The sequence below is a fragment of the Lacerta agilis genome, chromosome 9, assembly GCF_009819535.1.
Source record: "Lacerta agilis isolate rLacAgi1 chromosome 9, rLacAgi1.pri, whole genome shotgun sequence".
In the NCBI taxonomy this organism is placed as follows: Eukaryota; Metazoa; Chordata; class Lepidosauria; order Squamata; family Lacertidae; genus Lacerta; species Lacerta agilis.
In genome coordinates, this window is record NC_046320.1 from 65,257,157 (window position 1) to 65,545,514 (window position 288,358).

At 45.4% G+C, this 288,358-nt stretch overlaps 2 protein-coding genes across 2 annotated transcripts; one reads left to right on the forward strand and one right to left on the reverse strand.

The window, feature by feature from the left end:
- The first annotated feature begins 50,118 nt into the window (after positions 1-50,118).
- Positions 50,119-52,090, forward strand: LOC117052899 (ferritin heavy chain A-like). The gene is made up of 4 exons (XM_033160257.1): positions 50,119-50,301; positions 50,919-51,065; positions 51,197-51,322; positions 51,846-52,090. Exons 1-4 carry the CDS (start codon positions 50,200-50,202, stop codon positions 51,999-52,001), a joined length of 531 nt encoding a protein of 176 aa, XP_033016148.1. The 5' UTR covers positions 50,119-50,199; the 3' UTR covers positions 52,002-52,090.
- An 18,179-nt stretch (positions 52,091-70,269) lies between these two features.
- ADAMTS3 (ADAM metallopeptidase with thrombospondin type 1 motif 3) lies at positions 70,270-204,489 on the reverse strand. Its single transcript, XM_033159580.1, has 22 exons — positions 204,421-204,489; positions 199,658-199,685; positions 191,713-192,005; positions 158,961-159,117; positions 117,885-118,084; positions 113,274-113,357; positions 109,504-109,660; positions 107,782-107,887; positions 106,245-106,388; positions 104,676-104,808; positions 103,747-103,860; positions 102,373-102,518; positions 100,932-101,107; positions 99,759-99,892; positions 97,385-97,508; positions 95,528-95,608; positions 85,958-86,121; positions 84,787-84,952; positions 83,815-83,947; positions 82,026-82,233; positions 79,387-79,504; positions 70,270-71,053 (listed from the first exon to the last, which is right to left on the reverse strand). Exons 1-22 carry the CDS (start codon positions 204,487-204,489, stop codon positions 70,479-70,481), a joined length of 3,510 nt encoding a protein of 1,169 aa, XP_033015471.1. The 3' UTR covers positions 70,270-70,478.
- Between the last annotated feature and the right edge of the window lie 83,869 nt (positions 204,490-288,358).

The window sequence follows — 288,358 nt, forward strand, 5'->3', positions numbered from 1 at the left end:
CTCTGATTCTATAAATAAATACATAAAACCTTTTAGGTTTTTTTTTAAAGCCCACCCTCCTCTTCAGCATCCAGCAGCTTCTCAGCCAGCCTCACTTCCTGAAGTGCCGGTGGGAAGACATCGTAAAGAGCAACCTTGCAACATCGTTTTCAATGTAAGAGCAAGATAAGTAAACTCTTTCCCCTTGTGAAAAATTCCAGTGAATTCTCCCTGCCACTGTAGAACTAGGAGAAAAATAGAGACTGCATTCATGGAACTATGTAAAATGGGGGCTGGGTTGCTAATTCCAGCAGCTCATGGCTGATGCTTGGTGATCCTGGACTCTGCTGTTGTTTGCTATTGATGCTTCACTACGATTAATTCTGACTTCTTTTTTCTCGAATGACCATACTCTGCTGGAAATTATCTGCATTGGTTAATACATCATTCATTCATTCATTCATTCATTCACGTTTTGCCCTCCCTGGTTATAATGTTAGAGCTGTGAGGTACCACAGCTCTTGTTTATTCTGCAACCTTATCATCTCTTCAGAATAAAAATCTTTCCTCTGCTTCTTGTTGCAAAGGCTCTGCGAACTGGGGAACTTTCTTTTCTTTTCGTAACAGTTACTGAGGTTTACAAAAGCTATGCATACATACTGTATTATTAACTGAGCTACAGAAGGCTAATTTGTTGAAGAAGCAAAGGAAAAAAGATGCTCCAAGTGAAAATATAGGCTTTTATTGAAATGCAAATGTTCACAGCAAAATAATGTTTCACCTTCAAAATAAGGAAGAGGCTGCAAAGAACCACATCCAAAGCAATGTTTCCTAGACACTTCCAGATTACACATGGGATTTCGTTCCACCAAAGGACCACAACAATCTTAACAGTTGCAACCCAATGTCACCAATCTGAACTAGTCAAAATCATTTAGCTCTCCAGACCAGCCCCTCATCATAATATCATGTAATCTTTCTTTCTTAAGACTTTGACTAATTTTCTTATTTATCAAAGTTCTCCCGATATCCTCTTTCATCTATCTACAAAACAACTCAGGATTAATCACAATTGCCATGCCTAGCCGCTTCTCTCTTCAAGCATACAATGGCCACCTTAGATTTTAACAGTCTATTCCTTTCAGTGTTCTGGAACGAACATTTGCTATATACAGTACCTGAAAACAACTAGTTCTGTACTGTAAAAGGTAGGCACTGGCCTTTTCAGTTTAGCTGGGTGATAGACTCAAAAGAAAATGTAATCGTCAAAATGATACAGTTTTGTGAAATTATTTTCTCCATCAGATTCTTCCATGTGTTTTGATTTAAACTCCCTTGACAATTCCATTTCACTTTGGAGTGGTTTCAAATGCAATAATGAGAACTGGCTCTTTTTATGCTGTTATAAAAGGATTGGACATAAGGCTATCAATAGCTACTAGCTAGTGACAGCTATGTTCTACCTCTATGATGGGAGGCAGCAATGTTTCTGAATACCACCTGCTGGAAACCACAGGAGGGGAGAGGGCTCTTGTGCTTGCGTCCTGCTTGCTGGTTCCCCACATGCATCTGGTTGGCCACTGGTGAGAACAAGATGCCGGATTAGTTGCCTATTGGCCTGGTCCAGCAATAACCTTGTATGTTCTTATTGGATGGCTACCATAATGCCATTGCTAGCATGCCCCAGGTGCTAGCATGACCAAAGAGTTGCATTAGGGGTAACTACCTCCCAGTGATTTCTGTTCTCTGACCTTCTGCCTTTATTGCAGGCCCCATTTTTGACCCTCTGAGAACCACTTTGGAGAACTTGAAGTGCATATTAACCTATTGCAGAAGTGAGGAGCCCGTTATCCTTTAGGGGTTGTTGGGCTCCAGTTCTGAGCATTCTTGACCATTGAGTACTCTGGCTGGGGATGATGAGAGTCCAACTGCATCTGGAGGGTCTCAGGTTCCCCATCCCTGTCCTATCATGATAAAGAGGAGGTGAAATATGACAAAGAATTATGGCAGAGAAGTGTTTTGGGTGAAGGATCAGGCCTGCAGTTGGCCACTGTCCTGTCATGTTGCTACTGATGTAAGCTGCAGTACACGAAGACTCAAGTGCTTCATAAGGCAATGCAGAAACAGGACATGGTGGGACCTCTTTACAAGTCCCAGGCACTCCACCTTTACTGTCTTGATTTGGATCCGACAGACCAAGGAAATGTCTGGGCTCATAATTTCATAGTTATGAAGACCAAGGAAATGTCAGGGCTCATAATTATGCTCATAATGTCTAAGCTAGCACAATCCATGACCTTTTCACAGCATACAATTTCCCTGCTTTGTGGAGGGCGAGCCAACAAGAGTTATCTTGACTTTGATCTTAAGCTGGCAGGTTTTGATGACTGAACATCAGAAGATCCTGGTGAAACCGACCAATGCCCCATCTCATCCAGCATCCTGTTCTCCCACTGGCTACCCAGATGTCTATGGGAAAACCTCAAGCAGGACCAAAGTGGAAGAGCATTCTCCTATGGTTCCTTGAAAGTGGTATTCAGAAGCATTACTGCCTTCAACCATGGAGGCAGAGCATAGCCATCTTAACTAGTGACCCCTGATCATTAGGTGCAGTCGCAGACGACTCTGGGGTTGCGGCACTCATCTCACTTTATTGGCCAAGGGAGCCGGTGTACCACTTCCGGGTCATGTGGCCAGCATGACTAAGCCGCTTCTGGCGAACCAGAGCAGTTCATGGAAACAGCGTATACCTTCCCACCAGAGCGGTACCTATTTATCTACTTGCACTTCAACGTGCTTTTGAACTGCTAGGTTGGCAGGAGCTGGGACAGAGCAATGGGAGCTCACCCCGTCACGGGGATTCGAACCACCACCGACCTTCTGATTGGCAAGCCCTTGGCTCTGTTTAACTCACAGCGCCACCCACGTCCAGCCGTCTTAACTAGTAGCAATCAAATTTCCTTGGTTTGTGAAAAGAAAATGTATTATAATTTTAGGATCTGTTAAACATGAAATGAGTTGTTTTGCAGCTGTTAATTGTTGGATATAATTGGTAGTTATATGTACAGTTACATTCTGCACTTCCACAGTGCACTCCACCCTGCTGTGAAGGATCTGGCAGTCTGAAATGCCATTCATAGCATGAAACTGAACAAGGTTTGGTCTAGAGACCAATAATAACGTCTGTTTTCAACTGCTAACTACGTGACATCTTACTTATGAAAGGCGGGGGAATGAAAGAAAGACTTTATATTCCATTTTGTTCGGTAGGCTAGCATAGGCCAATCTGGTCCAGATCAGAAGGCAGCCCCCAAAACTAAGGAGCCAGGGGGGCCAATAATTGATGGAGGTGTGCTGACCTTAGGATCACCTCCACCCTCTCTAAATTGGTTTAAAAATCCACCCCTCACCCCTGCAATATCCACCCATTCTATCATACTGCTAATTAGAAGTCAGGAACAGTACAAATGCTAGGCATGACAAGGAACAGATACAGTAGCTCCACCATGGTTTGAGTTTATGGAGTGATCCTGAAAGAAATAAGCCCACATAAAAATAATTCTCTGTTTAAATGTGTGCAGATGAATAGATACAGCTGTCTGTGTTCTGAAAATCTTACTTCAGAGTGAGCCTGCACAGGATTGCATTATACTTTATCCCTTTACCTCTCTAATTTCTTTTCACCAGTGATCTCTCCCTGCCTGGTTTCAAAAGTCACCCCCCTTCTCTACTTCAATTGTCAGTTTGCTCCTAAAGGTAAAGGGACCCCTGTCTAGTCGTGTCCGACTCTGGGGTTGGGACGCTCATCTCGCTCTATAGGCCAAGGGAGCCGGCGTTTGTCCACAGACAGCTTCCGGGTCATGTGGCCAGCATGACTAAGCCGCTTCTGGCGAACCAGAGCAGCGCACGGAAATGTCGTTTACCTTCCCCCTTCTGATCAGCAAGCCCTAGACTCTGTGGTTTAACCCACAGCGCCACCTGGGTCCCTAAGCAGTTTGCTCCTAACCCTCCTGAAATGAGAAGGGCAGCGAGCACACTTATGTGATAAGCAGATACCGTTGACTTTAGATATATACACACACAGCACCACTTTCAGTGAAATTTGGGGTTTATAGTGACTTTTCACCAAAAACATTCCCAACTATCTAACTCTTAGACCTTGGCAAAATCTTTTTTTGAGCCCAATAACATAGTTGGGAATTTCAGAAACCCAACAGAACAAAATGAACACTCAGAGGGAAACAAAATATTTTAAAAAAAAATCCTTCCAGTAGCACCTTAGTAAGGTAAAGGGACCCCTGACCATTAGGTCCAGTTGTGTCCGACTCTGGGGTTGCGGCGCTCATCTCGCGTTACTGGCTGAGGGAGCTGGGGTCATGTGGCCAGCATGACAAAGCTGCTTCTGGAGAACCAGAGCAGCGCACGGAAATGCCGTTTACCTTCCCGCCGGTGCGGTACCTATTTATCTACTTGCACTTTGACGTGCCAACTAAGTTTGTTATTGGTATGAGCTTTCATGTGCATGCACACTTCTTCAGATACTCAGAGGGCGCCACCCCTAAGTCCCCTCCAATCAATCCAGGTTTAATTAACTCTCGGTCAACACAATTAGCATCATAGAATCATAGAACTGTAGAGTTGGCAGGGACCCAAGGGTCATCTAGTCTAACCCCCTGCAATGCAGGAATCTCAACTAAAACATCCATGACAGATGGCCATTCAACCTCTGCTTAAAACCCTCCAGTGAGGGAGAGTTCATTCCACTGTCAAACAACTCTTACCATCAGAAAGTCCCACTTCCACTCTGTCTGTAAGCTAACACAAATACCACTAGGATAATAATGCATATACCTCACCTGTCCCCAGACCATGACACACAAACACACACTCACATAAGGGTTGAGAAGCAATTCAGTTCAGTTTGTTTCTAAAGGTGAGCCTCCATAATTCACACTTTCTGAACAGAAACACAAACCATCCTTCAAAATTTGTTGTGTTGTTCTCCAGCCAAGGAATGTGTACAAAAAAATGCATCTACTAAGGTAAAGGTTACATACGAGTGCATATATCAGTGAATGCCACAAACGAAATGCATCACATCAAGGAACACTGCATGTAGAAATGTGTACATTGGGCAAAACTGCATGCAATAAATGTCTGTATTGTGAGAAATCTGCACTAAAACATTGATGGATTTTGATGAGGACCTTTCTGGCCTTTTAAAGCAAATTCAAAGGGAAATATGGAGACCACTTAGAAAACTACTGTGGAAAAACCCAATGTTAGCAATGCACATTCAAACAATTTACATTTTAAACCTTCATTAATACACAAACATTTTCATTTCAGTGTGAATTAGGCCAGTTACACTTAACAACATCTCCACCAGCATGCCAGAATCTCCATCAGAAACAACTATGACATTCAAAACAAAGGTCCAAAATTAGACATCACCAAAGTAGACTTGCTCAGCAACTGAGTGCTAAATTATTTGTAGCAATCTCTCTCTACCCCCACCCTCCTCCTCCTCCTCTCATTGTCTTCCAATCTTCATAATTGTTCAGTTGCGCTTTTGTGATATATGCGTTCAAAATTGCCAAGCTGAAAAGTTTCCCTTTTGCTGCCAACCCCCTGCTTTGTACTATACTAAATATTTCATTCTGGTCTGGTTCTGCAACTTTCCTGATATCACCATGGCTGATGGGTTTGTGCAACGATTTGCATTGCAGTTGACAAACTGGGTTTACTGCTCCGTTTAGGCAAATTGACAGAGAATGGAAAGGGAAGGGGCGGTCTCCATTGGCAATCAAGGCACAGTCAGCATTTGTGCTTTGCAGGAGCATTTTATGATAATGCCCACATTCAACACGTTGGCAATGACAACAGCAGAGATTTGATGGCTCATGTTGGGTTAGTGCTTCCTTTAGATAACTGCTGGAGAGAAGCAGTATTTTGCAATGGCAATCCCATATCCATGGGAACATGGAATCATAGACGAGGAAGTAGTCCTCAGAGAAATCTTCCAGGACTTGGTGGGTATAGCAAACACACTCCTCTGTTTCAGCAGATGTGCCTGGCTTCCCTTAAGACAAGTTCAGATATCTGCAGGCATCCAAACAGCAGAGGGGGAAAGGAAGGAAGAGAAAGAACAAAGAGGGGGCAAAAAGACAAGGAAACCCACCCCATCATTGCCGAGGGAATATGCAGGTACATCCCGACTTACAAGTGCTGGATCACTGGCTTTTCCATTGACAGATAAAGCCTGCTGTAGAATATAGTAGCCTTTGTCTAAGGCCGACATTGATGCCGAAATCCAGCACCGCCCAAGCTCTTTGAGTGCAGCTCTCTCCCGATTGAAGTGCAGAGTGTTTGAGGACCGGGGCATTCGCAGGGAAACCAAAATGCTTGCTTTGTTGTTGTTCAGTCGTTCAGCCGTGTCCAACTCTTCGTGACCCCATAGACCAGAGCACGCCAGGCACCCCTATCCTCCACTGCCTCCCGCAGTTTGGCCAAACTCATACCAGTTGCTTCGAGAACACTTTCCAACCATCTCATCCTCTGTTGTCCCCTTCTCCTTGTGCCCTCCATCTTTCCCAGCATCAGGGTCTTTTCCAGGGAGTCTTCTCTTCTTATGAGGTGGCCAAAGTACAGGAGCCTCAACTTCAGGATCTGCCCTTCCAGTGAGCACTCAGGGCTGATTTCTTTAAGGATGGATAAGTTTGATCTTTTTGCAGTCCATGGGACTCTCAAGAGTCTCCTCCAGCACCATAATTCAAAAGCATCAATTCTTTGTCTATCAGTCTTCTTTATGGTCCAGCTCTCACTTCCATACATTACTACTGGGGAAACCATAGCTTTAACTATACAGACCTTTGTTGGCAAGGTGATGTCTCTGCTTTTTAAGATGCTGTCTAGGTTGGTCATTGCTTTCCTCCCAAGAAGCAGGCATCTTTTAATTTCATGACTGCTGTCACCATCTGCAGTGATCATGGAGCCCAAGAAATTGCTTACAAAGCTATTTTATTACCAACCTTACTGTATGCTTGTGAAACATGGACCACTTATAAACGCCATCTCCAACTCCTTGAAAAATTCCATCAACGGTGTCTCCAAATAATTTTACACATGGGACTTGGGAAGACAGGTGAACTAATGCCAGTGTACTGGAAGAAGCAAAGATCACCAGTGTCGAAGCAATGATTCTACAGCATCAACTTCATTGGACCATTCATGTTGTTTGGATGCCTGATTATTGTCTTCCAAAGCAACTACTCTATTCCGAACTTTAAAATGGAAGGCGTAATGCTGGTGGTCAACAAAAGAGGTTTAAAGACTTTCTCAAGGAAAATCTAAAAAAATGTTGTATAAACACCAACATTGGGAAACACTGGTCTGTGAGTGCTCCGAATGGAGAACAGCCTTTACCAAAGGTGTCATGGGCTTTGAAGACGCTCAAACTCAGGATGAAAGGGAGAAACATGCTAAGAGGAAGGCACGCTTGACAAACTCTCACCGGGATCAACTCCTGCCCGAAAACCAATGTCCCCACTGTGGAAGGACGTGTGGATCCAGAATTGGTCTCCACAGTCACTTACAGACTCGCTGTTCAAACCGTGTTTATGGAAGACAATCTTACTCGGCTACAAGTGATCATCAAAGAAGAAGTATTAGACCCTCATTTCTAGCTCACAATCTTGATGCTTCCTCTGGTTTTGCAGAACATTTTCCACATCATTTTGGTAACTTGGAAACAAATGGCCTTTCCTTTTGCTCCACTTTGATTATGCTGCAGCATCTTGTTCCAAATGCTTGCAAAGTCATCCCAGTTGGACCTCGCTGGTGTTTCTGTTTAGCCTCCCATGGATGTGTTGTCTGGTGAGGTGGTTAACCGCCACCCTGACCAGCTATGAAAGAACACTGCTCCTTATATGTCATTCCCTCACCTTGTTTGTGTTGAATGCTGCAAAGGATGCCACTGAATGACTTTGGTACTTTATTGTTTGTAGAGTATACAGAAGGGATGCTCTAGGGTGCCCTTAAGAGATGTAGGAGCCAAGAGGATAGAGGGGGAAAGAGAGAGATGCTTCCATTATACTGTTTGCCACCATAGATGAGAAAGAAAAGTGTGGGCATGTCTCTGACCATCTGCAGAGACCACACAGACACTATCATTGAGATGACCTGAAAAATCTTTTTGGAGATGACCTGTTTTTCCTTTTTTGAGAAAATACTTGTCATTTCATGAAGACCAGGAACCAGTACAAAGACCAGGGACTTTGTGGGAGTGGTTGGAGCTTGCATCTTCTCTTACTTGTACAGGATGTGGAGAAGGAAGGAAACCTCCCACTGCTCAGAAAAGAGTCTTACCTGCTTGAAAAATGCTGTGTGTATGGGAGAGAGAGAAGAGTGAGGGAAGAAGAGAAAAAGGGGGAAGTGGTAGTAGAGAGAGAGAGAGAGGAAAGTGGGTATGAGAAAGAGAGAGAGAGAGAGAGAGAGAGAGAGAGAGAGAGAGAGGTGGGTCCACTGCTGCAAACCTATCCACTCTCTGCCCACCAATGATATGTGACCCCTAACAGATTACCACAGACAAGGGTGGGCATGTGGCCTACCTTATAGAGGACAGTCCTCTATTTATTTATTAAAATATGTTTATAGCTCACCATTCCTCCCTGAGGGTGGTGTAGATGATTCTCCCTCTTCACATTTTATCCTTGCAACAACCCTGTGAGGCAAGTCAGGCTGAGAGACAGTAACTGGCCTAAAGCCACGTCCAACATGCTTCATGGTCAAGTAGGGATGTGTTACCCCAGTCTCCCAGGTTCTAGTCCAACTCTCTAACGATGGCACCACATTTAGAGCGTTGTCCAGTCCAAGTCTGGTTTAGACATGAGAAACCACAAAAAATGGGGACTAAGAGGGAACTTGAAGTTGTGCACCAACAGTGATCAGCACCTGGTCAGTGGATTAAGCAAGCACATGGGGCACACAGGACACCTGGTGTCATCTCCACTACAGAATCATAGAGTTGGAAGGGACCCTGAGGGTCATCTAGTCGAACCCCCTGCAATGCAGGAACATGCAGCTGTCCCATGCAGGGATCGAACCTGCAACCTTGGCATTATGAGCACCAGGCTCTAATCAACTGAACTCTCTGGAATATATGGCACAGTGTATTGAATTTCTATTTAAATTACAGAATTTATTTCTAAATTTGCATCTGTAAATATAAAATACCTTATGCAGGTTTTATGCAAATTGGTTTCTTTTTTACGAACCAAAACAGGAGACCAGACAGTACTATTCCCCTTAGAGGCGGTGGGGGTATGAAAGGGCAAAGTCTCTGTTATGTCTGTTGCTCATGGAAACTGCCAAGAATTTTCCACTTAAGATCAGAACAGCTGGTCTCAAAAGATGGGCGTTGAAAAGTTTCTAGCTGAAAGCTTTCCTGAAGTGTGCAAGAACCAAATCTTCACATCTCTCTAATTAAAAAAAACAAAAACTAAATGACAACATATTCTTTCCTTCTAAACAATGCACAGCCTTTTAGGTGATGGAAATTTTCATTTTCAAGTTTCTGCTGTATCAACAATTTGCTTTACTGATTTAAATTTAAAGTGCTGAGCTTAGACTTAGCAAGTGCTGGGTATGACCCACTGATGATTATACTCTTATAGTCAAAGCTGCTGAAACATAGCAGAGAGGAATGAAAGGCATCAGCAGAAAATGGACTAGGTGTAAGTCCAGCTTCCTTGACTGCCACTTAAGCTGTATTCAGAGGGCACATCATTCCATCTTCCTTAACCCTTAATTTTCATGTCTTATCTTTCACATGGTGTATATTCCACTTCTGGAAACCTAGCACAATCTAGTGGAAGTTTAGTGCTCGTTTCCCTGTTAACCATATCCAGAAAGAACACACCTGTTTTGCTCATGTAATGAAATTTTGGAAGGTATTTTGGCATACAGAGCAGTGAATCATGGAGGGGGGGAGGAAAGAAACACACACACCCAGCAAGGGTGGGAGAGTCACAAAGTGTACAATGCCAGTTTCCATTGTGTCACACTATGCTTGCTGGTGTGATTTACATTTAGCACGACACAGTAGTATATTATTTAAAATATTGCCAGGGGCATAGCTAGCTGCTCCGGCACCCAGAGCGGGGCGATCCGTGCCCAGGGGCAGGGTGGCGATCCACCCAGGAGGGTGGCCTGGCGAGCTGCCCACGGAGTCCGCCTGGCAGACGCAAGCCCCACACTGACGTTTCGGGCAGTGCGGAACCCCGAGCCACTGTGTCACTCCCAGGAGAGACGGGTGGCTCGGGCATGCTAGCCAGGCCCCGCTGTAAGTGTCACCCCCTGCAGACTGCATCCCCTTCCTACACCCCTGCATATTGCAGCAGGTACTGCAGGGTAAAAGTACAGTCTTTGCTTGAAAGAACCAAACTTGATCATTTTCCCATCGCAGTCTAATTTACTGTCACATTATTTCAAAACGTTCTGATTTGAATCCAAAGTAACCATGGAATTTGTGCTTTGCCCAATTTATTATTCACTGTGTCCCCTGCAATCACATTAGAATCACAAAACTGACAGATTCCTTGGCACAGCATCCTTAAAGTAAAGGTAAAGGGACCCCTGACCATTAGGTCCAGTTGTGTCCAACTCTGGTGTTGTGGCACTCATCTCGCTTTACTGTCCAAGATACTGTCCGAGGGAGCCAGCATACAGCTTCCAGGTCATGTGGCCAGCATGACAAAGCCGCTTCTGGCGAACCAGAGCAGCGCACAGAAACGCCGTTTACCTTCCCTCCGGAGCGGTCCCTATTTATCTACTTGAACTTTGACGTGCTTTCGAACTGCTAGGTGGGCAGGAGCTGGGACCGAGCAATGGGAGCTCACCCTGTTGCAGGGATTCGAACCGCCGACCTTCTGATCAGCAAGCCCTAGGCTCTGTGGTTTAACCCACAGCACCACCCGCATCACCCAACAGCATCCTTATGTATTGATTATAAACAGCTGGGTGGGAAACCGGCGCATTGTTGGGATTTTTATCTATCCTCTGCTGCTTCAGCAATAGCTGGTAAGATTTGTGTGAATCACATGAGAGTCTGAGTTATAGTGTGAGAAAGGAAGTTGGTCTTATCTCTTCCATCTGAGTATGTTTATTGTGTTTTAGTTTCACTTTTGCAGTGTCACAGTTTTTGTACCGGTGTTCATAGAACACAGACATGCTTATGGAGTCTCTGCAAATAAAGTAGTTTAGGTCTACATATGAGTCTTCTTCTTGCTGAGGAATGCCAGAAAACATTGTGCTCTTTTCATGAGAGAAGAGCCGCAGGTTGCCGGCACTCTGGACTGAGGGAGGATGCCAGCCAGAGAGGGCCAGGGAGACGCTCCAGAGTTCTGGGGGTTTGCCTGATGCCAGTTGTGGCCAGGGCCAGCCCAGAGCCAATGGTGGGCAGATGGGACTCTTACCTTTGCCCTAGAGGCTGGAGCTTCAACAGGTGGATTGAAGTCTACAGAGGTGTTGCAAGTGATCTACTTCTTTCTTTATTTTGTTTACTACACTACACCACTACAGTGTGGTGTAGTGGTTAAGAGCGGTAGACTCGTTATCTGGGGAACCGGGTTCGCGTCTCCACTCCTCCACATGCAGCTGCTGGGTGACCTTGGGCTAGTCACACTTCTCTGAAGTCTCTCAGCCCCACTCACCTCACAGAGTGTTTGTTGTGGGGGAGGAAGGGGAAGGAGAATGTTAGCCGCTTTGAGACTCCTTCGGGTAGTGAAAAGCGGGATATCAAATCCAAACTCTTCTTCTTCTTCTTCTTCTTCTTCTTCTTCTTCTTCTTCTTCTTCTTCTTCTTCTTCTTCTTCTTCTTCTTATATCTTGCCCTTCCTCCCAAGGGAACCCAGGGCAGCAGCACTACACAATTAAAAATAATAATCTGTAAAGTATCCTAAGGACAATTCTAGATGCAAACTGGGAACGCTCTTGATTTAAAAGGCTTCTTGAAAAAGGATGGTCTTCAGTAGGCAACAGTAGGGAAAAGGCGGCAGAATCATCAACTGACAGTCTTATACTGTATTCAAGGGGAAGCAGTTCCAAAGGGAAAGTGCCACAGCGCTACAGGCCCCACTCCTATGGAGCTCCTGGTCAAATGTCATTTTCAGGAGGCCCTCACCTGCAGAGTCCAGTGATCGATGGGGTATATAAGGGCTGAGATCATCTTTCAGGTACCTTAGTCTCAAGCTGTATGGGGCTTAGTATACCAAAACCAGCTTCTTGAGTTTAGCCTGGCAACTAATGCAACATGACTTGAATGTAATGAATGACTCAACATGACTTGAATGTAATGAATGACTCAACATGACTTGAATGTTATGCTCCACAGTAGCCAGGAAGCGAGCCATAGCCTGCTGTGAGGGTTGATCATGCATCGTGTCACCTCCAGCACAATCTCACCCATGCTTAATGCTGGTGTCTTGATGCTTATGAAAACAGTGGCAGGAGAGAATAAGGAAATGATTTGCTCCCGGGAAACATTCCAGAGTTTGTTTTTCTTGCTGTAGCTGCCCCTCACCCAAAGGTCACAGGATGGTCTACAACAGGGGTGGCCAACTTCCAAGAGACAGCGATCTACTCACAGAGTTAAAAACTGGCAGTGATCTACCTCCTTTTGGGGGGTTCAGGTCAAAGTTGATGAGCTTTTTTTGCTTTTTTAGGAAGGAGGAAGGCCCATTTTGGGGGGGGGTTCAGGTTGAAGTTGTTGAGCATTTTTTGGAGAAAACCACGTTTTTTAGGGATCCAGGGCAAAAATGTTTAGCTATTCTGGGGGGATCCAAACTTGTTGAGCTTCTTGGGGGGGCAGTGATCTTTCAGTGATCTACCACAGACATCCGGTGATCTACCAGTAGATCACGATCTACCTGTTGGACGTGCCTGGTCTACAACATTAAAACACAACATGTAAAATAGTTTAAAGCAACTTAAAAACACCAATAATAATAATACTAATTATTATTATTATTATTATTATTATTATTATGCTTAATCTACCTTTTTGATAGCTCTTGAGGTTTAAAGCAGTTTTTATGTCTGCAAATAAATAAAAATAAATTGAACAAACATTGACTGGCAGTGGCTTTCCAGGGCTACAGGCAAGAGACATTCTGAGCCCTCCCTGGAAATACCAGGGATTGAAACGGAGTCCTTCTATATAGCCTACCACTGTGCTTTGATCCTTTCCTGAAACATTTTCAGCTCCCTGAAACCAGACATGCTCCTGCCATTCTCTGATCTAGACAAATTGAGCCCTTGTTCAGACATTTCCCCGTTGATTTGCATTTATCTCCCTGTTTGACAAAACGGGTGCTCTCTGTGTGTTTTCCTTCACAGAGAGTATATGGATTATCCTTGATGCTACGAACTCGTTCTCAAAGCAAAATGGGGTTTATCTGAAAAAGAGAAAGTTCCATGTGCAAAGACCAATTTTTCATTTGTAAAAGGCAACATCTCCAGCTGGATTTAATTTATTTTTTTTGTACCGTGGCCATTTAACACAACCCCCCCCCCCCATATCTTCCTTGAAGCTTTTAATTTTCATTCTGTTGTGTCCTTGGTTTGCTCAAGTAAGCAGAACACTAGCATGAAAGATTCTGAGCGCGTTAATGCTTGCCCTTGCGGGTCCCTGCATATATATTTTTTTTCTTGTTCCCCTGATATGACTGAAGATGTGAAGCAGCTGCTACATTGTGATAAACCTTGCAACCAGATTCAAACTGCAATCTTATAGCCACTTATCTGGGAGTGAACAGTTGGAGAACACTGGTCCGATGTCTCGTTTGGAAAGTTCATTTGGTGCTGGAGCCCTGGTAGGTGGAAAATGTGACCTTTAAAATGACAACTGAGAATTGGCAAATAAAGATGAAGGAACACCTATAGCTGAATTGATTGAGCTATCACTGTTCACAAAACAACCGCAGCCACCTAGTCAAGAAAGCAGAAGCCGTATTTTGGCGAATCGAGCCGTTAGCAGTTCAAAAGAACTAAAAGTAAGGGTGAGGGGCATTTTTTTCTGTTTGAGAATTGCATGTTGATGTTGGATGGGGTGTGTGACGGATTGGCCCTAGGGTGGAGCAGGTATGACATCCCAGCGCAGAAAGAGTTAAGCCACCTTCATTTTGACAGACAGTTCATCCTTTGGGGGCAGGCCGATCCCCGGTTTAAAAGGAGGGAGCGGCCGTTTTTGGCAGTGGAGAAGAGGGAGGGTGTGTGTGGAGACAGGGAGAAGAGGGGTGTGGGGCCAGGAGAGTGGTGGTTAGGCTAGGATAGGATGAAGATTAGTCGGTCATACTGAAAGAGTTTATATTCTAGATGTAACTAAGATGATGAACTATTGAAATATGTGAAACATGATGTTCTTAAATAAATAAAGACTTGTTTTTGTTGAGCCAAGTGGAAAGAGGCATTTATTTGGTCCAGCCATATATGGATGCTCATGAGGAGGTGGACTCAGGGAAAAGGCAAAACTGACCTGCAGGGTGATAGTTTGTGTCTTGGAGTTTCACTCAGGAGGGGCAAAGGGGCAGAAACCTCGGTAAGGCTACACAGTTACTAAAAGGGTTTAGCTAACTGACACAGTGGGGGAATCTAATGAGAGAGAGCCCCAGATCTGATAGAGCTGAGAGGTATTCTTAACCCAGGAGCCCAGAGCAATATATATATATATATATATATATATATATATATATATATATATATAAAACAGGTCACGACAGCTGGACAAGAGAACCCCGTTACTAAGTTATCCCTAGTTATAATAAAAGGGGATTATCCACTCAGACAGACCTCAAGGATCAAGGTGCGGTAGGTAGAAAAAGTGATCTGGAACACCTCAGAAATAATACACTTAGTAACAGAGGGGTAGTTGGCAGGGAGGTCCGTCGCAGGGTGTCAAAACAAAAGTGGGTGGGGCTATAGCTGAAATGCATACTTTGTACACATGCAGACTTTCACTTGTCTTCTGTCATTCCCCCCCTCCCAACGTTTGGGGCTTATTGGGGGTAAAGCATTTTGGGTTGTGTGTGCACTTAATGAAGACTGCAGCTGAGGAGGGACACTTTCTGCTCAAAGATTTCTCACCCTCCAGTGCAATAACTAGGCTGGAAAGCAGTCTTCATTTGGCACCAATATAGAAGGTTTTTTTCCCCCAAGCCTAATTTTGGGGTACAATTGGATTTTTGGCAGATGTTCCAGGGTTGAAATATTGTCCCAATAAAATAGCAGGAGAAAGAAGAAGAAGAAGAAGAAGAAGAAGAAGAAGAAGAAGAAGAAGAAGAAGAATGCAGCCCAAGGTGATTTGGGCTGATTGACTCAATTCAACTGGACATTTAAAACATAAATACAAATGCATATAAAATGAGAGGTTGGCTATGCAACACCTCCCATAGCAACCCGGAAGGTTCGCCAGTGTATATGTGTTTGTGTGTGCACATGCAAATGAGTGCTTCTAGTAGACATGCCCCAAGACCTCTCCTTCCAAACCCCCACACTGTGCATCAGCCAGAGACAGAAAGTCGATCTCGAAGCCTAGGGGTCACTACCCAGAAAGGCTGTTTCAGTGATGGCAACTGGTTCAACAGACGGCAGGATTAGCAAAAGTTACAAACAAAACACAAAACATAAAATCAAGGGAGTGTTAACTAGAGAAAGTAGAGCTCTCACACAGCATCTCCTTGTGGGATTCTGAAATAAATGTGACTATACTTGCCTAGTGTGCGTATATATTTTGCTGCCTCTGCCTAGGGGTGCTGTCACAGATATTTTCAAGAGATTGATCTGCAATTTAAGCTGGTGTGTTCAATGGACTGACTTGAAGAGGAGAGTGGGAATGTGAGAGTAAAGCACACAATCCATCACATGGTTTCTGAAGCAAGAACAATCAGAAACTCTGGTGATGCACATAATCCCTATAATGCTATAGCAAAGCTGTCTCTGAGCTGAACCACTTCAGACTGCAGGTGGGGAATCACATGAAACAATGCTACCCCAAGCCAAAAATGTAAATTTAATTTCCCCACATATAGAGGTCTAGCTTGTCAGGGACAAGGCAAGGTTGGGGAAATGTCTCCCCAAAATGCTAGTTTTCTATGTGCAACGTTGTTGTTGCTTCGTATGGAGGGACATTCAGTTATCCCAATCTGCACCCACAGAATGAAACAACGAAACAGCATGCAAAGTGTCAACTTGAGCACTGCTGGGTGGTTTAACTTAGATGAGATCCAATGGAAGAAGGGGCAAATCATGAAGGGAGAGTATGAATGAGTAGCCAACATTTAGAAGGAGGTCAGGCAGGCTAAAGATCATAACAAGTTCAGGTTTGTAAGAGGGATTAAAAAATAACAAAAATGTTGGTTGGTTGGTTGGTTGGTTGGTTGTTGTTGTTGTTGTTGTTTTTACTACGTTCAAAGCAAGAGGAAGAACAAGGAAACAGTAGTTCCTCTGTATGAAGAAGCAGGAGAAATGCTATTGGGTGACAGAGAGAAGATGGAACTGCTCACCTCCTCCTTTGCCTCTATCTCTATCCAAAAGGAAAACAGTGCCCAACCTGGTGATAATAGAATAAATGACGAAGAGAGGGAGTTGTAACCCAAGAGAGGAAAAGAGGTCAGAGGCGCTTAGCCATAGAGGCTAGTGGCGCAGGGAACCAGGCGCCAAGTTCTGGAGGGTGCCATGGAAGAGGCAGAAGCTGGATGCGGCGCCTCCCGGCATCAGCTCGCCGCCCTTGTCCACCTCCGCCATGCCACACTGCGCCTGCCAGAGGAGCCGCCCTCAAGCCCCGCCTCTGTCCCTTCAGAGGAGCCGCCCTCCAGCTGCTGCCTGCCCGGCAGGAGTCCAGGAGGCTGGGCAAGGCTTCCCACTCCGCCCCTGCAGAGGAGAGGGGCACCCCCCCCCCGGCAGAGACAGCCAGCCAGGCTCCAAGGGGAGGCTCTTCTGGCTGACCCCCCTCCGCCTGCCCCCAGGCTTCGCATAGGGGGTGGGAGGTGAGTCGCAGCTGCTAAGGGAAGGGGGTGGGGGAGCACTGAAGGCTCCCCCTCCCCGCTGAAGCTTATGGAGCTTCAGGCCAGGGTCTGCTGTTGAAAGCGGACTGCTCCTCGGTTCCTCCTTAGCGAGGCGATGGCAAGGCTTCAAGGAGCCGCCGCGCACCTCGGACCTGGAGTCTCCCCTCGGGCGGAATTCCCAAGGTGCAAAAGCGAGTGCGCCCGCCCGCCCGGAGGGAAACGTGGTGGTGGGTGCACCAGAGGGATCCTTGCACCACGGTGCCACATAAGCTTAAAATGGCCCTGAAAGAGGTGGTAGGGGAAACATCTAGTCACTTTAAATGAATTTAGATATCCAGGGCCAGATGAGGTGCACCCGAGGGGACCAAAGGAGCTTGCAGATGTAATCTCAGAACCTCTGTCTATAAGCTTTGAGAATTCTTGGAAAAGAGGTGAGGTCCCTGCAGACTGGAGGCAGGCAAATGCCCTCATCTACAAAAAGGAAGCAAGAGATTTCTTTCTAGAGCTTGAATGAAGGTATATGTAAGTTCTAAATTTGTTTTTTTGTATATATTCATTCATATATGTGATATATGTAAGAATATTTTTAAAGAGCAATAAAGTTATTTTCTATAAAAAAGGAAGCAAGAGAGGACAGATGGACATTGATTCCAGGAAAGGTCCTAGAACAGATAATTAAATAGTGAGCACTTAGAAAAGGATGCTGTGATTACTAAGAGCTGGTATGGGTTTCTCAGAAGCAGGTTATGCCAAACTAATCTTATTTCTTTCTTTCTTTCTTTCTTTCTTTCTTTCTTTCTTTCTTTCTTTCTCTCTGTCTCTCTCGCTCTCTCTCTTATCAGAATTGGTGGATCAGGGGAATGCTGTGGAAGTAGCGTATCTTAATTTCAGTAAGGTGTATGACAAAGCCCCTTGTGATATTCTTGTGAAGCTGGTAAAATGTGTGCTAAATGATTTTACTGTGATGGTTGACTGACCAAACCCGAAGAGTGTTCCCCCATGGTTCCTCATCTTCCTGGGAAAAACCTGACAAGTTGGGTGCTGCAGGATTCTGTCCTGGGTCCAGTGTTGCTCAACATCTTTATAAATGACTTGGATGACGGAATAGTGGGGATGCTCATCAAATTTGCAAATGACACCAGACTGGGAAGGGTAGCTAATAACTTAGAAGGCAGAATCTGGATGAGCATGTGATTTCTACATTGCAGGGGATTTGATTAAATGACCCTTTGGGTCCCTTCTAACTCTACAACTATGATTCTATTAATTAATGCAACACAGACATTTTGTGCTTCTCCTGAGGAAGGTGGTGGTGGGGGAGTAAACATCCTTCCCTCTCCTAACTTTCATTGTCATCATTGCTAGTGACTTGTTTGTGCAGTGAACTGCTTGCCACACTAAAGAGCTCATTAAGGTATATGCTGCCACCATGTGCATGCTTAGGCTGTGTTTGTACTTTGATGCTTGGGTTTATTCTGAATTTTGCAGAGCGCTGCCCCTCCCCCCCCCAAAAAAAAGAAAACAAGGGGAAAGAACAACTTTAGTTCACTCATTAGCAGGAGGACAATTTGATGACTCCATTGAAGACGCAGAGCAGAAAAAGCAGCAATAACAATGAACGATCCTCAATAAATGGTCTCAGGCCATTACGTCAATTAGGCCCTTATTGTTCTTAAATTATCTATCATATTAGTCTTAAGCAGGGAGACTCCAGCAGCCACTTGAGAACCTTTCAAGAGGGACAGGGAGAGCAGCTCTTCCTTGGGTTCAAAGCCAGCCAAATCATGATAATCAATGGCCTTTGAGACTGGAGAGGGCATAGCCTCTTTCCTCATTTACCTTGGCAGCCTCATAATCACAACATAAGAACGTGGAGGACACATAACAACTAAATAGACACCTGGATTATAGACTGAAGAGAGCCTCCAGTTCTTTGTACCGAAAGGCATTCAATTTAAAGATGCTTCATTGGTCTCTCATTTAGAAAGCTACGCTCTCAACGGTGACATGTTTGAGCTCTGCAAGGACAGAATAGCATATAATATTAAGATTTAGTGTCAGGAATAACGTAGTCCTGGACACAGCAGAGTGAACGCAGGTTTTCTGGAAGCTTCTGGCTTTAAAGCATTGACTGGACAGCACGACGCAGGAACTCACAACTTCACTTGGATAACTATATACAGTATTTATTGGAGCAACAAGTATCTAGAAGTTACTATGTACAGACTTAGGAAAATAAAAGAAACAAAAGCAAACCTCTCTTCACTGTCTCTCTCTCTCTCTATTGCAACCTTCATTAGCCAAACCACACTACACAATACCAAACCCCACACAGAGCTCATCTCTTTAGGAACTCCTTAACCAATCACAGGGTCGTTACTAAGGGTCTAGAGAGAGAGTAGAAATTGGCTTTCAGCCAACAGTTAATTGTCAGAGGTGGATAGCTGACTTTCTGCATGTAGGCACTGCATGTGTTCTCTTTATCTCAGGTCAGTGGCTCCCAGGCATTGCTACTGCACTTGGGTCTGAAGAAAAAGGGACGCGAGTGGCGCTGTGGGTTAAACCACAGAGCCTAGGGCTTGCTGATCAGAAGGTCGGTGGTTCGAATCCCCGCAACGGGGTGAGCTCCCATTGTTTGGTCCCAGCTCTTGCCCACCTAACAGTTCAAAAGCACATCAAAGTGCAAATAGATAAATAGGTACTTCTCCGGCGGGAAGGTAAATGGCATTTCTGTGCGCTGCTTTGGTTCGCCAGAAGCGGCTTAGTCATGCTGGCCACATGACCCGGAAGCTGTCTGCAGACAAACGCCGGCTCCCTCAGCCAATAGAGCAAGATGAGCGCTGCAACTCCATAGTCGTCCACGACTGAACCTAATGGTCAGGGGTCCCTTTACCTTTACCTTTATATCATGGCAACAAATCCAAACAAACAATGCCGCCTAAAATGCAATTTTCAGCATCCACTTTATTGTATTTTTATATTTTGCTGTAAGCTGCTCTGAGTGTCTGGGACAACCCAGTCAGATGGGAGGAATATAACTAATAAAAATCATCATCTCTGGAGTGGGGAAATCTCTAATGGATTTCTGACATCATGAAAATCAACCGGGATCGTCAGCATAGAAATGGGAATATATATATAATTTTGAAGGCCCTGTGTTGTCATTTCCTGAAAATTTTGCTTCTTTATAAAGAATCGTAGAATTGTAGAGTCGGATGGAATTATGCAGAAGTCTTTTGCCCAATGTGGGGCTGAAACCCACAACCCTGAGATTAAGAGTCTTGTGCACTACCGGAAAACGGCCTCTTCTCCTGCTAAAAAAAAATAATAATGACCCTACATTGAAGAAGATTTCCCTCCATCTATACACTGCCTGCCTACATGCCAAACATTTACAACACGCATACGCCCTCCTCAAAGAATCCAAGGAACTGCAGCTCCTTGAGGTGCTGTGATTTATAGCTACCGTATTTTTTGCTCCATAAGACGCACTTTTTTCCTCCTAAAAAGCAAGGGGAAATGTCTGTGCGTCTTATGGAGCGAATGCGTGGTCCCTGGAGCCCAGGGGGGAAAGGCAGATCCTGCTTTTTCTGTTTTAGAAAGAGCTAAAGGCTAAGGAGGGAAAGAGAGTGTTGAAAGGAACCCGCTCAACAGCTGATTGCAGGAGATCGGGGAGGGAGATAAGGGAGCTAGCTCCCTTCCTGCCCCGCCCAGGCCCCTTGCACAGCCCTTTGGGAGGGCTGAGGATCCTGGGAAATTGAGTTTTTCAGCCATTTGGGGCTTTCTGTTACTTTTCCTCTTGCTTTCTATTACTTGCTGGTGCTTACTGGTTTGCTTTCTTCTTGCTTCCTATTACCTACTGGTGCTTACTGGTTTGCTTTCCTTTTGCTTTCTATTACTTGCTGGTGCTTACTGGTCTGTACTGGTTTGTACTGGTGCTTACTGGTTTGTAAGCAATGCTTTTCCCCCTTTACAAAAGCTGCACAAATCTGAACTGATCCTCAAAAAGCAGGGCTTTTCCCTTTGCAAAAAAAAAAGCTGCAAAACTTTGAGCTGATTCTCAAAAAAACAACAACAACCATGGGTTTTAGAGGAGGAAAACCAGAAAAATATTTTTTCTGGTTTCCTCCTGTAAAAACGAGGTGCGCCCTATGGTCCAGAGCGTCCTATGGAGCGAAAAATACGGTATGTGGAGGACAGATTGCAGCTCCCTAGATTCTTTGAGAGAAGTCATGTGTTTTTAATCCACAGTGCACATGCAGCCATTGTTCACAACAACTCCTTTCAAATGAGCATGCCATGGCACAAAAGAATCCCACCAGCTGAACAAGAATCCTGCTAGGCAGGGGTGCACATTGGTACTCTTTGCTAGTGTTTAGGGAAGTTTTTAATGTTTGATTGCTTTACTATCATGGGTAGGCAAGCTAAGGCCCGGGGGCCGGATCCGGCCCAACCGCCTTCTAAGTCTGGCCAGCGGACGGTCCGGGAATCAGCATGTTTTTACATGAGTAGAATGTGTCCTTTTATTTAGAATGCATCTCTGGGTTATTTGTGGGGCCTGCCTGGTGTTTTTACATGAGTAGAATGTGTCCTTTTATTTAAAATGCATCTCTAGGTTATTTGTGGGGCATAGGAATTTGTTCTTTCCTCCCCAAAAAAAATATAGTCCACCCTGTCCCACCCTACAAGATCTGAGGGACAGTGGACTGGCCCCCTGCTGAAAAAGTTTGCTGACCCCTGCTATTATTATTATTATTATTATTATTATTATTATTATTATTATTATGATGATGTTGTGAGCCGCTCAGAATGGCTGGGGAAACCCAACCAGATGGGCGGGGTATGTAAATAAATAAATAAATAAATAAATAAATAAATAAATAAATAAAGCCTGATGAGTGCTGCTCGTATGGTACTGAATTAAACCTGAGCTACGGAGGAAGCTGCAGACATGGTTCAGTGTTCAGTAATAGCCTCCCCATTAAGCCATGTTCTGCTATGCCTTATTGTGCTGCCCATTAGGTGCCAGATTTGCTAGTGATGGTTGTTTGCTAAAAGCCCCACTAGCTATATCTCAGCTTTTCTGCTTGTTTGTTTGTTTGTTTGCTTGCTTGCTTGCTTGCTTGCTTTTGAGGTTGAGGGAGAGCAACCATGGTGCTCGTTATGAACAATTTGCTTGTAATGTGAGCACCTGCTATGGCTGTTGGATGTGCCTGCTCATCTGAGGTTCTTACAAGCTGGAGATCTTTAATGAAGGATGACAGCAAATTTGGGGGCGTGGGGACAGTTGCCAAGTGTCAGCAGCAATATGCTTCTCAATGCTAGTTGCTGGAATCATAAGCAGGGAGAGAGACCTCACATTCAGCTCCTACTTGCAGGTGTCCCACTGGGACTTCTAGTCTGCCATTGGGAAAACAAGATGCTGGACTATGTATGATGGGCCTTTGGCCTGATCCAGCTGGACTCTTATTTTTTAAGCTCCTAATATTTTAATAATAATTTTATACCCTGCCCATCTTGACTGAGTTGTTCCAGCAGCTCTGGGCAGCTTCCAACACATAAAAACACAATAAAACACCAAACATAAAAAGCTTCCTGATACAGGGCTGCCTTCAGATGTCTTCTAAAAAGTTGTGCAGTTGGTTATATCATTGACATCTAATAGGAGGGTGTTCCACAGGGTGGGTGCCACCACTGAGAAGGCCCTCTGCTTGGTTCCCTGTAACTTCACTTCTTGCAGTGATGGAACAGCCAGAAGGCCCTTGGAGGTGGATCTCAGTGTCTGGGCAGTGTCAGAAATACGGGGCTGAGGCCGTTTAACACCAACACTTTGAATTGTACTCGGAAACGTACTGGGAGCCAGTGAAGATATTTCAGTACCAGTGTTATATGGTCCCGGCGGCTCCTCCCAGTCACCAGCCTAGCTGCCGCATTCTGTATTAGTTGTTGTTTCTGTGTCACCTTCAAAGGTAGCCCCACACAGAGCGCATTGCAGTAGTTCAAGTGGGAGATAACCACAGCATGTACCACTCTTGTGAGACAGGGAGCAGGCAAGTAGGGTCTCAGCCGGTGTACCAGGTGGAGCTGGTAAACAGCTGCCCTGGACACAGAATTGACCTTGATTCTGTATAATTCCTTACATTCATTTTTTCTATTGAAATGAAAGCTGGACATACATCTTGTCCTCTCTAGGGGTTATTGACGAACGATACGAGAGCCATGCCGCCAGCCGCACAGCACCCCCAAAAAGGAACGCAATGCTAAAGGGGTGTCAGAATGCACCAAAGAGGGGTTGGAAATCAGTTCCAGTGAGTTCCAGCTGAAAAAAGCTCTGACTATCACTGCCATCCTAACCATGTCTTATTGTTGTTTAGTCATTTAGTCATGTCCGACTCTTCGTGACCCCATGGACCAGAGCACGCCAGGCACTCCTGTCTTCCACTGTCTCCTGCAGTTTGGTCAGACTCATGTTGGTAGCTTCGAGAACACTGTCCAACCATCTCGTTCTCTGTCGTCCCCTTCTCCTTGTGCCCTCCATCTTTACCAACATCAGGGTCTTCTCTTCTCATGAGGTGGCCAAAGTGCTGGAGCCTCAGCTTCAGGATCTGTCCTTCTAGTGAGCACTCAGGGCTGATTTCCTTCAGAATGGATAGATTTGATCTTCTTGCAGTCCATCCATGAGACTCTCAAGAGTCTCCTCCAGCACCATGTCTACTCAGAAGTAAATCCCCTTGCATTTAATGGTGCTTACTCCCAAGTAAGTGGGGTTAGGATTGCAGCCTAAATTCTGATTCATACAATAATTTAGATCAGTTCTTCCCGAAATGTGCAAATATCACATTCCTAAAGCATTCCTCTCAGGTGCCCTTTCATATAAGGATGGCTTTCTGTCTCAGCTTGTGAATGGAAAGTAAATAGAGAGTATGCAGCATTATTTTGCAGTGGCTCACCGCTGAGTAAGATTGGTAATAACAGGCAAGCTGTCTTTTAGGGAAACTAGTCTGCCATTACTGATCTCCATGCTGAGAAGCCCTTGCTCAGCCCCCAGGCAACCCCGGCATATTCTGGGAAAGGACATTCGGAAAACCACTGGGTGATTAATTATCACAGCTTGAAATAGTGGTGGCTATAATTATGATAACAGCAAAATACCTTCATTGCAACAGGCCAGAAAGCAGGGACTGTGTGAAGAGGGAATGGAGATGAAAGAAGGCATTTCCTCGCCCCCTTTTGCCCTGTATTCACCACATGCAACACTGTTTCTGTTCCACTGCAGTACGTCTTCTGCCAGACACTACATGACTGTTCTCACTGTCTGCTGTGGTGAAATTATGTAATTTACCAAAATAATAACCAGTTGCCTAGCATTTATGGACTGAAAGCAAGAACAACCGGATCATATTCACTGGATTGTTTGCCCTTCCCGGGATCTTCCATTCAAAGAGCAGGCTCCTTGCTTCGTAAGATCTATAGCTCAGTGGTAAAGCATCTGCAGAAGGTCTTGAGTTCAATCCTGGTTTCCCAAAGCAGGGCTGGGAGTTACCCCTGTCTGTAACCCTGGAGAGTCACTGCCAGTCTGGGTAGGCAATACTAAGCTAGACTGAGCAATGGTCTGAGTTGATATAAGGCAAATTCCTATCTTCTAAAGTTATGCCCCAATACAGTCGATGGCATGGATGGGATGAGTCACGTGGCTTTTGGGGCAGCGCTCAGCAGATAACCCCACAACCTCACTTGCCCTTTGACACCCCAAAAGGACTTGCAGTGAACTAGGGGGTGGCCGAAGAGATTGCTTAGAGTATAGATTATCCAGGTTAAGTGGGAATTGAAGGGAGCATAGAAAGACAGTTGGGCTGGTGGTGAGGATTTGGTCTAGGGCAGTGGTTCCCAGTATACCGGAAGGAGCATCTCCACCCCATCATTCAGCCCAGACACTGAGGTCCAGCTCTGAGGGCCTTCTCGTGGTTCCCTCAATGTGAGAAGTGAGGTTGCAGGGAACTGGGCAGAGGGCCTTTTCGGTAGTGGCACCTGCCCTGTGGAACACCCTCCCACCAGATGTCAAGGAAATAAATGACTATCTGACTTTTGGAAGACATCTGAAGGCAGACCTGTTTAGGGAAGTTTTTAATGTTTGACCTTTTATCATGTTTTTAATATTCTGTTGTTCTGGTTACAGGTAGGTAGCCGAAACAAAATAGAAAATTCTTTTCAGTAGCACCTTAGAGACCAACTGTGTTTGTTCTTGGTATGAGCATGCACACTTCTTCAGATACATGAAAGCTCATACCAAGAACAAACACAGTTGGTCTCTAAGGTGCTACTGAAAAGAATTTTGTATGTAGGTAGGTAGCCGTGTTGGTCTGCCGTAGTCAAAACAAAATAATAATAAAAAAATCCTTCAAGTAGCACCTTAGAGACCAACTAAGTTTGTTATTGGTATGAGCTTTTTTGTGTGCATGCACACTCCCTCAGATATATCAGAAGAAGTGTGCATGCACACAAAAGCTCATACCAATAACAAACTTAGTTGGTCTCTAAGGTGCTACTGGAAGGATTATTTTTTAATTTAATATTCTGTTGGGAACCACTCAGAGTGGCTGGAAACTCAGCCAGATGGGTGGGGTATAAATAATAAATTGTTGTTGTTGTTGTTGTTGTTAACTAAGTTCTGTGGACCCTCTATTTTTCAAAATACAAGCTATGGACCGCCTACTTTTGAAAATGCTGATATCTCTAGGGTAGTTTTCGTTATGTGAATGGAGCCTGCATACCCTCCAACATTTCCCAGAGCAAAACCGGTCTGTGCTCCCATGTGAGTCATGAGGAGGAGGAGGAGGAGATGAGTTTGGATTTCATATCCCACTTTATCACTACTTGAAGGAGTCTCAAAGCGGCTAACATTCTCCTTTCCCTTCCTCCCCCACAACAAACACTCTGTGAGGTGAGTGGGGCTGAGAGACTTCAAAGAAGTGTGACTAGCCCAAGTTCACCCAGCAGCTGCATGTGGAGGAGCGGAGACACGAACCCGGTTCACCAGACTACGAGCTCACTGCTCTTAACCACTACACCACACAGGCTCTCACACTGCATGAGAGCTCAGCTCCCAAAAATACATGTTTCGAGGCACTGCAATCTCATGTGAGATACGTGTCTGGCCATGATCTTGCATGTTTTGGGGTGCTGTGCTCTTGCATGAGTGTGTGGTCCTCCAAAATGCCGTTTCCTGGACCATTGTCAGGTATATGGCATGAGCCCCCTGGGTGGGTTAAACCAAGGATCCAGGACCACCAATTGGGAACCACTGGTCTAGAGGGACAACTTGATTCTGGAGATTACTAGTTCTGATCACATGCAACCCAGTATTCAATTTCCTGTGACTTTGCATCCATTGTTCCCCAAACAGACACTATGTCTACTGTTAGTCTTTGATAGGTAAAGGTAAAGAGGCCCCTGGCCATTTGGTTCAGTCGTGTCTGACTCTGGGGTTGCGGTGCTCATCTCGCTCTATAGGCCGAGGGAGCCGGCGTTTGTCCACAGACAGCTTCCGGGTCATGTGGCCAGCATGACAAAGCCGCTTCTGGAGAAGCAGAGCAGCGCAATGAAATGCCGTTTACCTTCCCGCCGGAGCGGTACCTATTTATCTACTTGCACTTTGATGTGCTTTTGAACTGCTAGATGGGCAGGAGCTGGGACTGAGCAATGGGAGCTCACCCTTTCGCAGGGATTCGAACCGCTGACCTTCTGATCAGCAAGCCCTAGGCTCTGTGGTTTAACGCACCTGGGACCCCTAGTCTTGGATAACTTGTCAGTTAAATCTGTGTTTAAACAGTTTGAACATTTACCCCAATATAGTCACCGACACATTGCAAGACAAGAGTTGTTCTCTTCCTCAAGCCCACAGCTCTCCCACCCCTGAATTTCTTCTATTTCTGTACAATGAGAGAGTCATGCCCTCCAGCCAGACCTTGGTTGCTGAGGAAACTTCTAGCATGTATTCACAACAGCATGAGATGATGACAGGCCCCGTTTCAAAATATTCTTAACGGGTTGCAGGGTGGCGACAACACTCCAACTTTAACCTCCTCTTTTTTCTTTCAGTTTCAGAAGAAACTAAATGCCACCTCACCTCAGGAAGTGTTGTGGGCAGGCTCGTCAGAGGTACCGAGAGGCCCTGATCACTTTCATCATTTGAGGCCCCTTGGGCAAAAGAAACTCGAGTCTCTAGCTGTTTTTGGACTACAACTCCCACCATCCCTAGCTAGCAGGACCAGTGGTCAGGCATGATGGGAATTGTAGTCCAAAACAGCTGGAGACCCAAGTTCTGGAAACCCTGGTTTATTTTATTTTTTTAAAAAAATCCTTCCAGTAGCACCTTAGAGACCAACTAAGTTTGTTCTTGGTATGAGCTTTCGTGTGCATGCACACTTCTTCAGATACACTGAAACAGAAGTCATCAGACCCTTATATATAGTGAGAGAGTGAGGAGGGGTATTACTCAGAAGGGTGGTGGGAATGGGTGATCGGCTGATGGGTGTGGAAAATCTGTTAACGACTGCAATTGGTCTTACAGGAAAAAGCAAGGGGTGAGATGGCTAAAGATAGCTTTGTCATGTATAATGAGATAAGAATTCAATGTCTTTGTTCAGACCAGGTCTCTCCATGGTTTTAAGTTTGGTAATTAGTTGCAATTCAGCAACTTCTGGTTTATTTCATTAGCCGATGTGCAAGAAACTGCTCATCACAGTCTATTATTTTGCCCCCAGAACCAATATATTTCTTATTAATATCTGTGGGCATTTGTAAGTCTTTAACATGACAAAATCTATATCCGTTCTATGACTCTTTCTGCAGCATGGTCCCAGTTTCTAGAGCTGCTCAGTCAGCATGAAAGGGGAGATTTTCAGCCACTGTGAATACATCATTTCACCCTTTGTGCTGATCCGATCTGAGTCAATCAGAGGGAAAGGAAGTGAGTCAGCCATGGAAGACTGGCTCCGAAGGTCAGAAGGCACTCAGGAAAAACACCGAAGATGTGTTGTTCTGTATGCTCCAAAGCTAAGCATTTAGGAAGAATGAAAACACAGGGTGCTTTAGTTTCAAGAGAATGATGTGCAAGTTCTGTTGCATTCAATGGAACTTCGTGAAAAAAAATCAACTTAAACCACCCCCTAAAAAAAGATAGTGGAGCACTTCAAATCATTTGCACATTTACGTGTGCAGAAAATCAAATATCCAGTCAAAAGGCAACACGTGGAGATCTGTGCTGATCATTGCAATGCATCCCTAATTGTCATTATTACGCAAATATAGGATTATTGTGTAATCTTAGAAGGGGTTTGTCTGTGACTATGATGAAAAGACCTTGCAGTTCTGAATTTGCCACTACACTATCGCAGTTAATAAAAAGATTGTGTCTTTTACCAAATCACATCTCCCGCTTGCTAAAATTTTCCACTCTAAGCTGAGAGAGGGCCTTACCTTTTGGTCTGATGCACATAAAAACAAGTTGCGAAACTAATTAAATGCCAAAACAATGAATCTGAGGTCCCAATCCTCCCCACAACCACCACCAATTGTCCCTGGTCATAGGGGAGCACAGCAGCTATGTTCCTCAGAGATTTCACCTTCTGAGTTCTGGCACAAGTCCAGGCACATTTGCGAAGTGTTTTGCAATTTAAGCAGGCTTGCTCTCCTGCTGGGAATGTATGCTGAACTAAAATGTATTTGATACTCTGAATTCTCCGGGAACAAAAGAAACACACTATGCTTGCATCCCGTAAACACATGAAAATATAGTACAGCAACGGAGAACTGTTGAGCTTTTTCAAATTCAGGAAAGTAGCAATTACTATCCAAAAGGCAATAATCAATGCCAGATAATATCCACCCCGGGTGCTCCTCCCACATACAGTAATCTCTTTGTTATGTAGCTGAGTCAGTTGCCATTTGTGATATGTCAGTTTGGAAAGTAATAATGTTAAAGTGTTTTGTCTTTTAGCTCAGATTCCTTCATTTTAAAATAATATTTTCCTCCTCATTCGGGTTATTGTCATATTTAATCTCCCCAAAGGTTTTAATGGCTGGGGCAGGTTCCACAGGGTTCCACAGGGTGGGATGCACCGGGACAACCGATCTCAGTGATCATGGGCAGGAGGAGGAGTTACGCTAAGACCAGACCATGTCATTGCCGAGGAGGCAGGTTTAGTCGTTGTCTGAGGACTATTCCTGCCTCCGGGTCTGGTCCTGACCGGACGGATACTGGATTCAGCAAGGGATACCCACATGACCTGAAGATGCTGCTGTGCAATGCCAGGTCAATGTTGAATAAAACCACTGCCATCCATGACTTGATTGTGGATGGTGGACTTGACCTGGCATGTGTAACAGAGACTTGGTTGGACGAGGCAGATGGGCCTGTCCTTGCCGCTGCTTGTCCACCAGGTTTCTCTTACGCACAGCAACCCAGGCCTTGTGGGCGGGGAGGGGGGGTTGCAGTGATTTTTAGGAAGTCATTAGTTTGCACCAGGCGTCCTATTGGGAAGACCCAGTTCTCTGAGTGCATGTTCTGGAAGTTGGGCAATAGGGGCAGTACAGGATTCCTTTTGGTGTACCGACCTCCCCACTGCACCAAGGATTCCCTGCCCGAGCTGCTTCAGGTCGTGGCGGATGTTCTCCTGGAGTCACCTAGTTTGGTTGTCCTAGGGGATTTTAACATCCATGCCGACACGACCTTACAAGGGGCCGCTCGGGACTTCGTGGAAAGCATGGCCTCCATGGGGCTGACCCTGAATAAGTCTGGTCCAACTCATAGCCGAGGACATGCCTTAGACCTGGTATTCACCTCTATGGATGTTGGTGATCTGACATTAAAAAAAAGTGAAACTAAAGAAGTGCCATGGTCAGATCACTTCCTGGTGCAACTGGACTTCTCCGCAACCCTTCCCCTCTGCAGGGAGGTGGGACCAATTCGGATGGTCCGCCCCCGCCACTTAATGGATCCAAATGGTTTCCAGAGAGTGGTAGGGGATACTTTATCCCATGTTGATGGCCTTTCAGCCGATTCCCTGGTGGCCCGCTGGAATGTGGAGCTAACCAGGGCTATTGACTGTTTGGCTCCGAAGCGCCCTCTCCGGTTGCATGGAGCCCGGACAGCCCCGTGGTTTTCCCCGGAGCTGAGGGCGATGAAACAATCGTTGAGACGGCTAGAGCGCCGGTGGCAGAAAACCCATTCTGAATCCGACCGAACACAGGTTAGAGCTCAACGTCGAGCCTACCAAGTGGCGATAGCGACGGCAAAGAAGACTTTCTTCACCGCCTCTATTGCATCTGCGGAAAATAGCAGCAGGAGACTCTTTCAGGTGGTTCGGAATCTATCGGAGCCACCTTCGTCATCGGGGCCTGGTAGGGACCCCAAGATCTCCTGCAATGCGTTTGCAAAGTTTTTCGCGGATAAAATCGCTCAGATTCGGAAAGAGATAGACTCCACCGTGGGAGCAGGGCCAGGGCGGGAGAGTGCCAGAGTCCTGTCTAGTCCAGTTGCGTGGGATCAATTTCAGTCTGTTACCTCCGAGGATGTGGACAGGCTGCTTGGACGAGTGAAACCAACCACCTGTCTCCTTGATCCTTGCCCATCCTGGCTTATAAAAGCTAGCCGGGAGGGGCTGGGCGATGGGCTGCACGGGGTGGTGAATGCTTCCCTCTGTGAGGGAGCCTTCCCAGCCCCGCTGAAAGAGGCGGTCATTAAACCGCTTCTTAAAAAAACATCTTTAGACCCGGCCAATATGGCCAACTATCGCCCAGTCTCAAATCTACCATTCTTGGGCAAGGTGATTGAGCGAGTGGTTGCTGAACAACTCCAGGCACGCCTGGAAGAAGCGGACCATTTGGATCCCTTCCAATCAGGATTCAGGCCTCACCATGGGACTGAAACCGCCTTGGTCGCGCTGGTCGATGATCTCCGGCGGGCTAGGGACAAAGGTGAGAGCTGTTTCCTAGTTCTGCTGGATCTCTCAGCGGCCTTTGACACCATTGACCATAACATCCTTCTAGACCGGCTAGAGGGGTTGGGAGCTGGAGGCACTGTTATACAGTGGTTCCGCTCCTTCCTCCTGGGCCGTGTTCAGAAAGTGGTGGTGGGGGATGAGTGTTCAGACCCCTGGGCTCTCACTTGTGGGGTGCCTCAGGGTTCTGTCCTCTCCCCCATGCTTTTTAATATCTATATGAAGCCGCTGGGAGAGATCATCAGGGGGTTTGGGCTGGGTGTTCATCAGTATGCAGATGATACCCAGCTCTACCTCTCTTTCAAATCAGAACCAGTGAAGGCCGTGAAGGTCCTGTGTGAGTGCCTGGAGGCGGTTGGAGGATGGATGGCGGCTAACAGATTGAGGTTGAATCCTGACAAGACAGAAGTACTGTTTTTGGTGGACAGGAGGAGGGCAGGTGTGGAGGATTCCCTGGTCCTGAATGGGGTAACTGTGCCCCTGAAGGACCAGGTGCGCAGCCTGGGAGTCATTTTGGACTCACAGCTGTCCATGGAAGCGCAGGTTAATTCTGTATCCAGGGCAGCTGTCTACCAGCTCCACCTGGTACGCAGGCTGAGACCCTACCTGCCCGCGGACTGTCTCACCAAGGTGGTGCTTGCTCTGGTTATCTCCCGCTTGGACTACTGCAATGCGCTCTATGTGGGGCTACCTTTGAAGGTGACCCAGAAACTGCAATTAATCCAAAATGCGGCAGCTAGACTGGTGACTGGGAGTGGCCGCCGGGACCACATAACACCGGTCCTGAGAGATCTGCATTGGCTCCCAGTACGTTTCCGAGCACAGTTCAAAGTGTTGGTGCTGACCTTTAAAGCCCTAAACGGCCTCGGTCCTGTATACCTGAAGGAGCGTCTCCACCCCCATCATTCAGCCCGGACACTGAGATCCAGCGCCGAGGGCCTTCTGTCGGTTCCCTCACTGCGAGAAGCAAAACTACAGGGAACCAGGCAGAGGGCCTTCTCGGTAGTGGTGCCCGCCCTGTGGAACGCCCTGCCATCACAGGTCAGGGAAATAAACAACTACCTGACATTCAGAAAAAACCTGAAGGCAGCCCTTTTTAGGGAAGTTTTTAATGTTTGATATTTTTGTATTTGATTTCTGTTGGAAGCCGCCCAGAGTGGCTGGGGAAATCCAGCCAGATGGGCGGGGTACAAATAATAAATATTATTATTATTATTATTATTATTATTATTATTATTATTATTATTAATTCACTGTAGTTTTGGGTGTACTAAATAGTTTTTGGTATTGTCTCTTCCACTGCTTTTTTTCTGGGCATATTCGAGAATATGCAGTAGCAGCACCTTCTCCCAACAAATGTTAAAAGTGTGGCACTTACTGTAACAACTTCATGGTGCGTATTGGCACCCTTTTCTATTAAAAAGAAAATGAAAAGAAAAAAAAAACACTGGTCCATTCTGTGCCTTGAAATTTTAAGCTTCACTTCTGCACACAGTTACTTTGGAGTAAGCTCAACTGACCACAGTGGGACTTACTTCAGAGTAAGCATGAGGATTATCAAGAAACTCCTCTACAACAACTACAAGCTGTCTTTATATGTACATACATGTACAAGTGCTTTTGTGAAAGTGCACATGTTTGTTGATTTGTACAGTTCAGGCTCTACACTCGTTGCATGTTACCTTTAAATATCTGTACGTTTGTACAGCTCAGATATTGAATTCATAGTCACAGCAACTGCCCCTTTATTCAGTGGTGTAGTGTGGGTTGCTGGTGCCCAGGGTGAGGCAAGTGTTGAACACCCCTGGCGGACTGGGCAGCTGGGGTAGGGGTGTGTGCCAGGGGGTGTGTGGAGCCCTCATGGAGGATGAACGGAGCCCCCTTCCAATAGGCTCCTCTCTCACTGCCTCAATCCACCTGCCCGCTAGACCAAGCCACCTGCCACCACAACTCAGTTGTCAGCCACTTCATGCCTGTTGTGGGGGCACCTGATTGCACCCTCTCAGAAATGTGTGCCAAGGGCCATGGCTCCCTGCCCCCCCCCATGCTATGCCTCTGTGTTTATTGAAAGCACCCTGTGAATGCTTACTAAATGTGTGCTTCTAGATGTGCCATTTGCAGCTGTAATAAAGAGAATGTAAATAGATTTCCACTCCCCACTCTACATTACTGGCATTGCAGGGTCTTTCCAGATTACTGCTATACTAGCTAGGAAGACCATCCTTTTTATTCCAAATTTTTTAAAAAAGAAATTCCTTCCAGTAACACCTTAGAGAACTTGGTAGGGTCTCTAAGGTGCTACTGGAAGGATTTTTTTTTTAAAAAAAATTATTTTGTTTTGACTATGGCAGACCAACACGGCTACCTACCTGTAACATCCTTTTTTATTATTTTAAAAAAGTGTATCTTGCTGACAATAAGATTGAGAATTCTGCCTTTTCGGAGTGAATCCAGCTGTTATTATAACTATGCCAAAATCTTAGAAAGCTAATGTTGTTGCCCCTACCCTCCAACAAAGTCTATATTAGACAGTCTAATAAGCAATGCCATTAAGGGAACGGAAAGACATATCAATCAAGTTGATTGGGGAATTAGAAAATACATTCCAGTTTCATTTATAATTCTAAATGTCAAAGTAAGAAGTAATTACTAGTTTCTGCCTAGGATGAGATCTGGCAACATCACAAGGCTGGTTGAAAACAGATCATAGTTTTGTTATTCCTGTTACACACACACACACACACCCCTCCTTCTGTTCTGCACATACCCCAAATGGCAAGTGTTTTCATTCCCCACATTTTACTATTGGCAGTTATGTGGAAGAGAGTTTGTGGCACTGCCCAAATCTACAATCAATAAACAGCTTCGTCCCCTTGGAAGCTGGTCCCTTGCCACAGCCACCCATCACCCGCCCAATCGCCGCTGCCAGTCTCCTGCTTGCTGCCGCCACTAACTGCACGTCCCCCCACTGCATTCACTATCTGTGTATAAGATGACACCCAATTTTTGCACTCCCATCTTTAGTAGAAGTATACAGTTCCCGTTGCCTTAAAAAAGTAAACAATATTTTACAGGATCCATCTCATCCTAGATATAGTCTTTTTGCACCACTGCCTTCGGGCAAGAGATATAGAACAATTAAAGCAAGAACAAATAGATTAAAAAACAGTTTCCATCCAAGAACTATAACCATCTTAAATGCTGTAACTAGATAATATGACCTTGGGGAGTTGTGATGGGTGTGTGTGTTTGTGCATGTGTGGCGGAAATTGTGTTTTTTGTTTTGGCTTTGTTTTGTTTTGTTTTGCTTTTATGGGATGGCATTCAATTTCGTTGTCCTTGTACAATGACAATAAAGAAATCTTATCTTATCTTAAAAAATAGCAAAAAGCATTGCCTTATGCACGGAAAAATGTGCTACCTAATGTGTGCAGCTGAGTGTGTGCTGCCTTGTCATAGTGATCCTATCAAACACAGATATCCTGGAAGTGTTGCAGAGTGGGACATTCCAGATGTTTTGGCCCCAAATACTTTGCCTTGATCTTGGGCCCAAACAAATGTGGAGGAATAACGGATGGATCTTTTAACTTTCTCAACAAATTTTATCACAGCTGCTGTGGGGTGGCTGCTCATTTGACTGGAGCAGATCGGCTGGGGGAAGGGGTTTAACCCTTCCCGTTACTTCTTAACAAACTCAGCCAGCAAACACATAAATCCGTCAGAAGTAATCACCGTAGATAAATTCCTTTTAAAAAATAACACTAAACACCCACTACCTTTTACAGCAGGCAATATAAAATGAAATATGGAGCATCCATCGCAGAGTTCAGGGGTCCACTGCAAAGAAAACACATCACCAGGGAGAAAATCATTAAAATGATTCATCTCAACCACATACATTTAAAAGCTTTTGGTGGGGAAGTGGCATGCTCCTGGATATTAACATCAATTGTAAAATCATACCAATTTTACAAAGTGTAAATTTGTGTGCCATTTCTTCTTAGAATGCAATACTAATGTAACAAATAATTCTCCTTTGCATACCAATCATCTATATCTGTTCCCACCTTGTCTCTCCAGAGTCTTGCAGTGGCTACTTAGTGAGTAAGTGACTGACCAGTTCCCTGCTACAGAGAACAGACTCTTTATCTGTGAAAAGGTTTAGAAGTGGTAATTGCAGGGATGGCATCACTGTGCTTTTCGAAACAGCATTTCAAAACAACTTGATACAAGGGCAACCCTCTCCAATGTATTGTTTACCTTGCTGGGCGCTGTGGTCTAAACCACTGAGCCTCTTGGGCTTGCCAATAAGAAGGTTGGCGGTTCGAATCCCCTCGACGGGGTGAGCTCCCATTGCTCGGTCCCAGGTCCTGCCAACCTAGCAGTTCGAAAGCACAAAGTGCAAGTAGACAAATAGGTACCGCTCCAGTGGGAAGGTAAACAGCATTTCCGTGCGCTGCTCTGGTTCGCCAGAAGCGGCTTAGTCATGCTGGCCACATGACCCGGCTCCCTCGGCCAATAAAGCGAGATGAACGCCGCAACCCCAGAGTCGGACACGACTGGACCTAATGGTCAGGGGTCCCTTTACCTTTACCTTTAAGGAAAAGCGGGACATTCCGGGATCAAATCAGAAAATGGGATGGCTTCTGTAAAAATAGGGGATGGTTCCCTGGAAAATAGGGGCACTTGGAACGTCTGTAGTAACAACCCCCATTTTACATTGAGTGTTTTTGGGGGGAGTGTGCCTGGCTTAAGCATCCATCTCTGAGCTGAACAAAGTGGGGTGTACTAGCTCTCAGCTCCTAGATTCCTACATAGTACTGAAATCTATAAAGGCAACTTGCCCAAGGTTGGGCAAGTGCCATCGTCTCACAATTCAGTTTTACAGTGGAGGAGTACATCAGTGTACCCAGGTGGCTGCTTGCCAGCAGAACAAAACAGTGGTATGATGAATGATGCTTGTGACACCTGAGGACTTCAAGGAGCAGCAATGTTTTAAAAATTGATGTTTAGCCACTGACAAATCCTGTAGATGACAAATTAATGCTAACAGCAATCAGAGAGGTATTACATTTAGGGCAATGTTGACTGCTCACTGACTGATTCACTTGGACCAAAATATAATGTTGTAGAGAGTATGTTTTGGGAAAGGAGAATATCTCAGGGGTTTCAGCTGCACTTATGCATTGTTGTTGTTGTTGTTGTTGTTGTTGTTGTTTTACTTTTTCTGCTAATTATTTCTCGAGAGCTATGAAAAAAAAAAACACGTCTTGGCAAGCACAGACTGAAAGAAACTCAGAAGAGAAAAGCCTTTCTCCCTCTCATAATACTAGAACTCACGGATGTCCAGGGAAAATGAATGTTTGGAGATGGAGGACAGACAAACGGAAGGAAATGTAAACAGTTATGTGACCCCTCCAAGCCAAGGAGGTATGTAACTATATAACCATAGGCATAGCCAAGGGGGTCAGGGGGGCAGCTGCCTCCCCCAAATCAAGTAAATAAATAAAAATACTTAACTGAGCAGTTGCAGATGACTCAATTCTGCCCCCCCCCACATAATGCCTGCACCCCCTAAAATAAATCCTGGCTACTCCCATGTGTACAACCTTTAGAACAGGGGTGGCCAACTCCCAAGAGACTGTGATCTACTCACAGAGTTAAAAACTGGCAGTGATCTACCCCCTTTTGGGGGGTTCAGGTCAAAATTGTTGAGCTTTTCTTAGGAAGGAGGAAATCCCTGTTTTTTTTGGGGGGGTGCAGGGCTTTTTTTAGGGGAGCCAAAGTTGTTAGCTTCTTTGGGGAGAGCCAGTGATCTACCACAGATGTCCAGTGATCTACGGGTAGATCACGATCTACCTGTTGGACGTGCCTGCTTTAGAAGACATCTGAGCACCATAAGAACAGGTTGGTGGAAAAGGTGGGGAGATGCAGCACGGTCCATATAACTCAGCCGCACTATACATTTAAAGCAGTATCGTATAACTATAAACGGCTCCCCTTAAAGAGACCTGAGAACTGTAGTCTTTTAAGGCTGCTGAAAGTTATTAGGAGACCCCCTATCCCCGTTCACAGAGCTGTTGAACCACTCTGGATATTGTATCTCTCCAAGGGGAATAAGATACTCCTGCTACTTGGACTCCCAAAACAGCAGTCAAGCTACAGACCATTTACATTGCGTGTCAAGCTCCCCAAACCACCCCTCAAATAAAACACACTTCACACCAGATATAAGTTTAAGGTTTTTGGCATTAATTTGGCCACAACTTTATTGAATACAAAATAAGTGAGTGGTTGCTTAGGCATTGGTTAAGACTATCTGTCCCTCTGGGGACAGAACTGACATCCACCCGCCTGTGGAGTCAGTATAGGGGAAAACACTTTGGGGAGAGAGTGTGCGCCCGTTCTCCCCTAATGCTCCCAGGGGTTCTTGCGTGGGCCCAGGCCCCCAACCGGGGGATACGGACAAGCATGGTAAGCCCCTGGATTCCTTTAACGGAATTCCCCTCGCAGCAGCATTGAAGGGGCAACCACAGCCAACCTGCCCCTTCGCAGCATAGGAGGGGCAGCCACAGCCAACTCTGCCCCTCCTCAACCAATTTATAACCAATGCCTAACCGCCAACCTTACAAGTTGTGACTAATTGCTACGCAGTAGGTGAAAACCAAATGGCAACAGCCAATCAGCCAAATGGAAAAATTCCTACCAGGCCCCTGCTCCAAAGCAGACCACCCCATGACAGGCATAGCAAGGTCAATGCAGAGGCCTAATAACAGGGCGGGAGGGCGGGCGATCCGATGCACAAAGCCAGGAGGGCTCCGACGCTGAGTGCAGGGTCATTTATAGGCTCTGGGCTGTCCATCAACAAGTTGCAACATATGAATCTCCCCAATGACAGCCAGAGCCCAGTCATAGTTGAGGCCATCCAGACTAACCCGCCCAGCAGCAGAGGGGTGACTTGTAAGCCCCCACTGCAACACGTGCTCTCCGTGAAGGAGAACACGCTCTAGCAGACTCTTACAATGTTGGAGGGTATCATAGGACGTCCCTATTTTCACATCAGAGAAATGGTGGAGGGTATGGAGTTGTGTGACCCCCGATCCAAGGAGATAAGTAACTATACAACCTTTAGAAGACATCTGAAGGCAGCCCTGTATAGGGAAGGTGTTTTTTTAAATAATAATAATAATAATGTTTTATTTACGTTTTTATATACTGTATGTTGGAAGTCACCCAGAGTGGCTGGGGCAAGCCAGTCAGATGGGTGGGGTATTATTATTATTATTATTATTATTAATATTAATATTGACTAGAACATCTTTATTTTCATCGGAGAAATGTTGAGGGGCATGTTACTATCCATGGGCATGGAAGAGGGTCTCAAATCATGGCTCCTTGCAGTTACACCCTGGCATCTCAGCTCCTGTGCCAGCAGCACTGTAGAAGCTTGTCAGGCTTGAGGAATCCTCTCCCTGTAGCTTTCAGAGAGGAGGAAGGCAGTCTCCGATTACAGCAGGGCTTTGAGGAAGATAACGACTCAGAGACAGATGAACAGCAGAGTTATGAGGTGTTAGGGGGAGGGGGGAGGCAGAGCAGCTAACTGACATGTGGACAGCACAACAGACCCTCCTTCTCCCAAAACACGGCGTTCATTACGTGTGCAAGAACGAAGGGCACAGAGGCAGTTGACCACGGACGGATGCCATAGAGGCAGGTGTTGTTGCTAAAAGGGAAGGTGGAGGAGCTCAGTGTGAGCAACGCCATCATTGAGGAATGACTGGATTCTTTCACTGTGTTGACTGAAATAAATCAGAAGTAAGAACTTTCTTGTTTCCTCCCTGCTTCGTGGTGCCATTGCAAGAGGGAGAGTATATCCACTCAGTTCTGTGATTCGGCTCCACACTTTTGGAACACCTGGCCCTAACATTGGGGGGGGGGGACAAAAGTCCTTGGCCTCTATGCATCTAGAAGTCAGAGGCGGAGCTAGATGCTCCAGCACCCAGAGCGACACACATGCTGTGCACCTGGGGGTGGGGCTAGCCACCCACGGCGAGCGGCCCAGGGGTGCCGCCTGCAGCAAACATCCTGGGGGGCCCCATGGCAAGAGTCCCGGGGGCACTGGTGTCACCCCCCTGAGCGATGACACCTGGGGCAAAACGCCCCCACCACACCCCCTTCCTCTGCCACTGCTAGAAGCGATAACAGTGGCATCTCAACATATAGGAAGTGTTGCTGTTCTCCCCCCACCCCTAGGGAGGAAATGGTAGGGGCTGCCCTCTGGGGTCTCCTGTCCTCTGTACCCACCTGGCACTGTTCTCCACTCCCCACCCCATGACGACCTTTGAGTACATCGCAACTTCAATTGCCAGGTGATGTTGATTTGATTTCTCCCCCAACACCACCCCATTCCTGATGTAGATCTTTCCTCACCCATTTTTTTCCTCCCCATGGGCGGGTTTAGGCATGTTGTGGTTTGCCTCAGGTGGCAAAATGTCTTGGGCTGGCCCTGCCATTAGGCTTAGTGGCTGGGGCAGGTGGGAGCTGCTCCGACAATTCATTTTGCATTCAGGAGCTTTGTAGAAACCGATTGCGTTTTGTTGAACACAAATCCCCTAAGTGATATTCTTGGGCATATGATTGCTTCATGCAACGAGAGCAAAAAAAATTTTATATAAAAAAAAATCTCTATAATTGAGGGAATTGAAAACAGATCTAGCGGTTGTCAGAAGATTATAACAGCCTCATTTTGAATCAGATCTATCATTGAAAACGACAAAACAAAAAATAAAGAAGAATGGATTATAAATTGTCTTTATTGCTTTACAGCTTAATAGGGCTGGTTTGTTCCTTGCAAAGCATTGCCACTGACATTGTAGAGCAGTCCTGATACAGCATTATATAATGCTTAGTTCATTAATCACCCAGCTTTTAAGCAATTAATTGAGGGATTAGGCAATTGTATTCAAACAATAATGAATTATGGTGCTGGAGGAGACTCTTGAGAGTCCCATGGACTGCAAAAAGATCAAACTTATCCATCCTTAAAGAAATCAGCCCTGAGTGCTCACTGGAAGGGCAGATCCTGAAGCTGAGGCTCCAGTACTTTGGCCACCTCGTGAGAAGAGAAGACTCCCTGGAAAAGACCCTGATGTTGGGAAAGATGGAGGGCACAAGGAGAAGGGGGCGACAGAGGATGGGATGGCTGGACAGTGTTCTCGAAGCGACTGGCATGAGTTTGGCCAAACTGCCGGAGGCAGTGAAAGATAGGCGTGCCTGGCGTGCTCTGGTCCATGGGGTCACAAAGAGTCGGACACGACTGAACGACTGAACAACAACAACATTCAAACAATGCACATACAACCAAAGCCTTAATATAGATGTTGAGTGTGCCCTTAAGAGATCACCTCATTCTTTAAAATTTGCACTTCCCATGTAATCAACCCAAATTTTAGATGAGGGATTGCCAAAATAGTACCCTCCAGATTTTGTTGGATTATGGTACTCATCATTCCCACCCACCCCATGCTGCTCTGGGTTAATGCATCTTAGTAATTTCCTTTCAAGAAGCTAACATCAAAGTAAAGTTTACAGCAATATATATTTTTTAAAGTCAATAAATACCGTAAATAAATTAACAGAGGGCCTTCTTGGTAGTGGCGCCCGCCCTGTGGAACGCCCTCCCATCAGATGTCAAGGAAATAAACAACTATCTGACTTTTAAACTTAGTTGGTCTCTAAGGTGCTACTGGAAGGATTTTATTATTATTATTATTATTTTGTTTCGACTACGGCAGACCAACACGGCTACCTGCCCGTATCTGACTTTTAGAAGACTAGTTCTGAAGGCAACCCTGTTTAGGGAAGTTTTTAACGTTTCATTGTGCTTTTAATATTCTGTTGAGAGCCGCCCAGAGTGGCTGGGAAAACCGAGCCAGATGGGTGGGGTATGAATGGACGAATGAATGAATGTATAAATAGTTAATAAAATAACCAGTTAATACTACTAGGGGCTGCCACCACTGCTCAACTCACATCAACTTGTGTAAAGAGGAATATTGCCTCTGACAGAGGAGGTAGAACATAGCCATTTTGGCTAGTAGTCATGGATAATCCTATCCTCCATTCATTTGTGCAATTATTTTAAAAGCCATCCAGGTTTTTTTAAATAATTAATTAATCAATTAAGGTTAATTAACAGGATCTCTACTCCCCCCCCACACACACAGTTGGGAGAATGCCTCCTTAATGACCGTTCATACAGAGACATGTGTATTTTGGTTTTCGAGCTGCCTGGCATCAAGCAGTAACAAGCAACCTGCCTCTCACTTCCAGCTGAGCCTTTGCGTATTATTAGCTATGCTCGGCATGCTCCCTCCACCCTTGGATAGGAGGCGATTAGCGCTGCAAGGATTCCCCCCCACACACACACATACACCAGCTTCTCAGTTTGTTGCAGGTGTAAATGCAAAACACTGATTGCCTCCCCCCTCCCCCACCCCCAGGGGAAAGGAGCCAAATTAAGAGGCAGGGACCAGTGCAGCCAGGGACCGGTAGGACCGGAAGAGAAGCAGGTGGAACACAGGGCATGTTAGCAATAAAAAATCAGTGGCAAAATGCCATTTTTGAATGCATGTTTCTTTTTATTTAAAGCACCACGCTGAGCTTGTGAGCTGATTGCCTTGATGCTTTTGTATCTCTTTTTCAGATGGATTCCAGGACACACGAGTGCAAATAGCAGGAAGGGCAGTCTGTAAAGGTATTGCATAATGCTAGGGTGAGAGAACTCATGCCCAGGGGCTGAATGTGGCCCTCCAGGCTTTTCTGTCTGGCCCCCAAGGCTCTCCCTGAACCCTACCCTTCACCAGACCTGCTTCACTCCCTTCCTTGTTTTTTTAAATTCTATTTTATTAAGTTTCAACATTTTTAAGACATACAGCCAAGACACAAATATTATAAAGGTAATGCTTATGCCAGGGGTCAGCAAACCTACTGTGCCTCGGGCCGGTGTCTCCAGCACCGATCGCACAGCGGGCCAGAATGTGGAGGAGTACGCACACACGCTATTTCCGGCGCACTTCTGCGTCGGAGATGCGCCGAAAATAACTTGTGTGCATGTGCACGGGCTTCCTCCGACCCGGATGTGCACCGGAAATAATGCTTGTGCATGCGCACAAGCGATTTCCGGTGCTCCTCTGACCCGGAAGTGGGTAGCCACGCAGCGCCGGTAAGAGCGGGCGATGGCAACGGGTGGCGGGGGTCGCTGCGGGCCAGATAAACAAGTCCCTTGGGCCTTATCTGGCCCGTGGGCCTTAGTTTGGGGACCCCTGGCTTATGCCTTTTCACTGTCCTCACCCCTTCCCAAAAGAACTTGCGAACAATCCCTGCTGTGGCCTAAGCAGATGCATTATAGTAGGTAAAATTCCACAGAAAAAATGTATCTATTACTATAAAAGCAGAAAAAATGAGAATTAATTTTCATGAGGACTATCCTCCTCTGGTGGTTCTCTTACTGCAAGAAGTGAGGTTACAGGGCACCAGGCAGAGGGCCTTCTCGGTAGTGGTGCCCTCCCTGTGGAACACTCTCCCATCAGATGTCAAGGACATAAAGAATCACACAACATTTAGAAGACATCTGAAGGCAGCCCTGTATGGGAAGGTTTTTTATGTTTGACATTTTACTATTTCTATAGGTGTTGTATGTTGCCCAGAGTGGCTGGAGAAACCCAGCCAGATGCGTGGGATATAAATAATAAAATTATTATTATTAAACAAAATGTTAACTGAAGTGGCAATCTGGTGAACTGAAACCAAGAGGAACTAAAATTGATGGATTTGAATATTCCTACTTGTACCTGCCTGGGAAGCAAATTGATGTGTTATTTATTCTGCCAGAACATCATGAGAACATCAATATCTAGTCTACAATCCATTTTCTACTCCCCCACTTAGCCAATCCCTTCAATTAGGGACACTGCTGGAAATTTAATTAAAATCTCTTTGAGGTGAGATGGGGTGTCTGTTTCATTTTCCTACCAAGATGCACTAATGAGAACTTCAAGATGTTGCCTCCTAGAGATTGGTTCCACAGCCCCTCTTCCTTTGCTTTACTAAGAAGGGGAAATAGATATCGATACATAAGCGTTTAGCCACAGACTGCTTAATGAGCAAAGGAGCCATCGTTAATTGTTGTGCAGATGTCTGTGGTGTGAATCCCCACAGCAATGATAGGTGGGTTGGAACGAAACGTGGGTTGGAACGAAATGCAATAGGTCTTTCTTTGAAAAAACATCAACACAAAACCCCTCATAAGGTGAAATTCAATATAACTTTTAAGTGGGGGGTGTGAGTGAGTGGAATGAGGCCTCCTTGTGCAACAGGGGTTTGCTCTTCCCCTGCATGCCACACAGTTTCCCCCTTGACAGTGGCGGAGGAAGCCTCTCCGCCACCTGGGGTGGCAGAGCAGAGGCACCCCCCTGGGGGCGGGGCATCATGACGCATGCATCGTGACATCTGACGTACGTCGGATGCACTGTGCATGCCCGGAAATTCTGGGCATGCGTAGTGCATCCAGGCCAGAGCTGCTGCTCCTGCGGCGAGCAGACGAGCGAGCGGAGGCTCATGGGGCTGCCCCGCCCATCCATAAAGAAGCACAGACGGGGTGCCGGGTGGTAGGGGAGTGGCGAGAGGGGCTGGGGAGTGTCACCCCCTCCCCTGGAACCCGGAGAGTACTGCCCCCTACGCCCCGCCCTTCCTACACCACTGCCCCTTGAACAAGAGGAGATAATTTCCCTCAGAGTTTGGCCAGAATCATAGAATGATGGGCACCAGCAGTTGTGTATTTACATCCTAGCTTGCAGGCTTCCTGGGCGTATCCCTTGGGCCATTTCGGGAGCCCTCAGGGCAGTTTTTAATGTAGCAGGGGAACGGCAACGAGCAATAAAAGTACCCTGTGAAACAGTTGGCCGAGCCAGCGAGGTGAAATACATTGACAGAGGCAAAGAGCATACTGTATTTGTCTTTGGTCGAAATGTTTCCGTTAATCCGATTAGCAATATTTCACAAGATTATCTCTCTTCTCCGCCCCACCACTTTCCCCACACATCCCCACTGTGCCCTGACCTTTACATTAAGCCAGAGCAATCTGATATCGGAGCGGCAGCGACTGGGACTGGTCGCGTGGGAGACCGACAAATAACATCTGACAATGTGATAATTCAATCTGTTGCAGGCGAAAGGAGAGCGGCGAAGGAAATAAACTTCCCTTTCCCTCTGAGGCAAAGAGCTGTAAAGCAGGGCCCCTTGGGTAAAAAGAAAGAAGAAAGGGAAGCCGTGGGTGGAATGTTATAGACAGAAATGCTTTTTTTCTGACAGAGCTAGAACTCTATGCATCACCCTTGCTGCTCCCCATACGATTATGATTTGTAGAAGTCAGTTGGCCCATAGCCTGCTAGACATGGGCCCAACATCGGTTTGTGTTGTTGTTGTTTTAATCTATCCTTTTTTGAGGTGCTCTCCAGGGAAAAGGGATGTGCTTAAAGCAGTATTCCTTCAGCCACTCTACATTTGCCTGGTCAACAGAAGGCAACACGTGCACTAATAATGTATTGGCAATTTTTATGAAACACTATCAATTGTTTCTTAATTCATAAACAACCCTACGTTCTCCTACAAATGGACCTTGGGCTTGTTTGGAGGTTCTAGCAGGGGAGCGCAGCTATCGTATACCCTTGACCGAAGAACAGTACACTCCTTCTATCTGGGATGGTCGTCCTCTTCCACCGAGTGTGCAGCTTTGGGAGGGACGCACATGGAGCGGTGAGAGAGGAAAGGAACACCAGCCTAGCCAGCCAGATCAGGTGAATCAACCCTGGTGATCAATGGGGTGACAGATGTCGCAGCCAGATCGCCCTCACATCTGTTTGTCAGATATTGATTCTGTTTGTCGGATATTGACCAAAGGGTGACTGCGGGGGTAGCTGAATTTTTGGCAGCAGTCCCCCAAGGAGTAGCTTAACAGGAAGAAATTCCAGATTCCATATAATCAGCATGTGTATTCGACTCTTGCCTTTTTATATACATTTTAAGGTTTTTGTACGTGATTCTTTTTTTCACGGTTTTACCTGTAAAAATGCCTAATAAAGGTTTGAAGAAGAAGAAGAATTCATAAACAAAAGCCATATAATACGTGCAAGAATTCACAAACTAATAGAAGTCAAATAAATATTCCATCAACAGGAATGCTTAGAATGGTGTGTAACCACAAAGAAACACTGAACCTTTTCTATATCAAAGTTTGGTTGGGAATGAACTGGAGCCGGATGGTGGTGTGAGCACAGCAGCAACAAACAGAAAACAGAACAGTTCTTCCGGGATAATGAACTGTTTCAATGGTATTTCTAATAGTCCCCAAAGGTACATAAAGTGATCATGGATCAGCTCTCACTCGAAAGTGTAGTAGGCTGACGATCAGACTTTTGTGTGCTATCGTTCGGTGGGACACCTCACAATTTTCCTGATTGGTCCAAATACTGGATGGGGAGCAATACAACGAGCCATTGCCTAGTGAGACTTCCTCCTGAGGGTCTTCCTAGCAGGTTGATGGGGTCACTCGTCTTTGCCAGACTTTGTGGAAATGGGCCTTCAAGATCATGCCATTCCAACTGGGTGCCATGGCTCCTTATGTTCCTCCTGGAAGAGAAAATGGCTGGATGGGGGGAAAGGAATGATAAGCAGAGTATGCAAAGCTTCAGCAGAGTTTTCCAGCAGAACACCAAAATCATCCTGCTTTCCGGTAGTCAGCCTTTTGCAGACTTCCCGGTTAAGGAAACTCATTTCCCACTTAAAGGTAAAGGTAAAGGGACCCCTAACCATTAGATCCAGTCGCGGATGACTCGGGTTGCGGCGCTCATCTCACTTTATTGGCTGAGGGAGCCGGCATACAGCTTCCGGGTCATGTGGCCAGCATGACTAAGCCGCTTCTGGCGAACCAGAGCAGCGCACGGAAACGCCGTTTACCTTCCCGCCAGAGCGGTACCTATTTATCTATTTGCACTTTGACGTGCTTTCGAACTGCTAGGTGGGCAGGAGCAGGGACCGAGCAATGGGAGCTCACCCTGTCGTTGGATTCAAAACGCCAGCCTTCTGATCGGCAAGCCCTAGGCTCTGTGGTTTAACCCACAGCGCCACCCGTGTCCCTTTACCACTTAGTTCAGTGTTTATTGTCTCATTAATGGAGTAGGAGAGCTGGGGGGGGGAAATCACATCTGGAAATCAATGTGCCCCTTTGGATTCAGATAGTACATGGCTAGAAGAGTCTAAAAAGCCCAGGACACAAATTTGCACAGACCTCTAGTGGTTATGGTGGCTCATTTACCAGAAGTAAAGTATTTAGTGTAAATTCTGGAAGTTTACACTCAATTCTGACCAAACTAAGCCTCCCAGATAGACCAGAATCTAGTTTGCTCAGGCAAATAATAATAATAATAATAATAATAATAATAATAATAATAATAATAATAATAATAATATTTACAACCCCGCCCATCTGGCTGAGTTTCCCCAGCCACTCTGGGAGGCTCCCAATCGAGTGTTAAAAACAATACAGCATTAATTAAGAAGAAGAAGAAGAGTTTGGATTTGATATCCCTCTTTATCACTACCCGAAGGAGTCTCAAAGCGGCTCACATTCTCCTTTCCCTTCCTCCCCCACAACAAACACTCTGTGAGGTGAGTGGGGCTGAGAGACTTCAGAGAAGTGTGAGCAGCCCAAGGTCACCCAGCATCTGAGCATAGGCAAACTATCTCCTCCTCTCCCTCCCCGCACCCACCACCTTCAAGCATTTTTAATTTATGGGTTTCCCCAACAACCAATTCCAATTTCAGTTTGAAAGGCTGCATGTAATGTAAAGATACCAAACAATATTGCTTTGGGATGGTGCAACACAATTACTCTTCCTTCCTTTTCGTTGTTATTATTCCAAGCTATTGATTTTACTTTACTTTCTTTGACTGTGTTGGTTTGTAATTATTATATTTTAAAAATTCAATAATTTAACTGCCTACCTACAACAAGGTTCTTTGACAACTTTGTTTTCTAGCTGGGCTCCTATGTCTTTAAGAAAAGAAGCTGGTGCAATTTTCCCCATCAACACACCCACATAGATGGAAATATTTCACTTGCAGAATTTCTGCTAATGCAACATCTGATGAAGTCCCAGGTGAAAATTTCTGAAAGGTGATTCTGGCCATTACAGGAGTGCCAACTTGGCCCCGTGACCGTGGGTGCCTGGGGCTGTGGGCACCATGCAGCATGCATGACCCTGGCACTGAAATTTGTGGGTACTCAGCTCCTTCATGGTCAATTTTGTTGGTGCTCGGGCACACAGGGCTCCAGGGAGTTGGCACCTATGCTGGCCAATGTGACGTTCAGTGAACATTGTGGAATTGCTAAGCCCTATTGACAATCGTATGTTCAATCTCTTTCAGTACAATCTATATCTATATATCTGCTCAGAAGTAAATTCCAGTTTTTCAATGGGTTTACTCTCAGGTATAGCAGTGCTCTGCCCCCATGTTTGGAGACGCTAATGATTTTGAATCCCAGTTGCAATTCACAGGAAGGAAGAATGATCTTGTGCTTGAATCCTGCTTGTGAGTTTCCCACAGGCATCTAGTTGGTCACTGTGAGAACAGGATGCTGGACTAGGTGGGCCACTGGCCTGATCCAGCAGGCTCTTTGCATGTTCTCATGCTCTTAAGATTTTATTAATGACACTTCTATCTCACTGTTCCTCTACAGGGGTATATATTCAGATTTCCACACTTTGGCCTCACAATAACCCTGTGAGGTAGGTCCACCTGAGACATTTTCTCCTAAATGCACCCATTGATCAGAATGGCATAGTATGGAAGGAGAAGCCAGACAGGACCAACATAGGGTGACTGGGAGTAACCCATCCCTGGCATCAGATTTTGGGTACCAATAAAGGGCAGCCGATTGCCATTATTTTTACTACACTGCAGGGCTTTCTGGAATGCAGGATGTCATAAGCTAGTGCTGTATCATAAGAACACAACAAGAGTCCTGCTGGATCAGGCCAATGGCCCATCTAGTCCAGCATCCTGTCCCCACAGTGGGCAGCCAGATGCCTGTTGGAAACACATCACAAAACTATCACCCCATCATGGTCTCAAGCAACTGAAATTCAGAAGCATTACTGCTTCCATCCATAGAGGCACAGCATAGCCATGGTGGCTAGTAGCCATTGATGGTTTTGTCCTCCATGTATTTCTTTTTCCTTTTTTAAAGCCATCCAAGTTGGTGGTCATCATTGCCTTCCATAGTTCCATAGTTTAACTTCGTTTTATCTGTCCTGGATTAATTTTCATTGGATGTTCATGAGTTCTAGAGTTGTCTCAGGTGCTTCAATGAAAGATACAGAAATCTTGCTCGTACTTTCCGAGCACCATTCAAAGTGTTGGTGTTGACCTTTAAAGCCCTAAACAGCCTCGGCCCTGTATACCTGAAGGAGTAATCTCCACCTCCACCGTCCAGCCTGGACACTGAGGTCAAGCTCCAAGAGCCACCTGGCATTTCCCTTATTGTGAGATGTGAAGCTACAGGAAACCAAGCAGAGGGCCTTCTTGGTAGTGGCACCCACCATGTGGAACGCCCTCCCGTTAGATGTGAAACAGATAAACAACTATATGACTTTTAGAAGACATCTGAAGGCAGTCCAGTTCAGGGAAATTTTTAATGGTTGATATTTTACTGTGTTTTTAATATTTTGTTGGGAGCTGCCCAGAGTGACTGGGGCAACCCACTCAGATGGGCAGCATATAAATAATAAAATTGCTTTTGTTGTTGTTGCTGCTGCTGTTGCTCTTCAAGTGCATGTTGAAACATTAAGAGGAAAACACAAGCCTGTCTATGTGTTCCTGTCTATCTGCTGACAATCCTCTCTCTCTCTCTCTCTCTCTCTCTCTCTCTCTCTCTCTCTCTCTCTCTCCGTGTGTGCGTGTGGGATAATGCAAAATCCTAAAAGGGAGCTGCACCAATCCATGCATGGTGGTGTCACTTGTAGAGAATGGAGCTTTCACGGTTCATGTTCAATGGTAATTCATATGGGTGATGAGTTGGGTTCCCCCCTATTCTGTTCCTTTATTGATCTCTGGTTTTGGCAAGGATGGGGAACCTTTGACCCTCCAGATGTTGTTGAACTCCAGCCTCCATCCGCCTAAGCTAGTGTGGCCACCAGACAGGGGAGGTGGGAGCTGTAGTCCCACAACATGAGAAGGGCAACAGATTCCTCATCCCTGAATAAGGGGAAAGGTAATAATGCATGGGTTGCATGAAGAAATTCTCATGTCCAATCCCCAGCATCTCCAGAAAGGGCTAAGAAAGGCTCCTGTGGCCCTCCAGATGTTGCTGGACTCCAGGAACATCTGGTGGGTGCCATGATAGCTACCCATGCTTTCGTCCCACTACACCACACTGGCCTCAAGACTGAGTACATTACTTTACTTTATTTACCTCTTATTGAATCTGAGGTTATGATGAATAATTGTAAAAATTGCACACACCCACAGTTTGATTTTCTATATGCTCGTCTTTCACTTGTGCAGGAGAATGAAGGTGACAGATTTGCTTTTATGCATGAATTCACTCCCAGCTCTGCACAGCTCTTCAAAGTTAATAGTGTAGTCCTATGCATGCCTACTCAGAAGCAAGTCCCATTGAATTATTCCTGTGTAGGCATGCTCTAGGATTGTGCTGTGAGTCTTTGCCCTTCCCTATACATTCGTGCTTCTTCCATAAACTCCTGCAGCTGTGATGAAAACAACCCACAAAGTAGTGAAAAAACTAATTAAGTATCCTCTCTCTCTTAAAGGGGGGGGGGCAGAAAATGGTCAAATAAGACTTGATTACTAGGTGGAGCCCAAATTGTTATCAGCTGCTAACTTTGTCCCATTCTGCTGAGTCATTCTCCCACCCACAGAGCCAACTGGTATTTCTATTGGATGATTCTACTGCTAATCACAAACAAGTTACCTGTCCCAAATGGTATAAAAACCACTAGGGCTGCATGTTTTTCTACAGCAACAGCAGCGTAGGGCTTGTAGTGTTGTTTAGTCTCAGTTTATTTTGCTAGGACGCAGAGATGTCTTCTCAGGTGTGCCAGAACTTCCATGCTGACTGTGAAGCTACCTTGAACCAGCTGGTGAACTTGGAGCTGTATGCTAGCTATGTTTATCTGTCCATGGTAAGTGACTTTTGGCTATCTAATGGGAAGAAACTAGTTGCAACTTGTTTGTGTAATTTTAGGCTTATCCCAGTCTTAGGTATGTTTGTTAAGCTTCAAGTCTCATGTAGCTTATTGGGTTGTTTCTCTAAGTAAGCGTGCAATAGCTGGGAGAATGTGCTTCTGATAAACTGAAATAGTTACAGGGTCTGGTAGACCCTTGATGCTTCGCCACGTCTTTCAGCTCCAGACCTGGTAGAACCCTTAGTGAAATAACCATGCTGAATTGTTACAATTGGCATTCTGCAATGTAGTTATTATGGTAACTAGGAAGCTTTTCCAGTACACTGGATGGGGGCTTTAGTTTCCTTTTGTCATCTCTACATGGAAGGCGTTTGTGGAGAAGCTTGGTTCTGGGGTCTGAAAGTGGTCAACCAACTCCCCATCTGTATATCCAGATTACCTGCTACAGTAGGTCATCTATTCAAGCAGTATCTTTTCAGATGTTGTGTCAATGCAAAGTGGAGTACAGTGAGTCCAAAATACATGTGCACATCTGGGGTGGGAAGGGATATGTTTGCATATTGGCTACATGTTCTCATCTGACTATGACCTTTATTTTTCCTTCCCCATTCCAGTCCTACCACTTTGACCGGGATGATGTTGCCTTGTGTCACATGGCCAAGTTTCTGAAGAAGCAGTCCGAAGAAAAGTGGGAGCATGCAGACAAGTTCCTGAAATACCAGAACAAGAGAGGGGGCCGCATCTTGCTGAAGGACCTCAAGGTAAGTGGACATGGAAGATCTTTAGCTGGGCTTCATTTGGGAGGAGTGTGTGTTGAGATTTGATGGTGCTGTTTGCATGTAGTAAGATACAGGCTGGTGTTCTGAGTCTCTGTCTCTGATTATTGGCACAGAAGCCAGAGAAGGACGAGTGGGGCAACAGCCTGGATGCCCTGCAGTCTGCCCTGCAGCTGGAGAAAAAGGTGAACCAGGCCTTGCTGGACCTGCACAAGCTGGCAACAGAGAAGGGAGACCCTCATGTAAGTTCTCAACAATGCTACATTCTCCAGGAGCATTCCTCATGCTTCATAGGATCAAGGGGGCTAGTTAGCTGACAGAGGAGCTGGCTGTAAAAATGCCCATCCCACATGCAAGGTTTCCTTCCAAAAAACCAGTACCAATGCCTAGTATATCTTTAATTTCTCCATGGCATTCCAAAACTGGAAGGGTGTAGCTTTGTTGTAGCCCTTCCATGATTTGACACAATGGGTGGCTGTTGGTTTTGGTTTAGCTTATCCAGAGAAGGTCAAAGCTACATCCTTTATTCCCCTTGTGACCCAGTTCTTAAACAAGATGTATACAAAAAGTTTTAAACCATGGGTAGGAAATCTGTGGCCCTCCAGACGTGGTTGGATTGTGGCTATCATAAACTCTAATCACTGTTCGGGCAAGCTGATATGATCTGAAATCCAACATCTGGAAGGCGGCAGATTCTCTATCTTTGTCCATAGCTTGCGGTGAATAATACGTGCAGTTGACCAGTGCTTGTCTTTCACCTTTCAGTTGTGTGACTTCCTGGAGTCTGAGTTCCTGGAGGAAGAGGTGAAGGTCATCAAGCAGCTGGGAGACCACCTTACAAACCTGAGGCGCCTGGGACTGCCCCAGAATGGCCCAGGGGAGTACCTGTTTGACAAGCTCACTTTGAAGAGCAGCAGCTGAATCCTCTCATCACTTTAGAAAAACAGTAAAATTTGTAGTCAAGTTTGTGTAGTGTAATGTTAAAGAATAAACTAAATTATTGGCATGAATCTGTGGTCATGTGTGGTGCTCTGGTTAGGGGTGAGAACTTTTGTTGGAAGCTCTTTGGCGAAATGGAGTGGGACAACCCAAATGCACTCAGGCCAGGGTGTGGTCTGAGGGGTACACAAGTCCACTACTACCTTGAAGTAAAGCAGGTCTGGGTCTGGTCTGTACTTGGATGGGCAGCAACTTCAGAACCACATATGATGCCTTGGTTTCTAGGATGGAAAAGAGGTTGGATACAAATGTGAAGAAATTACACTTACTGCCCTGTAGCCTTCTTGAAGATTTTATGGGTGGTCAAAAATGCATATGAACCATGGACATTTGGTTGGTCAGAGAACTAGGGGCTGCACTAGATGGGTATTCAGTAGGTCTCTCAAGTTCTTAAGCCACCCCAAAGATTGGAAACTTCCATAGTCAGTGGTTGCATAAGATACTGAGAAATTTCATGTCACAGCCAGCACACTTCAGTTCTTGTTTGCCTGAAGCAGTCTCCCCAGTCAATCAGTGTTGTGTTGTTTTAGAAAACTAATGAACTTTCAGCATAAACCCAGTTGGTATTTATGGAATGCTTTCTCCTCTACCCAAGAGTACTCGCTCTCCATGAGAATATTCCCTTCAAATATTTAAATACAAAAAGAAATAGCACACATTCCCCATGCAACCTTTTACTGAAAAGCTCATCCCTTCAAGTTAAAAACAATTCAGCCCCTGAGCAAAATGTTCCAGGAGCAGTTCAAAGCTCCCTTTGAAGCTTTGTTGCCAGTTGGTCACTTCTGTCCTTGCTGGGTGTCTATGAACGGTAGTTTCCATCTGACTTTGAGAGCGAGAAAACAAAAGTTGGACAGAATGATGTGTCTCCAGGTAACAATTTACCATTGCGATATGGAACAATTTATTGCTTGTGGGAAATGCTGATATGCCATCAAGTTCCACACTGCATTAGCAAGAACATCTGTAAACAGGATTTATGTGGATTGATTTCCATGCCAGCAGAGCTAATCACCTCCAAAGTGCAGTTCCTTTCTCTGGTGTGGAAGGAAACTTTATCATAGGAAGGGGCCTTACACCAAGTCAGATCATTGCTCTACCAAGATCAGTGTTGTACACACCAACCGGCAGCATCTCTCCAGGGTTTCAGGCATGAGGTGTCTCCCAGCCCTGCCTGGAGATGTTGCCAACAGTGGCAGAGGAAGCCTCTCCGCCGCCCGGGGCAGTGGAGCGGAGGCACACACCCCCCCCCCCGACGGCAGTGCATCATGGTGCGTGCGTCGCGACGTCACGGCGCACGTCGGCTCCATTACGCATGCCTGGAATTTCCAGGCCAGCATTGCTGCTTTATGGATGGGGCAGCCCCTCAACCCGCCGCGGGAGTAGCAGTTGCCGACTCAGATGCATTACGCATGCCCGGAATTGCGTAGTGCATCTGGGCCGGTGCTGTGGCTCCCACTGCGAGCCGGCGATTGAGCAGTGGCTTGTAGGGCTGCCCCGGCTGTGCTGCTTTACAGACAGCCAGGGCAGCCCCACGAGCCGCTGCTTGCTTGCCGGCTCATGGGGCTGCCCCGGCCGTCCATAAAGAAACACAGACGGGGTGGCGGGAGGGGCTGGGGAGTGTCACCCCCCTCCCCTGGAACCTGGGGCAGACCGCCCCTATGCCCCGCCCTTCCTACACCACTGTTTGCCAAGTGAACCTAGGACCTTCTGCATGCAAATCAGGAGCTCTACCACTGAGCTCGTTTCCAGTTCTTTGACCCAGTTGCTGCAGAAGGTGCTTGGGATCCATGGTAGAACATCTGCTTGGCATGGAGAAGACTCGTGGTGGTGGAGGTGGGGCAATGGAGACCGGTCCACTCGGGCAAACGGAGCACTGCTTCGTCAACCTCAGTCTGCTCACAGCCAGCTCCCACCCACCTGCCTCCGCCCTCAAGTATTCCAACAGCTTGTTTGCAGGAAACTCCCCACTTACACAGCGGTAATGTTTCAGGCACTGGACGTTCAGCATTGTGGACCTCATTCAGTGTTCCTTCCCTGTTGAAATTCAGGTGGCTGACGATGATCTTTCGATTTTGCCAGGCACTATTAGGAAGTTTTCTCTTCTGTAATGAATTTCATCCATGACATGCTTCTTTTGCCATCCTGACATACACCACGAAAAACCTGGGCGCTATGGAAAGCTGGAATAAATAATTGTTCAGCCTCTGACATGTCCACACACTCCATCATTTCTCCAATGAAAATAGGGATGTTCTATTCAGTTTAATAATAATAATAATAATAATAATAATACTAATAATAATAATAATAATAAAATTAATAATATATTTATTTATTGTTATAGTATTATATTAAATATATATTAAATATAAACTTTCCATTCTTACATGAGAATTAAAACAACCATGCTGGAGAAGAAGGATTTTTTTTTAAAGTAATATTAACTTTTTAATAGGACAACTGTTTTGAGTACAGGGAATTTCAAAAAATGATTTCAGATAAATGCAATCCAAGAGTAGGAGTGTCAAGGAATTCAGATGTAAAACAAGAGTGGCAGCAGAAGTTGCTGTCATTCACTTATAAATTATTATTATTGGAAGTTTTTAATGTTTGATGTTTTATTGTGTTTTTAATATTTTGTTGGGAGAGCTTCCCAAAGTCACTGGGGAAACCCAGCCTGAAGTGTGGTGTATAAATATGTTGTTGTTGTTGTTGTTGTTGTTGTTGTTGTTGTTGTTGTTGTTGTTGTTGTTGTTTGTTTTATTAGTCTGGACATAAATCCAGCAAATTTGATCGGTATTCGCTGTTGTTGCTTTCAGACCACAAATTATATATAATTGATTGTGGTATATGTAATTGATTATGGTTTTCTTCTTCCCCATTTGCATTGTGTTTCCTTTGCATTGACATGAATGGGGTGGAATAACAACAACGTACTTAATATGCATAATGGATTTCACAAGTTATATCATTTTACCCAGAGGGGACAGCAGGGGTTGGACTAGATGACCCTTGGGGTCCCTTCCAACTCTGTGATTCTATGAGTCTATGAATAATGTAGTTTTTTGCTAGAAGATGAAGCACAGTTGAATTAAAGCAATGCTGCATGTTACAAAAACAGGGAAGAACAGCCCTATCGCACAGTGTGTGAGCATACCAGCCAGTCAAATACCTGGCTCTGACTGTTGGGTCAGACTGGGAAATCGTATCTAATGGGGATGTCATTTTAGGGTGTGCCATTTTAAGGAGTGAAACTTAATTTTTGCAAATTTCTTCAGCGAGGGGTCTTAAATTTTTTTTTTTTTTTGAGTGTGAGGAGTTCTAATCTCCCATTATTTTTGTGATTGGATAACATTTAGCTGTGTAAGTCTGCATTTGATGAAGAAGCAAATAAACTGCTTTCAGGTAACTAAAGAATTGTGATTTTTTTTCTTCTGAAAATGTCAGATAATGCTAAACAACAACAACAACAACAACAACAACAACAACTAATGTTAAGATATAATATGACTGCAAGTACTTGGCAATCATTTTTAATGATTTATATGCAAATTTGCAGACCCTTTACTTACCAAGCAAAACCAAATTATATCCATTTAACCAAAATATATTTTGAATTCCCAAGTCATGTTGCAACTTTTTAGCACCCCTCATTTTTGGAACTGGAAAGTTGAAAACATGCCCTAATAACCACAGCACCTTGGGAAGGGCAATGCCTCAGCTGCAGAGCATTTCCTTTGGATGCAGAAGGATCCATGCCTGCCATCTCTAGGTAAGGCAAAAGCAGAAAAAATAAGCCTATGCTGCCAATACTCCTGGTAAATCAGTATACAATCAGCAGCACAGAAACGGCGCACACAAATCTACTAAACCATTGTCCTGTTGTACCAACTTGAATGAGTTTTCTGTTTGTGGCTTCTTTGTTTGACTTTTTGCATTGCTTTCCTGTTGATTGGAATACCAATATAGAATTCTATACGTGGAATGGTTTGGTAGATTTGTGTGCGCCGTTTCTGTGCTGCTGATTGTATGCCATCTCTAGGTAGCACTGAAACCGACCCCTGCCCGATACCCTGGAGAGCTATTGCCACTTGGTGTAGACCAGGGTTTCCCAAACTTGGGTCTCCAGCTGTTTTTGGACTATAGTTCCCATCATCCCTGACCACCGGTCCTGCTAGTTAGAGACGGTGGGAGTTGTAGTCTGCAGGGTCATCACACCGCTGCCTCATGCTCAGTGTGTGATCAATCACAATCCGAAGGTGGTCTGTGCGGTGCCAGGGCACAAATGTGTTCAATTTGTCTTTCTTCAGCTAAATGGTGGGTGTACAGGCCGAGAGAAAATGAAGCAATTATTTCCTTTAGAATTATTTCTGGTCCAACAACAGCAGCTATGCCTAAATAGAAATTGGCCTGTATTTCAGCGTGCAGATGAGCCCAGTTGGCTTCCATCTCCAGGTTCTTGGCTCCAAAAATTATGTTTTATTTAGATACCGGTAAGTGCTTTGTCAAATATCTCTTTTCTACCACTCCTGCCCCTTCCACAAATCATTCTCCACTGGTTAAAGGTAAAGGTAAAGGGAACCCTGACGATTAGGTCCAGTTGTGTCCGACTCTGGGGTTGCGGCACTCATCTCACTTTACTGGCCGAGGGAGCCTGCGTACAGCTTCCGGGTCATGTGGCCAGCATGACAAAGCCACTTCTGGCGAACCAGAGGAGCGCATGGAAATGCCGTTTACCTTACCGCTGGAGCGGTACCTGTTTATCTACTTGCACTTAGACGTGCTTTTGAACTGCTAGGTGGGCAGGAGCTGGGACTGAGCAATGGGAGCTCACCCCATCGCGGGGATTCGAACCGCCGACCTTCTGATCAGCAAGCCCTAGGCTCTGTGGTTTAACCCACAGCGCCACCCATGTCCCTATTCTCCACCAGTTAGTGAGAAGCAAATTTGCACCCCAAAATGGGCCAAATGGAGAGGGCAGAAATATATGAGATTCTCAAGGGCGAGAATCAACCTTCAATTTTACATTACTTTCAAGATGGCTGAGAGGTTTTAGCTAGTACCTTTTTTGTATGACCATAAAGGAGCCCGATAGATTCTAAATATTATTTTCTGTTGTGTTTGTCTTAATTTAAGATCCATTGATACCTCAGGTATCAAGGCTAAAATACTTCCCCACTGTCTGGCTAGTATAGGAGATGTGGCAAGGACAAGGCCTCTCTGAAACATGTGCTTGTACAGTGTTCTATGATTAACTAAATTCTGGGAGAAAGTGCTGGTCTGGATAACTATGACTGTGCAGAAAAAGTTAAATTTTCAGCAGAGAATATTCTTTTGAACTATATACCTATTGTATGGAAACTAACAATGGGGTGACAAAAATGGATTCTACATCCCACTGTCAAACAGCTTTTACTGTCAGAAAGTTCTTCCTGATGTCTAGTCAGAATCTCCTTTCTCGCAAGCCATTGGTTTGGGTCCTAGCTTCTGGAGCAGGAGAAGACAATCAGATCAGAGCATTCCAATAACTGTTTTAGGATTCCTGGGCAGATTAGAACCCACAATTTCCTGTATTATACCCAACTTTTTTTTTTTTTTTACCAAAATTGCCTGCAGCTGCAGGTCCTTTTATACCTCAAGCAGTACAGAACTTTGACTATAAGTTATGTGGCATTAGATACTACTGAAATATAACTTTGAAATAGTTTACTTTGAGATCTGCCTTTATTAATACCACTAAAACATTTTTTGAACAGCTAGTCCCAGTCTTCTTCTATGATTGATTTAAGTTCAAAAGGTCTCATTCCCATTTTCTCTTGAATAGGAGAGAATTGTGTGTGTGTGTGTGTGTGTGTGTGTGTGTGTGTGTGTGTTTGACTTAGTAAGATGTAGAGTTCCATGTTAAACAGCAATTGTTCAATTGAAAAAAAAAACATGAAACAATGTGCTCGATTTGTTACTTCTTTGGCACCTTCTTAGGATATATTGTGACTTTGCTCATATCATCTTCCCCAATTGAGTCCTTTCCAGATATCCTTGTTGATAGTCTGTCGTCTTTGCATTGTTATACCACCATTTATTTATTTTAAGATTTAAGCTAATGGGGATAAAGTTGAAGTTAGCTTTTGGGAACAATTACTCCAAATCTTTAGTATTTTTTTTTAAAAAAATAAACGTTATTTCACTTTAACAATTACACAATTACGCAAATATATAAAATATACAATAAGAAATAAAAAACAAACAAACTAATAATTAAATCCACTTTACAACGCAAGGCTCCAAAAATTAGACCTATAATTACATTATCCACATTGCTGATAACTAGTAAAATTTACTTGCATTATTACTATACATACATCCTATACCAAGTAAAAAGGAAAAAAGAAAAAGAAAAAAAGGAGGGAGGAATAAAAAATTAAAAAAGTGGTGACTTCCACCTATCACACAGCACTGCCTTTCAGTCTTTTACTTTTACACCGTATTTATTCATTTCCATCTTTATTTCTCCATTAAGCATAATTAGTTCAATATGAGTCCTCTTACCCTCTATAAAGTCCTCTCAAATTCACTTCAGTCTAGACTCAACCAGATGTTCAATTTTGGCCTTTGTTTTGTTTTTAAATACTCATTCAGGCATTCTCATTCTTTTTTCACCAAGGATTTGGATTTGTGTCCTATTGTGTCTTTAGCATTGATTTAGTGGAGGAAAGTAGATAATTTATGAGCTTCTTTGGTTTGACCAAAGTCAATTCCCATGATTGAGATTTGTGCAATTCTGTTTCTAATTACATAGTTTTTATTCATTTTCATCTTTGATCTGTTTAACATGGTTGCAGTGAGATAGATCTTTGTTTTTGGTTGAGTATATGACATGCAACCATTACATAAAATAAAAACATAAAAAATAAAACAACAATAAACACTCAGAAACTAACTTTTCTGAACCTATTAACAAAATTGTGTCAAATGTACAGTATATACCACAGTTATTACAGATATGAAATGATGCATATAGTCTAATGTGTATTGCTTAGATTGGTGACAATGAGCAAAAGGTATTTTGTAACAATGGCAGTTAAAATTTATAGACATTTGTAGGAAGGGGAGAGGAACAGGGTGATGGGGAAAACAATTAAAATACATTTCATGCATGCCAGTCTATGTTGTAAACTGTGGGTACTGTTCTACCATATGCCTCATTATTTGTGTAATCAATAAAGTCACACTGACTACATTAAAATTGTTGCGTTCTTTTTGGCCTCTGGCTGCTTTTAAAGACTTGTACAATCCTTTTTCTGCTGATAGCAGCTGGTTATTGTTACTTCCAAATGATTCTAATGTCGCTGCTATTTTTGAGGCTATGAAATAGTGGGTGGACATAGCAGACAACACAGTGATTCTCCAAGCAGCTCTTGTTTATTTTCAGGCTGGAACAGGACTGAACTGAAGGCCTCAGCAGCCTGCTTATATAGAACTCAGCTACAAGCAACAGTAACAACTTTCCGTAGTTACCCAATCCCTGAACATCACTTTCAATCCCTCATTTGCATGTGCGGACCTGAGTGAGAACTGCAGCAGAATGAACTATATACACACACCCCCTAGTGGCCTAGGGTGAGAACTTCAATACATAACAGAGGCCTTATAAGATCTCTTTATTTTAGGAACTCCCACTCCATAAAGTATATTTTCTGATACAGATTTTTGTTAGCTGTTCTGCTCTGACCATACATTTTTCTTCTTAACTTTGTCTATAATTGAGGCAATTTAACTGATGGAAATGTTGACATCAGGAATAATATGCTTGGGGGCCACTGTCCCCCCCCCCATCTATGATAGTGGATTTTCTCCATTTTTACAGCTCTTAATACTCATTTAAGATAGCGTTCTTTTATTGTTTGTAGGTCGGGATGCTGCCACAAGCCCAGATAGCTCACAGGTGTGCTTTTTCCATTTCATTATCATGTGTCTTAAGCATTTCTGTATCCGTTGTTTATTCTGGTTGATCATGAAACGTTTCAATTTTGCGTCCCAGGGCTGTTTGAAAACCCTTTGCCAGTGGCCCTGTGCTGTTCCTTTAGACCTTCAAAAATTCAAGGTTTAAGGAGCAGCGCCGGGCTGCTTCAAAGCACAGAGCTGGGAGGGATAAGTCGTTTTCATTGCATGGAAACAGCTTCCTCCTCCTTGAACAAAGTGTGCTCTCGCTGCACATTAGCCATGGCTCCAGGAACTGAACAACTGGGAGCCCAATTTAAGCTTACTTTTGATCCTTTGAAGCCCTATTCTTACTTGCCCCGCACCTGTGAGTGTGAATTACGGTTAGGACCCTTATTAGTGGGGCCAATGTCACGTAAACAGGAATACAAGAGCTAGTTAAGGGGTAAATGCATGGCTGACACCGTATAAGGTACAAAGAGTGCTCTGACCGTCACCTACAGTAAAAGTGGGTTGAGTAAGTTCTGTTATTATGCCCTGATGAAAATGTTCTTGCAGACTCTTTGAACTCTGCCTGGTAATACATTATTGAATGAAGTCTGAACAACTGGAAATTTGGTGTGAGCCTCTGTACTTGAGAAATTCCACCCCTTCCCCACCTGACATATATGGAGTGTGCAGCTTTCCCCAGACTGCCTTGTTGGCTGAATGGGGAGGCCTGGGGAGCCAAGTTTGGCCTGTGGGTCAGAGGTTTCTCACCCTGTCGTAGAAAAACATACCCTCCAACATTTCTGGTGGGGTATGAATAGTTTGCAGCAGTCTTACTGCTACCATTTTGTTCAGAGTATCTCTCTCTAATAATAATAATAATAATAATAATAATAATAATAATAATAATAATAATAATAATAATGTCAAAACAAAATAAAATAAAAAATTCCTTCCAGTAGCACCTTAGAGACCAACTAAGTTTGTTCTTGTGCATGCACACAGGGCTGGTGCTAGGCTTTTTTTGCGCCCTAGGCGAGATCACCTTCTGGCACCCCCCCCCCGCCCAGGGTTTAAGGGGGGGGGGAGGAATGGAAGGCAAAAGTCCCCCCCCAGCTAGCCCCCCCCCTCTCTCCCACCTGCATGTTTTATGTTTTCCGGCTGCCTGCATGTCCCTGGAATGCTTCCCTGGATGCAGCAGAAGCAGCACCGGAGTGCGGAGAGGAGGAAGAGGCAGCTGCAGGTTGCAATCAATCAAGGAGTTGGAGAGGAGTTTTAAGTGGGGAGGAAAGGAAAAACACTGAAGGGACAAGGAGCACACGTGGGGTGTGTGGAGAAGGAGGTGGCTAACGATGCAGGAGCAGGGTTTAAGGGGAGGGAGGAAAGGAAGGCAAAAGTTTTCTCTCTCCCCCCCAGCCAGCTCTCTCTCTCTCTCAGCACGGAGAGGAGGAAGAGGCAGCTGTCGGTTGCAATGAAATGTTGTTGGAGAGGAGTTTTAAGTGGGGAGGAAATGAAAAACACTGAAGGGACAAGGGGTGTGTGGAGAAGGAGGTGGATAACGATGCAGGAGCAGGGTATAAGGGGAGGGAGGAAAGGCAGGCAAAAGTTTTCTCTCTCTCCCCCCCCAAGCCAGCTCTCTCTCTCGGAGCATGGAGAGGAGGAGGAGGAGGCAGCTGTCGGTTGCTGCTGCAGCCGGCGCTGAGCAATGGAAGGGGAAAGGATCGTGTCCGCCTGCTGATTCCTTCCTAGCCGCGATCTGAGCAAACACAGCAACCGAAAACACAAGTGGGTGGGCAGTAAGACCCTGAGGCAGAGGCAGGAAAGGAATTCACTGCAGCTGTGTGCTCCCCATGCAGGCTGGCCAGCGCCCCCTCCATTTTGGCGCTCTAGGCAACTGCCTAGTTTGCCTCAATGGACGCGCCGGCCCTGCATGCACACTTCTTCATGAAAGCTCATACCAAGAACAAACTTAGTTGGTCTCTGAGGTGCTACTGGAAGGAATTTTGTTTTGACTATGGCAGACCAACACGGCTACCTACCTGTAACTGGAATAATAATAAGTGTTTATCTTTGCAGGTCCAGTATGTTTGCATCTTAGCGCTCATTTAACTCACACAATTTCAACAGGCTGGTTGAAATCCCGCAAGTTAATTGCAAACAAGGCAGAGAGCTTAAAAACCCTTTCCGCGCTGGGAAAACTCAGCACAAAAAAAGCTTTTAAGCTTTCGGCCTTGCTTGGGGCTCAAGGGCCCAGCTCTCCAAGGCTAGGCGTGTTTCCACATGCTTGGTTCCAAGGGAGCGCTTTGAGTATACATGATTTTGCATATACATCATCCCTGGAAGGTAACCCCTATGCAAGATGTGGTTGTGCTATAAAACAGGATAAACAGAATTGTCTGGAGTCATCCCCGCACCACACTCCCCGCAGAATAGTTGCAGAGGAAAACTACAGAAACGATATGTTCCATCTTCAGTTAAATGTTAAACGAATGTATCTATCCACAGTCTGCCGCAAATTGTAGGAGTTCTGAATCCATGTTCTTTCACGGCAGCATTCCAAAGAAAATCAAAGCATCTCATTTGAATGGTACCTGCCTTTGTTTTGGTTCTGTGTCCCTGCATCCTGTCAGTTCATTTGTCCATCAGCACAATGTCCCATATTTGCACCAACCACGTATCAAATTATGTCTGAACTCAGAGTCATATAATTCTTCGTCATGGTAGAATCATAGAATCATAGAGTTGGAAGAGACACAAGGGCCATCCAGTCCAACCCCCTGCCAAGCAGGAAACACCATCAAAGCATTCCTGACAGATGGCTGTCAAGCCTCCGCTTAAAGACCTCCAAAGAAGGAGACTCCACCACACTCCTTGGTAGCAAATTCCACTGCCAAACAGCTCTCACTGTCAGGAAGTTCTCCCTAATGTTTAGGTGGAATCTTCTTTCTTGTAGTTTGAATCCATTGGTAAGTAGAGATGCAGTCATTAAATGTGTTATGAGTTGTTTAGCAGGATTATCCTCAACTGGGTACTTCTTTACAGCCCATTCAATGGTACCAAGCCTTTTCGGGAGTCAGTCTGCTACTAACATGGACAATATCTGCACCTGCACCATTTTTAAATTAAGTATCTTCATCCACATTCTGCCGTATCTATCACAAGTGCCCTCTTCCTTTTGAAACGCACAATTAGAATTGGATTGGAGCAACTTGCATTTAAAGCATAGGTAGGCAAGCTAAGGCCCAGGGGCCGGATCCGGCCCAATTTCCTTCTCAATCCGGCCCACGGCTGGTCCGGGAATCAGCATGTTTCTACATGAGTAGAATGTGTCCTTTTATTTAAAATTCATCTCTGGGTTATTTGTAGGGCATAGGAATTCATTCATCCCCCACCTTGAAAATATAGTCTAGCCCCCCACAAGGTCTGAGGGACAGTTGGCCATCCCCCTGCTTAAAAAAATTGCTGACACTTGTTAAAGTATAAGGAGGAGATTTGCAGGAGAATATCAGTTCAAGGAGATTATACCAGAGATGGTCTTAGCCAAGCTTGCAGTTCAGATGCTGGACAACTGGTGTGCCAAATACTGTCCAGTCAGGGCCGGTGCATCCATTTAGATGAACTAGGCAGTTGCCTAGGGTGCCAAAATGGAGGGGGTGCTGGCCAGCCTGCCCCCCGCCCCTGCCCTGTGCCGCTCCGCCAGGGGCAGAGTGGTGGGGGAGGGGGGAGCAGCTGGAAATCGGGCTTCTCTGCCCCCTCTGCCAGCAGCAGAGTGACGGAGAGGGGGGGAGCAGCCTGATATTGGGCTTCTCCGCAGGGCCAGTGCTAGGGATTGGGGGGGGGGGGTGCCAGAAGGTGATCTCGCCTAGGGCGCAAAAAAAACCTAGCACCGGAACTGTGTCCAGTTACATTTATAACTATAGTTTCACTGCTCTCAATCAACAAGGCAAATGGCATTTGTGAGTTGTTTTCCCCCTACAGACCATGATTGCAGACCATGCAGCTATCACCACTTCAGAATAACAAGCCAAGCTGCCTGTCCTGTCATTTTTTGCAATAGCATATAATAGGACTGCCACTCAGACTCCCAGATTGATGATTTCTGCTTTTGGTCTGCTTGTTTTGGCTCGGTATGCCGTTCCATTAGACATGATTGCGGGCTCAGAGGACTCTGGGAAGAATCCAGTAGGAACATCAGAAGCTGCCTGACAGCGAGACTCAATGGTTCGCCTAGTTCCAGTATTCAAAATGACAAACTGATGCGGAAATGGAGTGGGTGGAACTGACGACTGGGAAAATGACAAAACGGAGAGAAACCGATTTGTCCATCTACCTGCACGGCAATACACCCAGGAGCAAGGAAACTTCCAGCAGTGGATTTGTGTGGGAGTGCTTCTACGCAGGTGTAGGAGGGAGGTGGTAGCATGGCTACGGAAAAGTGGATGATGATAATTAATAGGGAAGTTAACTTGAGGTTGGCTGTAGAATCACGCCAACATGAGTGTTTGGGTGGGATTTCTGTGCAAGAAGCACCTCTGCTCATGTTGATGTACGAAATGCATCATTACTTTCTTCCTCTTTGAAATTCATGTGTGTCTGGAATGCCAGTTGCACTAGACCGGCAACATTGCATAAAGATTCCTACGTTAAAATGTGGCATTTGGGAACATCCTGGTGAATAACACAGTTTTTGAGGCATCGAATCAAAAATTGTCCCGTGAGTGAAATCTACAAACATTGTAGAGGAGTTTCCACACCTTCCATGTTTAATTCATCTTTGTTCTGTGGGTTGTATCTATTGAAGCTGGTCCATTAGTGTTTCCTGACACCACAAGCAGCAACTGAGTGGAGCAGCGTGGGGGAAATTAGTCTACTGTTGTTTTGTGTTACTGGACTTTACAGTCCAGGAGGAGAGGAGGGGATATATAGTACAAGGACTTCTGCCTGATCAATGGGACTTCCAATCCCTCTCCTCTCCCTGTGTGCTCTCCATGTGACCCTAGATCTGTTCTGGGGTTCCCCCCAGCCCTCAGGAACAGATATTGTCAGGAGTAGCCCAGCTACTCACGAGGAGAGGGAGAGAGGAAACCCTGCTCAGGAGCAGGACAGGGAGAGCTGCTCTTCAAGGGAAGACAGCTCAAGAAGCTATAGGGAACCCGAGCTCCTTTTGCATATGGACTCCTCCTCCTCCTCCTCACCCAGCTTATCACAGGAATTGTCTCCAAGCGAGGGAGCGGAGCAAGGGCTCCATGACACTGCTGAAAGACCCAGCACCACCAGCCAGACAAGATCCGACAGAAGCCCACAGCTTCTGACACAGGCACAGCACAGGGGGGGGGGGGGCTAGAGGACCCAGGAGACATCGTTTCAGGGTGCTGAAAATCTGGTGTTGGGCGGGCAGCCCTAGGAATGTACTTCTGGATTCTGATAGTGATTGAATGGTCATGTTTAAACTGAAGCTATTTATTAAGCATAGTCAAAACAAAATAAAATAAAAAATTCTTTCCAGTAGCACCTTAGAGACCAACTAAGAACAAACAGATATGGTGCCCATTTTCCACGAAAACTTTCCTGTAGGGAGATGGGCAAGTTACCTACTGTGAGTCTGACAGCCCTTAATTGGTTTGAGTTGCGTGTGTGTTAACTGGCGTGGCTTTACTTCTAAATAAGTCAATGTAAAAAGTCTGTCATCCCCCCCCCGTCCCCCCCCCCTGCCACCAAGGTAAAAGGAAAGATTGCCTTTGAAAACAAAATCAGCAACCGCACTGATATAAGGCACCTGACAGCCAGGGGCGTGTGCTCTTGCATCCCTGCAGCCGATAAAATGATAAAGAACGTCTAAAATAATTCTAAAGCACCCCGAGAAAGAGGCAAACAAAAATAAATGGAAGCCTCTTTTACCGGGGAAGAAACATTTCAAGAAATTGGGAGGACATATTTCAACACAGAGCTAATAGAAATGCATTGGAAGAAACATGCTATGAACCTTCAAATAAATTCAGATATTATTATTATTTCTGAAGGCAGCCCTGTTCAGGGAAGTTTTTAATATGTGATATTTATTTTTAATCTTTGTTGGAAGCTGCCCAGAGTGGCTGGGGAAAACCAGCCAGATGGGCAGGGTACAAATAAATTATTATTATTATTATTATTATTATTATTATTGACATTTCAAAAGCAAAATGCAAAATGTTGGTGGGATGGGCCCTGTCCTTGCTCGGTAATTTAAATAGTAAAGAGCCCAGCTGACCCACGTCGACATTTTTTAAAGGCATGTCCTCTGCAGTGGAGCCCTTACATGCACATAATCATGCTTAGCCTGCAACCGCACTTTGGAGCCGTGTGTGAAATTCAATTTGAAACGCTTTACACGGTGCTGCCATCTTAAGTGTAAGTTTTCAGGACATGAAACACTGGCACAGAAAACCACCACAACCAACTTTTAATAAATAGCTTTACTTTTTCCATTCCTATATACAAGTACCTTACAGCGAAACCCTGCACACACACAAACACAAAGAGCGAGAGAGAGAGAGAGAGAGAGAAGTTGCCTGACAAGTTGGATAGTGACCTAAATGGCTGGCAATTTGTCCCAGTTGGGTGCATACGGTGTTGCAGTTGGTCAATGCACTCTCTCAGCTTGAAGTCGATGAAAAAGTTAAGTGCATTTCCAGCGTTTGCCACTCCCACACCACGTTCCTGTCCTAGTTTGGAGCATAGCTGTCAACTTTCCCCCCTTTTTAAGGGAAATTCCCTTATCCCGAATAGGATTCCTCGCAAGAAAAGGGAAAAGTTGACAGCTATGGTTTGGAGTCGCTCTTTGGCTTTGATGAACAGGCAATTTAGCAGATTTTTATTTTTATTTTTTTAAAAAATTAAATTTAAGTCACCTCCTTTTCATGGACATTACCACACTTTTACTGTACACCAGGGGAGTGCTATAAGCAAGACCTTCTCATGCACAAACCCTATTGAAATGAAAGGCAGCCAGGCATTTCTCCACTCTGGTCCTGGAGATGCCAAGAACTAAGCTTGGGGCTGGGAGCACACAGATAGTTTTTCTTACTTAGTGATTAATTTTGTATCCCTTCATTCCCCCCCCCCCTGGAATTCAAGGTAGCATACACAGGGTCCCCAGACAATTTCTTTTGGAAGGACCAACCAGACTTGGTTCTGAGGAAGGAGCACAGCTCAGCAGGAGAGCATCTGCTTCACCCGTAGAAAGCCCCAGCTTCATTTGCTGATAACAGTATCTCCAAGTTGGGTTGGGAGAGAAACCTGCCTGAAACCCAGGAGAGATCCTGCCAATATAACATTGAACTAGAAGGACTAATGGTTTGACTTGACATAAGGCAGATTCCTATGTCCCTGTGCTCAGCTTCAGGTAGGTGGCTATTATCATGTGTCTCCAGGCAGGATCCGTGTGCTCTGTCAGTGAGTCTTTCTCTCATAGCAAGTGACCCCCAAATTCTAGCGTTCAGGATGTGCCCATGATTATCTTCACCTTTTCCACCAATTTCTTCCCAGGTCCCATTAAATTTGCAGCTTCGGTGATGTCCCTGTGATGGGCCAACCCATCCTGGACCTTGCCTATCTGCACAGAGGTCAAAAATGGTGACAGAGACAAGGCAGTGCCTTTGCCACTTGTGACCAACCGCACTGTAAACCGTGGTCATTTGCAATCATCCAATGTTGTGATTGGTGTGTACAGCCCATGTGCAAGTGATGCTGCACTGGAGTACAGGCAAAAGAAGAAGGCACTGTGAGTCCAGGCCTCAGTAAACCCCCTTAAGTATAGGCTGGGGTGTTGGGTTGCATGTTTGTTTGTTTCCCACCAACCAGAGGCACGGAAAATTGCTTTCTCCTTCCTTGCCAGGACAGTTTAGCTACCCCACATACCGAAAGTGGTGTGAATGAAGCAACTTAGAACATACACTTTTTGCTGCCTTTCATCTCTCCAAGCCATGGATTGTGTGACTGAGATGATCACCCCAATGCCCTTGGAAGGAAATAAAGGTGGGAGATGATCTTTCTCTATAATCCTGCTTAAAGGTAAAGGTAAAGGGACCCCTGACCATTAGGTCCAGTCGTGTCTGACTCTGGGGTTGCGGTGCTCATCTCGCATTACTGGCCGAGGGAGCCGGCGTACAGCTTCCGGATCATGTGGCCAGCATGACCAAGCCACTTCTGGTGAACCAGAGCAGCGCACGGAAACGCCGTTTACCTTCCCGTTGGAGCGGTCCCTATTTATCTACTTGCACTTTGACGTGCTTTCGAACTGCTAGGTTGGCAGGAGCAGGGACCAAGCAACGGGAGCTCACCCTGTCGCGGGGATTTGAACCGCCAACCTTCTGATCAGCAAGCCCTAGGCTCTGTGGTTTAACCCACAGCACCACCCGCGTCCCCAGTTCAGCTACCCCACATACCTAAAGTGAATGAAGCAACTTAGAACATGCACATTTGCTGCCTTTCATCTCTCCAAGCCATGGATTGCATGACTGAGATGGTCACCCCGATGCCCTTGGGAGGATATAAAGGTGGGAGATGGTCTTTCTCTGTAATCCTGCTTGCTGGGGTCCAAAAGGCTGTGGGCAGGCCTTTCATGCCACTGCCAGCCTCTTGGCAGCTCCGCCTCCAGACCAACCTAGCTGGGAGTGTAGGTCGGCCTTTCAGGTCTTCAGACTTAACTTCCCTTCCTGGCACACTTTCCCTCGGTTGATACTGTGCCCACAAAATGCCACATCAGAATGCTGGGAGATACTCTAGAGTAAGTCCGAGGCGGCACAAGGAAATCATGCTGAGAAATGGAGATCTAGAAAGCCTTCGTGGATGTCCAAAGCCATTTGGCGGCCTGGATTGGTGTGCAGCACTGTTTGTATCCAGATCTTTGGATCCCAGCAAAAAAAAAGCTTGGTTTCGTGGCTTGTAAATAAGGCAGAACTGAACGGCAGGCACCTAAACATGATCCTGAAATGCAAAGTCCATAAACAAATGGCTGAAAAACACAAAACTCTGAAAAAAAACACTGTTTTTCCTCCCTCTCTATCCATTATATGCACTATGGCCTGGTTTGCACATTGCGCTAAAACAAAGCATAGCTTAGCATGAGCACATGAGAGCAGGCTCCAGGAGAGGAGACTGTGGCTGCTTTGATCCTTTCTGTTTGCTGTACTGTTGCTATGCGGGGCCTGAACACAGGCTTTGTAACTGAAGGGTTAATTCTGTTGCCACTGTTAAAGCCACCTAGCCTAGAGGCGGGGTAGAAGTGTTGGTTAGCAACCAGGCAGCATGACATGATGGTTCCAAAGGCAGCATGTGCCCTGATTGGCTGTGTAACTCTGAAGGAGTTTTCCCTCTGTATGTTTGGCTGAATGTCTCCTGACTATGTATAAACTTTTCTGTTTGTTCCCCCTCAAATTATACAGTGAGGTTGCTTCCAGTGCCCTCGGTAAAGTTTTCTGAGGATTCTTCCTCTCTGTGTGCTCTGCCTGCATTATTTAAGTGACTTTGCTAACAGGCTTGTGGATCTGCTCTCTCCAGGTTAACCACAAGCTAAAACCAAACTATGGCCTGCGGGGTTGTTGTTTTTATGCCTCATGATTTGTACGGGAGAGCTAAGCCATGAGCCTGGCTCCAGATGACACACTAAGCCAGGGATGGGGAACCTGTGGCCCTCCAGATGTTGTTGGACTTCAACTCCCATCATCCCCAGCCAGCATGGCCCAGAGGCAGGGATGATGGGAGTTGTAATCCAGCAACCTCTGGAGCCTCACAGGACACAGCGCTAAGCTAACTCAAGGCTAAGTAGCAGAATGACTGGGGAGGAGCAACACAAGTGAAACACCCTCTCTGGGAGGCTGCATCTTCATGTGGCCATGCTCAGCGTGATGTGCCAACCAAGCCTACGTACATGACAAAGGTGAACCATACTCTAGCATCTGCTTATAGAGATAAATTAGCAATACAATTGATATGGAGGTCAAATGTTCCACAGTAAAAAATATATGCTGTAGACGTGTAAACTTTGGTGCCTCGGCTTGGTTGCCCCCTCCCGCCCCTCAAAAGCAACATTTAATTTCTTTCCTTCATTTATTTTCAATTAATCACACTTTCCACCCTCAAAAGCAGCCGATGTGCAGCGTTAGGGGGTCTGGGTGGCAGAGAATGGCCAACCCATTCAGCTACTTGCTTCTTCTTTTTTTACATTGGTGTGATTTTGGTGCTTCCCTTCAAAGTTTTTTGGGGTGACCAGATGCTGGGAGGAGGAAGAGGAGGAAGAAGAGGAGGAACTGAGTGAAGGATGGATGTCACTGGAAAGTGAGCCAGCACTTTTCCCCCTACCTCCTTTTCTGCGGTTGACTTGTTGAACGTTCTGTGTTAGAAGGGTTTGCATGCACCACCGTACTCCAAACAAAGCAAGGAGACACATTCTCCACTTTAGGTATCTCCCACCCCCCCCTTTTTTATTTCTAAGTTTCATCTTTCCACAGTGGAAGGCCTCGGAGGTTGCCGCCTGTCCGCTTGCTTCTCATTTTTCTTGGAGGGTCTATATGGAGAAAGGACGCCAGCTGAACTGCTGTTCTGTGTCACAGCTGGACCAATATCTAACAAGGCTGAAGATGTGTGGGTCGCAAGGTGCCCACTTATGGTTGGCAGTTGTAACGGCATTGCAACCGGCCCGGAAGTCTTGTTCCTCGCTTGGCTTTGAACTCTCCGCTGAGGTGGACTGGCAACCCTGGCCCTTCCATAGGCATTGGGGATCAGGGAATGCCTGTCCTCTTCTGCCAAGGACATCCTGCCCAAAGAACCGCGCCTCTCAGAGCGAGGAGGGACTGAAGACGTCGGAGAAGCCAAGGTCTTGGGGAGGTTGCCAGGGTTGGTCATCACGCCATCTTGGGTCTCGGCAGCTTCGCTAAGGTAAGGTGGCGGGAGGGTGCTGCTACGTTTGCCGCAAGACTCACAGCAGAGCTTCTTGTAGCCCGGGATGGAGCAGTACCGGGAGAGCACTTCCATTTGGCAGAAGATAGATTTGTCGCCCAGGCACGGTTCGTCTGAAAGACAGAACCCAACAAGAGTCAAGAACATAAGGACACCAGAAGAGCCTGCTAGAGTCCATTCATTCATTCATTCATTCATTCATTCATTCATTCATTCTCTCTCTCTCTTATTGTTTTTCACAAAATGCATATTTTAATTTGGGTTTAGGTACACTTCAGCAGAAAACTGTGTTGCAAAATTCGGAGAAGTCTAAAAAACTGAAACATACCTGCATTCTGATTTATTAGCCTAGGAATTGCAAATCGGGTTCGTTTGCTTTAAAATTCAGAATCCTTGAGTACCCTTAACACCAAGCTCCTTGGAAGAATTGTGTGCATGTGTATCTAATTTCCTTATGTCAATAACAATTTCTTCAACATCCACATTTGCATATATACCATAAGCTCATCTTAGGGTTCGATTCCAAGGTTCTACGTATACACAAAAAGGTATATACCCAAACCCTTGGAACTGTCCCGGTGCAAACATCCTGGGGATTCTGTGATCTCACAGGAACACCCCACAACTGGGTTTTCCCAGCTGAAAAAGAGCTTTTAGCTTGCTCAACTCTCATCTCAGGAAGGGAGAGGAACACACTGTCAAACATACACACATATACATGCATCATTCATTCATTCATTCATTCATATTTTCTCTCTTCCTCTCTCTTGCACACAAATACCCAATTCAGATTTAATCTGAAGAAGGGAGAGCAACATCTTCTCAAACTCAATTTTTAAAAAAGGAACATGGAGCTGTGTGGCTACTTCAGCGCTTTCTATACTTCTCAGTGCACCCTGCTTCCCTCTGATATTTCTCTGCTTTCCTGCATGCAGCTTACCATGGAATCAAAGAATTGTAGAGTTGGAAGCGACCTTGAGGATATCTAGTCCAGTGTTTCCCAAACCTGGATCTCCAGCTGCTTTTGGACTACAGTTCCCATCATCCCTGACCACTGGTCTTGCTAGCTAGGGATGATGGGAGTTGTAGTCCAAAAGCAGCTGGAGACCAAAGTCTGGGAAACACCGATCTAGTCCAAACCCCTGCGATGCAGGAATATGCAGCTGTCTCATACAAGGATCAAACTTGTGACCTGGGCATCATCAGCACCATGCTTTAACCAACTGAACTATCCATCTGTTCCCTTGATGCCCCTATACTCTGTGTCTAGGCTGCTGAACCTCAGCTTTAAAACTACACCCTGCTCAAGGCTGATTCCTCCCTTTCCACTGCAGCTGACCACAGGGCAGAGGAAGAGAACATCCATAGGCACATCAACAAAGGGACTGCCAAAATGTGGGGCAATGTCAGGGATTTACTCCTTCCCTTGGATGTTGCTCATGAGTAACGACAAGCCTTTAGGTAAGCTAAAACTATTTATTGTCCATAAAGGAATTACAGAGTCTCTGCAGCCATGACTTCTCAGTCAGTTTCAGTTTCTCGGAGTGGCGCCCGCCAACACAACCAACGGCTCAGCACCCTAAAATGACGTCTGCGTCTCCTCCTACCCCCCCAGCTCATCTTCCTGTCTGTGACTGACGGTGCTGGGTCTCTGCTCTGTCATCCCCAGGCCTGGCATCTCCCTCTCTTCCGGAGACATTTCCTGACGGGGGCTGGAGGAGGAAGATGAATCTGTGGAGATTATGGGTGGCTGTTCTCTATAGCCCAGTGACCCCCCCCCCTTCCCTGGAGGAATCGCTGTCTTTCCTCCCAGCTCTAGCTTGCTCCTCTCTCTCTCCCTGCTCCTCCCGAGTAGTCCCTCTTTCCCTGACAGGCAAGAAGTGCACAAAATTGCTTGTGTTCCGTTTTGAGGGAACAGAATCCAGATGTATTAGAAAACTGGGTCTCGGCAGCAGGTGATAGATGAGAATTAAGAGAGGAGTTTCAGTGGTGCCGTCAGGGCAGGACTTTGGGACAGAAGTCCAGAGACCCATTCAGCAGAATGAGCAGGAGAACAGCTGAATGCAGCCAGATTTGGGTACCACATTTGAAGTAAGTGAAATTAAGGCTGTGCACAGTTGGGCGAGAAGACCAATAAATCTGGAGTCTAAAATTACCTAAAGGAGCTTATTCCTCTCTGGGCAGCCTGCTGGTAGCTCTTTCAGAAAGCTGATTTTACCCCTTACTTAACAACAGGCAATTTTTTTGTTTGTTTGTTTAATCAAGTGCTAAGCATCCCCAGTTCTTGAAGCATCTACAGAAGGTGAGATTAGAGGTGCTTAAAAAAAATCCCACCTGAATACACGCTTATTTGCTTGGAAAAAACATTTACAATTATGTCTGCTGCTGTTGTGCTCAGAGACCCATTTCATATTTGAGGATTATCCCTGGGCAGTCACCCGTTCTGCAGACACTTTCATGTTTACCTCAAATGCACAGGTCTATCTTGCTTCAAGAACTGTCCCCTCTCTTGCTAGAACCTTATATTCCCCAATCCGGGAGTAAATTCTACTGAACTCAGTATGGCTTATTAAGTATAAGTGATTTAATTCACACAGAAATGAAAAAAAAGTGTATTGATGAAGGTTTAAAATGGAAAATAGCTAAATTGTAGCCCGGAAATTTGGAAATTAGCAAATACCCTTAACTGTCTTTCATTTATTTCATGAGGATGTTCAAATCAGGGATGGTTGAATATGTCAATTTTTTCCCCCTTCGGTTCTCATTTTTCCACACTTAAATTAAGCTCTCCACATTTCTGCACAGGTTTGCAATTTTAAAAACGTCATTGGGGAAATCCGCCAGTATTTCAGTGCAAATGTCTTCTTTGTTTGTATGCAATTTTGCCCAATACACACATTTTTGCAAGGCAAGTTTACCTGATATAATGCATTTTCATATGCTACTTTACCAAATTTTATGTACCTGCATTTTTAGGTGCATTACTTAGCTAGATAACTGCATTGCAAAATTTGTAGAAATCTGAAGTTTGAAGGATTGTTGTGCTTTGGTTTGCATACTTTTTCAGAAAGTGTTAGGTAGGTTCACACTTAAATGAGTACAGAATAAAAATCCCCCCCCCCATCCTTAGTGTATGTAATGGGCTGGTTGGATACAGAAATGGTGAAGGGCACCAGTTGGGGAACCCCCAAGGGAAGAAGGCTCAGAGCCCAGGAATTGGTGGTGGGATGACAATGAGTGGTCATATGGAGAAGAGGGAGCAGACTGGGAAATGGAGGTGTCAGGAGCTGAAGAGGTAACAGGGTTTGTTTAGTGAGTAGGGAGAGTCTGTGGCAGAGAGCAGTTCAGAATCAGAGGCAGGAGAGGAGGGGAACCAAGAAGCAGAGATAAGTCAGGCTGCTGAAGAAGTCAGGGAGTCTCCATCTCCTGCTGCCACCAGCTGTCTTTCCCCCTGGTCTCTCAGAACCAGAAGAGGTATGAAGAGGGCACAGCAAAAACAGACAGGGTGAAGAAGTCTCAGGTTGCTGGGGAAGAGGAGGAAGGAGGAGGAGACTTAGGGAGCGGTGGGAAGGGGGGGACCTTCAGTCCTCGCAACTGCCTCATTGGGGCAAGACATACTGGGAAGAGTAGCTGTGCTCACTATGCCTGTCTGAGCTGTTTTGTTTCTTTGAATAAAGAGTTAACTTCAGTGGTGTAGCAAGGGAGGGGCAATGGGGTGGAGTGCCCCATGTTCGGGGGGGGGGGGTTGACACTCGACAGCCCCTCCTGCCACTCCCCGCCACCCGGCACCCCGCCCGTGCTGCTCCACAGATGGATGGGGCAGCCCCACGAGCCTCCGCTCGTCCGGCGGCTCCCCTGGTCACCACAGGAGCAGCAGCGCCGGGCCGGATGCACTGTGCATACCCGGAAATTCCGGGTATGCGCAGTGCATCCGAGTTGGCGCCACTGCTCCCGTGGCGACCGAACGAGCCACCGAGCGAGCAGCAGCCCATGGGGCCGCCCCGTCCATAAAGCAGCACGTACAGGGCAGCCCCACGACCCACTGCCCGTTCGGCAGGTCGCCTGCTCGCCGCGGGAGCAGCAACGCTGGGCCAGATGGACTGCACATGCGCAGCTTGTCCAACGTGTGTTGTGACGTTGTGACACACGCGTTACGATGCCCCACCCCCAGGGGGGGGCCTCCGCATGCCGCCCTGAGCGGACAAGAGGCCTCCTCCGCACCTGGTTAACTTCACTGACACCTTGAGAGTTATTCCTGACCTGCTCCCTACTCCTGCCTTGGCAGTGCATCATTTTGGCATTTTCTGGAAAGCATGTGGATGTCTTCCCATAAATATAGTCTTTAAAAACTTTGCTCCTGGGGCTTTAAAGACACGATGGGTTTGTCTTAACACTGCCATTCTTTGCTGTTTTACTCCGTTGTTTTATCACAGCTATTTGCTTTCATTGTTTTATTGATTTTACATGAAGCCTCCTTACATTGAAGGGTGGAATGTGAATATATAAAAGCAAGCCAATGGTAAATAAGGTAAGAAATGGCTGAAAATCATAACGGTTATCATAACTAATATTAACTAGCATTTATTTAATGGTTGAGTAAAGCGGGTTCTCCATATAGAGAGCACGGGTTGCGGTGGGGGCCTTGCAAACTACCCCTTTGTTCCCCCCTTGTTTGCACCCCTGGTGGGAGCCTTCCTCACCACCCCCTGGCTACGGCCCTGACGAATGGCGCATGACTGTGCATGGGCGCACAGGTGAACTTAAAGTTCCACCTGGAAGTGAACTTAAAATGTCCCTAAACGGGCAGAATGGAGGCAGGGTGGGAATAACCTCTGTGCAAAATGAAGATTGCCTGTATATTCAGTATAGACAAAAGTATCCAATAAATAAATCAGTAATTTACAGGTCTGCATACCTGGGAGCAAGCCTCATGGAACTCAGTTGGATGCACTTTTGAGTATTTGATGGCATCTGCGAGAATTGGGCCCTTTCCTAAGCCTACCTGCTTATAAGACATTGTAGTAGAACTTATGCCTGTTGTCTTTGTCCATGGAGTTTTCTTGGCAGGGATACTGGAGTGGGTTGCCAGTTCCTCCTCCAGGTGGATCACGTTTGGTCCAAACTCTCCACTATGACCTGTCCATCTTGACCTGTCCATAGCTTCCCTGAGTAATTCAAGCCCCTTCGCCACAACAAGGCAGTGATCCATGAAGGATCACTCTGGTCCGTGGGGTCACGAAGAGTCGGACACGACTGAATGACTGAACAACAACAAAGTAGAACTTACTTCCAAAATTGTGTGTGCGTCAGAGGCACTGAAACTTGAATTGCAGAACATTTGGCATACGAAAAAGCATTACAGAATTATAAACACAAAGATGTGCAAAATGGATAGGAACTGTCTTTATCTAGTTCGTAGTCTGCCTTTTCATAGGAAACAACAAATATTCGCTCTTGGTCCTGCGTTTCTATTTATACTGGAGTTTTACAGAACAGCTGTACGCACTGCAACCTTTTTCGACAAGTGGAATTTATCTTTATACTGTGATCTCAGCCGCCCACACCTGACTAACATATGGATGCAAACTCTCGCCCTTCCCAAAATGGTGCCAAGGTTGCATTTGCTAAAAAAAGTTACTGAAAAGTTTTCAATGCATAAATTAGCTTATCTTTTTTCACATGGCATGCAAGAGTTTCCAAGTGTGGACACCGGTTCTAACTGTGACTTAGACACTATGCCTAAGCAACATACCTGATGGTGTTTCATGCACGAGGCAAAACACCTGGATGGTCCCATCCTCACACTCAATTTGTCCCTGGTCAAAATCCTGGGGCAAATGAGGTTTTGGAAGGTCTGCAATATGATCTCTGCAGGGTTACAGCAAAGACTAGGGGTGTTCACCCATTAGTATTTATCTGCTTCTACAGCTTCAAGAAGTTGCCTGATCTGTTTCAGAGGCACTCTGTGTTTTTTCCAAGTTGTCTCCTTATTTGGGATGGACTTAGATCTATTAAAAACGAAGCCCGTTTTCACCTTCCCATTCAACAATATCGGAAATCTAAAAACAGATGGAACTCTTTTCCCTTTTCACAGAAGCGGATAAAACTTGCAAGCATAAGAGTCTGTCCCGAGTGGATTAATCCTGCCAAATTGTAGGCAGATTTATCCAGGGGTGTTCATGCAGAGCACCTTTACTTTTTTTCATTTTTAAAAAAAAAAATTAAAGAAGAAGACGAGTTTGGATTTGATATCCCACTTTATCACTACCCGAAGGAGTCTCAAAGCGGCTAACATTCTCCTTTCCCTTCCTCCCCTACAACAAACTCTGTGAGGTGAGTGGGGCTGAGAGACTTCAGAGAAGTGTGACTAGCCCAAGGTCACCCAGCAGCTGCATGTGGAGGAGCGGAGACATGAACCCGGTTCACCAGATTACGAGTCCACCGCTCTTAAACACTACACCATGCAGAAAAAAATTATTTTATTTTCTGATGGAATTGGATGTACTTTGTGGGAATACTCACCTCTTCCAAGGAGACCGAGCCTGCTAAATTTCAGAAGAATAGCTGCAGTGGGTTTCTCAACAGGGTAAACTTTAATCTTGGAGGGAGGGAAAATCGTAATTCTAGTAGGTGGGGTGGGAAATGGAGCATGGGACCCCAAGAAAGATGGGAGTGGTGAAAGTGTTACCATCCAGCAAGGATCATGTTTCCTAAGGGTCATTGGGAGGGGGCTTCTGCTTGTATTTTGGGGGACACAACTTCTTTCCCCTGGGAGAGATCTATCCATTAGCTTACGGTGGAGAAGGGGTGTAGGAGGAAGAAAAAGTGTGGCTCACGTGAAACCATGTGAAACCATGGAATTAACCACTCAAATCTAATGATAACAACGATTTGTGCTACACACAAGAACAGATTGCTATGCTCCACAAACACAAAACAACTAGAGGAATTTCAGCAGAAGCGCAACAAATCCGAGGCTGAAAACTTCTAAGATTATATCTAAACTACAGCAGCTACTACCACTGAAACACAAAATCTTTGCACTGGCTTTCCAATATGCGGAGGGGCGCCAGAGATGTGCTGTTCTTGTTTTGCCAAATGTCACCCTTACGTTATGGTTTCTGAACACTTTCTCACTTTGGCCTGATCTGCAACTTGCAACAGAATGAGGTGGTTGTAGAAAAATCCTAAAGCGATAGGGGAGGGAGGCTGTATCACTTCTGACTGTGAATGAGAAATGTCATTTAAAAAAAAAAAAAAAAACTGTTCCTAGGTTTAAAAAATCCTATCACCTCAGGGTTCTGCTTCTCTGCTGTATGTGTAGACTGACCAGATTTTAGTTGTCCAGTGCAGCAAATGCAGTTCTAAACTACAGTGGTACCTTGGTACACGAACAGCTTGGCTCCCAAACAAATCAGCTCCCGAACGCCGCAAAACCGGAAGTGTTCCGGTTGCGAACGTTTTTCGGAAGTCGAATGTCCAACGTGGCTTCCGTGGCTTCTGATTGAGTGCAGGAAGTTCCTACAGCCAATCAGAAGCTGTGCCTTGGTTTTCCAACGGTTTTGGGAGTCGAACGGACTCCCAGAATAGATTAAGTTCCAAAAACAAGTCTCACTGTATTCACAAAGGTCCACAAAGTCACCCCATGTTTTCACACGTTCAATAAACTATTGCATGCATTTAACGGTGGGGCTGATCGATCCAAGTATAGCAGTGCAAAGTTTTGTTTCATTTTCTAAAAAAAAAAAAGTCTACTTTTGAGCACATCAGTACCAACTCTGAGTTGCGTACTCACAGGTTCCCGGGGTTGGGGTTTTTGTGTGTGTGTTTTTTGCCTTTTAGATGGGCTACACATAATCTAGACATCCATTTCTTATTCACCAGGTTCCCATGGTAGAAAACCTTCTTCTTACATTTGGTCATGAGCCTCATTGTAGCTGAGGAAGGAAGAGGCAAGAGTGGTCTTGCAAAACTGTCCATGACACCTTGGGATGCACCTGGAAATAATCCTGGGGTGTTGTACTGCCTGCCCGTTCTTTACTCTGAGCCAAAAATGAATATGGCTCCCTTATAATATTATATTAGAAGCTCTGTTCTTTCCGACAGGGCTTGACAGATAAGGCGAAATGCCATTTTATACCAAGGAAAACCTCTAACAGATATATCTTTGTTGCCCTCTAGTGTCTCTAGTGAATACAACAGGCCTCAGACTTCGTAAACTTTTGTGTGAAAGCTGCTGTAGTTTTGTTGTTCAGTCATTTAGTTATGTCTGACTCTTCGTGACCCCATAGCATGGTACACAGAAATGGGAAGATCTGTTCTGCATCAAACTGGAGCAACTCTCAGAGCATTCCTCTTGCTTTGCACCAAATTCCAGATGTTGCCAGAATTCCAGAAACTGGAACGATCCAGTCCTGACACAGTTAGAGGACAACATTTTGCTTACCGTTGCAGGGGGCGAGCTTGCAAACCCTCATGGATTCTGGCTTCTCTCCATTGCACTGGTCGCCGGCACGGCATAAGACTTGCCTGGACTCTGTTCCTTCACCACAGGTCACAGAACACTATGGACAAAAAGCAACAAGGCACTATGGATAAGAGAAACCATGGAGACTTCTGCACACATATCCTTAACCAAATGAGGAAGGTGGCTGCATTGCTGCTGCTGGAGCTGGAAGGATAAAACTCTCTTTGAAAAGGTCAAGATCTGAACAGATTTGGGACTGTCCCCTTTCCCCCTCTCCCAATAAATGACACATTGCCAGGTTTAACAGCTACCTCCAGCTGCTCCACAGGTAAAGCCAGATTGTAGCCCTGATGCAATGCTGTCTCTTGCCACCTTGTCCTGGTTAAACCAAAACCATTTGCCAAAATATGGACATGCATGACATTGCAAGCAGACCTTTAAAGGAAGGAGAAACATGCTTCCTGTGTGCTCTGTTAAACTCAGCATTACCCACCAACCATTCATTTGCTAGCAACCTCAACCTTCCCAATTCTCCCTCTACCCTGTCGTTAGCCGGTGTTCAATTGGAAACTACCATTTCTGGCCTGTGCCATGCTGCAAAACAGCCTTGCCCGTTGATGGGCTCTATAACCACATTACCCCTGAGCCAAAATCTGTCCCTCAGTTTCTCAAAAGTTTTCTTCCTCTGCCAAAGAAGCTCCCATTTTACTGCCTCATTCTCAGGACACTTGAGATTTTGTTTAGAATTTTGGTGAGCATGGAGTTTAGAGCTTAGCTTATTGTTGCAAGGCAGCTGAGGTTTTCTTTCAAGGAAACTTTCCCCTCCTCCCCCCATATACTGCAGCCTCCCTGGCTGTCTGTGCTTCCTGATTTGAAAAAAAGCCCCATGGATGGAGGTACCTATGATGCCTCTCCCTGGGCTTTGATTGAAGGCACCTGGGAAGGCTGAGATGATTTGAAGAAAGAAAGAAAGAAAGAAAGAAAGAAAGAAAGAAAGAAAGAAAGAAAGGGAGGGAGGGAGGGAGGGAAGGAAGGAAGGAAGGAAGGAAGGAAGGAAGGAAGGAAGGAACGAAGGACAATTGTGAACATCTCTCAACCATCTTGAAAGTAAGACTAATATGACTAAAGCACCGGACTCCACTGATGAGAATGTCAGTGAATTTTCCTGCCCTTCTCTTAATTTTCAAATGCAATTTCTTTTCCCGTTGGGCAATGGTAAAAGAAACCCACACAGGATAGATGTTTAGCACAGCACTAAAATCCATAGCTGGTAAAAACAGCAGCAGTAAATACTACAGTTCTGCTTTGCTTCCATCCAGATGCAGGTATTCATTCTCACGATTATTAAAATGTGATCTAGGTAGCACTAAGGGAGCATCCTTGAAGTTTAGAGGCTTGCTTATAATTTATTTAAAATATTTTCTCCTGCCTTTCCTTGGCACACAATTTGTGTTGTACGGGGTATATTTCTCTTTCTTTTGAAAAAGAAAGAAAGAGACAAGTAATGATATATAGCCATACAAACAATACCCATCAACGAGGAAATGAAATCAAACAACAGACTTTGAAATTAGCACACATTAATTGGGTGCATGTCCAGATTTTGTCTGAGTCTGGAAATATGACAAAGTGATAGAGGATTCTAGTTTATTATATGTAATATTTTGGCAAGAGGCAGCCCTGTATCAACTGTGCCTTCGGTTGAAGCATGCTCACATTTTCAATGACAATAAGTTTCAAATTTGCTTAACCACCATTGCCCCTGGAAGTTTTAGACGTGCTTGTACAGTGGCTTTTATCCCTGACGGCTAAATGAAACTTTTCTGTTGAGAGGCATATTTTCCTTTATTTCCTTTATCTCAATTTAAAGAGGATTCTCTGCTTGTGGGCATCCCACTGTGGCATCTGGTTGATTACTGTGAGAAACAGGATGTTGGACTTAGTTGGGTCTTTGGTCTGATTCAAGAAGACTCACGAGTGAGTGAGTGAGTGAGTGAGTGAGTGAGTGAGTGATTAGACAAATATATTTCCCTCTATTTCCAGTGTTCAAGCTGTGAGTGGATGGGGTTATTGGTTTGTTTTTGTTTTTTATTAGCCATTTTGGGTTTTTTATCTTGTATTTTTACATTGTGAACCGCCTTGAGATCTATGGATGAAGGGCAGTATACAAAATTAATTAATAATAATTAATAACAATTCCTTATTTTTTGGGGGGGGGAACACCCACAACCCACACAAAAGAGTGCTGTATCACCAGGATTTTTTGGGGTGTGTGTGTGTCATGAGGCTTTAAGTTAGGAGGGGGAAATCCTTCAGCCCCAAAGAACAGCCCAGCGATGACAAAGCAAGATCAATGGACTGAATTTTATGGGAATGGAAAACTGAGGGGGAAGGAAGAAATGCAGTGCAATGCCTGGGACCTTGAACTGATGCACTCCATGCTACAACATTTTGTGGGAGGGCCTGCTTGTTAAAAACCTCTCTCCATTCTGGCAAAATGGAGGATCGGTGTCCTGGGCTTTTTAGCCCAAAGGTGGGGTTTTTTGTGTTTTTTTGTTTTTTTTTGGCTATCTGAGCCCATAATGGTTGATGAAACACAGAAGACCCGCTTTGCTTACTGGACTCCATGGCCAGGTTTTCCACTGAGCAGGGCACGGCGTCCTGTTGCATGGCCGACGGCTCTCGGGGCGATCCCCGCTACAATACTTGAAATGGACGGAGCGATTTGCACCATCGTGGAGAGGCTGGATGCAGCGCACGGTTCGGATCTGATAACCAGAGGTCCCACAGGTTTTGGTGCAGTGCTCCCATTCTTCTGATATCCAGCTGAGATGGGGGCAGAGAGAAGAGCATTAAACAGGAATACACTAACTAGTGCAAAAGACTAACTCTACCCAGAATTGATCTGCTGGCTTTTGCTGTTGTAAGGAAACTAGGAAGTCTAGCTTGCATCACCTGTAAAGATCTTCAGGCACCAACTTTAGACTTGGCTCTTTTAGAAAACCTTCTTGTGAAAATGATTGGTCATAGAATCATAGAGTTGGAAGAGACCACAAGGGCCATCCAGTCCAACCCTCTGCTTAAAGACCTCCAAAGAAGGAGACTCCACCACACTCCTTGGCAGCAAATTCCACTGCTGAACAGCTCTTACTGTCAGGAAGTTCTTCCTAATGTTTAGGTGGAATCTTCTTTCTTGTAGTTTGAATCCATTGCTCCGTGTCCGCTTCTCTGGAGCAGCAGAAAACAACCTTTCATCCTCCTCTATATGACATCCTTTTATATATTTGAACATGGCTATCATATCACCCCTTAACCTTCTCTTCTCCAGGCTAAACATACCCAGCTCCCTAAGCCGTTCCTCATAAGGCATCATTTCCAGGCCTTTGACCATTTTGGTTGCCCTCCTCTGGACACGTTCCAGCTTGTCAGTATCCTTCTTGAACTGTGGTGCCCAGAACTGGACACAGTATTCCAGGTGAGGTCTGACCAGAGCGGAATACAGTGGTACTATTACTTCCCTTGATCTAGATGCTATACTCCTATTGATGCAGCCCAGAATTGCATTGGCTTTTTTAGCTGCTGCATCACACGTCATGATTAGAACATTTTTGTCAGTTGTCCATCAATAGACTGGACCATCTCAGAAGATGGTGCACCTTCCTTCACCGTGTGTGTGTGTGTGTGTGTGTGTAAGCAGAGGTTGGTTGTCCACCTGTCAAGGATGCTATAGTTGTGATTCTTTTATTGCAGGGAGTTGGACTAGGCAACCCTTGGGTACCTTCCAACTCTACAATTCCATGACCCATATATGTATTAATGTATTCTGCTCTTTTTCAAAATTTGTTAAGTTGTTTCAGTTTTAATTGAGCTTCCAGACACCGAATGGATATGTTTTTGTATGAGTTTGCTGCATTGAAGTCAAATAATGATAGTCATAGTAATCAATGTATATATAACTGGATCCTACTCAGAGTAGACTCCTTTGAATTAATGGACATGGCTCTCTTAGGCCCAGTAATTTCAACAGGTTTACTCTGAGCAGGATTTAACAGACAGGATGACAAGTTCTTTCTGTCACATAGTTACAGGCAAGAAACTTTCAGCTTAAGTATGCAGACACTTGAGGATCTACAGGAGAGGCAGAAGGCTGCAAAGTGTAATCTCAGATTCCAAAACAAAGCCTCCAAGACAGCTGGTTTATAGCTTTGGGGTTAGCACTTGATGTATTTCCCATCGTCCGTTAATATGCTGTCTTGGTAAGTTGTGGGAAGTCAAATAGCAGGACCTATCACTGAATCTGGCTACCTGTTGTTTCACTGAGGAGAGACTCTATGCCCGCTTGGATGAAGCTTTTTTGACCCCACACTGCTGCTGCCCATGCATCACTGAAAAGGACCAGATGCTTACAATGGCTGCGTACATTCCTGAAGGTTGCACATCCTACGAATGGGCTTGGGTTTTTTGCTGGCTTCACAGAAGCTGCGGTGTACCATTTTGCTGTCACTCTTCCTGCGGCACCCATACTTGGTGTCTTGGAAACCTGGGGATGGAAACCAAACAACAATTCAGGAAAGAAAGAAAGAAAAAAACCCACACATACAATGCAAACACAATCAGCTCTCCAGTTTCATTCCAAGTGCAGCATTTGGTGCAGTTTTTAATTGATTACAGAAGATAACTGTGCTTTGGGCTTTGCAACTTAATGTCCCGTATTACAATACTTTGGACTGACTCCAACAAAATCACAAGTGGAACCATTTTCCTTCCTTCCCTCCCCCTTGTGTACCCACCAACTCTTTTTTTTTGGATGGTTGGGAGAAACTCTCAGAGTAGGTTTGGTGTGGGTGGGGGCAAACAGAGGGAGCAGAAGGAAGGGAGATTCCACTGTGCCAGTGGAAATGGTTCTGCTCACTCAGTAGTTCTGTCAAATACAACTGTTCATGTGCACAGCGGCAGAGCAAGCCAATGAGGTGCCTGGGGCAGCATGTGTGCCCTGCACCCAGGGGTGGGGCCAGCCGCCCACCAGGCAGGGCGAGCCGGGGCAGGACTCTCCATGGGACCTCTGAGGAGTCTACCTACCCTCTCCCACTCAGCCACCCTACAGCTGAGGGGGAGGCAACAGGTGGACTGTTTGGTGCAGCGTGGAGCCTGCAGGTGCTCAAGCCACCATGATACTCCCAGGAGAGACGCATGGCTCGGGTGTGCTGCAGGCTCTGTGCCGCCCGGCATTTTGTCACCCCCCTCAGTGGTGACACACAGGGCGAACCGCCCCCACCGCACCCCCTTCCTCCACCCCTGCATGTGCGGGCACTAAAAAGACACACACAGTTCTCCAATATATTATTCTACTCCCTCCCACCAGACAATATTATGACTTGCCTCCTCCACAAGGCTTGGAACACTGGGACCAACTCTTCAAAGCCCACTCAAACGTATCCAGGTCCTCTTGAAGTACATTGTTGCTGTTGACATTGGGGACCGAATCCTCATGGATTATGTATTTGTATGTCAGGCTCGACTGTGTGACGTTGTCCCGAGGAATGATCTGCAAAAAAGGTTGAGCCAATGGGACATAATGTCAGTAGTTGGAAACATGGGCACTTCCTTCCTTTAGGAATTTTCTTTTCTTTTCAGAGCCACAAGAGAGGAAGATACAGTATTTGCTGTACCTTAGCAGGTGATAAAAAAATAAACTAACTCAAAAGTTGACGGTTGCCATGCTATTGTGGCTGATAGTGTTGAGGGCAGCCTTCCCCAACCTGATGCCCTCCTGATGTTAGTGGACTATAGCCTCCATCATCCCTGGTCACGGTTGTGCTGGATGAGGCTGATGGGATATGTTTTATGAGTTTTGAGGAGATGTCTTGTTGGGGCTGGTCAGATCAGACTGAGAGGTAGGAGCAGGTTGAGAAGTCGGAGGCTGACGACTCTGGGGAGGGACCCAGTGGCCTGGAACAAGGTATGTTAGGGTCTTGTGAGATATCTGAGCTGCCTGGTGATGGTGGGGACACAGCCAATGAGCAGCATGATCTTGGAGAGGGACCTAGTGGGCTGTCACTCTTTCGTTCCATGTCAGTCCAGCCCACAACCTTGGCACCAGCACCTGAGCTGCAGAATCCTCCCCACAGCATAGCTGTCAACTTTCCCCCCTTTTTAAGGGAAATTCCCTTATTCCGAATAGGATTCCTCGCAAGGAAAGGGGAAAGCTGACATCTATGCCCCACAGGGGAGGCACCCCATGCCAAGTCTGACTCTGAGCTGGTGCTGTTTCATCACCCATCAGAAATAGACTGGAATGTATAAAGGGCACAGAGACAGATACAAGGTGCATCTTAGGTCCCATTCATGTTCACCCCAACTGTGTATGACTGATGGGTTGCCTCTAGTTTTGAAACTCACAATTTGGGCAGAACTACTCTGTCACAACCACATGGCTATGTCCTTGTTGGTTTTGTGAGTGGGTCTCACAAGTTGATACTGCCTGGCCTGGAACAGGCCCCGTTGGTCACACCAGAAAACTCTACGGAACAGAAAATAGATCATGACCTACCAACACAACAATAGCATCATACAATGGCCCATCCGTCTGAAGGGTTTCTATGTCATCTTCTATGTGGTACTCCCACTCTAAGCCAAGATCAATGAAGGAACGAGAGCCAGATCCCTCTCCTTTGCCATTCAAAATATAGTGACCCGTTGCCTGGTTCTTAACAGCTGGAAGGAATAAAAGCAGAAGTGATGTCTGATTAATCGTTGCAATTGAATTGGGTGGGTGGCCATGTCTTCCTTAAAGTCAATACAAAAGGCACTTGGACCTTCATTTTGCATTGTTTTGATGCCATAAAATTTGGGGTCTTCTTTAGCAATTCCGATGTGTTCTGTTTTACAGAATGCAATCTATTTGATGACACCCTCTGTTTAAAGGGCTGCCTATTCCCAGTCCGTTTAAATAACCTATGGAAGGGAGATCACGGACCTTGAAGATGCCAAGCCACAGTTAGCAGACTAGGGTCACCTGTCAATTCTTCCCCACTATGCATTTTTATTTCAGTTATAGTAAATATAATATATGAAAATTAGCCCATAAACAATTTGTGCAAATCTGTGTTCTCTTTACTCCTCCTCCTCTTGGTGATACAGTTCATCTTTTTATTGGCAATGAATAAGTGACCACCCAAGACCCAGAGCTTCTCAGCTCTGCCTCCCATTGTCTTGTGCTTCTTTTTAGCTTTAATTCACGCCCCCAGTATGTTTCAGGCGCAATATGAAAGTAGATGTAGCCTCTGCATAGATGGTTTCTTTAGAGCTAACTTGGAAGAACAAAGCAGATTTTTTTAAAAAAATAGCAAGGGCAGATTGGGAGAAAATGAATGAAAGCACATGCAACAAGAGGGGGGGGAGGAGGTAGGGCTGGCTTTAGAGTTATTTGACGATAATCAAGAGGTCAAAGAAAAAGTGGTGTGCACTGATCACTGATACTAATACCGCATTGGCTCGAATATAAGCCACACTCCCCCCCCCCAAATTCCAACTGTGGAAAGTTAAAGCGCAGCTTATATTTAGAACCAAGCGCCGGCACCGGATTGGGGAGCGGGGTGCCGAGTGCCGGCGGTCCCCCCCACCCCCCATTCAGGGCGGTAGTGCTGGGAGGCTGGCCGTACCCGCAAATAAGCCTTGTGTTTTATTTGCGGGTGCGGCTTATAGTCGGGCCAATACGGTATTACTATATGGCACCAATGGTGGCTAACCTTTTTAAGAGCACAAGAGAAGCCTGCTGGATCAGGCCAGCGGTCCATCTAGTCTTGCAAGTCCTGTTCTCACAGTGGCCAACCAGATACCTGCAGGAAACCTGCAAGCAAGGCCCAAGAACAAGAGCACTCTTCCCCCCCCCCAGCAGTTTTCAGTAGCCTACTGCCTTCAATCAGGCACACAGAGCACAGCCATCATGGCTAGTACCGTGTTTCTCCTAAAATAAGACACCGTCTTATATATTTTTTTGCTCAACAAAACTAAGTATGGCTTATTTTCAGGGGATGTCTTATTTTAACCATGTCGCATCGGTACGCTGCATAGCCACGCCTCTCCAGGCTGTTTTAATGGGAGGTACCACGTCACTATGGCTTATTTTCGGGGTATGGCTTATTTTTGGGGAACGGCTTATATTTCACAAATGCATAGAAATCCTGCTATGGCTTATTTTATGGCTATGTCTTATTTTAGGGTAGCTATTGACAAGCCATTTGTCTCATACTCTTTGGTAGCCATCACAACCTCTTGTGGGAGATTTCAGAGTTGCCTACGTGCAGAAATGCAGCTGTTATCTCCAAGCAATTAAGCAATTAAGCCCAGATCTGCTCTCTCTCAGACCCTTAGCAACAACCTGTGATTGGTCAATTGAGTGCCTAAAGAACTGAGCTCTGTGTGAGAGCTTTGTGGTGAGTGTGTGGAGAGAGAGAGAGACAGAGAGGAAAAGATTTTACGTTTTGTTTCTTTTGTTTTGTAAAGTCTGTAAATAGTAACTTATGGATGCTAGTTGCTTCAATCAATAAATACTGTATATAGTTATCCAGTGAGTTGCTGAGTTCCTGCGTTGAGCTGTCTAGTCAATTTCACAACAGCCAGAAGCTTCCAGAAAAGTCTGAGTCTAACTCTGTGGTGTCCAGGAATACGTTATACTCCTGACACTAAATCTTAATATTTCCATGGCTCAACATACCTTTCAGGCTGAGGGCCAAATGTCAAGGGTAAAACCAAAGTGTGCCTTACTCTTTTTCACATTTAATCATAAATGTTAGACAGACTTAATAGTTATCCCCCCCACCCTTTCTTTCGTTTACCTTATGAAAAAAAAACACGATTTCACCATTAATTTCCACCCCTTTCCTCATTAAGCCTTTTAAAACTCATTTCACTATTAATTCCTCCTTCCCCCCGTCACTCCACACTAAATTCATTTCATTATTACTCCTTATTCATTTCATCCCACTATTAATATTCACCCCATTACTCCTTAATAACTTAATTTCATTATTAATTTCCACTCCCTGCCCCATGTCTCCCAGTTAAATTTGTTTCATTATTAATTTCAAGTGCATTCCCCACCCCTTAATTCCTTTTTCATTTCACTAATTTAAACCCCATTGCCCAAGTTCCCCATTAATTTGATTAATGTTCCTTATTACATTTACAAGTTCTAATGTTTATTATGATCAACCGTTATGATCATGGATCAGCTGGCAGAGCATGAGACTCCTAATATCAGGGTTGTGGGTTAGAGCCCCACATCGGGCAAAAGATTCCTGCACTGCAAGGGGTTGGACTAGATGAACCTCGGGGTCCCTTCCAACTCTGCAATTCTATGATTCTGTGTTTTTCTAAAGAGCTATTACATTGGCTGCCCTCTTTCTGCTGCCCCTGTCAGCACTCAGATGTGAAAGAATAGCCCAACCTGGTGATAATGGCTGTTCCCCACATTAAATGGGGAGCGGCTTTTGCGTGGTCGCGCACAGTCACCTTGGATCTCAGAGCGGCTCCTGCCAGTTTGGGCTGGCGTCGCCTTCCCCAGGCTGGATACCTGTGGTCTCCGCCTACCTCAGCCAGCGCCCAATCCCACCTGGGGGAAGCATTGCCAGGGGGGTTGGCCAGGTAAGGTGAGGGACCACCCAGCCCACACAATAGAAGGCGTAGCTTATCTGGGAAATGGCAGCCGGGCTCTACAGCTTCTCCCACCCTCCACTCCCTCAATTAACTCTTAATTTTGCAGGTTAACCTCTTCTCCACAGGTACGCAGGCACTACTATGTCAAGGCCGCTGTTGAAGGGCCGGAAAGGAATTTCCCTGCATTGGCAGGTTTCGCCTTTCCCGTAGCAAAACATGACAACTTGGGCGATTTCAGGCCTTGGGCGGAATCCTTTAGTCATCTTCCTAAATGGGGGGGGGAGCGTGGGGCAGTGACTCCACGCCCCCAGTGTGGCGGCGATACCAGGGTTCCCCGTTAAAGGGGTCTAGGGGGGAGGCATTGACCATACGCCCAGAGGTTGTCATTGCCCTCCCCCTCCAGTGACGGCGAACAGGGGGGCAGGCTCTCTGCTTGAACATATGTTCTCCAGAGCCAGCCCAATCCCCACACATTCTGGATAACCCTGAAGTTTCGCAGATCCCTGGCTGGGGGCTGGGAAGGATAAACGCCCAATGCCTGAGCTAAGGTCTCCCTACATCTGAATCTTAATAAAGTTGTGGCCAATTTTAATCGCATAGCACGATTAAACAACTCCTGGGGGCACTTTCCAGCAGTTTGGGGGCACACACGGCAATATTTGCAGCAGATACAACACAACACAACACAACACAACACAACACAACACAACACAACACAACACCTTTATTGGCATAAAGCAGTTACTTTGTAGTGATGTAACTGGGGAATGTGGCCAATTGGGAAACAGGCTGATAAAAATAATAAAATCTGCTGCTGCAAACAAATAGAAATAGAAATGGAGGTGTCCTCAGGGACTACAGTAAACCTGCGAGGAGAGGCTTATTCAGACTGAGTGCATCCCAAGTGTTTAAGCGCTTCGTATGCATTATTGCAGCATTCATTGCAATGCAACAAGTTTTTGACAAGCCAGGAGGACTTCCACTCCCATATTTCAAATGTGCAGATTAAGGCTGAAATAATAGTAGCTTGGCCTGCCTACCTAGGGATTTGAACCAGAGACTTCCAGGCTCACAGCTCACCATTATACAAACCAATGCAAATTTATTCAGAAGTCCTGCTGAATTAAATGTGACTGATTTGCAAACTTGCATATGATTGCGATCTATGCCAGATCCCTAGCATGGAACACCCTATTTGCTGCTGCTCATTGGGACCAACCAGTTGATTGTCCACCTCTGCAAACTTGATCAAGTCAAGGGTAACCAAACCCGGAGAGATACATCACATCCATAAAAAGGTAAAGGTAAAGGACCCCTGACAGTTCAGTCCAGTCATGAACGACTCTGGGGTTGCGGCGCTCATCTCGCTTTACTGGCCGAGTGAGCTGACGTTTGTCCACAGACACTTTTTTGGGTCATGTGGCCAGCATGACTGAGCCGCTTCTGGTGAAACCAGAGCAGTGCATGGAAACACTGTCTACCTTCCTGCCGGAGTGGTACCTATTTATCGACTTGCACTTTTGGGTGTGCTTTCAAACTGCTAGGTTGGCAGGAGCTGAGACTGAGCAATGGGAGCTCACCCCATCGCGGGGATTCGAACCGCCGACCTTCCAATCGGCAAGCCCTAGGCACAGTGGTTTAGACCACAGCGCCACCCGCGTCCCTATCACATCCATACCAAACATTCAAATTAGGGCACATTTAAGCTATATGCCTTCACTAAAAAAATTCCTGGGTTCTATAGTTTGTGAAGGATTCTGGGAACTGTAGCTCTGTGAGGTATAAGCTACAGTTTCCAGATTTCTTTTGGGGGTGTGTGTGAATGCATGTTCTTTAAGTGAATAGTTTGCACCTCTGGGGGCTTAATGGGTTCTGGAAAGGTGCTAGCATGAAGACGTTCTACCACCCTGTCACCCCTACTTCCTGAGGGATCAGCTTTCCTGGCCCCTCAGTTTTCTTACAGCTTCATGACTTCTGCATGAAAATTGATATAGCTCCTCATTCTTCTCCAATTCTGTTGAATAATAATATTATAAAATGGCTAAGCTATTTATTTTGCACCTAAAGGCATAAATAACAGTCTTCTTTTCCAGACACGCTTTCAAGATGTGGACCACCACTTAGTTTAATCGCCTCCCATCTGTGGATCCTTTGACTGCTCTTCCTCCTAAAATATGCCATTATAGTGAATATCAGCAAATCAACAGTGGACTGGGAGAGAACATCAGCTTTAAAAGAGCTCATACAATGCCCATCTGCACCAAAGGAGCATCTTACTGATTTCTCAAAGACCAGCTATAATTTCTTTGAGGGGTTTCGATTTCAGATGGCTGGCAAATCATCTGCAATTATTGGACTTGAATAAATGAATTGATTCCTCCTGGCTGATATTTTTAAATACATGGCAATGATATGAGACACAAATGTTGGGAATGTGACTGATGTGCTTTTCTAAAGCTCAAAAGAGCCAGCTGCAATTGCGTGATATTACCGACGCCTCAGAATGTAAACTTTTGAATGGAAATGGAGGTGGGGGGGGTGACAACGGCGGCATGACTGTTGGGCATATACCACCTTAAGTGATATAATTCTGCAAAGCTAAATTGTGCCTGTATACTCAATACATCAGACAGAAATGGGTTTGAAAAAGCATAATTTAAAACAAGAACAAGAACACTCACAACAAAATCGGTAGCAAACGAAGCACCACCCCTGTAAATGCATAGCCATGTATAAAGAGAGACCAAACTACTTTGGGTAGCAGTTCCTCCAGTCTTTCACTTGCATAACCTCTGCTTAAAAACCTTCAAGGAAGAAGAGTCCACAACCTCCTGTCAAACAGCTCTTACTGTCAGAAAGCGCTTCCTGATGTTTAGTTGGAATCTCCTTTCTATCATAGTTAGTGACTTATGCGAAGCAGAAATTGACAGGGCCAGGCCAAGCTCAACTACCGTATTTTTTGCACCGGACCATAGTTCGCACCTCATTTTTAGAGGAGGAAACAAGAAAAAAAAATATTTTTCTGGTTTTCCTCCTCTAAAAGCCCTTTTTTTTAGGATCAGCTAAAAGTTTTGCAGCTTTTTTTGCAAAGGGAAAAACCCTGTTTTTTGAGGATCAGCTAAAAGTTTTGCAGTTTTTTTTGCACAGGGGGAAAAGCAAAGCTCCTTTTGCAAAGGGGGAAAAGCAAAGAGGAAAAGCTCTGTTTTTATGGGGTTCAACTCACATTTCTTCAGCTTCTAAAGGAAAGGGAGCCTTTTCTACGGTTTCCAGGCAGATAATCTAATCAGCCAGTCACATGTAGCTGGGGAAACAAACAACCTCCCTCTGCAGCACATTCAACAAAGGAGGGCGGGGCTGAAAGGGAGCCGGGATTCTTATCTTTCTCCCAATCTCTTGCTGATCAGCTGCTGAGTGGGGTCCTTTCAACACCCCCTTTTCTCTTTGTAAAATAAAAAGCATGATCCTCTTTTGGCCCCTGGGCAATTCAGCTCCAGGGACCACCATTCACTCCATAAGATGCACAGATATTTCCCCTTACTCTTTAGGAGGAAAAAAGTGTGTCTTATGGAGCGAAAAATATGGCAAATGTTTTTAAACTTCAGTTTTTGGCCAGATTCACTTGCCTGCTCAAATGAAGTGCCTTAGCAGGAAAGCTGAGTTCATGACGGAATATAAACTCAGCAGGGAGCTGCATCCATTTTCTAGTTCTCTGATTCAGGTTACTAAACATCTTTGCCTCATTCACACATTACATTTCTTTGGTCTACTATTTAAGCATCTTAGATGTACACCCAGACAGATGGGATGCAGCGACCGTGATAAAGCAAAGGAGGTCTGGGTCTGTTCAGTGCATGGATGTTGAATGATTCAGGACGGACTGGAAAGGAGTGCTTCTAAACACTTTGCATCATTGAACTATGGATGTTTGCTCCCACAAGAAGTGGCGATGACTACCAACTTGGATGGTTATAAAACAGGCCCAGACAATGGCTACCAGCCATAATAGGGTTGTTCAACATACACTGTTGGAGACAGTAGGCCTAAGAATACCAGTAGCTGGAAATCACACCCAGGTCCTCCTTTTGAGCTTCCCATGGGCATCTGGTTGGTTATTGTCCGGGATTGGTCTGAAGGCGAGGACTGGGGAAGACACTCTATGGCAGACTGGATTCTCTCTGATGGAGAGCTGAAGGGGGAAGAGTTACCCCGCCTTGTCCACAGCGCTTCAGAACAGTGCTGTCAATTATCCTGTTTCCCCCGGGATTCTCCCTTATTTCAAGCAGTTTCCCGCTGCTCTCCCTTATTTTTTATTTCCCTTAAATTTCCCGTTTTTAATGGAAGCAGCTCCTCCCCTGCTGGCCAGGGACTGGGTGGGAAGACCTCGCCTACTTGGAGAGAAAAGCCTCAGCCCTCAAAGCAAGTGGGAGCCGTTTCCTGTGCTTAAAGGGGGTTGTATTCCTCCCCCTGCATCAGCCCCTATCCGTTGCTGCCGAGCCCCTCAGCCGGCCAATAGGGTTAGCTGGTGGGCGGAGCCTGGCTGCCTTTGAGCAGCTGCTGCTTCCTGTCCTGTTTTGATAGGATCAGACAAGAAGACGATGGGGCTCCATCGCGCGGAGCACATGGCTGCCCTCCTCTTTGCTGGCTGCCCTCCTCTTTGCTCTGCTCCGAGCCCAAGCCTGCTTGGAGTTTACATTGCTGCTCCGCCCACTTTTGCTTCTGGCTCCGCCCACCACTGACATGTGACTGTCCCCGGGATAGGTGAGACTGCTGATCCCTTATTTTCAAATCCGAAACTTGACAGCTATGGTTCAGAAGGAGAGAGAGAGAGAGAGAGAGAGAGAGAGAGCGCTTAGGGAGGAGTTACCCAGTTTTGAGATAATGACAAGAGAACCAGAAAGGAGGGGGCAGCAACTTGAGACATCACTTGGGAGCATGAGGGACCCCCCCCCTCACCACAGACTCAGAGGTCCGAAGGTATCAGAGAGCAAATGAGTCAGAGGGAGGGAGGAACTTCCTGCTGGCACCCAAAATGCTGCGGAAGTTAGGAGGAGGGTTTACAATAGCCAATTGCCCTCCTTGCAGAGAGCTGTGTATTTGTGCTCGCAACATGATGCTGTAATAAAAAGGACTACAAATCTCTCAACCGCTTGTTAATTCTTATCTATGAAGTTACCGAAGGGACATGAGTACTCTCCACGCCTGACAGTTATTGTGAGAACAGGATTCTCGATCTAGCAGGTGTGATGTATGTGTCTTTTTTAGGAGTAGTTTTATGGACTGTATTGCCCTTTCCACCATTCCATTTGACTGTGGGTATCCTGGACTACTGAAGCGCTGTTCAAACCCCCAGCCTTGGGCAAATTGCTGGAACTCCTGACTTGCAAATGGCATGTTATCAGTGATAACTATCCTTGGAATACCATGCCTCGCAAACACTGCTTTCAGTCTACTAATTACTGCTCCTGCTGTTTTATCTGGGAGACCCACCAGTTCTGGGTATTTTGAGAAATAGTCTATCACCAACAGAAACGGTTGCATCCTGTACTCAAAAATATCTACTCCCAACTTTTCCCAGGGCAGCTCTGGAATTTCATGTGGTATGAGAGGTTCTTTTTGATTTTTTGGTGCACATCTCGCGCATATTGAACAATTTTCTATGAATGTTTCTATCTCCTTGCCCTGATGTGACTCATGAAGCTGCTCCAAGACTGTCCGTCTTTGAGATACGGGAATAACTACCCTTTCATCAACATATAGCACACCATCCTGACAGCGCAGCAAGTCCTTCACAGCCCAAAATGCTTTTGCTGCTGATGGTACATCTCTTAAATGCAGTGGCCATCCACGTGATATTAAAGATGCCACCTCCTGTAACTGTATGTCTTGTTTTGTTGCTTCCTGTATAGCTATTACCCCTGTAGGGTGCATTACTATTTCACCTATTTCATATATTACTTTCTCATCATTGTAGTGTCTCTCAGGGAAATCCTGGACTTCGGCAATGAGGAAAAGCAGTCTTCACTAGGCTGCAGCCATAGTTTATTAAGCAATCACACAGAGCAACGACATCGCCCCACAAGGAGGGAGTAAGGGAGTAAAAAGGATGTCTGGGAGGGGAATAGAGTACAACTTAAATACCTGTATCCCAGCTAATGGGATACAGGTGTGCACAATGAGATTCCACACTTAAAGACACATACATCACAGCAGGTCTCTTCTTATCTTTTTAACTCTTTCCCTATGCTGAATTGAGTTCCACGGGTTATAAAAGTGACAGTGAAACACAAATAAAATATCAAGTGAATTGCTCCACGACCTGAACAACAGGAGGTACCAGTCAGACTCCCCAAGTGGCCAGGGTAACGTCCGCAATGGTCCTGCTGGGCATTTTCAGGAAAGTGGTGTTAGGTCTATCATCAGAGTTGTTGGCAGCATAGTCAAACCTAAGCAGAGAAGCACTTACCAAGAATGTGAGGGGTAGCCTCGTCTTCTTGGACAGACACATGTCTAGCACCCGGAGGGATGTCAAACATCTTAAGGTAGCCTTTGGCATGTGCAGCAAGGCATTGGGAGAAGGCAGAAGAGGAAAAAAAGGAGAGAGAGAAAAAATCATTGCAAGGGTTAGTAGGTTGCAAGAAGAGGTTGGCCCCATTTGCAGAAGAGGTGCATCCATAAACCCATGAACAGTCAACTTAAGGACAAGTAGGTTTGCAATATTAGCGATTAGGCAGCCTTGTATTTCCCATATTTCCATGAAAGACGGGAGGAAAGGCAATCTCATTGCAAGCCACTTTCTTCATTTTGTTCTCTGGAGAACCATAGCAATCTGGGTAATTTAGACAAAACATTTTTGTTCCCCATGTTTTGTGGAATGAAAATAGCAGGACACAGGGTCATTTACCCCTGCTATCACCTGTCAGTTAGATCCTTTCCAGAATAATAAATACATATTGTTAAGAATTCATTTCTTCCCCAGTGGTTGAGATCAGGCCAGTGGGCCATTCTGTGGAAGCACAAAAGCTGCCATCGCAAGCCAAATTCATCACCCTAAGAATTTCAGCTTAATGTTTGACAGACCAGTGAATACAGTTCATGGTCAGAATATTGTCAGCTTTCAAGAAGCTCCCATTGGAAGCATAAAATGGTTTGCCTGTGTTCACTATTCCTGTAAGTGACTGGTCAGCAATGAGAAGTAATGCAAGAAGAAAAATGGTTCTGCGGTGGCTATGGATGCCCAAATTTCTGCAAAGAGTCAAAACTTACCCAGAATATTTTTAGATTCCCTGTTTTCAGAAACAGAAACATCACGAGCTCCTTTTGGCAAAGTGAACGCGCCTCTTGTCTTCCCTTAAACAGAATGTCTTTTGTTAGTAATTTAGGGCTTGGAAGCCTTGAGTTTTCATTGACTGAGTCTTCATATGAGCGCCTTTTTTTTTTAATCAATCAAGCATGAATCAGTTCTGTTCAAAATTCAGTTTGAAAGATTTTTGCACACACTGCAGCAGTTCTTTTTTTACTTAAAAACATCAAGTCAATGAAAATTAAGACTGTGAAAAATCAATTGGATACTTGCAGATTTCATTTTCCAGAACCTGGAGTTCATTTTGGCACCTCTTGCTTAATTGTTTCCCTGTTGGAAGAGGTTGATTAGATTTTTTTTTTCTTGCAATCCCAAACAAAATGGAATCTAATGATAAACAATTGACAAACAATTGTGAAACATGATTGTGGAATGGAAAATTAATTCTTCAAACATTGCCCCAAGGACAAAGACCACCCCCCCAACACCAGCTAACAGGTTTTTCTGCATTTGCTAGCTTTGCAAATGCTTCAACTGGTGTCCTGAACTTACCACAAAATGTCTTGGAAATCTTAAATAAATAAATAACTTAAAATGAAGTACGGCTTGCTGTTGTGATGTGGATCATTCACAAGCTCAGTTTAAAAGTCTGCAAATGAGTTTGAAATTTCCATTTCCAGTTGCTTCAAATGGATGCACGAAATGACTCCAAATAGTTGTGCAGACTGGAATCAGTTTAACAATGATGCTGGACTCCAACAGCTTCAGTCTGCATGGCCAGTAGTCAGGTATGATGGTAGCTAAGAGTCCAGCAACATCTAAAGGGTTACAGGCTGGCTGCCCTGCTGTGACCCGAATTAAACCAATTCCAGTCCACACGAATATTTGAAGTCAGTTTAGGTGAACATTTGCAATCATGGTCAAATCACTTCATGCTGAGATTTAGGCTTTCAGCACCTTTTCTCCTCTGCAGAAACTAATGGTAATATGGAAGAGTCATGGAGGTAGAGGTATCCCTACCAGGTTTCTTAGGGATTCTAGTGAAGGTCCCTTTGATCGTCCGGCAGTGAGAGTTATCTCCCCCGCATACTCCACACTTGTCTTCAGCTTTGTTGGACCCGATTTCCTTGTCACAGCCCACTTTCTGCAAAAAGAGACATTCACCGTATCATCAGAGCAGAGAATCAGAGGAAGCATTTTTTGGAAATGAACAGAATCAAATGCACAGGTCAAATTTGCAACTCCTAATATTTCCCCCCCAATGAAAGTGTAGGTGTTATGTATGCTCCAGAACAGTAGGTTTTGATACCAAGCATCCAATACAGTTTCTGGCAGATCTTTGCATTTATCACCCCAAAAGAAAAAGAAGTGGGTAAGCAAGTCTCTGGTTCAGTGGTTGAGAACCTTCAGGCATGAAGTCTAATTAGGCCCACCCTTTGGCCCATGAGGCTATTTCAGCCAAGACATGCTTTTCAGGTTTGATGGGCAAAAATGTGGCTGGGCTAAAAAGGGGTTTGCAGGCCCAAGGCACTTTGCGCTGGGTTTTCAAAGCACCAACGAATGGCTTTGCAAGCACCAGCAGATGATGTCATTGTGGTGTCAGGTGATTGAAAGGTGAGGGGCTCCACCCACCTATCAAAGCTGGCCCATGAGGGGTGGGGAGATAAGGATTCAGGCCCCCAGCTAGATTCAGTTATCAATGCCTGCTCTAGTTTATATGGCCGAGTAAACTTCAGGGACTCAAAAGCAATTTTGGCAGTTCAGGAGTTACTCCGCACAACTTACTGCGTCCATTCATGACTTGCAGAAGCCAGGCAAATTCTGGCCTTACAGAATATACTTATGCAGATTGTGGAATCCCACATTTCCTGGCAAAAAATTTTGGAATCTGTGCAGAATTTTGATGTCATTTTCTTCAATGGCATAACCACTGGAAGTTTTAAGCAGAGATGCTGGCAAAATTCTTCCAGCTTAGATCCTCAATGAGTTTCAGGTACTTGGTAATGCTTGCTTCAAAGGAGAAGTGAGCATAAGAAGCTCCCATGTTCTTCTCCAGGTCAGATCAAAATCCAAGCTAGAGAAGATTTCCTGCCTACCCCTCTTTGAAAAGCACCTCACCAAAGCTGGGTGGCGGTGGATCAAAATCTACCTGCTTCAGGGGACCACCTTATCCCAGATCAAAATTTTCTGGGGTCAGCTCTTCAAAGCACTTCCACTGCTTCTCTGCTGCTTTGCTAAGGGGCTGCTTTGCAGAGCTACCCCCAGAAAAATGAGAGGAGCTGAGCTTTAGACCCCCATCCCCAGAAATGTCAGGGGCAAATCTTCAATGCAAAGTTGTTAACAAAGAAACACACAGGGATGAAAACATTGCTGGCAACTGAACATGAGACCTTCTCTCATAAAAGAATTTTGCCCTTCACCCTCTCCAATTAAAAGTCACACCATATTTATGTGACAACAGTGTAGAGGTTTGGAGCTTTCAGGGTTAACAAGCTCACCCAGGTCGCCCCGCACATCCGGTTTTCCTATCGCTGGAAGACTCTGTGTAATGTGACACTTGTTGTTTCTGTATCTTTCCTTTCGTTTTTGGCCGGTACGAGGAGAAGGCGACAATGTCGTGCGTCTCTCCAGGTATGTAATTTATGCCTTGTAAATAAAGCTTCTAGATTAGGAAAAGAAGCTGGATTCTGTCGTCTGTAATTGCTGGCATGCACACATACCATTGCGCAAGAAGATACTCTGCGGATGGCACAGGAGAAGCAAGTGAGAACGTGCGCAGCAGAAACTTGCTGGACTCCATTTGTGTGCTAAGTTGGTTTGAAGACTTTCCAACAATCCAAAAGTCTTCAAACAGCCACATGGATGTTACTAGCCCAGAGATGGAAAGAAGAAAGAGTCCCTACCAGAGAGGAATGACAAACTAAGCTGATGGACTACACTGAAATGGCAAAGCTGACTGGAAAGCTCAGGAACCAAGAGGACAATTAAAAAAAAAAGAATGGGGAAAAATATAATTTATTTAGGAGACCACAGTAAGCAGATGAGATAATTAGCAGGATTTTAATCTCATTTGTAACGTAACAAACACTATGAATAATGTAGATGGATACAAAATATAGATTATGAAATAGTGCACAGTTGAAAATGTTGACAATAGGACCCATGGAGGGGATGGGGGGAAGTCTCGAGATTCAGAGAAATCTCTTTATATGGATATGTATTTGGTATTATTATAAACTTATATTTGTAAAATCAAATAAAAACTATTTCAAAAAAAGAAGAAGTCACGCCATGTATATTCCATGTATTTTTGGCTGAACACATTTTGCAAGGTCTTTTGTGAACAGCTCCAGCTAAAAAGAGCAACTGGGATGGTCAGGAAGACCTCACTCACCACACACTCCCCACGCACACAGATGCTGAAGGGGTCTTTGTATGAACAGCGAGTCCCATCATGGGTGAGTTGTTTCATGTAGGCAACATCTCCTGTCTCTCTGGACTGGCAGTAGAGTTGGCATCTTTTGGTAGCTACACAGTGTAGAAATGTGGACAAAATATGTGCCCAAACCCATGAACAATTGTTGGATTACACAAGCAGCACAGACCACATTCACATCAATCCTTCAAACCAATTTAAACCATCACGGTTTTCCTCAAAGAATTATGGGAGGTGCAGTTTGTCGAGGGTGTTGAGAGTTGTTAGGAGACCCTTGTTCTGCTCCCAGAGCTACAATTCCCCGGGTGGTTTAGCATCAATCCCTCTGGCCCTGATTCAGTTTGGGACCCAAAATCATGGCCAGGTCAGATCAAGGCCAAATCAGGATTACTGAAATGAGCCCTGGACCGAACCAGAAGGAACCTAACATAAATACAATTACAGTAATGCCTTGGAAGTCCAACGGAATCCGTTCCAGAAGTCTGTTCGACTTCCAAAACGTTCAAAAACCAAAGCACGGCTTCTGATTGGCTGCAGAAAGCTCCTGGAGCCAATCGGAAGCCGCAGAAGCCTGATTGGATACTTGGCTTCCAAAAGAACGTTCAAAAACTGGAACACTCAGTTCCAGGTTTTGATCATTCGGGAGCCAAAACTTTTGAGAACTAGGCTGTTTGAAAACCAAGGTAAGACTGTACTGAACAGCCCTAATATAAATACAATAAATGACTAAAGCTACCTTTCTGGCTGTCTTTCTATCATCTCCCTATTCTCAGCTTCCCGATCATGCTTAGTTGTCAGAGAAGCTATGAAGGGTCACCATGAAAGCCCATCATTAATCAAAGGAGATCAATCTGTGCTACACGAGAGGCTGTGTCGATAGAATAAAGATCTAACAAAATTTCTTCCCTAGTTATATTTAATGAGTCACTGCGTTTTGTAATAGTTCTGGTTATTAATGCTCAAGAGAATAATTTATTGTTGAGAAGTGGCTTTTTGATGGCTTCCCTACTGGAGGGCCAAGAGTTGGTGGAGGGGAATGAGCATCACCCATCTGCTATTTGTTCTTCTTTCCCCAACTCCTTTGCAGCATTCGAAACAGCTCTTTGCAGAAGAGGACCAGCCATCACTTACCATCAGGATGTTCATAAGGCAGCCAGTGGTGTTTACTGCTCTGGTACTCAAAATGTGAGTTGCGTTGTTGACACTGCTGGGCTCGGAAGTCTTCGTGATGCTTTGGACATTCCTCCATGTTGCACAGCTGGTACTCAAAGTTGACGCCGGCACAGTCCTGACCCCCGTTAAGAGGCCTTAATGGGGAGAAACGAGGCCCAATTAGAATGCTTGAAGGTACCTTTTATCATATTTGGTGGACTTGTAAGGTGATAAAGGCGGGTGGCGCTGTGGGTTAAACCACAGAGCCTAGGGCTTGCTGATCAGAAGGTTGGTGGTTTGAATCCCCACGATGGGGTGAGCTCCCGTTGCTCGGTCCCTGCTCCTGCCCACCTAGCAGTTCGAAAGCACATCAAAGTGCATGTAGATAAATAGATACCGCTCCGGCGGGAAGGTAAATGGCATTTCCATGCGCTGCTCTGGTCCGCCAGAAGTGGCTTAGTCATGCTGGCCACATGAACCGGAAGCTGTATGCCGGCTCCCTCAGCCAGTAACGTGAGATAAGCGCCGCAACCCCAGAGTCGGACACAACTGGACCTAATGGTCAGGGGTCCCTTTACCTTTACCTTTTATCATATGTGGTGGACTTGTAAGGTGATAAAAGCTTTCTGGGAGGTGATATATAATGAAATGGTGGGGATGTTTAAGATAACTTTTTTTTTTAAGAAACCAGAAGATTTCTTATTAGGAATTTCAGGTACCAACATTCCAAAGGAACAGAAAAGGTTTTTCATGTATGGAACAACAGCCGCCCGGAACTTACTAGCCCAGAGATGGAAAGAAGACAAGGTCCCTGCCAGAGAGGAATGGCAAACCAAGCTGATGGACTGTGCTGAAATGGCAAAACTGACTGGAAAACTCAGAAACCAAGAGGGCAAAAACTTTATAAAAGAATGGGAATTTTTTATAAGACCACTGTAAGCAGATGGAAACGGTGGCAGGGTTTTGAATTCACTTGTAGTGTAACAATTACCATGGATAATATGGATTGATATAAAAGTTAGAGTATGGAACAGTATGCAGTTCTAAAAGTCCAAAATGGGACCCCATGCAGGGGGTGGGGTAGGGAGTCCTGAGATTCGGAGAAATCTCTGTATGTGAATAAATATTTGGATTTTTATAACTTTGTATTTGTGAAACCAAATAACAATGATTTCAAAATAATAAAAAAGCTTGGGGCTGGGTCTAAGCTGGGTCGGATCCCAGACCGTCACTCTCTCCCCTTCCAGACCACAAACCCCATTGATCCATCTCAACACGTGTCTGGCTTTTGACCTAGGCAGTTCTGAGTTGTTTCTCTTTCGAGCCACTGGCTATTGTGTTCCTCAGAGGGCACCCTCCTTATATCCACCCCAAGATGTTGCGCCTGCAAAAGGTCGCAGGAGAAGCGCCGCCGACTTACGCAGGATTGTTGCACAGTCTCGTTCTGAAGCGAACGCCGGTTCCGCATGTCCGAGAGCAGGAGCCGAATTTCGTCCAGGCTCCCCAGCTGCCATCTTGCTTTAGCTGGTTGGTGTTTTTCCACATGCAGTGACCTTTGTAGCACCACTAAGGGTAAAATAAGAAATGAGACACAACCAAAAATTAGACCCTGTGGAGTCCCCTGATCTCTTAACCTGAACTTCTTATTTTAATTGTTAACATAAGAAGAGTATTGCTGGATCAGGCCAGTGACCTATCTAGCCCAGGATTCTGTTCTCACAGTGGCCAGCCAGATGTCCGTGAGAAACCTGCAAGCAGGATCCGAGCACAAGAGGACTTTCCCCTCCTGTGGTGTCCAGCAACTGGTATTCAGAAATGTTGCTACGTCCAACGGTAGAGTCAGAGTATAGCCATTGTGGCTTGCAAGTTATCACAAGCCCCTCTGCTTCATGATTTTGTCTAAGCCTCTACATTTTAGTGTATCAATTAAATTGCTTCACTGTGTATTTTAATTATGTGTTGTTGTTGTTTTCTGTTAGTATAATTGAGTTTGTACTTAATTAATAATTAACAGTTAATTAATTACCCCAGCCCATGCCTTCAGGGTAGGATCTCTATCGGCGGTCTCCCATGGTTCAGATGCATGGGTCTTACTCATTAGGAGCTGTGCATTCATTAGGTAAAGGTAAACCCTGACAATTAATTCCAGTCACAAACGACTCTGGGGTTGCGGCACTCATCTCGCTTTACAGGCCAAGGGAGCCGGCGTTTGTCTGCTTCCGCAGACAGTTTTTCCAGGTCATGTGGCTAAGCATGACTAAGCCGCTCTTGGCGAAACCAGAGCAGTGCACGGAAACGGCGTTTACCTTCCCGAGGGAGCGGTACCTATTTATCTACTTGCACTGTGTGCTTTCGAACTGCTAGGTGGGCAGGAGCTGGGACCGAACAAAGGGAGCTCACCCCATCACGAGGATTCAAACCGCCGGCCTTTCGATCGGCAAGCCCAAGTGGCACAGTGGTTTAACCCACAGCGCCACCCGCGTCCCTGTGCATTCATTACCGGGGGCCTAATTCTGAGGGGAAAAACCCATACATAGTTGAAATCAGACAGATCTGCTCCCATTGGTGAAGATCTTATTTATTTATTTATTTATTTATTTCAGCAAGCATTTTAAGAAAGCTTTTCTGATTTGGTGGTTCGTTGAAACAGATTTTATCCTTTGTAACCTCACCGTAAGCGACTGAAAGCTGCTGCGGTGTATAAGGAGTTGGAAATAAATAAAATCACCTCTGCATCTCTCTGCCTTGAAATGTATTGGGACCTGTAAACTTGAAGATACCGGTACATACTCACTTTACTGGGTGCACATTCTGTTCCGTCCAGTGGGGGCCCCTTCTTTGTCTTGCAGAAATAGGGGTTGTCCGGATGGCTGCACCACAACTGTTTACATGGGTCGAAAGTTCGGAACTAGAAAAACGGAGACGCCTGGGTAAGTTTTTGATCTCACAGAATTATAGTATTGTAGAGTTGGAAGGGACTCCAAGGGCCATCTTGTTCAATCCTTAAATGCAGGAACCACAACTAAAGAATCCCTGGTGAATGGACACACAACCTCTGTTTAAAAACAGAGGAGAGCCTACCATCTTGGGGGGGGGCAGTCTGTTCCACTATCAAGCAGCACTTACTGTCAGAAAGTTCTTCCTAATTTTTAGTAGGAATCTCCTTTCTTGTAATTTGAGTCAATTGGTTTTGGTGATGTCCGCTGGAGCTGCAGAAAGCAAGCTTGCTCCATCTTCGATATGACAGCCCTTCAGAAATGTAAGATGGCTGTCATATCACTTCTCAATCTTCTCTTCTTCAGGCTAAACCCACCTAACTTCCTCAACCATGCATCTTAAGATTTGGTTTCCAAACCCTGTATCATCCTGGTTGCCCTGCTCTGGGCACATTCCAGCTTATCAATGGTTTGCCCCATTCTCTCCTCTGGGAGGAAAGGTGAGATCTAGATTGAATAAATACACAAAGAATCATGACCAATTTGGGCTTACCTTTCATGATACATAATACAATGAAATATAACAACATAGAAAGCTGCCTTACACCATCCAGCTCAATATTGTCTTCACTGACTGACAGCGACACTCAAGGGTTTCAGACATGTTTCCAAATCTACCTGGAGATGCCATTGGGGATTGAACCGAGTTCTGCATGCAAAACTGGGATCTTTCAATAGTTCAGTGGTTTGGTCCGGTTTTACTTTCTAGAATTCGCTTTGGACATACCGCTGTGCACATTTTGTAGCCCACTCCAAAATCAAAACGGCACTGTTCATCCATGGAATAATTGATCCCCGGCAGGTCAGGAAGTTTGGGCCAGTCGTGTTCAAAGGGATCATCAAGGAGGCAGTCATAGGAGCTATTGCAGAAACAAAGGAGAAGAGAGTCATCTGCTGGATATGCCTAAGCCACAGCTTATAGCAGAGGGCCTTCTTGGTGGTGGTGCCCACCCTGTGGAATGCCCTCCCATCAGCTGTCAAGGAAATAAACAACTATCTGACTTTTAGAAGACATCTGAAAGCAGCCCTGTTTAGGGAAGTTTTAAATGTTTGATGTTTTATTGTGTTTTTAATGTTCTGTTGGGAGCTGCCCAGAGTGGCTGGGGTATAAATATGTTGTTGTTGTTGTTGTTGTTGTTGTTGTTGTTGTTGTTGTTGTTGTTGTTATATTTACTGCCACGGAGTTTAAGTAAGGAGGGGATTCCTTATCCACAGCCCATCTTTCAATCTGTTTACAGCATCAAGTAAGAGATAACAGAGATTCTTTCTGCCTATGAACACATGGTGACCAACACCAGAGGGCACTGCAGGGCCGATAAACTTTCGAGCAAACATTCAGTTCAAATGCACTGGGATTGCAGAACTTGAATTTATCAATGCCGGCAACAGCAGTTCTTGAATTAAAGATATTGATGGTTCTTGCCCTGCAAAGAGTAAACCTTCTCCTGTTTGCCTTATTGTGTTTGGGATCTCTCAAGCAGATTTGCAAGAGGGTTGGTAGGCCCTTCAGATTGTTTGCTCTCTCCCAATTTCCATTTCCAGTCAGCCACCCCATTCCCCAGTTCACTAAGCCCCCTAACTCTGAGACTGATTGTAACAGAAGGGCATGTCTGTGACAGCTGATGTTACTGAAGCACACATTTCTTAATGCTCATGTAAAATACAGGGGAGGAGGGAGGAGAATAAAGGTTCATTGGTGGTGGAGGTGGTGGAGAAGGGGATCAGTTCCCAAAGACAAAAGGATCCCAATTGATTGGGCTCATAATAAACCAGGGGTGGCTAATCTGTAGCCCTCCAGATGTTGCTGAACTACAACTCCCATGAGCCCCAGTCAGCATGCCTAACATCGGGGATGATGGGAGATGCAGTTCAGCAACATCTGGAAAGCTACAGTTAAGTCACCCCTGGAATATCAAACAAGGCATTTTCCACGAGGGGCTGCCCCACCACTACCCACCCCAAAAACATCAATAACAACTGTTACATCAGGTACATCAGGTGTTTTGCTCTTGGTCTGTAAAAAATGCATTAACTGCTTGTCAAAATTTGAACAATGAATCTCCATATCTGTGCACCAACGTCCTTTGCTGTCAGTCACTATGCAGGAAGAGTGAGCCAGGGTTGTTCTTCTAGGTCCTGCTGTTGACCTGCCTTCTGCAGCCCATTGTTTTTCCTGATTCAGATCTGAGACTTTGCCTGGACACTAGCCAAACTTTGGCTTTCCTCGTGTGTGCTCCCTAGTCTTGCTCCAGGTATTTAGTGCCTGTTGGTACAGCATATGCTAGTTGGTCCTTACTGTATGTATCTTTTGACTTCTTGGCCACTGCATCGGGACCAGTGGTATCGATGGAACGCCGCTTGCACCAAGGGAGCCATGACACTCCCCATCGCTGTCTCATCCCCACACCGGTTCCCTTGTCCATCATGCTCCATTCCCAACCTGAAATCAGAGACCAGCATGATGGAATTAATTGGGGCCAAGAGTGGAGGAGGATGAAACCATCTTTCACATACAAAGTGACTTAGATAAGCTTTTCTTTCACTCTGATAAAGTTTACCAGGCTGGTCTAGGTAACTCAGGGATGGAGAGCCCTGTGGCTTTCCAGATTCTACAGGACAAATATTCCCATCATCCTTAAACATTGGTCATGCTGAATGGGGCTGATGGAAGCCGGAGCTCAATAATATGTGTAGGACTACACATACAGGTGAAACTCGAAAAATTAGAATATCGTGGAAAGGTTCATTTCTTTCAGGAATTCAACTTAAAACGTGAAACTAATATATGAGATAGACTCATGACATGCAGAGCGAGATATGTCAAGCCTTTATTTGTTATAATTGTGATTATTATGGCGTACAGCTGATGAGAACCCCAAATTCGCAATTTTGACTTTGGGGTTTTCATCAGCTGGACGCCATAATCATCACAATTATAACAAATAAAGGCTTGACATATCTCGCTCTGCATGTCATGAGTCTATCTCATATATTAAACTCCAGTAGCTAATGAAAACAATTGCTTACATAAATGGACTTTTGCACGATATTCTAATTTTTTGAGTTTCATCTGTATCTCAACCTTTCCCAAGCTCCTTCAATTCCAGGTTTTCTAGAAGGGAAAGCATGAAAGCCATTGCAGTCTAAATTTCACAGAACCAGACTCGGCTCCATTACAATTGAAAACCAGGGTCTGTGTTGTACTGCTTTAGACAGAAGGCTTGTCTAGGATCCTTCCCCCTGGTGGGTGGTTCATTAGGGTGCAAGAAGCATTGTCATACCAGCCTCAGTCTGCCCCAGCTGCTAACCCTCAGCGGTGAGGGAAATTTTTGGCCTGGCAGATCATTTTTTTATTTCTTCCCCTTCCTCCCAAGAGGACTAACTTGGACAAGTGGATGGATGGATGTCATTGCGACATCAGATGACTGATAGGTGGGCATCCTGGTAGGTGGAAGAGTCTGCTTCACCATCACATTCTCTGCAATGAACATGATGGTGAAGCAGCACACAGCAGGAATATAACCCTCCCCCCGTCAGCTGATGTACAGTTGGGTGTGGTTTGAGGGAAATGGCCTTACTGGCCAACTTGGACAACCCTGGTGGGTCAAGATTGGCCAGCAGGCCAAAGATTCCCTAGCACAGGGACATAAGAAGGACCCTATTGGATCTCATCTAGTCCTGAATCCTGTTCTCATAGTGGCCAACCAGATTTCCATGGGAAGCCCACAACGAGGACCCAAACACTCCTTGCACTTGTGATTCCCAACAACTGGAATTCAGAGGCATCCTGCCTCCAACTTACGGGCATTCGGAGGCATACTACTGAGACTTACACGTGGCCAGTTTCATGGGCGACCACAAAAGCTGAAGAAAATCCATCTTCATGGTTAAGAGTGCAGCTTCTGACAGGATGGCACATGCCTGTTACTGGAGCATAGCCTGTTGAAAATGTGAAAGACTTGGATTTTAAAAACAAAGCAAGACACTGTTTGTTAGCCCTCCATGGCTACAGCTATATCGTGAAGCCTTAACCTACTGACAGAACAAAATTGTCAACACTCAATGGGTGCAGAAGGAGACATTTCTTTACAGTTCTGTGCAAGAAAAAAGAGAGAGATTTCCAGTTGCGTCATATGAAATAGCTAGCTGCCTTACACTGTGTGTATGTAGCTTAGAATTGTGGCAGTGACTCTCCAGGGTTTCCAGCAGGGGTCGTGCCCAGCCCTTAATTTTTTTTTAAAGCTTTATTTAATTTCAGACTTCTAAAATACAGCCACATCAAATCAACCAATAGAAACAAACAAACAACCCCCCCCAAAAAAGCATATAATCTAGACATAATAATCCACGAAAAATAATATTTGAAAAAACAAAACACACAGGAAAAGCAAATAATTATAAATAACAATTAAAATTTGACTTCCAATTGTCTGTATATCGCTTCCCTTAATAATGAAACAAAACTTGCTATACCTTATACAATGATTGAAAAATATATAACTAAATAAATAGCTTACATTTTAATATAAATCTCCCCACATATATCTCAATCTAAGCAAATCACCAAATCCGTTCTTATATCTTCTTTTTTCAGATAGTCTTCCATATATTTCCACTCAGCCTTAGATCTTTGTTTGGATATATTTCGAATTGCTGCCGTCATCTTAGCCAAATTCATGAATTCCACTAATTTAATCAACCATTCTTGAATTGTCGGAATTTTCTCCCCTTTCCAATTTTGGGCTATGAGTAACCTGGCTGCTGCGCACACATACAAAAGAATATTTTTCCTATCCTCCAGAATATTTTCAGGAGTTATACTTAGTAAGAAGACCTCTGGTTTTTCCCCAAACGTACACTTAAGCATCTTCTTTAATCTTCCATATATTTCACTCCAAAAACCAAAAATCTTTGAACATTCCCACCAGCAGTGAAAATAACTGCCTATTTTTTCATGGCACTTCCAACAATCCATCGATTGCGTCTTAGAAACTTTTGCTATTTTCTCTGGGGTTAAGTGGGTCGTGCCCAGTCCTACGCAGAGATTGAACCTGGGACCTGCAGCATGCAAAGCAGATGCACTGAGCTACGACCTTCCCCAAGCCCTTTCTTTATCTGTCTACTGCACACTTTCTTCCCTTACTCCATCTCCTTCTGAGTAGGAAGGAACCGTAAAGAAAAATGGCTACTAGAAACCAGGGTGTGTGATAGCCATCACCATCAGAATAACATGAAGCTGGGAGAGATTCAGGAAACCTTTACAACCCATTCCTAGCTTCTAAATACGTTCTTTTAATGACTATTAGGAGTTCTCTAGTTTTATTTCATAAACCTAGTGGAGTAATAATATTAATAATTAGGAGAGAAATTGCTGAACACATTCCCCAGCAGGGAGAGATTGAGTTACTAAACTTTGACCAACTCTGAATAAGGAGAGAATAAATGACTTGTGAATTCTGGCTGGATTCCACATGCCCGAATCAAGTAAGTAGAATCTTGCAAACAGCCAACACAACAAAATACTTGTTTTTAAAAAAAAGTCTTGGTTGTGCTACCTTGCATTCCGGCTGGTCCAAAATCTTGCCTGGTTAGGAATATGGCATGGTCATGGTGCTCCGAGTGGCTGGAGTCTGCTTTCTGTTGCTGATATGCCCAGCGGCAAACGTTCTCCAGGCTCCGGGATGGATTTCCTCGTTCAATAAGGCTGATGGACTGAGAAAGAATGTGATATATGTTAGATGGGTCTGGTCACAACTGGAGAGATGTGATATATGTTAGATGGGTCTGGTCACAAGTGGAGAGGCCAGGCGCCAGCACTCAGCACGACAGAGCAAATGATGTGGCTCCGGAGAGCCCTGCAGTGGTGATATTCTGGACCCCTTGTTACTTCATTCTATTCTGGAAAAAAACAAGATGGCAGCAACTGCAGATGATAGCTCAGTTGGCTAGAGTGTGGTGCTGATAATGCCAAGGTTGCAGGTTCGATCCCCGTATGGGACAGCTGCATATTGAGGTTGGAATAGATGATGCTCAGGGTCCCTTGCAGCTGCATGATTCTATGAATATATGAATCTATTCTATGATTCTATGCTTCACCTGGCACATGGCCTCATGGTGAGGGGCTGCACATGGTTGCCCCACCCCACTACTCTATACTACAGGTGTGGAGAACTTCAGGGACTGAATCTGGACCTCTATGCCTCTCTGTTTGGCCCTTGGATCTCTCCCCAGGACACACCCCTTATCCTTGAGCAACACTCCTCACTGACCCCAAGTGTTTTTGCCTTGATGGAACATGTCCTTGAACTCTGATAACACTTTTTGCTCCCCTGGATGGAGGTTGGAGAGCAGTGTATGGAGAAACTAGGCTACTGTTGATCTACTCCTTTGCCTCACAAGCTGGGGAGACCTGGACACATCATCATCATCATCATCATCATCATATTTATATCAGGCTGGGTTTCCCCAGACACTCTGGGCGGCTTTCAGCACATCTAAAAACTTAAGACATCAAACATTTAAAACTTCCTGAAACAGGGCTGCCTTCAGATGCTTTCTAAAAGTTGTGTAGTTCTTTATCTCCTTGATATCTGATGGGAGGGCGTTCTAGAGGCATGAATACTGAGAAGGCCCTCTGCCTGGTTCCCTGTAACATCTTACAGTGAGGGAACCGCCAGAAGGCCCTCGGAGGTGGACCTCAGTTTCCGGGCTGAACAATGAGGGTGGAAGCACTCCTTCAAGTATACTGAAGGTATATACAGATGCCCTTTTTGGTGGCAGCCCTGTCAGGTCAGAACATCTGCCCTCAGTTGCATAAATGAAAGACAGAACTCTGTGCATAGTTCAAATAAAATAAAATACTACTGACAGTGTTTTGGATCTTCTGCTATAAACACTCTCTTTTTTCTGGCTCAAGGCAGTCAGATATGCTTGTTGTAGCTGCGTATTAGAAACTTTGCAGAAGACATTATCTCCAATGTTTATATTCTTCATCCCAGTAATGAATTGGGGGCTACCCTTTTCTCTGCGGGAGAAGCCATATGCAGAACAAATGCTCAAGGAGTGAGACAGTCTCAGAACTAGGACAATTGTGGCTGCACAGCTGGGCTTTGCTTACATTCCCAACTGCTGGGGGAGAAGAGGCAACCCTCTTGGAAAATAAATCTGAGGCCAATGACATGCATAGAACTGTCAGCATTTCTGCCAGGGATGCTTGAAGCACACCACACATGCTGCAGTGTTGTGCCCTCAGATGAAGAGGCAATAAATATTTATTAGTGCTCCAGGTTATTGATGAAGTGGTCCTTCCACCCACCCAAGAAGAATATTTATTAGCACTTAAGGATATTAATGAAGCAGTCCTTTCACCCACCCAAGAAGCATTATACTGCCCAACTAAGTGATAGAATAATGATATATACAAATGACTGCTGTGTGCAGCCATTTATATCTATAGAACCAAGCTTGTTTTTTCCCTTTGTCTTTTTGGAGAAAGAGGAGCAGTAGCATCATAAAGAGAGCCCTGGCAGCCAAACTACAGATTATGCAGAAGGGGTGGCAAAATTATGAACTTCAGTGCCAAGGGGTATATGTTAGAGAGAGAGAGCGAGCGAGAGATCAGTCCCTCTAATATCAAACAAAAGTGGTGAGTGCCAACAGAATTGTAGCCAAAATAAAGCAAGTAAGAGGAATCACAATGAGGTGTTTTATGTGCATCATTCCGGAGGCTGCAGATTTCAGCTACTTCTGAGAAGAGGATTTGGGCTTCGTTGAGTGCATAACTTTCCCTTAATATATTTTTTTAAAGAAGCCTCACGGAATAACCCCAGACTCCATTTGTTCAACCCAAACAGTCAGGGCCGGCGCGTCCATTTAGGCGAACTAGGCAATTGCCTAGGGCGCCAAAATGGAGGGGGTGCTGGCCAGGCTTGGGCGGGACAGGCTAGCAGCAGCTTCTCCACTGTAGCGGAGAGGTGCTGCTTGCCCCCTACACCCCCCGGCTCCCGCTAAAGCAGGCTTTGGCGGGGGCGGGCAGCGGGGTGGGCGAGCAGCAGCTTCTCCGCTACAGCAGAGAAACTGCTGCTTGCCTCTCCACCCCCCCCACCTCCCGCTAAAGCAGGCTTTGGTGGGGGCAGGCGGGGGGCGCCAGAAGGTGGTTCACCTAGGGCGCAAGAAGCCCTAGCACCAGTCCTGCAAACAGTGTTGTAAGAATATTAAGGATATATATATCCTTAATATATATAATTGTTCATTAGTTTACCAAGTAAACATGTGCGTGAATAGGCCAGGTCTGAAGCAGCACAGGAAGACAGGCTTGACACCATTTTGACTCTCAAAACTGACCAAATGTTTACCAAATGGTTCTCTGCAAGGAAGGAGGGGGTGAGGAGCTTTTCCATTGTCCTAGGAATTAAAAGTGATTACCATTTCAAAGGAATGGCCTGGCTACCCAGATAAGACATGATCATATAAATTGGCAGGCAGGAGAAAAACAAACTTCTCAGATTTCTGTTACAGGTAGGTAGCCATGTTGGTCTGCCATAGTCGAAACAACTGGAAGGAATTATTATTATTATTATTATTATTATTATTATTATTATTATTATTATTATTTTCAGATTTCTGTTGAAATTTGTTGGAGACCGCCTTTTTGTGATGTAGGTATGATGCATTGGAGAAGGTGGTTCTGGGATACACCCCTTCTGTGACTTATGTATGGTGTTTCTGGGGGTGGTCTTGAACTCCAGCATGGGAAATTTCAAGAGTGGACATGGCTTTGTTCTGGGTTCCTTCTTTGTTCTCCTGCGTGAGAGGAAGGACCCTGTTGCAACAGTTCAATAAAGACTTTGCTTCTCAATCTTCTCTGGTTGGCCTCTGTTATACTTTCCTACTGATGGAGGACTCTACAAGGGCTCTTTTGTACCCCATAAGGAAAAAGGAGCCAGATTTTGTTTATTACAACAGAAAAATGCAAGGCAAAGGATAATCATGAAAAGACCTCCTGTTAGATTCTAGGGTGTTGCTCCATTTGCTTTCTTCTTCCAGGCTCAGAATTAAAGCAAACATGATAAGAACACAGACCTTGCTTATCACCTGAGGATTAAGGCAGGATTTGAACCAGCTAGCAGAGGTGGCAGTCGCTGCAGCAGGAACTCCCTCCCCTCATTACTCTTCTTGATACACACACACACACACACACACACACACACACAATCCACACACATGTGATGTCTTCGTTCAGGAAGCACACATAGTAACATCTCACCTTCCAAAAGCAATTTGGATGAGAATGGAGACAGAAGGACCATTCACTTGGTTTTCTTACCTTGGTGTAGCCCAACATCATCATGCGAACCAGAACAACGTTTATGTGGACCCCCAGGGATTCATCCTGGTAAATTTCATTCACCTAAAAGAGAGAGGCAGAGAAGGTAAAATCTGAACAGTCACAAATCCAAAGTTTGATTCAATCCACAATTAAAAGGACAACCCGATTTCTACTTTCCAAAACAGTGCCTGATGGAACAGTGGGATTTTGCAACTTTGTCAAAGGGAGGATAAAGGCATCAAGCTGGTGCATGTTGCTTCTTAAAAATCTACACTCCAAATGAGTACTCCTTAGTTTATATCACTGGTTCCCAAAGTGCTTCCTTTTTTGGGGGGGTTACTTAAAGGTAAAGGGACCCCTGACCGTTAGTCGCGGATGACTCCGGGGTTATAGTACTCATCTCGCTTTACTGGCTGAGGGAGCCGGCGTACAGCTTCCAGGTCATGTGGCCAGCATGACTAAGCCGCTTCTGGCGAACCAGAGCAGTGCACGGAAACGACGTTTACCTTCCCGCCCGAGTGGTACCTATTTATCTACTTGCACTTGACATGCTTTCAAACTGCTAGGTGGGACCGAGCAACGGGAGCTCACCCCGTCGTGGGGATTTGAACCACCGACCTTCTGATCGGCAAGCCCTAGGCTCTGTGGTTTAGACCACAGCACCACCTGCATCCCTGGGGGGATGACCTGGGGGGGCACTAAGAGGCAAAAGGGGCGGCAAGGGATGCTGAAGTGAAAATAACTTTTCATGCACCAGAAAGCTGACATCACTGGATCAAGTTCATCTGTTTTGTTAAATTAATTAAACTAAATAGTTTCATTTGGATTTTGGATCAATGTGCAATTACCATATTGGTCTCAATATAAGCCACACTCTCCTCCCCCCCCCATTCTGACCGTGAAAAGTTAAAGTGCGGCTTAAATTCGCGACCTTACAAAAATGGGCTTTTATGATATCACTGTAGGATTTTCTTCTACATTTGCCATTTACGGGTGTGTGAGTGTCTGCGGAATTTTAAGGGAGCAGCTTATATTCAGGTATTGTCTCTCCCCCCCCCCCGAATTTTAAAGGTGCGGTTTATTTGCGGGTGCAGCTTATATTTGGGCCAATACGGTAATTGCTACTGCAATTAATATTTTATTATATTAGTATCTTCCTTAGTGGGTCATGCAGAATGCTATTATGAATAAATGTCTTTTGTAGTGTATGAGGGGTGAGCTTATGGAACCAAGGGGGCGGTAGGTAAATAAAAAATAGGGAATCGCTAGTTTATATGAGGGACGCGGGTGGCACTGTGGGTTAAACCACAGAGTCTAGGACTTGCTGATCAAAAGGTCGGCGGTTCGAATCCCTGCCAGGGGGTGAGCTCCCGTTGCTCGGTCCCAGCTCCTGCCCACCTAGCAGTTCGAAAGCACATCAAAGTGCAAGTAGATAAATAGGGACCGCTCCAGCGGGAAGGTAAATGGCGTTTCCGTGCGCTGCTCTGGTTCGCCAGAAGTGGCTTTGTCATGCTGGCCACATGACCTGGAAGCTGTCTGCGGACAAACGCTGGCTCCCTTGGCCTATAGAGCGAGATGAGCACCGCAACCCCAGAGTCGGACACGACTGGACCTGATGGTCAGGGGTCCCTTTACCTTTACCTAGTTTATATGAACTTTTCATGATCCACCAGCCTTGTCCTTCCTACTATCATCACATGTTCTGCGTTTTCCTTGTGCCTTTGCTTAGTATGTTGGATTACACCAAAAATATTTCAGGTATCTGGAAGAACAAAGACCCCTGCTGTCTCCCGTGTCCCATTAATAGGGTTTCGAGGAGGGAAATTCAATTTGGTTCACTAATGCACACTTTTTGTAAAAACATGGCACTAGATTCAGCTTTACAAGCAACTTTACTTTTCCGAGATTTCTTGGAGACTATCCATTTCTCTCAGGCTCACAGATTGCCAAAGCCTTTTAAATGCTTCAGCCGAGCGTGGTTTCGAAAGGCTCATGAAAAATTGACGCAGGTCATCCTCTCAAAGATGCAGACACATTGATCTCCCTCCTTCGCTTACAAAGCACTTTTCGTGGGTTATGAGGGCAGGGGAAGGAGAATAGAGTTGTAAATGAGACTGCCTATTGGCAAGAAGACCCAGGTGGTGCTGTGGGTTAAACCACAGAACCTAGGGCTTGCTGATCAGAAGGTCGGCGGTTCAAATCCCTGCGATGGGGTGAGCTCCCGTTGCTCCCAGTTCCTGCCAACCAAGCAGTTCGAAAGCATGTCAAAGTGCAAGTAGATAAATAGGTACCGCTCCGGCGGGAAGGTAAACGGCGTTTCCGTGCGCTGCTCTGGTTCACCAGAAGCGGCTTTGTCATGCTGGCCACATGACCCGGAAGCTGTACGCCGGCTCCCTCGGCCAGTAACGTGAGATGAGTGCCGCAACCCCAGAGTCGGACACGACTGGACCTAATGGTCAGGGGTCCCTTTACCTTTATTGGCAAGAAAGAAAGACCTGTGCCCTAAGGGGCAGATGCCACCGAAGCATTTATATAGGGCTGGCTCTATCATTAGGCAAAGTGAGGCAATTGCCTCTTGCACCACATGCTTGCGAACAGAGGCAGAAGCCCCCCTGGGGTTGCTCCAAAGCGGCCTGGCCTTTTTCCTCTGCATGCTAATGCCCTGTCCCTGTCTCCCAAAACTAGCCTGCTGCCTCAGGTGCAGTGCAGGATGCCGGTCCAAACTGCTTCTGTACAGGAAATGGAGAGGAAGATGCATCTTTGCCTCAGGCGACAAAATGGCTTGTGCCGGATCTGCATCACAGATTTAATTTTTGCTAGTTTTTATTTTATTTTTATTTTTATGCATGTTATAGTTAATATGATGTTTATTTAAGGTGCAGTCAGATATGGGGAATATTGTGCTAGTTTTCCTGCTTATAATGCTAGCATGTCTGTTCTGTTTTCTGATGTATTGCGGCACTGTGGCATTTTGAGGGATATATTGGCATGTCGTGCTAAATTTCATTCACGCTAGCGGGCATGATGTGAAACGACAAATGCCCTTCAGCTCTCTATGTCGGACAAACAGGCCAATCCCTATGCCAAAGGATAAATGGACATAAATCTGACGTCAGGAATCACAAGACAGATAAACCAGTAGGAGAACACTTCAATCTCCCAGGACATTCAGTACAAGATCTCAAAGCAGCTATCTTATTACAAAAGAATTTCAGAAATAGACTTGAAAGAGAAGTTGCGGAATTGCAACTTAATACCAAACTGAAAACTATGTAGAGACCTGGTCTGAATAGAGATATTGGATTCTTGTCTCATTACACATGCTAAAGCTATTTTTGGTCATCTACATACTACCGGTATGTCTTGCTTTTTCCTGTAGGACTAATTGCAGTCGTTAACAGTAGTCAACAGTTACAGATAGGTAGCCGTGTTGGTCTGTCATAGTCAAAACAAAATAAAATAAAAAAATCCTTCCAGTAGCACCTTAGAGACCAACTAAGTTAGTTCTTGGTATGAGCTTGGTCTCTAAGGTGCTACTGGAAGTAGTCAACAGGTTTAGCATACCCATTGAGCCAATCATTCATCTGCTACTACCCCTCTGAGAAATATCCCACCCCACCTTCCCACTATATATAAGGGTCTGGCTTCTGTTTCAGTGAATCGGAAGAAGTGTGCATGCACACGAAAGCTTATACCAGAACCAACTTAGTTGGTCTATAAGGTGCTACTGGACAATTTTTTATTTTTTATATTAATATTTCGTGTTTGGACAACGTCACTATTCCCCAACGTTCTGCAGGTTCAGGTTTCTGATACACCCATGAAAACGGCAGGAAAGAACTATATGCTAGTATACCGCCCCAAATGTTGACACTTTACTTCTGTTGTTCTCCTGTATTAAGGGGCTTTCTTTTCTGGAAGCAGTTAACATGGACCTGAGTGCTAAACCTCTCCTATATTCCGCTAGATTTCCAGAAGTGGTTTTAAGGTCACATGAAAGCTCAAATATAGTGCCTAAATCCACAGTTAGGCAAACGATGGGGAAAGGAATAAACCATCGTGTGAATGCACCCTTAGTAAAGTTAAAGGATCACTAGATGGTTAAGTCCAGTCAAAGGTGACTATGGGGTTGCGGCGCTCGTCTTGCTTTCAGGCCAAGGGAGCTAGCGTTTGTCCACAGACAGCTTTCCAGGTCATGTGGCCAGCATGATCAGGCCGCTTCTGGTGCAATGGAACACCGTGACGGAAACCAGAGTGCACAGAAATGCCGTTTACCTTCCTGCTACAGCGGTATCTATTTATCTACTTGTACTGGTGTGCTTTCAAACTGCTAGGTTGGCAGGAGCTGGGACAGAGCAATGGGAGCTCACCCCGTCGTGGGGATTGGAACCGCCGACCTTCTGATCGGCAAGCCCAAGAGGCTCAGTGGTTTAGAGCACAGCACCACCCGTGCCCTTAGTACTTTGACTTCACCCACCACCACCACCACCTCTGTGCTTCAGAATACACTTGCAAAATGCCCCACCAGTTGAGGAGAGAGGGAGTTACTCCTGAGTACTGGATGAAAAAACATGCTTCCCGGAACAACTACGGAGGGAGAGAACTCACTATATTCATCAGGGTGAGGAGGTAGTTCTGAACGTGTTCTTTGCCATGGAATCGGACGACGGAATCATCCACTCCCAGAAGCACCTCGATGTTGTAGTGATTGTCCCCGGCATTCCGGCGCTGCCTCAGCGTCTCGTTCAGCCGCTGCTCTACGCTTGCATACATAGAGTCGAGACTAGGACGACCCCCAAGGCCAGATTCTAAGGGGAAATAAAAGCACAGGTTCCATTGTTATAATTCATTTTCTACTTTGCCTAGAGTTTCCCAGGGGGTTTCAAGTGCCCCTTGACATCCTTTAGTAGAAGCCGTACCATAAATTACGGGTGGCTCCCGACCATCTTTCCTGCAAGCTCAGCTAGGAAATAATGTTGGAAACTCATATTACGTTGCTGAATGCCTTCCAGTGGAAGGACCATAGCTCAGTGGTAGAGAATCTGTTTTTCAATCCCTGGAATCTGCAGGTAGGTCTGTGAATGCCCCAAGCATGAAACGTTAGAGAGCTACTGCCAGTCAGTGTAGATGGATCAGTTCAAGAAACATAATTTTGTCCTGTGCAGTTTTGGCCTCTAAAACAATGATCCAACCTACGCTCTTGTGGCCACTGTTTTCTCTGCTTGCCTGGACATCATTGTGGTTGCAGGACGGGCACCTCTAGAGGGTCTCTATTAAGCTCTGAATGTGTTCTGCAGCTTCCAGGCCACTAGGAACCTTGGGAAATGTTCTTTCCTATGATTCCCAGCATGACAGAACGATTCCAAGCAGCATCCTTGGATGCTTCAATCAACTAACACCTAACAAACTATCACTGTAGGCTTCACCTCCCATAATATTGGGGGGGGGGTTTAATGGGGGGGTGCCAACTTGAATAAAATATTAGGCAGCTGTAGCAGCAGCAAGACGCGTACACGTTCACTCAGTGAAGTTGAGTTTATTTAAAGAAACAAAACTAAACAAACCAAGCCTCTAGTCTGGAGCTCCCTGCTCTCACGACCTCTGACTACTCTGTTGATGACTCTTCCGAAACTTCAGGGTGGTTCCTCTTCCCTTTAAAACCTTGCAAGAACACCATCCTCTTCTGCCTCCTCTGCAACGACAACTTCCCTTTCTCTTGCACCCCACCCCTCCTGCATTCCTCTGAGGTAAGAGGAGCCAGTAAAGGCTCTGACAAACAGCTTTCAGAGAGATTTGGTCTAGCCCTGGACTGAGCGCTTCCCTCAGTCTTATCTCCTGCTGTATCCATGACAGCCTGCTTCCCCAGCTCTTGGCTGCCATCCCAGTCAGACAGCCGCAGCTGCTGGCGACTTGGCTATAACCTGACAACAGCCCAGGTAAGTCCTGTCCCACATAATTGACCACATGATGCAGCACACACACACCATTTGAATGGCAATTCCTGTCAACTTGGGGGGGGCACCCTCAAATATTTTATTGTGGGAGTGAAGGGACCTTGGCCCCTAGGAATTGGCTCCTACAGGGGAGTAACCCACCCTAGTCATTTTAAAAAAAAATGCCAAGATTGTCCATTCCCAGAATTAGTCACTTGTGAATTGGATGGCAATTTTATTTTTCAGGGAATCAATATTCACCGCTGATTCCGCATTCCTTTTTTAAAAATAATAAACCCACTACCTGTGGTGTAGTGGTTAGAGTGTTCAGCTAGGACAGGCTTCCTCAACCTCGGCCCTTCAGATTTTTTTTTTGTCTACAACTCTCATGATTCCTAGCTAGCAAGACCAGTGGTCAGGGATGGTGGGAATTGTAGTCTCAAAACATCTGGAGGGTCGAGGTTGAGGACCTCGTAGACCAGGATTCAAATCCCCACTCAGCCAAATGAAGTTCACCGAGTGAATTTGGGGCAGCCAAGGACTCTCAGCCTAACCTAAGGTTACCAGACATCCCTGTTTCCCGGGGACAGTCCCCGGATTTACAAATCAGTCCCCATACAAAATCTATTGAAGTTGAAAAGTGTCCCTGGATTCATTGGGAAAAAATCTGGTGACCTTAGCCTAACATACCTCTCAGAGTTGTGAGGATTAAAAGGGGAAGAAGCATGAACGCCACCTTGAACATATTTGAGGGAAAAGTGGATTGTGTGTGCAGAAAATACATAAGAAGTAGTGGAGGGGATTTAACCAAAGTTCTGAAACTTGCACAACTCCTTCCAGTGAGCAGCTGCAGTGTCTTGCTCAGTAGTGGGGAATTCTCTCTCTCTCTCTCTCTCTCTCTCTCTCTCTCTCTCTCTCTCTCTCTCAAAATTCATCTCAGTAGCTCAACAACACATAAGTAACCCTCCTTCCTTCCCCACATCAAACAGTGAGACTTCCCTCGCGCTGTGAGCCCTTGCGGGTGAGAAACCCAGCCTGGCAAACAAGCTCTACAATTTGACCTCAGCTTCTTTGCAGGGCTCAAGAATGCAAAGGCTGTGATAGCACACAAGTGGGAAATTCATACCCCTGGCTCCCATTTCTAAAAATTGCTCCTCCTGGCAAGGGTGGGTGGTTTTCTTTTGGGTTTTCTTCTTTTCTTTTTTGGAGCGCCACGTCCAATGGAAATATACAGTCATGTCATCATATCGTTATGCCCGCTGCATGAATGGAATAGTCTGAATCGGCAGGTCAGCCGGGGGGGGGGGAGAGGACCGGCTGCTCCGCACAGGGCCCATGGCCTTGACTGTCATTTCCTTCTTTAAATAAGTGGTTTTTGTGGTCAGGAGTAAGTGGAGAATCCTCCTTTCTGTATGTGAAAGGAGCAGGGAGAAACACTTTCTTTCGCCCAAATGTCCAGCTCGTTCCTGGACTGTGGATTTGTAAGTTAAAATGCATCCTCGTTGCCTGCTTTTTTTTCTGTGTGAAATATTCAGGATCTTAATTTACATCTCCAGCAAATGGACAGGTACAGCCTGTGGCAAAAGCATCAAGCAGTTCCATAGTAGAGCTCATCAGACTTTATGCACAGTTAAACAATGGAGGCTGAGATGGGCAACAACCTAGATGGTTTTAAAAGAGGGTTGTTTTTCACGAGCCATCCTCAAGTAGCAAGTTCTGCCAGCCAGCCACCTACAGAACAACTGGCAAATCAGAAGCAGTGTTCACTGGGATAAAGAGAATGCAAACACCCGGCAGAAGGTGGGGTCCTCTCTTCCCAATCTGCTTGCTAACCTGCAACCTTCTGCACGCCTAGCAGATGCTCTGCTACGGAGCTGCTGCCAAAAGCTATTTTTTAAATTTTCCGTTACCTGTAGCAAATCTGTTCGAAGCAGACATGCTAATCTCATGTAATCTCATTCTGAAATTAGCAGGGTCATTCTCATCTATGCGTCTCTTGCCGCCTGCTTCCTTAGCTATCCATTGGTGTGGCACGTAGCACCACTGCCAGCCGCATTTTTTTTCTCCTATGAACAAACTGTGCTGATTTAAAGACAGTCCTTAAGAGGTCACTCACTGACCTTCAAAAATCCAGTTCCTTTACTGGGGTGGCAACACACACACCCCAGCTTTTAACCTTTTGGGTGTTTTATGATTTCAGTTATAATAAGTGATTAAAGGAACCTTGTTTAAAACAAGGATGGGGCAGCCTATGACCCTCCAGATTCTGTTTATTCATTCATTTGTTGCTTTAAAAATATATAAACTGCATGTTCAAAAGAGAAAGGATTTCAGAAGGATATACACAGGAATTTAAAATCTGCAAAACAACAGGAGAGGCTGCAGGAGGAGGTTTATTGGTTTGGGGGTGTCTCTGTGTTGTTCTTGTTTGTATTGTGTATTTTGTGTTTTTATTTTGTATTTTTATCTTGTGAGCCACCCTGAAATCTATGGATGAAGCATAGAAAATAATAAATCATCATAGGAATAACAGGAATAGGAATAATTTTACTGGCCCAGTACCAACACACTTGGAATTTTGCTTCGGCTACATTGCAATATAAACGCACCTTATACAACACTATTCCACTCACAATACAGTAACACAGCAAAGGAAGCCCACCCATAACTGGCCTCCCCTTCCACTACATAACTATGAATTTAACAATTAATGGCGCAAGGGAAGAAACTGTTCCTGTGCCTGGCCTTTTTTTGTATATAAAGCCCCGTAGCGACGTCCAGATGGAAGTAAATCAAACAGATGATGACCGGAATGCAAAGGATCTGCGACAATTCTCTCTGCTCTCTTCCTAACTTGGGTAGCATAGAGTGTCTCTACTGAAGGCAAGCTGGCACCAATTACCCTTTCTGCAATTCTTACTGCTCGTTGGAGCCTTTTCTTGTCCATCTTGGAGGCTGTGCCGTACCAAGCAGTAATAGAATTGCAGAGAACAGTTTCAATGATGCCTCTGTAAAATTGGATCAACACTTCCTGGGGCAATTTAAAATAAAATAACTGTACAATGAATTTAAAATAAAATAACTGTACAATGAAACAGAGGGGGGAAATTATTCAGTCCACTGAAAGCACAACAGTTTTTAATGCCAGGGCAACTAAACAAGGGCTTAACCTACTGTTGGGCTCCATCTCCCATCAGCCCCCACCAGCATGGCCAATGGTCAGGGATGATGGGAGTTGTAGTCTGAAAGACAAAGCAGAAAAAAAATACATCCAGACAGCCACAGATTCCCCATTCCTGATTTAAAGGGGAAACCGAATTCAGTACAGTACAAACATGTCCACACTAGAAGAAGAAGAAGAAGAAGAAGAAGAAGAAGAAGAAGAAGAAGAAGAAGAAGAAGAAGAAGAGGAGTTTGGATTTGATATCCCGCCTTATCACTACCCAAAGGAGTCTCAAAGCAGCTAACATTCTCCTTTCCCTTCCTCCCCCACAACAAACACTCTGTGAGGTGAGTGGGGCTGAGAGACTTCAAAGAAGTGTGACTAGCCCAAGGTCACCCAGCAGCTGCATGTGGAGGAGCAGGGAAGCGAACCCGGTTCACCAGATTACCAGTCTACCACTATTAACCACTACACGACACTGGCTCATGATATCTTAAAACTGAATTATGACCATGTATCAAAGTACTGAATTAAAACCTGTAATTCTATATAAGAGAAATAAATGCAGAGGGTATATTTTGTCGGCCTTCTGAGGCTAATCACTGTCATGTATTCGATAGCTACAAGACTTCCTTGTAGACCTAAAACCTGCAAGTTGCTGTAGCATCAGTAGCCGGCAGTGTGATGGGATGAATACACTAATCTGATCACCCAACAGCTGAGCTGGCACTGCTTCCTAGGAGGAGATAGAGAGGCTGGCAGAATCCAAATGCATCATAAGCATCAGATTGGCTCTGCCATTGCATCTGCACTGCACTCACCTCTCTGATGTGTTACCTTCCCAGTATGCAGCAGTGACTCGGCTCTCAGGAGGTCAGGCAAGAGCCACCACCCTTTCACTAAGAATCCATGGAGGTCACGTTGGTGATTTGATACTTCTCTTAACAAGTATGTAAACTCTGCAATGTGCTCAGTTCCAAATGATGAATCTCTAGCGCTCTACCAACCAAATGACATCTACATTTAAGGTCCCATCTCATAGAGGAACACTAATTTTCTGGAAACTGGTAGAAAATTAGCTTTCACGTAACTGATCTTGATTAGCATCCTTTTCTGCATGGGACAAAGGTCCATATAGTTAAAGCTATGGTTTTCCCAGTAGTAATGTATGGAAGTGAGAGCTGGACCATAAAGAAGACTGACCGCCAAAGAATTGATGCTTTTGAATTATGGTGCTGGAGGAGGCTCTTGAGAGTCCCATGGACTGCAAAAAAGATCAAACATATCCAGCCTTAAAGAAATCAGCCCTCAGTGCTCACTGGAAGGGCAGATCCTGAAGTTGAGGCTCCAATACTTTGGCCACCGCATGAGAAGAGAAGACTCCATGGAAAAGACCCTGATGTTGGGAAAGATGGAGGGCACAAGGAGAAGGGGATGACAGAGGATGAGATGGTTGGACAGTGTTCTCAAAGCGACTGGCATGAGTTTGGCCAAACTGCGGGAGACAGTGGAGGATAGGGGTGCCTGGCGTGATCTGGTCCATGGGGTCACGAAGAGTCGGACACGACTGAACGACTGAACAACAACAACAAGTGCATGGGAGCACAAAACGGCAAACACAAACCCGCCACTCATCTCTAAGCAGAGTAAAATGGGAACTCGCGGCTACATGTTTTAGATGGGGGTGGAAACAAAATAGAAAATTCTTTTCAGTAGCACCTTAGAGACCAACTGTGTTTGTTCTTGGTATGAGCTTTCGTGTCCATGCACACTTCTTCAGATACCTTCTTCAGATACACTTATTCAGATACACTTCTTCAGATACACTTCAGATACACTTCTTCAGATACACGAAAGCTCATACCAAGAACAAACACAGTTGGTCTTTAAGGTGCTACTGAAAAGAATTTTCTATTTTGTTTCGACTACGGCAGACCAATACGGCTACCCACCTGTAACTAGATGGGGGTGGGTAACCTACAGACCTCCACCATCGCTTACCAATGGTTAGCTGGCTGGGTCTGATATGAACTGAGAGTCCCCCAGCATCTGGAGGGCCATAGGTTAAGCACTCCTGTTACATCATGCTCCCGGGTTCAATAAAGGCTATTTTTAGTTATAAACCATTAAAAAAAAAAGCAACCAATGCATGCTTGCTCAGGATATGTATTAATTGCAAAATGTAAAGCTTGACTGAAATCCACCTTCCTTCTCTGGGATTGAAACCAATCGTTTAAATAAACCTACCCTGCCTTTTCCTCGGTTGAACAAGGATTGTCCTGTTAGCTTATAGGCCTAGAAAATGAAGGATTTCAACAAACAGTGCACTCTTCAGTTCATTCCCTCCTATACACACACCTACACACACCCTGTAGTTATTAACCTAACCCGCTTTGAATCCTTGGATTTAAGCCAATGCAGTTCCACTTAGGTCAGTGGGGCAAGACCATCTTAGGCAGAAGCATTTCAGCTTAACTAGTTTGTGAATCAAACTGATGACCTAATGAGGTTAGTGGAGGACTAACAAGCTCAGTGGGGTCTGCAGGTTATCAGCTCTTGAAACACTTGCAGACTGTGGGCCAAGGGCCATAGCTTAGTGCTAGAGCACCTGCCTTGCAGACAAAAGGTCCCAGGTTCAATCCCTGGCGTCTTCAGGTAGGACTAGAATTATAGAGTTGGAAGGGACCCCTGAGGGTCATCTAGTTCAATGAAGGAATCTCAGCTAAAGCACCCATGGCAGCACACCACCCACCCACCCACCCTCTGCTTGTTGTTGTTGTTGTTGTTCAGTCGTTCAGTCATGTCTGACTCTTCGTGACCCCATGGACCAGAGCACGCCAGGCACCCCTATCCTCCACTGTCTCCCGCAGTTTGGCCAAACTCATGCCAGTTGCTTCGAGAACACTGTCCAACCATCTCATCCTCTGTCGTCCCCTTCTCCTTGTGCCCTCCATCTTTCCCAACATCAGGGTCTTTTCCAGGGAGTCTTCTCTTCTCATGAGGTGGCCAAAGTACTGGAGCCTCAACTTCAGGATCTGCCCTTCCAGTGAGCACTCAGGGCTGATTTCTTTAAGGATGGATAAATTTGATCTTTTTTGCAGTCCATGGGACTCTCAAGAGTCTCCTCCAGCACCATAATTCAAAAGCATCAATTCTTCGGTGATCAGTTCTTCCTCTGCTTAGAAACCTCCAATGATGGAGAGTCCACCATCTTCCAATGGAGTCCATTCAACTGTCAAGCAGTTCTTCCTGTCAGAAAGTTCTACCTGATTTTTAGTCGGAATCTCCCTTCTTGTAACTTGAAGCCATTGGTTCAGGTCCTGCCCTCCAAAGCAAGAGAAAACAAGCTTGCTCCATCTTCCATGTGACAGCCCTTGAGATATTTGAAGATGGTTATTCTATCTCCTCTCAGTCTCTTCTTAAGACTAAACATGCCCAGCTCCTTCAACCATTCCTCATAAGGCTTGGTTTCCAGACCTTTGATCATCTTGGTCACCCTCCTCTGCACACGTTCCAGCTTGTCAAAATCCTACTTAAATTGTGGTGCCCAGAACCGGACACAGTATTCCAGATGTGCTCTGACTTGCTCCCTGACCCTGCCACCTTCTTGTGCTCCAGTTACAACTTGCTGTCTGGTCCTGACTTCTCAATGACTCGCAACTCCTGGGTCTCAGCACCTGCCTCATCTCAGACATTTGCCTGTCGTCCATCCTTGTCAGTAGTTACCCTGAAAGGGGCAGGTGATTTGGAGGAATAAAGAGTCAACCAATGGGCATAAAGAACACCATGGATAGGGGGGGGGGATTCAATTCAGTTCACATTTAAAGTGGAATCTACCTAATTTACTTTTTTTCTGAAATAACGCACAAACTGAAAGGTAGGAGTCCTTCAAAATGCACATATTGCTGAATTTTTGCAATAAAGTTTATCCAGCCAAATCACGTATACAAAAATGCACATTTTTTTGTAAAGTGTGCATTTGTGAATATAAGTTGCAAAAATACTTTCTGTTAAGGAAAAGTGCTTTGCAAAAGGGCGTATATTACGAGAATTTGTATACAAGAATGTGTAGATGAGAATAAATTATTCAGGTTACCAATGTCCCTTTGGATATAGATAATTATTTTGAGACACAGATTGAAAATAACCTTTGGCCTGTGTGTGCCTTGAACAGGCATCATAGCATGCCACAGAGAGCTGTTTTATGTTAAAACTGTATTTTGCAGGCCTCAGAATAAGAAATAAATGAGTTCTCTCATAAAAAAGGAGGTGCATACATCTGTATGCCAAGAGCGAATGGAGCCAAAAAGTACTGTAAATCTGTTTACTAAAAAGAACTTTCTTCCACAAGTAACTTAAAGGAGGGGGGGGGAATCAAACACTGCTTTCCATATTACACAAACATGGAAGCAGCTGAAAGGACGAAATGTTAAAACCCACACAAACTCACACATTGCAGCCTAAACAGCATGGCGGAGAAAATGTAAGCCCACCACAGTTTTTAAGAAATGAAGTTAAAGGGGATTCTATCAAAGAAATAATGAAAAACACACATACAAAGGTGAGTTTCTGGTTTCCATATATTTGTCACACTCTCGCGTGACCAAGAAATAGCGTAAGGGTGGAGCTACCATGTTTCTCCTAAAATAAGACACCGTCTTATATATTTTTTTCGCTCAACAAAACACAGTATAGCTTATTTTCAGGGGATGTCTCATTTTAACCGCGTCGCATCGGTACGCTGCATAGCCACGCCTCTCCAGGCTGTTTTAATGGGAGGTACCACGTCACTATGGCTTATTTTCGGGGTATGGCTTATTTTTGGGGAACGGCTTATATTTCGCAAATGCATAGAAATCCTGCTATGGCTTATTTTATGGCTATGTCTTATTTTAGGAGAAACAGGGTATGTAGATTTCGGGGCAGGGCTGAAATGAAAGCAGGGGGCTTCTCAGGGGCTTCCCTTCAGTTCCATAGGACAAAGTATATGAGATATGAGGAAAGCTATGTTGCTGTCTGAGGCACAAGACAAGATCCCATCATCTCCATTTACCGGACTGCTAACTGAATCTTAAATCCACACAGGCAATTGGGTACAACCCTCCAACACACCACAGGGCCATGAAAGCGGGAGGGACGTTTTAGCGATTCTTTGTCAACCAGTAGGAAGCACCGTTTCAACCAAAAATGCTCCTTGAAAGGGTATAGCATCATTCTGGTGCATTTCTGACCCAAACAAATATGGCGCCCACCAGCCCAATGGAGGCTGGAGGATCGCCGTGGTGTCTTGTTCTAGCTTTCAACCTTCTCACACCAATTTACCCATTAGAATCATAGAATCATAGAATTGTAGAGTTGGAAGGGACCCCGAGGGTCATCTAGTCTAACCCCCTGCAATATACGAATCTCAGCTAAAGCATCCATGACAGATTTCCTCCAAAGGAAATAGTCCACAACCTCCCAAGGGGGACCATTCTACTGTCAAACAGCTCTTACTGTCAGAAAGTGCTTCCTGATGTTTAGTCGAAATCTCTCCTCTTGTAACTTGAAGCCCTTGGTTCGAGTCCCCACCCCCACCCCCAGAGCAGGAGAAAACAGGCTTGTTCCCTCTTCCATGTCACACCCCTTGAGATATTTGAAGTTGGCTATCATATCTCCTCTCGGTCTCTTCTTGTCCAGTCTAAACCTACCCAGCTCCTTCAACCACTCCTCATAAGGCTTGGCCTTGATTATCTTGGTTGCCCTCCTCTGCACACATTAAGATCTCATTTGACAAATGTTGAACTGGTCCTGGCTCTCTGTACTCGAGTTTTATTGTGGGTGTATTGTGCAAAACCTCCCGGATTCAATAATAGTGCATTGGTGGGAGATTTATCCTACAATGCTTCACCAACAAAACCATATTATTGCTTCCCAGAGGGGCTGTTAGACTGGGGCATGGTGTGTGCTCAAATTTGGTGGGGCATTTTTTGAGTGGGTAGGAGCCAAATCGAGCTTCCAGCTGGAAATATTGGATTTGCACCCAATGAAATAATCGCTTTCATTGCAGCGATTTCCACAAGTGCAATGGAACTTCTCCCTCCACACAACCCTCTGGCCTATGGAGATATATAGCTGGAAGCAACCCTCTACTAAAACGCTTGTGAATGCAACCCACTACCTGTCCCAGTGGTATTACTGCCACACATTGAATAAAAACCATTCTCTCAATTACCTTCAAGCAATCCCCCTCCATCTCCAGCACATGCCTGCTCACTGTAAACCTACTGGAAAGGATGTGGAATGTAGGTAATGGCAGAAGCAAATGCTAAGAGACCCAAGCTGTTTTTAGAAAGAAATGAGGGATGCAGAATATTTGCCAGTTCCATGCTAAAGAATGCTTATGAGATCATTCCTCAAACTGCCTTTTCTTCCACACACCTGACATATTGGTTCGGCCTTTACGTCTGCTGGAAGCTCCTTTGGCATTTTTGTATTTTATGGCTCTTAAAGGAGAACAGCTGGTACCATTAATAGCTTGCTGCAGAAGTCCATGAAAGATTCATAATGCAATGTATTTCATCAAGTGAAACGTACACACTTATGCCCACGCCATATGATTCTGATGTCCCTGCCTAATTATTCTTAAGAGCCACAAGATACTGTTTAAATGTTGCATCCAACTAAATTATACTTGGAGCAGAGCCACAGAAATTAATGGAGCTAAGTTAGTCGTGTCCATTATTTTTAATGTATCTACTTTAAGTAGAACCAACACCGGGCATAGCTCCATCAAACGAGGAATATTAAAAAAGGATCTTCATCCCTGCGGCAAACACTGCCAACACTGATGCTGCAGTTTTTACCTGCCACAATAAGGACCAGATGCTTCCCATTTCTTTTAAGCAAAGGAAATGATTTTCAAGACTACTTAAAAGGATGCTACTTAAAAGGGATGGGAGCTGATCTCAAGGGCAGTTACAGCCTCCTGGATTCCCAGACTCCGGTGCTTCCAAGCCCTTTCAGTCATCTTGTTGCAGCAACCCTCCTAAATTGAAATAAATGTGGTATTGTCTTTCCATCCTGGCAGCTGGAGACTTCCGATTGCTGCTCTTGTTTCTCAGGAGCTTGGCAAGTGGTAGGTTTTCTTGCAACTGACCAGACACTGTTTCTGTCTCATGGCAGAAATTTCTGGATCCAAACAACAGCTTGAATTGCGGATGAATATGCCCAGTGACTTTGGTTAAATGGTCTCGTTCATTCCCCCCCCCCCTGCCCTTCAAATTAGATCTGCAGGGAACTGGGGTCGTGTAAGTGAGAAGATGGGTGATTGCAAGCAAGCTTCAAGAAAATAAACTTGACATTATTAATCTTATCCTGTGGTATGCCACCATTTCTGAAATGCTCTCCCTGTAAGGTCTGAATCAAACTTGAACACTCTCCAACATTTCTCCAATGAAAATAGGGATGTCCTATTGTATCCTCACCATCCTCCTCCTCCTCATAATTTTATTATTTAAACGCTGCCCATCAGATTGGTTTGCCCCAGCCACTCTGGGTGGCTTCCAACATATATAAAAAGCTAATAAAACATTAAACATTTTTAAACTTCCCTTCACATGGCTCGGGGGTTGGATAACTCCATGCCCTCCAAGATTTCTCCAATTAAAATAGGGACATCCTAAGGAAAAATAGGACATTTCAGGATCAAATCAGAAACCGGGATGTCTTCTGTGAATGCGGGACAGTCCCTTGAGGGTCTAAACTTGTGATTGGTGGTCTCTCTCTCTCTCTCTCTCTCTCTCTCTCTCTCTCTCTCACACACACACACACACACACACACACAGAGAGAGAGATATCATATTCAAGCAAGTCAATCAATATAGATAGAGCAGATGCTTGGAATATTGCAGATGAGCCACTAATGCACTATGAATGAATTGGCTTACTCAACAGTGCTTTATCTGATGAACATTTTTCTCTCTCCTAACACCTGCCCCATCAGTTCTCTCCCTAGAATAAAACGTGGATTGCATTAACCTTTTCTCCAACCTTAACACCGTTTTAATGTCATTGCTTTAACGGCATGGTCCAGTAAATTGTAAAGCTTTTATCAGCTTAGCTGAAACGAAATGGGATTTGCCGTTCCTCAGAGTAAGTAAACTGGAGTGCCTCATCTTTTGCAAAAAAAGGGGGGGTTGTGTCATCTGCCTTTAACTGCTGAACTTTTTCTGTAGAAGAAATTTAGTGCTGCCCCAACCATTCCCAATTCAGAGGCCATTTAGCCTTTTCCAACCAAATCCCGGGTTTCATACTTATGTGAAAATTTATCCAGCATTGTGGCTACCAGGCTCTTTCCACTTCCTTGCTAGCAGGGATACTGTCCTTCAGAGGGACTCAAAGTGCCTTCGCCAAACAGTAGCCAAAGAAGAAACTTTCCCACATTTTTGTGGGGAGGATAGGCAGGGAGTGTGCCTGTTTGGTCATTGCTGGGTACTCGAGAGATACACCAAGACCAAAACACCAACACGGCTTGCAAATATAAACAATTTTACTTGATTAAACACACTAAAGTGCAACATGCATGTCAAAGCCTGGAGATACTTATAGACAAACAGTCAACTAATGGCACAACTCTGCCAATAATGCATATAATAATAATAATGTGATAGCGCAGTGCAAACACGCCGATTTTCCTGCAGATAGTTCTCTATTAGAAGCGCAAAGTCATGTAAACGGGAACGGTCACAGGAAAGGATTCTTCACATAGCCATATGTAGAGGCAGGGGTCATGCGTGAGTAGCAGATGCAGACAAACACCTCCTCACCGTCCCTCAGCGAAAGTAGTACGGTAGATCAGAAGACCTGTACTCTGGATAATAAGCAGGTTTTGCAACAGCTCCTTCAATTCATAACACTATATACTCAACATGATACATCAAGAATATAAGATCTTCACAGGCACAGCAAGGTCTTCTGCTCTTAGAGGATGGGATGTTGGGAAGGAGCAGCTGGAGTTAAGATAGCACAAGGTATGGATCTCTCTCTGCGGCAGAGCCTAGCCTAAGGAACGCCCCGCCTAAAGCAGCCTGCTGGGTGGGGTGGAACTTCCAGTAGATGGGGCTCTGTTTCTTACCAGGAGGGGGGCAAGCACACCAGCAAGAGCACCAGATTGGCTCCACCAGGGTATTTGCACCTTGCTGACCTCCCCACTGCCTAGCCCTCCCAGTAAGTGACAGTCACCCACCTGCTGGGAAGCTAGTTTGGTAACTCTTCCCTACCCAACAAGCTGCATCTGGTCCCAGCCCTCCAGTATTATGCAGGTGCCTCCGCAGGGAACAGAGGCAATCGTGGACAGCAAGGTACCCTTTTATTGAAGTTAAAGGGCATGCCAGGGGGCAAGGCAGAGACTTTCAAGGGCCAGGTTGAAGGGCCTGGAGGGCCGCACTCAGTCCTGTGGCTTGAGGTTATGCAACCCTGCTTTAAAGGTTTCAGAACCTCCCCACTTCAATTTCTGTAGAAAAACTGTGACGATGCCTTTGCCAATGCTTTCAACCACTATTGAGCAATAGACAAAGGAAGTCTCCCACCAACCTTTCCAGAGGGTGATGATAACTTTCACAAGTCAAGAAGAGGATGTAACTTAAAATTTCACGTTGCCTAATTTCCCCCCAACCCATATAACAGTACGTACTATGTTTCTTTGGGGTGAAAAGGGTGTTTTGAAGAAAACCCCCATTCTGTTCTTCCCACGGGGAAAGGATCATAACCTTCTGTTTAATGCATCTTGGGGTTCTCTGGCACTTCTTTAAAAGGAGCCCTTCTTTGGCAATTCCTATAAGCAGCAGAAATGTTCCTAAAATATTCAAAAGCCCATTAGCATGCACACAAAAATCATGCCCTTAACATGACATCTCCAAACTGATTTCTGAAATTACGACAAGGAAAGTAGATTAAGGAGTTCTCTGACTCTCTCTCTCCTTTTGTGGTTTGTTCAAGGAAAACTGTCAAGACAATTTATTAAAACAAGCTTTTAAAAATATGGGTTACTATAAATAATTTTGAAAAAGAAAGGCAGGTGAGTTTGAGCGAAATCAACTTTGTACACTTACTGTAGCTCCAATATTAGCCAAACTTTGGAGAGGAATCCACATATGAAAGTGAAAGATGGACCATAAAGAAGGCTGATTGACAAAGAATTGATGCTTTTGAATTATGGTGCTAGAGGAGACTCTTGAGAGTCCCATGGACTGCAAGAAGATCAAACCTATCCATTCTGAAGGAAATCAGCCCTGAGTGCTCACTGGAAGGACAGGTCCTGAAGTTGAGGCTCAAATACTTTGACTACCTCATGAGAAGAGAAGACTCCCTAGAAAAGACCCTGGTGTTGGGAAAGATCGAGGGCACAAGGAGAAGGGGATGACAGAGGACGAGATGGTTGGACAGTGTTCTTGAAGCTACTAACATGAGCTTGACCAAACTGCGGGAGGCAGTGGAAGACAGGAGTGCCTGGCGTGCTCTGGTCCACAACTAAACAACTAAACAACAACAACAACAACAACACATGCTTGCAAGTTTCCCACTGGGGCATCTGTGTGGCCATTGTGAGAACAGGTTGCTGGACTAGATGGACCATTGGCCTGATCCAGCAGAGCTCCTCTTATTTATTAGAGTTACATCCACACCATAGATCTAAAGTGCTCATCCACCACTTTAACAGTCATGACTCCTCTTCCCACAAGAATCCTGGAAGCTGTGATTTGTTAAGGGTGCTGAGAACTGCAGCTCTGTGTAGTCATCACCCTTAAAACACTCCAATTCCCATAATTCTTTGGGAGATAAGTCATGACTGTTGAAGTGGTAGGAGAGTGCTTTAGACGTATGCTGTGGATATGACCTGCAGTGGCATAGCATGGGTTGCCAGGGCCCGGGGCCACATGGAAGGGGTGGGAAGGAGGGAAACAGACAGAGGAGATCCCACCTAGGAGATTACAGATGCAGAGATAAGAAAAGAAGAGTTGTTCTGTTATCTGGAGAGGTCACTCCCTGGTATGCATGGAAAAGCCGTTTTCAAGAGAGCTCATTGACAGAAGTGTGTAGCTGTGTTGCAGTAGCACTGGGTGTTGAAATTTGCATTCCTAACAAATTTGCACCAGGGACAACCACCCCTGTGGCCAGCCCTCATGTTATGCCACTGGCGATCTGTTCTTTATGGCTACAGAGGGCAGGGCATTTGTCCTTTTGGTTAGACATACAGGTCAAACTCGAAAAATTAGAATATTGTGGAGAGGTTCATTTCTTTCAGTAATTTAACTTAAAAGGTGAAACTAATATATGAGATAGACTCATGACATGCAAAGTGAGATATGTCAAGCCTTTATTTGTTATAATTGTGATGATTGTGGAGTACAGCTGATGAGAACCCCAAATTCGCAATCTCAACTTTGGGGTTTTCATCAGCTATACACCAACCTTTCCAGAGGGTGATGATAACTTTCACAAGTCAAGAAGAGGATGTAACTTAAAATTTCACGTTGCCTAATTTCTCCCCAACCCATATAACACTACGTACTATGTTTCTTTGGGGTAAAAAGGATGTTTTGAAGTGCTGCGTCACTATGGCTTATTTTTGGGGTATGGCTTATTTTCAGGGAATGGCTTATATTTCGCAAATGCATAGAAATCCTGCTATGGCTTATTTTATGGCTATGTCTTATTTTAGGAGGAACACGGTAGTAGGTATGTTCAGAATTTCAGGTTTAGGTGAGGACATGAGCCATTTCTATATCCTCTGTGTTCTTACAGGGGTCAGTCTAAGCCTGCCAGAGGATTCACATTTTTGCAACGCTCTTCAAGATATTTTCTGTAAATGTCCCACTCTCTAACAAAAGTTTGTTCTGTATTGTCTCCAATTCTTCCTGTCATTCTCGCCAATTCTTTATATTCCAATAGTTTTGCCTACCAATCCAATTTCCTTGGGATGGTTTCTCCTTTCCAATTTATTTTTTTTTAATTTTTTAATTTGCTATTAGAATTCTTGCTGCAACTGTTGCATACATAAAGACCTTCCTCATATTTTGAGGAATGTCTGTACCAATTATATAAAATTGTAACTGTATCAAATATATATATATAAATATATAAAAGGATGTCATATAGAGAAGGGAGAAAGGTTGTTTTTTGCTGCTCCAGAGAAGCGGACACGGGGCAATGGATTCAAACTACTGTACAAGAAAGAAGATTCCACCTAAACATTAGGAAGAACTTCCTGACAGTAAGAGCTGTTCGACAGTGGATTTTGCTGCCAAGGAGTGTGGTGGAGTCTCCTTCTTTGGAGGTCTTTAAGCGGAAGCTTGACATCCATCTGTCAGGAATGCTTTGATGGTGTTTCCTGCTTGGCAGGGGGTTGGACTGGATGGCCCTTGTGGTCTCTTCCAACTCTATGATTCTATGATTCTATGATTCTATACCCAGTAATATGTAGAGATGTAGAGAGGTGGAGGGTACAATGATTCGTATGTGGTGGAATTACAGGAAAATAAAGAATTTTTGGGATATAATATACAACGAACTGTATCCTCTTCATTTACAGATGGAAGACCAATGATTTAAGACAATGCGTCAGTTGTTTTTAGGAATGATTTCTCTATGCGTGTTTCCTGGCTGGCATCCAAACTAGCGCTAAGTAATCATCCTGTCAGTGCATGAATTTATGCTGGCAAAATGGGACTTCCCCCCATCCTTTGCCCAAGCACCCCTAAATATTTCCTGGGAGTTTCCCCACTCCGCTGGGGCAGATTTGAGGAGGGCGTGGGAAGAAAATGGGGAGAGTACCGTTGCTCAACCATAAATCTTTGTACTGACAGCATGGTTACTAAAATACTACATTCAATGCAAGATTGTGTCAGAAGAAGAAAAAAATTCAGAGGGGGGGGGGAGAAAGGAATAATCACTAGAACAGATGAGCCTGCAAATGAACAAAACGTGCTCTTTAGCACAAATTAATTCTCTGTCAGCCTGCATTTTTGCAAAAAGCAGATTGCCACAAAGACGACGCCTCCTGTTCACTTTATTGCTTATTGTATTTATTACATTTTCTGGGCAGAGGAGTGTGCTCTGAAGTCAAACTGGAATGCCAGGATAAATCTGGAGTTAGGAATTAATAATGATTAAAAAAGCAACCATGTTTTCTGTCTTTAAACACACTCTCCATAGCAACTGATAGAAATGCTTTTTTTCATCTCATCCCCTCAATTAAGGAATTTGTTTTTAATTAACAGAGCAGCTTTCTGGAATCACAAAGCCATATTGTGGGAGTGCGAGAATGTTCAGAGGTCAGTATTTGGTGCGTAACAGCGTTCATCATGGTTGAACACAGGGCGGTCATTACTCAGATTGCATCTGTGTCAGCACTGATGGAAAACTCACACTCACAAAAAAACCCTTGAACCTGTGGATGAATAATGCAGTGTGGGTCTGCACTGCATCGTTTTAATCATAATTTGATAATAGTCTCTCTCTCTCTCTCTCTCTCTCTCTCTCTCTCTCTCTCTCTCTCTCTCTGTGTGTGTGTGTGTGTTTCTTTTCCATTTTCCTTTGCACATGCAGTATGAAATCAAACCCTGTGGCCAAAGGCACAGCAATTTGCAAGCAGCAATAATCGGCTGGTTGGCAGTGCCTGTGAACCCTGCTTTCAACCCAGCTGCATCTTTACCTGTCCACACCTGACATCACAGCTGACATAAGGTGTAAGGAAGCTAGGTATGGCTGTGTCAGGAAACCCACCTCCCCACGGCTGGCGGAGTCGCGGGAGCATTTGCAATATAGAGACCCGCCTCCGCTGTTCACCAGTTCGTCCTCCCCCTCCTCCGCCGGAAGCGACCATTCCTCAGACGGGGAGGGGGAGTTAGAGGCAGGAAGGCGGTGCAGGGGCTCTGACGGGGTCGCGGAGCCTCAACGCCGTAGGGAAAGCGGGGATCGGGGTCAGGTTCCCACGCTCCGAGGTCACAGGCAGGAAGGATGTGGAAGGGGGAGGCGGGGGTTCAGAATCCCGCGCCTCTTTTGCTGGACAAAGAACCGGAAGGGTTCATTCCTGGACTCTGCGGAGGGATGAGATGGACGTTTGAACTTTTGCTCCACTGTATATAGCTGTGCACAATAAAGAACTTAGTTTTTAGAAGTTCTGCGTTTGGTGCTTTACTCATGAGCAACCACTGAACGTCCTTACAGGCTGGAATGAAATCATGGCTGTGTGTGTGTGTGTCCATGTATTGTTTGGGGAACTGGAAATTAGGTGGAGTGCAGACTCTCCAAGTGTCCCTATTTTCCAAGGACAGTTCCTGGATTGACAGAAACCATCCTGGTTTCTGATTTAATCCTGGAATGCCTCACTGTCCCTAAGGACATCCCTATTTTCATCAGAGAAATGTTGGAGGCTATGGAGTTATGCGACCCCCAAGACAGCTGAAGGCAGCCCTGTACAGGGAAGTTTTTAAATTGTTTAATGTTTTATTATACTTTTCTCTATGTCTAAAGCCGCCCAGAGTGTCTGGGGCAACACAGTCAGATGGGTGGGGAATAATAATAATAATAATAATAATAATAATAATAATAATAATAACGATGTCCCTATTTTCATTGGAGAAATATTAGAAGATATGGAAGTGGGAGCGGCAGGAACGTGCGTTGGCTTGCACACACTGCAATAATGCTTCTGAATATCAGTTGCTGGAAACCAAAGGAGGAGAGAGAACTCCCCTGCTCATGAGGTGAGAAGGGAGTTTTCCAGGGAGTCTTCTCTTCTCATGAGGTGGCCAAAGTATTGGAGCCTCAGCTTCAGGATCTGTCCTTCCGGTAAGCACTCAGGGCTGATTTCCTTCAGAATGGATAGGTTTGATCTTCTTGCAGCCCATGGGACTCTCTAGAGTCTCCTCCAGCCCCACAGACATCTAGGTAGCTGTTATGAGAACAGGATGCCAGACTAGATGTGTCATTGGCCTGGTCCAGCAAGCAAACTCTTATTAGGTTCTTAAAATGTTCCCTATAAGGAGGCGTTGCCAGTTTAGAGATTTTATTATTTTGTATGATTGTTATTTGTTTGCTTTTAATGATTGCTTTCCTTTTTGCAGTTGCATTTTCTGCTTCAACATGGTCTGGGTGACTTTTGCAATGAGTGAGTAACAGCTAAGTCATCTCTCTTGATATATACGTACACACACACACACACACACACACACACAGAGGGATTCCAGATGCATTTTGTGGTAATGGTTTTCCAGAATGCCAGACACACTTCACATTTGAAACAAACAACCAAACATAAACAATGCATTTTAATTTGTCCACAGTGCTTGACAAGAAGCAAAATGAGTTTTCTCCATTTTCAGCTCCCTCCCATGAGTTCTCTTTGTCTAATGAAACCAACTCCAGCATATTCAATCAGTTTATTAGGAGTTTCCCTGGGAATTTCAACTATTGTTCCTTGGAGCAACTGCTGGCCTCCTTCATTTTGGATTCTTCCCCTCTTCTGCTCCCTATTAAAAAGCCATTTTTAACTAAGAGTAAATAACACATCTCCCACTTTGTTATTACAACATGTCAGCACCCTGGAATTAGTGGAGTTCTGGACTTCCGGCGGCGACGCCATTGCGGAGCGGTCGTGGGTTGCCTCGGTTGCGAGGCGACCCAGTCCGTCCCGGGGGTTGGAGCCCCGCTACCGCAAAGCGGGGCTCCGATGGGGTGCGGGAAGAGCGTCCCGCACCCTGGGCTCCCCGGCTATGCCCACTGTGGCTCCGTACCCTTCCCTCGCTCCCCCTGTAAAGGGGGAGTGGGGGTGAAGGGAAAACGGAGCCGGGCTTCAGGGGACATGCCCCAACCGGGACGTGGAGCGGCGGTTGCCCCCGCGATGAGCGTTAATGTTCTACCTGTCAAAGTTCGAGCTAAAGAATCCCGGTGTCGTGAGTATTGGATTTGATTTGTTTTTGCGCTTTGATGACGACCTGGGAGACACTTGGAAAGGGAGCCTGCCTCTTTCCCCTCGGGGGATAGAAAATAACTAGCTTAAGAGACTGCTGTTACAGCGATGGCTACAAAGTATTTAAAATTTGATAAGTGAGACTTTTGGATTTCCCTTCGGGGAATAAACTGGTGGACAGTATCTCTTTTTAAAATTTATGGTTCTTGCGCCCTGGATTCAGGGAAAATGGCCGGGAAGGACTTTGACTGAATGGAAAGTTACTGGTATTAAGATGGAGAAGTCTGAGAACCGAAACTGCAATTTGACACCTATGCCTGCTTCTGCCATGCTTGGCTTTGTTTTTGACTTGGTTACGAACTGCGAAATGACCCATGAAGAAAGGATTATTTTACTGAGACTGGAACTGCTCAACCAAAAATTGGAAATATTGAACTGTCATATGTCAGAAAAGTTATACCCCACAGAGGAGACTGTACAGGAAATGGCTGTATTGGAGGAGAACCTTGGCACTGAACTGAAAGGACTGATTGAACAACAGGATGAAAAGATATGGCGACTCCGGAGTAATGGATCGTCCCTTGGGGGTGGCAGACCCAGGACGGAGAGAATTGTTATATCTAACTCCCGAGGTGAGAGCTTGGGAGTGAAGGTGAGAACTTTATGTTTATGTTTAGAAATAAAAGAAGAATGTGATGATGAACCGGAGAGGCTGGGAGAAAAGGTGCGCATCCTGACGTTCTATGCAAGGATTACTGTGGATTTAGTCTGGATCTGTGGACATGCAAAGAAAAAGGGCACTTCGAGGAGCAGCCCTGGAGCAGGACGACCAAAGAAAATGGACAGAAGGGGGATAGGGTGAATAGTAGTAAGGTATAAAGGAAAAGGGATGTATTATGGTAACCTGAAACTGGTGTGTCAAGACTTTAAGTTTTAGAGAAAGAAAAGAGGTATTTTAAATTTTTGTCATTAACAGCAGTTATAGTTAATGAAGATACTTGTTACGATTTATGTTGAAAATAAGTGGATAAGAACTAGAATCTTGTGTGGAATCAACATGAAGCTATAACATGATTTGATTTATGTTAAGTTAAGAATGGGAAAATATTGTTTATTATGAAACAAGATTTGTTAGAAAGAAGCTTTAGATTTTAACTTTTAGATTTTTGATTTTTTAAGATTATGATGGCACAAGATGTTATTAAAGTAATAATTGGGATTGGAACCGAAGGCGAAAAGGCAGGGGAAGTCTGTACCAAGATTCGACCAAGAATTTTTTTTTTTTTTTTACAGCATAAGAAGAAGAATTATTGGTGTTTGTGTATTTGTTTATTTTCAGTTGGTGTTGGGTTAATGTGGGTGTTGTATTTGTTTGTTGTTTGTTGTAAAACCAATAAATTCTTATAAAAAAAAAGGAATTAGTGGAGTTCTGGGGGGGGGGAGTGGGGGAAAAGCATGTGTGTCTCGCTCAATATGGTATCCATGGTTCTCCCCTCCCTTCCACATTTTATCCCCAAAACAACCCTGTGACGTTGGCTAGGCTGGGAGGCAACAACTGGCCCAAGGGGTTTTTATGAGATTATTTTTTAGTGAATCATAGACTCGTGGTATTGGAGAGTTGGAAGGGACCCCAAGGGTCATTGAGTAGAACCCCCTGCAATGCAGGAATCTCAGCTAAAGCATGCGTGACAGATGGCCATCCAACCTCCAAGGAAGATGAGCCCACGACCTTCTGACTTTGTCCCCTGTCAAACAGCTCCTACTGTCAGAAAACCCTTTTCTGATGGATGTTCAATCGGCATCTCCTTTCTTGTAACTTGAAGCCATTGGTTCGAGTCCTTCCCTCCACAGCAGGAGATAACAAGACTGCTCCATCTCCCATGTGACACCCCTTGAGATATTTGAAGATGGCTATCATATCTCCTCTCAATCTCCTCTTTTCCAGGCTAAATATATCCAATTCCTCCAACTATTCCTCATAAGGCTTGTTTTCCAGACCCTTGATCAGCTTGGTTGCCTTCCTCTGCACATGTTCCAGCTTGTCAATATCCTTCCTAAATTTTGGTACCCCAAACTGGACACAGTCCTCCAGGTGTGGCCTGACCAAGGTAGAAAACAGGCGGTACTATTACCTCCCTTGATTTGGACACTACTTCTACTGATGCAGCCTAGGATAGCAGTCACCTTTTTTGCTGCTGCATCACTCTGTTGGCTCATGTGAAGCTTATGGTCTACTACTACATCCTTTTCATGTGTACTTCTGGCAAGCCAGGTTAAAATAAAAATTGCAGGTAGGTGGCAGAAGACCCAGCATTACAGCAAAGAAAATACAATGCAAATGGAAGTGTAGATAACTACCTCAATGATATAGCATTTGAGGACTGAAAATGGCGTCAGCAAATGCAAGTTGTGTTTGCTGGACTGATTTCTGTTCTGGACATGGGACGAATAAGCCTGCACCTACAAATTCTGCTCCTATTTCTATCTTCTATTTTTGTTGGAATTCTCCAACACTCTTAGTTGAAATATACTAAGGGGTGAAGGCACTGGCGAAGGAAGAGGGGGGCGGGGGGAGCACACTCCCCCTGCAGAGCAATCCCAGTGGGGTGCCATCGCGGCCGCCCCCTGCACTGGGTGCCACGCCCCCAGAATGTGCACCATGCCCCTGTGGGTGGCGCACCACACCCCCAGGACATGCGACACACCCCTGGGATGCGTGCCAGCCATGCGCCTGCCTGCTCTCCACCCTCCCCCCCCCCGTGCTGGAGCATGAAGCTCCGCCACTGGGTGAAGGACAGCAAAATGTCTACAGCTGATTTCTAAAGACTTTGAACTACATTATGTTCCACATACCCTACCAAAGGGGAATTCTCACTACCCCGGCGATTGCTTTTTATTCATTCCTAAGAGCAGGAAGCAGAAATGCCACAAGTGCGGGAAATTGATTTCTTGCTGACCTTAGTCAACGAAACTGTTTCACCGAGGGATCGCCATGCCCGTAATCCCTGCGACATGGAAACGATCCGATCTGCGACATACTTGGAAGCCGCTCAAAATCAGCTGCAAAATAAACCAGCTGAACTTTTGCTGCTTCAACCTTCCCAGTGGGGAAAGGGCATAGGATTACTCGGTGCTGTGAGGAAGGAAACAGCTCAAAACTCTGCAAGTGACCATCATGGTACTTTCAGTAATTATTAACCTAAATTCAACAGAGTTATCCCGGAAGTTGGGAAACCAGCAAGCTTTTACTCCCACGATGAATGAAACAGCACAGAGCTTGGGGCTCTTCCAACTCTACAATTCTACGATTCTATGTGATTGTAACAATTGACTGATGGTAGCAAGTATATATATAAGGCTATTTGTTATTCTTGCAGCAAGAGAACTGGAGACACCCACACCACACCATTTAAAGCAGTATCATACCACTGTAAATCATCATGGCTTCCCACAGAGAATTCTGGGAGCTCTAATTTGTTAAGGGCTAGCGAATGATTGTTAAACCACTCTGAGAACCGTAGTGCCATGATGGGAATAGGCAGTATCCTAACAACTCTGAGTGCCCTTAGCAAACTACCCTTCTCAGGATACTTTGGGGCAGAGGTTTTCAACCTTTTTGAGTCCACAGCTTCCTGGACCAACTACAGTGGTACCTCGGGTTACGAACTCAATTCGTTCCAGAGGTCCGTTCTTAACCCGAAACCATTCTTAACCTGAGGCGCGCTTTCGCTATGGGGCCTCCCGCTGCCACTGTGCCACTCAGGGCCGTCTTAAGCCTATCCCGCGCCGTGGTTCAACGATCCCTCCGGCGCCCCCCCCACCCAAGCTTGGGACGTCCATTTTCACTCACGGACCCTTCACAGAGCTCCTGCATCTTCATCTGCTGCAAAGCAGGCAGCAGCCCGCCAGGTGCAGCCCCCCCTTTCCCCCATTGGTAAACAGCCTTCTCGTAAGGTGCAGTGGGCAAGATCTACCACACACCCAAAAAGCGGGGCGAAACCAGAAAATGGCGAGCTGACCTCCTTGGCTGGCTGCTCGGGCAGCTGAAAGCTCAGCACGGCCGCCTCGCCTTGGCCGGATCCGCCTCAAACCACCTTTCCCGCTCACCCTCAAAATCGCCTTGGTTTGAGGAAGGGAGGGGGGGAAACTACGGCCACCAGGGAGACCTTCTCAGCGACCCACTCTCCATCAGGGTAAAAGACAGAGAGGAGGAAGCGCGCAGGCGAAAGGAAGAGATCACCCGTGGGGGGGGGAGAGAAACCAAAAATCACACACACACTTTCTTCTTGGGTTGTTGGAAAACAGTCCCCCCCCCCGTGATTCCTGTTTCACTCCGGGATGAGCAGCGCGCGGCTGCCTTCCCCGTGAGCCATTGTTTTTACTGTGCCGCCTTTCACTCCCCGCGGAAAAGTGGCCCCGAGTTGGGAGGCGCCGTTCCCAGATGAGTTTGCCACCAGGATCTCTGGAGCGAGTCCTCCTCCGGGGGTGCCCTCTCCGCCGCCTCCCGCGCTTGCCGCCTCTCGGAGGGGTGGGCAAGCGGGGGATGAGGGGTGTGGCGCTGGAGCGGCGCGGGGCTCTGCGCCCTTCCAGTGCTCCCGGGAGCGGCATGGGCGGCAGCGGCTGCACCACCGGCGCGCGAGCGCCTGGCCGACAGCCCGCCTGTGGGGGTGGGGCCGGGTTGGGGAGGGGGCGCTCGGTATGCCGGCGGGCTCGCAGGGGCGCCCCTGGGGGGCCCGGCGCCCTGGCGCGCCGCGCCACTAGCCCCTATGAATGAGACGGCCCTGGTGCCACTGCCGATTTCTGTTCTTATCCTGGGGCAAAGTTCTCAACTTGAGGTACTACTTCCGGGTTAGCAGAGTTTGTAACCCGAGGCACCACTGTACATAGAATCATTGTTGTTGTTCAGTCGTTCAGTCATGTCCGACTCTTCGTGACCCCATGGACCAGAGCAGGCCAGGCACGCCTATCCTTCACTGCCTCTCGCAGTTTGGCCAAACTCATGTTAGTAGCTTCAAGAACACTGTCCAACCATCTCATCCTCTGTCGTCCCCTTCTCCTTGTGCCCTCCATCTTTCCCAACATCAGGGTCTTTTCTAGGGAGTCTTCTCTTCTCATGAGGTGGCCAAATTACTGGAGCCTCAACTTCAGGATCTGTCCTTCTAGTGAGCACTCAGGGCTGATTTCTTTGAGAATGGATAGGTTTGATCTTCTTGCAGTCCATGGGACTCTCAAGAGTCTCCTCCAGCACCATAATTCAAATGCATCAATTCTTCAGCGATCACCCTTCTTTATGGTCCAGCTCTCACTTCCGTACATTACTACTGGGAATCATAGAATCATAGAATCATAGAGTTGGAAGAGACCACAAGGGCCATCCAGTCCAACCCCCTGTCAAGCAGGAAACACCATCAAAGCATTCCCAACAGATGGCTGTCAAGCCTCTGCTTAAAGACCTCCAAAGAAGGAGACTCCACCACACTCCTTGGTAGCAAATTCCACTGCAGCACCCCTGTGGGGCTCAGGTGCCCATTATGTCACCCCTTGCCTGCCGAGCTGGCAGCCTCTGACCCTTTTTCCAAAAACCCTTCCTTGAGGAGTGTCCCCTCAGCCTCCTTTCCTCTCTCCACTCCTTGGGTGTCCTCCGGGCAGCTGCTGCTGCTGTCCCTGGTCTCTGAGCTGTCCCCCGCCCCAGCCCTAAAGAGAGGTGCTTCCTAGAGGCACCATTTCCTGTAGAGCTTGTAGCCAGGGCTGCTGCAATGAACAGCTGTGCAAGCCTTCGGGAGGCAGAGATGTCAGAGGGCATCGGAGGAGGGAGAGAAGGAAAAAGGGACAGAGGCCAGTGTTGCCCACAGCACCCCTGATCATCATTCAAGGCACCCCAGGGTGCCACGGTACCGTGGTTGAAAACCACTGCTCTGGGGAAAGGCCATGAGTGTTCAAAGTGGCATCACTACTGCTTTAAATGTATGGTGTGAATGTGGCCAATGCTTACCCCTCTGAGAAAAGCAACACAAATCAACACCACTGTAAGCAACAGGAGACTGATATCTTTTATCTCTGGAAAGATGCAATGAGCACTTCCTCTTCCAACCAAAATTGCAAAACCGAGCCTTCTGAGTGCACATACACAAACATGTGCATACTCACATACTTGAAATACTTGAAAATTAGGCAATGAGACATCCCTGATAACAAGAACTCTTTCAGCAGAGAGAGAGAGAGAGAGACGGAGAGAGGTGGGTCACGGTCTGAGATCTGGCTGATGCACTCTGGTAGAATTTACGCACATCGACAAGCTTTTAAAAGCATGCCCAGCAGAACTGGAGTCCGCTGGGAACCATTCCCCAAATGCACATCATGTTCTCACATGAGTCATTTCCGGGAGTTTTCGCAGGGCCTTTGGTTACCAGGTGCTGTGATATCACACTCAAGAGGAACATCTCCCCTGCACATGGGCATACGGGCAGGGGGTCGCGAGGATGGGGACCTCTGACGGAATAATTCCCGGAGACAGCTGACATCGATCGTGGGCTAGGCAGGAAATCAATTCCCACAGAGGAATACATGCAGGAAAGATTACAGGGAAAGGAAATATCTGCATGGTTTCCACCCAAAGGATATGTGAGTAGGAGATGAAAAGTGAGATGCTCAAATAGGAACTGGGAAGCTGCCTTATACTGAATCAGACCCATTGGTCCATATCGTTCAGTAACTCTCCAGGGTTTCACGAAGGAAGTATTTTCCAGATTCTAATTCGTATTCCCCCACATTGGACAGTGGAACACTGAACACTGGAAACTGCCTTAAACTGGGCCAAACCATTGGCCCATCTAGCTCCATATTGCCTCTATAGGATTTCAGACAGGGTTCTGATCCAGCCCTCCCTGGAGATGCTGGGGACTGAACCTGGGATCTTCCACATGGAAAGAAGATGCTCTAAAACTGAGCAACACCCAGTGGTAGGAACACCCCTTATGCATATCGGGGAGTTGCAAGGTCACACAGTCTATTTCCATCCCACACAAACCTACTGCAGGCCGCACGCTTGGTGAAAATGAGACCCTGGTGCATAGAGCTTAATCCACATGAAAGGGGATCCAGATTAGCCGAATATCCCTCTCATGAGGAGGAGCTCTATCTGCATACATCCCATAGCTCAGTGGTAGAGCACCTGCTTTGCATGCAGAAGGTCCCAGGTTCAATCCCCACCATGGTCAGGAAGTAGTGGGAGTGACACCACCTTCCTGAAACCCTGGAGAGCTGCTGCCAGTTAGTGTTGACAATACTGAGCTAGATGGACCAGTGGTTAGACGTGGTATATAATCAAGGGACAGCTGTTCCCAAGGGGTTGGACTAGATGACCCTCAGGGTCCCTTCCAAATGATTCTATGATATCAGTATGCACATAAAGCAGCTTGAGGTGTCTGTCAAATGCAGGGGAGGCAGGACTAGTGGGTGTGTAAGTAGGTGGGGCTACCTTGCATGAGACTCTTAATCTCAGGGTTGTGGGTTCAATCCCTCAGCGTGCAAAAATATTCCTGCATTGCAAAGGGGTTGGGCTAGATGACCCTTGGGGTCCCTTCCAACTATGATTCTATGAGATCATGGCTGCAAGGTACCCATAATTCCTGGATTTAGTAAGTGTTAGAATTTAATGTTTGGAGAATTAAACTGGAAATCAGACTCTTAACAGCTGGATTCAGCTTCCCGTGTCAGGAGATCACCTGAGAGATAGGCCATTAACAGAGAACAAAGACACGGAGATGGGTCATCAATACAGCAGAGACTCTGCCATTCAGCAGATGGGTGAAGCCAGTGGTGTAGCGTGGGTTGCCAGAACCAAGGGCTGCACAGAGGGGGTCAGTACATGGGAGAGAAACAGACAGAGTATACATGTGCATTCAACTGCCTAATGGCATCCGTGTCACCCAGGAGATAAGAAGAGTTGTTCTGTTGTCTGGATAGATAACTTCCTGGTTCACACGGAGAAGCTGTTTTCAATGGAGCCTGGCAATGGAAGCACACAGCTGTACTGAGGCAGCACCGGGTGTTGAAATTTTGCACCCCTAACAGTGTTGCGCCCGGAGCAATCGGCCCTGTGCCCTGCCCCTCATGCTACGCCACTGGAGCCCCGCCCTGAGCTCTGAGATTTTTTTAGTCAGAAGACAGTGCCAGAGTTTTTGTTAGGAGGAAGTTTTGGGGTTTCAGTTTGCCGTGGCATGATTGAGGGAGAGTGGTGTCAGTTTGTTCAACGCAGCAAGCTGCTGAGAGAGGCTAAAGCACAAAGTGAGCTGCCTGTTCGAATCGGAGGCTGTAGCAATGGGAGAAATGGGACCCTCTTGAAGTGTGATTCTGGGAGCCCCTCCATCAAAGGCTTAGGTTGTATATGTGTGAAAATAAACCATATATCATAAAGACACCACAGTCTCTGCTGCACCTCATTTCCAAAGCAAACATGAACACAGGATAAATGCCTGGACCCCCCAGAATCTTGCACCACTCAGAGATTGGGGGTGGTTATGTAACAATACAGGCTTGAATAAGAATGGAATATCACAAGAAAGACTTTCGAAAAAGGTTGCAGGCAGCTATTCTTCTCTGCTTATCCCAACGCAGTAACTCAAAGAAGCACAGAATTTCTTAAACCCTTCTGCAGCTATAAGAAGAAGAAATGCAAACCTCAGCTGAAATTAAATGATTACTATTATTATTTTTAAATCCCGCACTTTGACAAAGTTCCAGTCCTTGCAGGGAAGGGAAATATGCAGTCAACTTCTTTAGTGATCCTGTCATCTTCACTGGCGACACAAAGCCTGCTTTTGGATGCCTTCTGCTGTATGCAAATATTTGCATGTGGAAAAATTAAAGTGAGAAACCACAAAATACTACCCAGCTTGTGGAAACGAAGTCTCTTCTCCTTTTTTGGCACCAGATTAGTTTCTGCCCACAAATCACTCTGCCTTGGAAAGAGCAAAATCCCAAATATTCCAGTGATCTGAGAATGGGTTTGTGTGTGTGTGTGTACATACACTAGAGATGAATTATGTAGGTTTCTGATTTTTTTTAATACACATACATGTCAGTTTCACATGTGTTCATACTTCTGTGCCATCCCACTTACGTGTTATTCTCTGAAATACTTTTAAAAACTACCCCTTCAAAAAATCATTCTTAAATGGGCATTTGGTCACAAAACAGAATAAGTTCAAATATGTATCTCAGTGTACGCATTTCTAAAAAAAAAATATCTTGCCTTAAAATGCACTTTTTAAAATGTGCAATTTTGGTACTTTTTTGAGCCGAAAACTACCACAACATTCAGAGAATTGCAAAAGCAGAAGGATAAATTACATTGGGACCAATGAAGTTCCATAACCCCGGAAGGTTGGCCCTTTAAGTACCATAGTTCTCAGAAAAGGGGGTGCAGCCTAGGAAAGGTAGACCAGAGACAGAGGCTCGAAAGATCTCAGTCTATCTGTAGTCCGTGCCCTGTAGGTGCCTCTGCAACACCGAAACAGGGCAGTCCCCCTTGGACCTCCCTCCATCCTAAGCCCACATGTGTTTGGGTGAATGAGTGTTTTGCAAAAGGAGCAAGCAAGTCACACAATTGTACTGTCGAAACAAAATAGGAAATTCTTTCCAGTAGCACCTTAGAGACCAACTGAGTTTGTTCTTGGTATGAGCTTTCGTGTGCATGCACACTTCTTCCTCTTCCAAAACCCTAACAATTTTCTTTCTTTCTTTTAAAAAAAAGTGGAGTACTAACTTTGCATCCTTATTTGCTGAAGTTAAACTGATGCTGAAGGAAATTGAGAGCGCAGCCCAGCGTGTTGGCTGAAACCGCCCCTTCTCTCACGTCGCACTTTCTAGGCAAAATACTTTCCGCAACTTCCAAGAACAAGGTAGCCCAGTGTGACCTCTGAGAGGCTCTCTGCTCTGATTTCAGGCAGGCACTCCCTGCTTGGACCCCTGGTTTTGTTTGCTGGCCGGTTTGTGTGCCCAGGTTCAACAGACCTGGAAAATCTCTTTGCAAAGCAGAATGCCTCGATGTGCCCGCAGGAGAGAGCGAGAGAGTCGTACACATTCTCGACAATTCCCCTCGCACGGAGAACTTGGCCTGCCACAGATATGCTCCTTGCTTATGACTCACTACCCCTGTTTGTTTGGAACACTTCCCTATTTATTTATGAAACAGGGCTGCCCAGTACTTTTGGCTCTGGCTCCTGGCCTGCAGGGAAGGAAATTTCCCTCGAGGACTCTTGTTCCCTTACGTGCGGCGTCAGGCAGGCATGTGGAGAGGCATTTTGCTTCAGACGCTGTGCTCTCCTCTGTTCCCCCTCGCCAGAATGAACTTGCCTGGCTTTCTAGCCCTGGTCCGAGCCCTGGGGATCTTTCCAGTGAAAGCTACTGTGTGGTTACAGTGGTACCAGTATCCCTTCCCTCTTCCTCTTTCTTTGGAGGGCTTACAGTCTTATTACAGCCCTAGACAAAATGGGAAGGTGTCACCCACGGCACCACCTGCACAGACCCTCCAAGTATATCCCTATTTTCCAGGGACAATCCCAGATTTGCAGAAGCCATCCCAGTTTTTGATTTGATCCCAGAATGTCCCACTTTTCCTTAAAGGTAAAGGTAAAGGGACCCCTGACCGTTAAGTCCAGTTGCGAACGACTCTGGGGTTGCAGCGCTCATCTCGCTCTATAGGCCGAGGGAGCTGGTATTTGTATGCAGACAGCTTCCGGGTCATGTGGCCAACATATCTAAGCTGCTTCTGGCGAACCAGAGCAGCACACGGAAACGCCGTTTACCTTCCCGCTGGAGCAGTACCTATTTATCTACTTGCACTTTGATGGAGTTATGCAACCCCCAAGCCAAGGAGATAAGTAACTAACACCTTTTAGAAGTCACCTGAAGGCAGCTATGTATAGGGAAGGTTTATAATGTTTAATTTCATTATGTTTTTATATATGTTGAAAACTGCCCAGAGTGGCTGGGGCAACCCAATCAGATGGGCGGCATATTGTTGTTGTTGTTGTTGTTGTTGTTGTTGTTGTTGTTGTTGGAATAGGGTGTCCCTATTTTCATTGGATAAATGTTGGAGGGTATGCCTGCCCCCCACTGCTTGCTGCCCATGCCCAAACCTCGCTTTCTGGGGTGGTGCGGCTTCCGGATTTTCCCTGTGCTCTTCGGATATTTTGCCAGAACCCAAAAGCTGCCACAGTCACTTCTTCTCGCTTTGAGAGGGCGCCCACAAAAGGGCACCCCGTGGATTCTGCCACTTGTGGTGGAAGCCTCAGTTCGCTTTACGGATTGTATTTATTTGTTGAACTATTAGATTCCTATTCTGGCAGGGTTGCAATATTCCCCAAAGTGACAATCCAGACAAAGTTGTCGAGCTGCAAACTGGCGGGGAGGGTTTGCCCTGCCAGGCACTGGAAGTGCCCGGGGGGTGGGGGCTTTTTCTGGTGCTGGATGCCAAGCGAGGTGGAGCCTCAGCCTTCCGGTGTGGGGAAGATGGAACAGTGGAGGAAGGGCAAGCAGGCTGGCTGGCTGCGCATGCGTGCGTGTCTGTGCACAAGTCCAATGAGAGCCTGCGATGCTTCTCCTGCACACCAGTTCCTGGTACACTCTCAGACACACTGTCTGTCAGCAGAGGAGGAGAAGGGGGCAGAGGTGGAGCGGTGCACATGCTGTGCACTCAGGGGGCAGGGCTAGCATCCCAGGGGGCGCTGTGACAATGTCACTCCCCCTCAGGGATGACAACCGGGGCAGACTGCATCCAACGCATCCCCTTCCTCCACCAGTGGAAGGAGGAGGCTTGGCCTAGCGAGACACAGTTAGTGGAGGGTGTTGCTGTCCCCCACTACACACAGACACACCTCTCTCTATAGCAATGTGCAAGGAGTTCTATGTTGGGGGCCTCCGCTGATATGCACACTAGAGCTGGGAGGGAAGCGGTGGCTACTGGAAAGGTGCCCCAGCCAGTGTGGTGTAGTGGTTAAGAGCGGTAGACTCGTAATCTGGGGAACCGGGTTCGTGTCTCCACTCCTCCACATGCAGCTGCTGGGTGACCTTGGGCTAGTCACACTTCTCTGAAGTCTCTCAGCCCCACTCACCTCACAGAGTGTTTGTTGTGGGGGAGGAAGGGAAAGGAGAATGTGAGCCGCTTTGAGACTCCTTCGGGTAGTGATAAAGCGGGATATCAAATCCAAACTCTTCTTCTCTTCTTCTTCTCTTGCAGGGCCCTCCCAGCCTTCGCTGCTGGCCACGAGGTCAGCTTGGAAACCTCTCCTTGTCACTGGAGAGATGACAAGGGAGAACAGCCAGCACTCACCTCAACAAGGCCGTGTCTGCACACTGGAGCAAGGGATGCTGCTGCGGTTTCTGCTCTTTCCTCCAGAAAAGAAAACCGCAGCAGTCACTTGAATCATGCACTGCTATTGTTTTGAGAAACATGATATCGGTTGAGACTGTCTGGGGGCTTTTTTATTTTCAAATCATTTAAAAAAAAAACACCTATATTTAAATATTTTTAACAAGGTTTTCCTGGAAATTTAAAATCATATTTAAATCTCTCTCGCCCCGCCCCCACCCCCCAGTTTTTCCTGGACATTTTGCCAATTTGGCAAAAATCCGCCCAGATGCCATTTTGTCAGTCTGATCCCCGGATGTGTCAGGGGAAAACCGGGATGTATAGCAGTCCTATATTCCGCCCTTCATCCAGAGATCTCAGGGCCGGTTCTGTCTGGAACCATCATTATTCATTTCTCAACAAAACACATTTTCGACTAGTCTTTTGGAAGGGGCTGGCCTGAGGTAGGCAGCTGTAAATGGCTTGGGGGGGGGGTTCATCTGCTATGGTGCCGAGAGGCCTTGTTGATACCGTACATTTCTGTTTGATGTTTGAAGTGGCTTTCGGTGGAGTTTTGATTGTTGTAGTAATCCACAGCTTTGCATAGTAAGCAGAGGGCTGTTCTGCTCCACTTTGGTGCTGAGCTGAGAGGAAAAAGACTTCAGCAGAGGCATGGATTAAAAGAAGAGTGGGTGGTGCGGTTTCAAGTCAACGTGTGTGTGTGTGTGTGTGTGTGTGTGTGACTGCCAGAGAGAGAGAGAGAAACACACAGAGAGAGAAACAGAGAGAGAGAAATGTATATCTGTCTGCTTTTGTCTCTGTTTCTCTCTCTCTCTTTACCTGCAAGCAAATTCTGGCTATGGCCAATTTTGCTTTGGCAAATCGGGTTCTACCATGAGTAAGAGCACGTGTTGCGATCGGGACCTGGCAAGACACATTCCCTTCCTGTGGGGGTGGGGCCGGTAGCCGGCCTTAGTAGCTAATGGTCAGTCAGGAGTTGCTGGGCAAAAGTTAATGTTGCAACTTGTGATGGACAGCTTAGCGTCCTATTTAAGCCTCAGCACGTAGGGCGTTCCTTCTCTTGGCTTCGGCTGCTGATCACCCATCCCGCCCCCCCTTTTTTCTTAGGCTTCTGCGTTGACTTTGCTCTGCCTGTCATGGGGTCGTCTGCTTTGCAGGGGCCCAGTAGGAATTTGTCCATCTGGCCGATTGGCTGTGCCTTTTGGTTTTGCCTACTGCAGTAGCAACTTGTCACAACTTGTAAGGTTGGCGGTTAGGCATTGGTTCCTGTGTGGATTGCTGGATTGGGCGCTGCCCATCCAGAATCAGGTTGATGCTGGGAATTCCGTTAAAGGAATCCGGCGACTCTTATGCTTTGTCCGATGCCCCCGGTAGGGGTTAGGGCCATAAGCCGAGTCCCCGGGACCATTGAGGAAGAGGGACGCGTTGCTGCCCCCCCGTCCTTAACTCTCCTCAGTCGCATTCTCCCAATCGCTGGTTCTAGGCCAGCCTCTGTCCCGGTGTGACAGTAGTCTGAACCAATGCCTACGCAACCACTCACCGAATTTGTATTTAAATAAAGTTGTGGCCCTAAATTATTTGCCAAAAACCCAAACCAAAAATCTGTCTCCTGTGTCAAGTCAATGGGGGGTGGATTGAGGTCCTCGATACGCAACACCCATCCCTAGAAAGTGGCCCCTAGAGGGTTGTGTAACAGCAAATGTGGCCCTCACCCCCCCCCAAGTAAATAACACCATGACTAATTAAAAACAAACAAACCTGCATTAGTTGAGCACTCAACAATCCATACAGCTGCCTTTCCTTGCAAAATGTAAAGCAGGATTTCCCAAACTTGGGTCTCCAGCTGTTTTGGGACTACAACTCCCATCATCCCTTGCTAGCAAGACCAGTGGTCAGGGATGATGGGAACTCTGATGTAAAGGATCTAGATGACTCAGAGCTATTTGAAGCAATCAGTATTGCTGCAACACTGAGAGTGGTATTCCCCGCTAGTCCTACTGAGAGTAGATCCAATGGGGCCGGGGGGGGGGGTCGCTCCGTGTTCCATGTCTGGGGGGATACAAGAAGGCACCCCGCAGGGTGCTTGCCCTGCCATCCCAGCCCGGACACGGCGACATGAACAGCCATCGCACCACCGCAGCCGCATGTGGAGGATCCTGTTTGTGGCTGCAGCTGCAAGCAGAGGATCTCGCCACTGTCCTTACGGCATTCGAGCGGCGCCAGCAACTAAATGCTACATACAATGCATGTGCTGTACGTAGTGACGCCGCCCATGCGCTGTACATAGCGGTTTGCCACCGGCACCGCTAGAGCGCCGTACGGACAGCAGTGGGATCCCTCCCAGCCTCCCTCCCTCCCCGGCTCGCTGGAAGCGGCTCCTGCTTTGCCGCTTTACACAGAGCCGGGGGGGGGCAGACGGGAGCCACAGCTCCCCCTCCCTCTCTCCCCGGCTCGCTGTAAAGTGGGAAAGCAGGAGTCGCTTACATTGAGCCGGGGGCCCCCATCCCAACCTCCCTTCCTCCCTGACTCACTGCAAGCGGCTCCCACTTTGCCGCTTTACAGCAAGCCGGGGAGGGAGAGAGGGGGGTGGACATGTGCCATGGCTCCCGAGAGGACGAGCTGCACAGCTTTGCCAGCGCCCCGTCAATGCAGCATAGCTCCCCCCTTCCCCCGACGGCTTGGGGTACTTGGTAGTCGTGTGGGTGGGGGCGCAGAGGCATAGGAAGGGGGGCGGACCACCCCTGGGTGTCATTGCTGAGGGGGTGACATTCGGCGCCCACCTGCGACTCCCAAGCCTACCCCGAGCTGTCAATGTGTGGGGGTTGACAAAAAAAATTCCGCGCCGGGTACCACCTGGGCTTGCTACGCCTCTGAGTAGATCCACTGAAGTTAACTGAAAGAATAAGCTAGATTCATCAGTTTTAATGGGGCTTGGCTGAGGAGGACTTAGGTGAATGCCGCCCTGGTTACAATCCCTACCCCTCCCCAACTCCACCTTAATCAGCGTTAAAATTCCAAAGTGTGCTCAATCTGTTCTCGGCAATGATAAGAATGAGGTGGGAAGCCCACATCTGCTAGAAGTAATCAACCTTCAGGTCTGTAAATGGATTGGCAAGATGCCTCCCACACACTCTCCCTCGGGTGACTTGGCTTCCTTAATTACAATGCCCGTTACGGCTAAGCCAATCGCACAGCACTCCACCTTTATAAATAACAACCTTCTTAGACTGGATTTGTCCTCCAGACTCCTCAAGAGCCCAATGTAAGTTAAGTGTCTAATGACCAGGAGGGAGGGAGGAAATAGAAGTTTCAGTCCTGAGAGTGGTGCGCCATGGAAGTGTCTTTGATTTGTAAAAGCCCCGTGGTCTTGGGCAGGTGGATCTGAGAACTGTACATTTATTCAATTGCCCTAAGCATCTACCATTACTCAAAGCAGACCCTCCAAGTGTCCCTATTTTCCAGGGATAGTCTCAGATTTACAGATGCTGTCCCGGTTTCTGAATTGATCCCAGAATATCCCACTTTTCCTTAGGACATCCCTATTCTCATTGGATAATGTTGGAAAGTATGATAGCAAGTCCCTATTGTCATCGGAAGATATGGAGTTATGCGACCCTCCGATGCAAAGAGATGTTACTACTGTATGTAACATTTAGAAGACATCTGAAGGCAACCCTGCATAGGGAATTTTTTTTAAATGTTTTATTATGTTTTTATGCTTTTATATATGTTTGAAGCTGCTGAGAGTGGGTGGGGTATAATAATAATAATAATAATAATAATAATAATAATAATAATAATAATAATAATAATAATAATAATTTCTTTGTACCCCGCCCGCCCATCTGGCTGGGTCTCCCCAGCCACTCTGAGTGGCTTCCAACAAAGATTATAAATACATTAAAACATCAATCATTAAAAACTTCCCTAACCAGGGCTTCCTTCAGGTGTCTTCTAAATGTCTGGTGGTTGTTTATTTCCTTGACCTGTGATGGGAGGGCGTTCCACAGGGCGGTCGCCACTACCGAGAAGGCCCTCTGCCTGGTTCCCTGTAGCTTTGCTTCTCGCAGTGAGGGAACCACCAGAAGGCCCTCAGCGCTGGATCTCAGTGTCCGGGCAGAACAATGGGGGTGGAGACGCTCCTTCAGGTATACTGGGCCAAGGCCGTTTATATAAATATCATATAAAGATGATGATGATGATGGATATCCCTATTTTCATTGGAGAAATATTGGAGGGTGTGTCAAAGCAGAGTTGCTGGCTCCTAAGTGGAAAAACGGGTCCCTTCTGCCTTAGGAACATAAGAACCTTCTTGGATCAAGTCAAAGGTCCACAAAGTCTTGAATCCTGTTCTCATAGTGGCCAACTGAATGCCTTGTGGAGAGGCCACAGGCAGGACTGCAGCAACACTCTACCCATGAAATTCCAGGTATTCAGGAAAATGGCTTTCCTCTGACAGTGGAGGAAAAGCATAGCCATTGTTGCTAATAGCCACTGATAGCCCTACCCTCCATGAATTCGTCTAATCCTCTTTTAAAGACATCAGAGTGGATGCCCATACTTCAGTGAAGGCCAGGAGAAAGTCCCGTGTGGTTAACTTCTCCCACTGGGGTGGGAGAGTCCTGTTCAGAAAATGTAGGCAGCCAGGGAGGCTGCAAAGTGCTGGAGAAAGATTTAATTGAAAGAAAAAGGTGCACACCATGCTTGGCTACTTTGCAACAATAAAATAAGCTCCAAGCACCACATCCACCCAAATTCTAAATAAATGCTAAGGTGCCCTGAAAATGAGCCACATCATAGTAATACTTCTATTAATACATTGATGATGATGATAATGATGATGATGATGATAATAATAATAATAATAATAATAATAATAATGATGATGATGATGTTTCCGTATTCAACACATCTATACTACCCTGTTTCTCCTAAAATAAGACATAGCCATAAAATAAGCCATAGCAGGATTTCTATGCATTTGCGAAATATAAGCCGTTCCCCAAAAATAAGCCATACCCCGAAAATAAGCCATAGTGACGTGGTACCTCCCATTAAAACAGCCTGGAGAGGCGTGGCTATGCAGCGTACCGATGCGACATGGTTAAAATAAGACATCCCCTGAAAATAAGCCATACTTAGTTTTGTTGAGCAAAAAAATATATAAGACGGTGTCTTATTTTAGGAGAAACACGGTATGGAGCCATGTTAGTAACCCAGGGAATAATTAAATATAGAAGAGAATCATTTGTTATATTATTTACATCCATTGGAATGCACTCTTGAGAGCTTCCAACCATCTTTGAGAGAACTCATTGTTTGTTTACGAACCACTTGGCTTCTCAAGTATCTATATAATTTTTGAAAAGAGGGAGGGGGGAAAAGATATTGCTGAATAGTATGGACAATAACTGTTTTAAGGTGGGTCAACCGCATTCCGCTTGCCTGCAGACATATCCAGACAAAACAATTACTCCGAAAGAGTGATGTGCTCAGACAGTAAATAATGTTAAAATCTCAGTTTTATCCCCTAGTTTATCTGTAAGTGGAAATGGAAATGAAATATAGGGCATTAAGAAAAGTCAGTGAGAGAAAGAAGCTGAACGGGTCACTGTGCTTGCACAGAGTACCGGTACTTCAGGTGTTGCTGAACTATTTCAGCCTGTGGGCACATTTTTGAAATTTGAGTGAGTGCCATGGGCACCACTGCTCTGCACACTTCACCCCACTTCCCAGATAAGCCCTCTTCCCAAGAGACGGTATATGCTCACATTTTGTTTTCTCGTGGGATCTGGGTAAAAGTACTGATCAGAGCTTTGAAAAAGTGCATTGAGGTGAAAGAGGACATGAGAAAGAGCATCACTTTCCCAACTTCATGTACTTTTCATGGGACAGAAGATAACTGCCCTCAACACCTCCTGACTGCGGTGGCAGTGTTGGGCAGGTAAGAGATGTTACAGGCACCAGGGGAAAACCTCAGGTGTTCCACTGCACCCACAGGCATCACAGTAGTGACCACATTAGTAATCTCTGGGGCATAAATATGAGATTTGGCATCTTTTGCTCTTTCTCAAGCCCTTCACTGGATTCTCATGGGAGAATTGACCATAGTCAGGGCAGGCCCAGTGTCCCACTTGGTAGAATGAGTAGTAAGGCCCCCAAACTCAGTTGGCTTGCCTCAATTTTTCGTAAGCGAGTTAAGCAGGGGGCACAACACCATTTGAAGTAAGCAAGACATTACCACCCAAAGACGTCCCCCACCTAAGAACATTGTCCAGAGTCTAAAATTACATAACTGCACTGCTGATTGACCATGAACTACAAGTCCCTGTAATCAAATTGTGATATATCATAGACCACTGACTCAATTAATTTCACAGTTCAGCTCTAAAAAACAACAGCTATTTCCTGAGGTCTTAAGGGGAAATTCCCCGTGGTGGTTCAGTGCATAGCTAGTATCACATTATCTATCCCCATCACCACTATCAAAAAAAAATCCCAGCCAACAGGGGTAGCCAAATTAGAGCTTTCTAGTTGCTGCTGAACTCACATCAGCCCCAGCCAGCATGGCCAATGGTCAGAGATGATGGAAGTTGTAGTCCATTGACTTTTGGAGAGCACACAACTTCCATTATCCTCAGTGTTGTTGGACACAACTTCCACCACCTGTGACTATTGGCCATGCTGCCTGGGGGTGATGGAAATTGCAGTCCAACAACATCTGGTGGGTACCACATAGTCTACCACTGCAAGAGAACATCACAAGAAGCCCCAAAGCAGGGTTTGAAGGTGACAGCGCTTCTCCACAGAAGGCCACCAGCAACTGGTATTCCGCAACACACTATTGCTTAAACATGGAAGCTCCATGCAGATGAAGCTATCATCCTTGAGTTTAACACATCATTTCCTTTCTCGTTAAATGTCAGTATCGTAGGTCAACACTGAATTTTTCGAAGGTTTTCAGTGCACACAATTTATTCTGCATCACCTTCGACAGTCACATGCAACTCAATCCTACTTGAACCAAACTCAACAAGCAGTTTGTATCACTGTGTGAATCCAGTCCCAAAAGAGTATTTTAGGTTTTTAATGCTCAGGATCTGCAAAAAAATAGTAACCCAATCAACAACAACCAAATCAAAACCTACACCGCTGTTGCTGCTGATCTTCTACAGTGTTTTTTTTTTAATTAAATTTCCACAGTTAATACGGTATATGAAACCCTCGAAATTTTGAGCGACTTATTCAAAGCTATCTACCTGTCTCCCTGCAAAAAGATAAAACAAAGAAATGTTCGTGGTGACAGTGGCCATGTACAGACATAACACTAAATCTTTACGAGCCTAGCCCAAACTTTTTGTGTCCAGGGCGGCTGTTTACCAGCTCCATCTGGTATGCTGACTGAGACTCTACCTGTTTATGCACTGTCTCACCAGAGTGGTGCACGCTCTGGTTATCTCCCACTTGGACTACTGCAATGCACTCCACATGGGGCTACCTTTGAAGATGACTCGGAAGCTACAGTGGTACCTCGGGTTAAGTACTTAATTCGTTCCGGAGGTCCGTCCTTAACCTGAAGCGTACTTAACCTGAAGCACCACTTTAGCTAATGGGACCTCCTGCTGCCGCTGTGCCGCCAGAGCACGATTTCTATTCTTGAGCAAAGTTCTTAAACTGAAGCATACTTAACCTGAAGCGTACTTAACCCGAGGTACCACTGTACAATTAATCCAGAATGTGGCTGCCAGACTGGTGACTGGGAGCGGCCGCCAGGACCATAAAACGCCGGTCCTAAAAGATCTACATTGGTACCCAGTACGTTTCCAAGTACAATTCAAAATGCTGTTCATAAGATTGTGTTTCCACATTCGATTAACCAGATGTTGTGGCATTGCCCAAACCCTGATAAACTGTGGTTAATCTGAATTATGGTTTGTTTGAAATAAGCCAATTTCACACAGCTGGCTTGCTTCAACAAAATATACATAAGATTAGCCACAATTCTGATTTCTGATACAACCCTAAACTGTAGTTAATATAGGAAATGTCAGTTTCACATAATGGTTTATGAAGCTGGCTAGCTTCAACACAATATACTTAAGATTGACCACAATTTAAAGTTCTGATGGAATGCTAAACTATGGTTAATCAAAACTGGAGAATGAAAACTTCTAACATGGGATGGGGAGTGGAAGCATGCGAGGCGACAGGGATGCTAGCCTTTTGTGATCAGCCCCAATGCAGTCAGCGAATGCAGAAATACCTTCACTGAGGATGTCAGGGAGTATATCTCCTGGATCTTGTGCAATGGCCGACCTCCTATAGACCATGTGACTCCTCCCTCTCTCTTCATCCATTTGTTTCCCTTTCTCCAATGGCTCAATGAAATATTCATCTTCACCCACTTTGATCATTCCAGCCTAGGGAGAGAGAGAGAGGAAAAGAAGTAAGAAGACACCAATATGTGAGGAATCCGTCTTGCAGATTTGTCATGATAATAAATTGTCGTTGGGATCATTCAATTGTCAACCACTGCACATAGTACAAAACAGGGGGTGAGGAACCTAACCTTATGCTTGGATGAGAGGTACAGAAATCCTGTTTGAATTGCTCTGCAGAGGGGTGTGGAAATGTTAAGGAACAAACACAAGTTGGAGAGTGTGTATCTACAAACTGGCAATCAACTGCCTCCCTGTAGGGCTCCAATTGGAGGTCACCACACTGGCTACTCCTGAACTATTGGCTCTGGCCTTGCATGTAGAAAGTCTCGAGTTCAATCCCCGGCTTTTCCAGGTACGGTTGGGACAAAAATCCTGAAATCCTATACGGGCAATATGGAGCTAGATGAAGCAGTGGTTTGGCCCAGTTTAAGGCAGCTTCCAATTGTTAGGATTTCCTACACACGAGTAGGATCCTGGCAGAGACACATGCCCGACTGGCATGTTCTCTTCCTCCTGGTCAAACGTTTGGGAGCTTCAAAAACTTTCTTCAGCCCGAACATCACAGCGACTAATGCCAAAAAGCATTAGCACGCTTACGGGTCCGCAGAGTGTGCACAGTCGTATAACACAGTGTTTTTCAACCACTGTTCCGTGGCACACTAGTGTGCCGCGAGATGTTGCCTGGTGTGCCGTGGGAAAATTACTTTATATATAGTCAATATAGGCACAGAGTCAATTTTTTTAACATTTTCTAATGGTGGTGTGCCTCGTGATTTTTTTCATGAAACGAGTGTGCCTTTGCCCAAAAAGGTTGAAAAACACTGGTATAACATAACTCAGCAACTCAGTATTTTGGCTAATCTACTTTTATTTACATATAAAAACACACGGAGCATTGCAACATGGCTCCCTCTCTCTCTAGCATCAGACAGCAAAGAGAAAGGACAAAGGACAATAGTCCCACTTCACGGAACACAGTAACACAAACATCCTGTCTCCGTCACTTCCCACCCTGTGGAATGAAAATGTACACCATCATGTGACAGATAACAATCCCATGACTGCAGACATGGGGAATGAATCTCCAACACCAATGTCCAGTGTTTTAATGCCCAATGCTATGGGGGAATAAGAATTTGAATCTGGATCTTCCTACTCCTGATCCATCATGAAAACCACACTGTCTTGAACAGTCCGGGGGGGAGGGGGCAACAGCAGCAGCTCCATGGGAGAGGGGAGCTAATAAATTAAACAGCAATGAGAAATTGCAGAGAGACACTGCAGAATCATGTGGGGTCTATTGCCTAATTGGAATGCTTAGGACCACCGTTTAAAAGTTATTCAACACCACTACAAAGTTGTGGTTACTTAGAACATCTCTGCCCCAAAGCCATCCAAATGTCGGCCGTGGTGAGAGAAGGCAGTGGGGGAAAGGGCAGTAAAAGGAGAAGCACATCCTAGCCAGGTAAAAAGACCACTCAAGGAAAGCAGGGCCACTAGAGGGTTTAGCAGGGTGAGGGAAGTGCCCTGGGGAGATTTCTGAGGGCCAGATAGAGAGGCTTGCAGGGCCACATTCAATTCCCCAGCCCTAGTCTATAGGATCGGAGGAATAGCTCCTCAACTACTTGGTTGCTGGAAGTGAGAACATGTAAACTTCTGTGGCTGAAGAGCCAAGTCTCTAACTTTGCCTTTGGCTGTATTACTGTTATCTATTTACCATAGAGTAAGCCTCATTACTCATAGGGCTTGCTGATCAGAAGGTCGGCGGTTTAAACCCCCACAACGGGGTGAGCTCTCATTGTTCAGTCCCCGCTCCTGCCCACCTAGCAGTTCAAAAGCAAGTCAAAGTGCAAGTAGATAAATAGGGACCGCTCCAGCGGGAAGGTAAACGGTGTTTCCGTGCGCTGCTCTGGTTTGCCAGAAGCAGCTTTGTCATGCTGGCCACATGACCTGGAAGCTGTCTGCGGACAAACGCCAGCTCCCTTGGCCTATAGAGCGAGATGAGCGCCGCAACCCCAGAGTCGGACACGACTGGACCTGATGGTCAGGGTTCCCTTTACCTTTACCTTTAACCCTCATTGAATGCTGTGTATCCACCCCCACTTTGTACTCCTTTCCAGGGCTGGATTTCGGTTTGATGAGGCCCTAAGCTACTGAAGGTAATTAAAGGCCCTTTAAATGTGATATTTTAGGGAACAGGGTAGCAGGTGGGGCCCATTACTTACATCATAGGAGCCTACACAACACAAAACACTGTTGCTGTACGTTGGTTTTATTTTATTTGTTTTTTATCTTACATTTTGGAAATGTACATCCAAGTGTTGTTGTTTTTCCTTTATTTTATTGGGGGGGGGGGGTAACTAAGCTATAGCTTGTTTAGCTTTTACATAAATCCGGCACTGCTCCTTTCAAGGAAAGAAGTCAGGGATTGGAATATTCCGTATAATGATCTGTTTCGATCATTCTTGCTCCTTGAAAAGTTTTGTGGGGTTTTTTTAGGCTAGTATGCAGCTCCATCAAAACACGCAAGGCATTCTTAAGGCAGGAATCAGCTGGCAGTGGTTCTCCGGGATCACTGGCACAAGCATTTCCCAAATCTGCTACAGAAGATCCTTTTCATTGGGTTATGGGAGAACCGAAGTGCAATGAAGAGCATCTACCCGGCCTCTGAATGGGTCCTTTCCTCAACAATAACCACTGAGATATTTAAGTTCAAATAAGTCCATTTCGGGATCACACCCTCATTTTTCCCTTTCCGTATGTATGGCCAAGAAGCATTATTAGCTTGGCCAACCTAGCAGCCTCCTGGCAAGTGAATGGATTGCTTTCTTGCCATTTGAAATGGAGGGGAGGGGAACAGAGAGAGTTTGTGCCTACAGTTGCTATGCTCATGACGTAAGATTCTATCTTGGCACTCCCACGTTTGTTTAAATATCCCATTTTCAATGCTTTCAGCTTGGAAGTATTCAAAGGAAAGAAAATAAAAGAAAGGAGACACACAGCTGCCTTTCCCTCAAGCAGGTTCCTCTTCCATTTTACTATTTTACAGCTAAAGATGGGGTGGGTGGTAAGAGAGATGATGACATAATTCAGGAAAGGTTCACAGGAGGAAAATACTTTCAAAAACAAGTTGTTGGTGATGGGTAAATAGAAGCAATGAGTAAATTTTGGTTTCTACCAGTTCCTCGTTTTTCCAGTACAGTACTCAGTTCAGTTCTCCATATATCCTCATCTGTTTATATGAAGGTTTAGGATGGCGACCAAGATGATAAAGGGTCTAGAAGCCAAGCTTCATGAGGAATGGTTTAGAGCAGGCATGTCCAACAGGTAGATCACTTGACATCTGTGGTAGATCACTGGTAGATCACTGGCTCCCCTCAACAGCTTTTGCTCCCCAATATAAAGCTCAACAACTTTGACCTGAACCCCCCAAAAAGGGCATTCCTTCCTAAAGAAGCACAGCAACTTTTACATGAACGCCTAAAAAATGGGGCTTTTCTCCTCCCTAAAAAAGCTCAATAACTTTGACCCAAACCCCCCAAAAGGGGGTAGATCACTGCCAGTTTTTAACTCTGAGAGTAGATTGCAGTCTCTTGGGAGTTGGCCACCCCTGGTTTAGATAATTGAGTATGTTTAGCCTGGATAAGACTCAGGGGAGATATGAAAGCTATCTTCAAATATCTGAAGGCCTGTCACATGACAGATGGCGAAAGCTTGTTTTCTCTTGCTCTGGAAGGGAGGACCCAATCCAATGTATTCAAATGACAAGAAAAGGGATTCCAAATAAATATTAGGAAGAACTTTCTGTTGGTAAGAATGAGCTCCCTCAGAAGGTGGTGGAGTCTCTTTCACTGGAAGCTTTTAATCAAAGGTTGGATGGCCCTATCTATCATGCATGATTTAGTTGAGATTCCTGCATTGCAGGGGGTTGGATTAGATGACCCCCAGGGTATCTTCCAACTATACAATTCTACGATTCTATGATTCCATGACCTATATCTATCTGCTTGTCTATCTATCATCTATCCATCTATTTCTAATGTATCCATCCCAGGTGAAAATTCACCAGCACGTGAATTTCTCCTAATATGCACATTTTTTATGCAATTTTGCATAACAGACACATTCTTGCACAGCTGTGTCCTCTATTATAATGCATTTCTGCAAATTACTATCACTAGCATATGCATTTATATGCAGGCTTTCCTCCAGCATAAGCATTTTTGTACATATTACTGGGCTTGATAATTGCTAATATGTATGCATTTTTGTCTAATATAAACTTTTTTGCAAAGCAAAATACAATTCATTTTTGTTAGGTTATGGTCACTAATATATGCATCTATAAGGCACACTTTACCCCAGTGTATGCATTTATGCTATATGGCTGGAAGACTGCCTTGCAAAATTCAGACAGTGTGAATTGCAAAAGATGACTGTGCTTCAGTTCACATATTGTTTCATGAAGTGCAAATGAGGTAAGTCCACATTTAAATGAGAACTTAATTGAATTTCTCTGCCATTCCTAACCAGATGGCATTTCTGGATGCATAGTTCCACACTCGGTTTTTATTGCTTTGCAGTTCTACTCTCTTAAGGTCAAAAGGTGCACAGGAATTCAGGTGTGGTGTTACCAGCACCAGGCAACATGGTAATACAATCTCCCCCCTGACTGGATAAGCAATCACTTACTCTACTCAGTTCAGCAGGGAAAAAAAGAATTGGCTTCCTTCCTAATTGCCTCTTTACTGTGAAGTCAGTCAGGGCCTACTCCTGTTTCAACATAATAATCAATGGGTAGAGTTGCCTCTAGGCAGGATCTCTCCCTCTGCGGTGCTTTCTCGCCTTCTAAAATGTCCCCTGCCCAGATTTTCAGTGACCTGATGCTCTCAAACTTTGTCCTTATCTTACCCCACTAATGCTGCAATCCTGAACACCCTTTGCAGGGAATAAGTCTCATCAAGCTCAACATGAATTATTGCTGCATGAACGTGCATTGGAATGTTCTGTTAAGTGTGACTGAATTCAGCAACATTGCCTTCAGAGTAAATATGCCGAGGGCTGTGCATATATTGAGATACTAGGGAGAAATTCTTTGAACCAACAAAAAAAAAAAAAAAAGCTGCCTTACGGTGAAACCCATACTCACTTCATTCTAGACTCTCTCTCTCTCTCTCTCTCCTCTCTCTCTCTCTCTCTCTCTCTCTCTTTCTCTCTCTCTCTCTCTCTCTCTCTCTCTCTCTCTCTCTCTCTGTGTGTGTGTGTGTGTGTGTGGTTGATTGAGCAAAGGTGTTAATCTCCATTGTCTCTGCAATCCAAGCCACCTTTGTACTGGACTGCAGTGGTGACTTAGAGTTGCCGTATTTCAAAAAGCAAAAACCAGGACACCCCAAAAGTTGCTGAGGAAGACACCTAAATTGTTGCGGGTTCCCCCTCCCAAAAAATGCCCCCCAAAGCCACAGTTTTTCGACTACTACTGCAGAACTGATGCCAAGATCACTCTACCAATGCAGGCCTCTTTGTTTGAAGGTCTGATTGGACTTTTGGAAGACGCAGAGCTGATAGCGAGCCCCTTTGAATATATCTCTTACACATATGCTGCTAGCTATCACCACACATAAATGTTTTCATTTGTTCTCAAATAATTCTCATGTCTTGAAGCATTACACAAACCAAACCAGATACAGGTAGGTAGCCGTGTTGGTCTGCCATAGTCAAAACAAAATAAAAAAAAAAAATTCCTTCCAGTAGCACCTTAGAGACCAACTAAGTTTGTTCTTGATATGAGCTTTCGTGTACATGCACACTTCTTCAGATACCAGAGTTATCCTTTGAAATTTGCCCTTCTCTGAATTTTGAGACGCAGTGCTCCAACGAATGCATTAAAAAATGAATACATTGGGGGAAACGTTTGCAGAAAAATTGCAGCTATTCCTAAAAAATATACATAACACAGAAAAATGCACCATATTGAGAAATATCCCTGGCAAAAAAAAATGTACATATTGAAACTGCACATGGAAATGTCTTTGTTATGAGAACTTAAACGCTGGCGAATTTTCTGTAGAAATGTGGAGAACTGAATTTTAGACTGGAAACTTGAGAATCTGAAACTGACAGAGTCATCCATCCCTACCTGGCATGCAGGTGGGTTGGGGATGAGGGCAGTTTTGTTAACAAGCAGAAATCCACTAAGACACGAAGTCAAATGTCCAGCTGTGCTCACTCTCGGATACATCTGGGTGTGAGTTTCAAGGGAGAGAATTGCTATGGCAGCCAAGAAGCTTGTGGTTACCTGGAAAAGACTTGTTGGTATTTTAAGTTCCAAATATATCCAACACCAAGGGTGTACCGGTTTCTGAAACCCTGAGACTGAATGGGGAATCTGCTGCCATGCTCTGCATGTTTCTGTTTGCATTTGGATGCTCACATTCCTTAACACAAACAGAAATAGCAGGCACCCAAAACCAAACACTCATCCTGGTATTAAAAGCCCTAACAATCAAGTGCTACATTCAAGTGGCTGTACTTCACCATAGAGCAGTGATGGGGGAGAATTTCGGGTCGGTTTGCATTTTCATGTGAAATGATCTAATTTGCAGTTCCTGATATAATCGTGAACTGGAGTGTAGCTGTCCTTGGACATTCATGCTTCTCCAGAGTGTGTGATGCAGTTCTCCAGCCAAAGTAAAGGTGCATATTAGGACAAAATGAGAATAAAATGAATCTATTGGTAAAAGGGGAAGAAATGGAGGCAGTGGGAGATTTTACTTTCTTGGGCTCCATGATCACTGCAGATGGTGACAGCAGTCACGAAATTAGAAGACTCCTGCTTCTGGGAGGAAAAGTGATGACAAACCTAACAACATCTTGAAAAGCAGAGACACCACCTTGCCGACAAAGGTCCATATAGTTAAAGCTATGGTTTTGCCAGTAGTGGTGTATGGAAGTGAGAGCTGGACCATCAAGAAGACTGATCGTCGAAGAATTGATGCTTTTGAATTATGGTGCTGGAGAAGACTCTTGAGCGTCCCATGGACTGCAAGAAGATCAAACCTATCCATCCTTAAAGAAATCAGCCCTGAGTGCTCACTGGAAGGACAGATCCTGAAGTTGAGGCTCCAGTACTTTGGCCACCTCATGAGAAGAGAAGACTCCCTGGAAAAGACCCTGATGTTGGGAAAGACTGAGGGCACAAGGAGAAGGGGACGACAGAAGATGAGATGGTTGGACAGTGTTCTCGAGGCAACTAGCATGTGTTTGGCCAAACTGTTGGAGGCAGTGGAGAATAGGGGTCACGAAGAGTCGGACATGACTGAATGACTGAACAACAACAAAATTGGTGAAAGCAAAAGCAATACTGGGGAGAATTGCTTGGGGGTGGGGGAGTGGATATTTGGCAAAATTGCCCACACATGGGAGACATGCACTCTGATGAATTTTCAGGATGGTGATGATGCTGTTGATTATTTTAAATACAATTGGATGTGCAAGTGGGGCAAAATGCACTATTCCTATTCCTCATCAGTCCAGCAGCTTTCAGACAGGCCCGAATAAATGGGGCTCAGTCACTGATCTTCAGGTCAATTCTGCAGAATTCTCTCCTGGCTGAGATAAGAAAACCCTTTCCCTGTTGAATTTCAGGTGCTCAGGTCCATAAAATATAAAATCATAGAGTTGGAAGGGACCACAAGGGTCATCTAGCAGGAATCGTTTTCCCAATGTGTGGGTTGAACCCATAACCCTTAGATTAGAGCCTCATGCTCTATGGACATCCAGCTCAACAGAGACCTTTCTAGTCCAGCAGGCAATTTAAGGAAGCGTTTTGCTTTCATTTTAGTTGATCTTATCCAATGCATGTGGTTAAAAATAAAAAACAAATGGGTACAATGCTTCAAAGCTTTAGTAATTAAGATGCATATTTATAGCTTAAAATAAATAAATAAGCGGGGCCTGGGATTTGTCGCTGATCTTGTTCTCAATGAAGAGAGGAAGTGTTAACATTTTCCTGGGGTTTGGCCACCAGTTGGGCTCTTTTGTTTCAAGCCATGGCAAAGTCTGGAAGAAGCTATGTGGCTAATCTACGTTTAAGACAGCCTTTTCTGCTGCAGGAGTGGATGGGGCTCTGCCTTGATCCATGCTAATGAAATTAAACAGCCTTCTCCACTAAGCCCCATGGCACCGAGGAGCTATTAATTAAGAACAACCATCTGTTGCTTTGTTCCAATGCTAGGCTGAGGAGAGGAGGGGAAGGCTAATTATTTGATTATAGTGCTGACTCCACAAATGTGCTATTTAGATAGAGATGCAGTGTCACGGGGCATTTTCTGGAACGGTGCTGTACGGCCCAGAGGGCAAATTCAAAAGCATGAATACCGTATTGGCCCGAATATAAGCCACGCTTTCTCCCCAAATTACGACTGTGAAAACTTAAAAGTGTGGCTTATACAGTCGTACCTTGTGTTACAAACGCTGCATGTTGTGTTCGTCACAGGTTACGAACCCGGCGAACCCGGAAGTACTTGAAAGGGTTACTTCCGGGTTTGGCGGTTTGCGCATGCACAGACACGTCAAATGACGTCATGCACATGCGCAGAAGTGCCGAATCGCACGGCAAGCATGACTGCTCATGATGCGAGAGGGGCTCTGTAACAGATCCGTTCACATCCAGAGGTACCACTGTATTTGGAGCCAAGCACCGGTGCCAGCTTGGGAGCGGGACAGTGAGCGCCGGCTGACCCCCCCATTCAGGGTGGTAGTGACGGGAGGTGGGCCGCACCCGCAAATAAGCCTTGAATTTTAAAGGTGTGGCTTATTTGAGGGTGCGGCTTATAGCCGGGCCAATATGGTGTGTTAAGACTGTACTTACGCTGTGAGAAAATTAGCTAAACCTTTGTTCAATGTCCCAATGTGGCATTTGCACACCAGGCCGCATGGGTCAGCCGGGGCGACATCCTGCCAGGCCTCCTCTGCCCCTCAAGATTGAGAGCTGAGCCCCGTCCCAGTGGTCACTGGGGAGGCTGTTGGAGCCTCACCCCAGAGAGTTGTTGCGCCTGCTAGGGAAGGAGAAATACGTGGATTTTGGTTTCACTTTGTTTCTCATTTTTCCAATCTTAAATTGAGTTCTGCACATTTCAAAATGACTTCATTAAAACAAATGCACCTGCCCCCCCTGAAACCTCACACAAATCCAAGCATTTTTGTGTGATTTTCCATCCATCCATCATCCATCAATTTATTTGTATGCCACCTTTCCATAGAAAACCATGATCAAGGCGGCTCACAACATGAAAGAAATACGCAATTGCAAACATAACATGCGTAGCCATAATCAATAAATAAAACATCAAAAAGTACACAACCAAATTAAACAATTTCTACTATATCATATAAGATCTAAAATGAAGATACAAAAATGAATAGCATTAACAGCAGCAACCCCACCCCCACCCTCAAGCAAACCCTGCTAAACAACATCCCAGCCCAAGAGTGTTTTAGCAGCTTCAGCTTTTGTAGCTGGAGTCAGTCAAGGCCCTGCCCTCTCTGGGAAAAGGTCTGCAAGGCTGAAGCTATTCTTCCAAGATGCAGATAATGTCTATGCTTGTCCTCAAATGGTAGCATAGACATAGCACTTCCTGTTCCAACAATTTCTCCATATATATATATATTGTGTACGCAATAAATATGTGTATGTCTGTAGATTTGCTTCTTGTGCACATTTTCCCTATGTTTCAGTTCGCATATTGTTTCAGAAAGTGCAAAATTAAGACGGATCCTCTTTAAATATGAGCTGGATCCAGTTTCTCCTCCATCCCTAAAGTGCCCCCCCAAAAGGTATTACCACCTTACAGCTTTCGCAGTTTTACGGGCATTCGTTCTGAAAGAAATCCTGCAGCTTCCCACGGAATCTTTTCTATTCCAGCTGCCATTCTCATTATTGAAATGGGCACATTTGCAAGGGCATCACACACACACACACACACACACACACACAAACACACTGCTTTGGACAATTGCAAGTGGCTGATGGGAGCTCTGCTTTGCCATTCGCTAAATAGAAGCGCCACTGAAATAAGGATCAAGAGTTCTGTGTTTCATCCGTCTAATAGCCGAGCGCCAGCCAAGCAGACACTCTCCGCTTGCCAAGACAAACACAGCAGACCTGGCTGGAGGGAGGTGCACATGGGTTGGGGGGAGAGGAGAGGGGGTGCAGTTTGTGGAGACAACCCTCCAGTCTTTAGCTTCTTAAAGAGTTGACACAAAACGTGCTTTTATAGGTACGATTTTGCCATGTCTTTAAAAAACACATCTCCAGGCACCGAAGAGACACAGCCACTTTTCACCCTCTCTGTTGGTTTAAGGTGTGTTGGGTTCAATGACTGTGCAAAACTTGCGTCACGAAATACCTGCCACATGCTTTTTTAAGTCCGGGGATGAAAAACGTTCAGAACCGCACACCAACACTGGCCAATTTACTGGGAAGGCGGAGGGAATGAAAGCTAAGAGGAGCCATGGTGCCCACAGCACTTTCCCCTTTGGCTGCTCCCGCCCGACATCCAAACAGATCTGCAGTAAAAGTTATTATGGATTTCCTACTTCCATAGCTACGGGGGTAAGGTGTCAGTGGAACTTGGGGTTGGTGATTTTCAGTGGGGTCCATACTTCTGTGACCGCGACTCGGTGGTAAAGCACTTGCCTTAATGGCAGAAGGTTCTGTTTTCAACTCCTGGCAGCTCCAAGGCTGGAAAAGCACCCTTGTCTGGAACCCTAGAGAACCTCTTGCCAGTCTGTTTGGACAATTCCAAGCTAGATGGACCAAGAGTCTGACTCAGCATAAAGCAGTTCCCTGGGCTCCTATGTTCTTTCAAGAGTTGGAAGTTTCTCCACATAACAAATTAGAGAATCACGAAGAGGGATTTTTTACTGTGTTCAGAATTGTTTCATCATCACCTACAGAAAAGTGAGTGGCATTGGGAACTCAATGCATGGTATTTTTGTAAGGGTTCTCTTTCTTGCATGCGAGGTTGTCGACCCTGTGGGCGGAAGGCGTGGAAAAAGGCAAATTCCGTGCTAGGGATCGTTAGGAAAGGAATTGCAACCAAAGCTGCCAGTATCATCGTGCCATTATACAGATCTGTTGGGTACAGTTATGGTCACCCTGCTTTGAAATGGGTATGGAAGAGTTGGCAAAAGTTCAGAAAAGGACAATCGGCATAAGGTTGTAGTGTTAGGTGTCCGGAACGCCCCCCCCCCGAGCTCAGCGGAAGAGTCAGCCTCAGAAATTGAGCTAAGTGAGCAAGGAGCCGACTCTGCAGCTGAGACCTGTCAGAGTTTGTCAGAGTTCAGAGAGGATAGCCTGTTGTCTTTGTCCATGAGAGCCAGTGTGGTGTAGTGGTTAAGAGCAGCAGACTCGTATCTGGGGAACCGGGTTCGTGTCTCCGCTACTCCACAATAAGCTGCTGGTGACCTTGGGCTAGTCACACTTCTTTGAAGTCTCTCAGCCCCACTCACCTCACAGAGTGTTTGTTGTGGGGGAGGAAGGGAAAGGAGAATGTTAGCTGCTTTGAGACTCCTTTAGGTAGTGAAAAGCGGGATATCAAATCCAAACTCCTCCTCCTCTTCTTCTTCTTCTTCTTCTTCTTCTTCTTCATTGAGTTTTCTTGGCAGGGATATTGGAGTGGCTCCATGAGCACTGCAGATTGGTGACAGCAGTCATGATAATTAAAAGACTCCTGCTTCTTGGGAGGAAAGCAATGACAAACCTACACAGCATCTCAAAAGCAGAGATATTACTTTGCTGAAAAAGGTCCGTATAGTTAAAGCTATGGTTTTCCCAGTAGTAATGTATGAAGTGAGAGCTGGACCATAAAGAAGACAGATCGCTGAAGAATTGATGCTTTTGAATTGTGGGCTGGAGGAGACTCTTGAGAGTCCCATGGACTGCAAGAAGATCAAACCTATCCATTCTGAAGGAAATCAGCCCTGAGTGCTCACTGGAAAGACTGATCCTGAAGCTGAAGCTCCAATACTTTGGCCACCTCATGAGAAGAGAAGACTCCCTGGAAAAATCCCTGATGTTGGGGAAGATGGAGGGCACAAGGAGAAGGGGGCGACCGAGGACGAGATGGTTGGACAGTGTTCTTGAAGCGACTAGCATGAGTTGGCCAAACTGTAGGAGGCAGTGAAAGATAGGCATGCCTGGCATGCTCTGGTCCATGGGGTCACGAAGAGTCAGACACAACTGAACGACTGAACAACAACAAAGAGAGGACAGCCTGGCACCCCTCCTTCCCGGGAAGAAGCTGTTAGCTCCCAAGGAGAGGAGGAGTTGAAAGTCGGCCCGAGTGTTGCCAGGCAACTAGCAGATAAGCCAGAGTCTTAGGCTGTGTCTTCTGGGAGTGGTGAGGAGACGGGCCGGTTCAGTCCTTGTACTTGGAGACTGGAGAAGCTTAGGGAACAATGGAAAGGAAGGAGAAGAAAGGCGGGATTTTTTGCGTTCTTCCTTTTGGGGGATGGATGATGAGTCAGATTGAGCAACTACTGTTAATGAGAGCACGCGGACGCCATGCTCTGGATTGGTTTTTTCTTCTTGTTGTAAATAAACTTGTATAAACTGATGGAGAGTCGTTGCAGCTTATCAGGCTGCTTGCCTGCCAGAGATCGCTATACAGTGGTCCCTCAACCTACGAATTTAATCCGTTCCGAAAGCACATTCGTAGGTCGAAAAGTTCGTAAGTCGAAAAAGTAATTTCCCCATAGGAATGCATTGAAGCAGTTTTAAAAAGAAAAATTCGTAAGTCGAGGAAACCGCATCTAAATTCGTACGTCGACTAAACCGCATCTAAAATGCCAACGGATTTCCATTCGGATGTCGAAAAATCGTTGGCGTGCGGCCACTTTTTTCGTTCCTAAGTTGAAAAAATTCGGATGTCGAGTATTTCGTAAGTCAAGGGACCACTGTATAAGGGACTTCTTAGTTCACGAAAAGGCAAGTAAGAGGTACCATTATAGTGTTTTATAAATTATGCATGGAGAAAGTGGATAGAGAAAGGGTTTTCTTCCTCTCTCATAACACTAGAACGCATGGGCATCAATAAAGCTGAATGTTGGAAGATTCAGGACAGATGCAATAAAGTATTTCTTCATGCAGCTCATAGTCGAATGATGGAGGCAGTGATGGTCACCACCTTGGATGGCTTTCGATTCTTGGAGGAGAGGTTTATCAATGGCTTGGCAATCCCGCACAGTGAGGGAGAAGAAAACTTGTCCTTCTAGTCCCAGAGAAACAGAAGATTGCTTCTCCTTCTTGGGGCAACATCAGCACCAAACACTGGGTTGGACTGGGCTTGCCTGTAATTCCTAAGCACTGCAAGCTATTTCAGTATGTTGCAAGCAGTGACTTCAGTCACAGAGGATTCAAGAAGTAGATGCCACCTTTTGGTAACAAAAGCAAAAATCCAGAAGGGAAATTACTTGTCAATCTGCCCAGTACTGTGTTGTTTCTAGGTTTCTCCTCATTTATTTTTTTATTTTTTTGCACACACAAAAAAAAATAGTATCGCCAAGGACAGAAGGTGTGATTCAACAACAGTTCCCAAAACACATAACTAAAGTTATCTTGGTCTCTAAGGTGCTACTGGGAGGATTTTTTTTTTTTTTATTTTGATTTTTTTTTACATAACTAAAGAACATCTAATGACCGCCCACTTTGCATTTATTAAATTAATCCCCCGCCACACTCTCCAACCCACCATCTCTTTGCAGTTCAGCTTTATTGTGATCTCTCTGCCACCCCGCAAAAAGCGGGGCCTACCTTCATGAGGCGCTCAGCAAATGCTGAGCAATGTAAGAACCACTTGGACAAATTCCCTCTCCCATCCGCCTTTGTTCGTGGTAAAGTTCTGATGCACAGAGAGCTACCATGAGACATTGAGCACAAGCTGTACAGGTCTGGACAAAAGAAGAGCCAGGGAAGTCTTGCCTTAGCTCAGTGGTAGAGCACCCAGCTCGCATGCAGAAGGTCCTAAGTTCAATTCCCAACATATCCAGACAAGACTGTAAAGAACTCCTGCATGGAATTCTGAGAGCCACTGCCTGCCAGTGTAGACAATATGAATCTAGATGGGTTTAACTCTGTATGTGACAGTTTCCTGTGTCCCTTAGACAGGTGGCACCATCCATTTCTCCCTGTCTCTTTCCTATAAACTGCAGCTGCACCCATGGGAGGGACAATCAGCTCACCAGCCAGATGGGCAGGGAATAATAATAATAATAAGCTATTTACAATCCACAGTGACCATGATCTGGGTGGCTGTAATGCAATTCTAGACCGGCTAATAATTATGCAAGTTTTTATTTCACTTAATTTTTATTTTTGGGGTATAAGCTGTGTATTAAACTTCCCAGTAGTAATGTACGGAGTGAGAGCTGGACCATCAAGAAGGCTGATCGCCGAAGAATTGATGCTTTTGAATTATGGTGCTGGAGGAGACTCTTGAGAGTCCCATGGACTGCAAGAAGATCAAACCTATCCATTCTCAAGGAAATCGGCCCTGAGTGCTCACTAGAAGGACAGATCCTGAGTTGAGGCTCCAGTACTTTGGCCACCTCATGAGAAGAGAAGACTCCCTGGAAAAGACCCTGATGTTGGGAAAGATGGAGGGCACAAGGAGAAGGGGACGACAAAGGATGAGATGGTTGGACAGTATTCTCGAAGCTACTAACATGAGTTTGGCCAAACTGCGGGAGGCAGTGAATGATAGGCGTGCCTGGCGTGCTCTGGTCCATGGGGTCACGAAGAGTCGGACCACGACTGAACGACTGAACAACAACAAGCGTGTGTTTGACCCACCCTAGTACACCATTGTGTATGGTAAGCTATAAATGCAAATAAATAAATATTGAGACCTCTCTTCCCACACCCCATAGAGTCACCCCCAACTAGGAATGGGAATAGCTGTCAATTTTCATTTTCCTCGGTTTGGGTTTTTTAGTTTCTGCACATCAGTTCATTTTTTAAAAAAAGCCCTCATAAAAAATCTATCCGAATTTAATGTGGATTTCTGCATGAAATTGTGCCCAATGTACAGATCCTTGCAAAGGAATTCCCCCCAATGTGCACATTTTTTTTTACATTAGTATATAAAGCATTTTGTATTTTATTTCCATGAACATATGTGCATTTTATGCACGCTCTTTATGCATTGCTGGACTGGAGAACTGCAGTGCATAACTTGAAGAGGTGAGGATTTTGACGGGAGCCTTCGTTGCAGTTTTTGTATTGTTTTGCTGATTAGGTAGGTCCAGCTTTAAACGTGAAGTCAATAAATAGTACGTGAGGCCGCTGGTTCCTATGCAAAGCCAAGAGAAGCAAAAACTTCATCCTGCGCTGAAGAGCCAAGGCAGGTATGAGAAGATGCAGAGCTTGTTGCTTTGAAAAGCCGGCAGTCTTCTCAACACTCATTTTCCTAATCCACAGCCAGGGGATGCCCTCCAAGTTGGAGGTGGACAGCTGCAATATTTAATCCTGCTTGTTCACATAATTGAGGGCTTGTTACCTTCTGGCAACAACCACTTTCCAGGGGTAGAATTGTCAAGGCAATTTCCCTCCACCATAGTTATAATGGAGGTGTACGGCAACAGAGATTTTAAAATAAAATAAAAATAAAATAAAATACGGTGTATTTGAAAATGAGTCACGGCAAGGAGCAGGGCTCTTGGTTTTTAGAACAGTCCAAGCCACGGCAACAGATGATGCAGAAATTCAGGAAATTTTTTTAAAAAACTGGGTGCCTGCAAACAAAGAATCAAGGAGAGGGCTGGGGATTTAATGTTTTGATTTATGATTGCATTTATTTCTACTCAGCACTTTTATTGCAAGGCAAACAGGTGCAGAACTCACCATGCAGTGAGTTACAATAAGTCCACCAGGTGAGTTGGAGCAGCCAGTGGCCCAGATTCTGGCCAGGGCAAATGAATGCACCCCCTCTTCCCTCATTCTCTTAGATTCGGGCAGATAGCTAGGGCAGCTTGGAAGGGCCGGTTGTGGAATGGTAGAGGCTGACTGGAAAGCTTAAAGCCCGCCACTGCTACATGGGAGATGGACTGAAGAAAAGGAGATATGAATTGGACCCACACCGCAGCTTGACCAATCACAACTAGGAGCTAGGTGGCAGTCCATAGACCTAAAAAAAAAGCGTAGACTCTCCCATGCAGGCCAGCTTCCATTTTGACTTGAAATGTTTGTTTGGGGCTTCTCAAAATTACTAAGGCAAGAAGCTGGCGGGGGGGGGGTCACCAGTCCGAAATGGCAACCCACCTGAGAGGGTGCCACAACTGCGCTCCAGCTCGCTCTGGTACTCTGAAAACAAAGCCCTGTTTATATTGCGTAATCAGCCTGCATAGACAAAATCATTTCCTGTATTCACATAGGAACCTGCCTGGTGGAAAAGACCACTGCTTCATAGAATCATAGAATTGCAGAGTTGGGTGTGTGGGATTGAAACACAGAGCAGTCAAGTACAACTCCCTAGAGTGGACATAAAAAGGGGGTGCCTGAACCAGCCAGTCGGAACTTTCCTGTTTCCTCCTAGGCTGGGACAGACTTCCTCTACATGTTGACCAGAGGTGGGATTGCCTCACCTATGCAGGTAACAAATACCTCAGCGGAGGCCGCCATCTCTCTCTCTCTGACTACATTAGTCAAAGAAGCAACATCTGCTTAGCCTAAGATGCTCTCTTGGCTTCCACCCAAGAGAGGACAAGGAGCTGTCTCCTTATGGAATAGTTTCCAGGTATATTACTTTTGTAACTTAGGTCTGCCTTCTGGGATCCATCTGGTAAACAGAATGTGAGTGGAGTAATATCTTTTTATACTTTTAGAGAAGACTGTGTCGTGTCTATCTTTTTATGAGGGACTAAAGGGGGAATTACCAAGGAAACTTATTTTAGAGGGCTTCAGCGAGCCTGAGATAAAATGCATCTGCTGTACAAGTTTAAAAAAGGGGAATGGTACTCTGCTAAATTGTAGAACTTGTTAACACAAATAAATTCCTTCCTTAGAGAAGTATGCATGCACACGAAAGCTCATACCAAGAACCAAACCTAGTGTAGTCCTCTAAGGTGCTACTGGAAGAATTTTTTTATTTTTATTTTTAACGTTTAATTTTGTTTTGACTATGGCAGACCAACACGGCTAAAGGTTAAAGGGACCCCTGACCATCAGGTCCAGTCGTGTCCGACTCTGGGGTTGCGGCGCTCATCTCGCTCTATAGGCCAAGGGAGCTGGCATTTGTCCGCAGACAGCTTCCGGGTCATGTGGCCAGCATGACAAAGCCGCTTCTGGCGAACCAGAGCAGCGCACAGAAACAGCGTTTACCTTCCCACTGGAGTGGTCCCTATTTATCTACTTGCACTTTGACATGCTTTCAAACTGCTAGGTGGGCAGGAGCTGGGACCGAGAAATGGGAGCTCACCCCGTGGCAGGGATTCGAACCGCCGACCTTCTGATCAGCAAGCCCTAGACTCTGTGGTTTAACCCACAGCGCCACCTGGGTCCCTCCAACATGGCTACCTACCTGTGATTGTTAACACAAGTTGGAAAGGATATAATCAAACAATATATCCTCTCCTGCATCCCTGAACATTCCCACAGGATGGAATGCAATGGATCATCTAGTCCAATCCCCTGCAATGCAGAGAATCTTTCATCCAGCTCAGTATTGCCTATATTGAGTGGCAGTGTCTCTCCCAGGGTTTCAGGCAGGGGACAGTCCCAGTCCTACCTGGAGATGCTGAGGATGTGACCTGGGACGCTTCTGCACAGAAAGACAGATGCTGCACCATTGATCTATGGCACTACCTCAAGGGCTTTCATGAAACAATATAGGAGAAGAGAATGTGAAGAAACATCATTATGCGTACTAAAACTTCAGTTACAGCTGGGAAAGGTTAAGATGATAGCCTAGAGCAGGTGAAGTCATAATGCCCTCTAGACATTGCTGGTGCTACAACTCCCATCACCCCTGACCATTTGTCATAGGTGCCTGGGACTGCTGGGAGTTGAAGTCCAAGAGCATTTGGAGGGCCACAGGTTCCCTTCAATTTAGGATTAGATAGGTACAGTGCTGGATTTATGTATAAGCTAAACAAGCTATAGTTTAGGGCCCCACTCTCTTGGGGGGCCCCAAAAAAATTAAAGGGGAAAAAACCTGGATGTACATTTCCAAAATATGATAAAAAAAAATAAAACCAAACCTACATACAGCAACAGTGTTTTGTGTTGCGTAGGCTTCTATGATGTAAGTAATGGCCCTGCCTACTCACCTGCTCCCTAAAATATCACTGGTTTGCTCATTTCTATATATAGGGTGTCTACATTCTGCATGAACTGGTTGAATGGCAACATGTGCAAATGACTTTAGATACCTATTAGGTCCATAAATTACCATATAGCATATATTCAACACAAAAAACAGCAGCAATCTGTTGTTGACAAAGGACAGCTGGTCATATAAAGGGCCCCATTACCTTCAGTAGCTTAGGGCCTCATCAAACCTAAATCCAGCCCTGGATAGATATAGGACAGATAGATAGATAGATAAGATAGATAGATAGATAGATAGATAGATAGACAGACCTGCCTACCCCAATGTCTCTGGACCCAGAAATGATGGTGTGTCATCACACATCATCATTTCCCGAAAGCATTTTAGGTTTCATTTATGGTGTGCAAGACAGCCAAGCAGCAGCAGCAGCAGCAGTTGAGCTGCTGGCTTGCTGATTCATTAAGAACCAAAAAGGTCACCATCTCACTTGGAACCTCCTTCCTTGAGCATCTGTTTACTGGAATTTTAGTGGGTGTGCAGGGAATGAGGACACTGAACTGGACACTGCAGGAAATACTGGACTGTCCTGTATTATGGAGGACACCAGGCCAGTCTTAGTTCTTGCCCTTCCTCTGTTTGCAAAATGTATCGGAAGCCGGTTGCTGTTTTCACCCTCTCTAGAAGCTGCTTCGACTTGGCTCAAGGGCTGCCGGTGACGTTCCAAGCCATTCGACTTGGGTGTGTGTCAAATCAGTTTTTCCTATGACCAAACAAGTCCTGGAAGGACAGGAAGAGGGAAATGCACCCCCACCCCACCCCCGTTTTGGAAAATCTATTATTTTGAAGGTTGACTGGGGTCGGGTGAATCACACTTCTCCCCACCCCCAAATTATAAAAAAGAGAGATGAACTGTATAACAGGAGGAAAAAAATATGAATGCAAAGTTTTAATCTGTGCAATACTACACAGCGGAAAGAAGGGGACTCTGATTTCATAGCACATTCCCCAGTTGCAATGTATTTACTAACAGCAAGCTCAATTTTCACTGGGTAGTCAAAATGGCACAGAAGGAACCCGAGCTTTGCATAAGCAAAAAATATTTAATTGAGGGGTGGGGAGTAAATGCAAGTAATCACAAGGACTGAGATGCCCGGTGAGCACAGACTGCTCATTGATCAGTGATCTATCTAGCTATTGTCTACTTTGTGGCTGGCTGATGGTCCACAACTCTCACCATTCCTGATCAACAGTCAATGATTGAGAATGGTGGAAGTTGGAGCCCAAGAGCATCTCAGCCTACTAAACTGATGGTGAAGAATAGATGTTTCCTTAATGCAGGGATGGTGCACCTGTGACCCTCCAGAGGTGTAGAGGGTGTCTAGAGTTGAGTCTCCTGAACAAAGGGAAAAAAAACACATGTGCTGCTCTGCTTACTTCTGTCGCTGGCCTCACCAACCAAATAAGTGTCCCCCAAAAGACTACCCAGACGGGAATGTGGCCTTTGACCTCTAAAAGGTACCCAAAGGTAAAGGGACCCCTGACCATTAGGTCCAGTCGTGTCCAACTCTGTGGTTGCGGTGCTCATCTCGCTTTACTGGCCGAGGGAGCCGATGTACAGCTTCCGGGTCATGTGGCCAGCATGACTAAGCCGCTTCTGGTGAACCAGAGCAGTGCACAGAAACACTGTTTACCTTCCCGCCGGAGTGGTACCTATTTATCTACTTGCACTTTGATGTGCTTTCGAACCTCTGCTTTAAAACATTAACATATATAAGTCCATCCGATTAACCATCTTCAAATATACCAAGGGCTGTCTCGTGGAAGAGGGGATAAGCTTGTTTTCTCCTGCTCTGGAGGATAGGACTAGAACCAAGGGCTTAAATTACAAGAAAGGAAATTCCAACAAAACAAATGGAAGAACTTTCTGAAGGTAAAAGCTGTTCGATGGTCAGACAGTCTCCCTTGGGAGGTTGTGGACTCTTCTTCCTTGGAGGTTTATAAGCAGAGGATGGGTGGATGTTTAGTTGAGATTCCTGCATTGCAGTGGGATGGACTGGATGACCCTTGGGGTACCTTCCAACTCTACAGTTCTATGGTTCTATGATAGGGTGCTTCTCTCCAGCAAGACTATAAGCTGTGGGAGTCACCATGGAAAAGGAGTCTTCAGCAATTTCTTAAGAGAACGTTTGGAGGGAGGAGAGGGGGGGAGAGAGAGCTTTTGAAATAGAAGGGGGAAAGGGAGGTGATTTTGGCATGCAGAACCAGGGATCAGTTTCAAGCGTAGGAAGAATCAGGCATGGCAACAAAGCGAAGGAAGGCTAGAGAGGGCCAAGAACAAGAGACTGCACCAAAATCAAGGAGAACTCTCCCTCTCAGCTGAAAAAGGAACAGGTTTGTGCCCAGAGAGAACAGTTTACATGGGACAGAAAAACCACAATGCCTCCAAGCTGAACAGAACAAGGAATTGGAGGTGCAGCGCGGAGAGATGTTTAGTCTGATCTGTGAACTTCTTGTGGCAAGCAAGTTCCTGGTTTAATCCAATGGATTAAATGCAGGGGGGGATGTTTCAGTTTATTTACTTGTTTATAAGATTTCTTGCCTATATTTCTCTAGGGTCCTATATTTCTGCCTAGATTTCTTGACTATATTTCTGCGTAGGGTCCCCCTGTAAGTGAGGTTACAGGGAACCAGACAGAGGGCCTTTTCGGTAGTGGCGCCCACCCTGTGGAACACCCTTCCACCAGATGTCAAGGAAATAAGCAGCTATCCTGTTTTTAAAAGACATCGAAGGCAGCCCTGTTTAGGGAGTTTTTTAATATTTAATGCTGTATTGTTTTAACACTCGATTGGGAGCCGCCCAGAGTGGCTGGGGAAACTCAGCCAGATGGGTGGGGTAATAATAATAATAATAATAATAATAATAATAATAATAATAATAATAATGTAGGATAGGTAACAGCGGCATAATATACATTTATGAAAATGGAGATGACCATATAATGACAGATGCACAGGACTGGAAAAGAGAAGACGGAGAGGAGACATGATAGCCATCTTCAAAAGTCTAAAGGGTGTCACAGGGAAGATGGAGCAAGTTTGTTTTTTCCTGCTCGGAGGGTAGGACTCAAACCATGGATTCAAGTTACAGTACAAGAAAGGAGATTCCGACTAAACATCAGAAAATTTTCTGACAGTAGAACTGTTTGGCGGTGGAACAGACTCCCTTAGGAGGTGGTGGACTCTTCCTCCTTGGAGGTTTCTGAGCAGAGGTTAGTGGCCATCTGTCGTGGATGCTTTAGCTGAGACTCCTTTATTGCAGGGGGTTGGACTAGATGACCCTGGGGTCCCTTCCAACTCTGAGATTCTATGGCTGCCCTCAAATGGAACAGAACAGTATTAATTTGGCGAAAGAGGCGAGTAAAGCAAAGCACCTTAACGGTCAAAGACACTGGATGCATCTCTTTGGGGAGGGAGTTCCACAATAAGATAAGAAAATATATTTATTGTCATTGCCCTTTTCGGGGACAACGAAATTACTCGGCTGCTCCATCCACCCTGATAGGGCACTCCACACAAAATCGAAACAACTACAAAAACACTAATTAAAACAATACAGTATAATTGTTGTTGTTGTTGTGTTGTTAGTCGTTCAGTCGTGTCCGACTCGACCAGAGCAGCCAGGCACGCCTATCCACTGCCTCCGCAGTTTGGCCAAACTCATGCAGTCGCTTCGAGAACACTGTCCAACCATCTCATCCTCTGTCATCCCCTTCTTGTGCCTCCATCTTTCCCAACATCAGGGTCTTTTCCATGGGGTCTTCTCTTCTCATGAGTGGCCAAAGTACTGGAGCTCAACTTCAGGATCTGTCCTTCCAGTGAGCACTCAGGGCTGATTTCTTTGAGGATGGATAAGTTTGATCTTTTTGCAGTCCATGGGACTCTCAAGAGTCTCCTCCAGCACCAATATTGTATTATACTGTCAAATACAGTATAATACAGCAGAACAAGTAAGATTAGGTGACTTTCAAAGTCCAGACTTCCCATTCAAGGCCGAGATCACTCTGGAGAGAGCTGTTCCAATGTAGGGGTTCTGCAGAGAAACGCCCCTGCTTCCATCAGCCACCACTCCCTGCACATCTGGGAACAGCCTAACTATGAAGAAAGGTCCCTCTGCCAATCTTAACACCAGCTGTCGCTAGCGCCAATAGAAACTGGTAGGCAGAAGAACAGCAATGTTTAATGACAAGACCAGCCTAGTAATTTTAAGTCACCTTCCTCCTGCTGAGTTGCATAGGAGCAGCATCTGAGACCAAGGAGGCAGAAACTGACTGCTAGACCCTGGACTGGTTGTCAGTAAGAAGTCTGGAGGGCTGAGGAATGGCTTAGGGAGCTGGGTATGTTTAGCCTGGAGAAAGAAGGTTAGGGGTGATATGATAGCCATGTTCAAATATATAAAAGGATGTCATATAGAGGACAGTGAAAGGTTGTTTTCTGCTGCTCCAGAGAAGCGGACACGGGGCAATGGATTCAAACTACAAGAAAGAAGTTTCCACCTAAACATTAGGAAGAACTTCCTGACAGTAAGAGCTGTTCGCAGTGGAATTTGCTGCCAAGGAGTGTGGTGGAGTCTCCTTCTTTGGAGGTCTTTAAGCGGAGGCTTGACAGCATTGTCAGGAATGCTTTGATGGTGTTTCCTGCTTGGCAGGGGGTTGGACTGGATGGCCCTTGTGGTCTCTTCCAACTCTATGATTCTATGATGTTTTTTGGTCCCAGTGGCCCATTCACTCTAATAGACCAGTCTCCACTGCTTAGAAACCCAAGAAGGGAAAGAGATGGTCTTTCAGATAGTTGGGGTCGATTCACACATCCGCTTGGGCAAGGGATAATTGAAGAGAGATCCACTTTTTGTTTTCCCCTAGTTCATGTCAAGGCGGTTGGATGCAAGCCTATTTTCTGAAGTGGGGTGAAAAAAGAAAAGAAAGAAACACCCCAGGAGATTTGCCGGGTGTGTGTGTGTGTGTGTGTGTGCTCTAGCAGATATACATGTTTAGAAGGATATTTCATGTATCCCTACTGCATGTACACACTAGATGCAGAATGAAATCCATAAACAGAGCAGCTCAGCAAAGCAGACTTGGATGTAAGGCACGTGCCCCCAAAAGTGAAGGATGGTCAAATATATCCATTTTTGTTTCTCTCCATTTTTTTTTTTTTTTTACATTTTTTCCAGACTTAACTCCAATTCTCCACATCAGCTTTCAGAGTGAATTTTCTCCCAACAAACACATTTTGGGGATGCGATTTTGCTTAATATGCACATTTTTGCAGTGGTTCTACACCCAGCACAGAAACCAAGTGGGCTGAAAGAGAACGGAACCAGTATTTAAATTTAGGAGGCTCCTGCAAATAGGATAGACCTCTCTTTTCCTCTTCTGCTTGTCCCACTGAGTTAGCTTCATGTGGGGGGGGGGAGAGGGCAGACTAGTAACTTTTAATTATTGCCAACATTATTAACTTAGGAAACAAAATGACCAGTCAGCACACTTAGTCTAATTAATTTGAAAGAACTATAACATTGCACTGCAGACTCTCCAAATGTGTCACCAAAAGCAATTTATTATCAAACAACAAGGCTGAGGAAACCTCATGCAGAGAGTGGGTGGAAGAGTTTGGATTTGATATCCCGCTTTATCACTACCCGAAGGAGTCTCAAAGCGGCTAACATTCTCCTTTCCCTTCCTCCCCCACAACAAACACTCTGTGAGGTGAGCGGGCTGAGAGACTTCAAAGAAGTGTGACTAGCCCAAGGTCACCCAGCAACTGCGTGTGGAGGAGCGGAGACGCGAACCCGGTTCACCAGATTACAAGTCTACCACTCTTAACCACTACGCCACACCTGAAGAAGACCTCCAGGCTTTTCTTTCTCTAGCCAGGCCACATCCAGGGCCGTCTTTACCCGGGAGATGCAAGGGGTGCAGGGCGCCAAATTCTGGAAGGCGCCTGCCGCTGAAGCCACCTAAGCCAGGGGTAGGCAACCTAAGGCCCACGGGCCGGATGTGGTCCAATCGCCTTCTCAATCCAGCCCATAGACGTTCCATGAGTGTTATTTTGGGGCATAGGAATTCATTCATTATTATTTTTTCAAAATATAGTCCGGCCCACCACCCCTGGCCTAAGCTCTTAACTATCTACCTGTTAGGAAATAATAAATATTTTTGAACATGCTAGCAAAACAAAATGCATATACAGTGGTACCTCTGGTTAAGAACTCAATTCATTCCAGAGTTCTGTTCTTAATCTGAAATTGTTCTTAGCCTGAGGTACCACTTTAGCTAATGGGGCCTCCTGCTGCTGCTGCTGCCGCCGCTGCACTGCCGGCGCACTATTTCTGTTCTCATCCTGAGGTAAAGTTCTTAACCCGAGGTACTACTTCTGGGTTAGCGGAGTCTGTAACCTGAAGTGTCTGTAACCCGAGGTGTCTGTAACCTGAGGTACCACTGTATACCTAGGTATTACCGAAATATATACCTACTATTTCACTAAAGGACTTTCGACTTTGTGTGCTCATTTACCAAAGACGTGCCACGCCAGCGGCAGCGCTTGTCATTCACAACGGTGGCGCTTGTCAGATTTGGGGGCACTGGGCAGATCTTTGCACCCCAGCAGCGCGTATGCTAAAGACTCCCCTGGCCACACGCCAGCATCGGCACTTGCTTTGTACCTCAAGTGGTTTTAGAATCATAGCGTTGGAAGGGACCACAGGGGTCATCTAGTCCAACCCCCTGCAACAAAGGGATCTTTCGCCCAACATGGAGCTTGAACCCACAACCCTGAGATTGAGAATCTCATGCCCTATCCACTAAGCCAGGCATAGGCAAACTCGGCCCTCCAGGTGTTTTGGGACTATAATTCCATCATCCCTGACCACTGGTCCTGTTAGCTAGGAATCATGGGAATTGTAGTCCCAAAACATCTGGGTGGTTGAAGTTGCCTATGCCTGCACTAAGCTATCCTCTTCCCCAGCTGGAATGTGTCCTTGAACTGCAAACAGGCCTTTTGTTTCCTTGGCTGGGGGAGAGAGAGAGAGAAGGGTGTGCAAGTGCATATAGATTGCACAAAATTACACTTGTCCCCACCCGCTTTTACCTCTAGCCACACCCACCATTGGCATGTGGCCCTCAGAAGTCTGCCAAGACAGGCAAGTGGCCCTCAGGTTGGAAAACATTCCCCAGTGAGCTGAAACCGGACAGGACGAAGCGAGCATAAACTTCTAAATACAGTGGTGAGCTGAGCTGCACCCCGCTGTCTCAGCAAACACTTTGAGCCAAAAACTGGGGGGGGGGGGGCGAGGAAGACTAACGATACATTCGTTTCAAAAAGATGGATTCTAGTAACAATAAACTATTCATCAAGATGCTTCTGGGGAGCTGAGTGGATTCTGAATCGATGCTGGAATGACCACAGGATTCAATTAACACATTGATTCGTTGGCTCTTTATCGGATCAATACTGGGCCACCAGCTAGCAGACGTCAGCCAAAAGATAGGAAGGGGAGTCTTTGTCTAAAGCCAGTTCTGCAATTCTTGCCCCCACCCCCCCTTCTAAAATGTCAGTTGCACATACTCTCGGGAATAACTCAGTTCTAGCAGAACACAACACAACACCACACACACACACACACACACACACACAAACAAAAATCTGGGATTCAGCAGCAGCTTAATGCCAGGAAAGCTGTTATCACTGGGACACTGTTGGCATATCTTATGCGTTTTTCATTTTAAAAATGGACCCATGAGAGACACTCTCTCCTCTTTCTCTCTCTCTCTCTCAAGCAGAAACAATATCCTGACCAACTGGCCCTGTATAGATCTGTAGGATCACTCAGATCATCCAGGGAAATTCTGCTCAGAGCCCCATGCCTTACAGAATATCATACAGTGGTGACCTGAGAAGGGCCATATTCTGCTGTTGCCCGTTCGCTCTGCCACACCTAAAGCAGCAGCTATCAGTTGCTCCAGTCATCTTGGAAAGACGTATCGTGGCGCCCAGCCTTCCCCTGACCTATAAGACTGGACCCTTGTTTATGTATATGAAACCCCTGAATCTCTGTTTCATTTGCCTCCCCATGCTTTTTATAGGTTTTTATGCTGCTGTTTTATTGGTATGTTTTCTGTTTGCGTTAATGGATATTGCCTTTATAGTGCACGCGGCGTATGCCGCTTTGAGGTTTTCGAACCGCGAAGTGGTTTTGAAATGCTTTTAACAAAACAAATACCTTCTCTTTCTCTCTCCGTTTCCCCTCCTTGCGACCTGTATGGCATTCATAGAATCATAGAATTTAGAGTGGAAGGGACCCCCAAGGGTCATCTAGTCCAACCCCCTGCAATGCAGCAATAATTCAGCCAAGGGTTGTGCACAATCTACAGCATCCCTCTGATGAAAATCAGGACGATTGTCTTTTGCTGCTGCACGCTTGCGGAAGCCAGCTGACTCTCATGAGAGCACGGCACCACTGCAATTGCGAGGGCTGGCTCACCGTCTTCCCTGAGATTGGCAGCGGCTGCACTGGAGGGAGAAAACAGGACATTCAAGGATCAAATCAGAAGCCAGGGTGGCTTCTGTAATTCTGGGAATATCCTGGGGAAATTGGGACAATTGGGGGGTATGCTGTCCATGCAGGTTGGGAGGGTATAAATTCATGAAAGAAATACCGTATTTTTCGCTCCATAAGACACACCTGACCATAAGACACACCTAGTTTTTTGAGGAGGAAAAGGGGAAAGCCCCCCATTTTTGAAGATCAGTTCAAAGTTGTGCATCTTCTTTTGGAAGAAGAAAAGCCCCATTTGCAAAAGGAGCAGCTCAAAGTTGTGCTGCTGCTTTTGCAAAGGAGAAAAGCCCCATTTGCAAAAGGATGGGCTCAAAGCCCTTTCTACACTTTCCAGACAGATAATCTAATCAGCCAGTCACATGTCGCTGGGGAAACCAACAGCCTCCTCTGCTGAAAGGGAGCCAGCCACCTTATCTCTCTCCTCGATCTCTTGCTGATCAGCTGTAAGCGGCAGCCTTTCAACACCCCTTCTCTCTTTGTAAAAGAAAAAGCTCGATCTTCTTTTGGTCCCTGGGCAATTCAGCTCCAGGGACCATGCATTCGCTCCATAAGACGCACAGACATTTCCCCTTACTTTCTAGGAGGAAAAAAAGTGTGTGTTATGGAGCGAAAAATATGGTAATAGTAAACTACTTGTCTGACTCTGAATGTTCTTAACTAGCAGTTTACCTGGGAACCATAGAACCATAGAATTGTAAGGGTTGGAAGGGACCCTGGAAATCATCTAGTATACACACACACACGGCAATGAAGGAATATGCAACTGTCCCATATGGGGATTGAACCTGCAGCCTTGGCATTATCAGTACCACACCCTAGAAAGGTAAAGGTAAAGGACCCCTGGACAGTTAAGTCCAGTCAAAGGTGACTATGGGGTTGCAGCGCTCATCTCGCTTCAGGCCGAGGGAGTCGGCGTTTGTCCACCGGCAGCTTTCCAGGTCATGTGGCCAGCATGACTAAATTGCTTCTGGTGCAATGGGACAACGTTATGGAAACCAGAGTGCACAGAAATGCCATTTACCTTCCCGCCAAAGCGGTACCTATTTATCTACTTGCACCGGCATGCTTTCAAACTGCTAGATTGGCAGGAGCTGGGGCAGAGCAACAGTAGCTCACCCCATCGCAGGGATTCGAACCGCTGCCCTTCCGATCAGCAAGCCCAGGAGGCTCAGTAGTTTAGACCACAGCGCCACCCACGTCCCTACCACACTCTAACCATATACTAACAGAGGAGAAGCAGCACTATTCCATTCATGTCCAGCTTGGGAAAATTTAGAGACATCCAGGGACACGTAGAATGCCTTTGATCTGAACCAGGGCAGATAACACTATGAGTTGATCCTTAGTTTAGAGAAAAGGCAATGAAGAGGCGACATGATAAAAGTACATAAAATCATGGACGGTATGGAGAAAATGCATAGAGAAGAGTTTTTCTTCCTATCTCATAACACTAGAACTCAGGGCTATCCAATGAAGCTGAATGTTGGAAGACTCGGGTTGGATAAAAGAAAGGAGTTCTTCTCGCAACATGTAGTCGGGGTCTTTGGATGAAGGGTGGTATACCAGAAGAAGAAGAAGAAGAGAAGAAGAAGAAGAAGAGAAGAAGAAGAAGAAGAAGAAGAAGAAGAAGAAACAGTTAAACTGTTAATCAATAGGAGTATAGCATCTAGATCAAGGGAAGTAATAGTACCACTGTATTCCGCTCTGGTCAGACCTCACCTGGAATACTGTGTCCAGTTCTGGGCACCACAGTTCAAGAAGGATACTGACAAGCTGGAACGTGTCCAGAAGAGGGCAACCAAAATGGTCAAAGGCCTGGAAACAATGCCTTATGAGGAACGGCTTAGGGAGCTGGGTATGTTTAGCCTGGAGAAGAGAAGGTTAAGGGGTGATATGATAGCCATGTTCATATATATAAAAGGATGTCATATAGAGGAGGGAGAAAGGTTGTTTTCTGCTGCTCCAGAGAAGCGGACACTATGATAAACTATGGAGCTTGCTCTCACAGGAGGTATCGAGGGCTCCCTACTTGGCTGTTTTTTAAAGAGGATTAGAAATAGTCCTGTTCTCCTAGGTGGCAGTGGCTACAAGACACAAAGACCATGTTTTGCCTGTGGTGTCAGGGGCAATATGCTTCTGAATATCAGTTGCTTGGAGTTACAAATAGTGAGAGCCAGGGGCACCATCTTGCACCTAAGATGGGGGGGCAGCACGAGGCGCGTGCTCTCATGACACGAGATGTCGCATCTTCGGGAGGAGGCCAAGTTCAGAGCCCGGCATGGTGTGGCTTCTTCTCTCACTCAGGAGGAGCCAACCATTGAACCTAAGCATGCCCAGCCTCCTCCACTCCTCAACATAGAGGGTGCCAAAGACCCCTCTGCCCCTAAGAGTTGGCATGCCTGGTGAGAGTGCTGTCGCTCCTGGTTCTTGCTGGTGGCCTTTCCAGAAGCATATGGATGACCACAGGACACTGGACCGTATGGGCCTTTGGCCTGATCTAGGAGGACTCTTCTTAAGTTCTTTTGCAGCGCACAAATTGCTATGCCTCCAGTCTGCAGTTTGTGCAATGCTGGGCAATAATGTCATGAACTGCCCTTGACTGGGCTCCAAACTATAAGAGATGGAAAAGCATGCAGAATTAACATGTTTTGATGATCTGTGGTTTCATTATTTCAGATGGCTTGACTTATTGCATATTTTCTGGTGCCTTTATTGTTCCTCTCACTGTCTTGTCATTTGACCCTCATTTTCTCTCACCTCAGCTGCCCTCTGTTTTGCGTCCGCTTTAAAGACAGGACGGAATTTCTACATTACGAGATTCCCAAATGCTTAGACCCTGCCAAGGGTCCACTCTCTCGTTCCAAGATATTGCTCAAGCAGAGCAACCCATATACATCCCCAGCAGCAATGTTGGTGTTTGGTTCTGAAGGAACTTGCACAGATCAGCTTTGTAAATTGAGCTTGTAAATTTTCCTGGTTGCAACACACAGTCTGGGATCTCACAGGTGAGCCATCGCTTGCTATTGCTATCCAGCAATGCACACCTATGAAAAAAAAGGTGTGTGACCTCTAAGGGTTCAGTCCAGGTGGCCATGATAACCAAGGCTGACCTGAAAAGTAAAGGAATTATGTAGCTACCTTGTTCATTGTCCACAGTTGCATTCTAAAAATGCAAAATCAGAGAGAGAGAGAGAGAGAGAGAGGAGAGAGAGAGAGAGAGAGGGAGAGAGGTCTGGGAGGACTCCAGGTTTTTTGATAGTATCAACACCTACCTCTCCATCAGCTAATTCTCAGGTCTTTTTGAAACTTATCCCTAGGGACGAGGGAGGAATTGCACTCATTTTGAAACTAAACATGCACTGGTACAAAGTCACATATGCCAATTTTGCATTGCACTTCTCCAGCCAACTAATGTGTGCAAAAACGCATATACTGAGGTAACGTGTGCATAAAAGTGCATATATTGAGGGGAATAACAAACATTAATTCAGGTGATGTTAGTGGAAATTGCTTTGCAAAAATGCACTACTAGTCAAAATCGCATAGAATAGTGCCCATTCAGCATTCAAATACTGATGAATTTTCATGAGGTTGTTTTTTAAACAAACACCAGTTTATTGGGCATGATATTCAGCTTTGCAATAGTTACCGCAGGACTGAGAAAGGACATTCCAAGACTGAATACCAAATGTTAACCAAAAAAAACACCCCACATCACCCTCAACATCAATGACAAATATTTATCACTTTAAAATGAAGAACAGCAATAATGCAAATGCATTACTGTTTCATAAGTACTAGCAAGGACAAGACTGACAAATCCTGGATGCAATGAAACCTCATGGAACCATTCAGACTAACTGCACACTTTAATATCATTATCTGTCTTTTGTGACAGCTTTTCCAGGACGGCTGTGTGCTGGATTCACCAAAGGGCCAAATACTGAGCCGGAATGGACTATTTGTACTGAGCATGCCATAATTCGAATTGAGTTTTAAACATCCTGCGATCCACACTGTGCAGGAATGAATCCTTCTGCTTAAGAGCTGTTGGACTTGAGAATCAACTCCTGTGTGGAGCTAAGGGATCCCCACCCAACCTTTTTGAAACCCAGTGTTAAATCTATGTTAAAATAGGGTTTTAAAAACCTTTACCCCTGCCCTCTTTCTTCAGGGACGGATCCAGTGCAAGGTGAAAGTCCCCTGGGTGAAACTGAGTGAATTGACCCAATCTGGGGGTCACAGATCAGGGGTCCGTGCACAGCCCTGATTTCCTGATATGGGCCACCATAACCATTCAAGTTTTCTAAATACCCACTCACATTGTCTCCTGCTTATTTATTTACACTCCCCCTCCTCCCCAATGAGCTCAAGGCTTTTCCCAGTCCATTTCATTCTCACAATAAGCCTCTGACGTAATCTACACTGAAAGATAGTCACTGGCTCAAAGTTTGTGCAAAGTGAGGATTTGAACTTCCATCTCTCCAGTCCTAACCAAACACTCTAACCGCTACACCACACCAGTTCCCCCACACCACCAGAATCTCTTCCAGCAGACCCGACAGATTCCAGTGCTAAATCCACCAAGAGGGAAGCTGTCGTCTTGACGTGAACTGAGATTTTGAATCGAAGCTACATCCATCTCCTGTGGTGCTCAGCAAAGGACACAGAACGGTGCAGACAAATTAATTGTCTTATCCCATAATGAAGCACAACTGCTGGAGCCGAGGAGGCTTGGTCCCCTGAGTTTTGTTTGCATGGCAGACCAAACGTAAAATTGATATGCGAGCGAATCTGAACTCTTTAGATACAGTGTTGGAGAACCTGTGGACCTCTACTGCAAATCCCATCCTTGCTGCTGGTTGTGGCTTATGGAAGTTGGAGCCCAACAACATCTGAGGGGAGCAGGGGTTCAGGTTCACCACCCCTGCTTTGAAAGAAGGGCAGAGGAGAGGGGAGGGGCCCTTGAATCAACCTCTAGCCTCACCAGTGAAAAGGATCCTGGGTAGTCAGAGAAGGAAATACATTTACCCCAAAACACCGAAGAGCAACTGTCCTGCTGACTGAAGCAAGGAAGCTTTGAGTTCCAAAACAGAAAAAAAAAAACATTCCCCCATCCCGTTTGGAAAACATTCCAAATTTATATATTTATTTCTTGCCCGTCCTTCACCCTAAGGTCCCAGTGCAGTATTTCTCAAACTTGGGTCCCCAGCTGTTGTTGGACTACAATTCCCATCATCCCTAGCTAGCAGGAACAGTGGTCATGGATGATGGGAGCTGTGGTCCGACAACATCAAAAGGCATATTAAAAGTAATGTTAGAACAACTTAACAACGTAGATATAAGGTGGGTCCTAAAAAACAAACATCACGAGTGTTAAAAACCAAGGTAAAGAAGTGTCTTCAGCATTTGCCAGAAGCTGTACAATAAGGTGCTGGGTGCATCTCTGTGGGGAGGGAGTCCAGAGCTTAGGGGCCACCACAGAGAAGGCTCTGAGAGTGGGGAAACTACCAAGCACCTGAGAAGGTCTGTAGCGAAGGAGTCAACCTTTCAGCTATTATGAGTTACTGATGATGTTTGTGACAGAAACAACCCAAATATTGACGCTATCAGTAACCAAAAAGAATATCTTACCAGACCATCGCAGTTGCTAATAGCAACTGAAGCACTTGGGATATCCACAAGATCTCCAACGTAAGCACAGTCGGTCGATAATGATTCTTTTTTCCATATTCTTTCGGTGACAGTGCCACTCTGACCTAGGCCAACGCCATCCGTTCCATTTCTTGTTTCCACAGAGTCTTCGTACCACTCCACCACAGCTCCAGGAGCTATTAGATGAGTGTTAGGCCTCAGTCTAAGATGGAACTCCCTTCCAAATGCAGATACATTGATAATAGAGTTGCTTGGGGCTTGCCAATACCTCTCTCACGGCTCTTCTTGAACGGCTTGCGGAAACTCTATGGGAGATGTAGCTTCCGTCGCTCTGGTGCTGATCGGGGTGCTAAGACATACTGCTTTAGCTTGTGTTCTGATGTTTCTGTTAGAAAAAGAAAAAGAAGAAGAGTTTGGATTTGATATCCACTTTATCACTACCCGAAGGAGTCTCAAAGCGGCTAACATTCTCCTTTCCCTTCCTCCCCCACAACAAACACTCTGTGAGGTGAGTGGGGCTGAGAGACTTCAAGAAGTGTGACTAGCCCAAGGTCACCCAGCAGCTGCATGTGGAGGAGCGGAGACGCGAACCCGGTTCACCAGATTACGAGTCTACCGCTCTTAACCACTACACCACACAAAGGCAGCATTATATCAATGTCAATGTCAAAGCAGACACAGCCATCGATATTGCGCATCATAACATCAGAGAGAACCCTTTTGGATCAGTTCAAAGACTTCGAATCACAGAATTGTAGACTTGGAAGGGACCCAGTGGGTCATCTAGTCCAACCCCCTGCAATGCAGGAATCTCAGCTAAAAGCATCCATGACATCTAGTCCATCATCCTTTATCCACTACAGCCACTTCACTACCTATGGAAAGACCTCAATTTCCATAAGCTATGGGGATTCATTTCTACAGCAGGCAGTAATGGACACCACCTTAAATGCCGGGAAACTCAGAAGAAGTGTGTGTTCTTGTTCTTGAATTCCACTTGCTGGTTTCCCCATGGCATCTGGGTGGCGACTGTGAGAAGGGGTGCCAAATGTTGCTGTTGCACAGGGCGCTGCTGAAATTTGAGATCCCCAGGTCCGCCACTGCCACAAACACAATACTTTTCAAATGACACAGTTAGCACAAACAAGAGTAATATGATGTGCCAGAACTGAATGTGTGTGCATGTGTGTATAAAATCTGCATGAGTAGTAGCAGTGAGAGTCCACTGTACAGACATTTCCCTTTAGGATGATGATTAGGTTCAGCCTTTCAGCTACAGTTCAGAAACAGTGTTGTTGTTGTTTTTTAAAAGTCCTGTAACCATCTCCCTGGGACGCGGGTGGCGCTATGGGTTAAACCACAGAGCCTAGGGCTTGCTGATCACAAGGTCGGCGGTTCGAATCCTGCGACGGGGTGAGCTCCCGTTGCTCGGTCCCAGCTCTTGCCCACCTAGCAGTTCGAAAGCACTTCAAAAGTGCAAGTAGATAAATAGGTACCACTCCAGCGGGAAAGTAAACAGCGTTTCCATGCACTGCTCTGGTTCGCCAGAAGCGGCTTAGTCATGCTGGCCACGACCCGGAAGCTGTACGCCGGCTCCCTCAACCTATAGAGCGAGATGAGCGCCACAACCCCAGAGTCGGACACGACTGGACCTGATGGTCAGGGGTCCCTTTACCCTTTAACCATCTCCCCACATTTCAGCATGCGGGCAGAAGGGAAGAAGAAGTAGAAGTAGAAGTAGAAGAAGAAGAAGAAGAGAAGAAGAAGAGGAGGAGGAGGAGGAGGGGAGGAGTTTGGATTTGATATCCCGCTTTTCACTACCCGAAGGAGTCTCAAAGCGGCTCACATTCTCCTTTCCCTTCCTCCCCCACAACAAACACTCTGTGAGTGGGGGCTGAGAGACTTCAAAGAAGTGTGACTAGCCCAAGGTCACCCAGCAGCTGCATGTGGAGGAGCGGAGACACGAACCTGGTTCCCCAGATTACGAGTATACCACTCTTAACCACTACACCACACTGGCTCTCTTGAAGAAAGCAAGCTCTTCAAGGAGCAGAACCGACTAACTATGAGCAGGTGAGAATAAAGAGGGGAGAAGGAGACACCAGCAGGATTGTCTGCAGTCAGCAGAGAGCTTCCCAAGATCCACAAATATAGAAATGGAAGTCTGTTGCCCTCCCCCTCTTCAAGTAGTCAAAGGCAATTAAAATTAAATGTGGCATGCTTAAACCTGAAGACATCCAGGCTTCTCAGTTGGCTTCCTTTGTCCCTTTTCCAGAGTCTACAGTCTATGGAAATGCAATTCCATCCACTGGTGGTGGAAAACAATATTTTCCCCCTCTCTTCATTCTCTCCCACACATCAATTCCAGCACATCCTCTTTAGCTAATTAGGAGCTCTGCTAATAGCCAATAATAGTAAAAAGGGGGAAGAAGAAGATAAGAGTGAAAATGCTTACGCACAAATTTTTAAACTTGGACGCAGCCATTGATTCCAATGGAAGAGCCAAATAAGTGCTCCAGACTGCAGCATAAGGGATTTTAAAATTGTCCTGATTTTGTTTCTCAGACTCCTTCATTTCTGCTGCAGTTGCAAAATGGTTACGTTGTAAGGTTTTGCTCAAGAAAGCACATGTAGTCTCGTAAGGAAGCATTCCAACACATGTAATTAAGCAAAAGGGAGGCATTTTTTAAAAAAAAGTGTTACAACTTTTTAGCAGAATTCTCAGAGGGAGCTAAAAAAAGGGGGGGTCAAAAAATCAGGTCTGCTGGACCACCCAAGTTGATCCCTTCTACCTTACTGGAGTTAACGTGCATGTGTGATCTCATTCACGTTATTGGAGCTCATTGCAACTCATGGTCTCTCATAACACGAGAACTTGTAAAGGTAAAGGTAAAGGGACCCCTGACCATCAGGTCCAGTCATCTCCGACTCTGGGGTTGCGGCGCTCATCTCGCTCTATAGGCCGAGGGAGCCGGCGTTTGTCCGCAGACAGCTTCCGGGTCATGTGGCCAGCATGACAAAGCCGCTTCTGGCGAACCAGAGCAGCACACGGAAACGCCGTTTACCTTCCCGCTGGAGCAGTCCCTATTTATCTACTTGCACTTTGACGTGCTTTCGTGCTTTGGTGGGCAGGAGCTGGGACCGAGCAACGGGAGCTCACCCCGTGGCAGGGATTCGAACTGCCAACCTTCTGATCAGCAAGCCCTGGGCTCAGTGGTTTAACCCACAGCGCCACCTGGGTCACACGAGAACTTGTGGACATCAATAAAGCTGGATGCTGAAAGATTCGGGACAGATAAAATGAAGCACCTCTACAGTTGTTGCAGAGTTAGACCGTGGAACTCCCTCCCACAGGAGGAAGTGATGGCCACCAACTAAGATGGCTACAAAGAGGACTGGGCAAACTGATAGAGAAGAGAGAGTTATTGAAGGCTTCTAGCCATGATGGCTATGCTCCGCCTCCACAGCTGGAGGCAGCGACGTTGCTGGAAATTGCAAGAATGGGAAAGGATCTTGTCCTTGGGTCCTGCTTGCAGGTTCCCTATAGGGATCCGAGTGGTCTCTGTGAGAACAGGATGTTGGACTAGAGGGGTCCCCTTCAGTTCTTCTTACACCACTTTGACTCCGAACTTTGTGCCAACTTGAATGAAACATTGGGGGGCAAAGAAGCGCTGCCCTGCACAACTGATCACATGATGTGTTGCACAGAACATAAGGCTATCTTATGCATCCTTTTCTTGGCAGTAAGCCCCAATAAAATAAGCAGGATGTACTCCTAATGTAAGGGACGGTGGTGGCGCTGTGGTCTAAACCACTGAGCCTAGGGCTTGCTGATCAGAAGGTCGGCAGTTCGAATCCCTGCGACGGGGTGAGCTCCCATTGTTCAGTCCCAGCTCCTGCCAACCTAGCAGTTCGAAAGCATGTCAAAGTGCAAGTAGTTGAATAGGTACTGTTCCGGCGGAAAGGTAAATGCGTTTCCGTGCGCTGCTCTGGTTCGCCAGAAGCGGCTTAGTCATGCTTGCCACATGACCCGGAAGCTGTCTGTGGACAAACATCGGCTCCCTCGACCTATAGAGCAAGATGAGCACGTAACCCCAGAGTCGTCCATGACTGGACCTAACGGTCAGGGGTACCTTTACATTTTTTACTCCTAATTAAATATGCTAAACGTGTAATGGCATTTTTTCATTCACAATTACTTTTTCTTTCATTCATTTTTTCCCTCACTCTGTCTTTTTTATATATATAAATGAAATTCTCTTAATAAAATATTAATTTTAAAAATGTAAGCATGTTTAGACTGAAATCTAATAGCCTAATAGTCCTGGAAGTACATTTCCCTGTTCAGCCTGAGATGACAACTCCCAATGGGCCACTTAAAATTCCCCCGTTGATTCAGAACTTAAAAGGGGCTCATTTATCACCCCAGTATGTCTGGTTCGGCCTACAGGGAGTCATCAAGGAAGCTCCGCAAGGCCTCTCCTAAAGGCAGCTGGCCAATGTCATCCCGCGAAGTTCGAAAGCCAAGCTCTTGTCAGAAACTCGTCAGTGTTATCAGAATTCTATCACCTCCCGGCTCCACATGCCAGGCAGAATGAGAGAGCCGAGAGACGAGAGGGCTCAGCCAAAAGGGCTTTGCAACACAAACTGCCCTGCACACATCCAAGATTGTTTCTTCCCTAGCCGCAAGAGCTAAAAATACTTTTTTTTTATTGTTAGCAATATGTCATCGGATGACGCATGAGAATTGCTCTTTGCTTTAAATTATATATGAAAGATGCAGCTCCATAATTCCACTATATATTGTAACGGAAAAATCCCAGATGTGGAACTGCCCAGCCACCTGGCCCTTAGGGATAAGCCCACTGGCTTCTGCGGAGTTAAATAAAAGAAGTCCAGCCACTGGAGCAAGGACAAGACAGGGTTTATTGTGCAATAGGTTACAGTCAAACTGCACCCCTAGAGCAGTGTTACAAGAACTTTTAAAAACTATCATATCCCAGAATACAGTTTGGAAACATCATTACTACATCATCACTACATCACGAAAGGGAAGGGTTATACATGATTGACATGTAGGAAAAACAGGAAAAACAAGATTAACATATGGGGAAAACAGAGCAATATCAGGGAGATAGCCCTGAGAAGTGTGAATGGGTGTTAAGTACTGGCAAGGATACCTTGAGCACTTATCTGGGAGAGAACAATGGGATTCTGGTTGAGGGATATTAGCCTGAAGCACCCAGAGATTACCTGCTGAGGCATTTCCCTGTGTACGTGGTCTCTCGCCTACTGGATCATGGCAGAGAGATGGGTCCCCTTAAGGGCATCAATCCATACCCCAAATGAGTTTACTCGGGAAGAGACTTTGCTTAGGTGACCCCCCCCCCATATTTCCGTAACACTATAATATCCTTATTCTCCAGTTTGGATGCCTAGAAGTCTACTTTTGCCGGGCAAATCCCTGCCTCCCAGATGGCGAGGTGCCACAATCGGATTCACTGGATGACTGTAGGCCAGTGGTGGCTGGTATTGCTAGGGCGAGAAGCACAGAAACCAACAGGAAGAGAAGCCAGATACAATGACAGACACTCCCTGACTGTGGATAAGAAGGCAGAGAAGTGAGGACTGAGTGAGGACAGACTGAGGTCGGTGCGGTAGCGCCCCAGTCACTCTAATGGTGCAGCTGCTGTAAGCTCCTTGGGGCAGGGAACCAAGCCCCTACTCGTGTATTGCCTAGCCTATCGGTGCTTCAAAAACAACAACAACCATTGAGCAGTAAGAGTGTCACATTGATGGAGCATGTGTAGACAGGTGCATTGCAAAGGGGAGCACACACATTAAGCAGCGATGTGCGGTCAGTGGACCAAGGGGACCAGTCTAGTCCTCTAAATGTTCCCTTGGTGCCTCCTTCCCAAAGCCCAGGAAGCTTCTGCCCGGCTTAGGGAGGCACAATGTTCATGCGCGCAACATCAGGACATCAATACATCTCGTGTGTGACATCACCCCCCCCAACCCATTGCCATCACAAGGTGGTGCCTCTGGCCCTGATTTCCCCTCTATGAAAAATTTCACCGCACACCACTGACATTAAGCCACAGACTATGGGTGATTTCAGGAAAAAAGGGAAAAATGCCTATTTGTTTACAGGGACTTGTTGATTAGCAGTGGAGGATAAAATTGGTTCAGTTTGAATGTCAATGCAAATCTACTTAATTTGCACTTTCCTCCCAATTTGCGCTTCTCTGAATTTTGCGATACAGCTCGCCAGTGAAATAGCACATAGAAAAATGTTTATATCATGGGAAAGCATGCATAAAGATGCAAATACTGGCAAAGGAAATGCATTGTATTGGGAACATCGCATTTTAAAATGTGTCTCAAATGAAGTTCCATGGAAAAATGTGTACGCTAGGAGAAATTTGTGCAAATGCAGAGAAATGCCACAGGACGATAAAGGGGGGGGGAACATGGCAATTACCATTCATGTTTGCATCAGAATTATTTAACACCCCTATCCATGGCATATAACCTCTGAATATGATGGCCCAATTTAGCTGTCGCAACTTGCAGCCAAGGAAGGACTGCATTTTGTCCAGTTCCCTTTTAAGACAGCTGGATTGTGTTTCTGTCAACTGCCCATCCTTGTCGCAGAACCAAACTTCAGAAAACTGGTCCTTTTTGCTCCGAGGCCACCTAAGAATACAAGGAGCTGAGCTGTCAAACTGGAGAAGAGCTCAGAGCAAAAGGTCAGAGAAAGAGATCGCAAAAGCTCTGAGGCAGCCTTTTGAAGTGTTCAGGATGCGAGCTTTCGCCTGCTAGAAGAGCCACCAAACAGGTTTAAACCTCCCTATTAAGGGGTCAAAGGCACCAGAAATTTAGCTTTCAAGGACTGGCTGACTTGGCAACTCATCTCTCTCTCTCCCCCCCCCCCCAGCTCCCCACAGCCCCAAGATGATATGGTTTCCAGTTGGCAAGCGCTGAATGAATACGAATCTGAAAAATCCACAGACATTTCAGGAGCATTTTCTTTCCTGCTACGCAGAAAACAAGATGCCAGGTTCACACATGGAGGGAAATTAAGAAACGGTTACGAGAGCTTCCGTTACAAGCCCATAGGCATTTCGTTAGCTCGTCTGCCCACACACAGCTCTGCAATAGTGTTGACAGCTGCCAAGGCTGGAAGTGACAGCCCCCAGCTCTGGCCACAGCTGACTTGGGTCGGGATCCACCAGAGCTACACGTTTTGAGTGTTTCCCTAGATGGAGAAGGAACCCAAGGCACTGGACTCAGTCCGCCTGCCCATAATTACTGTACATAAGAACATCAGAAGAGATTGCTGGATCAGGCCAAAGGCTTGATTTAAATACAGGTATCTGTCTAAAAATAATACCCCACCCATCTGGCGGGGTTGCCCCAGTCACTCTGGGCAGCTCCCAACACATACAGGTGAAACTCGAAAAATTAGAATATCGTGGAAAGGTTCGTTCTTTCAGTAATTCAACTTAAAAGGTGAAACTAATATATGAGATAGACTCTTGACGTGCAAAGCGAGATATGTCAAGCCTTTATTTGTCAAATTGTGATGATTATGGCGTACAGCTGATGAGAACCCCAAATTAACAATTTCAACTTTGGGGTTTTCATCAGCTGTGCGCCATAATCATCACAATTATAACAAGCAAAGGCTTGACATATTTCACTTTGCATGTCATGAGTCTATCTCATATATTAAACTCCAGTAGCTAATGAAAACAATTGCTTACATAAATGGACTTTTCCACGATATTCTAATTTTTCGAGTTTCACCTGTATAAATAATAAAGTAATAGCAATAGTAGTTATTATTATTATTATTATTAGAAGTAGTAGTAGTAGTATTTTATATACAAACCGCAAACAAGATACAACTGAATGGTCTTACCTGCTTGAATAACGTCTTCTTTAGCAGCCTGGAAAAACAAACAATAATTTGTTTTATTCATTAACTATACACATATAGATCAACTTTTGGCACTCCAAGCGGTGTACATAAAAAAACAATTATGAAACGATATTAAATGACAGAAGAGTGGCAAACAGAGAAACCAAATCAATAGTCCAACAATCAAATCACCAGCAGGGTGTAGTGTGGTTAGACTATTGCAGTGTTTTTCAACCTTTTTTTGGGCAAAGGCACACTTGTTTCATGAAAAAATCACGAGGCTCACCACCATTAGAAAATGTTAAAAAATTTAACTCTGTGCCTATATTGACTAATATAAAGTAATTTTTCAATTTTTCCCACGGCACACCAGGCAACATCTCGCGGCACACTAGTGTGCCGCGGAACAGTGGTTGAAAAACACTGGACTATTGGACCATATGGGGACCAGAGTTCAAATCCGCCCCCAACTCAGCCAAGAGGCTCACTGGTGCCAATCACTGCCTCTCATGATAAAATGAGGAAGGGGGAGAACCAGTTACACCACCTTGGTCTCCTTGGAGGAAAGTGGGAGATAAATCTAATACATAAATAGAACTTCAAAAAAAGGAGTTCCATAATCCTTGAAGGGGCTGCCACAGAAAAGGTCCTGCCCCATGCAGGAGCACCAGTCTAGCCTATTTCGATGGTGGGAACCTCAAAAGAACTTCAGAGTAGGCTGCAATGTACCAGTAAGCAGCCCTTCAGATGTCCTAGCCCCAAGCCACTTAGGGGATGAAATGTGTACCTCTGTAGTTGTTGCTGGACTTCAACTTCCATTAGCCCCCACCAGCACAGCCAATGAGACAGGGAGGATGGGAATTGTAGTTCAACAAGATCTAGAGGTACACACATCCCCACCTCTGCTTTATTAGGCAAGAAGAAGCACTTGGACTTTTTCAGGTGAGTGGGTGTGGGAGAATGCTAATGCTACTTTGCTTCTGATCATGATGAAGATAGTCAGTGTATGTTTCTGGAAAAGTAACAAAGCAAGGGCACCCAGATGCTGGAATAAGTAAGGACTATCTAGCTCGGCATTATGATTCTAGCAGGGGCCAAGCAAATGTCACCAAGCAGAGCAAACAAAAAGCGATAGAATCACAGAATTGTAGAGTTAGAATCTAGTCCAAACCCCTGCAATGCACGAATATTTTGCCTGACTGGGACTCGAACCCACAACCCTAAGATTAAGAGTTCCTGCTCCGCTGGCTGAGCTACTCATTGCCTGTTTTCACCCCTAGCCAGTGGAGACTGCAGCCCACCAGCCTCAGTCAGTCCTCAGCCAGCCCTCACCTGTCTCAGTCCAGGGACGGTCATCAGCTTCCTCTTCCTCAGTCTCAGTTTCGCACCCACGGAACTCACCAAAGAGGATGATGGGAACCAGACCAGAATTAGATGGCTCTACCCATCTCTGGCTCTTGCTCCACCAGCCACCGGCTTTGGCGCCATCTACTGTTGGCCTCCCGGACTTCCACCCTACCAGTTCCCAATCACCAATGTCCCTAACAATTTGTATTCAGAAGTATACTAATTTTGTCCACTGAGGATCCATGCTTCAGAGCAGTTTGCTATGTTTGCGAAGGACAAACTTGTTGGTCTAGCCAGCTTATCCTACACTGTTCTACCTCCTCCTGCCATCCACAACACACACCCCCACTGCCCCACATCCAGGAACGGTGCTGCCCTTAAGTGAATAAACAGCTGTCCCCCAATGCACTAATAAGACTCCATAAATAATATGTTTCACATAAACAGCTTGAGCTAATAAACCCAGATTTCTGAATGGGCCATTCTGTAATGCTGCAGTGCTGCGCCAAAAAATTAGAGTCTGGTGGCTGAAGGAATACTTTAAAAGCTAATTAAACCCACGATTCCTGTTGTAGGGGGAACAAGCAAACATGAATCCTGACAGCTCTCCAGGGACACAAAGCCAAAGAAACCAAGACAAGTGGCAGTCTCTCTCTTTTTTTCTGCCCTAGAACTGAGCTAGCAGAGAAAGAAGTACAGTTAGATCTCGAGCGAACAGGTTTTGCAGGTGCATCGAGTGCTTCAAAAAGCCTGCAAAACTTATTTGATCAAAGATGATGGCAAAGGGAGGGAGGGAAATGAGTTCCCGGGAAGTGATGGCTTTATCCATAGCAAATCTGAAAGTCTGTTGCATCTCATACCTATTTGCATTCACAGCAACCAACATGCAGCGGAAGAAACCCAAGTTCGGGAATGTAGGAAGGCCCACAAAAACTGTGGAGAAACAAGAACTCGGGCACAACGATGATTTAAATGATTCAAGTTTTCAAGTCTCTTATGGATAGATTTGTTTCTTAAAGTTTATAGCCAGTGAAATTAATGCGCCAGGACAAGGCCCTGTTTGGAGATTCTTCTTCAGCTAATAGAGTCTTAATTTTTTAAGGTCGACGTTTACTGGTTCTAAGTCTTAAAACTTTAAGACTCTATTACCTGAAGAAGAATCTCCGAAACAGGGCACATTAATTTCACCTGGCATAAACTTTAAGAAACAAATCTATCCATAAGAGACTTGAAAAACTTGAATCATTTAAATCATCGTTGTGGCCCGAGTTCTTGTTTCTCCACAATTTTCTGCACCACAAAGAAAATTAACAGCAACCAGCAAAAGCACAGTCTGGGGCAGGGGCTCCATCTCACCCTCAGGATTGTGGGTGCCTGCCACCATAACATGGACTTGCGATATCACACATCAGCACATAGTGTGGCGATGTCACACATGATGTGGAACGTCGTGTTGCATTTTCGGAGAGGGGTCCTTCCAGCTCTACATTCTATGATTCTGTGATCTGGCTGGTGACGTGAAAATAGGATGCCGAGCTAGATGGGCCTTGGAAATGATATAGCAGGGCTGTTCTGATGTTCTTAAGTATCAGCTACAGCTGAAAAGAGCCTGCGAGAAAATTGCAAGTATTCTCAGATGAGTGGGAAGAAGAGCCCTTTGACTTGAATGGGCTTTTTTAAATAAATAAATAAATAAAGGTTCATTCATGCTTCCCAAGCACAAAGAAGAGGAATGCATTGAATGTGTTTCACAATGGAACCAACCTGGGACGCCCAGGAGCATCTCACCTTCGAGTAAGGATGCTCCTGACATCTGGTGGCTGTTCTAGTAAGCTAAGGATACAAACATCTCCCAAGAAATGATGGCACCTTTGGACCATTTCCCTCATGGGAAAAACAAATCCGTGCCAACCTGGGGCAGGTGGGATGAGATGACCTGTTTGCTCAGGTGATATCTCTTTGCGTGGGCAAGGTCTCCAAGTTTTGTTACACTGGGGCGAGGAATCAATTATTTCATTATTTGTGCAAACACTGGAGTGCATCTCCACTGGGTCATACTTCGAGTACTGAAGTTCCATTGGCTTCAATGGAGTATGAGTACTGCACTGGTGTATGCACAATATTTTTAAAAAATATAAGCAATGCCTTTACAGTCTCACGGATTTCAGCTGGGCTACTCTAAACACAACTAACAGTGCACGCCAAACTGTGACTACTCAGATGTAAGTCCTATTGAATTCAATGGGGATGACTCTCAGGTACGTGAGCTTAGGATCCCTGCCTAAATTGGGTCCCAGACCATTGACAATCTGCTATTTATTTATTTTAATGATTGTAAAAAGGAAAACAAAAAACACCTCTAAGCAGTTAGAAAATTGCCAATGAAAGATTGTTAAAAACAGGTATTAAAACATCCAGAAAGATAATTAAAACAACAATAGGCTAAAAAGGCTTGTGTTTTAATCTCAGCTTCCACGTGTCCGGATAGGCTTGCCTAAGCAAAAGCGTTTTAAACAGGAGCTGAAAAGGGTACAGAGAGGGATTCTGCCTGCTGTCAATAGGCAGGGAGTTCCGAAGGGCAGGTGTTGCCACGCTTACTTCAACCTTGTCTCTACTTGACGGATCCCAAGGGCATCATAACTCCCTAATATAGAGGGAAAGTATGCAATGGGGGAGTTCTCTTGCGCAAGCCACAGTGAAGAGAACGGGAGCCACGGAGGGGCTCGTGTAAGAGAAGCCCCCCCACACACACACACCTGCGGAATTGCACACGGAATGAACGCTTTCACACGCACACGCTCGCCCCCAGAGAGACGAATAAGAACATCCCCATTTCCATCACCCGCTGACTCCGTTCCCCGGGCTAGAGGACAGCAGTTAATCTGCACAGCAGCCTCTTCACCTTGGGCTCCTGAGGAAGAGCTGCTAAGAATCTTGCAATTTAATACTCACAAGCCAATCCGTTACACACACACTCTCACACACACGGAAAAGAAAAGAGAGAGAGAAAGCGTGTTAGCAAAAGAGAAAGTTGGAAACAAACGAAGTTCTTCTATTACGCTACAAATTAGAACCTTAAGGCAATTCTGGGCTCCTTTGCCAAGCAGTAATTCCATGCAGGAGCCAAGGATATCATCACACAATCAAAACCCCTTTTCTTTCTTTCTTTTTGAAAGGGAGGGGGGGAGAGAAATGGCTGAAGAAAGTGGGTTTATTTAAAAAAAAACCACCAGGAAGAACAGAGTTTGGAAAGGAGCAATAAAGTCTTCCCACCATCACCTCCAATCAATCAATCAAGTAATAAATAAATAAATAAAGTAAAAGTAATAAATAAATGATAGTAATTAGTAGTACATGGAGGTGATGGAAGGGATGTGCGTTGTTATGCAGGCTTCTTGGGATATACATGGACTTACTTGTTCGTCAGCTGAAGTCTTCAACTGCACCAGAGCCGCTGCTGTGAAGCACAATGACAGGAGAATCATGCCGAAGTGAGTTTCTCGAAAGAAAAAAAGCAAAAAAAAGCAAAAAGGATGGATGGTGGATGATGGATATAGGACAGCCTATATGCACTTTTTTAAAAAATAAATAAATAAATAATAACGGAAGTAAAATGTTGCGGGGTGGTGTGAGGCGCAGAATGAAAAATTGCACTTCTGAATGGGGGAAAAAAGAAGCGGGCAATTTTAATGTATTTATTTCAAGGAGCCGGAGAGAGAATTCCCTGATGGTCCTCTTTGGCGCTTTGCACAGCCCGCAGCGCGCGCGCTTCCGTCCCGGCTGGCAGCCTGCGCTCTCTTGCAAAGCAGCTCCTTCGCCGCGCAGGAGGAGGAAGGCAGAGCCGTGGCGAGGGGCGGAGAAAGCCAAGGAGGGCGGAGGAGGCGGGGGAGAAGGGTGGGAGACTCCTGCCTGGACGCACGGACCAGCCCCTTTTAAGATTCTCCTTCCTTCCTTCCTTCCTTCCTTCCTTCCTTCCTTCCTTCCCCTCTCCCGCTGCCCGGGGTCTCTTCCTAGGCGGCCGGGAAAGGGCGAGAGCGCACAGCCTCCTCTTTCGCCACTCAGCTCCTCTCATTGTAACCTGCTGGGCGCGCTAATAAAGCCACCGCTCCGGAGTCCGCCCCTCTTGGCCACGCTCCACCTCTCCAGCCAGAGACTTCAAGGAGTCCCTTCGATGCTCTGGCGAGGCGGGAAGCTCCTTTGGCTGCGCTCCGGCGTGAGCGCGGACACCAGCGCTCCGGAGCAGGGGCGCACAGCTGAACTGCGCCGGGCGCAAGCTGCCTGAGAGCGCACGGCGCGGGAGTCGAGGACACCCGTGAAGCTGCAGATGGAGGAAGAAGCTTCATCCCAAGTCTCACCTTTGGAGCACCTCACTCAGCCTTGCTTACCTTGACCGGCAGCTGCCCTCCGGGGTTTCAGCCAGGGGGCGTTCTCAGGCAGCTGTGCCTGGAGATATCAGGGATTGAGCCTTTGCTATCTGCAAAAGCTGACGGTTCAGCGCTGAGGGTGAAACCTGGGTCTGAAACCTTGGAGAATCTCTGCCAGTTAGTGTAGAGGTTTTGCAGTATGTCAGTTGCTTGTGTTTCTTCCACATGGTTTTTAGGCTGCTGGATCAGGCCAGCATCCTGTTCTCACAGTGGCCTCCCAGATGCCTGCGAGAAACTCTCAAGCAGAACCTGAGCACAAGAGCCCTCTTCCCTCCTGTGATTCCATCAACTGGACTTGTAGACATTAGCAGATGCAGACTTGCACAGACTTGCAGACATTTGCAAAGGGCCACACACAAAGAGAGGTTAACCTCTGCTGTACAGAATGGCGGTGGGGTTAGTTTCGCCAGTTCACATTTCCTGCAAATAAGGGCCGTAGGATCAGGCCAATGGCCCACCTAGCTCAGTATCCTGTTCTCACAGTGGCCAACCAAATGCCTCTGGGAAACTGCTAGCAGGATCGGAACACAAAACCATTCTCGCCCGTCCTCCATGGTTTCCATCGATTAGTATTCAGAAGCATTGCTGTCTCTGGCAGTGGAGATTTTGTTGTTGTTGTTCAGTCGTTCAGTCGTGTCCGACTCTTCGTGAACCCATGGACCAGAGCACGCCAGGCACGCCTATCCTTCACTGCCTCTCGCAGTTTGGCCAAACTCATGTTAGTAGCTTCGAGAACACTGTCCAACCATCTCATCCTCTGTCGTCCCCTTCTCCTTGTGCCCTCCATCTTTCCCAACATCAGGGTCTTTTCTAGGGAGTCTTCTCTTCTCATGAGGTGGCCAAAGTACTGGAGCCTCAACTTGAGGATCTGTCCTTCTAGTGAGCACTCAGGGCTGATTTCTTTGAGAATGGATAGGTTTGATCTTCTTGCACTCCATGGGACTCTCAAGAGTCTCCTCCAGCACCATAATTCAAAAGCTTCACTGAATTTCAGTATTATGAGAGAGGAGGGACCCCCACCACCACTTTCTCTATGCCATGCATCATTTTATAAGTGATGTCAGTCACCTCTCACCTTCCTCTAAGCTGAAAAGTCCCAAATGCTGCACAGTCCCCATTCACTCCAATATCCACTCTCCCTTCCGCTAACCTTATCAGTTTCCCTGGAGATCAGATAGGGAGAGAAAGAGAAAGGATGGTGGAGCAGAGAAATGGCAGGATATCAGGATGGACTTGAATCCCAGTACAAGGCGGTATGAGAGGCATCAGCTGGAAGTGTTTTCTTCTGGATAGCTGGTGTGGTTGGATTTGGAACTGAATCAGCATAACTTATGAATGACGGAAATGCGCATTAATAGAAAAGGGGGCATTTCTGGTTTTGGCTACACTCTTTGATAAATCTCAAGAGAGCGCTTCAGCTGCAAATAGGTCTCAAAATATTCAAGTGGCTTCCACAGACACATGGGAAGCTGAAATTTGACAGGCCTCTAAAAATGCCGTTCCCACTCTTGAGTGGGCATGAAAATGCCACCCACCTTTTCCCTTGGGAAAGAAGACTCAGGTGGTATCTTTTTTGGGGGGGGGAGTTGTGACTGCTCCACCTCTCAGTGTGGACCAATTTTTGAAGAAGAGGGAGCAGGTTTTTAAGTGTCCCCAAACACTCCAGTCTCTTCTTCCAAGTCCCCCCCCCATGCTGCATGGGCCTTGACTAGCTGCCCATTTGGGAGGTGAGTAGAATTTTTGGGGGGGTGGGAACCCCTAACTGGCCTTGGGACTCCTCTTTTTCACCTACTTCAAATTGTCGGGACTTTTGTGTCTGCAGCGGCATTGGATTTCATTGGGTTTCATTAGCTATTAGTCTGGGAAGGAATAGCAAGTCAATAGACGGAGTAAAGAACTGAGTAATGGGCACTGGGGTCACTGGGGTTCCCTTTATGGCTGGCATGAGTGAACATTGGGTTGAATGATGAGCTGGTGGGAGCACTGTGCACTTGCCAACATACATATCCAAGGTTGGAGGATGGATGGCGGCTAACAGATTGAGGTTGAATCCTAACAAGACAGAAGTACTGTTTCTTGGGGGCAGGGTGCAGGCAGGTGTGGAGGATTCCCTGGTCCTGAATGGGGTAACTGTCCCCTGAAGGACCAGGTGCGCAGCCTGGGAGTCATTTTGGACTCACAGCTGTCCATGGAGGCGCAGGTCAATTCTGCATCCACGGCAGCTGTCTACCAGCTCCATCTGGTACGCAGGCTGAGACCCTGCCTGCCCGCAGACTGTTATCTGCCACTTGGACTACTGTAATGCACTCTACGTGGGGCTACATTTGAAGGTGACCTGGAAACTACAACTAATCCAGAATGTGGCAGCTAAACTAGTGACTGGGAGTGGCCGCCGAGACCAAATAACACCGGTCCTGAAAAACCTACATTGGCTCCCAGTATGTTTCCAAGCACAATTCAAAGTGTTGGTGCTGACCTTTAAAGCCCCAAATCGCCTCGGCCCAGTATACTTGAAGGAGCGTCTCCACCCCCACCGTTTAGCCCAAACACAGAGGTCCAGTGCAGAGGGCCTTCTGGCAGTTCCCTCATTGCGAGAAGTGAGGTTACAGGGAACCAGGCAGAGGGCCTTCTCAGTAGTGGCGCCTGCCCTGTGGAACGCCCTCCCATCAGATGTCAAGGAAATAAACAACTATCTGACTTTTAGAAGACATCTGAAAGCAGCCCTGTTTAGGGAAGTTTTTATTGTTTCATCTTTTATCGTGTTTTTAGTATTCTGTTGGGAGCTGCCCAGAGTTGCTGGGGAAACCCAGCCAGATGGGTGGGGTATTAATAATAATAATAATATAATAATAATAATAATTGGAACAATGAGAAATAATTCTCCAAATCCTTTGCTGTGGAGCCAAGAAGTAGAGAGTAACAAGGTTCCTGCTGTTTAGGCAGCTTTCCTGCCCAGAGAATATTATGGTTTAACTAGTTTTAATTTGGTTTGCAGATCCTCTAGGCTGCTATATTTAATAATATAGCACAATTCACAATTCTTCACAATTCTTCATCCCGAGTCTTCTTTGTACACCCTTTTCTGTGAAACTCTGGGCAAAGTTTGCTTCATGCTGGTTTGTAACTGCAGTGGGCACTGCAGCACAGAATGAACCAAGGCTGTGTGGAATATTGGGCAGTTGAAGTTCCCCTTTCACACACTTGAATCAGTCTCTGATTGGGGAGGAGGGTTGCAAGTCTCCAGGAATGCAAGTCTGAATACGGCAGAATTCACGCAGAAGGCATTTTCCCTTTGTTTAACAGCCCCCAGATTGGAGGAAGAAGAAGCATATCTCAGAAAAATAGAAAGCTAGCATATACCCTCATCAGATCATCTGTTAATCTAGCCCAGGAGTCCCCAAACTAAGGCCAGGGGCCGGATGCGGCCCAATTGCCTTCTAAATCTGGCCCACGGATGGTCCGGGAATCAGCGTGTTTTAACATGAGTAGAATGTGTCCTTTTATTTAAAATGCATCTCTGGGTTATTTGTGGGGTCTGCCTGGTGTTTTTATATGAGTGGAATGTGTGCTTTTATTTAAAATGCATCTCTGAGTTATTTGTGGGGCATAGGAATTCATTCATTTTTTTTCCAAAATATAGTCCAGCCCCCCACAAGGTCTGAGGGACAGTGGACCAGCCCCCTGCTGAAAAAGTTTGCTGACCCCTGATCTAGCCCAATATAATCAACACTGGCTGGTAGCAGATCTCCGGGTTTTTAGTTAGGAGGAGTCTTACCTATCTGGAGATACCAGGGATTGAACCTGAGACTTTTGACATGTCCTGCATGTTTTCTATCACTGAGCTACAGCCCATCAGCCCCAGGGCAGATGTTAACATTTCAGAATGCAACCTACTAAAAACCTTCCAAGACAACAATGCCCACTTACGCCACAAAGAACTCATAACCCCCTACTCTCAGCAGCCAGAAACATCATAACCAGACACTGGAGAGACCTGTCAGGAGTAAGCATGGACCAATGGTACCAAGAAGTATGGGAAATAACAGCCCTACTAGAAAAATTAACCAATAAACTGAAACTGACACGGGGACAAATAGAAGAAGACGCCTTCACCCTGGTATGGCTCCCCTTCATCACACACACAGCCCAACAAGACAATGACAAAAATCCACCGACAGCATACGAATCAATATGGCTAACCTGATCCAAAACACCCACCCACCCCACTCACACAGGAAACCAAAGACCACCACAGCCAACCACAAATGAACAACCACACCCTAGGCCAACCCCAACCTCTCTCACCACCAGAGGAACACAAGCGAACAGCAGAGAACCTGCACAAGCGACGCTGACACAAAACCCCACATATATTAAGTTAAATATAAACGTCGCCACCCGACCCCACCCCCACTCATCTTCCCCCCCTCCACCTCTTTCCCCCTTTTCTTTCTAATGTCTCAACAAATGAAACCGATTTGTAAAAAAAAATGTTATATGGGGGGGGGAATATGAGAGAGAGACATTGCACATCCCTTTGTAAATCAAGGAAATCTTTAATAAAAATACATTAAAAATGTGTGTGCACAGGCAGGTGTGCATGCTATCTAACTGTTTTTCTTATTTTAAATATTTATTAGCAGCTCTTCATTGCAACAGGAATCCCAGAGCCGGTCATAAAATTTCATACCAACCAAATACCCCAAGGCTGATTATTTGCATCACCAACACAACTCATTTCTATAGCACTCTCACTTTTGTCAAGGGCGTTATACAATCTTGCAGCATGCATCTTTGGAACAAGCATCTGAGGGAAGCCATTCATGTGCCCATTTTACATGCCAGTGAACTGATCATAAAGTCACTTTTATAGTAGAAGAAGAAGAGAGAAGAGTTTGGATTTGATATCCTTTATCACTACCCGAAGGAGTCTCAAAGCGGCTAATATTCTCCTTTCCCTTCCTCCCCACAACAAAAACTCTGCGAGGTGACAGGTAGGTAGCCGTGTTGGTCTGCCATAGTCAAAACAAAATAAAATAAAAAATTCCTTCCAGTAGCACCTTAGAGACCAACTAAGTTTGTTCCTGGTATGAGCTTTCGTGTGCATGCACACTTCTTCAGATACACTGAAACGGAAGTCACCAGACCCTTAAATATAGTGAGGGAGTGGGGAGGGGTATTACTCAGAAGGGGGTGGGAATGGGTGATTGGCTGATAGGTGTGGAAAACCTGTTGACAAACTGCAATTTTTACAGGGTCTTACAGGAAAGGCAAGGGGTGGGATGGCTAAAGATAGCTTTGTCATGTATCATGAGATAAGAATCCAATGTCTCTGTTCAGATCAGTTTTCTCCATGGTTTTAAGTTTGGTGATTAGTTGCAATTAGTTGTGAGGTGAGTGGGACTTCAGAGAAGTGTAACTAGCCCAAGGTCACCCAGCAGCTGCATGTGGAGGAGCGGAGACGCGAACCCGGTTCCCCAGATTACGAGTCTACCGCTCTCAACCACTATACCACACTGGCTCTATAGGTGACATGATCTGATAATGTGCATAATTAGGCATGCATAAGCCTGTTGGAATCTATTAGTTAAGGCCACGGATGGACTTTGGTCATACAGTGCCCTGAGCAAGGACAAAATCTGGTGCCCCCCCTTGCCTTCCATTCTGTGCATGCTCTCAAGTGTGCTACATCATAGTTTTGCACCCCCTTGACTTGGTGCCCTGTGCGGGGGAACTGCCTGCACCACCCAAAATGAAGGTTGCATTCTGAAACTGTTCCTAGGGGCTGGAGAATGTCTCATGGACAAGGAAGAATTGCTGAGATTCCTGCAATGCAGGGGGTTGGACTAGATGATTCTAGGGGTCCCTTCCAATTCTACAATTTTTAAATTATGTTATTCTAATTAAACGAGGCATGAGGGGTTCACAATCCACATTAAGCCAAGGTATGGGTTGGCCCACATATGGGCTTCAAATAATTGCCTTTGCAAACATGCTCCGAACTCTATTTGAGGAAAGCAGTTTCTGGGCATTTGCACAGAAAATACAGCATGCAGGAAAAAGTTTTAACTGAACACACATGTGCACGTATGCATGCATGCAGCAGCTCAAGTCCAGATTCCAGGTGTGTTTTTTTGGGGGGGGGGTTGGGGGGAAGGGGGCATGCATATTAGTTCATGATCACAAATAATCTCCTTCTAGGATGGACATTCTTAATGAAACAGCATCTTTTCCATACGTTAGAAACTGTGGAGAATATTGTATTACACGAGCCAGAGTTAATTGCTTTAAAAGACGCCCTCGATTTCACGAGAGCATGAAATGGAGAAATTCGGTGGCTTTATTATTTCAGAGTGCCGGAGAGTAGAATTTATGGCAGAGATTTAACAGCAAGACCCGTGAAAGTGAAGTTCTGAGTCCAACGTAGAATGTAGTCAGGAGAGGGAGAAGACTGTCAAATATTTATTTCGCTCCGGCTATGCAAAAGTCAATGTACAGCAAATGAGCTGACGTGCAGCTCGCCACTCTGAAGATAGGATTTATAAAACCGTTCAGATTTCTATGACATTAGTGACCTTAAAAAATAGGCTGTTAAAATAAATGCCCAGAATATTAATGCAACTGCTAGAAGTTTCCCTGGGACATGCTTGCTGTGCGTGCCCCACTTTGGAATTCTGAGAAGTTCTAGTTTCTCATGTGCACCTCAGCAGAGCACAGAGATCCTGTGATTTGCCATTTCAGTGAGTTAGCCCGGCTGCGAAGAAACATGAAAATCTCATCAAGATGCAGACTTATTCATTCACGGTGCTCCATACAGTCATATCGGGGCACCAGCTCCTGGGGGCAAACAACTTTTGGGCCCCCTCAATATTTTGGGGGTCAGGGTTGGGAGCCCCAGTGTCCAAAAATGTGGAGGAGAAGTTACAGGTGGGTAGCTGTGTTGGTCTGCCATAGTCAAAACAAAATAAAAAATTCTTTCCAGTAGCACCTTAGAGACCAACTAAGTTTGTTCTTGGTATGAGCTTTCGTGTGCATGCACACTTCTTCAGATACACTGAAACAGAAGTCACCAGATCCTTAAATATAGTGAGGGAGTGGGGAGGGGTATTACTCAGAAGGGTGGTGGGAATGGGTGATCAGCTGATAGGTGTGGAAAACCTGTTGACGACAGGGAAAGGCAAAGGGTGAGATGGCTAAAGATAGCTTTGTTATCTATAATGAGATAAGAATCCAATGTCTTTGTTCAGACCAGGTCTCTCCATGGTTTTAAGTTTGGTGATTAGTTGCAATTCAGCCACTTCTCTTTCCGGATTATTTCTGAAATTTCTTTGTATTAATACAGCTACTTTGAGATCTTTATAGAATGTCCTGGGAGATTGAAGTGTTCTCCTACTGGTTTCTCTGTCTTGTGATTCCTGATATCAGATTTATGTCCATTTATCCTTTGGCGTAGGGTTTGGCCTGTTTGTCCAATATAGAGAGCTGAAGGGCACTGTTGGCATTTGATTGCATACACAATGTTGGAATAATTTTTTATTTTGTGGAGGCGAAGCCATTGAAGCCATGTGGCCGCCATGTTCTGCTCTGCTCCTGGCTCCCACCCGATGTCCTGGTGTCACATGCTCAACGTTGACCCCCCACAATCGTCCTTGCGAGTTGGTGCCTCTGAGTCATATCCACAATGCCAGAAACCTACCAAAGAATCTTGGGAAATGACATTTGGTGCAAATCCCCAGATTTGCCATTCTAGGAATGCCAAGCATCTCTTCACGGAACTACAGTTCCCAAAGGAGAGAGAACGAAGATCAAACCCCAAATCTGTGGTGCAGATACGCCCTTAATCTCAGATGTGTTCTTCAGCCACAATCCTAATTGCATTGATCACCGAAGAATTGATGCTTTTGAATTATGGTGCTGGAGGAGACTCTTGAGAGTCCCATGGACTGCAAGAAGATCAAACCTATCCATTCTGAAGGAAATCAGCCCTGAGTGCTCACTGGAAGGACAGATCCTGAAGTTGAGGCTCCAGTACTTTGTCCACCTCATGAGAAAAGAAGACTCCCTAGAAAAGACCCTGATGTTGGGAAAGATGGAGGGCACAAGGAGAAGGGGACGACAGAGGATGAGATGGTTGGACAGTGTTCTCGGAGCTACTAACATGAGTTTGGCCAAACTGTGAGAGGCAGTGAAGGATAGGCGTGCCTGGTGTGCTCTGGTCCATGGGGTCACGAAGAGTCGGACACGACTGAATGACTGCACAACAACAAATGGCTCTTTTACTACGCCAGCCCAGCCAGCCTCTCCATGTATCTAGGCAGCCAACCAAACAGAGAATGAAGGCAAAGGAGCCAAAATAAAAAATAAATTCCCTGAGCAATTAAAAAGTACAATAGGAATGGGTTCTGGTTCAGAATCAATAGTAAGCAGCCAGTTTGGCTCGCTGTACAGTAGGAAATGCCTTTTTCAGAAGAAGTGGGATAGAACGCTACCTTCTGTGTGGTAGCCCTGGAATGTGTAATTCCTGTTGGGATTTTATCCGAAAAGGCCTACACACACTGTGAACTTGCACCTCTCTCTCCCTCTCCTGCCCCCCCTCCCCGCCCATTTCCTTGATTTCATTACGAAAGGCTGTGGCATATGTGTAAAAATAACCCGCCTCCGCTTGCCAAGGTCCTCCAGTTTTGTAAGCATTTTTAACGCAGAGTCAGAGCAGAAGCCCAGGAGATAGCGCTATTCCCGTAAACTGCTAATGGATCAAAGGGCATTTTAAAAAGAGACAGCTGAAATGTGCAGGCTGCTTAAAAGTCTTCTGTTATGAGATGATGTACATATGTTTGACCAGCGGAGAGGTACTAAGCATACTAGAGAGAGCTATTTTTGCACCGAATACATTATGCATTGTGGGCTCCCATCCAGCAAATATTTATGCAAGCACTTAATGGCTAGGATAAGCGCACTCGCAAGAAGGGCCACTCAATGCGAAACAACGCATGAACAAAACACAGCTCTCTTTCCAGATTGACGCTTCTCCGAATTCTGGGGTGCTGTTCTCCCAAAAATGTACACTCGGGAACGTTCTGACAGCAAGAGCTGTTGAACAGTGGAACGGACTGCCTCAGAAAGGGGTGAATGCTCATTCATTGCAGGCTTTTAAATAGAGGTTGGATGGACGTCTATCAGGGAATCTTTAGCTGTGATTCCTGCATTGCAAAGGGTTGGAAATGATAAGCCTTGGGGACCCTACAAACTCTGCAATTCTGTTTCTATGTAATGCATGCATTGAGGAAAAGTGTGTGTGTGGATATACAGATGCAAACAACACACACACACACACACACACACATTTGCACAATTGCTTGCAAAAATGTGCATCCAAACTGCAAACAAAAATGTATATTTTGGGGAAATACGAGCTAAAATTGTCACGGGGACTTTTTTTCCTTTTTTTAAGTAAACTGATATGGAAATGGGAATAACAGGCCCTTAAGGCTGGGAAAATGAGAAAGTGAGAACAACCAAAACTGACAGATTCATTCACCCCTACAAGCAAGCATAATGAGAAAATAATAATGTAAGAAGTCTGCTGGATCAGGCCAATGGCCTGTGTAGTCTAGCATCCTGTTCTCACAGTGGGCCAATGAGCCATGAGTAATGGTGAACACTGAAACGTCATGCTACGTAGGGGCACAATTGACAGAAGCTGTGCTGCCCTAAAAGCATAGATGCTTTTCTTGGAGTAGAAGGCTGACAATCACTAGCAGTTAATGATGACTCTAAATTATTATTATTATTATTATTATTATTTTATATTATTATTATATACCGCCTTATACCTGGAGATCTCAGAAATCAGGGGTGGAGGGTCCTCACAGTGTAGCTGGACTCCATCCCTCCTCATTCCTGGTCACTGGCTATGCTGGATGGGGCTGATGGGCCAAAGGGCCATTCCAAGCATCTTCCAAGTGTGATGTAGTGGTTAAGAGCGGTAGACTTGTAATCTGGTGAACCGGGTTCGCGTCTCCACTCCTCCACATGCAGCTGCTGGGTGACCTTGGGCTAGCCACACTTCTCTGAAATCTCTCAGCCCCACTCACCTCACAGAGTGTTTGTTGTGGGGGAGGAAGGAAAAGGAGATTGTGATCCGCTTTGAGACTCCTTAGGGTAGTGATAAAGCAGGATATCAAATCCAAACTCTTCTTCTTCTTCTTTCTTCTTCTTCTTCTTCTCTTCTTCTTCTCTTCTTCTTCTTCTTCTCTTCTTCTTCTCTCTTCTTCTTCTTCTTCTTGCTTCTTCTTCTTCTTCTTCTTTCTTCTTCTTCTTCTTCTTCTTCTTCTTTTCTTCTTCTTTCTTCTTCTTTCTTCTTCTTCTTCTCTTCTTCGGGCCAGGCACAGAGGGGACCCTCCCAGGCGTGGGATAGCCACATGGGTGCACAGAGTGGCATGCGTGCCCTGCAGCTGGGGGTGGAGGGAGCGGCCATGGCGGACATTCGGTGCGCCCCCCGCCCGTGCTCCCAAGCCTCCCCCAAGCTATCAAAACGATGCTTCTGCAAAGCAGCGCAGCTCCTTCCCTTCCCCCAATGGCTCGGGGTACCTTGGGAGTCGCGGTGGGCGGTGTGTCAAATGCCAAATGTCACCCCCCTCAGTGAGGGCACCCGGGGCTGTCCACCCTACCGCACCGCACGCCCTCTGCCCCTGCCCTCACTTGGCCCTCTCTGTACCATCCTTAAGGGGTTTTGCCTGGCTGGAATGTGCCCTTGAGCTCTGACCATGCCTCTGCTTCCTTGGCTGAAGGATGAGAAAGCAATGTGTGATCGCATGTAGAAACTAGTCCACTGAGAAAAGGTAAAGGTTACATCCATTGCTCTTCCACCTTTGTGCACTGGCATGTGGCACCTGGAACAGTGCCACCACGGGGGCAAGCCAGTGATATGATCGAGCAGGGATGAGGGAGAATTTTTGTTCCACTTTGCATTTTAGTGGAAACCTCCTGGATTTTGACTTCCAGGGCTGATATGTTGCATGAAATGGAGCTGCCCTTTGGGGGAAAAATTCTGAATTTTCTGATGCGGTTTTCAAACCCCTGCAAAAAAAAATCTGTATGGAAAACATGTAGATTATGGGAAAGTGAACAGAAAGATGCTTAAATTGGTGAAAACAATATGCAAAAATACATTAAATGAGAATATTGCTTCCAAATATGTGTATATTAGGTGAAGTGTTTATTCATTGAAAAAGGTGTATGGGTTTCCATATGGGTTTATTGATTGCTTGACTGCATTTATATCCCTTTTTCTCAGTATGTTAATGATGATGATGATGATGATGATGATGATGATGATGATGATGATGGATAATAAATAATAATAAAATAATATATAATAATAATAATAATAAAAATAAATAAAATAAAAATAAAAATTTATACCCCGCCCATCTGGCTGGGTTTCCCCAGCCACTCTGGGCGGCTCCCAACAGAATATTAAAAAACACGATAAAACATCAAACATTAAAAACTTCCCTAAACAGGGCTGCCTTCAGATGTCTTTTAAAAGTCAGATAGTTGTTTATTTCCTTGACATCTGATGGAGGGCATTCCAGTAGCACCTTGAGACCAACTAAGTTTGTTCTTGGTATGAGCTTTCGTGTGCATGCACACTTCTTCAGATACCCTTCACACTTCTTCAGATACTTGAGATTTTGTTCTACCAACAACAACAACAACAACAACAAAAATTTGCAAATTGATGTAGGACCGTCTCCACCCCTATCATTCTGCCCAGACACTGAGATCCAGCTCTGATGTTCTTCTGGCAGTTCCTACACTGTGAGAAGTGAAGCTACAGGGAACCAGGCAGAGGGCCTTCTCGGTAGTGGCACCAGCCCTGTGGAATGCTCTCCCATCAGATGTTAAGGAAATGAGTAATTATAAATATTTAGGAAACATCTGAAGGCAGCCCTGTAAAAAGGGAAGCTTTTTAAGGTTTACTGTTCTATTATGTTTTTTATGTGCTGGAAGCCACCCAGAGTTGCTGGGGAAGGTTAGTACCTCTGGTGGGACACTCATGCTCCTTCTGGGTAGTGTGTCCATTTTCCGTCCCCACACTTCATCAGCTCTCACCTGTGTCTCCTAGAAGCTGTCAGCATATGACAGCAGCCATACCCCAGGAAACTGGCCAGCTAAAGTAGGTGAGGTAGCTGATGGTTCTCAAACCCTCGGTGAGTTAGGGACTTCCTATGCATGCGAAGTCAGGGTTCAGTGGATTGATCAGACGAGACCAATAGTGGGTCCAACAGTCAAGAAGGTAGTTTTTGCATGTGATGTAGAAGGAAATGAAGCTCATTCCACCCAGGAAGGTAGCCCATCTAGAAGGACAACTCTTGTTCTAAACTTCTCCTGCCTTGCAGGATATCTTCAGGAGAAGAAAAGGCTATGGAGTAAACCCTAAACAAATGCAGAGTGGAGTCCCTAATCCAGTTGCACGACATGTTGTACATCTTATTCCGGCAACTCCTGCAGGCAAGCTACCGTGTTTCCCCGAAAATAAGACATACCCATAAAATAAGTCGTAACTGGATTTCTATGCATTTGCGCAATATAAGCCATACCCCAAAAATAAGACATGGTGACGCAGCGCCAGAGGCGTAGGAAGGTCAGGTGGTACCCAGTGTGGAAAATTTTTGTCACCCCCCCATTGATTCCCCACCCCCTGCAAAAATGGTTTTGCGTTATTTAATATTTTCTTACAAAGGAATAATAACTAATAATAATTAATAATAATAATAATAATAATAATAATCTTTTATTATATCCCGCCCTCCCCAGCTGAAGTCGGGCTCAGGGTGGCTAACATCAGATACATAACATTGGTTTAAAATCAAACAATAATAAATTACAACTCCAAAAACATCTCAAAATCAAATTAAAGTCTAATTAGATGGCTTTCCACAGGGTTAGGGTTGGGAACAGTAAGTGCTCCACTGAACTGAAATTTCAGCCTTCACAACATAGGAAACAGCCAAGTAAACAGCTATTTTGGTGGAGGAGGGTCAAGATATTAACCGATATGCATGAAATTTCATATAGCTATATAATCCCTAGTATAGTAAGATAAGACCTTTGGAGCAGGCATTTTTTTTAAAAAAAGTTTTTTATGAACTGCCCTAGTAGGGCAGTAATTGTTCCTTGATAATTTGTCACCCCCTCCATTATGGAACATGGGGCAGTCGCCCCCTACGCCGCCCCTTGCTACGCCCCTGCGCGGCGGCGCCTCCCTTAAGACAGCCTGCATAGGCGTGGCTATGCAGCATACTGACGTGGAGCGGTTCAAATAAGACATCCCCTGAAAATAAGCCATAGTGTGTTTTCTGAGAGCCAGTGTGTTGTAGTGGTTAAGAGCGGTAGACTCGTAATCTGGTGAACCGGGTTCGCGTCCCCGCTCCTCCACATGCAGCTGCTGGGTGACCTTGGGCTAGTCACACTTCTCTGAAGTCTCTCAGTCCCACTCACCTCACAGAGTGTTCGTTGTGGGGGAGGAAGGGAAAGGAGAATGTGAGCCGCTTTGAGATTCCTTCAGGTAGTGAAAAGCGGGATGTCAAATCCAAACTCTTCTTCTTCTTTCTTGAAGAAAAAAAATATATAAGACAGTGTCTTATTTTCGGGAAAACATGGTAGTACCAAACACATTGCTCTGCCTTCCTTTGGACCACATCAGTGAGGCTGAGAGGTGGGGCCTTGTCATCTGGGCAGCCCAGGACCTCCATACACACTGCCCAAGCATGCACCCTTCAGAGGTCACCTAGATCCTGTTAACTCAGTGGTTTGACTTCACCCCTGGAGGTGCACTCTATTGTCTCTTGAGACAGAGGGATGCCAACAAATTCAGACATGGCTCTGTTGGATGTCGTGCAGTTTAATGCTAAAACCCTGCCACCACCACCACATTCATCTTTGATTAAAGAAGCCGGCCATGGCAATTACATCGGCAGAGTTAGGGTATTTCTTGAGCAATCTCACCATTCTGACAGTTTGCTCAGAATCGTGCGAAAAATTGCCCATTCATTCCGGGGGAAATTGTTCAGCTACAGATTTAGGAAGGGATCAAGGTTTAGTGAATTATCGTTGTTTGCCTGTGGCCCGCGCTTTGTTCAAGAGAGAAGTAAGAACATCTGTCCACTTCCCAAGATCAATACCTATCCCCTCTCTTAATTCGGAACAGCTGCTAAACAAATACATACACCGCACACATGCAGAACAGAGACCTGAGCTCCTGTCGAAATAATAACCTTCCTGACAAAAGATTAGAGCAGTGCATTTAAAGACTCAGAACATGGATTTCTCATGCCATGATTGAGGTTGCAACTGGGGCAGTAATAATTAATGTTGTACACACGCCACACACACACACACACACACACCCCACACCAATCTGCCCCGGGAACCCAACTTGGGCCAAGACGAAAATGCCCTGGGTTTAGTCCTGAAATAGTTCAGGGGTGGAGCTAATGTTCACCAAGTGGCAATAGCGACGGCGAAGAAGACTTTCTTCACCCCTCTATTGCATCTGCAGAAAATAGCAGCAGGAGACTCTTTCAGGTGGTTCAGAATCTATTGGAGCCACCTCCATCATCGGGGCCTGGTAGGGACCCCAAGATCTCCTGCAATGCGTTTACAAAGTTTTTTGCAGATAAAATCGCTCAGTTTCGGAAAGAGGTAGACTCCACCATGGGAGCAGGGCCAGGGCGGGAGAGTGCCAGAGTCCTGTCTAGTCCAGTTGCGTGGGATCAACTTCAGTCTGTTACCTCCGAGGATGTGGACAGGCTGCTTGGATGAGTGAAACCAACCACCTGTCTCCTTGATCCTTGCCCATCCTGGCTTATAAAAGCTAGCCGGGAGGGGCTGGGCGATGGGCTCCGCGGGGTGGTGAATGCTTCCCTCTGTGAGGGAGCCTTCCCAGCCCCGCTGAAAGAGGCGGTCATTAAACCGCTTCTTAAAAAAAAACATCTTTAGACCCGGCCAATATGGCCAACTATCGCCCAGTCTCAAATCTACCATTCTTGGACAAGGTGATTGAGCGGGTGGTTGCTGAACAACTCCAGGCACGCCTGGAAGAAGCGGACCATTTGGATCCCTTCCAATCGGGATTCAGGCCTCATCATGGGACTGAAACTGCCTTGGTCGCGCTGGTCGATGATCTCCGGAGGGCTGGAGACAAAGGTGAGAGCTGTTTCCTAGTTCTGCTAGATCTCTCAGCGGCCTTTGACACCATCGACCATAACATCCTTCTGGACCGGCTAGAGGGGTTGGGAGCTGGAGGCACTGTTATACAGTGGTTCCGCTCCTTCCTCCTGGGCCGTGTTCAGAAAGTGGTGGTGGGGGATGAGTGTTCAGAACCCTGGGCTCTCACTTGTGGGGTGCCTCAGGGTTCTGTCCTCTCCCCATGCTTTTTAATATCTATACGAAGCCGCTGGGAGAGATCATCAGGGGGTTTGGGCTGGGTGTTCATCAGTATGCGGATGATACCCAGCTCTACCTCTCTTTCAAATCAGAACCAGTGAAGGCTGTGAAGGTCCTGTGTGAGTATCTGGTGGCGGTTGGGAGGATGGATGGCGGCTAACAGATTGAGGTTGAATCCTGACAAGACAGAAGTACTGTTTTTGGGGGACAGGAGGAGGGCAGGTGTGGAGGATTCCCTGGTCCTGAATGGGGTAACTGTGCCCCTGAAGGACCAGGTGTGCAGCCTGGGAGTGATTTTGGACTCACAGCTGTCCATGGAGGTGCAGGTTAATTCTGTGTCCAGGGCAGCTGTCTACCAGCTCCATCTGGTACGCAGGCTGAGACCCTACCTGCCCGCAGACTGTCTCACCAGAGTGGTGCATGCTCTGGTTATCTCCCGCTTGGACTACTGCAATGCGCTATATGTGGGGCTACCTTTGAAGGTGACCCGGAAACTGCAATTAATCCAGAATGCGGCAGCTAGACTGTTGACTGGGAGTGGCCGCCGGGACCACATAACACCGGTCCTGAGAGATCTACATTGGCTCCCAGTATGTTTCCGAGCACAATTCAAAGTGTTGGTGCTGACCTTTAAAGCCCTAAACGGCCTCGGTCCTGTATACCTGAAGGAGCGTCTCCACCCCCATCGTTCAGCCCGGACACTGAGATCCAGCGCCGAGGGCCTTCTGGCGGTTCCCTCACTGCGAGAAGCAAAGCTACAGGGAACCAGGCAGAGGGCCTTCTCGGTAGTGGCGCCCGCCCTGTGGAACGCCCTCCCATCACAGGTCAAGGAGATAAACAACTACCTGACATTCAGAAAATACCTGAAGGCAGCCCTTTTCAGGGAAGTTTTTAATGTGTGATGTTTTTGTATCTGATTTTTGTTGGAAGCCGCCCAGAGTGGCTGGAGAAATCCAGCCAGATGGGCGGGGTACAAATAATAAATAATATTATTATTATTAGGTTTAAAAAAGAGAACACAAAACCCTAATTAATTATATGGTCAGGAAGGGCACAGATGAAGGAAATGGGGGCAGGGGTTCGATTCTGCAGGGTTTTGCAAGCAGCTTCTGTGCAGAGAAGGTGCACATGCGAATGGGAAGCCTGCGCCCTGCAGGGTTGGTGCTTTTACTCAAAAACTGTTGCTCAGGGGCCTGGATCCTGTGGAGCACCCTACATCCCATAGGATCAATGTCCCTGCTCAACAGCTGTGGCACGGAGGTGACAACTCTGCAGGAGCTGGGTATCCGCAGGAAGGAGAGTCAGGTGTGTTGGAGCGGGAAGGAGATCAGGTTTGGAAAGCATTGCCCATAACCAAAGGCTTCTCCCAGGAAGCTACAGCTGGCTGTCAGGTGGCAATAGGCCTCTTTGTGGGTTTTCCTGCCTGGTGCCCCACCCCCTGGCAGCCCGGGATCACTGTGGTCCACCCACTGCATGGAGATCTGGGGCTGTCTCATCCCAACTCAAATCAACACCAGGATGCCCCTGAATTGGCTCAGTTCGGTTTGGAGCTCAGCCAAATCTGGTGCACAGCACTCCAGTGTGGTGTAGTGGTTAAGAGCGGTAGACTCGTAATCTGGGGAACCGGGTTCGCGTCTCCGCTCCTCCACATGCAGCTGCTGGGTGACCTTGGGCTAGTCACACTTCTCTGAAGTCTCTCAGCCCACTCACCCCACAGAGTGTTGGTTGTGGGGGAGGAAGGGAAAGGAGATTGTGAGCCGCTTTGAGACTCCTTCGGGTAGTGATAAAGCGGGATATCAAATCCAAACTCTCTTCTTCTTCTCTTCTTCCTTCTCTTCTTCTTTCTTCTTTTCTTCTTCTCTTCTTCTTCTTCTTCTTCTTCTTCTTCTTCTTCTTCTTCTTCTTCTTCTTCTTCTTCTTCTTCTTCTAATACCCGCATTTATTAAAAAGTGAGATGATATTATTATTATTATTATTATTATTATTATTATTAATTATTATTTGTACCCCGCCCATCTGGCTAGCCCCCCCCCAAGCCACTCTGGGCGGCTTCCAACAAATATTAAAATACACTAAAATGTCACAGATTAAAAACTTCCCTAAACAGGGCTGCCTTCAGGTATTTTCTGAATGTCAAGTAGTTGCTTATCTCTTTGACCTCTGATAAGAGGCGTTCCACAGGACGGGTGCCACTACCAAGAAGGCCCTCTGCTTGGTTCCCTGTAGCTTTGCTACTCGCATTTATAACAAAATGTTAGAGTGTGAACTACTATTCAGCTATGCCCTCTTCCCCCCATGGATTTCCCTTTCCGCAAGCCCTCCAAAGGAATATCTATAGTTAATAAAATGTGTTGGAAAGCTCATAGCTGAATCAATTCCAAGTAGCATATTGTGGATTAGGTTTCCTCAGCCACTTTGGAGTTCTGCAGGTAACTCACTTGGACCATATTGGTAGGCCTCAAAATGTAGGTCAGAAACAATATGGCTGAACAATATTGGTGTGTCCTAGTTCAGGATGAACCAGGATGGTTAGACCAGTCCTTTGTAAGACAATAGCTGTAATTAACAGGTGAAGCACCACCATTTACATGTCCAAAGATGGGGGCTCTGTTGCCATAGAGATAAATAGGTGGCCTTTTCTCATTTCACTCATCTGCATGCCACATCATCCTAGAATGGAGAATAATCAGCTAAGGTGGCTATATGTGTGTCGTTTTGGCTGATGCTGGAAGCTGGAGCGATGGAGGCATGTCTTGCTCTGTGCTCGACCTAAAGCTGTGACTTGAGACTGCATTGGAACCTTAATGGGGAACCAAGATGTACTGGAGTGTTAATGAACAAGATGCTCAGGTTGTATATACAGTGGAATCTGGTTGCCGAATGGCTTAGTTGTTGACCAAATCAGCTCCCGATGCCGCAAACCCGGAAGTAGGTGTTTGGTTTGTAAACGTTTTTTGGAAGCCGAACGTCCAAACGCGGCTTCGGCTTGAGTGCAGAAGCCACGTCTTGTTTTTGAACGGTTTTCGGGAGTCGAAGGGACTCCTGGAACAGATTAAGTCGAGACCAAGGTACCAATATATGTGTAAGTGAAACCATATATCCTAAAGACACTGCAGTCTTTGCTGACCTTCATTCGAGGAACCTGATCGCTTGGTTGTTAGAGCAGTGCTGATAATGCCAAGGTTGCAGGTTAGATTCCTGTATGGGAAAGCTACATTTTCCTGCATTGCTATGGGTTGTGCTAGTGACCCTTAGGGTCCCTTCCAACTCTACAATTCTATGATTCTAACTATGGGTGGCACTGGGACCTCTGGAGTCTCTCACTGCTCAGAGACTGGGGTGCAACAATATATGTGAAACCACCACAGGTTGCAGGGAAGAGAAGGGCAAAAACCTAGGATGGGGACAAGGCCACGGATAGCTTCCAAAGCAAGGACAAATATACTGGCAGGCTGCTCTTAGTCCAGCCTTTGGCATGACTTGGCTTTGCATATCTCTTTGCACTTTCTTCCATAAATGAGGCTGTGCCCATCAAGCCATGTTACCCTTTTTTGGGTTGCTCTCGTAAAAATTCCCCTGTCCGTTGACCAGAGATGATGGCCATCCTGTTCTCCAGGCTCTCTAAATACTCGCGACGTTTATGAGCAATAGCTATATCGCATCGTGGTCGTCATCGTGTAAGCTGACATACTGGACAAGAAGGGCATTCATGTGCAGGGGAAGCAGCACAAGTCGAGCATTGCAAGCCTTGGCTCCATGACCTCATCTCAATAAACCTTAAAGACCGCGGGGCAAAGTTCAAATATAGCAAAGCACTGCTTAAACTCAGGAGTGCGGAGGTTTCAGGCTGAATGTGGCCCTCTGCCTGGTCCCCAGGAGACAACGCCCGGCGCCCGAGCCCGCCCCTCACTCTGGCCCTCCTTGAGGCTTTTGCCTGCCTGGAATATGTCAAAGCCTCTTACTTTCCTGGACGGAAGTGAAGAGGTGTGGTGTATGTGTCAAAACTTGGGTGGTTTTAGTCTGGATGGCATGTCAAACTGGTTGCCCTTTTGCCTAGGTCCCCAAATCACAACAACAGCATGTGACCTCTGGAATGTGCCTCTCATGGAACGAAGCTCTCAGGCTGAGAAGATTCCTTCTCCGGGCTCGATTTGGACCTTCCAGGTTAATCAAGTTGAAATACGTCATTAAAGGACTGTCCGCCTTTCCTCCAAGACAATCCAGATCGATTCCAAACGATGTCAAGAAAGCACAATATTTATTGACGGAATTAGTTTTGCCTTCATCTGCTGAGTTTTGTAAGTTCTGCAGCAATCGGTATCTAGCAAGTGGAATTTATTTTGTACAATTTCTGTTGACTATTCGATCCCCTCCCCTAAAAAAAAACTATTATGCAACAGTATATATCAAGATCATTATGCAGCAACAAATACTTTATAATGTTTCTGGTGGGTGTTGGTGGATTACATTAGTGTGAAAGGGGTGTGCTACTCAAACGGATCCGGGGGGGTGGCAAACGAAGAAAGAAACTTCAGTTCTTAATACGCTCAGTGAACAAGGAATTCATATTTGAGTGTGTATTGGGAAGGGGGTTGAAATAGAGGAAGCTGAATGCAATGAGGTATCATGGATGATGGCATGACTGGCAGACTAGAACTCTGAGCAAGAGCATTCTGTACTGCAACATTTTGTTGCAACTCCCAGTGATCAGCTATTGAACATCCAGGAGTAGGGTTCCCATATTTCAAAAAGTGGAAATCCGGAAACAGTATCCTTGGTATGTCCGGGAAATTCCAGGCATGCGGCAATCCTATAAAGGAGCTCTCTGCTACATTTGCTTCTGGGCTCCCCAGCCAGTGCACATCCAGTACAGCACAGGGAAACAAATGAGCCTTCCGAAAGCATCTTTGCAAAGCTTTGCTAGTGATCTCTTTAAGATCATAGAATCAGAGAGCTGGAAGGGGTCCTGGGGTCATCTAGTCTAACCCCCTGCAATGCAGGAATGTCAACACGTGGCTCCCCCACCAAATTAGAACCCATGCTGGCCCCTGCTTAGCTTTGCAAATGGGCTAGCGGTTTTATTGCTGCACCGCTGATATCTCCCCAGCTCAGGTGTTAAGTACTTCCATCGTAACTTTCATTCCTATTACGGTATTTTTGCTGTTTCAGCAGAGCCTAGAGCAGAAATTCAATGTGTGTGCTAATCCAGGGACATGCTGAGACAGCATGGAATGCTATCCTTGAGAAGGGAGGGGAGACAGAGAATCTCCAATGCCACAGAGGCATCAGTCTGAATGCCTAAGCCTCCTCTAGGCAATTTCAGTGTGACTCACACCTTTCCATTGGCCAGTAAGGACACGTGCTAGAGGTGGCTTGAGTAGATTGCATAGTGCTTGGGGAGACCAAAACAGTTCTCTTTCCACAAATCTTTCATACAAATCTCAGAGAAATGAAAGGAAGCAAGAAAAGAAGCCAGCATTTCCAAGCTGGCCAGGATTTCTCCACATGCCAAGAGCTTGCTTTGCGTAAAATCTCCCCCAGTACTGCCTGATTTCAGCAGCCCCGTGGCATCAGGCTTCCTGTAAAGACACTGGCGATAGCTCAGTTGGTACAGCATAGATCACACAATCATAGAGTTGGAAGGGACCATGAGGGTCATCTAGTCCAACTGCCTGCAATACAGGAATAAAGCTGAATCTGAAACCTTAGTGTTATCAGCGCCATACTCTGAGACTCTTAATCTCAGGGTTGAGGGTTTGAAACCCATGTTGGGCAAACGATTCTTGCAAGTTATGTCTTTATCCAATGAACACCCTGAACAGTCATGTTTCCAGATGAGTTTCTGTCATAAGCAGAGTCAACCACCCATCTCCTACTACCCTTCTGAGAAAACCCCCCATCCTCCCACTATAGGGTCTGGTGACTTCTGTTTCAGTGTATCTGAAGAAGTGTGCATGCACACGAAAGCTTATACCCAGAACAAACTTAGTTGGTCTCTAAGGTGTTACTGGACAATTTTTTAATTTTTTAATTTATTTCGACTGTGTCAGACCAACACGGCTACCCACCTGAATCTAGAGTTGGTTGGGTATGACTGAAGATCTGTTGAATCCAGTATCCTGTCTGCAGCTGTAGCACTTTCCAGATTCAGTGTGATATCTCCCAAGTTCTTTCATGATGAGGAAAGGAAGAAAAATCTCCCTCCCGCCTTCATACTAGTCATAACATTATAATCTTTTAGAGTGATTCTCCTTAGGGATCAGTTTTTATGATCATTATATTTTCCAACACGTCTCTAGCTATTGGCTTCCCAGCGTGGTTTAATAACAAACTAGTGTCCAGAATGCACATCTTGGAGAGAAATTGATGGATGAACAAATCAAATCAGATCAACCAAGATGGTTAGAGCAACTACGATGGTGAGATCAATATGGTTCGATCTCCCATCTTGCTATTCTGCCGCCTGACTATCCACACATTACAAGTTCTGCTCAACACATTCATCAATGAGATACAGAGCAAGTGAGTTCATTGAGGAATTTTAAAAAAGGCATCCCTAAGAATCATGCCTCATTCCTAGCTATCTGTGCCATCGTCTACATAGAATCAAAGAATTGTAGAGTTGGAAAAGACCACAAGAGTTCTCTAGTCCAGCCGCCTGCAACGCAGGAATCTTTTGTCCAGCAAGGGGGTCCAACCCCCACTGGTGCTAAGGGTCTCATGCGCTAGCCATAGTGGTCAGGGTTCATGGCAGGGTGGTGTGTGTGTGTGTGTGTGTGTGTGTGTGTGTGTGTAAGAGTGACTGTTACTTCTGCAGCAGGATCCATGTCCAGCATATTAGAGCTACCCAGCCCCCATGAAAACATTGTGTTGATCGGAGATAATCAGAGGGAAAGAGGCAAGTCAGCCGCTGAGGAATGGTTCCTAGGGTCATTCTGGAGAAGGCACGTGGGGAGGACACAGCAAAGGAGTTGTTCTATATCCTCCAAAGCGAAGCATTTAAGGACGCTGAAAACACAAACCGCTTCTGGAAGCACAAAAGTTTTCGCCAAGAGAATGCTGTGCAAATTCTGTTACGTTGCACTTGAACTTCAAGGAAAACCTAACTTGACTTGCTCCAGAATAAGATACTGGTGCAATCCAAATCATTTGCCCATGTACCTGCACAGAAAACAGATCTAGCCAAAAGGCAGCAGGGGAGATCTGCATTGTCACAATGTATCCCTAATCATCATTATTGTACAATTGCAATTATTATTGTATAATTGTAGGGGCGGGGACACAGGGGCGGTTGTCCTGGGTGCAAAATTGTTAGGGGCGCAAAATTTCTTTCTTTCTTTCTTTTTAAATAATTTTTATTGCGGTTTTATAATTGCAAATTCCGTATCATATACCAATATCCAATCCTACCTCCAGTTACATTTACAATCTTCTACCTTCCCACCCAACTTCCCTTAACTTCCCCTTCTGGTTTGTTACATTACTTGTTATATTCTGCATACTATAGTAAAGGTAAAGGACCCCTGACCATTAGGTCCAGTCATGTCCGACTCTGGGGTTGCAGCGCTCATCTCGCATTACTGGCTGAGGGAGCCGGCGTACAGCTTCCGGGTCATGTGGCCAGCATGACTAAGCCGCTTCTGGCGAAACCAGAGCAGCACAAAGAAACGCCATTTACCTTCCCGCCGGAGCGGTACCTATTTATCTACTTTGCACTTTGACGTGCTTTCGAACTGCTAGGTGGGCAGGAGCTGGGACCGAACAACGGGAGCTCACTCATAAAATATGCAGAAATGGCGAAACATACAGGAAGAATAAGAAATCATAACATTTTAAACAACATAAATAAAGGAATGGAAATGGTTTATAGAATATTTACAGATAAATCGCAAACAGATAAAAACATTAGCAGGATTGTTGTAATAACCCGCAGTTTCATAAGAGTATATATTTAAAGTTGATAGTTAAAGGAACAAATTAAATGAATTTGGATATGCAGAAGATATTTAAAAATAAATTTAAGGAACCACAGAAAGAGGGGGAAGGAGGGCAAACTTTGAAATGTTAAATTGATTGCAAAACTAATCAATGTATAAACTTGGAAATGAATAAACTCGGAAAGTATAAATAATTTTTTTTTAAAAAAAGATACCTACAACTTAAAATAGCCTCAAGGTGACTTCCGACTTCATTTGCATTGAGATACAAGCAAATGAGGCTAGTTTTTGCTGAGTTGGACCAGCAATCCATGTTGCTCAGTATTTTTTATTTTCCATTTTATTTACTAAATTTATATAGTATAACACGAGCTAGCTGTTTGTCGAGTATTTTCCAACTCACGTTACTTTGAATGTGACGTTTAGGGCAATGGTGGTCAGTGGGTCTGGTGGGTAGGAAAGTCAGAGGGGAAAATAAATAAACCCCAAGATGGGAGGTTTTTGCAAAAAAATTTTTAAAAAACCCCAACAGAAAATATTTCAAAAGTCATGATTCTATCTCCCCCAACCCCTACTTTTCGGCCCAAAAAGACTTAGAGGTTTCCAATGTGCTCTGTAACCACAACATCAAGGGGGAGATGGAGAGGAGAGAGAAAGAGAGATTATTCACCTTTAGGTCACCAAACCCAATGATCTATATACAGGAGAGTTGCATAAATTATTCCTCTGTCTTTTGCAAAGGAGGTTTATTCCTCTAAGCAGATGCCCTCACATGCGTTCGCCACAGACGAGACAGAGACATGAATTTGCCACTCGGACACTGTTTACATTGGCCCTCGCATACCCCCACCCCATGAAACCAGCTCCACAGAAGTCTAATATTTGACTTTCACTCTTATTTCATTTTATTAGACAGCAGTGAAAAGTTGGCTTGTGAGGAAGGTTCTAGGTCTCTCTCTCTCTCTTTTTTTTAACCCTGAAAATATTGCCAGAAGTTTCTCCTCTCCTCCCGGCCCTTCCTTTCTTTCAGGTCAGAGGCTATGCTTGAGATGGATAATTAGTATTTTATTGAAGGCAAATAGCAAACAGAGGCTGGAAACTGAAGGGGCTCTGGAGAGGGCGTTGCGAGTTGTGAACCAAGGACCACCCCGGAATCAATTCCATCGTATATTTCCGAAGACCCTTCCCTTCGTTCAAATATGTGTGTGTGCTCTCGTGGCCTGTGAGTTCGGCATGACTCAAAACCAGACGCTGGGATTATTCCCAGCAGTATTTCGGCGAGAGAAGCTGGGATGGGAACCTGCTTTCTTTAGCTGCTTTCACACCTCATCAAAGAGGCACCAGGGCTGACAAATCTGCCAATACTGACACTCTGGATATTAGACGAATTGCATTGAGACTGTTGTGCCACCTTACTATTCCCTGATTTAAATCAGCTGGGGTTAAAAAGGGGGGGATTAAAAAGAAACCACAACACTGCTATCTGGACCCTTTTCAAACATTATGAAAATCCAAGTTGCCACTAAAAGCACATTCACATACCTTCCAACATTTTTCCAATGAAAATGGTTGTTGTTGTTTAGTCGTTTAGGGTCCATGTCCGACTCTTCATGACCCCATGGACCAGAACATTGCCAGGCACTCCTGTCTTCCACTGCTTCCCGCAGTTTGGTCAGACTCATGGTTGGTGGCATCAAGAACACTGTCCAACCATCTCATCCTCTGTCGTCCCCTTCTCCTTGTGCCCTTCATCTTTCCCAACATCAGGGTCTTTTCCAGGGAGTCTTCTCTTCTCATGAGGTGGCCAAAGTATTGGAGCCTCAGCTTCGGATCTGTCCTTCCAGTGAGTACTCAGGGCTGATTTTCTTAAGAATGGATAGGTTGATCTTCTTGCAGCCATGGGACTCGGGATGTCCTATTCCATCATAATCATCATCAATATCCCACCCATCTGACTGGGTTCCCCAGCCACTCTGGGTGGCTTCTAACATGTATAAAAACATAATGAAACATATATATATATATATTATATATATATATATATATATATATATATATAAACTTTACTATACAGGGCTGCCTTCAGATGCCTTCTAAATATGGTATAGTGACTTATCTCCTTGGCTCGGGGGTCATAAAACTCCATACCCTCCAACATTCCTCCGATGAAAATAGGGACATCCTAAGCTGGGATGCGGGTGGTGCTGTGGGGTTAAACCACAGAGCCTAGGGCTTGCCGATCAGAAGGTCGGCAGTTTGAATCCCCGTGATGGGGTGAGCTCCCGTTGCTCGGGTCCCCTGCTCCTGCCAACTAGCAGTTCGAAAGACGTCAAAGTGCAAATAGATAAATAGGTACTGCTCCGGCAGAAGGGACACGGCGTTTCCGTGCGCTGCTCTGGTTCGCCAGAAGCGGCTTAGTCATGCTGACCACATGACCCAGAAGCTGTACGCCGGCTCCCTTGGCCAATAAAGCGAGATAAGCACCGCAACCCCAGAGTTGTCTGCGACTGGACCTAATGGTCAGGGGTCCCTTTACCTTTACCTTTTAAGCAGGGCTGGATTTAGGTTTGATGAGGCCCTAAGCTACAGAAGGTAATGGGGCCCTTATATGTCCAGCTGTCCTTTGTCAACAACAAATCGTCACTGTTTTTTTGTGTTGAATATACACTATATAGTGGTACCTCGGGTTGCGCACTTAATTCGTTCTGGAGTGCCGTTCACAACCCGAACAGTGGTCAACCTGGGCGGCGTTTTTTGCGCATGCACGAAAATGTGAGATCTCGTGAAATCGCACTTCTGCGCATGCATGAACTGCACAGAATGCTTCTGCGCATCCACGGACTGCACGGACATGCACAGAAGCGTCCGCACTCCGTGTTTCGCTTCCAGGTTTGCAGAGTACGCAACCCGAACGTACTCAACATAGAGCATTCGCAACACGAGGTATGACTGTACAGTGGTACCACTGGTTAAGAACTTAATTCGTTCCGGAGGTCCGTTCTTAACCTGAATCTGTTCTTAACCTGAAGCACCACTTTAGCTAATGGACCTCCCGCTGCTGCTGCGCTGCCAGAGCACGATTTCTGTTCTTATCCTGAAGCAAAGTTCTTAACCTGAAGTGTTATTTCTGGGTTAGGAGAGTATTTAACCCTGAAGCGTATGTAACCTGAGGTACCACTATATGGTAATTTATGGACATACTAGGCATCTAAAGCTATTTGCACATAACAAATAGGAGCCTACACAACACAAAACACTGCTGCTGTATGTATGTAGGTTTTGTTTTAATTGGTTTTTTACCTAATATTTTGGAAATGTACATCCAGTTGTTTTTCCTTTAAAAAAAATTGGGGGGCCCAATAGACTATAACAAGCTAAAGCTTGTTTCACTTATACGTAAATCTGGCACTGATCCTAAGGAAAAGCAGAACGTTCCGGGATCAAATCAGAGACCAGGACAGCTTCTGTAAATCCAGAACCGTCCCTGGAAATAGGGACACTTGGAGGGTCTGCGTTTGGGCACAGGGATGGCACGTAAAGGGTGAGGGATAATCAGAAGAATGGACACAGAACCTGCTTTGTGAACATATGGTGCAGTTTCTGGCATGGGCGAATCCTGCACACACACTGCTAATCGTGGAGGAGCAGTCAAGAGCCAGGAGCCGGGGCCAAGACCCATTGCTAATTGCCCATGTCCTTGCATGCCCTGGCTTGAATAATCTGCGCTGTGCACTGAGTGGGCATCAAGACCGTCATAAAACGTGGACAGGTGTTTCCTCTCTTGGATCCTAAGGCCAAGCTCAGCAGTCACTTTCTGAACTGACAGATGTTTAATTTTTTTTCAATTAAAACAAAAACAAAAACCTTCCAGTCCCCCCCCTCCACCAAATGTGCCTTTCCACATTTCAGAAAAGCACGTGGTTTGAAGAAAATGTAATATTCCAGGCTGAACGATGATTGATGGCCAGTCTCATCCTCCCCTGTCCATGGAAAGAGCCCCCTGCTGGAGACAGGAGGGTATTGCAGTTGCAGCAGCAACAGCCTTTTTAATTTTTGTTACAGGTGGGTAGCCGTGTTGGTCTGCCATAGTCGAAACAAAATAGAAAATTCTTTCCAGCAGCACCTTAGAGACCAACTGAGCTTGTTCTTGGTATGAGCTTTCGTGTGCATGCACACGAAAGCTCATACCAAGAACAAACTCAGTTGGACTCTAAGGTGCTGCTGGAAAGAATTTTCTATTTTTAATTTTTGTAATACTTTATTTATTCCATTTCTATCCCACCTTTTCCTCCAAGAAGCTCAGGGTGGCACACGTGGTTTCCCCTCCTTATTTAACCCCCACAGCAACCCCGTGATGTAGGTTAGCTGAGAGGCAGTGACTGGACCAAAGGTCATTCAATGAGCTTCATGGCCGAGTGGGGATTTGAACCCTGGTCTCCCGGGTGCCAGTCTGACACTCAACCACTACACCACATAACTAGCAATGAGCCTTTAGAACCAGGAGACACTTGCTTAAGGGACCATTGATGGCTGGTGGATGCAAGCTATTGAACACGCCTCACTTCCCATGAGAAAGAAGTCTAGCTATATTCTGTCTCTATAGTCAGATACCAGCTGCTGGAAATTGCAGGAAGGGAGAGAGCTCTTAGTCAGAGGTCTTGCTTGGAGACTTCCCACGGGCATCTTGATGGGCCACTGACCTCATCCAGGAGACTATTTTTTGTTCTTAAGCCTAACTTCTGCAACTACTGTGCAAGTATGAAGATAAAGCCAGAGTGTGGTGTGTGAAAATTCAGGATTGCATTATCTTCCGCAACTACAGTCGTACCTCGGAAGCCGAACGGAATCTGTTCCGGAGGTCAGTTAGACTTCCAAAACATTTGGAAACCAAGGTGCGGCTTCTGATTGGCTGCAGCAAGCTCCTGCAGCCAATCGGAAGCCACGGAACCCACATCAGACGTTCGGGTTCCAAAGAACTTTTGCAAACCAGAACACTCACTCCCGGGTTTGTGGCGTTCGGGAGCCATAACATTCAACAAGCAAGGTGTTCGACTTCCGAGGTACGACTGTAATGGAAATTCTAGAGTCACTGCTATAGCTGCATCTCAAGCATGTGGCAGTGACTGGTCAAGCAGCAACAGGTAACATGTAGGAAGTGCAGAACAGCCATTCTGATCTCCACTGAGGAGAGCACCAGTCCTTTTAAAGCAGGGGTCTGTAACCTTTTTCAGCCGCGGGCCAGTCCACCGTCCCTCAGACCATGTGGTGTGCCGGACTATATTTTGGGGGAAAAATGAACGAATTCCTGTGCCCCACAAATAACCCAAAGATGCATTTTAAATAAAGCACACATTCTACTCATGTAAATCACGCCAATTCCCAGGACTGTCTGCGGGCCAGGTTGAGAAGGCAATTGGGCCACATTTGGCCCATGGGCCTTAGGTTGCCTACCCCTATTTTAAAGGTACAGCTGTCTGTGAGGATAGGCATGTGGATGGCAAATCATTGTTCAAATCTGCATTAGGGTGGCCATTAATGCATCAGCAAAGAAAAATAAAGAAAAGGAAGTCTATCACCCCCAAATTGTGGATGGCACAGATTTGCATTAAAATCACATGGGCTAATTTATAAGTATGAATGCACAGCTGGAAATAATTATTATAATGTCAACAGAAATGCCTTCAATCTCATCATAGTGGGGAAGATTGTGATCAAGTGACTTGTGTCCCTGCTCAGTCTGCTACCCACATGCTAAAATGTTGGTGGGCAGCTTCAAGGTCCCTCCCATCTGCTCTCTGTTCTTAGGGCTCTTTAAACTGGACCAGGACTTCCAACAGAGGAATGGGGAAAGGCCGTAGCTCAGCGGTAGAGACTGCAAAAGTTTCTCGGTTCAATCTCTGGAGATTCCAGGTAGGGCTGGGAAAGAACATTCTCTGAAACACTGTCTGAAACAACTTGGATGTCTTTTAAAGAGGACTAGGGAAATTTTGTGGGATAACCAGCCTTATATTTAAGTCTAAATAATTCCTGAAGGGGTTAATAGAGTATGATGTCCTGCCAAGCTTAGTGAGGTCACTTCCCCTTACCTTGGGAGGAAATCGGTAATCAAGCCTATTGTTCAACCTCCAGTCTACCTGAGAAGCTCCACATAAAGAAATACTCTTTACCTACAGTGTAAAGAGGATTGAACTGGTCAGACCACATGGCTCTCATAAGCCACACTCAAGTTCCTGCACCAAAACCTTAGAAACCTTCACCATTTTGTACCTAACCCAAGTTTTACTGCCCATGCAACTTTTTCTAAATGCTGTATGGGAAAGCACATGAATATGACCTTTGGGCGTTTGTAAGTAAACCATTTTAAACTTCCCAAACATGATTTTTTTTTCTATCCTAGGGGAAGCTTTGGAACTCACTTTAAAGGCCACATATTTTAAAGGTCTAGCAGCAGGTCTAGCATATTTTAAAGGTCTAGAACAGGTCTTCGAAGAATGGATGTTCCCCACATCAAATGGGATGCGCATTTTGTGTGGTTGCGAGTAGCCCCCTTGGATCACGGAGCAGCTCCTGGCAGTTGGGAGTGACACCACCTTCCCAGGTTGGATACCTGTGGACTCCACCTACTCCAGCAGCCACAATGATTATTGTCTGAGTGACATTAAAGGTAAAGGTAAAGGGACCCCTGACCATCAGGTCCAGTCGTGTCCGACTCTGGGGTTGCGGCGCTCATCTTGCTCTATAGGCTGAGGGAGCCGGCGTTTGTCCACAGACAGCTTCCGGGTCATGTGGCCAGCAAGACAAAGCTGCTTCTGGCGAACCAGAGCAGCGCACGGAAACGGCGTTTACCTTCCCACCAGAGCGGTCCCTATTTATCTACTTGCACTTTGACGTGCTTTCGAACTGCTAGGTGGGCAGGAGCTGGGACCGAGCAACGGGAGCTCACCCCGTGGCAGGGATTCGAACCGTCGACCTTCTGATCAGCAAGCCCTAGGCTCTGTGGTTTAACTCACAGCGCCACCTGGGTCCCCTATGCGACATTAGGCATGGCCTTTTGGAATAGATGGCAGAATGCGAAGCGTCTTTTCAGGTGTAGGTAGTCTTGGCGGCGAGACCGCGATTTTGTGGTCTCGGGTGGCGGTTGCAGGCCTTGGGTGGAATCTTTTAGTTATCTACAAAACTGGGGTGGGGGTGGTGTGGTGACCCCTGCCCCCATTGCAGCGTTGATAACAGGGTTCCCGTTAAAGGGGTCTCAGGGGGAGGCATTGGCCATATTCCCAGAGGTCGTCACTGCCCTCCCCTTCCAGCGGTGGCGAACGGGGGCGGGCTATCTGCTTGAACATATGTTCTCCAGAGCTAGCCCACTCCCCACTCAGGTTGGATAACCCTAAAATTACCCAGAACCCCGGCTGGGGGGCTGGGAAGGATAAACGCCCAATGCCTGAGCCAAGGTCTCCCTACATCTGAATATTAATAAATGTGTGGCCAATTTAATCCCATAGAACGTTGTCACGTGTCGTTATTTCCCTCAGGGGCTGCCCGGGGTTCGGGGGACTCCGACTGGCCATGCAAAGCTGTCCTCTGTAAAGCAGGACATAGGGCTATTCTAAACTGCATTGTGGAAACACAACAGTGGCAGTATTATTGCAGAATAATACAATTATTGTTATTATTGCAGATCCTGGTGAGAATCAGTTACTCAGACAAGGGAGTAACTAGGAGACCCATTTCTCCTTGCTCTGTCTGGCATTGCTGCACTATGGCAAGAGCTGTCCAGTGTTCATCGCAGACTCCAGCACCTGACTTAGTTATGCGATTGCTTAAACATTGGAGAATGCTACTCCTTTATGTAATGCCATTCCCCGCTGGAGTAACAGGGCAGAGGGTGCTTTTATTTATTTAGTCGCCTGGCATGGGACTCCTCCGTGGCTTCAGTCCACATGCTGAGCATTCCGCACGGACGGTATTTGACTTCTGGCAAGCCTGCCTCCAATAGCTATTCTGCAATGTGCCACCAACTCGGACAGGTCCATTTTCTAGGGAAGGGCTTTTTGTTTGCTTCCTATTCTGGAGGTGTCCTCTTGATCTTCGGAAAGGTCGCCCAAAGGCCAATGTCTTTGAAGGGCACCACGATCTCCACGCGCCGCCGGATTCAAAAGGTGTTGCGTAATCCGGGTCAACCCAGAATGGGAATGGGGACAAACAGGGGGGAGGAAAGGAAAGAGGCACTTGAGGGCGATGGATCAGGGGAATCGCCCATCAAGTCCAGCACCCTGTTGTCACAGTGGCCAAGCAGAAGACCCTGGGAAACCTTCAAGCAAGAGCCCTCTCCCCTCCTGTAGTTTCCAGCAACTGGTATTCAGAAGCATTGCTGCCTCCAGATCACATCCACCATGGCCTATTGAACTGCAGAATAATCTGGCCTCTATCAAGAAATTTAGTGCTTGGTACGCTTATCTGCCCCCCTCCCACTTTGAATCTCGGGCACCATACTTGTCCAACCTAACCATCCCAGAATTTAGGCGGGCCTTTACAGTGGCCAGACTAAATATGTTACCCTCAGCTGTTCTTGAAGGTAGATACCAAAAAATTCCAATCGAGATCCGGCTATGCCCCTGTGGATCCGGCTATGTAGAGACTGTGTCACATGTACTCTTGTCCTGCCCCCTATATAAAGACCTGAGGGATGAGACCATCACGCCGCTCCTATCTGCCATCCCAGGCCGCTCTTGTGAAGCCAAATAGTTTTCACTTCTAGCCGACCAGAACAGCTCGATAACAGAGAAGGTTGCCAGATTTATTGAGAGAGCAATGAGATTGAGAGCTGCTATCTGAACGACAACAGTGTAGTCATCCGGATTCCCAGCATAGGATTTTATTATTATCATTATTATTATCATTTTACTATTTATGTTAAGTTCCAAGGAGCTATTACCTTGAGTTTTAATAGGTTATAAGGTTTTATTGGTAACCATATTTGTTGTATTTTTGTTGGTGTTTGTCTTTTAGATGCTATGGCCAGTCGGCTACGCAAATAAAGTTTGAATTGATTGACTCACATCCACCATGGCCCTATCCTCCATGATTTTGTCCAATCCTCTCTAACGCCATCTAGGTTGGTGGTCATCGCTTCCTCCTGTGGAAGGGAGTTCCATGGCTTAACTATGCACTGCATGAAGAAGAAGCTACTACTGCGGCCCGTGTTTTGTTAGCCCCCAAATGGAAAACAAGCAAGGTCCCAACCGAAGAAGAATGTCAGCTCACGTTGACAGAATATGCACAACTCGCAGACTTAACATATAGAATAAGAGAACAAGAAGAACATACGTTTAGAGAAGATTGGAGACCGCTGAATATATGGGAAATAATTGTGTGCAGCTGAAAATGCTGGCAGTGTTTAAGATGAATTCAACAGTGTAAATAAGTTTTGATGGATGCAGTAATGGAATACTGAATGATATAGTTTTTGTAAAATATTCAGGGAATCATGATATTTAAAATGAACCATGGAAAGAGAAGAAGGGAAGTCATTGGTATCTTAAGGATGTAAAATGAATATTTTAAATTGTAAAGCGCACACGCATGCACAAACACACATGTACTTTCTTTTATATGTCCCGAATCTTCGAATATTCAATGGGTTTTCATGCTGGGTATAGCCAATGGTGTGATCCCATCTCTCACAAACTTTCCCTTCCTCTTGGTAGGAAGGAATGCTTCTAGGCTATTGCGGTTGTGCCCATCATACTTATATCCTTGAGGCTATCAACTCTTTATTTTATTATTTTATTTATTAAAATTCAATATCACTCTTCATCCGAGGATCACAGGGTGCTTTGCGAATCTTCCATTTCCCCATGATTAGTCTATGCAGGAAGCGTGGCCCTATGCAAAATTGTGGAGCATATTTAAGACCTCAGGATATGGAGGGTCCTGGCTTTGGAGCCTCACCTGAACAGTGGACATGAATTAGATCACATCCACCACACAACCAGGGCTGTGCATTGCAGATGAAGTGATGGACAAGCTGTCTTTTAAGGAAGCTCTTCCACTATTACTGACTTCCTTGTTGAGGAGCTCCTGATAAGCATCAAGGGACCCACTGGTTGTTAGCTGGCATCCATGTGTCTCAAGAGACAATGGAGTGTGCCTCCAGGGGTGGTGTCAAACTGTTGTGTTAGCAGCACTGAAGTGACCTCCTTCGGGCGCAAGCCTGGGCAGTGTGGATGGAGGTCCTGGGCTACTCAGAAAACAACACCCTCTCTCAGCCTCACTGATGTGGTCCAAAGGAAAGCAGAGCAATACATTTGGCATCAGATCATAGCTGTCAACTCCCCCCCCCCCTTTTAAGGGAAATTCCCTTATTCCAAATAGGATTCCTTGCAAGAAAAGGGAAAAGTTGACAGCTATGCATCAGATGGGCTGCAGGAGTTGCCAGGAGGAGGCATACAAGAAGAAGAAGAATTTGGATTTGATATCCTGCTTTATCACTACCCGAAGGAGTCTCAAATCGGCTAACAGTCTCCTTTCCCTTCCTCCCCCACAACAAACACTCTGTGAGGTGAGTGAGGCCGAGAGACTTCAGAGAAGTGTGACTAGCCCAAGGTCATCCAGCAGCTGCATGTGGAGGAGCGGAGACGCGAAACCGGTTCACCAGATTACGAGTCTACCGCTCTTAACAACTACACCACACTGGCTTTCCTACACCACACACACCTCTACAAGGTGTCATCCAACCACCTTAGGGATCCTAGGTTTACTCCCTAGACTTTTCTTCTCCTAGAGATATCTTGCAAGGCAGCAGAGGTTTAGGACCAGAGCTTTCCTTCTCCTAGATGGGCTACCTTCCCAGGTTCATGGGCCCTACCTGCCCCTCACTTCCCCTGCAGCTCATGCAGAAATTGCCTTCTTGACCATTGGTCCCACTATTGGTCTTGTCTGCCCAATCTGTCAGAGCCTGTCTTTGATTGCAGGGGAAGTCCCTAACTCACCAATCTATTTATCAAAGTATATATTGAGAAAAAACAGGTTTAACAGTGCATTGTTTGGGAGAAAACATGTTGAAATACATATTTAATACATATGGATTTAAATGGGATTCCCCCCTCTGGATCTTCTTCCTCTTCAGATAAATATAGAAAGGGGAGGAGTGGAAATGGAATAGACAAAGGCTGCAGTTCTAGCTTCACTGACCTGGGAGTAAGCCTCCTTGAATTCAATTGGGCTTTCTTCTGAGTAGGACTGCAGCTAGACCACTCCTAACCATATGTTCCTATGTTCCATGCATTCTTATGAGAGCACCGGTTTTACAGGAATGCAATGTTGCAGTGCAAAATTGTCATTTTTAATATTGCTGGCCTGCAGCTCTTTGCCGCTGTTCAGAGCTTTGACCTGTAAGAAACTGCTCCTCTTTCTGAATTCTGGATGGGAAACGGAGGACTAACTTCACAAGGTGAAACCTCAGCTACTTTAGGATTTCACAGCTGGCAAAGAATGGAGAAGTCAGCAAGAAGAAGAAAAAAAAAACGAAAAAGAAAAGAGGCTTTCAAATACTTGTAACCATTACCAGACTCTGTCTGCTTTTCCAGTCAAAAAATTCTCAAGCGAGACATGCTTGGGCAGGAGACTGAGCGAGAGGAGGAGAGAACTTTCAAATGTATCGCTTCTCTTTTATAGTGATTTGAACCATGTTGGGTTAATGGAACCTCCATATATGGATGCAGTCTACCTCCAAATGCCTGTTGCTGGGGATAAGCAACAGGGATGGGTGATCAACACCCACAGGCTTCTGCATAGCTAACAGAAGGCTGTATTTATAAATTGCATTTCTAGCCCACCTGTTCTCCAAGGGGCTCAAGTCGGTGCACCTGGTTCTCTGCATCCTAATTCAATACGCACAACAACCCAGTGAGGTGGGTTAGGCTGAGAGGCAGTAACTGGCCTGAGGTTACCAGTGAGCTTCATGGCTAAATGGGGATTTGAACCCTGGTCTCCAAGGTCCTAATCTGCCACTCTAACCACTACAACACACTGGCTCTTCCGAGAAGCCGAGGACCTTAAATATCCCATCCTGAGTCAAGCCAGTCCCAGTTCTAAATGTGCTTTTGCACAAGAAGCTGCCTTCCCCTGAGTCAAACTACACTCATAGAATTGTAGAGTTGGAAGGGATTCTGAGCATCATCTGGTCCAACCCGCCCGATGCAGCATAGACAATATTGAGCTTGTCTGGATAGTTCCTTTGGTTAGAGCATGGTGCTGATCGTGCCAAAGTTGCAGGTTCGATGTTTGGATTCTACCATACAGGGGCATGCTTGATTTTACCACATCCCTTGCCCTTCTGGCCCTTTGCTGACCCTTAACGAGGCAATAAAAAGCGGAATGCCTGAGCAGAAACCACGTCGCTCATCCCAATGGCATTTGTGGACGCCGTCCTCGGTCAAAGTGAGGCCACATGCTATGACTTCATCCATTCTTCGACAAGCACGAGAAACAGGAGCACCAACAGCACCCGATCCACAGCCATTTTTGTCTATAAATCTGAGTTTGCACCCGGGGAAGGCTTCTCAGAACTTGTAAAGGCTGATCCTCCGACTGGATGCTCTTCGTGACAATAGACTTTGTTGTTTAAAAATAATTCTCCCCCCGGGGCAGTAATTCTCACCCGGTCTGTCTGCACAAGCAGTGGGTGCCTTTGCCAACGGGTGTTGTCATGCCCAGAGACTTCCCTTGGGGCATCTCCAACAATTTGATACCCATTCTTTCTTATGCCCTCATTAGGTTACCTGGGTCCAACCTCTCTTTTTTTTGGGTCTGGTCTTTCTATAGATTGTGACTCAGCCACTAATGATATGTAACAGTGGTTTGCTAATGAGCCTCTGCTCCCTAGAAGTGCTGTGTTTATAGTTCTGTTCTACTCTAGCGATAAGCTCTTTCTCATGAGATCACCAGCAAACTATTCCTTTTCTCTCTCTCTTTTAGTATTTTTCCGGTACATGGTGATCTATACAATGAGTGGCACATAAACACATTTGCATATCATGCAGGGATGCTTGGGAATTCAACTCATGCTATTTAAAATGCAAACTGTGTGGACCGGAACATGATAATTATACTCTGAATTTCTCAGAACCTGGCAAATATAATTTGCAAAGTGTATTTTAGGGTAGGAGATGTACATTAGAAATGTATGCATAGATAAAATACACATTTAAGTCTCTACTGGGTGATAATGAAGTCAAATGGGCCTTAGAAAGCACTGCTAATAACAAGGCCAGTGGAAGCAATGCTATTCCATCTGAATTATTTAAAATTTTAAAAGTTGATGCTGTTCAGGTGCTACACTCAATATGCCAGCAAGTTTGGAAAACTCAGCAGTGGCCAGAGGATTGGAGAAGATCAGTCTACATCCCAATCCCAAAGAAGGGCAGTGCCAAAGAATGTTCCAATTACTGCACAATTGTGCTCATTTCACATGCTAGCAAGGTTATGCTTAAAATTCTACAAGGCAGGCTTAAGCAGTATGTGGACCGAGAACTCCCAGAAGTGCAAGCTGGATTTCGAAGGGGCAGAGGAACCAGAGACCAAATTGCAAACATGTGCTGGATTATGGAGAAAGCTAGAGAGTTCCAGAAAAACATCTATTTCTGCTTCATTTACTACGCAAAAGCATTTGACTGTGTCGACCACAGCAAACTATGGCAAGTTCTTAAAGAAATGGGAGTGTCTGATCACCTCATCCGTCTCCTGAGAAATCTCTATGTGGGACAAGAAGCTACAGTTAGAACTGGATATGGAATAACTGATTGGTTCAAAATTGGGAAAGGAGTACGACAAGGCTGTATATTGTCTCCTGGCTTATTTAACTTATATGCAGAATTCATCATGTGAAAGGCTGGGCTGGATGAATCCCAAACCAGAACCAAGATTGCCGGAAAAAATATCAACAACCTCAGATATGCTGATGATACAACCTTGATGGCAGAAAGTGAGGAGGAATTAAAGAACCTTTTAATGAGGGTGAAAGAGGAAAGCGCAAAATATGGTCTGAAGCTCAACATTAAAAAAAACTAAGATCATGGCCACTGGTCCCATCACCTCCTGGCAAATAGAAGGGGGGGGGGGAAATGGAGGCAGTGAGAGATTTCACTTTCTTGGGCTCCATGATCACTGCAGATGGTGACAGCAGTCACGAAATTAAAAGACTCCTGCTTCTTGGGAGAAAAGCAATGACAAACCTAGACAGCATCTTAAAAAGCAGAGACATCACCTTGCCAACAAAGGTCTGTATAGTTAAAGCTATGGTTTTCCCAGTAGTAATGTATGGAAGTGAGAGCTGGACCATAAAGAAGGCTGATCGCCAAAGAATTGATGCTTTTGAATTATGGTGCTGGAGGAGACTCTTGAGAGTCCCATGGACTGCAAGAAGATCAAACCTATCCATTCTGAAGGAAATCAGCCCTGAGTGCTCACTGGAAGGACAGATCCTGAAGCTGAGGCTCCAATACTTTGGCCACCTCATGAGAAGAGAAGACTCCCTAGAAAAGACCCTGATGTTGGGAAAGACTGAGGGCACAAGGAGAAGGGGACGACAGAGGATGAGATGGTTGGACAGTGTTCTCGAAGCTACAACCATGCGTCTGACCAAACTGCATGAGGCAGTGGAAGACAGGAGTCCATGGTGTGCTCTGGTCCATGGGGTCACGAAGAGTTGGACATGACTAAATGACTAAACAACAACAACTACAACTACAACATATATGAAAGTAAGTATGTATTAAATCAGCCCTGAGTGCTCACTGGAGGGACAGGTCCTGAAGTTGAGGCTCCAGTACTTTGGCTACCTCATGAGAAGAGAAGACTCCCGGAAAAGACCCTGATGTTGGGAAAGATGGGGGCACGAGGAGAAGGGGGTGACAAAGGATGTGATGGTTGGACAGTGTTCTCAAAGGGACTAGCATGAGTTTGGCCAAACTGCGGGAGGCAGTTGAGTATAGGGGTGCCTGGCGTGATCTGGTCCATGGGGTCACGAAGAGTTGGACACGACTGAACAACTGAACAACAAATGTATTAAATAAATATATATTCAAAGTACTATTACAGTAAAGAAAATTATACGCTCCCCCCAAAACACACACACACCCCACAGATTCATGCAGAAAGAGGATGGAATAGATTTAGGAATTAGCATGTATGAAATTTGCATGGATTGATCTTCTCACAATGAATGAATGATGAATATGTCGGCTGATGCAACCACTTCCAGAGGGCAGCCATGTTACTGTCCATTTTTCAGCAAATAAGTTTTGTAGTACACATTACTAATGGCAAAATATTTTTTTTTTGCTGTATGTTCCCTCATGAGATGCAATTGTCCACAGGTGAGCATTCACACCCCTGGTTTTCTCTGCCTGACAATAAGTTGCACTGCACTCTTTTTAATGCACCCACCCCTATCTGTCTTCCAATTCTCATTTTGCTGGCTACTTCAAAAAACAACAACACACAGATTGAAACAATAGCATTGAGGGGGGAAGGTATTTTTTATTTTTATTTTTACAAATCTTTCTAACACTCCTCCTTTTTTCAGGGTTGCTGGGGGGGGTGTATGTCTTTATTTAGCTGCAGTTACCCTTTGTCTGCAACACTTACTGTTCTGGATCACTTGGGTGGTCCAAGTCCCAGACAGACAGTGCGGAAGCCAATTTGGATGAGGAGGTAGGAAAATATTATTACTGTATTGACACACAAATGGCTGCTATTGTGCATATTACAATGGTATTCTGCTCAGAGCCTAGCAGGCAAAAGAGGAATGTGGCACCTCCAGTTTTCCTCCACAATTATCCAAAACTATATTGGACTCAGATTTCATCTGCTAGTGAATTGAGTTTCTTTGCCATAAAAAACAAAACTATTATTCTTGTTCACTCATGGTACTGGGCTACGTTCAAGGTGCTGGCTTTACTGTAAAAAGCCCTATACCACGTTGGACCTGGAGACACGAAGGGTCGTCTCACCTCTTATACACCCAATGGATCACTGCATCCTGCAGTTGCCATATTACTGGGAGGTCCACAAAAAAATCAGGAATCAGATCTTTGGTGTTATGGCACCTGCAGTTTGGAATATCCCCCAGTGAAAGTTTAAGAACACAAGAGCATGAGAACAGCTTCTTGGATCAGGCCAGTGGCCCATTTAGCCTAGTATCCTGTTCTTACAATGGCCAACCAGATGCCTTTGGGAAACTTGCAAGCAGGATTCGGGCACAACAGCACCCTCCACTTCTATGGTTTCCAGCAACTGGTATTCAGAAGTGTCACTGCCTCCAACTGTGGAGGCAGAACATAGCCATCATGTCTAGCAGCCATCAATAAGACAGGTGCTGACCCTGGGACACCCCACTTTCACTTTCCCCCAGGATAACAAGGGACCATGAATGAGTACTCTTTGGGTTTGGTCAGTCAACCAGCTACAAATCCGCCTAACAGTTACCTCATTCAACCCACATTTCACCAGCTTCCTCGTGAGAATATCATGGGGGACTTCGTCAAAAGCCTTCCTGAAATCAAGATATGCTATATCCACAGAATTCCCCTGATCCACCATGCTTGTAAATCCATTGAAAAAAAGAAATGAGATTTGTCTGGCATGGCTTGTTTTTGAGAAACCTATGGTGGATCTTTGTAATCACAGCATCCTTTTCTAAGTGTTCACAGACTGACTGTTTTCCCATTTGTTCTAGGACCTTTCCTGGTACTGACCGGTCAGTAAGCTACCTGGGTCTTCTTTCCCCCCCTTTTCAAGATGGGGACAACATTTGTTCTACTCCAGTCTACAGAGACCTCAGAATTCTTGAACATTATAGACAGAAACTCCTCTAGTACCCTTGGGCGCTGATGTCCATTGTTCCTACTCATGGATCCCGAAGAAGGTGACATTAGAATGTTTGAGGTAAGGATATCTTCTGTATGTATAGATCTTATTTGAACAAGTACTGTGTTTGTCTCAAAAGGTTACCTAGCAACTGGGCTGCCAACTGACTAGAAGAATGGCTCGGCCTGCTCTTGAATTTTAAAGTAAGTAACATGAAAATGAAAATCAGTAGAAGAAGCTTTCACAGCACGCAGTGGAGATAAACATCACCTGTTAATTTCTGCACATAGGGATGGAATCAGAATCCATTCTAAACTGATTTATACATTCAATTTGCCCACATGAGACTGCCTCTTGCACCGAGTGGCCACTTAGGTTCAAGCCATCCGTGCATTGCTATTTTTTCTCTAAAGCGCATCCAAATATATCCAAAATTGTATTGGGGGGGGGGGAATACATGTATTTTACGTATAACTTGAGGCCTTGCCCACTCCACATTAAACCCTTGAGCTTCCTCTTCTCATCCCATGCAACTACTAAGACCAGTTTTTGCCTTCCCAACCTCATTTCTGCATGCAAATCCAGGACTGTGATGCGGCACTACAAATCCTCCAATGCGAGCTGCGTGATGACAGCCTTACATTTCAATGTGTATAGGAAGATATGTATAGAAAAGTCAACTCCCATGAAGTACTACTTTTCTGTAGCATAATTTATAAATATACGTTATTTTTTACATTACACATTGTTGTACATATCTGTTTTTGTATTTGGTTACTCTAGGAAACCGGAATCATATAAATATCAGGGATACAATAGTGCATACAATTTGCAAGCATTGTTCACAACTTCAGCAGAACTGGTAAAAAAATCTGAAGAGGTGTGCATGCACACGAAAGCTCATACCAATATCAAACATATTTGGTCTCTAAAGTGCTACTGGAAGGATTTATTAGTATTATTTTGGTAAAAAATATATTGCTTCTCACTGCAATCAAACTGTGAGAGGGGAATTAGGAAAAGAAATGTGCAGATAGACACAACCTAAGATTTTCAGAAAATTTCATCCCTATCTGCTCCTCATGCTGCTATTAAGACACAGGAGCATGGATGGTTTCAGCAGTTGGTGACCATTCCTGACACTTATTGAAGATATATATATATATATATCTCCAGTTCATCCCATCTACCAGACGGACCTTCAGTTCCTTGTGATTTATTGCCAATTCCTCCCAGATAGAACAATGGGTGCAAAATTGTCTCCCAACTTTAATAAATTGCTTGCTCCTTATAAACTAAGAACACACACACACACACACACACACACACGTTGAATTGGATATTTGTTTTGGGGAATCATCTGTGTTAGTCCATTGTGGCCAATGGTCAAACTTCCCTCCAACAAAAACATTGGGCCGCATGTTTTTCATTAAAATTAGCTGTGGGCCTCCAATGCAAACATTTAATAAGATTTGCCAAAAACGAACACCTCAACAAGCTGGGGCTTGCATACTGGCCCTGATCCTGCAGGGAATTAGTGGGAAATAATTCTATTTATTTATCCCCTAATTTTGTTTATGAACTGGCTTGCCTTGCTTGCAGTGTTATTGTCAGCATTAAATACATAAGGCATCTTGGAGCTCTTTGCTATTTTCTCATGTTGCTTGAATTAGGAAAACTGGCAGCAAGCATATAAGGCATTATAAATGAAACAAAAAAGAGGAAGAGTTGGTGGTTTTCTTTCCGGGGTCAAGATCTCCCTTGCTGCTCTTAATTGAACTTATAATTTGAATGGTAGACTTTCTGTCACCCAGGCCACACACACACACACACACCTTGCCATTTCACACTGCCTATTCAGTACCCCTCCTTCGGCCACCTTGTTTGCAAGTTCCCTACCTCCTCAAGCTTTTTACTAGTCCTCAACCTACTCCACAAAGCTACTCCTCTCTGTAAGGCCATTCTCAAAAAAAAACAAAAAAAAAAAAACCTGTGTGTGTGTGAGAGAGAGAGAGAGAGAGAGAGAGAATGTGTGCTTGTGAGTGAGAATGTGTGTAGCCCCTACTGTGTGGTGTAGTGGTTAAGAACAGTGGACTCGTAATCTGGTGAACCGGGTTCGATTCCCTGCTCCTCCACATGCAGCTGCTGGGTGACCTTGGGCTAGTCACACTTCTCTGAAGTCTCTCGGCCTCACTCACCTCACAGAGTGTTTGTTGTGGGGGAGGAAGGGAAAGGAGAATGTTAGCCGCTTTGAGACTCCTTCGGGTAGTGATAAAGCGGGATATCAAATCCACACTCTTCTTCTTCTTCTTCTTCTTCTTCTTCTTCTTCTTCTTCTTCTTCTTCTTCTTCTTCTTCTTCTTCTTCTTCTGTGAACTGCAAGCATCCTGACACCTTTGTTCCCTGAGAAGTTGGAATGTGTGTGAACGTTCCGTGTCATCACACCAGCTCAGCCAATTGGTGCCAAAAACTTCGCCACTGTAAACTCAGCAAAAAATGAGTGGTCTGAATCCAGCCAGAGTTTTGGCTGTTAAATTCCAATATGCACACAAATAGCAACTCCTTACCCCTGGTCAGCTCCTGATCAGCCAAAGCCTCTCCTCTTACCAGAGGGGAGGAGTTGTGAGCGGGAGCCGGTTCCCGCCTCGGCAGGGGGACGTATTTGGTCCCCTGCATCAGTTCCCAGCTGCCGCCCTGGGGGGGGGCAGGGTTTAACTGCATTCAAGCGGCCATGGCAGCACCGTGCCCTCATTCTGCTGCCTGGTTTGGCTCAGGTGGCAGTTAGGCATTGGAATATGTGTGATGTTTTGGAGGACAGGTTGTGGTCATCACCTACTCCTCACCTACACCTACTAGCTCCCCTCAGAAGCTAAAGTGACTTCACCAAAGAAGCTAGACCCTCGTGGGAGGCCAGACTATCTGGCAAAGTTGGTGCCACTTAGCAGCAAGAGTTCCACATTTATAGAAAAACAAGAGATGCAACATTCAAGCATTGCTCCCTCATAACTTTGGGTTTCCTTTTCATGCAAGTGGAACTATGGATTTAGACACCTCTTCTCCCTCCTCCCTGCTCCCAATTAACTTCCATCTCCAGGACTCAGTTGTTAGTGGGAGCACAGAGGAAGAAAGAGAACTGGGCTGGACTGAAGAGGAGGAGGGGATTTGTAAGAGTGTTTTGAGTGTGCATGTGCAACTGGCACAAGATATAAGGATGCAGGCACAACATGTTGTGCTTAATGACTTAACCATGGGGCCACACCTAGGTCTCAGGATGGGGCCCTGAAATCTCAGGTTCTGGGATGCAACCCTGACCTGGCAACCCTAAATGGGGCCAACCAATGATTTGACACAGATAAAAATGGGACTACTTCACACATTCCTTAGTTAAACTATGGAATTTGCTCGCAGCGGAAGTAGGGATAGCCATCAACTTGAGACAAATTCATGGATAAGGCTGTCAATGGCCACTAGCTATACTGGCTGTGTTTCATCTCCTTTGGGAATCATAAGTGATATTTATTCCATTTTATCCTCACATCTCCCCTGTGAGGTAGGATAGGCTGAGAAGTAGCGAAAACTGGTCCATGATCACCCAGGGAGTTTTGTGGCTGAGTGGGGATGCAAACCTGGATTTCATGAATCAGACCCTCTAACCACTCAACCACACTGCCTCTTGGAAGTTCCCACTTCCTCTTTCACTCCCTGCAATCCTCTCCCCCAACAGTACCACCAGTGTTGAGAGACAGAAGGGCTGAAACTGTAAAAGAAAGAGAAAAGTCTGAATGCTGGAGAATATTAAGTTTTATACCTATATGCATAAAGCATTTTTGCAGCTCTCAGACCAGAAGCATTCTGCTGCCAAACCCAATAAAACAGGGGGAAATCAGCTACACAGAACCAGATGGAATTCCAGTCAAACCTCCAAAACCTTTGGGGTGGAAGACCTACTTCAGGTAACCTGGAGGAAGATAGAGGTTTTGCAGGCTGTGAATAAAAGACCAACACTCATAACAAGTAACCTGAGGTTACTTAGATAGAAAGGCAACCTAATATCTCCTCACAGATTCCTTCATGAGTGACCACTTGCTGATGTGAAGATTGTCTTTCCCTTCCTTCTTCCTCCTTGTGACTCCATAATAGCCACACGCCTTGCCTATACCCAGAATGGCCTTGTTTTCTCAGGAACCCAAAATATTCTTTCAACTGCTCCAGATTATTCATTTCTGCACTGTGCTGCTACAGATACACCAAACTCTGATACTGTGCCACATATCACTTTAGTATAGACCAGTGGCTTTCAACTAGTGTTTTGTGGCACCCTGGAGTGCCTCGAATGATGGTCAGGGGTGCCGTGGGCAACACTGGCCTCTGTCCCTCCCTCCTCTGATGCCCTCTCACATCTCTGCCTCTCAAAGGCTTGTGTGACTGTTTGTTGCAGCAGCCCTGGATACAAGCCCCCCAGCCTGCGAATGGTGCCTCTGGGGCTGGCCAGGGGGTGCTGGTTGCCAGGAGCTGGGGTGGCCTCAGAGTAAGCAAGCAAGCGGCCAAGGGAGCCTGCCCAGCCAGTCCCCCAGCCTTTGCTGTTGGGAATGGACAGACAAGTCTCAGGTCCCTGTGGGGCAATACGAGGAGGCACCTCTCTTTGGGGTGGGGTGGGGGCAGCTCAGAGACCAGGGGCGGCAGCAGCAGCTGCCCAGAGGACTCTCAAGGAGAGGAGCCTGAGGAAACACTCCACAAAGGAGGGTGCTCGACAAAGGATGCATTGTGTTTTCAGTGGTCTGTGTTTGCCTGAGCTTGAGTTCTGGACTAAGGATTCTGAGTCTCTATGCTCTGATTCAATACATGATATCCAATCACAGGATACCGGGACGGGTTACTTCCAGGTTCGGCGGTTCGTGCATGAGCAGACGCATCAAATGACGTCACAGAACATTTCAGGATTTGGGCCCCTGCCATTGGCCCTTAAACTCTGAGTTATGATTTGCAGGTTGGGAGTTTAGGCAGCCAGTCACGTTGAGAGTCCTTCAGAAATGTGTATAAGCAGTTGCTTTGCCCCTGTTGTCCAGTTCTGTTAGTTCAATAAAGGTTCTTGCTGTTATTCCTGTGTCCTGCTTCGTGGGAACCCACCTATTCTTCAGGTGAGAGCCTGCCAGCTCTGCAAGCAAGGGGTGACATAACTGGGCTCCCGGGCCCCAGGGGGGTGCCGCAGAAAGAATGTAGTTGGTCAAGAAGCCGTGGACTAAAAAAGGTTGGTATAGACCAATTTGTTTTTGAACTTTCTACCTTGATTGAAGGAGCTCTTTCTGAATATCATAGAGTCATAGAGTTGGAAGGGTCATCCATGAGTTATCTAGTCCAACCCCTGCACCCCCACACCACTTTGCATAGGATTCTAGGAGATCTTCTAGGGCCCCATCCTCACCATACACTGTACATTCTTTGGCTTCTCCCAAAGAATCCTGGGAACTGTAGTTTGAGAGTGATGAGAGTTTTTAGGAGAACCCTATTCTGCGATTCTCACGGAGGCAAAATGTGCACTGAGTGGAGAAGTGTTTCCTTTTATCTGTTCTGAATCTTCCAACATTCAAAGTGCCTCTCCAGTTGGCAGGATTGGGGTAACACTGGGTAAGCATCGCAAAACAACAGAGAAAGCAGAATGATGTGTGGACTCTCCTGTATAAATCTACCACTAATGCACTATCATTGTTGCAATAACATCTTGTAGACTACATCTGGAAAAAAAACACCCCTCTCCAGTAGCCCGCAATCCCCTACCTGAATGGATAAACCAATCAGAAGTCACCCAAACTGCAATAATTTTTGGACTTGCTTCTTAAAATCCACTGGGAAAATCGTATCTTCTGCTATATCTCATATGTTTTTTTCATGTATTTCAGACCTGACTGATTGCACACAGATGTCTTTCACGCCCTGTAGTAAAGTGGTGAATCGAGAACTCTCTCCTCTCTCAAAATTCACCCAAACAGCCAGTAACCACAACCTTTACCATGAAAAAAAGAAAACCCCAACACTTCAGATTTAAGCAAAAGGAATACCTTGCATTTTTTCCTTTTTAAATAAAAGAAAGTTGGAATCACTCGATGGACTTGACTTTCATTTTTACAAGGCCTTTTTTTCCCTTCTTCTTTCAAAGCATCCCAAGAACAGCTGCTTCGACGCACTGGAAAACGCTTTTGGGATCAGGGACCTGATCCGGCAAGGCCTTTCCATGAGCAGCTCCAAATCAGGTCTGCCGCCTCAGTAGTCTCGCCAAGCTTCCTTGAAAACTCCGTTTGTCAACCTGTTTTTGCTTGCTTTGCTCCTCTCCCTTTAAAGAGCAGCTGAAATGCATAAATTGAGCAGCTAGGATATTTCCTTCCTAGCACTTATCTCTTTGCCTCTGCCCCTCATCAAAGCTTTATTCATTCACTTTCCAGAATGGCTTAATAATCAATCCCTCTTCCCAGGGAACTCTGAGAATACTAGCTCTGTGCAGGGAACAGGAGGTCTCCTAACAACTCTCAGCACCTCTTCTTCTTCTTCTTCTTCTTCTTCTTCTTCTTCTTCTTCTTCTTCTTCTTCTTCTTCTTCTTCTTCTTTTCCTCCTCCTCCTCCTCTTCTCCTTCTCCTTCTCCTGTGATCACTCATAGCCAAGTAAGATTGTCTTCCATAAGCATGGTTTTAAAAATTAGTCCGTAAGTGACTGTGGAGGCCAATTCTGGATCCGCACATCCTTCTACAGTGGGGACATAGGTTTCCGGGTGGGAGTTGATCATGGTGAGGGTTTGCCAAGCATGCCTTCCTCTTAGTGCATTTCTCCCTTTCGTCCTGAGTTCAAGCTTCTTCAAAACCCATGACACCTTCTACTACAGGACCTAGGAGTCTTCAAGGAAAGCCATGACTGCTTTGAACGTATGGTACAGATGGCACCTTGCTTACTTCCATCTTAGATGCAGCAATGCTCTGTTTGAAGCTACCCTTGAAAAGTGCTCAGAAACTTCATTTGGCTTAGAACAGCTTTCCCCAAATTTGGATCCCCAGATGTTGTTGAACTACAAATCCATGATACCAAGGGGAATGTTTGGAGTTGTAGTCCAATAACATCTGAGAGCCCTGGATTCAGAAAAATGATTGTCTGAAACGCTCCAAGTAGATTATCACCTAGTGTGACCCATTCAGACAATATTGCCTCAGCGATGTTCCAGGTTCACTGGCTGTCTAATCGTTTTCAGCCCTGATTCAATGTGTTGCTCTTGACCTTAAAGCCCTGTGTCCCCCTCCCTGAGAGGTTCAGAGGGTGACAATTGGCTTTTTTCTGTGGTGGCTCCCCGTTTGTGGAATGCTCGCATGCCCTCAGAGGCCCTCCCAACTCTACAATTCTGTGAATCTATTAACATCTGGAGGGCTGCAGGCTTGATAGACCTCCCGCCTCTCTCCCTTCCTTCCTAATGAGCTTCAAGGATGATGCAGATGGCTGTCTCCAAAAGTCTGAACTGATGGCTTGCAGAGTTAACCTTAGACCAAGGGCCCCATAAAGGGCCATGCTTTCTGATAGCCACTTTTGGCCATGTCCCACCACCTGAAGTCCACCATACTGAATAGCCATGCCAGAGAAGCAGATCACCTCTCCCTTTGTCACAACCTTGTTACCCTTTCTCTCCTTCTTGATGTGCGGCACACTTTATAAACAGCTTCTCTAAAAGGGAACATCAGAGCCATGCACAATGCGTTCCTGATCTTGTGAGAGCCCCATTTCCTCTGACATGGTTTGAAGTATGGTGCTGATAATGCCAAGGTTGCAAGTTCGATCCCCTATGGGACAGCTGCAAATTCATGCATTGCAGGGAGTTGGACTAGATGATCCTCGGGGTCCCTTCCGACGCTAAAATTCTACGTTTATAAGATTCTATGTCTCCCCTCATTCTCCCCTCCCTTTTTCATCTACTGCATTTTAATGAGACGTGCCAGTCACGTCTTGTATGGATTGCGATGCCAGTGAAACTGACAGAAGCCCAAAATGAATCGGGCAGTATATGATTTGTGTACTATGTATAGATATATATATGCACACACATACACTAAATACCAAGGAATGGAAGTATAATAAAGTAAGAATTCTATAAAAGTTTTATGATTTTAATACTTTCTGCTAGTAAGTTCCATTTTTCTGGGGGCTCGGCCAATTTTCCTGGAATACAGTTTGTCTGACAGCTGAAATCGGGGTAGTTTATTATTGGTGTCTTGTTTTTTTAAAGACCCAAATCTGTGGTGCAAAGAGTAATTCACAGTGGCAGAATAAAAAGTTTTTGTGGAGGGGGGAGCGTAGGGCTTTAAAACCAACCCCCCTTTTCTGCCCCTGATGCCATTGCAGCCCAATGACAGACACAAGCAAAGCACAGTGTTGCAATCTTGAGGTTCGAGTTTCTTCAAAACCATTTGCATGGCTGGTTTTAACGAAGTAAGTGCATCCCATTGTACCAGCTCAAAGCTTGTGGATGCCTTCCAAACAGCACAAGAGGAAGGGAATTATTACTGCAAGACTTATGAAGAGTCTGGTACGGTCAAAGTTGCGTGGGTAGATAGAGGGCAGTAATTATAACAATACTGATTTACTTTGCGGAGTTGTTCTGGGGATTATAACTAATGCAAAACACACTGAATGCTTCAAATCAACATAAATGCAATGGAAGTTTGGGGTCCCTTTGAACAACGTGCAACAAGACACAGGGGGCTGTTTTGAGGAGGTGACAAGAGACTTTCCATCCACGAACTTCCTTAACTTAATCTATTTTTTTTACTTCCGGTTAGGTGCCGGTCAATGGCGGACGGGGGTCGGACGGCTCCGTCCTTCGACAGGCTATAGGGACTACCCTACATGCGCCAGGGGTCCCTTAAAGCCACGGGAAGAGCGTCCCGTGGACTGCTGGCTTCGTGGGTCCCAGACGTGCCGTCTCCGCTCCTGATTGACCCTCGTAAGGGGGAAAATCAGGCGAGCGAAGCACCGGCACGGGACTGAAGAAGCGACTGCCTGCGGAGGATCAAAGCAGCGATCCCGCCAGACTCGAGCACCCAGCACTTCCGATATAGAAACTCTCAAAGAAACTCTGTAAGTAAAAATTTTGGACTATTTGACAAGTTTGGAGAACACTGCTTGCAGAGGAAACTTTAAAAGGAAGCCTGTTCCCTTTGTACTGTTTGCGCGAGCTTGGTAGCGCTAAAAGATCAAAGCCGCGACTAACGGGAAAGTTTTGCGAACTCTGCCAAACTTTTTAAAAGTTGATTAAAAGTTGCTTAAAGGATGTTTAAAGACTTAAAAGCAGTTGATATGGCAAAAGAAGACGCCCCTCACCCTCTGGATTAGGATTCCGGGTCAGTAGCGGGCTGCAATATATTGTTGCCATTTTTTCTTTGTTGGTGTTTCAGTGACTGTTTACCAGTGGAGACATTTTGACTTTTTTGTAACCAGATACAAGTTACTTTTTGGACTTTGGTGGTAACACTGCAAGCTAGAAACTGTAACTGACTTGGGCTATATGAAAATAAACCCTTCTTGGCTCTAAGGAATTTATATCTCGAAAAACTTAAACTCTTTGCCTAAAAGCTGGATTTTTGGGACTGGTGTGGGCTCCTGGCTCAGCAGTCTCTTTGTTCTCAGAACTGAGCTGCTGGCCACCTGGTGTTTACTTTTGGGACTGTTGGCCTTCTGCTGTGAATGTCTGAGATTGTTACCACAGCAACTGGAGTGACCTTGAGATTACAATTGCAGAGCTCACAGGACATGGACACTAGATCAAAAACAACTGGTGCTAGCTCTGCACAAAAAAGAGGCTCTGTTTCCCTAACTCTACAGGAACAAATGGAGAAATTGGTTGCTAGTGTGGCAGAAATTGCTGCAGGACTGAAAAGCGTTACTGAAGGGTTGAAGCAGACACAAGATCAAGTTTCATCAGGAAATACAGCAGTGAATTCAGCAATAGAAAAATTGCAAGTTGATATAAAAGCTGATATTAAAAATTCTACGCAGACCCTGGAAAAATCAATTGGGCAAATTGAGGAGAACGTAAGGAAGAACAGAGAAGAAATTAATAGGATCGGGCAGGAGGTGACCACCCTGAAAAAGGACTCAGAGGAAATTAAAGTGGTTAAGGAAAAAATAAAAAAGGTGGAAGAAAAATTGGACAACTTAGATTTGGAGCAGATAGAGAATATTGGAACACGACAGAGAACTGTTGAAGAGTCTCTCGCTTTTCTGCAACTACATCAGAGAGAGGGCAACATCCGCTTGAGGGGTCTTCCAGAATTGGAAGGGGAAGACCTAAAAGCCTACATTGTGAACTTATTCTCAGGATTCTGGGAGGTAGAAGAAGTTAACGTCTCAGCGCGCATAGTGAAGGCCTTCAGATTTGGTCCAAGAGGTTCCAGAGGAAAGAAAAGTAATAAAACAGTTAGTGACTGTTTGATTGTGTGTCACGATCGACACGATAGGGACTTTTTCTGGACTTGCATTATAGAAACAACCTGGTGGTAGAGCAGAATAAAGTAATTTTTTACAAGGATATCCCCAGATTTTTCTTGGACAAAAGAATTCCTTACAACGACTTGGCAACTGAGCTTAGAAAAAGAAAAATCCCCTTCAGTTGGGAATTTCCAGAAGGCCTGGCATTTACGTTTGAAGGAAAAAAGATAAGAATAAGATCCTTGGCGGAGAAGCAAAAGTTTTTGGACAAGCATCTGGAACAATTTAAAGGCACACCACTCGACCCAGCACAACTCTACAGGTTTCCAGCGGAATTTACACCACCGCCGGGACTACCAGGTCTGCCAGGCCCAAGCCAGGATCCAGAGGAAGACAAGAAAGGAGAAGCAACTGGAGGAGAAGATTAAAGAAAGGAAAATGGCGCTCAAGTTAATGACATGGAATGTCCGGGGATTGAACCAGAGACCAAAGAGACGCAGAGTGTTCTACAGCATAGAAAAGAAGAATTTAGATATAATATGTTTACAGGAGACCCACATAGCCCGACGTCACAGAAGATTACTACAGAATAAAAAATTAGGCCAAGAGTTTATATCATCGGACAAGGTCAAGAAGAGAGGAGTAGTGATATATGCAAAGGAGAAATACAGCCCAAGACAGCTATTTAAAGATGAAGAAGGGAGATACATCGCAATTGAAATCAATATACAAGGCGAAAAACTTTTGATTCTGGGACTTTATGCACCAAATGATGGAAAGTCAACTTTTTATAAGAAAATACATGATCTGCTGCTGGATTATTTGGATTACAAATTAATTTGCCTTGGAGACTTTAATGGTGCAGTTTCCACATTAATGGACAGATCTCAAAGAACCAAATTAACGAATGATGGGAAACTCCCAAAGACTTTCTTTGAAATGGTGGATAATTTGAATTTGGTGGACTCTTGGAGATTAAAAAATCCCACAGATACAGAGGCAACTTATTTTAGCGAATCTCAGAAGTCATGGTCGAGGATAGACTATATTTGGATTTCGAATGAATTGGCTCCAAAAATGCAAAAGGCAGAAATTGGTCCTAAAACTCTTTCAGATCACAATCCGGTACAGTTAAATTTAAAAATGATTTCCAAGGACTCTTTTAGATGGAGAATGGATGACGCTTTGATGAGAGACACCAAGCTAGTAGAAAGAGCGGCGAAAAAGATGAAGGAATATTTTCAGATAAATTGGAGCTCCGAAGTGGAGAAAAGAATCGCATGGGATGCAAGTAAAGCTGTAATGAGGGGATTCCTCATTAGTGAAAAAGCAAAAAAGAAGAGACAACAAAATGCAGAAATGGAGAGATTGTTGAAATCAATCAAAGAAAAGGAAAAAGAATTAAGAGGACATCCCAGATGTGTTAAAATCCAAAAAGAAATTAAATACTTGCAATCCCAATATGCCAATATAATGAACCAGGACATTGAATGGAAAGTGAGAATGATGAAACAAAGAACATTCGAATCGGCCAATAAATGTGGAAAACTACTAGCTTGGCAATTGAAGAAAAGACAAAAGGCAAATGTCATCAATACTTTGGTAGTAAATGGAAGAAACGTGGAGAAACCGGAGGAAATCAGATGGTGTTTTCAAAGATTTTATAAGCAACTGTACAAGGAGGAGAAGATAGATGAAGCAGAAATAGACCGATTTCTGGAAAAGAATGGATTGCAAAAAGTCCCAGAGGAAAAATTAGTTACTCTCAACCACCCAATATCGACACAGGAGATAGAAGATGCAATAAACAACATGCAACTAGGGAAGGCTCCAGGACCGGATGGATTAACAGCAAAATATTATAAGACATTGAAAGACTGGCTATCGCAGCCGCTAAGAGAAATTTGCAACAAAATATTAGAAGGAGATAGGGCACCAGAGACGTGGAAAGAAGCCTTTATCACACTGATTCCAAAACCAGATACTGATAAGACTCAAATGAAAAATTATCGTCCAATATCCCTTTTGAATGTGGATTATAAAATTTTTGCAAACATATTGGCTACAAGGTTGAAAAGAGTGTTGAAAGATTATATACATAGAGACCAAGCGGGTTTCTTGCCAGGAAGACAAATTAGCAACAACACAAGAATTATTGTGGACATTTTAGAAAAACTGGAGAGAAACATAAATACAGATGCGGCACTATTGTTTGTTGATGCGGAGAAAGCATTTGATAAAGTTTCTTGGACATTTATGAAAAAGAATTTGGAAAGGATGGGAGTTGGAGAAAATTTTTTGAATGGCATTAAGGCCATTTATACAGAACAGAGAGCTAAAGTAATAGTAAACAGTGTGATATCGGAGGAGTTTGAAGTTGAAAAGGGAACAAGACAAGGGTGCCCTATTTCCCCTTTACTCTTTATTACGGTCCTGGAAGTCCTCCTAAATATGATACGAAAGGACAAACAGATAAAAGGAATTCGTGTGGGAGAGAAAGAATACAAACTACGCGCCTTTGCAGACGATCTGATGTTATCCCTGCAGGAACCGGAAAGCAGTGTCCCCAGAGCCTTGGAAATAATTGAACAATTTGGACTTGTAGCTGGTTTCAAATTAAACAAGCAGAAAACCAAAGTTTTAGGAAAAAATTTGAGTGCAGAACAAATTCAAAGAATACAGGAAGGCACTGGCCTCAATTTTGTTAAAACAGTAAAATATCTAGGTATCAATCTCACAACTAAGAATTTGAACCTGTACAAGGATAATTACGAAAAACTGTGGACGGAAATAAAGAAAGATATGGAGATATGGACAAGATTGAAACTGTCGTTAATGGGAAGAATTGCCGTGATAAAAATGAATGTCCTACCAAGGATGCTGTTCTTGTTCCAAGCCATACCAATTTTGGATAAACTGGATTGTTTCAAGAAATGGCAAAAGGACTTATCAAAGTTTATATGGCAGGGCAAAAAGCCAAGAATCAAGTTTAAGATCCTAACAGACTCTAAAGAGAGAGGAGGCTTTGCCCTGCCGGACTTAAGACTTTATTTTGAAGCAGCGGCCTTTTGCTGGCTAAAGGATTGGTTTAAACTAGACAATGTTGATGTATTGGACTTGGAAGGACATGATAATATGTTTGGCTGGCATGCATACCTTTGGTATGACAAGGTTAAGATCCACAGAACTTTTAAGTCTCATATAGTTAGAAAATCCTTGTATCAGGTTTGGACTAGATATAAAGACTTGTTAGAGAGAAAGACCCCTAGATGGATCTCTCCAGTGGAGGCCAAAGCCTATAAGAGACCAAACATGTCTGCAAACTGGTTAAGATATATGGACATATTGCAGCAGGAAGGGGACTCTTTTAAGCTAAAAAGCTACGATCAAGTGAAAAGTCAGGTCCCCGACTGGCTGCACTATCATCAGGTATACGAAACATTCAAAATGGACAAAAAAGTTGGTTTTCAAGTAGAAAAATCAAAACTGGAAACAGAACTGATAGAATCGAACTTTAAGAACCTTTCCAAAATGTATAATCTTTTGCTAGAGTGGCATACGAAAGATGAACTGGTTAAATCGTCAATGATAGATTGGGCGAAAGATGTAGGACATAATATTATGATGGATGACTGGGAGAGATTGTGGCAAAAAGGTATCAAATTTACTGCTTGTCATAGTTTAAGAGAAAATATAATGAAAATGGTTTACAGATGGTATTTGACACCAGTTAAGATAGCTAGGATGAATACCAAAATGTCAGATGTATGTTGGAAATGTAAACATGCGAAAGGTACCTTTTATCATATGTGGTGGCTGTGCCCAGCGGTAAATGCTTTCTGGGATAAGATTTATAACGAACTTAAGAAGGTAATGAAAGTTACCTTTTGTAAGAAACCAGAGGCATTCCTTCTGAGCATAACCAATGAAGAGATACCCAGTCAGGATAGAGTGTTTTTTATGTATGCCACAACAGCAGCTAGAATCCTATTGGCAAGAACATGGAAAGGCGAAGAGATACCAACGGTGGAAGAATGGCAGATGAAGATGATGGAGTATATGGAACTCGCAGAACTGACCGCCAGAATCCGGGACCAGAGGGAGGAGAAGGTGTCACGGGACTGGAAGAAATTTAAAGACTATTTAGTTAAATCAGTAAAATTGAATATTTGAGCAGAATCAAATAGAATAGCGGCTTTAGTAGGTTTATGTTAGATAAAATTGTTAGGAAGATATTTTTGTGTGAAAGATTTATTTGTTAGAAAATATGCTAAGATTTGGTGTTTAAGTTAAGATTTATATGCGATTAGGTATATGATTAAGTAAAGTAAAGCACATTAAAAATTTGAGCAAATGTGAATAGAATAAGATACAAAGCTACCTAGAAGATATATATGATTTTGAAGACAGTGGAGGGAATGGGGGAAGTCCCCTAAAACAGAGAAGATAGTACCAAGAAAAGTAAGAGGATAAGTGTTAGTTTAAAGGTTTGTATATGTTTCTTTCTATTGTAATTGTTTGATTGTGTTTTTGTGCAGTGTTTATGTATTGTATTTTTGTATTGTTAATGTTGGTGTTTATGCTATGTTTTTTCTCTCTTGTCTTAATAGAAAACAATAAAATCTTATAAAAAAAAAAAAAACTTAATCTATTTTAGCTTCTAAGCCCAATTTGGGGCAATTCTCCCTTCCCCCAGCAGCCCCTTCACCCACCCCTCATTTATCTATTTTTCATTTTATTCAATTATTGCCTTCATTTCCCATCTTTCCTCCAAGGAGTTCAGGGTGGTGTATGCAATTCTCCTTGTCTTCACAACACCCCTTTGAGGTAGGTTAGGCTGAAAGGCAGTGACTGGCCCAAGGTCACCCAGTGAGCTTCATGGCTGAGTGGAGATTTGAACTCCAGTCCCCCAGGTCCTGGTGTGATGCTCTAACCACTACACCACACTAGCTCTCATTGTTCAAAAGCCACCACTAGCATCCACCAGGGACTCATGTGTTGTTGGGTTTTTTTGGTGGGGGGTCATCTAGGTGACTGTAGGTGAACTGACATGCCTTAGGCTGGAAACCATTGTCTTGAATTTTGTCAGAATTGTTGTTTGGCAGAACAATTCAAGATAGTAACCTGAAACAGTGTGCATGGACAACTGGTGTGCTTAAGATGCAGTTGAGCATCTGGCTAAAAACAGAGATGAAGCACATCTGGCTCAGGATGAAGATTCATCAGCACCATGATGCTCAATTTCATTAGGGATGGGCTGAGAAGCTAATTCAATCCTGTCTCAATCTTGCTGGTCCATTTTGTTCCATTCCATCCTATTATGATGTCCTCTTGTGCAGGCTTTGTTATGAAAAATGCATACCTTTTACATAAAATACGCACCTTTTCAGTGCTTTCTGATGCACTCACCAGTAACACGCTCATTTCCCCCCCTACAGATCTTTTAAGCAAAGTGCATAGTTTAGGGGTGAACTTATTCCACATCAAAAATCCATTGCAAAAGAAGAAGAAGGGGAAGAGGAAGAGGAAGAAGAAGAAGAAGAAGAAGAAGAAGAAGAAGAAGAAGAAGAAGAAGAAGCGTATAATCCGACTGGGAGTTGAGTTTCAATGTACAAGCAAGTTTGCCGTTGTTGGATCTGATAAGCCTGCTGGAAAAAAGACAATTGAATGATAATAACATGTCTCCGTATATCCAGGGCTCCCAGCTGAGGAAAAGTTACGACGTTTGGGAGTTTTCAGTGTAGGAGAGACATGAAAGAGGGACATTCTTCTGCCATAATACTAGAACCCGTAGCCATCCCAATGAAGCTGAGTTTTGGAAGATTCAACTCAACTAAGAGAAGCTCCTTCACACAGCACATAGTTGAACTCTCCAATAAGATGTTGAGGATGAGGTAGCGGCCGAGATCCCTCCCCCCCCAATAAAATATTTGTGTGTCCCCCAAGTTAATGGGCATTGCCATTCAAATGGTGTGTACTGTGCCGTGTCATGTGATCAATTATCTATGGCAGCACTTACCTTCCCCCTCCCCCATATTTTATTCAAGTTGGCACCTCTGGGTGGGTGTTTTTATTTGTGTGTAGGGGGTGTTTTAAATTGTTCCTAAGTGTTATATGTTCATTTGCATTTTGTATTTGTCTTTCAGGTCTTTTTACTCTGGGGGCAGGTGAGGGAACAGTGTGTTGGGCCGGCCGGGGGCTAGGATCACCCCCAGGCATACGATAGGACTGTTTCCAGCCTATCTCTCCCATCAGCATGCAGTGTGCAGCTCTAGGGAGTTCCAACAGCCTTCCCCGGCGATTTATATTGACTCATGTCTTGGAGACACTGAGCACATGTTCAGAGTCCAGCAGAGATAAACGCAGACTGAGCTAGGCTGAGGTTGTATGCACTAAAAGCTACTTTATTAAGTATAAGGCAGAACAAAAGAAAACGTGTCTCCTCTCTCTGGAGAGAAGTCAGAAGAAGAAAGAACTACAACAAACGGAAACAGAGTACAGTAAACATCCGCTCCCGTGATTCCAACAAACAGTACTGGAATGCATAACACAGACATGTGATAAACCAATCCTACACAATATCTGCACAGTGAGAGGAATAGAAACCCAACACAGTGATGGCTGCTGCCCTCCCTTCCCTTTCTAGTGTCCTAAATGGGTGGCAACGTGGCCCATATTGGAATGCTGGGCCTTGGCATCTGCCCTACATTTCCAACCCCTGGCAAGGGACCAGGGTGAACCGTCCTGAGATCTTGTGATGAAGAGTGGTATATGCATAAATATATAAATATAAATATAAATTAGCACTCAAGGCCATAGAGCAGGGCCAGTGAGCAATTGGATCCAGGAAGAAGAGCTGTGGTCTGGGGAGTGTATGATGCATGGACCAAATCTGGAGAGCCAGACGAAAATTCCTGGAGGGCCACAGTTGACCACAGGGGCTTCCCACTCCTGTTCTAATGTAAAGGACTCCTGGACAGTTAAATCCAGTCAAAGGTGACCATGGGGTGTCGCGCTCATCTCGCTTTCAGGCCGAGGGAGCCGGCGTTTGTCCACAGACAGCTTTCCGGGTCATGGGGCCAGCATGACTAAACTGCTTCTGGTGCAACGGGACACCGTGATGAAAACCAGAGTGCATGGAAACGCCAATTAGTTTCCCGCCACAGTGGTACCTATTTATCTACTTGCACTGGTGTGATTTCAAACTGCTAGGCTGGCAGGAGCTGGGACAGAGCAATGGGAGCTTACCCCATCCTGGGGATTCAAACCACCAACCTTCTGATCGGCATGCCCAAGAGGCTCAGTGATTTAGACCACAGTGCCACCTGTGTCCCACTTGTCATCCACTTATCGTCTAATGTTTCATCCAAGAAAGACCCTTCAAGTTCACTTCCAGTTTCTCTCTGGCTGATGTGCTGGCAGTGACTCTAATCCAAATTGCATTAAATCACAAAGGCGCCATGGGATGAAATCGCCAGATGAGCAGCAGGATCTGCCATGTGAACAGCAGTCCTCTCTGAATTGGACTGAGCTAAGCCCCAGAAACGGATGCATGAGTCTGTGTGCAGCATGTAGGCTGATTTCGACATGATGCACTAATTGTGGTGCCACCTGTGCTGGCTGTGTGTTAACCTTGTTATAAAAATATCACAAAATCATATTTTCCAGCTTTGCCATTGCTAATTCGTCAAGCAGCTGGGTTTCCACATAAAACTAAATGAGACCATTTCTCTGTACTTTGCCAGTCCTGCAAAATAATAATAATGTGTGTGTGTGTGTGTGTGTGTGTGTGTGTGTGTATAATCACATAGCTGAATGCATGAATGAAGTTAAATAGCACGCAAGTAATCCTTAGGAGGATGGACTATTTCATACCCTCCAAGTGTCCCACTTTTCCAGGGATAAGTCATAGAATTACAGAAGCCATCCAGGTTTCGGTTTGACCCTGGAATATCCTGTTTTCCCCTTTTCCTCTCCTCCACATCTCAGAGAACAATTAAAGGTGATGCATGTGTTTGTGTAGGTGCACAAACGGAGACCTGTTTACAGTGCTTTTTTTCCCCTAAAAAAAGAAAAAAAATGTTTAGGGGTGCTCTCATTTTGACTCAAGAAAATCACCATTTTGTAATTCAAATCGGGGGAAATAAATACAGTAAATGGACAAAAGTACAAAGATTCACAAAAGGTTTAGGGGTAGGCGTCCCCCTGCCCCCCCCCCCGAAAAAAGCACTGCCTGTTTATAATGAAAATATCTGCACTGAATGAAGGAAATGGCAAAGCTGGATTATGAAGCCCTTCCTATAATTTTGAAGGAAAAGGTCACAAATCCGCTTTAAATTCTTTAATTGCAATGGTTCAGGAGCCAGCCCTAATTCACTCCCTTTTCAAATGTTGTTTTCAGGAATGTGTGCATTTCAATGTGCAATTTCCCACAATATACACATTTTTGTACACGTTTAGGGTTGGAGAATTTAAGAAATTTGGAGTACTGCATGGAGGAGAGGAATATCAACGGCTACTAGACATGATGGCTACACTCTTTCCTCCGGAGTGGGAGGAAGCAACGCTTCTGAATACCAGTTGCTGGAAACCACAGGAGGGGAAAGGGCTCCTGTGGTGTAGTGGTTAAGAGTGGTAGACTTGTAATCTGGGGAACCGGGTTCGCGTCTCCGCTCCTCCACATGCAGCTGCTGGGTGACCTTGGGCTAGTCAGACTTCTCTGAAGTCTCTCAGCCCCACTCACCTCACAGAGTGTTTGTTGTGGGGGAGGAAGGGAAAGGAGAATGTGAGCCGCTTTGAGACTCCTTCGGGTAGTGAAAAGCAGGATATCAAATCCAAACTCTTCCTCCTCCTCCTCCTCCTCCTCCTCCTCCTCCTCCTCTTCTTCTTCTTCTTCTTCTTCTTCTTCTTCTTCTTCTTCTTCTCTTGAATCCTGCTTGCAGGTTTCCCACAGGAATCTAGTTGGCCACTGTGAGAAAAAGATGCTGGACTAGTTGTCTGTTGGCCTGATCCTGCAGGCTCTTCTTATGTTCTTTTGTAAATTTCAAAGGAAATCTATGTTTCAGTTCACACATTCTTCCTGGAAGCACAAATGAGATAGGTTCTCATTCAGATGTGCGCCAAGCCAAATTTCTCCCCCAACCCTAACTGCAGAGATTGAAACAACAGGTTTACAGCGAAAATGAGCATAATGCACTCCAGTCGGCAAGCGCACACCCAAGCCATGTGGTCACAGCTGTTCTTGAGAAAGGCTTGGGTGGAAGCCAGAGGAACAGGCAGAAGTGAGAGCAGAAGAAAATTAGCCTGGGGAAGATCAAGGGGAGCTTCTGAACTCCTGCATGGAGACCCGTGATAATCAACTGGAATTACCCATGATTTGTCTGGAGGTGTGGGAAGCAGCTGTCTGAGATAATACTAGAATCTGCATCTGCTAAAACCAAGGGAGGGGAGCAACCCATCAAAGGAACACTTTGTAGTTGGGCATGAATAGAAGATTGAAGAAGTTCTGTAGATCGGCAGACTCTGTTCACAAAGTGCAAAGGGGGCCTCCCTAGGAAAGATGCCTTGGAAATGGCTAAAGGGAAGCTTGACCTCCTTCTTTCCTTCTAAGAATGGGCCTTAACTGGGTTGGAGATCAGAGTACTGGTCATCAGATCTCTTGGACCAGCAGCTGTCTTCTAAAGCTCTTTGCTCCAGCTTCTTCAATGTTTTGGCTATATTCCTTGCATCGCTGGAGCACCTCTCATAGAAGAAGCTTCAGGACTGAGCTCATATTCCTCCAGCATCTTTCTGGTAACACATGTATCTCAGAACCTGGGACCTTCTACATACATAGCAGAAGCTGTCTCTACCACTGAGCTATGGCCCTTCCTCCCGGTTATAACTTAATCAATTGCTAAATCTTAATCAGGGATTAAGGGTGGGCAATGAAGAAGAGTGCCTTGGGAACATCCACACACAGATGGGATTGCACAGATCATATTGCAAGAGGTTTGGGGTCAATCTTGTTAGGCATAATTGGGACTTAATTACAGAAGAAAAGATCCCATTATCACTGACTGTGAGAGGATCATTTCAGCTGTACTTAAGGCTAGGTGGTCAGAAGAACTCAACTAGACTTGTAGGACAAACAAGTTGGAAATGTTGGGTAGTGTTTGTGATCTGAAATTTTCTGAATAGGGTCCTCTTATAACTACTGCCATTCCCCCCCCCCAATGTACAGATTCAATACGTTTTGAAAATAATCTTCACACAAATTAAATGGTTTTACAGCGGATGAGCTTGGGCAGAAGTTAGACGAGCTAGGAATAATTAAGCCTCAGACCATAAGCTCATCACCACCTGGGAAAGGGAGAGAAATCCACCCTCCCCACCCTAACCCAGCCTGTATCCAATGCTTTTATGGATATAACATTACAGAATTAAAGGCCTGGACGGGATTTGCAACTTCCGCTTAAAGCATTTGGAATGGAACGAATTCTGGGTTGACTTCACCCCATGGCCAGATGGTCCATTGTTTGCTCAGATGACATGCCCTATATGATCATGGCTTTGTCACGGCTTGAAAATTAGCCGCTGTTTCTTTAATACAAAAGGAACTGAGTCGGCATGAGTCAGCGGCCTACAATGAATCGGCAAAGCCTGCATGACTCATGAAATCTTTTACCTACATATGCCTGTATATATAGAGTGGTCATTGATTGTGTGTGGTTGGTTGGTTGGTTGGTTGGTGGGTGGGTGGGTGGGTGGGTGAAACCTGGTAATGTTGATGTGTGTACAATTTGTCGGGCGTTTTGCAGATGGAAGACTTTTACGAATAAAAGCAGAAAATACTCTGCAAGGATACTCTTCATCTGGACTCGTTTATGCCGACAAGGGTCCGAGGACGAGGCTGAGGAGACAAAGGAAGTCGGGACCTTTGCTCTTTTCAAACATTGACAGGCTTTAATCCTGAAACACTTCCAGGGCCTTTCTGCACCTCCAGAGTGACCCAGGGCTGGCTGGTTCCCACTCCACCACATGCTCAGATGGAATGCTTTATTATTCTTTTATTTCATTAAAAAACAAACAAACCAAAAAACCTCTCCACTACTGTTTGTCAAACGATGCCAAGGGGGTGTACAAAAGGGGAATGGCCATGGCTCAGTGGAAGGAAGTGTGGCTCAGCGAGAAAGCATCTGTCTTTGCATGCAGAAGGTCCCAGGTTCAATCCTCAGCACCTCCAAGTAGACCTAGGAAAAAATAACAGTGAAGTTAGAAATACAATAAGAAATTAGAAAAATTGAAAATCCTGAGAAGCGGTTGAGGGAAGTCAAAAATATGTATAAGAGATGAATAAGAATGGATGTTTAAAAGAATGTATGTAAAATTTAATAAAAATTGTTTTTTTTAAAAAAAAAGAGAGAGAAATGTTTACTTTTTAGACTTTTGAGACGTCTTCTGTTGAAACTTTTGAATAACCATTGTCTTTTTACGCCTATCTTGAACGCATGGCTTGACGTTCTGCGCCACTAGTCTGTTACATTGTATATATGAACTCCTATTGATGTATTTCTACTTTTTGAATGATATCATTATTCTATTATATATGCTCTAACAGTTATTAGCCTACATGTTGTGTCTATATTTCTGTGATTGATGTCTTCGGCATGGCAGACTTCCAGTCCTGTGTTGGCTTTTGGTTTACGAAGATCCCAAGTAGCTCCAGCTCAGTGTATCTGCCATGGTATCGCTTCCTGAACTCCTTTCCGATGGCTTGCTCCTGTATCTAACAAAGAATGTGGAAATCAGTTTTTAGGGGCAATTAATACATGCAGAAAAAGCGCATGGTGCAAATTCATAGAATCATAGAGTTGGAATAGACCACAAGGCCCATCCAGTCCAACCCCCTGCCAAGCAGGAAACACCATCAAAGCATTCCTGACAGATGGCTGTCAAGCCTCTGCTTAAAGACCTCCAAAGAAGGAGACTCCACCACACTCCTTGGCAGCAAATTCCACTGTCCAACAGCTCTTACTGTCAGGAAGTTCTTCCTAATGTTTAGGTGGAATCTTCTTTCTTGTAGTTTGAATCCATTGCCCCGTGTCCGCTTCTCTGGAGCAGCAGAAAACAATCTTTCTCCCTCCTCTATATGACATCCTTTTATATATTTGAACGTGGCTATCATATCACCCCTTAACCTTCTCTTCTCCAGGCTAAACATACCCAGCTCCCTAAGCCGTTCCTCATAAGGCATTGTTTCCAGGCCTTTGACCATTTTGGTTGCCCACTTCTGGACACGTTCCAGCTTGTCAGTATCCTTCTTGAACTGTGGTGCCCAGAACTGGACACAATATTCCAGGTGAGGTCTGACCAGAGCGGAATACAGTGGTACTATTACTTCCCTTGATCTAGATGCTATACTCCTATTGATGCAGCCCAGAATTGCATTGCTTATTTTAGCTGCTGCATCACACTGTTGACTCATGTCAAGTTTATGGTCTACCATAATTCTTCCTGGCCTTTATCATTTCAACCTATGGGTGGATGTGCACCTGTCTGTTGATTATATTTGACCTGTTGCTGTCTTCTATCTTTGCGTGGAAAGGTCCTGAACCCTCCCCCACTGTAGAATAAAGACACTTGACACCGGAATTTAGGTTAATGGGCTGGAAAAGCCCACAACTTTATTGGTTACAGAATGTGAGTGGTATTGGCTAAGGCATAGGGACCAATGACTATATCTGACTCCTGCTCGCCTGCAGGGAGTCTAATAAGGGCTAACCACCGATAGGGGGAGCCCTGTTGATGTATATCAACTAGGAATTTCCCCAGGGTCACCGATAGGAGTCGTGCTATGGCCCCGGCCCCCATCTGGGCTTCAGACAGAGGACACACCCCCCCCCTGGATTCCTTTAACGGAATACCCTTGAAATAGGAGGGGTAGGTGATGGCCGCCACCTCCCCTCACCTTCAACCGAATACTCCAATGCCTAACCGCTAAACCTTACAAAGTTTTGACGATTTGCTACAAGGCAGGCGAAAAACCAAGTGGCTGGTGTCAATTTGCCAAGTGGAAAAAAATTCCTACCAGGCCCCTTTAACAGGCGACCAACCAAAGTCCATAGCAAGGTCAAAGGATAAGGACCTAACCTTAGGGAGAGAGGGAGGGAGGGAGGGAGGGAGAACTGCGCAGTGCGCAAGCGGGAGTGAGGTAAAAGAGAGAGAGAGCCTGGCCGCGGCTCATTTAAATGGGCTAAGGCATTCCCCCCTCGGCCGACAGGACTGGCCGATATGAAATGACATGGCCAGGAACTCCCTGTGACGCAGAGCTACCTAAGTCCCGTGTGCAAGGTTTGGGCTCATGATCTGCCCACAATGTCGGCAACGTTGGGCATTAGAAGAGTGCTCCTTTGGGGGGAAAGTCAAAACATTGGAGAGTTGCAGCACCTGCTGTGGCTGTAGAGAACAATATGAGAAAGACATGTTTCATTGCAGGCGGGGCAGATGAAAGCACTCGGTTTTGTTGCCACAGGTGCACCAGTGTGGTGTAGTGGTTAAGAGTGGCAGACTCGTAATCTGGGGAACCGGGTTCGTGTCTCCTCTCCTCCACATGCAGCTGCTGGGTGACCTTGGGCTAGTCACACTTCTTTGAAGTCTCTCAGCCCCACTCACCTCACAGAGTGTTTGTTGTGGGGGAGGAAGGGAAAGGAGAATGTGAGCCGCTTTGAGACTCCTTTGGGTAGTGAAAAGCGGGATATCAAATCCAAACTCTTCTTCTCTTCTTCTTCTTCTTCTTCTTCTTCTTCTTCTTCTTCTTCTTGCTTCTCCCAGCTGTCATTCCTCCTCTAGTCACTGCCATGGATACACAACCTGACCCTTCTCTAGGCACTGTGGGATTCCCTCGTGGCAGGGTTGATGTTGACAGCCTTCATGTCACATTGAGGTTCCTGCCATCTTCCATTCTGTGGACATTACCAAACCAGCATAGACGTCGCTGAGACAGAAGTGCGAACATGCTGGGATTGTGGACTTAGGAGAGCGCATCGTTTGAGACTCATTCCTGCCACGTGAGGCCAAAAATCTTCCTGGCACGGTGCATACGGAAGGCGTTGAGGCGTTGTTCCTGGGAAACTTGTTTCCCACAAGTCACTTCCATGAAGCAGCATGCTCAACATGCAAGCTTGGAAAACCTTCATCTTCTTGGGCCTTAGCATCACATGCTCCCAAAACATCTGGAGAAGGAAGCCATTGCCAAAGCTGCCTTACTAATATGCTTGTCCAGTTCAGCATTGATGGAGAGATTGCTGGCTATGGTTGAGCCCAGGTAGACAAAATTATGTACAGTACCATCACAAGTATGTAATCTATCGATCTATCTACCTTTCACTCCTTCATGGATCACTGCCTTCTTGTGGTGAAGGGGCTTGAATAACTCAGGGAAGCTATGAGCTATGCCAGGCAGTGCCACCCAAGATGGACAGGTCATAGTGGAGAGTTTTGACTAAACGTGATTCACCTGGAGCAGGAACTGGCAAGCCACTCCAGTATCCCTGCCAAGATAACTCTATGGACAAAGACAACATGGACAGTGTTCTCGAAGCTACCAACTGTTGAGTGGTTACAGTTTAAGGTTCATTACTGTTCCACAGAAATGTGTATCTCTTTAAAAGAAAGAAGGAAATGAACTGACCTAGTTTTGCAGCTGTGGGGCAGTACAGCAGGTGATGTTAAGTTTGTATTGATTTAAGGCGTATCAGCAATCAGATACAGTATATAAGGAGGTCTGCATACCTCTCTCAGTACCCTGGGTGGTGGGTCACTGGATGGGTCATGTTTCTGTAACGTTCTTGTAGTTAATGTAACTTCTGTTATTTTTCTTTAATTAAAACAACTCCTAATTATACTTTGCAGTCTCCTCAGAATGCCTTTTGTTGCGCAGTTACTCAGTTTAAATATGCCAACACCAACATGAGTCTGACAAAACTGCGGGAGGCAGTGGAAGATAGGAGTGCCTGGTGTGCTCTGGTCCCCGGGGTCACAAAGAGTCGGACATGACTAAACGACTATACAACAACAACATCTATCTTGCATATTGTACATGGAGTGGATCTCTCTCTCTCTCTCTCTTTCTCTCTCTCTTTGTGTTAGTTTTGAAGAGCATCCCGGATAGCACATCATACAAATGGGCCAAGTTCTGAGCCCTGCTGGATACTCTAATGTATCTCACTCCAAATACTCTATTCCCATAGTGACGAGTTACATTTGTCTTTGCAATACAGAAGCAGGAAGCTGAAGTCATTCAAACGCGTTGTTCCTGGATGCATTTCCAAAGGCCCATAGCCGCTTTTACAGTAAGAGAGCTTAAAAATTATCCCACCTTCTCCGAAATCTCTTAAAGATGTTCCAAGCGAGCTGGGCAACATTTGAATACTTACACCACTTCAGAAATATTATGAAGTTAATAGCAGGTAGCACAGCAACTCAAATTCACAGGGCTAAACTAATAGTTATGTTAAATGCATTTTATTTGATTGCTCTTAGAGTGCCTGTTTCAAATGGGTTTATTTTAAAAACAACAACAACAACAACAACAACAACAACAACAACAACAACAACATTTCTACGCTGCCATTCATTTCAAAATTTCTAGGGAGTGGTAGCATAGCTTTCAACTTTTCCCTTTTTTTAAAGGGCAATTCCCTTATTCCAAATAGGATTCCTCGCAAGAAAAGGGAAAAGTTGACAGCTATGAGTGGTAGTTACAATTAGGAATAGAGGAGAAATTTAATTAGGTTCACACTGAAAAGTGAAGTGACCTAATTTATGCTTTCAGAAGTGTGCACCAAAGTGCAGCCATTATTTTTTTAAAAATTGCACTTCTCTGAATTTTGCAATGCAGTTTTCCAGCCAAGTGATGTGTACAGAAATATTTATACTAGGGTAAAGTGTGCATAGAATTGCATATCTTAGTGAAAATAACTAACTCAAATGCATCATATTGGGGAAAACTGCTTTGGGGGAAAATGTATGTATTAGGCATGTGTACATTAGGAGGAATTTGTGCTTAAGCAATGACGAATTTTCATGAGAACTTAAAAGTAGTAATCTCAAACTGATTTTGGAAATGCGGAGAATGGAACTGAGGTTCAACTGAACTTAGCCTGGGAAAGTAGCTGATCTAGGAGAAGGAAAGCTCTGATCCTAAAGCTCTGCTGCCTTGTGGAATATCTTCAGGGGAAGAAAAGGCTAAGGAGTGAACCATACACAAATCCAGAGTGGAGTCCCCAAGACAGTTAAATAGTGCCTTGTATCAGTGGCATAGGAAGGGCGGGGCGTAGGTGGCGATCCGCCCTGGGTTCCAGGGGAGGGGGTGACACTCCCCGGCCCCTTCTGCCACTCCCCCGCTGCCTAGCACCCCATCCATGCTTCTTTATGGACGGACGGGGCAGCCCCACAAGCCGCCGCTCACTCGCCGGCTCATGGGGCTGTCCTGTCCATAAAGCAGCACAGACAGGGCAGCCCCATGACCTGGCACTCACTCGCCAGCTTGCCGCTGGAGCAGCAGCACCAGCCCGGATGCACTACACATGCCCGGAAATTCCGGGCATGCGTAGTGCACCCGACGTGCATCATGTCGACCGCCCCCAGGGGGTTGCGTCCACTCCACCGCCCCAGGCAGTGAAGAGGCTTCCTCCGACACTGCCTTGTATGCCTCCTTCTGGCAACTCCTGCCATCCAGCTGTTGCCAAACATATTGGTCTGCCAGGAGCAGAGACCAGGAGGAGGGTCTTGTTGCTTGGGTAGCCCAGGACCTCCATACACACTGCTTGCATCCTGGGGGGGGGGTTACTTAGATCCTGCTAACTCAGTGGCTTGACTTCACCCCTGGAGGGGTACTCCACTGTCTCTTGAGACAGACAGATGCCAACAACAGTGCATGGCTCCCTTATGTTCAGAACGTGCCTTTGGCTGAATCCACAACACTGGCGAAAGCTTTCTGGGCTGAAATTATCATGCTGCAATGAATGGACATTTTTAATGGGCATGATTAAAGCTGCAAACCAAATCCCACTACCTGGGAATGAGGCCCATTAAATTTAATAGGCTTTACTTTTGGGTAGACATGTTTAGGTCTGGAACCTCAATCCTACCAATGTCAGCAGGTTGTGCAGAAGGCAACCCTCTCTGTCTTTTCTAAAAATGAAAATGTCAATACAACTTTGGGAAACAAATGGGGCCCTAGGCATTGATGATAGCATGCAAGATATTTGCTGTCAGGGCTACATCAGGAAGTAATACAGAATTAGGCTATCCGGCAAGATCCGCAGGCAGCTTCTTTCAAGATAAAGCGAAACGATTAACACATTTTGTGATACCATTTGCGAAACAGAGTGGTGTGTGTGTGTGTGTAAGTAAGGAGCCAAGTTCTTTTATTGCTTTCTGTACATCCGGTATCTAAAATAGCTCCCTGCTTTGAGCCTAAGAATAGCTCTTTCCTCCATCTCAGATCTCTTTCATTTCATCTTTTTTTCCTCTAAGACAGATGTGCTTAAACCATTCTTAATATTGTGTAATGTTCTGCTTTAACGCCAATGTTATGTTTTAATACTTGTAAGCAGCACTGGAACCTTAGGGTGGAGGGTGGGTAATACTAATTCTATAGACCCTCCAAGTGTCCCTATTTTCCAGAGACAGTCCCAGATTTAGAGAACCCATCGCTGTTTCTGATTTGATCCTGGAATGTCCTGCTTTTCCTTGGGACGTCTCTATTTTCAGCAGAGAAAAATGTTGGAGAGTATGGTAGGATCCCCATATTTTCATCTAAGAAATGTTGGAGGGTATGATACTAATACTAATAAACATTCCCCATAAATGCCTGGACTGCCTGAATCCGAGATGGAGATGGGGGAGTACCACTTATTCCTCTCCATAATGCACATGTGATGAAACCACTGATTCTTCCATCCTTCTCCATCCATGTGTTTGTGGTATGTCCACCCAAACACCTCTACTCCCCCTGCGAGGATCTGCAATGGACAAATGGGAGCCCCTCATTGTGATTTGCAAAATTAACATAAACAGCTGCCCCTTTGTTTTTTGTTTTTTATAAGATTTTATTATTTTCCAATAAAACACAGAAAAACAAAATACAACAACAACACAAGGCATATTAAACAATATAAAAACAACAATAAAAACAATAACAATAACAATAAACATAAAAAGAAAAAAGAACATATACATACCTTGACCAATACCTATCTTTGTACTTTCCTTGTTTCTAACTTCTCTATTTGGGGACTTCCCCCATTCCCTCCACTGTCTTCAAAATCCAATACATCTTTAAGGTAGCTTTATATCTTGTTCAATTAACATTTGCTCAAATTTTCAATATGCTTAACTTTACTCGGTCATATACTTAATCAACTATAAATCTTATCTTAATATCAAATCTTAACTCCTATTTAACAAAGAAATCATTCATACAAAAATTTTCTCTTGCCAGTTTTATCTAACATAAACCTATTAAAGCCTCTATTTATCTCTGCTCAAAACAGCTGCCCCTTTGAAGGTCTGGATTTCAGTCAACCCTAATGGATCAGAGAGCAAACAAATTCACTGTGGACGGATTTGCCTTTATCTTTGTGTGACACATTTTGTCAAGTACGGGAGTTCCCCTCTCCCTTCTGGTGGCTCACCAAAAAGAATTAACAAGCATTTGGTAGATCTATAGTCCTTTTATTACAGCAATATGCACCCCCCCACTCTAGATTGATGTCTTGCCCAGCTGCTCCCTCCCTTCTGGTTGCTTAGCTACTATCTCATAGCTGGACAGCTCCTGTCTCAACTGTGCAGCTTCTGAGTCTGCCTGTCTCTGCTTCTGGAAACACTGGAATATTCCCCCTTCTCTTCTGTTTCCTGGTGAGGAAGACTGTAGAATTGCATGTCAGGAAGGTCCATGCAATAACACAATGGAGAGATCTTTAAAAACAAACAAACAAACTCAACTATTGTTACATTTAGATTCCATTTTTCCTTCATGGCAGGACCTGTTGTGATGAAGGGTGGGCTATAAAGAATATGCCAAATAGATAAAATGGTGTGTTGTTGGGGGAATAGAATAAAATTGACTTGGCTAGGCTGAAAAGATGTTATTAAGGACTCCTTCAATAAATGTTCCCTGACCTTCAAATGAACCAGCAGGTCTTTAAAGCCTTTGTGCTAGCCAAAGCAAATTATTGTAGCAAATAACACATTTAGATGATTCATTCTTTCTTTCTGTCCCCGCATTTCCTAGTGCTGCTTGAAGCAGGGCATTTCATCCGGCTGAGGCCCCTTCTGCACCACCCATTCAAAGCAGGATTATACAACTTATAAAGAGACATGGCTTCACCCAAAGAATTCTGGGAACTGTAGTTTGTTAAGGTTCCCGAGAGTTCTTACGAGACCCCCTATTCTTTCTGCAGAGCTGCAATTCCCAGAGTAGTTTAGTGATCAACCCCTCTTTCCCAGGGAAGTCTGGGAATGGTAGATTGCACAACAAGAACCAGAGCTGATGTGCAGCCAGAGCTAGCACAACCATTGCCTTGGATTCCTTTGTGGTGCGACATTTAAACCGTACCATCCACTAGTGCACGGATTCTTGTGTGCTGGTGGGCAGAGAATGTTGGGTTCAACCCTAATTAGGCAAGCAGGGCCAACCCAATTTCATGCAGCCTTGGGGAAAGCAGGTGAGCAAGCACTCTGATGGAAATAGTGTTTTCCTCTGAAAAATCCACAATTCATTACTTGGGCCCAGGCTACCTGAAAGATCATATCTCCCTACAGAAACCTTCCCAGTTGCTAAGATCTTCAGGTGAGCACCTTCTCTTGGCCCCGTCAACATCAGTGGCACAGTTGGTGCTGATATGAGAGAGAGTCTTTTCTGTGGCTGCTCCTATGTTGTGGAATTCGCTCCCTGGGGAAGTTAGATTGGATCTTTCTTTGTTATCCTTCTACTGGCAGCCCAAGACCTCCCTGTTCAGGCAGGCCTTTGGAAACTACGATGCAAATGTTGCATTCTCACTGGGCTGCTGTCAGGACAAACTGTGTCTTAATTGCTGGTTCTAAATGTGTTTTGGTGTATTTTAACTACTTTGTATTTCATAATGATGTTTTAAAATGTTGGAAGTCACCCTGAATTCCAGCTCGGGAGAAAGGTTGGCTGTAAAAAAACATTAACTAGATTGATTAAAGAAATAAATTAATTAAATATAAGATTAAAAACCGGGTGTGAGGAGAAGACTGTTTGCACTTATATGGGACCAATAATCTCAGCTGCTTATTCTCTTCAGAGTCTGGCTACATTTGATCATAGAAGGTTGGAAGGGGCCAAAAAAAATCTAGTCTAACCCCCTCCAATGATTGGTTTGGTGAGTTTATTAAACGTTTTTGGGAAGCAACAGACAGATAACCATCTTATTTTATTGATTTCATTAATTGTTGTAGTTACGATATAATGGCAAAAAGTTCTGGGATTTTTTTCTTTCTTGTTTGTAATCGTATACAAACCATTCGTTTAATAATGTTTCTTTTGAAAATTAAAAAGAAATGGGTGGGAGGGAGTGATGGGGTCACCAGGAATTATGCTACCAATCCATTTGAATATGCAAAAAAAGAATTTTATCCTGCTGGATCTGCTTATTTTATCCTGCTGGATCTTTGCACAGCTTCTTTGAACAGAGCTCAAGGTGAATTTCTTCATCATTCCCACCTCCCCCCACCCCACCCCTTTGGTGAAGAACTGTATCTAAGGCCAACAAGTTATTTCTCGCTTGTGTGATGTCTAGCCATACTGAAGGGCAAAAGATGCAGCTGCAAGGAGAATAGGACAGGATCATGCCAAAAGAGAACATAACATATTGCAGGAAAGCTGGTTGCTATTAGCCTCAAGATGGAGAGCCAAGAGGCATTCCAAATGTAACACCGTTGTCAGCTGTTCACAAGCCTGGCTGCTTGGAGAATCCAGTGACCAACATTTATTATTATTGTTATATAAAAAAATAGAGCTTTGATTGTCTCATATTGAGGTCAACTTGTCCCCTCGGGGAACTGATCTTCCTCCAACACAGACTGTATGGAACAGTAGGAAGGAATCACTTTGAAGGTTCTGGGGAAACTAGATCGCAATAGATGACAGGTTGGGTCCTTGTTGGGATCTTTGCTGCACAACATGGCTGGGACATAGAATCACAGAAGTGCAGAGTTGTTAGGGACCCCGAGGGCCATCTAGTCCAAGCCCCTGCAATGTCAGAATCTCAGTATGTGGTCCCCCATCCATTTTAAACCAAAGCACACCCTGCTTAGCTTCGCCAATGTGCATGCAGTTTTACTGCTGCGCATAGGAACAAACAGAAGAGAGTGTGGAAGGGAGGAGGTCTTTACACACACTGACACCCCATAGTGGCTTGTGGATTCTGAATTAAGCAGGGTAGATCACATTATTCAGGGGTTAGAAGCTTTGACCTTGGAGAACTGGGATCAAATCACATCCTCACTCTCTCGTTTATTGGGAAGCCTGCCTTTGCCCCCAGATTGCCGCCTGTAAAATAGGAACAATATACTGTATACAGTGGTACCTTGGTACTCGAATGGCTTGGCTCCTGAACAAATCGCCTCCCGAACACCGCAAACCCAGAAGTGAGTGTTTCCAGTTTGCAAATGTTTTTCGGAAGGCGAACATCTGACATGGCTTCTGCAGCTTCTGGTTGAGTGCAGGAAGCTACTGCAGCCAATCGGAAGCTGCGCCTTGGTTTTCGAACTGTTTCAGGAGTCAAATGGACTCCGGGAACAGATTAAGTTTGAGAACCAAGGTACCGCTGTACCTCCAAGGTGATTGCAAAGATGAACCTGATAAAGATCATTATGCATTGTGCTACCAGAGAAAGTTCTACATTGCAGGGACAGGGAACTTATGCCCTCTCTCCTGCAGACATTGTGGGACTCCAACTCCCATTAGCTCCTGCCAGCAGGGCCAATGGTCAGGGATAATGGGAGATGGAGTCCAAGAACATCTGGAGAGCCAAAGGTCCCCTGCTCTAGTTCAGTAGGCATAGCCCATTGGAGAACAGCCATAGCTCAGTGGCAGAGCATCTGATTTGCATGCAGAAGGTCCCAGGTTCAATCCCTGGCACCTCCAGGTAGAGCTAGAGAAACTTCCTGCCTGAAACCCTGGAAAGCAGCTGCCGGTCAGTGCAGTCAGAACTGAACTAGGTGGACCCAATGGTCTGATTCTGATCCTATGCCCCTATTTTTATTTCACTTTAAAAACATTGATGCAGTTGCCACCGATTTTACTGATGGTAAAATCCTGGAGGGGCTTCCCATCATAAATTTGAGCAACTGAGGTCATACCGAAAGCGCCTTTTAAATATCCCCGGAAACAATTTAGCGTTTCTTTGCCCCACTCCCCTAGGAATAATGAAACCCATCTATAGATCAACTGACTTTCAGCTCTTTTAAATCGAACACTCTTTATAAGGCAGAGGGAGGGGTGCATGCCCTTGAATGATTTAATGCTAATGTTACAGACTACAAGCGTACTAATGAGGTCAAATTCTACAAACATGTGGAGACAATTTGAGAGGAACACAGAAATTGCACTCCTGACTTCCACCAAGTGGAAGTCATTTAGACTTTGCTTGATTTTTTTTTTTTTAAGAGACGTATTTGCTCGGGCTGATTATAGGTGGAAAACAAAAGCCAAGCTGTGGATGAGATTGAGAGCTCAATGAGATATATTCCAAAGGCAGTGCTTGCGACTGACAGTCGACTGTCACATCAAAACTCATTGAACAGCTGGAACTGGTTTGTGATTCAGTCAAGAATCACACTAAAGTTACCAACACCAAAGAGACCTCCCTGGGGTGCAAGTCTGGGCACAAGTCTTATAACTGTAGAGCTGGAAGGTACCCCAAGGGTCATCCAGTCCAACCCCCTGCAATGCAGGAATCTCAGCTAAAGCATCCCTGACACGCAGCCATCCAATTCCCATCAGCACCAGCCAACCAGCATAGCCAGTGTTCAGGGATGAAGAGTCACAAGTTCCCCATCCCTGTATGAGAAATGTAGGAAGTTGCCTTACGCTGAGTCAGACCGTTGGTTCCATCCAGCTCAGGGTTGTCTGCAACTCTGGGCAGCAGTTCTCTAGGGTCTCATAAAGAGTTGTTCCCAACCCAACTTGGAGATGCCAGGGATTGAACCCAGGAGCTTTTGCATGCAAGGCAGATCCTACACCACTGAGCTATGTTCAATTCTGATGTCCAACTCTGAACAGTGTCTCTGGATAACAACTACTGTTTCGTTGAATTCTTCATCAGCGAATTAGTTCAACACTCATTAGTAGAAAGATATGTAATATCTTCATTAACCAATCTTTTTTCCGAATAGATATAATATCCATGAAAATGAAAAAATTATGTAATGAAGATGCTACATATCTTTCTACTAACGAGTGTTCAGAGTTGGACATCAGAATTGGACATTTGCTGATTACACAAAGCTCCACAGCTTGTTCTCCGATGGGTAAAGTCTGGCACTGTGATTCATTTAAGGGCTTTCAGAGACTTCAGTTTGTTAGTTTTGATGTTTTGAATCATTCCATAAAGTTTTTCATATTGTATTTGTTTATAGTCATCGTGTTGCTTTTGATATTGCTGACTCACATTTTGCAACACAGGACTGCCTGGTGTTGGTTTTCTACTGCCGCAGGTGCTGCTCCCTGTGGTTTCTGTCTGTTCACCTGCCACCTCTGGAAAGTCCAGCAAAGGCTGGTAACCTCAGCATCCCTTCTCCAGAGCAGAGGTGGATTTAAGGGAGCACGACTGGTTCAGTCGCACCGAGGGCAGAGACTCGGAGGTGCCACAGGGGGTGCAGCAATTGTTATTTCGAACGGAGTGTGAGAGGCAGGGGGTGCCAAATTTTGGTGTTGCACAGGGCACCCCACAATCTGAGACCCCAGGGTCTGCCACTGCTCAGGCCAGCAAAAGGCTAGTAGCTCACATCTAATCCCCGGCGACAGCTCTGCAAAATGTTAGTGCCAGGGCTCGTTTCAGGTGCAATCTTCTGGTGCAATGCTGGCTTCATTTGTGTTTCGGCAGCGCTGGCTCCTCATCAAAAAGTCCTTCTCAGAAGCTGCTTTTACAAGCAAGAGCCTCAGCCTCGGCTTTCGAATCAAGAACAAAAGGTCCCAAGAGCACCAAATCTTTCAACTCCTCACTCACAAAACACACACAGAGAGATTTTTGGGAAAAAAGCAACCCAATTGTTTGCTTTAAACCCATTTTTCTCCGGGTCATCTGCAAAACTGTGCAGTCAAGTATCTGCTTGGTTTATCCAAGGAGACTTAGCTAACCCTTTCTAAAGAAAGCACCGGCAAGTGTCAACTGGTTCCTTCCCCGAGACTCTGCTCAGAACACAGACACCTGCTGGAGGTTTGAATGGCAGCTAAAGGATGAGGTAGTGGCAGGTGCCTCTCAAGAGGCCTTCCCTCTCCTGCTCTGCAAATATTCCAGTGGTGCAATGCCATTTCCTTGTGAAATCCCCTGCTACCTGTTGCCCATGTCAACGAAAGCACAGTACCCCGCTCTCTGCCTAGGCAGGATCACTGTTTTTGGAGCAAAGAGAGCGAGATGAGGCCAGATGCCCTTTTCGGCTGAAATACTGTACCACCGCGATACACAACATTCTTTCCTCTGTTTCTCCTGGAAGTTAACAGTGAAGCGGGTGCTTTATAGGTGAAGAATTTCCAGTAAAGCTTCCCACAAGAATGTGCTGTTCGTGCAGAAGGAAAGGAGAGTGGAAGTTTTGTGTGTGTGTGTGTGTGTGTGTGTGTGTGAGAGAGAGAGAGAGAGAGAGAGAGAGAGAGAGGGAGGGAGAGAGAGAGACTTGCATCAGATCTAAACAGCAGATATGCAGGTGATGGAAAAGACAAACACACAATATTCAACAGACTCTCTGAGTAGCTGTAGTTTCTTTAGGTCTGCGATGAGTAAACCTGAGTTCCCAGAATTCTTGGGAGTGAATGAAATTTGCTGGTTTAGAACAAACTTTTAGTGGTAAGATTTTTTTATAAAAAAACTGATGTTTTATGCCATGGATTGCCGCAATTGTAATTTTAAATGTCAAATGTATTATTTCATTAATGCATTGTGTACAGCACCCTGGTTTGTGTGTGCTTCCTAGAGCAAAATATATATCAGGAGGCTTAGTTTGGTCAGAATTGACTGTACACTTCCAGAATTAACACTGAATATGTTGTTGTTGTTGTTGTTGTTTAGTCGTTTAGTTGTGTCTGACTCTTCGTGACCCCATGGACCAGAGCAAGCCAGGCACTCCTGTCTTCCACTGCCTCCCGCAGTTTGGTCAGACTCATGTTGGTCGCTTCGAGAACACTGTCCAACTATCTCGTCCTAAATACGAAATACGTTACTTCTGGTAAATGAGCCACCCTAGCCACTAGAGGGCCATTCAAATTTGTGTCCCCTGGCTTTTTAGACTCGTCTACCAATGTACTATCTGAAACAAGAAATGATTCCTGCATTGCTGGGGTTTTGGTCCCAACTCTACCCAGGGGTGGAGGAAGGTGGGGGCAATGGGAGTGCCCCACCCCCATAGGCGTGATCCCGGTGGTGTTCCATCTCGGCTGCCCCCCACCAGCGCTGGGTGTCCCGCCCCAGAATGCGTGCCCCGCCCCTGTGGGCGGTGCACCCCACCCCCAGAATGTGCACCACGCCAGAACACATGTCACGCCCCTTTGGGTGGCACACCCCGCCCCCAGTATGCATGCCCCACCCCTTTGGGCAGCATGCCCCGCCCCTGGGATGTGTGCCAGCCCCGCCCCTGCCTGCTCCCCACCCCCGGTGCCGGAGAATGAAGTTCCGACACTGATTCTACCATTCTATGAGAAGGAAAACAAACTCCCTTCTGAATCTCTACATAGGAACGTAGAAAACTGACTTATACCACTGCTCCATCTAGCTCAGTAGTGTTGTCAATGACTAGCATTTGCCCTGCAGGAGTCACTTCCAGCCCTAACCTGCAGATGGCCAGGGTTGAACCTTGGGTTTTCTGCATGCAAAGCAGATGTTCTGCTGTCTCTTTGGGATGCTTTCCTTTTCTGCTCAGCGCTGCCAGGGCCTGCATGATTTGACTGAATCTTGGCATGATGAACTGAGTTTAGTTAAATGCTGGTCCAGCAGCTCCATAAGTAAACAAACCCAAGAGGCAGAAGGGATCCATTCTTCTCCCAGCTGGGCACCTTCCTACAAACACAGAGGGCTTTGCAAAGACAGCCAGACCAACGAGACGGGATTGTGCGGACACCTGGCAATGTCCACTGGTCCTCTCTGTCCCCGAGAGGCAGATCAGCGAGGCTGGTTCTCTTCCATTCTTCCAAATATCAGGTTAAAACCCTGGGCTGCATCAAAGGCTCATTGCAATGAAGTGGAAAAGCGGCGAGCAGATGTTGGAAAGGGTGGGTTAAAGTCTGAAAGGGCAGCAAGATGAAATGAAGAGGAAGATAAAACATGCATTTGGCTAAAAGGGGTCCTTAATTCATTGCTGCTGCACCCTGACAATCGGTAAAACAAGAGAGTCAGTGTGGTGTAGTGGTTAGCGTTTCGGACTAGGACCGGGAAGACCAGAGTTCAAATCCCCCACTGAGCTATGAAGCTCACTGGGTGGCCTTTAGGCAGTTACTGCCTCACAGTCTAACGTACCTTGCAGGGTTGTCCTGGGGATTAAATGATGAATGTCACCACCTTGAGCTCCTGGGAGGAAAAGATGATATATCCATGCAACAAAGAAGAAGAAGAAGAAGAAGAAGAAGAAGAAGAAGAAGAAGAAGAAGAAGAAGAAGAAGAAGAAGAAAGAAAGAAAGAAAGAAAAGAAAACTGGTTTTAAGAGGGCTTTCAAAACAGCCTGACATTCTTTTATTTCAAGCATCTATGTTTGCAGGAAGTTACATTTGACCGGTAGGCCACATCTCCCAGCATCCTCTGCATGCCAAGTTTGGCAGGTAGTGAGATTGCCCACCGGTCAATCACCCGATGCAACTATGACATCAGGTGACCCTTTTAGCCCTGGTTTGTTGTGTGGTGCTTTGAAGCCTCGACAAGTGGCTAAGCTAGCCAGCTGTAAATCACACCATGCACATTGGAGTTAACTCTTTATTGGCAAGAGCAGGATCTTCACAGACTTGGCAGAATGTCGGGCCAAATGAGCACAGGAACTCATCCCTGGTAGGTCTTGCCTCCATGGATCTGTTGCCAAGACTATAGGTCCCTACCTCCCCACAGCTGTCTATGGCTCCTCCTTCCCATGGTTTATTTTCCAAGCAATTGAAGACTGTGCCTTTGTGGCTGTCTTTGCTCCTTCTGCTACATGCCTCTGCTGGTTCTGGGATACCAGGGTAGAAGAGAGCTTGTCACAACAGGAGAAGGAGACTCTAATCTCTGCCTCTTGGCATCTCTCTCCTCCCACCTTCCTACTTCATCTTCTGCCTCTGATGCTGGACTTCTCTCTCCCAGACTCTCCCTGTTCACTAAGCACTGTTACTCCTTCAGCTTCCGAAACCTACTCCTACTGGTCTTCCCCTCCTTCCCCTCTTCATCATCCCACCACCACTCCCTGGACTTTGATCATTCTATCCTGGAGGGTTCCCCATATGGTTCCTCCCACCATTCCTCTGCATCCAACCAGTTCGTGACACGGGGCTTCAAAGCACCATCCATGACACGGGGCTTCAAAGCACCACATGGGGCGCCCTACAAACACTTCCCATCAGTTGATTGTCAGGATTTGCAAAGAGCTGTGCAAGGGATATGCATAGGGTCTGGTCGGTGCCACAAACCTTCTTTCTGGCCCAGCTGTGACTTTATCTGCCTGGCCACAGCTGATGTCATATATGCCATTAGGTATAGGGTAGTTGGGTGTGGCCCAGCCAAAATTGCGCTGCAGGCCAAATGCAGAGACTTAACAGGCTTAAATAGGCCTGTGGGCCAGAGATCCCTTGTGCTTCTAATGTATTCTATCAAAAGTCTCTAATTCTAATGAACAACCACCAGGGCTTATTTAATTTTCCAGAAGCTTGTGTGCCCGCTTGCAGACCAGGAGTTTATAACTGAAATCACCATTGATTTGACAACTGTTGGAGATAAAATATTAGGTTAAATGACCCTCTGGTCTGCTCTTCTGCATCCTATTTCCAGTTGCTGCCAGCCAGCCTTTACTGGGAAATCTACAAGCAGGATATATGAATTCCCCCCCCTCCTGTTTGCCTTCACCTCTGGATATTCCAAAATACACTGCTGCTGAACATGGAGGCTCCATTCAGCTGTCACGAACAACACTGATCCTCCATATATATATATATATATATATATATATATATATATATATTCCATTTCATCTTTGAAAGTAGTCTTCTTTTGCTTGAAAGTTGGGGGAAGAGAGGAGAGAGGTGAACTGATACTATGCCTTTCTGAAAAGTCACCCTGGAATCTCTTCTTTTGTTGCTTTCTAAACTGGACTGAGAGCCAGTGTGGTGTAGTGGTTAAGAGTGGTAGACTCATAATCTGGTGAACCGGGTTTGCGTCTCCGCTCCTCCACATGCAGCTGCTGGGTGACCTTGGGCTAGTCACACTTCTCTGAAGTCTCTCAGCCCCACTCACCTCACAGAGTGTTTGTTGTGGGGGAGGAAGGGAAAGGAGAATGTTAGCTGCTTTGAGACTCCTTCGGGTAGTGATAAAGCGGGATATCAAATCCAAACTCTTCTTCTTCTTCTGGGCTGAAACAGTTCTGCCCTCTCCTTTCCCCCTGCCTTTTAAGCACTAGTCCCCATGTTGCAAAGGGCAAAGTGAAACCATTTCTTTAGGCAAGTGGATGCCTACCCTTTGACAATAGCCTCAAAACCAACTACAGTAAGACCTTTACACAACGGAATACTAGTGACACCTGGTGGACTTTTGAGGCATGGTGGCAAATAGCAATACACATTTCGAAAGACCTATCAACGCTATAGGTTTAAAGTGACAGGTAGGTAGCCGTGTTGGCCTGCCGTAGTCGAAACAAAATAAAATAAAAAATTCCTTCCAGTTGCACCTTAGAGGCCAACTAAGTTTGTTATTGGTATGAGCTTTCGTGTGCATGCACACTTCTTCAGATATGGTTTAACAGACATCTCCCCCTCGGCCAAAAACCCCACAAAAAAACAAACAAAAAACAGATGCTCTAGAGAAATCTGAGCATCCTCCTCATACTTAAATTCCAGGGTGTTTTTTTCTTTGGGGGGCAGGGGGAGGGCAGCCATGCCAGTTGCACTAATATAGAAATCTCCTTATTTATGCCCTGGCTGCAGACCAGAACTCATAGGAGGCAGAGTTCTTCAGGAACTGCAGCTTGGAGGATGGGATAGTTCTGCTTCCTGGTCTGCCCCAAGTAGGTCCGTAGATGTTGGATCTCACATTTCTTTCCTTAGGGAGACACTGGTGCCTTGATGATTGGTCTTCTCAGAGGGTCAAGAGAACTGGAGACCCCATTGCCTCAAAGGAGGCAATGACTTCTGAAGGTGGCGCCAGCCCTTTATCTAGCCAGGAATAGGGATGTGAAGGTATGTGAGTTGGTAAACATCTTCTTTCCCTATTTTTCTTCCAGGTTTCTCCATCTCTAGCTAGGAGAAATAACATGGAGGGAGAGGCTATAGTCAATGACCGCCTAACTGGCTCTGCTGCTGTGGGGACTTGCTGAGACAAGTTTGATGCTTGACCTCTAAGGCAAGGGCACTATCCATGGTCCTGAAACTGTAACATGATCTCCCTCCATTGTGCCTTTGCACCCCCCCCCCCAATAATCTTGGGAGCTGTAGTTTAAGGGTACGAAGAATTGTTAGGGCAGTGTTTCTCAAACTTGGGTCTCCAGCTGTTGTTGGACTACAATTCCCATCCTTCCTGACCACTGGTCCTGCTAGCTAGAGATGATGGGAGTTGTAGTCCAAAAACAGCTGGGGAACCTAGTTTGAGAAACACTGATTTAAGGGGTAGCCAGTACCTCTCAAGAGCTATCACATTCTCCTTCATAACATTTATTTATTTATTATATTTAGATCCCACCTTTCCCTCAAGGAGCTCAAGATGGTATACATGGTTTTCCTCCTCCCTATTATATCCCCACAACAACTCAGTGAGGTAGGTTAGGCTGAGAGACAGTGGCTGGCCCAAGGTCTCCCAGTCAGCTTCACGGCCAAGTGCGGATTTGAACTCGGGTCTTAACCCAACACTCTAACCACTACATTGTTATTATTTATTATTTATTCCCCCCCCCCCGATAGGGACTCAAGGTGTCTTACAGATAAAAATAAGAACAGCTGGGGGGTGGGGTGGGGGAATCATCAAAAAAGCAATTAAACACTGATAGAATTAAAATGAACTAGATATATTCAAAAAACCTAAGATCATGGCCACTGGTCTCATCACCTCCTGGCAAATAGAAGGGGATGAAATGGAGGCAGTGAGAGATTTTACTTTCTTGGGCTCCATGATCACTGCAGATGGTGACAGCAGTCACGAAATTAGAAGACGCCTGCTTCTTGGGAGAAAAGCAATGACAAACCTAGACAGCATCTTGAAAAGCAGAGACATCACCTTGCCGTATTGTTAAAGCTATGGTTTTCCCAGTAGTAATGTACGGAAGTGAGAGCTGGACCATAAAGAAGGCTGATCGCCGAAGAATTGATGCTTTTGAATTATGGTGCTGGAGGAGACTCTTGAGAGTCCCATGGACTGCAAGAAGATCAAACCAGGGGCGTTCTTAGCCCCTTGGCTGCCGGGGGCGGGAAGCCAAGAGGCACCCCTGGGGGCGGCGCATCGCGGTGCGTGCGTCGTGACGTCATGACGCACGCGACGCCCCGCCCCGCCCCCGGGGGTGCCGGGCGGCGGATTCGGGAGTCTTTGCAGCCCGCAAAGACTCCCGAAGAAGCCTCCGCCCGGCAGCAGCACCCCTTCTTGCCGCGGCTGCTCGTGCCTGCGTGAGCAGCCGCTGCAAGAAGGGGTGCTGGGTGGCGGATTCAGGAGTCTTTGCAGCCCGCAAAGACTCCCGATTCGGCGACGGAGCAAGCGGCGGTGCGTGGGGGTGACATGCGGCGGCCCCTCCCACCACTCCCCACGCACCACCGGTCACCCGGGGAGGAGCAGCACTGCACGGACGGGGTGCTCGCTTGGCCGAGCGAGCACCCCATCCGTGCAGCGCTGCTGCTCCCGGGGTGACGGAGGGAGCGACGGCGCGTGGGAGTAGCGGGGGGCCGCCGCTTGTCACCCCCACCCGCCACTGTTCACCCTGTCACTGGGGGCCTACCGCCCCTACTGCCCCTCCCCAGCGACGCCCCTGGATCAAACATATCCATTCTGAAGGAAATCAGCCCTGAGTGCTCACTGGAAGGACAGATCCTGAAGCTGAGGCTCCAATACCTTGGCCACCTCATGAGAAGAGAAGACTCCCTGGAAAAGACCCTGATGTTGGGAAAGATTGAGGGCACAAGGAGAAGGGGATGGCAGAGGACGAGATGGTTGGACAGTGTTCTCGAAGCGACTAACATGAGTTTGACCAAACTGTGGGAGGCAGTGGAAGACAGGAGTGCCTGATGTTTTCTGGTCCATGGGGTCACGAAGAGTCGGACATCACTAAACGACTAAACAACAACAAGAAGATGATAGATAGATAGATAGATAGATAGATAGATTTGTGGTACCAGAGTTTGTGGGCGCGTCACCCATAATTCTTCAATTCTGTGAAGTTAAAATTAACCAATATTTGACTGAACTGTGCCACTGCAGCACATCTTTTGAATTTCCATATTGCATATACCTTGCATCCCTTATAAGTGCATCACCAAACTTGTCCCCCCCCCCTAGAATCACTACTGGGAATAAACATAATTAAAGGAGGTGGAAGGGTTATGCCCACATCCCTCCTAGAGAGTTGTTCTTGGCTTTACACTGCACACTGCATGACTTTCTTCATCTTTGTGAAACAGACAGGAAAGGGGCAAAGTCTAGCCTGTCTTTCAAGGCCTTTGGTTTATTTCTCGGTCTCTTTGAGTTTATATCCTTTGAAGACAGTGTTTACCTACAGCCCAGTAGCAATTCTTGGAGTGCATTTTTGTTTTCTTAAGTGTTTTTACAGCCCTGGGCGTCTTCCCAGCAAG

Bases quoted from the DNA above. Each gene is read 5' to 3' on its own strand.
- LOC117052899 (XM_033160257.1), top strand. From the start codon at position 50,200: ATGTCTTCTCAGGTGTGCCAGAACTTCCATGCTGACTGTGAAGCTACC. The intron at 50,302-50,918 runs GTAAGTGACTTT...TCCCCATTCCAG, and splicing joins GCTATGTTTATCTGTCCATG to TCCTACCACTTTGACCGGGA. The intron at 51,323-51,845 runs GTAAGTTCTCAA...TTCACCTTTCAG, and splicing joins CAGAGAAGGGAGACCCTCAT to TTGTGTGACTTCCTGGAGTC.
- ADAMTS3 (XM_033159580.1), bottom strand. From the start codon at position 204,489: ATGATTCTCCTGTCATTGTGCTTCACAGCAGCGGCTCTGGTGCAGTTG. The intron at 86,122-95,527 runs GTAAGTGCTTCT...TATTCCTTCCAG, and splicing joins GGCTACCCCTCACATTCTTG to CTGTTAAGAACCAGGCAACG. The intron at 82,234-83,814 runs GTAAGCATCTGG...CCCCCATCTCAG, and splicing joins CAGGAATGTACGCAGCCATT to CTGGATATCAGAAGAATGGG.